The 288358-nt window shown below is 41.5% G+C and overlaps 13 protein-coding genes across 23 annotated transcripts in view; 8 read left to right on the forward strand and 5 right to left on the reverse strand.

Annotated features, from left to right (window-relative positions):
- Window positions 1-367: 367 nt before the first annotated feature.
- LOC140565896 (alpha-2-macroglobulin-like protein 1) lies at window positions 368-17116 on the reverse strand. 2 transcript variants are annotated; one of them, XM_072692095.1, is made up of 34 exons: window positions 17031-17116; window positions 16091-16271; window positions 15846-16002; window positions 14473-14525; window positions 14290-14310; window positions 14013-14178; window positions 13850-13934; window positions 13053-13170; window positions 12837-12957; window positions 12599-12708; window positions 12306-12476; window positions 11990-12223; window positions 11673-11885; window positions 11434-11583; window positions 10516-10641; window positions 10218-10329; window positions 9970-10108; window positions 7903-8128; window positions 7689-7815; window positions 7470-7591; window positions 5978-6029; window positions 5796-5879; window positions 4830-5006; window positions 4661-4736; window positions 4363-4519; window positions 4199-4273; window positions 3306-3468; window positions 3020-3210; window positions 2716-2931; window positions 2115-2236; window positions 1837-1918; window positions 932-1000; window positions 593-698; window positions 368-503 (listed from the first exon to the last, which is right to left on the reverse strand). In XM_072692095.1, exons 1-34 carry the CDS (start codon window positions 17114-17116, stop codon window positions 463-465), a joined length of 4329 nt encoding a protein of 1442 aa, XP_072548196.1. In that variant the 3' UTR covers window positions 368-462. The 2 variants fall into 2 exon arrangements, with proteins under 2 accessions (XP_072548196.1, XP_072548195.1); XM_072692094.1 differs by having other exon boundaries at window positions 9970-10111.
- Window positions 17117-26598: 9482 nt separating this feature from the next.
- On the reverse strand, window positions 26599-40752 carry LOC140565897 (alpha-2-macroglobulin-like). Its single transcript, XM_072692096.1, has 34 exons — window positions 40664-40752; window positions 39539-39719; window positions 39298-39454; window positions 37925-37977; window positions 37632-37652; window positions 37355-37520; window positions 37192-37276; window positions 36865-36982; window positions 36649-36769; window positions 36443-36552; window positions 36152-36322; window positions 35836-36069; window positions 35519-35731; window positions 35280-35429; window positions 34555-34680; window positions 34270-34381; window positions 34036-34165; window positions 32844-33069; window positions 32630-32756; window positions 32410-32531; window positions 32276-32327; window positions 32086-32169; window positions 31286-31462; window positions 31120-31195; window positions 30822-30978; window positions 30658-30732; window positions 29841-30003; window positions 29559-29749; window positions 29255-29470; window positions 28467-28588; window positions 28202-28283; window positions 27142-27210; window positions 26822-26927; window positions 26599-26732 (listed from the first exon to the last, which is right to left on the reverse strand). The coding sequence occupies exons 1-34, from the start codon at window positions 40747-40749 to the stop codon at window positions 26692-26694; spliced, it is 4320 nt and encodes a 1439-aa protein (XP_072548197.1). The 5' UTR covers window positions 40750-40752; the 3' UTR covers window positions 26599-26691.
- Window positions 40753-43224: 2472 nt separating this feature from the next.
- On the forward strand, window positions 43225-49238 carry usf1 (upstream transcription factor 1). 7 transcript variants are annotated; one of them, XM_072692101.1, is made up of 11 exons: window positions 43225-43424; window positions 44710-44773; window positions 44871-44920; window positions 45023-45168; window positions 45524-45637; window positions 45733-45883; window positions 46973-47060; window positions 47254-47312; window positions 47411-47505; window positions 47796-47924; window positions 48609-49238. In XM_072692101.1, the coding sequence occupies exons 2-11, from the start codon at window positions 44766-44768 to the stop codon at window positions 48696-48698; spliced, it is 930 nt and encodes a 309-aa protein (XP_072548202.1). In that variant the 5' UTR covers window positions 43225-43424; window positions 44710-44765; the 3' UTR covers window positions 48699-49238. The 7 variants fall into 7 exon arrangements, with proteins under 7 accessions (XP_072548202.1, XP_072548200.1, XP_072548199.1 ...); XM_072692099.1 differs by having other exon boundaries at window positions 43366-43426; window positions 44707-44773; XM_072692098.1 differs by lacking the exon at window positions 43225-43424 and adding an exon at window positions 44010-44220 and having other exon boundaries at window positions 44707-44773.
- Window positions 49239-56941: 7703 nt separating this feature from the next.
- On the forward strand, window positions 56942-71950 carry abcg4b (ATP-binding cassette, sub-family G (WHITE), member 4b). The gene is made up of 15 exons (XM_072691168.1): window positions 56942-57053; window positions 59367-59613; window positions 63287-63404; window positions 64015-64147; window positions 64363-64413; window positions 64507-64652; window positions 65470-65593; window positions 65685-65799; window positions 66481-66626; window positions 67374-67472; window positions 67632-67800; window positions 69381-69481; window positions 69727-69885; window positions 70933-71051; window positions 71141-71950. The coding sequence occupies exons 2-15, from the start codon at window positions 59376-59378 to the stop codon at window positions 71364-71366; spliced, it is 1944 nt and encodes a 647-aa protein (XP_072547269.1). The 5' UTR covers window positions 56942-57053; window positions 59367-59375; the 3' UTR covers window positions 71367-71950.
- A 2584-nt stretch (window positions 71951-74534) lies between these two features.
- nlrx1 (NLR family member X1) lies at window positions 74535-85589 on the forward strand. The gene is made up of 9 exons (XM_072691170.1): window positions 74535-74626; window positions 76530-76661; window positions 76782-76851; window positions 76940-77040; window positions 78036-78658; window positions 79912-81335; window positions 82462-82548; window positions 82811-83062; window positions 84634-85589. Exons 2-9 carry the CDS (start codon window positions 76553-76555, stop codon window positions 84986-84988), a joined length of 3021 nt encoding a protein of 1006 aa, XP_072547271.1. The 5' UTR covers window positions 74535-74626; window positions 76530-76552; the 3' UTR covers window positions 84989-85589.
- A 1036-nt stretch (window positions 85590-86625) lies between these two features.
- On the forward strand, window positions 86626-97884 carry nherf4a (NHERF family PDZ scaffold protein 4a). Its single transcript, XM_072692108.1, has 11 exons — window positions 86626-86656; window positions 89151-89178; window positions 89271-89335; window positions 89415-89620; window positions 90080-90284; window positions 90458-90594; window positions 90695-90899; window positions 92151-92347; window positions 93739-93933; window positions 94052-94276; window positions 97852-97884. Exons 1-11 carry the CDS (start codon window positions 86641-86643, stop codon window positions 97882-97884), a joined length of 1512 nt encoding a protein of 503 aa, XP_072548209.1. The 5' UTR covers window positions 86626-86640.
- Window positions 97750-104806, reverse strand: phykpl (5-phosphohydroxy-L-lysine phospho-lyase). Of its 2 annotated transcripts, none has more exons than XM_072692105.1 (12): window positions 104691-104806; window positions 104461-104579; window positions 102991-103150; window positions 102831-102905; window positions 102648-102735; window positions 102442-102558; window positions 102257-102339; window positions 101460-101685; window positions 101077-101231; window positions 99883-99972; window positions 99649-99779; window positions 97750-99528 (listed from the first exon to the last, which is right to left on the reverse strand). In XM_072692105.1, exons 1-12 carry the CDS (start codon window positions 104747-104749, stop codon window positions 99497-99499), a joined length of 1335 nt encoding a protein of 444 aa, XP_072548206.1. In that variant the 5' UTR covers window positions 104750-104806; the 3' UTR covers window positions 97750-99496. The 2 variants fall into 2 exon arrangements, with proteins under 2 accessions (XP_072548206.1, XP_072548207.1); XM_072692106.1 differs by having other exon boundaries at window positions 104461-104544; window positions 104691-104798.
- Window positions 104807-105398: 592 nt separating this feature from the next.
- On the forward strand, window positions 105399-127929 carry ube4a (ubiquitination factor E4A (UFD2 homolog, yeast)). The gene is made up of 20 exons (XM_072692109.1): window positions 105399-105489; window positions 106457-106626; window positions 107518-107694; window positions 111926-112038; window positions 112136-112288; window positions 114193-114352; window positions 114472-114674; window positions 115535-115726; window positions 116878-117211; window positions 117295-117421; window positions 118172-118479; window positions 118728-118860; window positions 120238-120428; window positions 120546-120646; window positions 121525-121638; window positions 124076-124250; window positions 124332-124512; window positions 124593-124740; window positions 125768-125925; window positions 126023-127929. Exons 2-20 carry the CDS (start codon window positions 106500-106502, stop codon window positions 126156-126158), a joined length of 3231 nt encoding a protein of 1076 aa, XP_072548210.1. The 5' UTR covers window positions 105399-105489; window positions 106457-106499; the 3' UTR covers window positions 126159-127929.
- An 849-nt stretch (window positions 127930-128778) lies between these two features.
- Window positions 128779-167181, forward strand: kmt2a (lysine (K)-specific methyltransferase 2A). The gene is made up of 35 exons (XM_072692110.1): window positions 128779-129024; window positions 139662-139731; window positions 140081-143454; window positions 143841-144018; window positions 144114-144339; window positions 145255-145319; window positions 145413-145901; window positions 145987-146060; window positions 146182-146421; window positions 146704-146850; window positions 149079-149171; window positions 149261-149381; window positions 149472-149585; window positions 149709-149893; window positions 150767-150940; window positions 151086-151196; window positions 151295-151368; window positions 153472-153671; window positions 153761-153861; window positions 153972-154109; window positions 154271-154429; window positions 154531-154648; window positions 154749-154827; window positions 154917-155074; window positions 155150-155296; window positions 155407-159877; window positions 159963-160031; window positions 160126-160208; window positions 160370-160537; window positions 161130-161204; window positions 161293-161467; window positions 161613-161720; window positions 161815-161898; window positions 162019-162148; window positions 162278-167181. The coding sequence occupies exons 1-35, from the start codon at window positions 128779-128781 to the stop codon at window positions 162551-162553; spliced, it is 12720 nt and encodes a 4239-aa protein (XP_072548211.1). The 3' UTR covers window positions 162554-167181.
- A 5064-nt stretch (window positions 167182-172245) lies between these two features.
- Window positions 172246-179084, forward strand: c1qtnf5 (C1q and TNF related 5). The gene is made up of 3 exons (XM_072692111.1): window positions 172246-172449; window positions 176410-176645; window positions 177064-179084. Exons 2-3 carry the CDS (start codon window positions 176420-176422, stop codon window positions 177582-177584), a joined length of 747 nt encoding a protein of 248 aa, XP_072548212.1. The 5' UTR covers window positions 172246-172449; window positions 176410-176419; the 3' UTR covers window positions 177585-179084.
- An 8743-nt stretch (window positions 179085-187827) lies between these two features.
- On the reverse strand, window positions 187828-192417 carry rnf26 (ring finger protein 26). The gene has a single exon (XM_072692112.1). The coding sequence runs from the start codon at window positions 191746-191748 to the stop codon at window positions 190432-190434; it is 1317 nt and encodes a 438-aa protein (XP_072548213.1). The 5' UTR covers window positions 191749-192417; the 3' UTR covers window positions 187828-190431.
- A 15398-nt stretch (window positions 192418-207815) lies between these two features.
- Window positions 207816-249359, forward strand: mcamb (melanoma cell adhesion molecule b). The gene is made up of 17 exons (XM_072692113.1): window positions 207816-208003; window positions 234442-234566; window positions 235793-236015; window positions 237829-237896; window positions 238411-238498; window positions 238602-238781; window positions 238943-239070; window positions 239188-239320; window positions 239402-239517; window positions 241149-241290; window positions 241381-241505; window positions 241999-242140; window positions 242378-242434; window positions 244744-244794; window positions 245468-245594; window positions 246079-246193; window positions 247499-249359. Exons 1-17 carry the CDS (start codon window positions 207946-207948, stop codon window positions 247499-247501), a joined length of 1881 nt encoding a protein of 626 aa, XP_072548214.1. The 5' UTR covers window positions 207816-207945; the 3' UTR covers window positions 247502-249359.
- A 5939-nt stretch (window positions 249360-255298) lies between these two features.
- The window catches only part of cbl (Cbl proto-oncogene, E3 ubiquitin protein ligase), a 42025-nt gene continuing 8965 nt past the window's right edge, over window positions 255299-288358 (reverse strand). The window contains exons 3-16 of one of the 3 annotated variants that reach the window (XM_072692117.1): window positions 268239-268385; window positions 267978-268134; window positions 262476-262597; window positions 261701-261838; window positions 260475-260562; window positions 260253-260384; window positions 259946-260167; window positions 259131-259262; window positions 258545-258898; window positions 258020-258114; window positions 257566-257730; window positions 256936-257045; window positions 256588-256776; window positions 255299-256111 (exon numbers count right to left, since the gene is read on the reverse strand). In XM_072692117.1, the coding sequence (XP_072548218.1) occupies window positions 255840-256111; window positions 256588-256776; window positions 256936-257045; window positions 257566-257730; window positions 258020-258114; window positions 258545-258898; window positions 259131-259262; window positions 259946-260167; window positions 260253-260384; window positions 260475-260562; window positions 261701-261838; window positions 262476-262597; window positions 267978-268134; window positions 268239-268385 (2323 nt within the window). In that variant the 3' untranslated portion in view covers window positions 255299-255839. Of the gene's footprint in view, window positions 256112-256587; window positions 256777-256935; window positions 257046-257565; window positions 257731-258019; window positions 258115-258544; window positions 258917-259130; window positions 259263-259945; window positions 260168-260252; window positions 260385-260474; window positions 260563-261700; window positions 261839-262475; window positions 262598-267977; window positions 268135-268238; window positions 268386-288358 lie in introns of all 3 variants that reach the window. The other 2 variants (XM_072692116.1, XM_072692114.1) reach the window with 2 other exon arrangements.

Consider the following 288358-nt stretch of genomic DNA (forward strand, 5'->3'; position numbering starts at 1 on the left):
TTAAGGGAATAAATAACATATTATATTGCTGTGGTGCCAATAGGTTAATGTTCATCTGCTCCAGAGAGTCTATTGCATTTGCAATACTTTTCTACAGGGACACAGGATTTGTGTCCATCTGTATCAGCAATTGGTGCAAGTTAAAGTAGCTGAAAACATTAGAAGGGGTGTCTACAATATTAGGACATATAGTGTATCAATGTGGTTTTAACATTGAGGATGCAGATTTTGCAGATTTAGGACAACAGTGTAAGTGAAGGACTTAGTATCAGAGCAGAGAAAGTGGCATTTGATCTAACCTGAGAGCCTAAAGGAACGAGGAACTGATCGGTCATTTCTTTTTAAGTCATTGAGCACAAAGAACACATATTGTTTGAAGTTCAGATTTATTTAAATGAAAAACAAACAAAAGTCTTTCAGTCTTTTCTGAGTCTTACATAATTAAACGGGAGCTGCAAAGCCTTACACACAGGGGGAGGAGTACTCAGTCTCAGACTGGTCACCTGAATAAAAGAGATGTTAAAAATCAGTAAATAAAATCAGTACAGTTACAGTTATACTGGCAGAATCACACAGGCTGGGAAAAGCTTACTTGGTTGGTAGTAATCATAAACTTTGATCACAGCTGGTTTGAGGTTTTTAACTGGAAGAACTTGTTTGATATGTAGCTGATAATTAACAGGACTATTCCTTCGGACCTGTTGAACACACACCAGACACAATATTGTAAAAGTTCAGTAAATCCTGTTCACATTCTGGTTGTTTTTTAATTGCATTGAAATTTCTCAATTGTTTCTCAGAATGACATTCCAATTTTCAGACATTATCATCACATTTTTTAGATCCTGAAAGTAAATGTACAGAATGAATGTACATGGCACCGATTAGTTGTATGTAAAAATGTGAGCAAGAACTAAACTGCTTTTCTCACCTCTTTTATATACATGATCACATGGTCATCTTTGGATTCAACTCGCTCCACAAGTGGGCTGTTTTTTAGCTGGGAAAACAAGAGGATTACTTCTCTGCAATTATGTAACAAAATGTTTGTATTTATATGTAGTATTTGAATGCAGTGTGAATTATATGATCAATTTAGAATTGATTAACCTAAAAAGTAGCAAAACACTATCCCTTACAGAACACTGGAGCTGTCTTGTTGCACAGCATGTTTACTGTCGACCTATTACTGTCGAGATTTTAAGTATGTTCTAGTTAGTGGGCAGTGAGAGTGGTTCCGAACTTCTTGAAGTAGACTAAGGCATGTTTTGGTCATTGCCCTTTGGGACATCAAATCACATCCTTTGCCCTCAGCTTCTACTGACTGGAAAACTGCTTCTGTAGTGGGCTTAATAATCTTTATTGAAAGAAACTCATAAAGCAAAGTGAATTTAGAATATACAGATACCTTCTTACTGCCAAATCACAGAGAAAGTGTTATGTATTGTAATTTTCTTAAAGGCTATGTGTTTCAGTACTTTGGCTTATCTAATAATTGGTTGATTTGCCCCTAAAAGTACCAGTCATTTTTTAACACATCAGATTATCAGAAAATTATAGCTGAATTTCTTTTGACCTCAAACCAAAACAAAAGAACTGGTGTTATCATTCTGATACCTTCGGAGTGGATGCTCTCCAATTTTTATATGTTTTGACCATTTTAATTTGACAGTTGATTATTACATTGTGTAAAAGTATACAAATGGAAATGGTCCAAGATTACTTGTAATAAAATCTTGTTGTGATGGACTTTCATTAAAGGTTTCCATTTTGGAGATTTTTTTGTGTGTGACAGTGTTATGTATAGAAAAGCATTTATGCATCATTAATCCTTACCTCACTGGGATCTCCTGTGAATCCTGATAGAAGTTTTATGTCCACTATGACCATATTAGTGCTGTTTAACTCCCCATTATATCTAAAATAAATAAATAAGTAAGAGTTAGCCATTTGTTAGCTAAATACTTTTTGACTCTTAGAAAAAGGGGAGTATGTAGAATGTCAAGACTACACAAGGGTTAATAAAATGTTCAGTGTTTCGAGCTGAAGGTCTTAATTTTACATTGTATTTTTCCCAGAATGAAACAGAAACAGAAACTGAAATGCAGTCTTACGTGACTGTGAAGTTGACAGAGAGAACGTGTCCAATTGACTTTGTGCAATTTCCATCAGCTTTAGACTTGATGCTCAGTGTACTGACTTCAGTAGGTGTGGGGATGTTATAGAAAAGCGACATCTGTAGAATTGAAGAAAAGAGAACAACCCACAGAGACAACAATTAACAGTCAGACAACATGGCTACAGTTTGCCTTGTTGAAACATCTGTCCTTTGGACCTGAAGTAGATCACCAGCTGCTGAATCCTTCCTCCAGTTCTGCTGATCCTAGAAACTCAATGAGAAACTTTTAAAATATGTTGACTATTTATACTTGAATAAGCTTTTAAAGCCACATTTATATCATTTTTTAACCATCCGTAACAAACACATCTTTTGGCATTAATTTTCATGAGAATGATGTACTGAAGGACGGCAGACACCAGAGAATGAGCCGAGGTCAGCTCATATCCAAGCTGATATATTATGACAGCAGCTGGTTTGATTAACATTCACATATAATGTTTGTTTACTTTGATTCTTCTGAAATTTTAACATGATCTACTTTACCATTCAATCTGGAAGACACCTCAGCTTCAGGCTAGGTAAGTTTCACTTACCTGCACAGAGGCGCAAGTAGAGCCCTCCACTGAAACACTGTATTTTCCAGGAACATGCTGTAGTGATTTCTCCTGGTACAGTAACTTGTTGTTCTGGTTCAGGTCAAAGCTGTGAGTCTCTTTATCTGCTGACTGCACAGTTACTGTGCTGGAGCCATCTGAGCTGTACACTTTGGTGGAGTATAGAGCCAGAGCCTGGAGCGCCACCACTGTGTCCTGATCCAAACACAATAATGAATTAATGAATTAAATACATGAACACAACAACACAGGCAAGTCAGAAGAAGGACTGAAGGTTGAGTACCTGTGTGGAGGAGAAGCCACCATAGGGATTCTGCTGCCTCACCAGCCATCTGACAATCCTGTTAGCATAGCCCAAATCAGCAGCAGTAAGTTCACTTGTAGTGAGAACAGCTAGTAACACGTAGGAGCTGATCTCCACTGCCAAGGAGTCAGAGTCATCGGATGCTGACTGTGACCAGTGAAGGCGGCCATCTATAATGAAAGGAAATAAAAGGATAGGATTAAATCAGTTAAGTCTGTTCAGAGATTAGAACAACATCAAACTAGTTATTCTCATCAATCCATACCTCCTAAAATGGCAACATCATCCAATTTCTTTAGCAGCTGTTCTCGAATCTCATTCTCTCCAGACAGACTGAAAGTGTAGGCCAGCAGAGCTGTCGCATAGGTGTTTGTCAGGTCAGCAATAGAGGAATTTAAACACGATAAGCCTTTACTCACAACAGGATCCTGGAATACAGAAATGAGCTTTAATTGGAGTTGTTAGGCAAGCAGTATTTAACAACAAACACTTTTGGAGCGATGCAGAAACTGAAGCATTTAAACATTCTTCATCTTCTAGATGATGCATGTTCATTTTGTAACTCGATTTGTAAAAAAAAAAAGGTCTCCTGGGGAGGCTTGTAGTCTATGATGGTCTGTATTCCCCACCACATGCTCTGTGCATCTTTGCTATTGCTGAATTAGTTAGTTATTCTCCTATAAAACTGCTTCTTAGCCTTCCTGATTCCCTGGGGACAGGTTGTTTCTAAATGACCTCAGGCCCTGCTGTGAAGACAGCGTTTCTGGCTTTCAGGAGACTATACACCCCTTCTGTCAGCCATGTCTTCTGACATTTCTTTAACTGGCTCACTTTTTTGTTGTTGTTAGAGCTCAGAGAGATATAAACAGCGATGATTATCACGGCTGTAAATTCCCTCTGTAGATAGAACGGTCAGCCCTTAAAAACTCCACTATTGGTGAGCAGTGTTTACAGGCCACAGCAGCATCACGACACCAGGCATCACAAATGTAAACACAGAGCCCCCTCTGTGGGTCCTACCTCCTTCAACAAGAGCTCTCTCCACTCTGTATCATTTTAGCACCTCGAGCTCAATGACATAGTCTGGAAATAAGTTCATATTCTAGTGCCTTTTGCCCACTTTTGGCTGTAGTTTTTACAGGATGATCATTGTCTTACCTCAGCTGTATGTCCCAGTTCGAGTAATGATGCAGTAATGTAGGCAGTCATGGTAACAGCATCATTTACACCACCCTATAAGACATTACACTATTACTCAAAATAGGGGTCAATTAATTTAGGTTATATCTAAAAAAAAAGGTATCTAGAATCTAATAATACACCTTCATTCTGTTGTGGAACAGTCTTCCCTGTCTGACAAAACAGCCGTCTGGTCTCTGTGTACTTATCAGCCATTTCTTTGCACTATTAATGTTCTCTGGATCAATAAAGATGTAACGCTGTGCTTTCCCAAAGGTCCTCATGACAAAAGCAGTTAACCTGGTGGTGAAGAAAGGTTTGCACTGATTTGAAATATGTTTCATTGTAAAAGAAAACAGCAACTAAAATGTTAGGTATTGAAAGCATTTATATCACATCTACTAGCTGCATTTGTGGTGACTTGGTATGAGAGGTTTTTACCATGTATTTCCCTCTCCTGTGCCAAATGTACTGTATGCACCATTGGAATGCTTGTAGTTTAGTTGCCTCTGATATCCTATTTAAAAAAACAAAAAACAAAACGAATTAGTCTATTCAGGATGGCCAGACTCACCATGAAAAGATTCTTTATAAGGCTATGTTCTCTCACCACTCTTAAGGAAGACCGTAGCTCTTTCTCGGATGGCTGGGGTGAGCTGTTGGGTGTTCTCGAGGTACTGAAGAATGTAGATATTTGGGGAGAGCAGAGCAATGTTTTGTTCTCCACAGCCATAAGGCATCTGCAGCAACCCATCAATATTCTTTAGTGCACGGCCCAGAATGTCTCCTACAAAAAACACAGGAAATGTATTTTTTCAGACAACTGATGTTCATTCATTAACAGCTCAGTTTAAAATACTAGAAGAACAGTACTTTAAACCGAGCTGGAAACCTACTCAGATAAGCACATTTTCAGCTCATGTTTTAAACTGTCTAATGCTTATCTTCTAATCAACTGGTTCCTGCAGCATAGTAGCGAACGGCTGCTTCCTTGTGCTTAGACATATCCTTATGCAGGACTAAAGGACAAGGCCCTAATGATCTGAGAGTGCAGCTTGATTCATATCACTGAAGCACAATTCATAAAAAAACACAAATCCTACACAATAATAAAATGAACAGACCATAAAGTTCATTCTGTAGCACACTGGTAACCAGGATCTTGTCCCTACTGAGAACTGCATTTTAACTCAACTGGATTTAATCTGGATCAATCTGTTTGGGAGTCCAGTTGGACAAACATTACAGCAATCTATTCTGCTAGAAATAGAGATGTGGATGAGTTTCTTCAGGCCTTGTTTAGTCAGAAAATCTCCAGTATAACTGATGTGCCTTGGATGATAAAATGCTGCTTAATAACTGCTTTAACAGGACTCTTTAACTAAGAGCTCTCTGAGATCCCATTCAGTTTAAGCTGTGATCAAGGACCTTAAGAGAGTGAATCAAGGGATCCTTAACTTGTTTGGAGTTTTTGTCCAGGAAAAAGCATAAATTAATACTACAACAACAATAATAATAAAATATTCTTTTTTGGTGATATTTGTAACATATTTATGAATAAAAAATATGAACTTACCCAGCACTGAAACAGAAGCCCGTGTTGATCCCACTATTACATCTTCAGGAAGAGTCAACTCTAGCTCCTCGGAAACACTGTTTCCTGTGAATCATCAGACAGCTTGTTACTGAGCAGCATGGCATTGTGTGAACCACTATGTGAATACTGTTGAAGTGAGGATATAAAAGGGCATAACCAACCCTGTGGGCACAGCAACCAACTCTGGCTTTTGGTCCTTTCAGTTCCTTCAGCCTATATGAGAAAACTCTATAATTAGGTCATAGTGATATTAAATATAAGATTGATAAATGTATAAGATATACATTATATATATATATACACTATATATATAAGATAGTGCTGACCCTTTTTTTTTTAATTTCTATATTGATCTGACCGACCAATAAAACCAGTGGATCAACGGGCCGATTGACACTGGGCAGGCCCAGTCACATTGTTAACCACCAACCTCTTTCGCGTTAGTCCTGCCTGTGTCAAGTCAAGTCAAGTCAAGTCAGATTTATTTGTATAGCGCTTTTTACAACTGTTGTCGTCACAAAGCAGCTTTACATAATTAGTACTTAATAAAGGACTGAGACAGAGAGACAGAGAAGAAAGAAGAAATAACATAAAGGATAATATATAATAATAATAATAATAAATTCAAGAAGTGCAAGAATTTGTTTCCTGAGTACCGGCCCTTAAAACACACTGGTCTGAGGCACATGGGTTAACGTTATCTGTTAGGATCTTCTGAGATGAAGAGAACACGCAAAGAAAGAAACTTGCTCTTCAAGCAAATGTTGCAAAAATTACAGGCGTTTGCCACACCAGGGCCTTTAGTTGACGTTGGTTCTGGCAGTGGCATTTACAGTGGACAGGAACATGCAGTAGAACCTGCATTAAGCTGGACTGCTTTCAGAACACTTAGGCTATGTAATGAGTAGGCTAAAGCAACCAAGCCACTTGGTAAATCTGATCAAATGATAAAACTTCAATAAAAAAAAACATTATTTTAAATTATTTTTATTATTATTGAGTCCATGGCCAAGTTAGTTGGTATTGTAAACATGTGAAATAAGCTTATAATGTCACTAGTGGTTATTTAAGACATTCAGTCTACACTGACTGGATGAGAAAATAAGACTAGGTTAGTACTTCTAATCCTGACAACGTCTTCCATCCTGAACTAAATAGTCTTAAATGTGAGAACGGAAAGACAGCAACAGCTTTCTAATTTCATTACTATACTAATATTGTGGGGTGAGTAGTAGGCTAGGCCATAGCTAAGCTACTTCTTGGCCCTGGAAAAATGTTAGGCAGTTTTTATGTAGATGGTTAGGACAATGTACAGAAATGAAGAAAATATTTTTTTTTCTTGTCTATTGCATATGTTATGCCAATGCAGCTGTGCGCTTATTTACAAGAGTGTCCAATAATTCTAGGTGTATTTGTAAAGCCACCACTCATCAACATGAAAAATGAGTCAGCGGTCAGCATTCTGATTTTGTTATTAAGCTATTAATTGTTTAACTAGCAGGCCTACTTTTTAGCCTTGGAACAATGTTTGGGGCAGTTTTTATGTAGCCTAGGTGACTAAAGACAAGGTCATTCTCATTGCATTTCTTAAGGTATGTGGTATACCTTGTATGTATGTGGGGGACAGAAAAGGTTATTTTTTAAAAGACCTACCTTCACCAGCAGGCTTCGTGTGACTGTGTCAATTCGGCCTCTTTCAGGAACACTCACAATCTCATTGTTACACACAGTCTGGGACTGTTCTGCCTCAGCACTGATTGTCACATTTAAGACCCCTAAAACACACCAGAAGACACAGAAAGAGTATTTTAGCATTGAGAAGAACAGAGGTGTGTGATAATGTCTAAACTTGAGAAGTTTTATAACTCTCACCAAGTACAGAGGGAAGAAGAGTCCATCTGAGGGTCTTTCTACCATTTGCACACAGACAGGATGAATACTGTTCATCAGAGGAGGCTTTTAGAGTGTAGTGTGAGGAAGGAGCCGGAGTCACTTTAACCTGTCAGTGAAACACAGGAGATCAGCTTGCTGTGGATGTTAACTGATTAGAGACTAGTGAAGACCGACAGGACTGATCTTACAGTACCATGATGCACTTGGAGAGATAGTTGAAGACAGTGGCCTTCAGCTCAAACTCTTCGCCCCGGATGATGGAGTAGGGCAGTGAGAGCTCCAGGAAGAAGGGCTGGAAGACACGAAGCTGAGCAGGAGGAGCCACTCCCAGACCTCCAGAGGACAGGCAGAAAGTGTCCATCTCCCAAGTGGTGATGGTGTCAGGAACAGTGACAGGAACCTGAGCTGATCCAGAATCCCTGTGGAGAAGTAGAACTGAACCTCAACAGAAATCTTAATCATGATCTTTCAGGTTATGATACAGGTAAAAAATAATGCACATTAACCTACAGCCATCAAGTAACCAAGTAGTTATACAATATTGTAGCGGTATACAATATTACCAGGGACAGGGAGTAGCTTAAATTGTGCAAGTAGAATAGATGTTTCTACATTTATATCTGTATAATCTCATCGTTATAACCCCTGCGTTATTTTAAAACCAAAAAACGTTCATAGAAAGTTTCAATGAATTAAAATAATTTTTTATAAATCATTTAATAAATGTTAAACTGTCTGGTTAGCATTAGCTTACAAATTCCGACAGAAAGACCACTTGACTAACAATGTCTAATGACCGAGCGACTGATATCAAGGACATGCACGTGACGTCACAGGTGGCGGGAGTCACTGAATGGCAATAAAATAGACTAAATTGCAGCGTTAATGTTCAGTGTAAATGCCGCGAACACAAAAGATATCCGATTGCTTCGTTCACGGTTTGCCCTTTTTCCTTAAAAAACGCAGAAAGTTTTGCCACCCAGTCCAACTAAAGGGTGCATATTCCAGCAGTCAATGCATCTCCTCTGTTGGAAAGCCAGTGTTTGAATAGCTATCTCAGCTACAGGTCCACCAAGCATCAGGCAGCCCAGTGCAGCTGCTGTTGACTAACTGCTGAGCTACCACCAGTGACACTAAAGATTCATGTCTGAGAGAGTGAAGTCGAGTGATTGGTGTTGAATTATCCAGGTTGGTTTGTGTTATGTGTAAAGATGTTTTGAAGATGTTTTGTCTTGTGTCATCTTTGCCTGTCTTTCTCCTCATAAGGTAGACTGCAGTGTCACTCCTAATTGACCCTCAATGACCTTTTGCCAACAGCCAATCAGGGAGCCCTGCTGGTCCAAATGGGGGCGGAATTATTAGTGTATAAGCTGTTCTAGAAAGTTAGCCTGTTAATTTACTGACTCATTTTGGGTAGTTAGTGGCTGTCTGCTTTAGGTCCGCTGTCTGTTAGTGTCTGCTACTTGACTTGTTTGTTAGTTGGTGAGGTGTTACTTGTTTTTAACATTTGCTGATAAGTTGTCACTTTCATCTATTAGTGCTATAACCTGCTTATTCTGTCTTCTCCCATTTCCTATGAAGAGGAAACAGGGTAGATATGCACACACCTACATTGTGCACACGTAGTTACATGATTGTCTAAACACACCAGGTTAGAGGACGGGTACCACCCCCTGTAGTTGTTAGTCTAGCCTAATGTAGCTGCGGGTTTATTTCTTTAGTCAGGTTAGTGTAATATGTCTGTCAGTGAATGTTTTATCTGGTCTGTTCATACTATGTGTTTGTGTTCTGTTGACTGTTCATGCTGGTCTTTCAACTGGTTGTTTATCACTTGCACCCCTCACAGTTGTTCCTGTTTCCACCCCTGATCCCAGCAGCGGGAATGTAACAGCTTGCTCTCCCTTTTATTAAAACTCAGCAAGTCACTACACTTGCAAGGAAGGTGGGCTTGATTTTTTTCCCACAAGTTTCCAGAGCATGACATAACCAATAGGTGAACTCCCACAGTGCTCCCACCCTGTGACTCTCTTAAATGCACATGGATGAATGAGCTTATTTGCACATGTACTAGATAGACACAGAACAGAAACAACAATTTATCCTAGTGACCACATAGCAATAGTCTAACACCTGCCTGGAATGAAAATGCTTCAGCAGCATTCTTTTCTAGTAGTTTTATGTCAGTTTATGTTTAAACATCAACTCTAATAAAAAACACTCAAAAATAAGACAACATAAAGTTGTAATAAAGATCACCAACCCCACTTCAGCAAGCTGCCATATCCACGTTTCTGGGAAGTATTTACGAACTGTCTTGACAGGTCCAGAGTCTTCCTTTAACAAAAGATTATTTTCTTTACGGAGTACAGTACGGAGTTTGTAACGTACTCGAGGGTTATCTGCTTAAAATCCAACATAAACCAAGGAACAAAACAAACAAAAAATTACCAATTAGTATACCTTATGCAAATGCTATGCATATAGTCCACTAGAACATCAATATACTACCTATGTCGCCATCTCCATAGTCATCATAGGCAGGCCAAAATGATCTACTTTTGAAGGCCCGACACCGAGGTTCTCTATCAAACAGATTCATTGCCATCTTAAGCCCCACACTCTGTCGGATGATGAAATGCCATTACTTAACATGTTTGACAAAGTAAGTTCTAAATTACATTAATTCACCTCTTTGACTGACAAATAGTTGATTTGTTCACTTGCTCACTAATTTTGATTATCAATATCTAACGGTAGCACACAAATATTCACACAAACATTTACACTACATTTGACAGTCAGTTACCTTTATTGTTTTGTAAACATGGTGAATCCGTGAATTCTGTTGAAATCTAAAACGCCGACACTTCCGCACATCTTCAACATCATGAGCATAATCTGATACTGATGTCACTGGACACAAATTGAAGACCTAAACAAACAACTATAATTTAACTTATTTATATGAAATATTATCTGTGAAAAGCACACAGACAAAAGTCTTTTGTCTGCTTGTTTTCTATAATAACATAAAATATAATAAAAATAAAAAGAACAATATGTTATAGCTTTTAGTTTTCACTATTCACTCTGTTGCCACAGATATATGTGCAATAAATAAGAAAGAACAGTAGAGAACACAGCATTATGTTAGAACTATTTAGCATGTGAAAATATGCTAAAATATGCTGATTCTGCGAGCTGTCATAAAAATTAGAGTTTGCAAAAATAGCAAACTAACAGGGTTGTAAAAAGCGTTTTTTAAGGACATCCAAGCATTTTCTTCCAATGCAATTTGACACAAAAATACTATTTAAATTATGGTAAATTACTATGATTAGCTCTTTTTTTTAAATATAGTAGTGAAAATAAATATGGGGAATTTTAGGGAGTTTTAGATGGAAACAAAAAAGAAAGTAGTGAGTGAGCTGAGTAAGACTATCCTTCCACTCTAATAAAGTACCTTGTGTTAAGCAGAAAGGAAACTGCTTCATTGACTATCCTTCTGCATCTTTTCTATTAGTTTAAATGCAGCTACTGTATTTAATTGCTGAACTGTGATTCTGTTTTCAGCTACTAATACATTGCCCTTACTAGTCACTAGTCATCTTTTGTACATTGGTCCTTATTTCACTTTCCCAACACCCTGCAACTTCACTGCCATTCAGGTTTAAAGCACATGGATTCTAAAAATGTCTATTTGCATATTCAGTCTGAACTTTACCGTGTCAGTGTTCAGACGTTTTCCTGGCTCCATGATGAACACGCTCTGATCCACAGCACTGAGAGCACACAGTGAACCAGGCAGAGCTGAGAGCTGGAGAGTGTTTTCCTCACCAGGAACAGCTTCAGAGGGAGAGAACTGCAGCGACACCTGAAGATCATAATGGAAACATGTTGATACTGATTTAGCTTTTTCACAGTAATCATAAGAAAAGAGCAATAATACATGTGCTGCTTTACCTTGTTTCTGAAACATTTTTCCACATTGAAATTCTTGCTAGCAGCCATGATGTTCTTACTGGGCAGTACACCGTACACCAGAACCTGCACTACAGGAGCCATCTCAATACCAACAAGCAGTTTAAATGAGACTTCTCCCTCTACGAGTCTTGTGGAGTTTTTTACTTCAACTTTCTCATAGCCATGATGGACTATGACTCCTCTGGATACGACCTGAACAAGAAGACAATATTGACAAACAACAGCCAATTGTAACTCATTTAGAGCAAATGCAAGTGTTCACTATTTCTCTTTACAGTATTACTGTATGAACTCACCGTGTAAATGAGATCAGTACTGTAGTTCTCAGTGGTCTCTCCAATAATATAGTATTTAATTTTTATGGAAACTTCAGAATCGCATGTAATCGGTTCCTTTAAACTTTCTATTATTATTTCGCTGTACACTGGTCTGTAAGGTGTAGCAGGTTGGAGAAGTGGTATACGCACTTCACTGACTGCAAAGAAAGGTGTTCTGTGTCTGCGGTATTGGTTGTCTGGACTGACACTTGCCTAGATGACAGTGAAACAAGAACTGGTTTTAGACAAAGACAGTGTACACAAATAATCAAAACCTACGGCCTTTATTCCATACCGTCAATGAAATCTGTGTTGCAGGCTCAGCAGGTGCATTAATAGTGAAGCTGGCCAATCCATTATCATCCGTAGTAAGATTAAGAAGTAGTTTTGCAGACCAGCCTTGACCTTCCAATAGATAAACTTCCTTCTTTGGAATTGTTTTTTTACTGTAGGTTGTAAGTCTGATCTGTTTATCAGTGGAAGAAGATTTGTCTTCAGATGATAAGTTCAAAGCGTGAAGTAAAAACTTCAGAAAAATAATAAAAGTAAGGACTAACAGAGAGGACTGAATGTTAAAAAAAAACCTACCTTTCCTTCTATAACTGTGTCTCGTTCAAAGTTTTTTGGTAAATCAAGAAACTCAGCTTTACCAATTTGATAAGTAATTTGTGTACTTTTAGATTTGACCATAGAAATACCTAGAAAATAGTGACAACAAGCATGATATTAAGTAATGTGCACATTAATGATAGCTAGTAATCAGCCTGAGGAGTGTATTTCTCTCTCTGTTATGGATACCGTAAAGATAGATCTGTAATTGACCCACCTGTTCCTTCCTCGGTCACTGTAACAGTAATGTCAAGAGAATCTTTAAAATTTTTTTCAAATTCAGGACTGATAAAATGAGACATGTTGAATATATGAGATGCACAGCCATTTTCTCTCATCTACAGGAAAAACCCAAAAGCAAACACCTTGTGAGAACAATTTCATTACAAAGATAGAACATCAACCTCTGTTATAGTATTATAGAAATACACACCTCTACATTTTCAACCACGCATGGTGTAATCATTTGGACACCCTGATAATGGCGATGTACAAATCCACGACACACTTGTACCAGTGCTTTGCCGGATACTGGCTGTCCAAATGTGTATCTTTAAAAACACACAGAAATACATGTGCTGTGAGCTGAGCAGACACTGTATGTATTGTTCTGGGTAAAATCTTTCTGATTTGTCTTGACTTTATTTCCACACAATCACATAATATGCCAAAACACTAACAGTCCTGAACAGGGTGGCCAATCGTGGTCCTGTGGACCTACCGCCTAGCAGAGTTTAGCTTTAATGCTAGTCTAATATGTCTAATCTAGTTAACCCATTAAAAAGCCTATGGACTGCCGGCAGGCCTAAAGTGTTAATACAAACCTCTATTACCAAAGAAAAGCCCCACCAGTTTCTCCAGGCATCCTTGTAGTTACTGAGCAATATGCATTAGTGTGTTATGTTAAGGGGTAAAAGAAGACCTCCAGGGAAAGATTCCTAAGACCAAGATTCAGGCACCTCTGGTCTAGATATTCAACTAACAGACGTAACTAGGGTACCCCCCTGCAAACATTTTCTGCTCAGACACACCCACTTCACTCAGGAAGGGCTTGTTAATTAATGGATTAGTTTGAGGCAGCTCTATTGAGGCATTTTTGCAGGCCTTTCCAGGCTACTGCTTTAAAAAAGATGTACCTGAAGTAAAGTAAATCGTTCATTTGAATCAAAGCATTTCAAATCGTTTAATTCTTGTGGTCTACTCTTAACTTGTGGTTTACTTATTACTCACTTTCCACAAACCTCTATCTTCAGTTCCTCCTCACCAACACTCTGCTCTTGTGGAGCTTTCACCGAAATCTCAAACCTGGGCAAAACTAAAAGAGGAATTTATGGCAGTAAATGACACTGGTTATTTAACAACTATCAATAATAAAAGTAATGCCATTACTTACCATACTTTTTCACCTTAAAGTTATGTGTGACTGGCCTATCCCCGATGTTAGCCTTCAGTTGGTAATCGCCCTCAGGAGCCTCAGGGTTCAGCTGGTGTGAAAGCTGCAGTATCAGTCTGGTTGAGGACACATTCGTCCACTGACCAATCCTGTTCTTATTATTGTCCTTGATGGTTTCACAAAAGATGTATATAATTAAGCACTGAACAGTGCTCACATGCTAATGTTACAAAAGCAATAGACCCCATGAACTGTATAATATAATGTGTGATTTTACCTCAAGTGTCAGTATGCTGTACTGCAGAGAAGAGCAAGAATAAAGTAAGTTTGTCACTTGGATTAAGAAACATTAACGTGTGTCTATTGTGTGTTTTCAATAAATTTTTAAAATAGTATAACCAGCTTTATGAATGTATCATTTTGAGCTGCAAACCTAAATTTTATATAATACTTCCCTTACCTCTTGTTTAAGTGGGACAAAATTAGCATCCATAGTGACAACTCTGAAATTCACTGTGAATAATAAACACAGAAATAAATTCAATTTTATTGTCATTATACTAATACAGTGTTGTACAGTACAATAAAACAATGTTAGGATAAATCTCCAGTGCAGAATTGGTGGGATATATTTATTAGGATAGGTAGAATTGACTGAAAGTTGAAGCTCCTCTTTTTCTCTCTTCCCTGTGTTTGGTAATATGCAGTCACTTTACCCAGCAATACTGCTGAAGTAGTTCAGTTAGGTTAGACAGTAAACAATGCATAGCTACTACTGACATGTTTCTTTAGACTTGCTGAAGAGGTTTATGAAAGCCAATAATAAAAAGAGCAGCTATACTCTCCGTCTTGACTCTAAGACTCTCTGTCTTGTTTGACTTGTTCACACAATCACTAAAGTAGCTTGTCAGCTAGTTACTGTTACTGATAGCCTATTCACTTTTTACCTAAAGCTAAAGTTAGCAACTTAGTAAGCTAATAAAAACTCAATAGCTAGCTATACTGACCACAATTTGGCATTTGCTTCAAGTTTAGAATGGTCTCATAGGGGAAAAATACTCAGTAGATAGTTATAATGCCAGTTATTCAATACCAGGATTAAGTATTTCATTTAATTTCAGTTGACTTTCAAGTCCAAGGTTTGTCGACCATCAAAAACCAGAAAACAATATAGATATAAGTAAAAAAAAAAAATAAAAAAAAAGGGTTTTTTTTTCGCGTCATCCATTGGCTAGACAGCATAATTGGCTCTTTAGGTCATCAGGATGGCCCTCTCCCCCAAATATTCTGCTGGATGCTAGTCTGTTTGGGTTTTGGGATAAAACAATAAAAAAGAACAAAAGGAACTAAACAAATTATTGTATAGAAATAAGTATTTACATGTATTATATATGAAGTGTTGGGGTAAGAGCCACTTTCTTGTGGCTCAAATGAAATATCCTCTACATCTAACTTCGGCCCATGAGATTGGCCCACACTTTGAGTAGCCCTGAAATAATCAAATACTAAAGTTCCCCTAAAAGTGCCATTTGTATACCCTACTTCTACTACTACTTTTGCTTGTAGTACTGTATAAGTGTAGTGATTGTTTTCACAGGCTCCTGCCTGACCACTATGGAATCTAAAAAAATTAAGCTTTAAGCTTTTTTCCTTATCCTACTGTGGATGTGTATACATACAGCAATACAGCAATGTCTGGTCTGTAGGGGTACTCATTATAGGAAAAAGTATCATTGTATGATACAGATTAGGTTGGGACAATATTCCTTTAAACAGTGTGCTAGAAGTGGTGAGACAGATTAGAATGGAAAGTAATAAGAAATGAGAACGTACCTGTTTGTCCTGGATTGTAGATTGGTTTATCAGTCTGGATGAAAGTCAGTGGGTTGTAGGATTTAAACATAACTTTCCTCTTCTCTGTCATCACAAAATGTTCACCTTTGACTTCTACTTGGATCATCTGCACTGACTGACCTTTAACCTGTGGAGCCTGCAGAGATCATATTATCTCATGTGTTATTTTATGTTTAAACACAAACATCAATTACACTTATTATCTTAATAATCTTCTTTGTGACCTTAAACTGAGAGCAGCGGTGAAATTCCTCCTCCACTGTCTCCTGTAAAAGTGTTCTTTTCTGATTGTTGTGAACCAGATAAACGGTCATCAACAGAGTCTTGATCGGCTTCAGAAGACTAACACACAGTCTAGCCTCAGAGCCAGACTCGATCACTGCAGGAAATGTCACCATGAAGTATCTAAAGACAAGAAACAATCAATAAACAGTTATATAGTAATCAATGAAAGCCAATCAGTATTATTAAAGCTATAGAGTAAGTGGCTCAAGATAAACAGAGGTATATCTATATGATCATGGCTGACTGGAGTCCAGCACAGTTTAGTGATTTCCCTAGTCTTCGGTTAAGACTTACTTAATCTGGAAATTAACAGGTGAGTTAAATCAGATGTGTTTGAGCAGAAAAAGCACAACACTGTGCAGAAATTTGGCCCTCTAGGACAGAAACTGCCCATTATTGCTCTAGAGTATGGGAGTCCAACATTTGTATAAATATTCACTAAATGCAAATAGGCCATTTTGTGTCAAGAGCTTACTCGGGACCCCAGGTCAGAACTACGTAAACCTGAGAACCATGGTAGTTTAAAAATATTGTGCACATGAAAAAAGTATTTTGCTATGGAGCATTTAGATCAGTGGAAGTTTAAATGCTTTTTCTGGAGCAATCTGTAATCCACAATGAAAAGGCATTTCTCATCCATTTTGATATTGTCTATATTTAAGTTAATCAAATGCCTCATTAAAAGAAGCATTCACAAGTGAAGTCAACTTCATCATCATCTCCTCTATTATAGTTCTGTTCCACCAAAACTGCATGCAGACTGATTCACAGGCCCTTACAACGCCTGTAGGCTCAGATGCTAGATTTCTGCTGCCACATAAAGCATAGTCACAACACTACAACATTTTTTACCAGTAGACATATTTTCAAATTACTCACGGCCTTGAGGTTTCTCCATAGACAGGGAGAAAGAGAAGACAGGCTAACAGTAGCCTTTCCCGTACATCAAACCCACCGACAATCATGATGAATTCTGGTCACAAACATAGAGTTAAGAGGTTGGACTGTCTTTTTAAAGGATGTCCAGCCTACAGAAGGATCTCTGTAAATATTTGGATTCATCAATGATTAACACTTTATGCAATATGGCTTGGCAACAGTGAATTTGTCTGTTCTTTGTGATGCTAAGCACACATTTGCAGTATAACCTTCTCTCCCTTTTAAATAAACAAAAAATGGCTCCCAATAGGTTACTGACAATAACATAACCAATAAAAACAAGATACGCTGGATAAGCATGTCAATGGTAATTTTTCAATAAAAATATTAGAACATGCACTTCTAGTTGTTTTACGAATTGAAACTAGCTAAGTCTCTTTTAGTTTGAAGGCCAAACTTTACACTATTACACTATAAAATACATGAACTGTTCAGAATGTTCTTTAAATAATGTTTCCACATATGCATGGGGTCTACAGTGCAGGGGTCAATGTCTGGTCAACTCAGGACCCCATTTTGGAGGGTCAACCACCCTGGGCCCAGAAAGATTGATCCCTTAGGAATACTGGAACCTCCAAGAGGATTTTAGTAAGGCAAAGGCCCAAGTTTTGCCTCCCAACAAGGAGTATGACTGTACCATTAGCCTCCTCCTGGACCACACACCACATTGAGGACTGTTGTTTGCACTTTTGCCCCCTGAGGGGTTAGAAAAAGGATTTATTCGCCCATCATCTTCACCTGTGGGGGTGAGCTGCTTTTTTGCGGGCAAGAAGGATCGATGCCTTTACCCCTCTGTGGATTACCAGGGTCTAAACTGCCACTCATATCTAGAGCATTTGAGGCACCGCAACAAGTCACCATATTTAATAAACTGGACTTGTGCAGTGCCTACAACTTGATACGCAGGGGGAAGAATGCAGGAGGATGAATGGAAGATGGCATTTAACACCCCCCTCCCTCAGTGATGTTAGAAGAAACAAAGGGAGAACAAGGGAGACCTCCTCTTTGCTGAACTATTTATAAATTATTATATCAAAGTCACTGAACCACTGAGACTGTTCTACTGCTCAGGTGTGCAACAAAATCATATCATCATAATAATCATTAGAATCATGGTGTACTATAATTTGTGTGATGGTAAGAGTACTGAGAGTAAGGATAATTGATGGTGGTAATTTTAGTAGTGACAGATAGAGAGTCCATGTAGATTTTAATAAGAGCATATTTCGGCATCTGACATCGTTTGGGCCAGTTTAATCACATCTATGATGTTATCTTTAGTTACTTCTGACTGCCGCAGATTAATATGTTTGGCCCCTAAATGAATAACTATCCTTGAATATCTCCTATTTGCTAGCCGTTTAAAGTTACCACTGATGTCCGGAGCTTTGGCTAGTAAACTGCTAACTGTTACTGTTAAAGCCCCTAAAGGACTGGCTATTTTCATGTGTGGAACAATAGTCTCCTATGACCAGAGTACTATTAACAGGCTCCTTAGCAGTTGCTTTACTGCTGCCGAGACATCGCCCATTCACCCCATTGTGAGGGCTCTAACGTTGGAGTGGAGGGGTGCTAGCTCTCTCAAAGGAATCCGGGGCCATCTCCTCCATCCATTGCCTATCCCTGAATGTGCATGGTCTTATGACTTCATCACCGGACTACCACCTTCCAAAGGCAATATGGTGGCATGCAAGTCTTCAAGGCATGCAAGTTTGTGGCACTGCCCAAGCTGCCAAGAGCACAGCAGAGGTCATGGTATGGTACATCGCTGCCAAGCGAATTGGTGTCTGACTGGAGACACCAGTTTGGTAGTCGCTTCTGGAAGGCCTTCTGTCAACTCATGGGAGCTTCAGAAAGCCTGTGCATCTCTTCTGCCCATGATCAAGGCCAGGAATCATGTAGCTGACCGCAGAAGATGTGGGGCGCAGACTTTTCACCCAGGTCAACAAGTCTGGCTGTCCACAAAGGACTTCCCACTCCTGGTGGAGTCCAAGAAGTTGGCGCCATGGTTCGTGGGACCGCTTAAGGTAGTCAGGCGCATCAACCCAGTTGCGCCTCCCTCCCTCCACCTAACCCAGGGGAACTCCAATTCCCAGAACCCCTGGGGGTAATCAGTGCCAACCAGACACCCCTGGTTGTTGCAGCATTTAAGGTTGTGACAAATGGCACTTCTCTGCCACACCATTCTAGAGGGGTGACTGGTACGGTGCACAGAGGTGAAAGAAAGAAAAGTCTGAAAGGAGAAAAGAAAAGAGTTGAAAAGCACCCTGATCTGCAGCACTGACTGGTGTTCAACATGTGTAGCCTGTGACAATGCCACATGTTTTTTCCATACTCAAGCTTACAAATATGAAAGTCTTGACCAAACATCAGGAAAGCAGCATGGCAACTTTATTTTTGCCACATGCTATATGTCCTATGTGATGCTGTAAAAATAAAATGCCATAAACATGTTAAGAACTCATATCCTATTATGAGAAACCATGCATAAGTCAGTTGTAATGTGTTGCAATGCATTCAAGTGCTGAATATTCACATAAAAAATAGCAGTCATTGTAGTTATTTGTATTGCTTTTCAATAGGGGGTTGTAACGACATGATGAAACTGATATGTGCCACAGATAATTTTGCAAATAATTGTATCCGACATGCTGGCTAGGCGAGACAAGGGAACACTCGCAGGGACAGAGCAATGCAGGGGAATAGTCTTTAATGACCACACAAAACAACCAAAACGAGGCAGCAAAGTACAAGGTCCAATAAACAGAAACAGAAAACAAACAGGTGACTTAACCTGGAAAACCACCTGAGGCTGGAAAGCAGTCCGGGAGCAAAGCAAGAGGGGACAAATCAAACGGGGGGGAGGAAGGCTAGAACGCAAAAGAACCAATGAAACTAACAAACCAAAACCTCACCCCAAAACCGCGCTCGTCAGGCGCTGATGAACTTACTCGACTAGGGAGCAAGAAGAACCAGATGCCAAATCTCCCTGGCGACCAACCGGTGAACCAACCCGGGCGCGGCGCCGCAGGGCTGACAGTACCCCCCCCCCCCGAGGCGGCCCAGATTCCTGAGAACCCAGAACGTCCGGGAGCGGGCCCACTCGGTCCGACGAGACGGGCTGCGGCACCCGCCGACTGGAGAGCCCTCCACTGGTGGGGGCCCGCGACTTCTTGGGGCGACCGCGAGGCCTGGGAGCCGGCTTGTCCGGACAGTGTTCATGGAACTCCTGGACCAATGCCAGGTCCAGGACGTTACTAGCCGGTTCCCAGGAGCGTTCCTCCGGACCATACCCTTCCCAGTCCAGCAGATACTGCAGTCGGCCCCCGCGCCGTCGGGAGTCCAGTACTCGCCGGACCGTGTAAGCGGGAGTCCCTTCCACCTCTACAGGCTCCGGCGGCGTGTCCGCCAGGGTGGCCTCGTCCAGGGGCCCAGACACCACAGGCTTGAGCTGCGACACATGAAACACAGGATGTATACGCGAGTGCGGGGGTAAACGAACTTTAACAGAAACCTCGTTAATGTGCTTGACAACCTCGAATGGACCCATGTACTTAGCTGCCAATTTCTGAGACGGAAGACCAGTCCGAATGTCCCGTGTGGAGACCCATACGCGATCTCCAGGCGTGTATGACGGGGTCTCCCCACGCTTCCGATCGGCCTGTGTCTTGTAGCGCCGCAGGAAGGTCTGGATGTGCTGATGGGTCTCGGCCCAGACGGCTTCGCTGCGGCGCATCCATGCATCGACTGCTGGTACCTGGGTCTCCGCAGCAGTCCAAGGGGCCAACGGGGGTTGGTAGCCTAACATACACTGATAGGGGAGGCCAGTGGTCGCGCACCTCAGCGAGTTCTGGGCCATCTCGGCCCAAACCAGATACCGCGACCAGTCGCTGGGGTAGTCGTGACAGTAGATCCGCAGAAACTGCTCGCAAAACGCACCCCATACCCGGGATGTGAACTGGGCCCCTCGGTCTGATACTATGTCCTCTGGATTCCGAAATTCCAGAGGACGTGGTCTACCAGGGCTTGGGCTGCCTGCATGGCTGTGGGCAACGTAGGGAACGGGATGAACCTAACCCCCCTCGAGAAACGATCCACCACCGTCATCACCACCGTGTAACCCCCGGATTCGGGCAGATCCGTGACAAAGTCCACCGCCAGGTGAGACCACAGGCGGTCGGGGATGGGCAGAGGCATGAGCTTCCCCAAAGGGAGCGTCTTGGGGGTTTTGCACAGGGCGCAGGTGCTACATGAAGCGATTATACGGTGAATGTCTGCCCGCAACCCTTTCCCACCAGTACTTGGCTGCCAGTAGGTGGAAAGTACGGGTCTCACCTGGGTGGCCGGCCGTTGGAGAGGCGTGGGCCCAACCAATGAGCCTCTCCCGGAACGTGCTCGGTACGTAGACTTTGTCGGTGGGGCACAACGCGGGAACGACGGTGCGGGAAAGCGCCTCGGCTATCTCCGTATCTAGGTCCCATTGAATTGCCGCGACTGAGACAGAAGGTGGTAATAAGGGTACCGGGTCGACCTCCCCCCCCCCGCCGTTTGGTGGATGCGGGAGAGGACGTCCGCCTTAGTGTTACGGGAGCCCGGCCTGTACGTAATGTGAAACAGGAACCTGGCGAAAAACAGGGACCACCTGGCTTGCCTGGGGTTCAGACACTTAGCTTGCCGGAGATACTCAAGGTTCTTTTGGTCAGTAAGTACTAGGAATGGATGGGCAGCTCCCTCCAACCAATGACGCCACTCGGACAGCGCCATCTTAACCGCCAGGAGCTCTCGATCCCCTACCCCGTAGTTCCTCTCTGCTCCTGTGAGCTTCTTAGAATAAAACGCAACGGGGTGTAAGCGGTCGCTTACCTCCTGTCTTTGTGACAGGACGGCCCCCACCCCTGTACTGGAGGCATCCACCGCCACCACGAACGGCCTACGGGGATCGGGGTGGCGCAACAATGGGGCAGACGTGAAAGCACGCTTGAGTGCTTAGAATCTCTGCGACGATGCCCCGCATCCCCGCAGTAGAAGCACAGCCCCTCTCTGGTCCTACGACTGCGTTCCTCCGGTGCCAAGCGGTCGATACCCACCTCCATGGGCTCACTCTCCGGTGTACTTGGTGAGGTGGAGGCCGCCATACCCGCTGAACTGGAGAGTCCTATACTCCCTGGCGCACCTTGGCTGGCCTGCCTCTTGGGGCAGGCGACCGATCCCCCAGCTCCGTGGGGTCTGAGGTGAGTAGGGCGACCTAGGAACTGGTCCAGCCGGATCTCGAGCGCGATGAAGTCGTCCAGCTCCAACGTCTCGCCCCGACAGGCCAGCTCCCGCTGCAGACAGGGGTTCAACCCGTTACGAAAAAGGGCCAAGAGGGCCGGCTGATTCCATCCGCTCCCTGCCGCCAGAGTACGGAACTCCAGGGAGTATTGAGCCGCCAACCAGGAGCCCTGCTCCATGCGCAGCAGCAGGTCGCCCTTGGTGAGTCCCTCTCGGGGGTGTAGAAACACCACCTTAAAATGTTTAAGGTATTCCGAGAGGGATCCTTTGCTAAGCTCCGTCCAGGTGGCAGTGGCCCAATCCAGAGCCTTCCCTGCGAGCCGGGATACTATAAAGGCGATCTTCGCCTGGTCAGTGCCGGTCGGAGAGTTCTTAAAGAAGACCTCGCACTGAAGCAAGAACCCCTCACAAAGTTCCGGATTGCCACTGTACATATCCGGTTTGCCAACAGAATATGCGCTATGGGGTGTGTAGACAGGACTGGGAGAGCTAGCAGGCTCCAACGAAGTCTTTACTAGATTCGTGAGCCCCTGAACATCACCCACTAGTTGGGTGACTTGGTGCTGCTGGCCCACCTGTTGCTGCACCAGGTGGCCAACAGTCTCTGACACGCTCAACAGAGTGTGTTGCTGCTGCCTCAAGAATTGACCTTGGGCGCGAACAGCGTGATCCAAGGCCTCCATCCCCGCTGTTCGGAGGGTGTCGGCCGAGAATTCTGTCATGCTGGCTAGGCGAGACAAGGGAACACTCGCAGGGACAGAGCAATGCAGGGGAATAGTCTTTAATGACCACACAAAACAACCAAAATGAGGCCGCAAAGCACAGGGTCCAATAAACAGAAACAGAAAACAAACAGGTGACTTAACCTGGAAAACCACCTGAGGCTGGAAAGCAGTCCGGGAGCAAAGCAAGAGGGGACAAATCAAACGGGGGGGAGGAAGGCTAGAACGCAAAAGAACCAATGAAACTAACAAACCAAAACCTCACCCCAAAACCGCGCTCGTCAGGCGCTGATGAACTTACTCGACTAGGGTGCAAGGGAACCGGACGACAAATCACCCTGGCGACCAACCGGTGAACCAGACAGCGAACTCCTGAACGTGAAACCGCCCTGATAGAGCATATACTACTTGAACTTGTAGACGTCCCTAGAAGTCTCCAGAACGTGAAGCCAACCTTACAGCTTGGCATCGCAAGAGTAATTCTCGGTGCCGAGGCATCTGCGTTTGCTCTCTTTGTACCCCAGCACTCAGGTGAAACAAATCAGACATAACCAGAAAACATGGCGTCTTACTGCGACCGCTGTCAACATAGTCCCTAGTGAGAAAACCAACGGGAGGAACAGAAAGTACGTGAACATTGAAATCAACCCAACATTGACTGAAAAGTCCCAAGGAGCCTGTGGACCGCGGCCCGAAGACGCCCCTGGGGGGGGGGGCGCGGCGCCGCAGGGCTGACAGTATCATTAATTGTACAGCCGCAATTAAACCAATATGTCAATAACCAGCCAATTCCAATAGTGTCAAATACTTCCATTGTATTATAGCACTGTGTAATACAAACCATACATATAATGAAACATAATGCGTAAAACATTATATGTAACAATCTTTGTTGTTTCTGACCTTAAACTGAGAGCAGTGGTGAATGTCTTTATATACTCTCCTGTAACTCCTGTAGAAGTGATCTCCCATGAGTCCCATGCAGCTTCAGAAGACTCACAAACAGTTAGCAAGATTCTACAGGAACTTCTCTGAAGCTGAACCTATGTAGCACCCATCTTTTGGACCATTTGCTTTGGTTAATTTATTATTACACTAATTTTGCCTCCACAATTGTTGTGAATTACACTATCCATTAACATACTCATTTCATACAAAAAGAAAAGGCAACAGACTGTGTCAGTTAAACAGACCTGATGAATGCTATGTTATCTACCATGTGAAGTGTTTAATGATGGAACCTACTTTAAGTTGGGTGAACAAGGTTCACTTCGGGGAGAAGTACTACTTAATTAACTTTGTATGGCTATGACTAGTTCAGAATCATTGCTAGAAAAGGCCAGGTCATGCTACTTTTCAACCTCCTCAAACATTGTGCTAACAATCAGCAGCCATGAGCTCCTCTAAACAGCTGCCTAGCACAAAATTGCTCACACAGCAAGAGTATAAGGGGATGGGGAATGGTGGGCAAGCTAAAGTCAGGAAGACTACTAATAGAAAACGTTTAGAAAGATCTACCTGTAGGATTACTAGAATGGTAAAAAAAAAAAAAAAAAAACTTTGTTTGAACCTTGGTGCACTGTTCTACTGTGCAGCAACACCTGCACAAACATGACCTTCATAGAGGAGTCATCAGATGAAACACGTGTTTTGCATACTGACAAATACATTTAGTGTCAGATGTTTTCTAAGGAACAACTAAACAAGCCTGACACAGTTTGGACAAAGGCTCACCAGACACATTAATGTTTGGATGTATGTTTGGAGAAAAATAGGTGCATAATTTTTTTTTAAAAGAACATCTAGGGATGTCACCATCCGTGTGACACTGGGCTTTGGCCTTTGTTTCCCAAATCAGATCTGGTGAGATGCCTGCCTGCATTGTTATTTGCAAGTAATCAGATCGGATTTACGAGCCCAGACATCACAAACCAATGGATGTGATGTTGTAGTAACTGTGTCTGCGTCAGTAACTACCTGTGACTTGGATCACGTTATGAGTGGTGCTAAACGACATGTCCCAATTTATCTGGAGCTGTGCTACAAACATGTAAACAAAACGCCAGTCTTAGCGTTAATCACTGAATAAAGGCAACTCAATATCGTGCTGTTTTTCAGAGAAAAAGTTGTTTTCCTGGAGGGACGTCATCGATGGTGTTACTCTTAGTTATTGGCTCGAGAAAGGGGTTTAGTTTGGACCCTGTTATTTATTTATTTATTTATTTTTATTATTTTATTATTTGAATGATAAGACAAGACAGGTTGCACATAAATAAGCAGTAACAAAAAAACTAATATTAAAAACTACAATAAAAGAGAAGTGTATGTACAAATTCTTCATACTGTTTCAGGAATTTGATATTTTTAGGATTATTTATGATCTTAAGAGAACTGAGAATACATTTAATTCCGACCTCAGTTTGGACCCCTGGCCTTATTATTTTATGAGTTTATTCGATTGATCCACTATGGTGATTTCTCTCTTTTAACATCATCAATAAAACTAATATAAAATAATAATAAAGGACAACATATCGTCTGTATGTGACATGATCATATTTTGCATTATCTTATGATACAGATGCACAGATTTATAAATGTAAAGACATCTCTTAATAAAAGTCTGAACAATAAGAATGGAATATAGGGATTTAATCTTGTCTTAGTTATATTAGCAAACAGTACAATCCACGTCCATACTGAACAGCAGATTGGGGAAATAACATGCTGGAATTACCTCCTGTTCTCTCTCATTCAGCCATTTTGCATCTGTAGTTATGCAGTTAAATGCTCCTGCAATCTGCTTTCCCCATTTCCACAACAATAAACTAGTACATAATCTGTGACCTTTATTAAAAGATTTCAGCTGAAACTGCTGTGCTGGTGGATAATAAATAAATAAAACTGTTAGTCGTTTTGTTTACACTGAGAGATACTGGCCATGCTTAATGTAAAAACCTGTTCTCGTATAAATAGCCCATGTGTCTTCTACGACGATGGTGTTGGTGATGTTTCAACAGTCACATAACTTTTGAATTTTGTCATGTCAGAAATATTGCTGTGACTATCTTGTAGTTAAAGTGAAAGAACTTAAAACCTCCCACTTAGTTGCTAGCCTACTTAGCCTTGTAAAAAATAGGATAATATATAAGACAGTTTAAGGGAATAAATAACACATTATATTGCTGTGGTGCCAATAGGTTAATGTTCATCTGCTCCAGAGAGTCTATTGCATTTGCAATACTTTTCTACAGGGACACAGGATTTGTGTCCATCTGTATCAGCAATTGGTGCAAGTTAAAGTAGCTGAAAACATTAGAAGGGGTGTCTACAATATTAGGACATATAGTGTATTAATGTGGTTTTAACATTGAGGTTCATCAGATTTAGGACAACAGTGTAAGTGAAGGACTTAGTATCAGAGCAGAGAAAGTGGCATTTGACCTAACCTGAGAGCCTAAAGGAACGAGGAACTGATCAGTCATTTAAGTCATTGAGCACAAAGAACACAGAAGTGTTCAGAAGTTCAGATTTATTTAAATGAAAAACAAACAAAAGTCTTTCAGTCTTTCCTGAGTCTTACATAATTAAACGGGAGCTGCAAAGCCTTACACACAGGGGGAGGAGTACTCAGTCTCCGACTGGTCACCTGAATAAAAGAGATGTTAAAAATCAGTAAATAAAATCAGTACAGTTACAGTTATACTGGCAGAATCACACAGGCTGGGAAATGCTTACCTGGTTGGTAGTAATCATAAACTTTGATCACAGCTGGTTTGAGGTTTTTAACTGGAAGAACTTGTTTGATATGTAGCTGATAATTAACAGGACTATTCCTTGGGACCTGTTGAACACACACCAGACACAATACTGTAAAAGTGCAGTAAAACCTGTTCACATTCTGGTTGTTTTTTATTGCATTGAAATTTCTCAATTGTTTCTCAGAATTAAATTCCAAGAGGTTTGCTATTCTCAGACATGAAATTTTATCACATTTTCAGATCCTGAAAGTAAATGTACTGAATGAATGTACATGGCACTGATTAGTTGTGCCTCACCTCTTTAATGTACATGATCACATGGTCATCTTTGGAATCAACTCGCTCCACAAGTGGGCTGTTTTTTAGCTGAGGAAACAAGATGATTATGTAAGAAAAAATGGCATGTATTATGTATGTGTATTATGTATTATGTATGCAGTGTGAATTACATGATAAATTTAGAATTGATTAGCATAAACAATTAGCAAAACACTATCCCTTACAGAACCCCTTTGAGCTGTCTTGCTGCACAGCATGTTTACTGTCGACCTACAGATTTAACTATGTTCTAATTAGTGGACTGTGAGAGTCGTTCCAAATTTCTTGAAGTAGTTCATGATGGACTTTGAGGCATGTTTTGTTCATTGTCCTTTTGGACATCAGTCACCTTTGGCCATGATGATTGTTTTGCACTGTGCTACTACTGACTGGTTAACAGTAAATAGCTCTTAATGTGTACTCTTGGTTGAAACCCTGGGTTTCATCCATACAAACTTATCTGTCAAGCATTTGTCAACCATGGTGGAGGTAGTGCCATGGCTTGCACAGCTGTCTTTATTGATTATGAAACTCATAAAGCAGAGTGACTTCAGAATATTCAGAGACCTTCTTAATGCCACGTCACAGAGAAATTGTTATTTATTGTTATTGAGTTTTAGTACTTTTGCTGATCTAATAATGAATATGCCCCTAAAAGTACCATTGTCATTGTGTAACATGTCTATTATATCTATCTACTTATCAGAAAATTATAGCTGAATTTCTTTTGACCTCAAAAAAATAAAACAAAAAAACTTGTGTTGTCATTTCAAGACTTTCGGAGCAAATACTCTCCAATTTTTATGTTTTAACATCATTTAAATGTGATAATTAATTTTTACATTGTGCAAAAAGAATAAAAAATAGACAAATAGAAACGGTCCAAGATTACTAGTAATAATTATTTATTACTACTAACAAAAACGTGTTAAATTGACTTTCATGAAAAGTTTCAATTTTGTAGATTTGTGTTATGTTTTTTTGTGTGACAGTGATGATATGTATATGGATCATGTATGTATGCATCATTAATCCTTACCTCACTGGGATCTCCTGTGAATCCTGATAGAAGTTTTATGTCCACTATGACCATATTAGTGCTGTTTAACTCCCCATTATATCTAAAATAAGTAAGAGTTAGCCATTTGTTAGCTAAATACTTATTTTAACTAATATTTTTAGAAAAAGGGGAGTATGTAGAATGTCAAGACTACACAAGGGTTAATAGAATGTTTCAAGCTGAGGGTCTTAATTTTACGTTGTATTTTTCTCAGAATGAAACAGAAACTGAAATGCATTCTTACGTGACTGTGAAGTTGACAGAGAGAATGTGCCCAAATGACTTTGTGCAATTTCCATCAGCTTTAGACTTGATGCTCAGTGTACTGACTTCAGTAGGTGTGGGGATGTTATAGAAAAGCGACATCTGTAGTTGAAGAAAAGAGAACAACCCACAGAGACAACAATTAACAGTCAGACAACATGGCTACAGTTTGCCTTGTTGAAACATCTGTCCTTTGGACCTGAATGAAATTACCAGCAGCTGAATCCTTCCTCCAGTTCTGCTCATCCTGTTTTTCGTTTGGTGCTAGATGTTTTGTGTAATCCAGCTTTTGAGCCACTTACAGATGGAAGTGGATTTCAATGAAGATCCTAATTCTGCTGATTATTTTATTTTGCTAAACCTTTGTGTTAGACATGTGTTGTGTTGGACAAGGATGTGTTGGACATGTGTCTCCTGTAAAAAGTATTTTTACATTGGAACTTCTGTGTGGCTATAAGCAGGCAGGAAAATGCTTAAGAAAACTGCATAACGCTGCACAACCTGAGTCATATTTGTCAAAAATACTGTAAAATTACTATGCCAGGACAGTCCACATGCTTCTCTCTCTCTTTCAGTGTTGGTTCTGTATTTTTCAAAAAATCTAAAAATGCATGCAAACTTGTCCTTTAGTGGTGGCCAAAAGTACAAATTCCACTTTCTGACTGTAGAGGAAGCTCAAGAGCAATTCACACATAATGCTGCTTTAACAGAGTAAGCTCAGCACTTCTAGGAGCAACCTCAGCTTCAGTCTAGTTTAGTTTCACTTACCTGCACAGAGGCGCAAGTAGAGCCCTCCACTGAAACACTGTATTTTCCAGGAACATGCTGTAGTGATTTCTCCTGGTACAGTAACTTGTTGTTCTGGTTCAGGTCAAAGCTGTGAGTCTCTTTATCTGCTGACTGCACAGTTACTGTGCTGGAGCCATCTGAGCTGTACACTTTGGTGGAGTATAGAGCCAGAGCCTGGAGCGCCACCACTGTGTCCTGATCCAAACACAATAATGAATTAATGAATTAAATACATGAACACAACAACACAGGCAAGTCAGAAGAAGGACTGAAGTTTGAGTACCTGTGTGGAGGAGAATCCACCATAGGGATTTTGCTGCCTCACCAGCCAGCTGACAATCCTGTTAGCATAGCCCAAATCAGCAGCAGTAAGTTCACTTGTAGTGAGAACAGCTAGTAACACGTAGGAGCTGATCTCCACTGCCAAGGAGTCAGAGTCATCGGATGCTGACTGTGACCAGTGAAGGCGGCCATCTATAATGAAAGGAAATAAAAGGATAGGATTAAATCAAGTCTGTTCAGAGATTAGAACAACATCAAACTAGTTATTCTTATCAATCCATACCTCCTAAAATGGCAACATCATCCAATTTCTTTAGCAGCTGTCCTCGAATCTTATTGTCTCCAGACAGACTAAAAGTGTAGGCCAGTAGAGCTGTCGCATAGGTGTTTGTAAGGTCAGCAATAGAGGACTTTAAACACGATAAGCCTTTACTCACAACAGGATCCTGGAATATAGAATATAGAAAAAAGCTTTTAAGGGTGTTTGTTAGGCCCCATCTATAATGGCTCTTTAATTCTACACTAAAAAATGGATTTAATCATGAATAGTCGTTCCACAGAAATGAACTGAAATGAACTGCACAAAACTGCACAGAACTACACAAAACTCTAATAAACTAATACTAAACCAATTTAATTACTTCAAAGTAACATAGTTAGTATGTGTGTAGTATGTGAATACACACACACATATACCTATATATATATATATATATATATATATATATATATATATATATATATATAAACTATAAAAATGTATCCAGCTGACCTTAACATGTGTCATACCAACATATTTCTTCATGAAATATGAAAAACCTTTAGCCACTCAAAGCCCCTTTATTTGAGTATACTCTTTCACTGCCAATTTCTCTTTCTTTGAGATAATTTTGGGTAAACATGCTCATTTTCTCTCTGAATGGATGGATAACAGTGAAAGATTCACATGAGTAGATATCTAAGGAGGACATGTGTCCTGTAAATGCTTCTCTTTAATTGTAACTGTCAAATAAAGAATAGCGCTTTTAACGCTGATGTTAGAAGCATACTTGCTCAGCACACTTTTGGCTGTAGTTTTCACAGGATGATCATTGTCTTACCTCAGCTGTATGTCCCAGTTCGAGTAATGATGCAGTGATGTAGGCAGTCATGGTCACATTATCATTTACACCACCCTATAAGACATTACACTATTACTCAAAATTGGGGTCAATTAATTTAGGTTATATCTAAAAAATAAAGTATCTAGAATCCAATAATACACCTTCATTCTGTTGTTGAACAGTCTTCCCTGTCTGACAAAACAGCCGTCTGGTCTCTGTGTACTTATCAGCCATTTCTTTGCACTATTAATGTTCTCTGGATCAATAAAGATGTAACGCTGTGCTTTCCCAAAGGTCCTCATGACAAAAGCAGTTAACCTGGTGGTGAAGAAAGGTTTGCACTGATTTGAAATATGTTTCATTGTAAAAGAAAACAGCAACTAAAATGTTAGGTATTGAAAGCATTTATATCACATCTACTAGCTGCATGTGTGGCGACTTGATATGAGAAGTTCTCACCATGTATTTCCCTCTCCTGTGCCAAATGTACTGTATGCACCATTGAAATGCTTGTAGTTCAGTTGCCTCTGATATCCTATGTAAAACAAACCCAAAAACGAATTAGTCTATTCAGGATGGCCAGACTCACCATGAAAAGATTCTTTAAAAGGCTATGTTCTCTCACCACTCTTAAGGAAGACAGTAGCTCTCTCTCTGATGGCTGGGGTGAGCTGTTGGGTGTTCTCGAGGTACTGAAGAATGTAGATATTTGGGGAGAGCAGAGCAATGTTTTGTTCTCCACAGCCATAAGGCATCTGCAGCAACCCATCAATATTCTGTAGGGCACGACCCAGAATGTCTCCTACAAAAAAAACAAGAAATGTATTTTTTCAGAAAGTTGATGTTCATTCATTAACAGTTCAGTTTATAATACTAGAAGAACAGTACTTTAAACTGAGCAGAAAACCTATTGAGAAAAGCAAATGTTTTCAAGTTACGTTTAAAACTCTCTAGAGCTGAGGCTCTTCTAATGCTCTTGGTCAAATGGTTCCATTTAAGAGCAGCACAGTAGCTAAAGTGTGCTTTCTTGTGCTTAGACATATCCTTATGCAGGACTAAATGACAAGGTCCTATTGATATCACTGAAACACATTTCATTAAAACACTAGTCCTACACAATTACAAAATTAACATTACAGAGTCTATGGGTTTCTCCAGGCTTGATTTAGTCAGAAAATCTCCAGTATTATTGATGTGCCTTGGGTGATAAAATGCTGATTTAGTAACTGTTTCAACTAAGAGCTCTCTAAGATCCCATCCAGTTCAAGAGTTCAAGGCCCTTAGAGAGTCATTGGAACCTTGAGCGTTTGATAGAATGCCAAATTAAGAGTATCGTCTGCATTGCTGTAATAAGATAACCTCAAGTCTCTATCCAGGAGGAAGCATACATTGTAATATATTTATGAATGAAAAATATGAACTCACCCAGCACTGAAACAGAAGCCCGTGCTGATCCCTCTATTACATCTTCAGGAAGAGTCAATTCTAGCTCCTCGGAAACACTGTTTCCTGTTAATCATCAGACAGCTCCCTCATTACTGAGCAGCATGGCATTGTGTGCACCTCTATGTGAATACTGTTGGTGTAAAGAGTGGATATAAAAGAGCATACTAACCCTGTGGGCACAGCAACCAACTCTGGCTCTTCGTCCTTTCAGTTCCTTCAGCCTATATGAGAAAACTCTATAATTAGGTCACAGTGATATTAAACATAAGAAATATGTTTAAGGTTATTTTTTAAAAGACCTACCTTCACCAGCAGGCTTCGCGTGACTGTGTCAATGCGGCCTCTTTCAGGAACACTCACAATCTCATTGTCACACACAGTCTGTGACTGTTCTGCCTCAGCACTGACTGTCACATTTAAGACCCCTAAAACACACCAGAGGATACAGAGAGGAGTTTATTAGCATGGAGAACAACATAGTTGTGAGATAATGTCTAAACTTGAGAAGTTTCAGAACTCTCACCAAGTACAGAGGGAAGAAGAGTCCATCTGAAGGTCTTTCTACCATTTGCACACAGACAGGATGAATACTGTTCATCAGAGGAGGCTTTTAGAGTGTAGTGTGAGGAAGGAGCCGGAGTCACTTTAACCTGTCAGTGAAACACAGGAGATCAGCTTGCTGTGGATGTTAACTGATTAGAGACTGGTGAAGACAGACAGGACTGATCTTACAGTACCATGATGCACTTGGAGAGGTAGTTAAAGACAGTGGCCTTCAGCTCAAACTCTTCTCCCCGGATGATGGAGTAGGGCAGTGAGAGCTCCAGGAAGAAGGGCTGGAAGACACGAAGCTGAGCAGGAGGAGCCACTCCCAGACCTCCAGAGGACAGGCAGAAAGTGTCCATCTCCCAAGTGGTGATGGTGTCAGGAACAGTGAAAGGAACTTGAGCTGATCCAGAATCCCTGTGGAAAAGTAGAACTGACCCTCAACAGAAACCCTAATCATGATCTTTCAGGTTATGATATTAACATTTTAAATCATGTACACTTCTGAAAGACAATTTATCAAACACAAAACATGTAACAGCTAATTTAACAAGAACACCATGGAAAATATTCCTACCAAACATAATAAACTGTAGAATTTAGATTTTGTCTATATATTATTCAGTCATTTCTATCAATCCTTCCTATGAATGTATGTACATTAACCTTCAGCCACCAAGTAATTAAGTAGTAGGGCAGTATCCACTTTGTTCATACTGTCTCAAAATATTGCAGCAGTATTTGATATTACCAGGGACAGGGAGTAGCTTAAATTGTGCTAGTAGAGCAGATATTTCTATTTATATGATCTATATAATCTCATCATTATAACCCCTGTGTTATTTTAAAATATTTAATATATATATATATATATATATATATATATATATATATATATATATATATATATATATATATATATATATATAATAATGATATTTTAAATAAACAATTTAATAAATGTATGTGGGCTCTCTTAAATGCATGGGAATGAGCTTATTTGGCTATGTACTGGATAGACACAGAACAGAAATTGGATACATTTCACATGATGTAATTTTAAAATAATGTCCTCAATTTGACATTTTTAAATACCGCGGTGTATGGTATTGCCGTTATACTGCCCAACCCTACAGCAACTTGAGAGCAACAATCTAGTAACTGCCATCTAGGCAATCCACAGCAGCCACTTAGCAAAAACAGTTCACCCTAGTGACCACATAGCAACAGCCTAGCAACTGCCTGGATGTATAACGTTGCAGCACCATTCTTTTCTAGTAATAACTTTTCTAGTTATTTTAAGTCAGTTTATGTTTAAACATCAACTATAATAAAACACACTCAAAAATAAGACAACATAAAGTTTTAAAAAAGATCACTAACCCCACTTCAGCAAGTTGCCATATCCATGTTTCTGGGAAGAATTTACGAACAGTCTCGACAGGTCCAGATTCTTCCTTCATCAATCGATTTATTGGTCGTGAGCTAAGGACAACTCTTCGTCTACTATATTCTTAAAATTCAACATAGACCAAAGAACAAAACAAAAAAAATTACTAATCTGTATACCTTATGCAAATGTTCTGCAAATTGTCAACTAGAATGTCAATATACTACCTATGTCTCCATCCATATAGTCCCCAAAGGCGCGACGAAAGGATACACCTTTGAAGATCAAACACTGAGGTTCTCTCACAGCCAGATTTGTTGCCATCTTGAGCCCCACACTCTGTCGGATAATGAAAAGTCATTATTTAACATTGCCACAAGTTTGACAAAGTAAGTTCCAAATGACATTAATTCAGACTAACAAATGGGTTTTTTGTGCACTTTTTAATAATAAAAAATGGTAGCATGCAGATATTCACACAAACATTTACACTACATTTGACAGTCAGTTACCTTTATGGTATTGTAAACATGGTCTCCCTGTGAATTCCGTTGAAGTCTGACACGCCAACACTTCTGCGCATCTTGAACATCATAAGCATAATCGGATACTGATGATACTGGCAACAAATTGAAGACCTAAACAACAAAACATAATTTAACTCATTAATATTAAATATAATCTTTCTCAAAGTGCCCCTCTGTGTGCTTCATTTGTATATTAACATGAAAGATATTAAAAAAATTAAAGAAAGAAAGAAAGAAAACCGTTGTAATGTACAATATTATTCTACTTAAATTTAAATTTAACACGTAAAATACTCAATAAATCCATTATGTTTATTGTGATTAGCTCTTTCTTAAAAAAAATACTGAAAATAAATATGGCGTATTATCCAATTGTTCTAGATTTGTATGACTTTTTAGAGAGAAACACAAAAGAAAGGTAGTGAGAAGTTAAATTATTTATTCGAGCTGAGTAAGACTATCCTTCCACTCTAATAAAGTACCTTGTATTAAGCAGAAAGGAAACTGCTTCATTGACTACACCTACTGTATTTAATTACTGAACTATGATTCTGTTCTCAGCTACTCATACACTGCTCTGACTAGTCATAATATGTCTTTTGTACACTGGTTCTTATTTCACTTTCCCAACACCCTGCAATTTCACTGCCATTCAGGTAAAGCACATGGATTCTAAAAACGTCTATTTGCATATTCAGTCTGAACTTCACCAAGTCAGTGTTAAGACGTTTTCCTGGCTCCATGATAAACACGCTCTGATCCACAGCACTGAGAGCACACAGTGAACCAGGCAGAGCTGAGAGCTGGAGAGTGTTTTCCTCACCAGGAACAGCTTCAGTGGGAGAGAACTGCAGCGACACCTGAAGATCAGGATGGAAACATGTTGATACTGATTTAGCTTTTTCACAGTAATCATAAGAAAAGAGCAATAATACATGTGCTGCTTTACCTTGTTTCTGAAACATTTTTCCACATTGAAATTCTTGCTAGCAGCGATGACGTTCTCACTGGGCAGTACACCGTACACCAGAACCTGCACTACAGGAGCCATCTCAATACCAACAAGCAGTTTAAATGAGACTTCTCCCTCTACGAGTCTTGTGGAGTCTTTCACTTCCACTTTCTCATAGCCATGATGGACTATGACTCCTCTGGATACGACCTGAACAAGAAGACAATATTGACAAACAACAGCCAATTGTAACTCATTTAGAGCAAATGCAAGTGTTCACTTTTTCTCTTTACAGTATTACTGTATGAACTCACCATGTAAATGAGATCAGTACTGTAGTTCTCAGTGGTCTCTCCAATGATATAGTACTTAATGTTTATGGAAACTTCAGAATCGCATGTAATCGGTTCCTTTAAACTTTCTATTATTATTTCGCTGTACACTGGATTGTAAGGTGTAGCAGGTTGGAGAAGTGGTATACGCACTTCACTGACTGCAAAGAAAGGTGTTCTGTGTCTGCGGTATTGGTTGTCTGGACTGACACTTGCCTAGATGACAGTGAAACAAGAACTGGTTTTAGACAAAGACAGTGTACACAAATGATCAAAACCTACGGTCTTCATTCCATACCGTCAATGAAATCTGTGTTGCAGGCTCAGCAGGTGCATTAATAGTGAAGCTGGCCAATCCATTATCATCCGTAGTAAGATTAAGAAGTAGTTTTGCAGACCAGCCTTGACCTTTTAATAGATAAACGTCCTTATTTGGAATTGGTTTTTCACTGTAGGTTGTAAGTCTGATCTGTTTATCAGTGGAAGAAGATTTGTCATCAGATTATAAGTTGTTCAAAGCAGTGAAAACTTCAGAAGAATAATAAAAGTAAGGACTAACAGAGAGGACTGAATGTTAAAAAAATCCTACCTTTCCTTCTATAACTGTGTCTCGTTCAAAGTTTTTTGGTAAATCAAGAAACTCAGCTTTACCAATTTGATAAGTAATTTGTGTACTTTCAGATTTGACCATAGAAATACCTAGAAAATAGTGACAACAAGCATGATATTAAGTGTGAGGAGTGTGTTTCTCCCTCTTGAATGAATACCGTAAAGATAGATCTGTAATTGACCCACCTGTTCCTTCCTCGGTCATTGTAACAGTAATGTCAAGAGAATCTTTAAAATTTCTTTCAAATTCAGAACTGATAAAATGAGACATGTTGAATATATGAGATGCACAGCCATTTTCTCTCATCTACAGGAAAAACCCAAAAGCAAACACCTTGTGAGAACAATTTCATTACAAAGATGAAAAACTGACCTCTGTTATAGTATTATGGAAATACACACCTCTACATTTTCAACCACGCATGCTGAAATCATTTGGACACCCTGATAATGGCGACGTACAAATCCACGACACACTTGTACCAGTGCTTTGCCGGGTACTGGCTGTCCAAATGTGTATCTTCGAAAATACACAGAAATACAAATGCTGTAAGTTGTGTGTTCTGGGTAAAAACTTTTTTTATATCACATAATATGCCAAAACATGAGTAGTTCAGATCAGGGGCCTACTGCTTTAAAAAAGATTCACTTGAAATAAAAGAAATTGTTCATTTCAAATGGTTTTATTCTTGTGGTCTACTCTTAACTTGTGGTTTACTTATTACTTACTTTCCACAAACCTCTATCTTCAGTTCCTCCTCACCAACACTCTGCTCTTGTGGAGCTTTCACCGAAATCTCAAACCTGGGCAAAACTAAAAGAGGAATTTATGGCAGTAAATGACACTGGTTATTTAACAACTATCAATAATAAAAGTAATGCCATTACTTACCATACTTTTTCACCTTAAAGTTATGTGTGATTGGCCTATCCCCGATGTTAGCCTTCAGTTGGTAATTGCCCTCAGGAGCCTCAGGGTTCAGCTGGTGTGAAAGCTGCAGTATCAGTCTGGTTGAGGACACATTCGTCCACTGACCGATCCTGTTCCTATTATTGTCCTTGATGGTTTCACAAAAGATGTATATAATTAAGCACTGAACAGTGCTCACATGCTAATGTTACAAAAGCAATAGACCCCATGAACTGTATAATATAATGTGTGATTTTACCTCAAGTGTCAGTATGCTGTACTGCAGAGAAGAGCAAGAATAAACAAGTTTGTCACTTGGATTAAGAAACAGTCATCCAGAGCATTAAAAACATGTGTGTCTGTTTTCAGTACAAGGGTTAATGCTACATTTACTAGATGTATTTAGTTGGAAAGGCCTGTATAAGCAGTTAAACAACAAAAGACATGAACACATTTTTAAAATCACATAACAGACATTTTGACTGTGCTGAGCTGCAAACCTAAATGCAATAATATATTTTTTTTAATTATTTTATTTAATACTTCCCTCACCTCTTGTTCAAGTGGGACAAAATTAGCATCCATAGTGACAACTCTGAAATTCACTGTGAATAAAAAACAAATCCAGTTTAACTTTATTGTCATTATACTAATACAGGGTTGTACAATATATAAGAACACCATCAGGCTAAATCCCCAATGTAGTATAGGTAGGATATATTTAGCAGAATAGGTTGAACTGCCATTTTACTTTTTTTGCTCTTTTCCCTGTCTCTTTTTTTGTTGTAGACAGGTAAATGTCACTATGTCACTATATGTACATAATGTGTAAATGACATATTGAGCAATTTGTTAAACCATATTTCAGTAACTGGCAAATTACTTTGCATTACAGGAACACTCCAGCAGGAACTTCAGTTATGGAGGGTTACAGACTAGTATATATCTGATCAGATCTCCTTCTTCTGCCCCAGGACTCTTTTCAGCTTCTTCTCTTCTTTTCCTTGCCTGTATTTAGTTACACTTAATTTCTTTTTAAACTTTTAATTAATATCTTATAATCATATCAACTCAGATGCACTTTAGATCTTATTATTTATGAAAGATAAATCCATTTTTATTTGACTGGCTTTTGGCGGACCTGCTGCCAAATTTCATTGATTTCATTTATTGAAGAACTGATTGAAGGTTGAAGCTCGTATTTTGCTCTCTTTCCTGTGTTTGGTAATATGCAGTAACATTACCCAAAGATTTATCAAAGCCAAGAATAAAAAGAGCAGCTTTATTTTTGTCTTATTTGACTTGTTCACACAATCACTAAAGTAGCTAAAGCTAAGGCTAAAACTAGCAACATTATATATATGGCTAGGTGCCTTTACTCCGTAACTATTTTCTAAGGCCTAATGTTTATCTTGTTAATTCTTCAGCTAGGATCTTGTTCAGCGATGGCCAGCGGTGGCTAGTAGGTGGGAACTATAACAAAAATAACAAAGAACAATAAGAACTGAATAATTAATGGTATAGAAATACGTTTTTATGTGTGTTATATATGAAGTGTTGGGGTTAGAGCCACTTTCTTGTTCAAATCTGTTTTCCCACACTTTAAGCTGCCCTGAAATAATTAAATACTTAAGACCCCCTAAAAGTGCCGTTTGTATGCCCCTGACTGCCACTATGTTGAGCATATCTACCACATCTACTTCTGCTTTACAAGGTCTCTGACTGTACAAGTGTAGTAGTGTGGGCTAGGTTTTTACAGGCTCCTGCCTGACCACCATGGAAACGGGGGAAAAAAAACATGGAAGAATGTAACCCCAGCTGCTTTTTTTTATTCTACTCCACTGTATATGTGGATAAATACAATCAGAAGTTGCATTATACTGCCTGCATATGAGAATGGAAAGTGATAAGAAATGAGGACATACCTGTTTGTCCTGGATTGTAGATTGGTTTATCAGTCTGGATGAAAGTCAGTGGGTTGTAGGATTTAAACATAACTTTCCTCTTCTCTGTCATCACAAAATGTTCACCTTTGACCTCTACTTGGATCATCTGCAGTGACTGACCTTCAACCTGTGGAGCCTGCAGAGATCACATTATCTCATGCATTATTTTATGTTTAAACACAAACATCAATTACACTAGAAAAATAATCTTCTTTGTGACCTTAAACTGAGAGCAGCGGTGAAATTCCTCCTCCACTGTCTCCTGTAGAAGTGTTCTGTTCTGGTTGTCGTGAACCAGATAAATGGTCATCAACAGAGTCTCATTCGGCTTCAGAAGACTAACACACAGTTTAGCCTCAGAGCCAGACTCGATCACTGCTGGAAATGTCACCATGAAGTACCTAAAGAAACAGTATTTTTAGATGTCATCCATGTCATTCTTTATTCTAACATTTTAAGTGAAATATCAATATACAGCTATATAGTAATCAACGGAAAGCAATCAATACTCTTAAACCTGTAAATTGAGTGAAGATAAATAATAAAAATTAGCAATTTTGTGTCAACTAACTCGGGACACCAGGTTAGAACTCAGTCAAACCTAACAAAAGGGCCAAGAGTTCCAAGAATATTAGGTCAATGGTTTATGTAGATAGAATTGGTTAAATGCAGTGATTTTTCTGGTGATAATATAACCTAATGTGCAGTATTTAAGTAAAGTGTCAGTAGTGTGCAGGAGTACAGATGTACAGTAAAATGTAAATATTGCAGATTAAATCTATGATTAAACATAAGAGACTCAGAATATGAAAACCTTTGCATCATTGGAAGTTTCAAAAGCTTTAAATGCTCTTGTTAAAAGAGAAAGCAAAATCCTGTATGAGACTAAGAGTTGGAGAGAGTTTTAAAGATCTGCTCAAAAATAATGAAAGTATGTTTTGTCTGGAGTAATCTGTAATCCACATGAATCTGATAACTTATTTAAGGGGTTTGAATACATCTGCAAGGCACTGTATTTCAGTAAACCAAGTGAAACCAGAACAGACCCGGAATGGTGGCCCAATGACATTTCATTTAGCTACATTTAACGAGAGGCATTTCTGATCTATTTTTTGGTTAATCAAATGCCTCATTAAAAGATACATTCACAAGTGAAGTCAACTTCATCATCTCCTCCATTATAGTTCTATTCCACCAAAAACTCCATGCAGACTGATTCACAGGCCCTTAGAAATACAATGCCTGTATGCCCAGATGCTAGATTTCTGTTGCCACGTAAAGCATATCTACATACTCACAACACTACAACATTTTTCATCAGTAGACATCTTTTGAAATTACTCACGGCCCTGAGGTTTCTCCATAGACAGGGAGAAAGAGAAGACAGGCTAACAGTAGCCCTTCCCGTACAGCAAACCCCCCGACAACCATGATGAATTCTGGTCACAAACATAGGGTTGAGAAGTTGAACTGTCTTTTTAAAGGATGTCCAGCCCACAGAGGGATCTCTGCAAACATTTAGACTCATCAATGATTAACACTTTGAGCAATATGCCTTGGCTACAATTTGTGTGCTCTCTGTGATGCAAAGCGGTCTTCTGCAATGAAAAAACAAAAATAATTGCTTCCCAAAAGTTACCGACCATTTCATAACCAATATAAACAAGATACATCCGATAAGCACATCAATAGTAACTGTTTCATTAAAATATTATGACATGCACTTCTAGTTCTTTCACAAATTGAGTGAGAAATTAGTTACGTTTCTTTACAGTGGAGGCCAAACTATGTTCTATTAAAATACCTAAAATGTTCAGGATGTTTTTAAACTAGTGTTTCCACAGCTTTTTATTCCATTGATAGGAAAGTCTGTTCCTAGAGTTTATGACATATACTGGGTTTAAATGTAAAATGTCACTGCCTAAGTATCTGCTAAATGACATATTTAGAAATACAGTGCTAAATATGTGCACCAAATGATGATGGTAACTGTGAATAGAATGTAAACAGTTCCCCGTGATGAAGATACAGTTTAAGTTGTCATTCATGTCATGCCCTTTAACTTGCCCATCATTTACAAGAACTCCCCTTACGTAGTCTGTTTACTTACAGGAAAAAACAGGTCGCTGACCTGTTTCAGTTGTGCAAACAAACATCTCACAACAATTTTGCACAGATTAGGCCTACAGCACTAATACCTTAAATATTACTTCACTAAAGGATCTGACTAATTATTGCAATTCTGCCCTGCTGAAACATCCAGCTTGTCTATTCTCATCTTTGATAGTCAAGGTGGTTGAAATGTTAGTTATCTCCTATACCCTTTACTGGTAAGAGCTACCTGCCCTGTATTCTCTACATGTCCCAAACTGGTAATCAAGCTGGTTTACCTGGTTGACCAGTTTAGCTCTTGACCAGCATAGGTTGTTTTCCTATAAGTTTGATGGACGAGCTGGTCTATCAGCATGACCAACTTTACCAAGCAGGTTGTCAATCTGGTCATAGTGGTTGACTAGTTTGGTAAAGTTGGGTAAACTGGTGGACCAGCTTGGTCATGGTGGTAGGCTAGCCATCAAACCATTAAACTCAAACATTTTTTTTTCAGCTTAAGCCTGTCAAGCTAAATTGACCAGCATTTAGTTTAATGGCTTAGCTGATCTACCAAGATGTCCAACCTTACCAATCTAGTCAACCAGTATGACCAAGCTTGATGACCACCATGACCTGCCTGACCAAACTTGTCAACCAGCTTTACCAAACTAGTCAAACAGAATAAGCAGTTTGACAACCAGCATGGTCAAGCTGGTCATGCTGATAGACCAGCTTGTTCTTCAGAACATATGCAATGCTAATAAAGAGATGAGCTTTGTTTTCGCCTGGATGACCATCTAAAGCGAGCTTTGACCATCTAAAGCAAGCTACCAGCAAAAGCTTCTCCTGTGGATCTAGTTTATCAGTACTGTGTCTTATGTAACACCCAATCATTTGGTGGGAGCTTGGCCTCATCCCAGACAGTGACAGTGCAGCAGTAGAGTAGCACTGCTAGCCTGTCAGCTAGACAGACTAGAGACTGCAAACTCAACTTGTTTTAATTCTTGTCATTTAACCACCATGGGACATAAGACAGTCACTGTTGTAAACAGAGCAACAATACTCATTAGTCCAAAGTCTGGGGTGAACTATGTCCTTACTCCCTGTGTTTAAACACTGCAACTGAGCCGCAGAACTGAACTCAGACACTGAAAGAGGTCGGATCGTAAAGCCCGCCTGCACAAAAAGCTGATTGGTCTCTTTGTGCTCCGTGAACCAATCAGAATGCTCTCTGTGTCTCTTTCTCGGTTCGCCGCTTACCTTACTCACTCTCCCAATATCGAACCGCTCTTCACTCACTACTCCCTTACTTCACTTCTACAACCTATCCACTCCGCCTCTGCGCATTCATGGTCGAGGGTTTGCCACATTAAGGGATGTTCCAAAGTAATTAGTGTGGCGGGGGAGTGGGCTCTAAACCCTCCAACAGCGAGTGAGCGCTACTGCACTCTCAGGCCCTGTCCCATTACTCGCACTTGCATCCTTGTAGCCTCGGTTTGCGCGTGCCCATTCGGTGTTAAAGGCTGTAGGGTGTCTCAGTTGTTTGCTTTTTACCAGTTAGGGTGCATCGTAAGGGCCCGAATCATAAGTCCGAGAAGGACTCTTAAAAAATAGATTTCCTATTAAAGATATTTACATATTTAAATTATCATATTTCCACATGTCTGTTCATTTACCTGGCAGAACAGCTATCAGAGGAGAAAATAAGCAGGTATATAGCCTGCCTGTGTGAGGCGTCTCTCGCACTGGTTTAGCTCAGGGGTTACTTCCATGTAATTTTCAATACAAAATCATGTTTCCTCCTCCGGAGGATCGAACCCCGGGCGCTGTCCAGTGTTTTCCTTCGTCTTTTCCCGACACAGCTCAGTTCACTGATAATCTGATGTCATTTAACGACGGCTGTTTGTGTAGCTCATCCAGGCGCTGAGTGCCACCGCTTCATAATCGCTGAATACCGCCAGCCACGGGCTTCTGCACTTCGTCCTATTTCTGATCATTTTGCCACCATGTTGAAGGTGTAAGCTGAGCTTCGTTGTATTGCTGTATAATCTGTTTTTATATCATTTTATTTACTGTTTACTATACTAACTGTGTGTATGTATTCTCACTCTTCACATATCAATAAGATTTCTTTATTGTCATCGCATAACGAACAATGAAATAGTAGCAACACTGGTGGTGATTCACACAATTAGTAATGAAAAAAAAAACATTTCAGATTAAGCCAATGATAAGATTGTATGAAATGTATTTAACATCTGAGATATTGCTGCAGTAAAGTAACATAGTGTTTTGAAAGAAAGTTAAATATTTTTTTCCTGAAGCTGAAAATGTTACGTTACTGCATCGCCTCCTACTGGCGGCATCACGCATTTTCATAAGTCCACAGACCACTGTACTGTACGAACCGATTCATAGGCTCAAGTGAATCATGAATCTCAACTTGACTCACTCCTGAACCGATACGCAGTCAGGGGCGCTGCCAGGGTTTTTGCTTCTTAGATTCTTACAGCAGCAGCGTTCACCGATTATGAAATCTTAGCATGATAATCTTGCTGCCATGAACAGCTCCCAGATCAGCAGTCATACTCTGAGAAGCTACACAATCTGTAAATCTTCGATTCGAGTGTTCAATTCGTTGAAATTGGCCGGAAATCGGTTCAGCGAATCGAATCCAAGCTCCCTTCGGAACCTACAGTGATGATTGAGTAGTTCTCGCGCAAGTAAACAAGACAATACGGAGACAGTGAGCAGTGAACAGTGCGACCACACCGCGCATGTTTCGCTGTGGAGATTGCTTACAAACTCCAGGTACGCTATAACGCTGTGTGATACGCGTATCTGGCTCTGCATTTGTTGGATTGCTTCACGTTAGTGGCGAGACTTGGCATCAACGTTAGCGACACAGCGATAGCTGTAGTTAGCTTGCTAGCTAGCTAACTAGCGCTAGCGGAGCTAATTACACTCTACGAATGAGACCCGTTGGGGAAATAAAAAAAGAAAGAGGCTAAATGAACTTTAAGGAACATTTATAGGTAATTTATTTTGTGTAGTATGGCTGTAGAGAGCTAAGGCAACCTAATAGTAAACATGTAGCTAGATAGTTAGCTAGCTAATATTGGCATAGCCAACGATGCTTGCTTTGGGTTAGTATTAGCTATCTAGCGATTAGCTTGAAAATAAAGTTGATTACGCCACATCAAGACTTGGTGTTAGATGCTGTTTTACGAAGCTATTGCTTTAAATCGTATAGTTTAAGGTTTCTGATCTGCCTTGTATTTGTCTGCTTTTGTTTAGAAGAAGAGTGGATCAACCTGACCGAGTGACTGACCTGCTGCCTTACACTGCCGGTGGATATGAAAGGGTCAGAGCCTAAAACCCTAATCTGCCTTTTGGCAGATTATTTGGCCAGTCATGTTATTTTTGTTATTGTTAACTCGTTTTGTTACTCATATTTTCAGGCAACAGAAAAGTTCAGACCCTGACTGCAATGTTCCTGTAATTGAAGAAGGTATTGTTAAGCTAATATGAATAGAAGTAATGGAAATTGTAGTAGTACAGTTATAGATTCTGTTACATGATTAGTTTTCCTGCATTGCTTTTATTCCTTCAGGAGCAGTTGCTACTGCGGAGGACCCATCAGCAATTGCAACTATTCAGTCAGCTGCAACTTTCTCCTCTGAACAGCCAATCAAATACCTCTTCAAGACAGAAGGAGCTGGGGGGCAGGTAGGGGAACTGTACCCTCCCACTGGGCAGGTAGGAGAGGAGTAGAAGGGATGGGCTTGTAACTTGAAAACTAAAGTATCTTTATACCTCAGGAGTTCAGGAGTGAATCTGTTTTGACACATTTTGCGGTTGGTGCAGCGTAGTGGGTAACTCCACCACCTTTCCCTTGGCAGATTAGGGATTGATTCTTTGGCTGGGCAAGCTCACCATGCCATACCAATAAGGGTCCTTGGGCAAGGCTCTTAATGCTACATTTGCCTGTTAGTGTAACATGATTCAAATGTAGGTCGCTCTGAATAAGAGCATCAGACAAATGCTGTAAATGTGAATGTAATGCAAATGCAAATAATAGCGTACTGACGTTATTGATGTTTTCTTTGTCCAGGTGACGTATCGGGTAATTCAAGTTTCTGATGGGCAGTTGGAGGCTCAAACAGACGGTACGACAGCTGTCAGTGTAGTGGCTGGATTTCCAGCTACAACGCAGCCTGTTACACAGGTAAATGTTCTGTGAAGTAAGTTACTTTTTTCTTAGTTGAGTTTTGTCCTGCCAGTGTTGCACAGACTAATTCATACTGCTGTCGTTCCAAACAGGCTGTATTCTCTCAGTCAGAGGTCTTGGAGGGAGATGGCACAGAAACCCATTACACTTATTACCCAGCCACTATTTCGGATGCTGGAACGGGGACTATGGTTACTGGTGTGCAAGCCCCTGATACAATCCTTAGTCAGGGCACACCTGCAGGTAATGAGTCAAGCATTGAATTTCAGCAGATATTAAGCTGTTTGGGTATTTTAGTAAGTGTCTGTAATTACCCCTTAGTTGCAGAATGTAATATGCCACGTTGTGTCTGCGTCATGCTCATACACTATACGAACAGTCGTTTTGGGACACCTGCTCATTTATTGTTTCTTCCAAAACCAAGGGTACCATTAAGGGTGTTTCTCCTGCTGTTGTTGGAGCAGTTGTCTCTTCTGTCCAGGAAAGGCTTCTACTAGATTGTGAAGCATTGCTGTGAGGATTTGATTGCATTTAGTTACAAGCGCTCCTCATTTCCACCTCATCCCAAAAATATTGGATGGATCACCATTGTACCAGAGAACACAGTTGCACTGCTCAACAGCTCAGTGCTGGGGGTCCTTATACCCCTCTAGCCCATGCCTGGCATTAGGCATGGTTCATGTTTATCTGCTCCAGAAAGTCCTATTTTATTGGCAGTACTTTTCTGCAAGGACCGAACAGGCTGTGTGTGTATCTGTCTCAGCAATAGATGCAGCTTAAAGTAGCTGAATGCATTTATTAGGAGTGTTCCACAACCATTTGGGCATTATTTATTTATTTATTTTTATATAGTTATTTGTTGTTTTTTTTTATAGATTCTCCATATTTGATCTGTTTTGTTATCTACATTGTTCTCAGAGATAACTAGTCAAAATACGTATTTCAGTGCATGAGTGTTAGCCTACTTGTAGCATGGATGTAACGAAATTCAGATGATTACTTTTAAATGAATTGTTAATCAAATTTAGTGGCATTTTAAAGAATGTCAGTTTAGTCCCAGAGTATGGGCATGACTCAAGAGTACAGAGTGACACAAACAAGGTGCTAACTGTAAGTGTAACAGTTCCCTACAATATGATGTTATACAGTAGGGTCTTTTTTTATACAGTACAAAGTTGTTTCATACTTTTGTCTAAAGCTCTATGCTGATATGTTAGCCCCACAGTAACACATTAGCCACAAGCTAATACAGTAATAGTTTGATTTTATCATATTACAACCTTGTTTAGCAAAACTGTCAACTAGATTTTTTTTTCTTCATCTGTGTTGTAGGTCAGTTATACGTGATGATGTCCCCCCAGGAAGTTCTGACAGGAGCAAACCAGAGGTCTATTGCACCTCGCACACAAACTTACAACACGTAATCTTACCTTCTCATTTAGAATCATTAACGTTGCAAGACATTCTTGTTTTATTAGATTTTGTTATGCTTTAACTAGATCCTGCTAATTTATTAGTGAAGTGCCAGCTTGTTTTTAGTCAAACAGTGAATTGTTAGATTAGTTTTATGTCCCAAAGCTCTTGCTTGAGAGGTTCTGTTCTGCATTTTACAGTAAGTCAGAGGCACCAAGAACTTCAAGAGATGAAAAACGGAGAGCGCAGCATAATGAAGGTGAGCGCTGACTTTTGAAGTTTTGAATCAGAACGATGTTACAGGTACAGATACAGATGATGAGCTGCAGAGCAACATTTATATTTCCTGTTTTGTAGTGGAACGACGGCGCAGAGATAAGATTAATAACTGGATTGTGCAGCTTTCTAAGACCATTCCAGACTGTACTTTGGACTCCACCAAGACAGGCCAGGTGGGTAACTGCTTGAGATTAGATCCATCAAAAGGATGGCCCTGATGTCGGCTGCACAATGTATTGATTCAGCCATCGCAGTGTGCTCAAAAGTCACATTACAGGATGTGCAATGTCATGTAAGGCAAATTAACATGGAATGCACTATTAATATCATGGCATGTTAGATCATTGACTTCTGTGTGAATGTGGTGAAAATTCCTGTGCTTTTATTGCAATGTCACTTTATTCCAATATTGTGCAGCCCTGATTTGAATTCCCTTTCTCAACTTCTTTATGATTTGCCACAGAGTAAAGGTGGGATTCTGTCAAAGGCCTGCGATTACATTCAGGAACTCCGGCAGAACAATAATCGATTGGGAGAGGAGCTTGGCACACTTGAAAGGTTGAGAATGGATAATCAGCTTTTACGGCAAGAAGTAAGCCTGTTTCTTTCTTCCTTGTTGCTAAAAATCTAAGGCTATACAGTATTCAGTATAACATGCGTTATTGCGTTGTTAGACTTTGAGGTAATGAAATTAAAAGGGGGTACTTGTGCACACATGCTTGCTAACACATAAAATTGTTAAGCATTCCGTGAGTGTTTTTATGAATAGAGCCATTCAGATTGTCCTACAATGACTCCTTTGGAGAGCACTGGGGTACTTTTCCCACCAGTGTCTGGGTTTTGTGTCATTCAGAAGTGCAGCCCCATAAACCATGTGTTAGACTCTAACCCTTACAGGTCACAGTACAATTCTGCAATGTTGTACCTGAACTCAGGCGCTAATATGCAAGGCCTTTATGAGCTGAATTCAGAACGTTAGAGGAGGGGAAATTCTAATCTCTGCAGAACTGTAGCCTGGAAGGAACTCGGTTTGACTGGCTTGCCACACTAGTGTCCCATTGGAGTGATTTACAATGGATATTAAACCAGCAGTATCAAATAAGCATTAGGCTAGGCCCGATCTGTAATGGTGATTGTGTTTTTTCCCTAATACAGTCTTAATGTGTACAGAGTGTTCTTAAGCAATTACTTGCGATTATTTTGAGATGTAAAGATACAGAAGTAGCATTTTGCAATTTAGAGGCTAATTTGAAAACATCTTTGTTGTCTGCCAAAGGTGGAGGACTGGAAATCCAAGAATCAGATTTTGAGGAACCAACTCCGACAACACGGGATTGTAGCTGCATCAAGTGTCGACCCTCAGTGAAAAATGACTGTGGAGGGGTGACTGATGAAGTGCTGTCAAAGGAAGGTCTACCGTGAAAGTTGGTATCAAGATACAAAATTCAGGAGGGAAAATAAGAAGTGTTACAAGGTGTAAGACCTCAGTCAGTATCTGCAACTGCGTGCCACATTGGCAATCATGGACAATGTTTATTGCAAGATTTAACAGTGTGCTATGCTAATGGGGCTCAGTATACTGGGCCTTGCATTACCATGTATATATTTAAGTTTTGTACACATTTTTGTACTTGTTCTAATTATGCATTTGCTTTTATGTATTGATAATGTTTCTGCAGATGACTCAGAGGCATGATGCATTCATTCTTTCCTACATTATTCTCTCAAAACCTGAGGACAGTCTTTATTAATGCATGAATAATCCTTTTTATTTAAGGTACTACAAGTTCTTATTAACAAAACAACTGCAAAATAACTGCTTTTCCCAGGTACTCACATGAATAATCTGTATTCTGCATTATACAGTTCACAGTACATCAAAAATAAATAGCAAAGTCATCTTTAACTTGCATATTTGTCTCTTGTACTGTTGAGGCTGTCTTCCTCTAGTGGACTGAAGCTGCTTTCAATTGTTTCAGGGGTTTTTCATCTGGATGAACAGTTCTGTAACAGGTAAATCTGTAATAGCTAGCTGACATATCATTGTAGTAAATTTCAGCCCCCTTCTAATAGCTGCTTCTAATAACTGTTCAACTATTCGTGCCTCAGTCAGATGTTTACTTACATTCATCATAAATAGCATGACAATATTGGGCGTTCAGTGATTTCTTTAAATCGTTTTTGCGGAATGTGTGACCTCTTTAGTAAAAAAAAAAAAATTTGATGCCTAAGTTGAATGTGAATGTTTGTGGTGTTTTCTTAAAAAGGTGAGAAGCATACATATAGGGTCAAAACACCCACTTGCGTTACTAATTCAGTGGTAAGTTCCAGAATGTATTTTAACAGCTGGTAGCGTTTCTGTGTTGACAGCACTTTGTCAAACATTCATTGGCTTGACCACCACACAGTACGAGGCCTCAGTGCTGTCTGAGAAGAATGGTCCTTGTTCAGCAACCATTCTTAGAAAGAAATGTCTTTGTAAAACCCACTTATGCAGTTTTCAAAAAGATTCTGTGTTTCTAATTTCTTTCCTATTTTTGTTCAATTTAGGAGGACGATGGAAACGTCATGAACATGATGTCATACTTTTGTTAGGGCATATATTAGTGAATGAGGCCCAGTGATCATCAGTTTAATCAATTGTACATAAGTACAAGTGCAAATCTACATGTATAGAAGAAGACCCAAACTGTCACCCTGAGCTGAGAAAGAACTGCTTTAGATTTAGGTCACAACCTATGAATGACCAAAGCACAGGCCTGCCATTAACTAAAAGGTGCTGGAACTGCCGGGACACCATCTACAGTCAAGTGAGTTTTAAATCACCATGGACTGAGATGCTGCCATCAGAGAAACAAGCCCGAGCTCCAAAATTGACACCATCAGCTAGACACCATGTGCAAATTAAAGTTGGCAGCTGATCACTCAGGCAAAAAACAACATAAAATTAAGCTAATATTCAGCTTTTGGAATGGCTTTTCAAAAGTCCTGACCTCAACCATATCAAAACATTTGGCAAGAAACCAAAAAAACCCTAAAAAACTACAAATAACCTGGTCTGAGCTGAACTATACGAGAGGTTCATGATGGCTAGTAAAAGTGTCTGGTCAGGATGTGACATGCTACGGAGATTTGAACAAAGACTTTTATATATACACCATCTTTCCACATGTTTGTGGACACCCCTTCTAATGAACGCTTTCAGCTACTTTAAGTGGCACCCCTTGCTGACACAGAAGCTTGTGTAGTCTCTGTGGAGTAGTTCTACCAATAGAATATGACTCTCTGGACCAGATAAACCATTTGGCTGTGGAGCAGTAAAACTGTGTTTTCTGCAGTGAGTTAGGTCTGAGGTGTGGTGGTGATCAATTTGACCTCAATCATGCTCTTACTCACTAAATTCAAACAAATCCTCACAGCAATGCTCCAAAATCGAGTAGAATGCCTTCCCTGGGCATTAGAGACAGTTACTCAAACACAGTAGGGTTAACCTTTTTTAATGCCCTTGATTTTGGAAGAAACCATTAATGAGCAGATGTCTCAATACTTTTGTCAATAGATTATATGTATAAATACAGAGTACACAATAATACACAGACTTGGCATACAGTTAAAACAAAAAAATAAGTGTCATACAGACAAGCTTCATTTTCCTAGCTTGTTTTATCGGCCTGATGAAGCAATGGAGCACAACACACCACCACCAATTCCAGATCTTTAGCAGCCATTCCACAGCTAGTGTAATATCAGCTTTACCAAATGTACGCATAGACTCCTTAGATATTGTGTCTAGTTTAAAGATGTTGTTCCTGGACTACCTAAGGTGACAAGATGCTTATGTGTTACAAACTGAATGCCAGGTTAGCCACAATATATGCAATGTAAGAGAACTGTAAGTGTTGTTTTTATGGAAAGGGAAAACAATATACCTTTTATCTCAATTCATTTATTAATTTTAATCATTTATTTAATCTCATTGATTCAGTCTAGATTCAATACAGAAACTGTACCTGAAATTCTACATGGCTTTGCTTACAATGAGTGTTTCGACATTGCCCTCTACTGGATGTGACCTACAATTACATCTTTCTATCCTCCACAGATTACAAATTGGCCTTCTCAGGTGTATTCTGTTACCAAGTGTAAATACTGCCCTTGATCTGCAGACTTCCATCATGTGACCTCACCGGTAAAGCAACAGGCCTTTGTGACAACAAGCACTGTCGTAAAGCAGCATTACAGGAATCCAGGTCCAAGTAGCAGCAAAAAAATACTCCCTCAGAGTGAGAGGAAGAAACCTAAGAAGGAAACCTGTACTCATCTGGTCAAACCCGGATAGGACAGCACTATGGAAATAGTGAATAGGGACATGACAGTTAAGTCTACAGTAATGAATAATTTATATGGAAATGAAGTGAACCTAATCGATGGGCAGAAATGCATCTATGATTTCTGTAAAGACGTTCATATAAACAGGTGAGGTACTCAGTATTATTTGAGACAGGTGAAGAACTTTAGTTAACACCAGCTCAAACATACAGCATAGAAGAGACAGTGATGATCGACCATCATGACATCTAGCCACAGCTTTCAGTCTTATCAAGAATGACAAGGAGCCAAAACACCAATTCGTTCTTCAACTCCCATGCCTCAAATGACAAGTTACAGATTATTTTCGTAGGTGCTGAAAAATTAGTAGTCAATGACCCTGATTACACCTGGTCTTTTCCTGTTTCCACTGCTATGACGTGGCTGAAATGCTGAAGTGGTTTGAGTGATCGGATTTGTATCTGTTTTAAATGAGTCTTGGGTGTGTTTACACTTGTATTTTTATGTGGCTTGCCCTTTGGGGGCAGTGGTGGCTCAGTGGTTAGAGCGCCGGGCTATTAATGACAGGGTTGTGGGTTTGATACCTGGGCTCAGCAAGCTGCCGCTGTTGAGCAGGGCCCTTCACCCTCTCTGCTCCCCAGGTGTCACTGTTCCGGGCACGTGTTCTTGGCGTGTATGTGTGTGTTCACTGCACGGGTAGGTTCATGGCAGAAGCCAAATTCCATCCCGATATTATACTGAGATGCAAGACGCATGAAATTAGATCTTAAAATTTCAATTAATTAAATTAAATTAAAAATAAAAATAAGCTCATGATTCAAGCAGAATTATTAAAGCATCCTAAATGGCTGGCCATGTTCTTCTCGGTATATAACCTCTTTAAAATGTTCTTTACACAAAAAAAAATAAAAATCTTTTAATAATTATTTGTTGTAATTTTGTTTAGAGCAGTGTTCCCTAAACCTAGTCCTGTTCTACACATGTTTGTACCATTCCAGCTCTCATCGCACATGACCCAACTAATCAAGTTGAAGGGAGTGTGTCAAAGCAGGGGAAACACAGAAGTGTGCAGGGCAATGGGCCTCCGGGACCAGGGTTGCGTACCACAGGGTTGGGAACCACAGGGTTGGGACGCTGTATGGATGCCATTGACTGTCAAATTAAGAAATCCACTAGTCGGCGCTGTGGGCTGCAGTTGAGTGTCTAAAGTACAGGGCGGGAGAAGACAAAGCCCAGAGCATTTAATGTAGCATCACCTAAAGCTTATAACAATCACACTGTTATTTCATAGCAGAGTTGTTATAAAAGTTGGAACCTATTTGAGCGCTACCAAATATTAGCAGTATCACAGCAGTGGTCTTAAATAAATAAACAGGAGCAAATCAAAAAGCTTCTGCGTTCCACTTTGTACTGCAAAGTCAAGTGTGGTCCATAACTGAATGACTGTATCTGGCTCTCAGAGTATACCGCATTAAAACGTTCATATGTATGGATATGAACTAACTGAGTGTGACTGAACTAAGCCACACCTACTAGTTCTGAGAGCATACTGTGGGAAGGTCTGCTAGGGGTGTTTCCCTGTGTATTGTATGTCACAACCTGCCTGAAAGAAAATCACAGGTATGCTATGTGAATCTACAGCTCTAGATGTAAATCTGCTCCATCTTAGCCAGTTTGTATTTTTCTTACACCACACTGCAGGTGCCACAGTTGGACCACAGAAGTACAAAAACGAGCTTCTAGACATGTTGTTAATAACGCAAGCTTTGACTCTCCTGGTCAACTAAGAATTTCAGCCATGAAAAGCAGTTTTTTCCCCTTTCCTGTATAAAGTCACACCTACAGTACAGTTTACAGTACAGAGTACTGTTTATTTACATTAGGCTTTAGTATGACCCCCACCCCCCAACTCCTAAACACCTGTTTCAGTTAAAAAAAATAGTGACAATATTGGGAGCTTGTGTACAACGTTTGTAAGGATATTTTGTAGCATCTCATGTCATATCTATGTGTCAGGTTGTGTAGTTTTCCATTCTGAATTTGGTCTAAGTGTCACATTCCTCACATTCAGCAGCAGAGGCCCTCACAGCAGCGCCTCAACATAACAATGAACACATCCTGTCATCTTCTCACGACTTCCAGCCCGGACTTGCCCAGGTGTGCTTCAGTGTCTGACCTACAGTAATGCAGTTGGCTTGGTCAACTCCTAGGGAATTCAGCTTCTCATTGAATGGGTCTACTAGAAAGTGGAGAAGTGGTTTGTTGCTCTCACACACTCATAAACTAATACATTACTGATTTATATGACAGTTAAAAAAACACAAGATGTGATCATTTCAAGAAAAATGTAATTAGACTTTTTATTTTGACCGTAAAAGTACAAATTACCTACCTGATTGCAATCAGGACCTTTTTCTGTGCCAATCCAGGGATTACGGTGAAATTCTGATCTTGTCTTGTATTCTTTTGATCTCAACCTCAGATATCTTCAGTTTATTGTAAAACAAAAGAATTGGCCCTCTCTTTCCAATACTTTCAAAAGAGACTATATAGATCAATTACAGTCCCACACCTCATGTGCACAATACTACTTTCTGAATACAGAATATCAATCAAACAATTGAAATTATGCCTACACATGTAAATGTTTTTTTTCTTCCCAATTAATATTTTTAGGCCAAAAAGAAAGGAGGACATGTGAATAATACAAGGAAAAAGTTGCCAAAACTTGCAGACACTGTGAGGGGCTGTCCGTAATACATGACAAAGGCATCATATAAAAACCTTGCTTTAAAAGGTGGTCTTGAAAAGAATTCTGCATGAGCGAGGCAAGCATTGGTACTGTAACTGCTGTTGAAGATCTTTTTTTTCCACCTATTCCTGTTCAGTCACATACAACACCTAATTATCATGGCCAGTCCACCAACTATGTGTTATTGGGGGGGTGAGAGAAAACCAGAGCAGCTGGGGGACATAGGAAGAACACACCACACTCCTTACAGATTGAACCCACAACCCCAGACCCTTGGAGTTGTGCAGCACACTCACTACCGGTGCTACTTCCCAAGATATATTATTTACCATTTCAGAAGATAGTTAACTTATTGTCTAAAGTCAGAATCTAATATTGCTATTATCAGTGCAAATGTGTATTGTTATCTACAATTGATCATCATTTTAGTAATTAATCATTTGTGTGTAATTACAAAAACCTGAATTCCTACTTCACACTGTGGGCCCTAATAAGCTGACTAACCTATTCCCAGGCATTTGTTAATAGACTTTGAGCAAAAGCCAAATCTCCATAAGCAACACAAAGCTATTATGTACAGGGGCACAATATAGGTCAGGTGAAAATAGTAGCAGCCAGTGCCAGAGCAGGAAATGTATAGAAATAATCTTCTGTAGGGTTTTCTGTTCACGGTGTAAACCTAAAATATGACACTGAAATATGTAGCTCTTATATGTAGCCAGATGTCAACTGTAATGGTGAAAAATGCCCATATGCAGCCATATATAAGCCTATTTACAACCCTGTTATAGAAAGAAACATGCTGGTTTTCCTTTTATAGTGGATTTGTGAAATAAATTATATTCTCTGTTTAAATTCTGAACTGATGTCTTTTTCTTACATCTCTCTCTCTCTCTCTCTTTCTCTCTCTCTCTCTCTCCAACCATTTACCCCAGATAAAATGGGAAGCATTTTTGCACAAAGCATTTGCACTAATAACATTACTACCTCACTGGACTCAATATTTATTACACACTGCATAACTTGCACACTACCCCTAATTATTTATTATTCTCTGTCTGTACTGTGTTGTGTTGTCTGTCTGCACTTGTATTGTGTTGCACTTGTGTTCTGTATGCACTGTGTCTATGTTGCACCATGGTCCTGGAGGAACGTTGTTTCGTTTCACTGTGTACTCTGTGTGTAGCAGAAATGACAATAAAACCCACTTGACTTGACTTGACTTGAAATTGCCCCCCACACACACACCATTCAGTCATCAGACACATGCCTGCAGAAGCGCTTCCTCCAGTCGGCCCCCTTTCAGAGTAGTGCTTTACTTGATTGGCTAGCGTCAGCTTTTAGCCTCAAAAGGCTTTCCGTATTGGGCTCGGTGACTGTTGGTGGTGTAAATAAAACACATCAAAATTGTTATGTAACGGTTTAGAGGTTTTGGAAAGTATAGTATTGCCTGTTTTACAGCTCAGAGTCATCAGAGTGGGACAGCTGTAGACAATAAGGCACTTCCTTTGCTGCCAGCTACCAATAAGGGAGTGAATGCTTAAAGGGAAGACATCTAATGTTACCTGTTAAGCATTTACTCTCCACTATTCTATCCTAGACTTACAGCTAATATGAATATTATTTTACTCCAGCTACCAATTACTGGTTTCCAGAAAAACGTTCCTCTAACATTTCTATAACATTTTAACAGATGCTTATTATTCTGCATATGCTATATGCCATCTGTATAGTGAGGCCGTGCACTCTAGAGAGATGGTGGCATGTATCAGACAGACCCTCTCTTGGCTGGACCTAGTACTAACACCGCTGAGACACACTCAAACCAGCAGCAGACACACTACCATGTCAGTGTCACAGCCGTATTGAAAATGATCTACTACTAAATCACACTTTATGGACAAAAGTATTGGGACACCTGCTGATTGCTCATTGTTTCTTCTAAGATCAAGGGTATTAACCAAGAGTTTCTCCTGCTTTTGTTGGAGTAAATGTTTCTACTGTCCAGGGAAGAAGGCTTTCTACTAGATTTTGGAACATTACTATGAGGATTTGATTGCATTCAGCGACAAGGTCAGGATGCTGGATGACCACCCCCACCCCACCCCCCCCCCCTTACATACACACATACACACACACACCTCATTCCAAACTCATCCTAAAAGTATTGAATGAAGCTCCATCATTGCAGTGTTGTATGTAAAGCAGTCCTGCCAGAATCCCACAAGCCTTGAAGTAAACCGGGACGCTATCTGAGATGCTACGTTACAAATACGGAGCGTAACGATGACTTAATAACGAGGTTACTGAAAATGAGTAGAGTTTTGTTTCCATCTGATATACAGAACACCCCATCCCACCCCACCCCAACCCCACCCCACCCCATCCCCCCTCTCTCCGCGACTTGCGTCACACCGCAGCCGGGTATCTCCGGTGGTCTCTATAGTCTCCAGCCTCCAGTGCAGGGTGGCTGTGTGAGAGTGAATGAGAGCTGGCGTTAAAGCAGCAGAAATGACCCCTGCTCTCTGATCTGCACACACTGCGCTCCCCCACCACTGGATTCACTTCAGACTCACTGGCACACATCAGTGTGAGGAAAACACTCTTCCCCTCGTCTGCTCGCCTACAGTGTGTGTCGAGGTAAGCGAGCTCTGCCCTTTTTTCCCCCAGACTTTATGGCTGTACTTCAAGACGTAGTTTAACTGCTTCTAAAACCTCTGCTTCTGCTCCTCAGCAGGACATATAGCAAGACAGTAGAAGTGGCAGCTTACTGTAATTACACATCTTTTTACTGTACACTTGCACACCTGCAGCATTAGTATGTACAGTATTTACAGTGCTTCTCTTTACTATGGTATTGTTATTTATTGTATTACTCGAGCTGGGGCAATAAAGCTTTATAACAGTATTTGTCAGAATGAACTGATCTTCTAGTTTCTCCCCTAAGCAAAAAAAGAATGGCTCATGCTTGCTGTGGGCTACTGTTTTTAAAAGGAAATTCTATCATTTCTCAAATTGTCTGCATAATTACAGGTGATTAATACAGAAATATAGACCTCCGTGTTATTTCTAATAGCTAGATAAAGCAATTAAGTGTGTACGGATGTGAAATTCTCAGTTCTGCAGAAACAGATTTGACAGTGGTGGCGATAGAAGTCGAACATCAGATGTGTTCAAAGCTGTAAAAATTCCCTCACAGAAACTTATTACATAATGGCCTCACAAAAAAAAAAAAAAAAAATGCCGTATGCCTGAAACAGAGTTCATTTTGGCCTGGGACATACTTCTTTAACTCTGTTCATGGTGGAGAAGTCCAGCAGGCTACATACAGGGCGTGTCAGATTTAGCACTGTTTTACCATCATCAGCATTATTACATGCAGAACTCAGAAGACACTTGTTGGTTCTCTGGTGGTTTTGGATGGAGCTTTGGGGCTACTTTGGGGTGTTGTAGACATTGTCACCACCTACTGTAAGGAAATCCAGGTCTGTACGTTTCAGTCAGTAGCTACATTTTACTCCAAAATGTAACATTACTCTGAAAGACTGTGTTAACATCTCGTTGGTGGAAGTCCAGGAAGATAGTTCAGACCTGGTTTTGTAATGTAGAAAGCTAAACAGTGTAGTTTACTGTCAGGATTAAACATAAAAAATATTCTTATTGACTGGTATTATGGTGTGAAGAAATGATAATAATAGATTAATGGATTAGCCTACATACACACAGTGACCACCAAAAAGCCAAACGCTGCACTTACGGGGGATTTTGTGCTATTTCTTGTTTGTAAGCAGTGATTGAGTAATATGTGCAATTGTACAGTAATTGGACAGTGATTGGACAGTGATTGGACAGTGGTAGACAACAAACCAGAGATGTACTCCATGTAGGCTTAATTATTTACACTGCTGCTATTCTGCATTGTGCAATAACACTGAATTAGCAAATCTAAACGTATACACCTCCATTTTACCATTAAGGCAGAGCAATTTCCTTTGAGAGGTCCCATCCTAGCTGGTGTACTCTGTGGAGCTGAATCAATGGGGGCTGGCTCTGGACAAGCTACTCACATTTCCTCGGTGACTCTGATACTGCTGCTTCTTTCACTCTGGCTCCGGGGATTTGCAGCAAGCGAGTCATTTTAATGCATCAGCACAATGCCGACTCTCTGTGGAAACCAGATCCGGGGCCTTTTCCAAAGCAGCAAAATCTAAATAAGATCAATCTGGTGGTGCCTCCCTATTGAGTGGACAGTGAATGCTACAGAACCAGTCTTCAAGTGGCTGCAATATTACAACAGATATGCCTGATCTGTAGAACACCTGCTGTATTCACAGATTGGTCATGTGATAGCCAGAAATGAATTTGAATGCGGAAATATTTAGAAGGTACAAATGATAATGCCTTGTACTGTAGCTGGAGAGAAGTGAGACTGAGACAAAACCTTTAGTATTCTTTCCTGAGAATAAGACCCTAATAAGAATAAGAGTCCTACAACACCATCTTCACCAATATTTTATCACTTTACGAGAATTAAGATCCAAGGCATTTTGTCACATAACTGGTTCTGATTGGTGTAAAACATTTTGTATAGTTATACTTTGGATGGTCAGCAGTGATTTTGCATATTGTAATGTAAGGTCATTTTCATATTGTTATGTAATTTTACATAAATATATATGTAATTATATATATATATATATATATATATATATATATATATATATATATATATATATATATGGTGGTGGCTGGCTTCGCCTGTATCAGAGGAGTCGTGTTAAGATCTTACCCTCCTTGCTAGTGCCAGGGGGAGCTGGGTTAACAGGGGGGTTAATTTGCAGCATCAAATTGGGTCACAAAGGAAACATTTGACAAATGAATTAAATTTCCAATCTGAAGTCATATCCAAAATGATCATTATTGTGTTAATGTACGTTGTTATCTGTTGCTCAGTTTGCCGTTATGGCGGAGAGGACGTGTGATATGGGATCTGTCAATATTGCCATGGAAGACAGCCTGTGCAATGGGGGCACACAAACACAGCCGCAGGAGGCACCATTACTAACCCATCTGAAGAAGGTGGAGAACCAGATCACTGAAGCGCAGCGATTCTCTCACCTCCCCAAACGCTCTGCGGTGGACCTGGAGTTCTCTGACCTGTCCTACACTATCAGCGAGGGACCATGCTGGAAGAAACAAGGTCAGAACATGTCTTCTTTAGCCAAAAGTACTATTGCCAGCTGTGGGCTGGCTATAGTACAGTGTGCGAAACAGACATCCTGAGAAACAGTGTGCTCTAGGACATCCTGTGGGGGTTCTGGAGTGGACAGCAGCTTAAAAAGTGGATTTCATCAATAATGAAGTGAGGGGAGGAGAGGAAAAGAGAGGCAGACAACTGGACAAACCAAGAAGACTACATCTTCATAGTCTACAGTGCTGTGAAAAAGTATTTGCCATGCTGTGGCAAGACCTTAAACGGGCAGTGTAGCTGAACTAAAACAATTGTGCAAAGAAGAGTGGGCCAAAATGACGTTGGTGGCATAACAGTGTATTAGATTTATGGGGGGCATTTACTTTTTTCACAGCACTGTACATGGTCGAGCCAATAAAGAGCAGCAGGCAAAATGAATTGCTCCATAGTTGGTTTGGTAATCACTGATAGAAACCAAAAAAACAAATGGAAAAACAGAGAACCAAAGGTCTGTATCAGTATTGTGTAGGTCCTTTTCTGGTCTTCATGACAGCCTTAGACCTCTTTGACAAAATGTCTTAGAACATCTAAATTCTCACAGGTTCTTCACGTCTGTCCACAACACGCCTCTTTCTTCACATCTTTCTCAACACAATCCCGCAACATCTCAATGCTGTTAAATTCTAGTGGTTGATTGGCATTTTGCATTGCCACTATTCTCCACCAAAAAATAAGGTATAGACACATGCAAACAGTTACAGTTACACATGTATGAAATCCATACATCTACGCAATACTATTTAACTGCCAGTAGATAAAAGAAAGCATTTCTCCAGGTTTCAAAAACAAACCGTGACATATTGTACAAGTTGTAAATCAGTTTCCGCAGTATTAATTACTGTCTGCTTTGTATAGGGCATTCCAGTTAATAAGAAAAGCCGTTTAAGGAGGTGCTGTTCATAGAGTGAGTCAAGGTTTAACAGAAAAGCTGCTTAAGGTGTGAGAATATTGCAGATAAAAAAGCACTCAGGCCGAATCAAATTAGAACATCCACTAGGTTGTAGATCAAAGGATAAGAGCATGTCTTGCTTGGCAGGTCACGTCAGACCTGCTGCTGTCTCCCCCTCATCTCTTCTGTTGTTTTACTCAGAGCTGAGTCATGCTCTATGTAGTTATGAGCACTGAGACCAGCATGCGTTGCTTTACGACCGAATATTGGTTGTAAGGTTGTGCAAGAGGTTGTGCACAACTGCAGGAATGCAAATACAGCTGAAACTGATATGTGGTGGTCTTGGCTTGCCAGCACTAATAAAAGTAAGCCTTTTAATAAATAAAAAAATGTTGACATGTCCACTGTGTTCCAGATGGGCTTCTCTGGATTTTTCTGATGAATCAATGGATACATGTGATCCAACATACATGCAAATAGAGCTAACAGTTAGGAGGACTACACCTTTGTTACACTGTGGATTCATAAAGCCTGTATGATGGAAAAAACTCTTTAACTCCAAGGAACTTATGACTTACTAATAGTAATACAATTATTATTAATCATAACTCAATTACTTTGAACTGTTTTTCATGCAGTAACTGGGTGATATGCTTAGGACATGAAGCACAAGAAGAATGTATCTATATACTCTAGCAACTACCTAGCAACACCATAGCAACCACTCAGCAACATACCACCTGGAATACCACGACACGGCCTAGCAACAACACAGCAACCATCTATGATACCATAGCAACCTCTGACATACCATATTTCAGTCTTAAAGGCATAACATAATTACATATATAAAAAGTTGTTTGAAAAATTATTAGTGCATAAACCCACACAAACATCATAAGCTCTCATACAATGCTAGAAAATGTGCATGTGCTTTTAAATACATCACAGGGCATGAAGACAGTCCCAATATGTACTTGATCAGTGTTATGTCCACATTGATCAGACAGTTGATCAGACTCTACTGCAAGGCATTATTAATTTGATGATGTCAGTTCTGTGGCCAGCATGACAAGGGAGAAATAATTTCCCCCGCTGGCCTGGTTGCTTACATCAGAACAGTTTACTTCACAACAGTGACTCTTTCAGAGGGGCAGTGGGCCCTTTTGCGGTTTGATTCCATTAGTCGGATGCCTCAGTTTCCTCCAAGATACAGTGTTAAATGCTCTTACAGCTATCATGTGTGAGTAATGAGCCAGGGAAAAAGGAACGACCTGAATGAACCCACATCTTTCAAATGAAATCTCCTGGCAGGTTCTTACTGTAACATAAAGGGATAAGGCCAACACTGATGGTCAACATGAGTCTTGGGTGTTCATCCAGAAGACCTGCTGACATGTGGGAATAAAAGTAAAGTGCAGAGTAAGGGAGTCACACACCATGAACCCACTCCTAAAGGCTTTACTGAAACTCCGCTGTGAGAACAAGAGCACTGGAAGCCTAACAGGCAGCTAATTAGAGGGGCCAGGGTTTTGAAACAGGTTAGACTCTGACAGCCCTGGAATAGGCTTTATGTTGAGACTGATTACATAATCGAGGGTATTATAATTCCTTTACATTCTTAAAGGGTGCATATTCCTGCATTTTTCTTTTTTCCACAATTTACTTTATATGCTTTCTTTATCCCTTTACATTTAACAGACATGTATTATATGTAATGTATATTATATGTAACATAATGTTTTGGCTCATGAGTCTTAACTTTCAATGTGAGAAAATTGTGTAACACTTTATTTGGATAGCACATTTTGGAAGCCTTAGAGATACTTAAATTACCGACATTCAAATATATATAGACTAGTTTCACCTTCATTTTCTCTATAAAATTCTTGATTTCGGCCTAGATTTCAGCCTTTTCAAAGGTATGCTGTGTAAAGCAGACTTATGTATACCATATATACTGTATATACATTTTGGGCATGTCAAAGACCATAGTGTGAAGGAAGTAGCTGAATTTGCAGGTTTATTGAAGACGGGTCTACCTGGGTCTAACTGAATCCCATTCTAATGAATGCATTCAGCTGCTATGTGCAGTTATGTTGCAGCCATTGCTAACACAGGTATGCAAATGCACACACAGCTTGTCTTGTCTCTCTAGGCAGATAAACATCAACCTATTGGCACCATGCCTAATGCCAGGCGTGGAAGCCCCCCAGCATTGAGCTGTGGCGCAGTGGAACTGTGTTCTCTTGAGGAATGGTGCTCCATTCGATTCATTTGGAATGAGTCGAGGAGTTGGGGATGTGGTGGGGTTGTGATCGTCCAACATCCTAGGCTCACTAATGCTTTTGTCACTGAATGCAATCAAAATCTTAGAGCAGTGCTCCAAAATCTAATATACACATGGTGTAGATACAGTATTTTTCGCATTGCACTAATGCTGATATATTGGTAAATCACCCAGCAATAGGCCAGAGCAATCTACTATGTTATATACATTGAGAAAGGGCAAAAGCATCTCATGTTTGGCACACTGTACGTTTCATCACATTGAGCTCTCTCTCTCTCACACACTCTGTTTCTCAGCTTTACAGAAAATATGTAGCACAGTCATGGGGTTCACGGATTAAACCATACCTCTTTTCTTTGTATTTGAAGGGATTAGCTAGAATTGCTCCATTTATGCCAAATGAGAACAGTGTGATATTGGGTGTGTTCTGTGTATGCTTACAGGTTACAAGGCCTTGCTCAAGTGTCTCTCTGGGAAGTTCTGTAGCCGGGAGCTTATTGGGATCATGGGACCCTCAGGGGCTGGCAAGTCCACACTAATGAACATCCTGGCGGGCTACAGGTGAACTGGTGACCATTGTGTCAAGGTGTATCTACACTATGGTGGTAGTTTATTAAGTACACCTGGCTTGTACATAGACTCATAATTATACAACACAATGTGGTTTTACAATAACTGACTACTGACTCCGCTCAATCCACCAGAGGATAGAGACCATCCAGACCCACTGCTGGTCAGATAATAGTAAAATCAATGTGTTAATGGCATGGCATGTAATTATATCAGATACAGCAGCATTGCTGGGGTGGGGTGTGTGTGTGGGGGGGGGTTCCTGTCAATAAGTAGGATATGCATATTAGGTAGCAACAGAACAAGTCAGTTCATGAAGGTGATGTGTTGGAAGCAGGAAAATGGGCAAGTGTAAGAATCTCAGACAATTAAGCTCACAGTGTGGTCAGAGCATCTCCGAAACGACAGGTCTTGGGGGGTGTTTCCAGCTTTAGTGGTCAGTACCTACCGATAGTGCTACTAAGAAATCTATACTGTATATCAATACACACAGACATCCATATACTATCAACAATACATCTGATGATCTTGATCTTGATATTTAACCATCAGTGAAATGGACAACTGACATTTCCATGGTTTTCTGCCACATCTGTCATAGGGAAACAGGAATGACGGGGCAGATCCTGGTCAATGGCAAGCCCAGAGATCTCCGCACTTTTCGCAAAATGTCATGTTACATCATGCAAGAAGACAAGCTGCTACCCCACCTTACAGCTCAGGAGGCCATGATGGTGAGTGACTGTTGTGACTGTCAAAGACATGCAGTGGTGTAAGGTGCCCTCTACTGCTGGCTTTGTGCTAGTGCACAGATTACACAATCACATGAGATCACAGGTTTGGTTTAGCCTCCAATATAATTAGGCACAGGAACTGAGCACTGAACTAATTACAAACTAAATGGGATTATAAATGTTGCTGTTTCTGCACTGACCTCCTGCTGTTTCAGGTTTCTGCCAACCTGAAGCTCAATGAAAGTATTGAGGTGAAAAAAGAACTGGTGAGTAGTGCACAATAAGCACCATTGCTTTAAATAGACGTTTTTACTTCTTGCTCAGTCAGACTCTCACTTGCTGCTCTGTGTGTGTAAAAGGTGAAGGAAATTCTTACAGCCCTGGGACTCCATGCATGCGCCCATACTCGCACTGTGTCTCTCTCTGGTGGGCAGTGCAAAAGACTGGCAATTGCCCTCGAGCTGGTGAACAACCCTCCAGTCATGTTCTTTGATGAGCCCACTAGGTAAACAAAAAAGGTTATAAGATAGATATGCCATGTAAATGTGTTTGTTTTTAGAATAAGCAGTAAAAAAAGTTGAAAAAAATGTAATTTGACATTGTACAAGGCTTGCATGTCTTGTGATGTGAATACTGCACATTGCAGTAACGATGCTGAGATGGTGTATTGTGCATCCCTAACATGTAGCAAAAATAATGGAATATTTATAGAATGTATCATGGTGAAGATTTAGACCCTAAAGCAATGAAAAAATGGGAAATCCAAGAAAAAAGTACAGCAACTGAAACTCCTCAGGAGATTCACTGTCATGTAAAAAATGCCCAACCTAAAAGTCTATTGAAAAAACTGAAGTACTGGTTTCCAAAAAAGCTGCAACCAATAAGCAGTAGAAAAAAACTAAAATATTGGTTAAAACAAATTTAGCTAAGCCTCGTTCAAAGCCAATGCGCTCTGCAGTCCCTCTTTACAAAGTCAGTGGCAGTTGTTTTTCATGGTTCTCAAACATTATAGAAAATATAAAAAATTCTTAGAATGACTCACCCAGAAGCTTAGACCATTACAACCACACCCCTGAGTTCAACTTAGAGAGAGCAATCAGAACAATGCGCTGAAGGTTCCTCATAGGATCTGAGTGTGATTTGTGTTTTGCATGTCCCCGTTAAAAAAGCCTTAGGGAGCTGGCACTGAATGTCCATGGATATACTGTCACTGCACTATCATTAGTCTTTCCTAAATACTGCCTAAAGCACTAACAATAGTCAATGCTGAGTGGCTGATGCTGAGTTTCTTGTTCTCTTCCCTTCCTTCTCTATGGTGGTAGTGGTCTGGACAGTGCCTCGAGTTTCCAGGTAGTCTCGTTAATGAAGTCTTTGGCACAGGGCGGACGCACCATCATCTGCACCATTCACCAGCCCAGTGCCAAACTGTTCGAGATGTTCGATAAGGTGTAGGCCTTGTTTGTTCACTTTTACACATAAGGACTGTGTGCGCTCCTGTCTGACTACCATCTTACTGCTGTTCTCTTGACCTCTCCAGTTGTATATCCTGAGTCAGGGGCAGTGTATATACAAAGGGACCGTACCATACCTCATCCCTTATCTGAGAAACCTGGGACTGCACTGCCCCACATACCACAACCCTGCAGATTTCAGTGAGTTTCCTTCATCATGTCTTTTCAGTACTTTTCTCTTTCCTGTCTTCACACATATTTCTTCACTGTATTGTGTCTCCAGGTTAATTGGCAGCACCAAATTTGTGAGAAAAAATGATCATCTGATTATTGTTATTTGACCCTTTGACCCTACATTACCCTACATTAATGATTATTGGTAATTAACCCTACATTACACCCTAAGGATTATCATTCCGTAAGTACAGTGACTACAAGGCAAATGAAATGACTGCCTGTAATAGACATTTGAACCCATTTGACGGACTGGAACCTTGTCCAGGGGGTATTCCTGCCTTATGTCAAATTCAAATCAGTTTTAAGAATGGGCCTCATTACTGCTTTTAGTGAGCTCTCAGAGACCATATGACGCAACACTGTTGTGCCAAGTGTGGAAGAGCTGCCACCTCCATTAAAGTAGCTGGAACCATTGGAAAATACAGTTAGTGGGTGTGAATAGAGTAAATGCACTGAAGGAAATAATGGGTGTTCACTTTCTCATGATTGTTGGAGAAGTCATATTAAACAACAACCTTTAGCTGTGGTAAAATGACGTCCAGGTTCTCGTAATGTAACGCTACATTTTTTAACCCTCATTTCGTGTTCCAGCTGTGAATCACTCCAGCGCTACGTTTTTTTGCTCACTCTTTTTCATATGTCCAGTAATTGAGGTGGCATCAGGAGAGTACGGGGATTTGAACCCAGTGTTGTTTGAAGCTGTCCGAGGTGGAATGTGTGTCCTGGAGGAGAAGACGAACTGCTGTGGAAAAAAGGACGCCTCAAATCCCTGCCCTGCAAAATGTGCTAAAGTGAGCGATGGCGCTTGACTCATGTAATGACTCATAGAGTGGAATGGTTTGTGGGAAATGTGGGAATGTTTAGTCAGCATTTACAGAGTGAGATACTACAGTAAAACTCCTGCACCTAATATGTGGGCTTACACATAGTGTCCTGCCCATTCCCTTCACCCATATTCTAATCACCCACTAAATTGCAAGCACTTCACAGGCCAACAACACCTCACGGCAAGGTTCACCAGTGAGATCTGGTGTCCCAGACCCATTCCCCTCCAAGCTTACTTCACAGAACTTTCACTTAAGCAACTTCATAACTGTAGAACCACTCTGGCCTCCCTGATGACTAAGGCGGTACCTAGCCCCACTAAAGATATAAGGTATCATTATATCATGTATCAATCTAATTATATTTAGAGATTTTCAGACCTCTGCACATTAAGGGGAAAAGTAGCACACACAGCATAGAATGTGAGATCCCAGAATGATGTGGTTATAATCCAATCATCAAGAAAAACACCCTGCTCGCTCAGAGATCCTCCCTGATCCTCCACATTTCACTGAGAAAGATGTCGCAATACAGAAGGAAAATGCAGCCAGTTCACATTATATTACAAAGCATATCATGTCTCTGTTTGTCTCACCTGACCTTTGCTTTATGATTTGATTGACATGCAAATATGATGAAATATGAAATGAAATATGAGTCAGCTATGACTCACTGTTACTTGTGTTTGTTTGTTTGTTTTTGTGACTTTACAGGACTCCGGACATGTTGAGAGTCATTCATTTGCAACAAGCAGTTTGACTCAGTTCTGCATCCTCTTCAAAAGAACATTTATAACAATATGCAGAGACCAAGTATGTTTTTACATCTGCTTGTAAATCTCACAGTCGTTTGATCTCAATGGTTCAGTAATAAATGGTTTAAAGTAGTAAAGTTTATTGTATTATCGTGCCATAAAACCCGCATAATCTTATGGGATTATGATCTTATGATGGACCTTCATTTTCTGTTAGGTGTTGACGCACCTGCGGCTAATGTCCCACATCTTCATCGGGGTGCTGATAGGCCTGCTTTACCTCAACATCGGCAATGATGCTAGTAAAGTGTTCAACAACACTGGATTCCTCTTCTTTTCCATGCTCTTCCTCATGTTTGGAGCCCTGATGCCTACAGTGCTTACGTGTAAGTGGGGGACAAGGGTTGTAGGTGCAAAGTAGTAGTGTTGTATTGTTCACCTAAACTGGATTGGGGATGTTCCAGTATGATGTTCCACAACCTGGAAGGTGTGTTCTAAGAAAGTAACCAAGCAGATGTCTGCATTGGGGAGCTGTCATACAGTGGAACATGCAAAACATATTTGTCTTCACTTTTCCTTCAGACTCAGTCATGTAAAAAGACAAGAAAAGAAAAGACACTCCAGCCAGGTTTTTAACTCTTTAATCACAAACTACCATGAAAGGACTCGGTTTTACTGGTGGCAGTACTCAAACCAGATTTCAAACCAGCATAGAATAGAATTAACAGGCTTCCTTTACAGAAAAATGATAGGTGCATATAGTGCATCCATAACAGTGTACAATAGTTATTATACCTAAATAGTGCACAAAAATAAATAAAGTTACAAAGATCAGTTCAGTGTATGGATCACTGTGCACATATCAATACTGAAGCATTTTAAAGTAATTAGTTCACAAATGGTTTTATATTTATATGATACATAAATAAATGCAGACTGTCGGATTTCACACAGTCTACCCTAAAATGGATTTTGACTTCCGTATTAAATGGCAGTATATTTTAGGTAATTTATGTAGCTGTGTTATTCATGAAAACACAGACTGAATCAGTATTGACTGATACCTATAGCAAAAGATTACTAGCATTAGTTACTATCAAAGTTAATAGCATTATATCCCTATGGCATTATGAGTAGAAATGAAAACTGAGTACTGGGAATACTGAGTTGCCTAAGAAACTGCAGAATTTCTTCTAAGTCCAGCATCTATCAGTATAAAAAGTTTGTTAGGTTCTATTTTTCTCTTTTTCAGATCTAAAATTCGAAAATTTTAAAAATCTAAAAGTTCAAAAATGAGAAGTCCTGTGACTAATAGAACATTGTGAAATACAAGCAGAGAATTGGGAACTAAAATGTACACTATATGGACACAACTATTGGGACACAATGAATTGTTTTTTCTGAAGACATGTATTTAAATAAGAGTTTATCTTTCTTTTTGTGGTGTATCTGTCTCTACTGTGCAGGAAAGGTTTTCTACTAGATTTTGGAGGGGCATTGCTAAAAGGATTTGATTGCATTCAGTGACAAGAACATTAGTGAGGTCAGGATGTTGAATGATCACCACCCCGCCTCATCCCCAACTCCCCAGCTCATCCCAAAAGTATTGGATAGAGCTCAATCCTGGGGGGCTTTAGACCCCTCTAGCCCACGCCTGGCATTATACATGGTGCCCATAGGTTCATGCTGATCTGCTCCAGAGAGTCCTATTGGAAATATTTCTCTACAGCGACTAGACAAGTGTGTATGAGTGTGTATTTGTGTGCATTTGCACGTGTGTGTCAGCAATGGGTGCAACTTAACTTAAAGTAGCTGAATGCATTCATTAGAAGGGGTGTCCACAAACATTGAAAAAACACAAATTAAAAACATAAATAAAAAATTAGTGTGTGTGTTAGACTTACTGTGTGTCTTTAGTGTGGTTGTGGAAGTACAGGAAGTCAAAGGCTGTTTTGCTTGCTTTCAGTTCCTCTGGAGATGGCTGTGTTTCTAAGGGAACATTTGAACTACTGGTACAGTCTGAAGGCCTACTATCTGGCCAAGACAATGGCTGACATTCCGTTCCAGGTGAGTGACTGTCTGAGCCTTTGTGAGTCCCCCATGTGCGGGACATGATCTGACACTGGGAACCTCTTTGAACAGAAAGGTGGCACTGGCATTTCAGCACAGCCTAATCGTGCTGGCGGCATGCTAAAATGGAAGACAAAAGGGGCACGAGGGTCTCGTGATCTTGAAAATGAAAAGTTCTCAACTTTGATAGCGTATGCCTGCTAAGGTTTTTTTTCTCATGGATTTTGTAATCTCTTTCCCAGGTCATCTGTCCTCTTATGTACTGTAGTATCGTGTACTGGATGACCGAGCAGCCGCCGGAGGCGAGTCGCTACCTACTCTTTATGGCTTTGTCCATCTGCACTGCCCTGGTAGCACAGTCTCTGGGACTTCTCGTTGGTGCTGCTTCCACCTCCCTTCAGGTATTTCCTTTCTTGTTTTTTGGCCTGTTAGAAGTATTCATCTCTGATCCCACAATGATTCAATTACATTATGATTATTTAGGAAACTATTCCATGCGTTGAGAAATCTCATATTTTTTACATTTTTTTAGTTGAGATCTGGCCCCTTGCATGTAGAAGAAAATCTCTTATAAACCTTTAAGAATTTTTTCTTTTACTATATACTATTAGTATATTAGTATAGATTTTACTGCATACTCTACAGTCCACTGTTACAAATCTGCATAGATATCCAATTTTTAGCCTGTTTACACTTTGCATTAATTATGCATTTTTGGTGATAGGTTCACATTCCATTTCACTCGTCCGCATGAAAAGCCAGATCTAAGCACACCCAAAAATGCATCATGATCTAATCACTCAAGCCACATTCAGAGGTGGTAAGAGACAAATTTGGTCCACATTTAAATAAAATACGCTTTCCATGATCAAAACCCGTCATGCAAACAGAAAATGTAAAAAATCAAACCATTAATATGAGTAATAATTACTTAATATCTTGGCTTCTTCCTCATTCTCTCTCTCTTGTGTGTGTGTGTGTGTGTGTGTGTTTGTGTCTGTGCATGCACATTTTTCAGAAGATGCAGAGTTTCTTCCCTTGCGGTTTAAATGTAGTCTCTACTGTACTGTTCTGAAGTGTTTCAGAGAAACCGTCACTGGTCACACTGGGGACGCATTTTAATGACAAGTGTAATCAGAATCCGGTCAGAGTAAATCCAGATACTGTCCGAATACAAAGCACACGTTAATGCCAGGTGTAAAGAGGCCTATACTGACAAGATATAGTAGTGGACCTAAGCAGCCAATGATGAATGAAAAATGAAACAGCAGAAACAGCAGAAAAAAATGGCAACTAATTATAGCACGGAACAGTCTGAATTGTGGACTACTACTACTACTACTACTACTACTAATAATAATAATAATAATATTGAAGACACTTTGAACAGTGTATTCAGTATTCAGCCATCATGTATATTTAGCCTATATTTGGAATCTGTCTCGCAGGTGGCCACATTTGTAGGTCCTGTAACAGCCATCCCTGTCCTCCTGTTCTCTGGCTTCTTTGTCAACTTTGACACCATTCCAAAGTATCTTCAGTGGAGTTCTTACGTCTCTTATGTTCGGTACGTCCTACTGTTTACATACATATCTTAAACAACCTGTATGTGACCAAAGAGTCTTTCTCATAGAAAGCTCATTGTTTCTGTGACAGGTATGGCTTCGAGGGGGTCATTCTCTCCATCTATGGAATGAACCGCACAGAGCTGGAATGCCCAGGAAAGGTCTGCAAGTTCCAGAAGCCAGAGGAAGTTCTGCAGCTGCTGGATGTAGAAGATGCCAAGCTCTACATGGACTTCATCATACTGGGCATCTTCTTCTTCGTCCTTCGGCTGACTACATACCTGGTGCTGCGCTACAAAGTCAAGATCGAGCGATAATATTAATTTCCGTTATTCCTCTCTTCTGTGCCAACACCCTTTATGGTTTCCTTGTCCTGTGGCGTATCTCCAAAGCGTACTGTAAGATTCAGAAAGTGCCTGCTCAGGAAATTTTACACTCATTACGGCATAGGTTATACAGCAGTGTGTTCCTTTTATTGAAACACCACAGTAGTTCTCTGGATGTACTGCACTGCAGTGTTGTTAGGACACTAACTCACAGTACAGTGACTGCATTACTCTCCATATACTCTTACGTCTTAGGACATAGGAGTATTCCCACATTGGAAGGACGTTTTCTTGATGTTTCTGAGGATCATGAACGAGGTCCAGTGAGGAGAGCGTCGCCCAAAGGCTGTTTACAGTGGCCTTCATATTACTGCTCCTGCAAAGATGGCTGTTAAACATAACTAAAGTAGGGTTAAAAATAGAAAACTGTGAGTGACCCGTACAGTGCCTGTGTTATCATGACATATCACATTCCTATAGCCACGTTTCCAGCCTTTTGTCCTTCTTAATCTTAGCTTCTTAAATGTATCACTTAGATTTAGGTCTTAATATGGAAATGCACACATTTTTATGGCGTTCTGCTTCTAAAATGTACTTTAAAACCAAAGTATGATTTACAAACTTTTTATCCAGTGTGTTTTTTATACAAGCATATTTAGTTCAGTGTCTACTGTATGACTTTTTTTGGTTCAAAAAGGTGTCAAAACGGGCGATTATAATCCCAATAAAAGGATGACATTCATCACCTGTCCAAGTTGTTAGTGTTATTTGAGTTTTTAGATTCAGTGTCAGCTACATGACTGAGTATTAAAATATCAAAAGAAAAGATTGCAAAAGAAAAAAAAAGTGAAGCATGTTTTAATGCATTGATGAAGGATCACCATTCTTAACCCTTTCTCCTTAACACCTTTTATGAGAAAAGAGGAGACTTCTGCTACACTAATAGATTGCAAAACTTTATTGAGATTTAAAACACATCTACACTACGAGTCAAATGTTTGATCCTAAAGATGTTTTAATCTAAAGGATTTCACCTCAGTGCTTGAAATGTACACTCGCTTTATTAGGAACAATATTCTAACACTGACTGGACCTCCCTTTTACTCTCAAAACAGCTTCAATTCTTTTATGGAATTGATTCACCAAGATGTTGGAAGCATCCAAGTAAGACTCCGGTCCATGTTCATATATTTACCTCACACAGCTCCTGGTGATTTTCTCCTGTGAATTTCCCGTTCCATCACATCTCAAAGGTGTTCTATTGGATTCAGATTCGGAGACTGGGAAACCACCGAAGATCACTGAATTCATTGTCAAGATCATGGAAGCAGTTTGAGATGACTTTTGCTTTGTGCCATGGTGCATGATCATACTGAAGGTAGTTAGAAGATGGGAAAATTGAGGTCATAAAGAGATCACATGGTTAACAACGTTATTCAAACAGGCTGTGGCATTCATACTATGATTGATTACTACTAACTGACCAAAAGTCTGCCAAGAAAACATTACACCACCTCCACCAGCATGGACTGTTGACTAAAGGCAGGTTGAGTTAATGAATTTAAGCTGTTGGTGCCAAATTTTGACCCAACCTACTGTGTGCTACACATTTACAGTCTTCAACATTGAGTATTGGAGAGCCTGTTTCAGGATGATTTGAACAAAATCTCACTGCTGTAAAAATGTAAAACTCACTCGCTTTTAAGCTCAGCTCCTCTGAAGGTGTAAGTGTATTATTTTAAAGCACTTTGAATAATTTTAAATGTGCTATGAAAATGAACTTGTCTTACCTGTTGGCTAAACAAGCTGACGTGGACTGGTTGAAAGCAAAGCATAGGAACATATATTTGAGACATAAATTAAGTGAGAACACCCTTACATTTATATACATAAATTGCAATAGAAACCTTGCTGTGTTATTCATATATTCAAGTATGAAAACACTCATAAACAGTTTTCACTAATAGAAAGTATTGAATGTTGTAAATGACTGAACATAAAATGTCCAAACAACTGACTTTTTGAGTTTACATCATATAAACATCATCTTAGATCATAGATACATAGATCTTACAGAGAAAATTCATACTCTCAGTTGATGCCACAGAATGCATTATTCAGTAATTGAACTTGTTTGATGTGTAAATAGTAAATAAGTGTTAGGTGGGGTTGAAAAATGCTCAGATGGTTTTAGTAGCCTATTTACAACCCTGTTATTTTGCCCTAGGATGAAACGCTAATTGTCCATTGATGGAGAATAGTCTAGCGTAGTTTAGCACTGTAGCTAACTACAGGAATTATTCACCAGCTAGCTTTACTGGCTTCACTGCAAAGTGCGTCGCCCCCCTAGCTTCCTCCGTTGTGCCTTTTCTGTTCATTCTAGCTTTAGCTAATAGCCTGTTCAACCTAATTTCTATTTTGTCCCAAAGTAGCCATTTGGACTATGCTGAAATTTATTTCGGAGGAGGAAACAACAGCATTAGGCGTACACAATGTCATGTGCCAAACTCATCATTCAAGACAGGACAAGACAATCATATTTACCATTACTGTTGGACACTGATGGTATTTAGCTTCTGCCTTTAACCCATCTGCGCAGTGACCACACACACACTAAAGAAACACACACACAGTGACAGTGAGCACACATGCCCAGAGCGGTGGGCAGCCATTGCTGCAATGCCTAGGGAGCAGAAAGGGTGAAAGGCCTTTCTCAAGGACCCACCAGCGGACCCACAACCTTGTCATCAGTAGCCCGGAGCTCTTACTGCTGAGCCACCACTGCCCCAAGATACATTTTCCATTCTAGGGCCCCCCATTTAATAGACATGATTAGATGTAATAGATCTGGCTATTTAAATTATTATAAATGAATACATTCACTATTCACCAAATTAAGCCTTGTAGTATGTAAGCATCTAGTTTAAAGCTTTATTTATTTATTAGTTACGTCAAGTTAAATCTGTTAAATCTAACGAAAAGACCCAAACTTTAGATCTATGTCTAACATTAAAACTAAATCCCCGTTAGTTTGTTCAGGGAGACGGATGGAGACAGATGAACAAGTGCAGACAGGCACTTGAGGTTTTCTGCTCTGCAAATACAGGAAGTACGTGTGTGTGTGTGTGTGTGTGTGTGTGTGTCCCAGTATAACCGCACTGGAGGCTGGCAGACATTTCTGTCTGTTCAGTTTCTGAGACAGACAGACAGCCTGACTGAAGCTGCGATGAAATAATAATGTTCACTGCTGGGTAAGAAATCCTCCTGACTGTCGCTTCTTCTGCTTAGCAATACAAGGTCGCTGCTGCAGGAGCGTAGCGGACAGTTAGAGGCTCAGACCATGTAGAACTAATAGGTTTCAAACAGGACGTCTCCTCCTGCATAGCGAGAGAGACGCAGACTGCAGTGTCTGGAGTCCTGAGTGAGTTAGCTGGCTGGTTAGTACTGCAGGGTTTTTAGCGTGCCGTGGCGTTAGCTCGCTAACCTAGCTACCGGCTTTAGATGTGAAGGGTAAGCGCGGCTAAGTGAAGCTAACTTAACGTTAGCCTCGGTGACTCGGCCACTGCCGTTAGCGTAAGTGTAACGTCATGTCGTACGGTAAATACCGGTGACCGGACAAACGTTAACATTGACTGTTAGGGACGATATTTAAGTTATTACTTCATACGTGTGAGGTTTTATTTTCTAAAACGACTGAAATGACCTGCATTCGTGTGAGGCGAGGAGGGAGCTGTCTGTAAATAGACGCTGGCAGCTGGTGTGAGAGAGAGAGAGAGAGAGAGAGAGAGAGAGCGAGAGAGAGAGAGAGAGAGAGAGAGAGCTGTTCAAGTTGCCCAAAATAAGTAGTTTTTAAACACAAAAGTTTACAGTAATTTGTTCTGTATATTCTCTGGTTATTATTCATTTCTTGCCTCATTGTAATTTTAATGTTTTAAAGAAACAGTAATGGCTTTTTCGGGCTGTAATCTTAAGTGTGAGTGTTATTAAAATATCATGACCAGTATTTCAGGGACTATCCCATAACCCTTATATCATGCTTGTATCTGGGAGATGGAAAATGTGGGCTTTTATTTACACCCCCTTCACTTTTATTGTGCACCCCCTTCAAATCAAGGCTTTTATAGACCTACTGCGTGCGTCTATTTTGTGAGAGTGAAGTATTTCTGTATTTTTTTTTTTTTTCGCTTCAGTGTCGAGGCTGGGCTGATCATGGTCAGCCAGCAGTGGCTTTGTTTTTACAACCTGACCACTGACAAAGTCCCAGAGAAGTAACACAGACAAACAAGATGACCTATATTACACCTAGCTAGTACATGTACTGCACACCTGCTTTGAAGGTGACTAAGCAGGTGGAACAACCAGATAAGTGTGTAGGGTAAATAGACCAGTCAATATTCACAGTGTGTTAAAACCCCGTCCGTACTGCTGTGTCTGATATACCCGACACGCGCTATGCCACTGCCATGTCGGTATCGGTGTTGTGTTGACAAACGTCTATCCATAATATCTTGTGGTGCAGTGGTCCTCTCCACTGATGGATGCAGGGTTCTGCTGTATGTTTTTGGCTCTGCAACACTGTGCTCCTGATGTGACACAGACAGAAACACATAGAATAATCAATGAGCATGATCTTGTTTATGTTCATGTGTTTTTATATCATACATTAAAAAAAAAAAAAAAAAAACGTTTTATTCTTGCTGTCAGCACTGGCAAATCTAGGACTGTATAAATGAGGAGGTTAATTAATGTGAACGAAAGTGATAAAACTGACTTTGGACGAATGAGTAACTCGGTAAAAGCCAATTTTTACGCACAGATACCATATAGAGACAGAGTAAGTAAAACACAGGAACCCATTCTTATGGCTTGTTAGTCAGTGTGGACAAATTGTCAGTTAGTGCTCTTCTCCAAGTGCATTCAGCTATCCAATGATGTTGCCTTTAGGGGAACAAAAAGGGTCTGGATCCTAGTCCTTGTCAACAATTGCATGTGTACAGCTGGCCATGTGTAAGCACTTGTAGTGATCAGTCAAGGAGGAATGGGATCATAAATGGAGAAAAATTTAATTTCTCTGCTGAATTTACGGCTAGATAGCGGTGCCCGACTCCAGTGCATTTTAACAAACAGTGTTGTGTTACATTTGTTTTTAATAAGGTGGTGTCTGGACAGACGACAAAATGTGGCGATTTGGAAGGACAGCCAGAACAGGAGTTCTGAAAAGGAGGAGATCCTGTGGAGCTCAAAAAGAGATGCCCCAAAAACCTCACCCAGCCATTACACAGAAAAGTACAGTTATCTTTTTACTGCCTTTATATGAAATTATATGGAGTTACAGCTGAGTTTCGTGCCTGTTCCATTTTTATTTGTTGAATTACTGATTTGCATTCTAATTGTTATGTTTTTCAGAGGTTAATTTCAGCCTTCCACCAGGGGACTTCTGTCATGTCAGAAAGACCGGACCCTCCTTATTTCCTGAGTAAGATGACATGATTTAAAACAGTTTCATGACAAATGATGAGCTATAGTGTTTAGGTCCTGTTTCACAAGTCCTCTGTCTTCTGCAGGTGGATCAGACTTTATGGAACTTCATGGAATAAACAAGAAAAGTTTATGAGTTCATCATCTTGTGCTGTGAGGATGTTTTGTTCTGGGACGTCCAACACAGGTGAGTTAGGCTTTTATGATACAGTGGTTTCAGCTTTAACTAGAAAACAATTTCTGCTGTATAGTGCTGAGGTTGGTCCATATAATTTGAATGCTTAAATATTCATTTATTTCTTTGGTATTTTTGTTTATTATTTGGAAATAATTAGAAGTTAGAACTGTTACTGTTAACGCAACATTCTGTAGCCTATTTACTGTAAAATTCAAAAATCTTCAAAATCATGTTGATGCTTCAGACTTGTAATAGGGAGAATAGCTTTGCTGTCGTAGCTACTCTGGGCTCGGCATGTCATTTTAGAGGAGCTGGCGGAGTAATGCTTACGAGACCTGCGTAACGCTGTGTAATCAGAATCACATTTGTGGTAATCTGGTAATAACACTCTACTGCCTCAAATTCACATTCTTTTTTTACTTTCAGTTACTGTGTATCTCTCAGCTCGCCCAGACAGATGTCACATTTAGTGGTGGCTTAAAGCACAAATACATTTTCCATAGTGTTGCTTCAATATACAGAAAATAAAAATAAAATAATAAAATAAATGGGTATAACTGGTTAAATAATACTGACCAGCTGCATGCTACATTACACAGAGTGTAATTAGTTCAGTTTAATAGGGTGGAGTGCAGCAGATTCTGAATAAAAACCACTGTAGTAGGTATGGAATAGTATTTGGATAGCAGTTTTTACAGTTTTGCTTCTACTGGTGCATTTTATTTGTATATATATTTAAATTATAGCAACATTTTGTGTATGAAAATGTGATCTAATCTTTTTAACATGCCCACCCCCCAAATGTTAGAGCATCATTTCTATTTATTTGCTGAATTTAACATATTGATGGTAGTTTTGATTGAGTGGTCAGGGACTCTGACATTACCCTAAAGCTGAATACAATTTTAGTATGCATCCCCAACCATTGGTTGTACAGTAGTAGTAAAAACATCATGTTTCAATTTAGTGACATGTTTCAGTGTTGTCCTTTTTCTGACCCACAGATCCCATAGAGATCCACAAACACAAGTTAATGCTGTGGTTCAGTCACCTGCCCCAGGAGGAAAAACAGTTTGGTGGTTACTTTTCTCTTGAGACCATGCATGTAGAACCACTCATTCTGAAGAAGAAACCAGAGGAGGGAAAGGGCCTTTCCATCAGTCCTTACAAGGACAGTGTGTCAACAAGTCATTCTCACACAGTGGAACAGCTCTTTGACCCAAGTCACAGCGAAGATCATGGACGAGGGCTCAACGTGCTGCTCTATGGGGCTGTTGGTACAGGGAAGAGTACAGTTGTTCGCAAGCTGGTGTTAGACTGGTGTGCTGGGTCAAAGCTGTCCCAGTTCAAGCTGGTGGTGCCCTTTTCTTGTGAGGATCTCTGTCAATTGTCCAAACCCACATCGCTCAGAGACCTTGTGGGCAGAAAGTACATGCACCTTCGCAAGACACCATTTCTCAGTGGAGACAGTGACCAAGCCAGGGAGGTCCTTTTCATCTTCAACGGCATGGAGAAGATGAAGTTGGACTTTAGGATTGGCTCCACCGAACTGTGCAGTGATCCTAACGAGGCTATTTCATCAGAAGCTGTTGTCGTTAACCTGCTGAGGAAGTACCTCCTACCTGAGGTATGTGTAAAGTTTGGATATTGCATTTTTTTCATATTTACTTGTACTTGGGTTATGTAAATGGGAACTGGGTTAAGTGTAAACAAAAGCTAGAATAGAGAGGCCTAAAACAGTATGTGGGTAATTACCAGAAAATACAACAATGTCCGGATTACAGCCAACAAACTGTAGCAATTAATTGACTCTTAAGTTTAATATTTAGCATCATAGGATAATATTTTGCACATGTTTCTAGAGAAAATCAGTGAACGTCTAGCAGGAAAGCAGAAGGCTTCATTAGAGAGAAAAAAACCTGCATGAGTCACATACAAATACAGGAACTGTTGGTCTTTTGTGCCCTTTTCATTGGGAATTTCATGGGCAAGTGTGAACATGTGCATCCCATCCAAATAGCATTTAGGAGATGCATGTACAGTGCTGTGAAAAAGTATCTCTTAATTTTCTTAAGAAAAATGCATTTCCTGCTCCTGGGTTCCCCCTGCAGTTAGGAAGTGTAATTCATGCTTAGAGCCACCACTAAAGGACATGTTTTTCTGGACGTTATCTAGAGAGCCGTCACTAAAAAGTGAACAAATGATGTGAACTGACGTAGTACAGTAATATCACAGGTTTTTATGCTAATACAGGTTACGCAGTTTTACATGGTTCTCGCGAGCATTATCCTGCATGCTTCTACGAAGGTACATACTGCAGTTGGCAGCGTTCTAAGACCGGAGTAGCAATGACAGCAGTGCTGTTCTCACCATTACAGGTCAATGGGGCATTGATTTTGTTGGGGCATTGAAGTTGTTATTTTAAGGTGAAAATGCTACAAAGTCTTGCTGTAAGTGTTTCAGATTGTTTTTGGTAAAAGGAAATATTATTAGTGAGGAATATATTAGCTGTAGTAGCAATGCAGGCAGTAACAGCATACAGGTATGCTATATGGACAAAAGTACTGGAATATCTCAATGCTGTTGAATGTTCTGCCCCTCATGCCCACATCTGGCATTAGGCATGGTACCAATAGTTTATCATGTTTATCTGCCAATCACTTATGTAAAACACAAGGCCTCACTTGCCTCAGTGGATGATCTGAAACATTTATACATTACAAATATGGAGAAATGGGAAATTGAAAAGGGACAAATACTTTTTCACAGCACTGTGAATGACACATTCGCTAATGTCCTGGACGTTGAGAGTGAAAGGGGTTGTAGACGCCCAAAACCAGTGCCAGCAAACAGCACTTTAACCTCTTAAATATTTTTCAGGCCAGCATTTTGGTCACCACCAGACTGTCTGCTGTAGATCGTATTCCTAAGAAGTACGTGGCCCGCTACGCTCAGATCTGTGGTTTCAACGACCCTGATCGACAGAGAGCCTACTTCACAAGCAGACTGTTACTACAGAGTGGAGAGAAGCCAGACAAGGAAGCAGAATCATTGATTGAGATGCTCTATCTGAACCTGCAGCGGGAGAGCCAATTAGCAGCAGCCTGCTTTTTACCCTCATACTGCTGGCTCACCTGTGCCACCCTTCACTTTCTGCACTTTACTAATGTCAGGGCACCTATCCGCACTCTTACTGGTATCTACACCAGCTTCCTTAGGCTCAACTTTGGAGGAGAGGTGATGGCCACAGGAGACATCTCTTCACAGGAGAACCAGACCTCGCTAATGCTTTACGTGGTTAGGACCGTGGGGAAACTGGCTTTTGATGGGGTCACCAGTAAGCGCACATCCTTTTCAGAGAGCGACCTTGAACAGTGGATAGGTGGCAAGACCAAAACTGACGAAGAGCTTCGACAGCTGGCTGTCTTCCGCACCGACGTGCTGGACTTCTTCCTGGTGCCTTGTGTTGAGCATAACAGAATTATTACTGAGTCAGATGAGAAACGCTATGTCTTTGCTGTTCCTGCCATGCAGGAGTACCTGGCTGCCCTCTATGTCGTTCTTGGTGAGAACAAGAGCGCTCTGGAGAAGGTGACTAAGCAGGTGTCGGATGTCGTCGGACAAGCCAGCGAGGACATCTCTAGCATAATGGGCATTCTGTCTAAGCTCATACCTCTCAGGATCTTTGCCATTTTCAACCTATTGAAATTGTTCCCGAAACTTTTTGACCGGGTGAGCAACCTCAGCAAGGGCCGCATTGCCAATACCATGGCTGCAGAAATGTTCCGCTCAGAAGACAGCTTCAACGAAGACGTTCTAGATCAGGTGGAGCAAAGCCTGCTGGGAGTGCAGGGCCCTCAGTTGCAGCAGGAAGCCGACACAAGGTCCTTCGAGCTATACCCTATCTTCATGGGCGGGCTCCTTCATTACGGCAACCGAAGGCTGCTGGACCAGCTTGGCTGTGACATTAAGAGCACCACTGTGGTCCAGATCACCCGGACGCTGAAGAAGCAGCTGATCAAGGAGAGTCGCAGGCAGCAGCCTGCTGCGGAGCTGATGGACATTCTGGTTCTGCTGTACGAGTTCCAGAACCCTCGGCTCACAGCCGAGGTGCTGCAGTCCGTCAAGGTCATCAACCTGTCCACTGTGCGCATGACCCCACTCAAATGCTTTGTGCTGAGCTCGGTGCTGGACTGCACATCCTCCAGCTTCCTGCTGGATGAGCTCAACCTGTCCTCCTGCCACATCACTCCGGAACTGCTACGCATGCTGTGGCCTGCCTTCCACAACTGCCGCTGGCTCAAGTGAGAGCAAGTTTTTTTTTGATTAAACAAAGGAAACTTTTGCAAGCTTAGAACATTTGAGGCTATTCAGAGAATAATACAGAGCCTTTTTAATGGACTAGACATAATTCAGATTCATTAAAACTGCCTCATTTGAATTGATTGGATAAGATTTAGAAAATATCTGGTAATATCATTTAGATCTCTGCTCATTTCCTGAATAGCCTAAATGTTTTTATATAATGTGTGTGTGCTTTGTGTCATGCATTAATCAATTCAAAATATGGATGTTCACTCTAATAATTGCTTGTTTTTGGACATGGTGAGTCCTTGAGCCCTGGAAGATTAGCAGTCACTCGATATACAAAGGTCTACATTGGTCTACTAATGAATACCTTGGTAATACAGATGACCGTACGTTTATGGCTATGCAGGTTTTTTTTTTTGCACATTGCTTGAGAGATTTGCTAATATATGCCCAAATGTTTGTAGACACCCCTTCTAATGAATGCATTCAGCTACACACAGCTTGTAGAGTCCCTGTAGAGTATTGCCAATAGAATGGGAGACTCTGGTGCAGATGAACATAAACCTATTGGTACCATGCCTAATGCCAGATGTTTGAAGGGCATAATATCCCCCAGCACTGAGCTATGGAGCAGTAGAACTGTAGAATGATGGTGCTCCATCCAATAGTTTTTGGATGATTTGGGCAGTTTGGAATGAGAGGGTGATAATCATCTAATTGACCAAGCTAACGCTCTTGACAGTGAATGCAATTAAATCCCCAAAGTAATGCTCCAAAATCTAGTAGAAAGCCTTCCCTGGACAGTAGAGACTTGCCTTTTAACTCTTGATTTCAGAAGAAATTCTGAATGAACAGGTGTCCCAGTACTTTTGTCCATATAATGTACCTGTATGCTTTTACTTCCTGCATTTTTACTACAGCTAATATATTCCTTTTACATTGGCTTTTACCAAATGGACTTGGCAAGGTGCCTTAGTAAAGAGTATAGAATATTGGTGTATTTGCGTAAACCTACTGACTTCATTGGTTTTTCATTGTCTCTGTGAGAAAGTGCAAAAACTATTGGCATGCGTGTGGGTTTTTGATTGCTGTGTATGTGTCTCTTTGTATTGTCTTCAGCCTGCAGTTTAACAGCCTGGATCCAGAATCCTGCATTCTGCTGCGCGATCTGCTTCTTGAGCCCAACTGTAAAATTAAAACATTACAGTAAGACTGATTTCATCTGCAGATTGTTTGTTTATTTAGCAATTTTCTGGCTCAAGTGTGTGTATTAAATTACTCAAAACAGTCCTTATTTATTAATGGAATTTCTGCACTGAAATTATTGGAAGGCAATGAAGTATAGGAATAAAAAAAAGCCAACTGCTTTTTACTGTTTTAGTAGAGATCATTTAGTTTAGAGATCATTTAATATTACAGGCTGTATAATGTTTGCATCTCATTTTGAATTCATTTTCTTGGACCACAGGTTGTGTGATAACCTCTTGTCAGACAGAGGTGTCACGCATCTGCTGAATGCTCTGCCTGGTAACCAGTCTTTGCAGAAACTGTCTTTGATGCATACTGGGCTTGGTGACAGTGCTGCGTTCGAATTGGCTGAAAGGCTCAGGCAACATCCTGCGTTACAGGAGCTGAATGTGGCCTACAACAACATTGGGGATAGTGCAGCACTCACACTGGTCGACGCCTGCAGAGAGCACCCAAATATTCACACAGTACAGTGAGTACAGTGACTCTGCCTTCATTCTGTAGTTGTACTGTTTAGCTGTCTGAAGATAAACACATTATGCATTTATTTATATTTTCCCCTCAAATGTTTGTGTGCTTTTGTCTGCCAGAAACATTTACTTGATTACTTTTAGAAATGCACAGATAAAAGAATAGTACATAAACATTTAGGAAAAAACTATAACTAAATCAACTTGGATTAGCATTATAGAGAAATTGTAATAAAATGCAGATATTTTAGTGCATTATCCCAGCAAGATCTAAACATTCTGCTCTTCTGGAGTTCTATACACACAGTGCCTAAATGTGTATTCACCCCCTTGGATTTTCCCCTTTTATTGCTTTATGGTCAATGTAATGTGGTCTTTTTGACCAGAAAAAAGTCATTGTGAAATCAGATTAGGGCTGGGCTATGTGGTAAAAATACTACATCACGATATTTTAACGATATACATTATTTATCACGATACATGTAGTTACAGACTAAATACATCAGTAGCAACAGATTCTTAAACACTACTATTCAGATACTCTACTGTACTGAGCATAGTGGTTTTTCTTCAACATCTGCTGCTCTTCATCTAATTAAACCAGTCTAATTACACAGTTTGTAATGAAACCTGCAGTTGATCAGTGTTTTTTAAGCATTACCAATTCTTAGAAAAGCATATTATGTATTACAATAACAACATTTATCACAATACGATAAAGTATTGCCATATTGCCCAGCTTTAAAAGAGATTTCTATGAAGTAATTAAATAAAAATATATAATGTAAGATTAGTGAGTTTTATTTATTTTAGTCAGTTTAAGTAAATGTACCTTTTGCTAAAATCAGAGGCTTCAGAGCAGGCTTGCACATCTGAGCACTACAATGTTACTCCATTTCTCTTTGCAAAACTGCTCTGTCAGGTTGTACTGGCATTGGGTGTGAACAGCCTTTTTTGGGTCTAGCCACAAATTCTTTATTGGATTGAGGTCTGGGCTTTGACTCGGCCATTTCAGAACATTGACCTTGTTGTCTTTAAACCATTTCTGTGTAACTTTCGCTTCTCCCAAGTCGTAGTTCTCTTGCAGAATGAATCAGAGTAGTACATGCTAACCATGCTAACATCTTTCCAGCACTGGTAGCATTGTGTGAGTCGGGGGAGTCCTAGTTACTGGGTGGGAATCAGATCCTCAGGGATATTGCTAAATATAAATTTCAGCCATTCCTTTTGAATGTCTAGATACTTTGGAGGGCTGCATTGATGCAATTGCTCAACAGCCAGGAATTGCTCAACAGCCAGGAACCGCACAGTATTTGATCATTCCATCCCATGTCTATGTTTCCATAAATATGCAAAACAGGCTGCCTGCAGTTACAGCTCTCTTTATCACTTCAACCTGAACTGGTGGATTGACCCGCTGTAGGTTGAATGGGCAGTCAGTGTTTTGTGATGTGAAGCCTCATCTAAATCTATATGGTTGGACTAGGGAGTGAATGGTGTATTTAGGAGACCGGGTTTACATAGTACATAAATCTGAATTCTATAGATAAATTTTTTTTTGTCATTTCTTTAGCCTGTATCTGAACCAGCTGACTGATGTGGGGAAGCAGTCGCTGCATGTTCGTGGGGTTCCTCGGGAGAAAAGTGGAAGACGGGTCAAGGCACTGGCTTCGGTCACCGAAGGCTCGGACATCTCAGAGGACTGGCACCCCATCCTGAGTGTGATCGGAAAGAATTCGCTTTCCTGGGAGAGGGAACGTGTACGGGAACAGCTTCTGGTCTTTCTGAAAGATCTGGAGTGGGGTCGCAAGCAGCACCAGAGCTTCTGGAAGAGGCTGCACTTCCGCAGAGTGGAGAGCAGGGTGAGGCGGACCCTGCGCATGCTGGAGAAAGGCAGCACCACAGGCACCAATCCTGTTGCTAAGTGATTGGGGAACTGCTTCACTGTACCCAGGTGCTTTTAGGGGAAAATTTAACATTCTGTATATAATAAATTCTGCAAGGGTATGATATGCAAATCAAGTCTTCCTTAATAATAGGTGATAGTCATGTGCTATAGTCCATACCCTTATGTTAATAAAACCATAATGTGTCAGACTGATACTTTCAACCAAGTCAAACAATATCCAGCATATCAAAGCTCTCCTGCAAAAACCTTCTGTGTACCTCAGTTTTTGCCATTTTTCACTTTTTGGCATAACTTGTATCTGGCAGTTGTCCTTTGCACTGTGTCCAAATTTCATATGGAATGGACCAATAAAAATTTTAAAGTTACCATCTTTGAGATACAAGGTTTTTGCAAAACATGCAAAAGGGATGATATGCTTCCTTGTAAGCCTTACTAGTATTCTGACCCAAGCATGTATTGGCTTTGTCTTCAGTGGATGTGGCGTAACTGTTACAGTTCTAAATGAACTTATCTACTTATCTAATAAGCCTCAGACTTTGTCACTGTGATACTACCCTGCAAGGTGTTTTTTTTAAGTTTGTAATCCTATTTCTGTGCCTTTAACCATGGTTGGGGGAGGGGGGGGAGAGCTCTATTTTAAAGATGGAAGTGCTAATAAATCTAGAATAATAAAACATAATGAGTTTGTGTATTTTATTTAAGTCTTTATTTCAAATGCAAACTAGGGTTTGTACTCCATTGTATTTCTATTCACCCAGGTAATCAAAAGAACATTCAGGCCTAAAACCACTCAGCCAACATTCTCATGTGGGGCTCACATGGGGTGAAACATGGGCATGGGTTCTAGGTTTATTTGCACATGTGTTGCTACTGATTGTTAATCTCACATGTATCCCATCAAGGCCCCACATGCAGTGTACAACCCTATCGGGGCCCAAGTTTCAACCCTTGTGGAACCAGAGGCCAAAACGTTCTGGTTCCCAGTTGGGCTACCCATACAGGGTAGGGTTGTATAGTATGCATTGTGTTATGCAGTAATCTGTAGTTCAGTGTTTATCCCTTAACATCATCAGTTTCACATCATTTATGATTTTATCTGAATTGTTTTCCTGGTTTTTCCGTACAGTAGCCAAAATCCCTGTGGTGTTAGCTAATCCTGACTGCTAGCCTAGTCACATGTGATTTTATCTAGATTGTATTTATTAGCTTGCCTAATAACTGCAGCCAAATATAACTTTTTATCTCGGCTGTTGCCGTCTTTATAAAGAAACAATTCTCCTGAAGAATGCCTGCAGAGGAACCTGTACAGGAACCTCTTGCTCTAGACTACTGCAGCATCACTATATGAGCAGAGGTGTTGTCTTTACAACCGATAACTAAGGTAGTAGTTATGGTAAGCTTTTTCATTTTGGCTGGAATGTCCCTTTAAGTAATTCTTCTACTTTGGTTCTTGAGATTTGACCCTCGGTTACATGAGATCATGTCATAAAAGCAGCTGGACCTGTTGTCTTGGATATTGCCTCATAAACCTCAGCTTACACATTAAACTCCAGTGTGGAGGAAAAAGGAGGAGTCCAGCTGACTGAGCAGTCCTTGCGCTTTTATGTGCACCTTGAACCTTCTCACTGTCTCCTGTCCATTAAGCCAGCCGGGGCACAGGCAAGCAGCACCATGAGATACACCACAGGTAACCTTAGCTACAGCCAGTCTGATCTGGTCTCTTTCTCCAATGATTTTGACAAAAAATACTTCAAATCGCTGCACTTTAAAAGACTTGAATATGACGTTACATTGCAATGTTAGATTGTTCTGCGTAAGTCAGGATGCTTCACTTTATGCTTAACGTTATCATTATTATAATAATCGCATGATTGTGTGTGCATTAAAAAAACTCTTAAAAATAAAGCTTCTTCGTGTGGTGCCATAGAGAAACACGTTTGTAACCTTTACATCAAGTTTAATTTGATTTAGACTTTTTAAAAGGTTATTTTTTTGTCCAAACATGGTTCTTCTGTGGCACTGCTCAAATAACCATATGAAGCACCTTTATTTAAGAGTGTGGTGAAGGGTTTTCCTGAATGTGAGTAAATGGATGATGGAAAAGTACAATGGTTAACCTTCAAATACTGTTAAAGGTTAAACCCGTCCAAAAAATAAATAAATAAATAATGTAGTGCTAAACAATTGTCTATTGGGTTTCAGGCGTTGGTAGACGTCTAGCTGTTAAGCCTATCAAGCAAGCAAATGTTCTTAGGACGGCCTCTGATAATAACTGTAGCTGTCAGCTTTTACCTTAGATTATGACTGATTCGCAGATATACTGAAGGCCTTGACCAGCTACAAGACCCAAACATTATGCAGAGGTTATAATATGTCAAAGGCTCTTTAAACAAGCATGTTCTAGACTTAATAGATAAATAGATGATCAATACTGAATACTGAACAGGGTTTCATCCTTGTGGTGGCCAGGTGTGTACTAATGAGTTACATTTACTTATTTAGATGAACGTAAATACAAATGGATGGAGTTGTAGTTTTCTAAGTATTTTTAAATACTCTTACTTCTAGTATATCAGTGAAGAATGGAACCAACTTCTTGCTCTGTTATATTTCAGACATTACCATCTTTTTACCAGCTTTTTACAACTGTTGCAAAGCAGCTTCACAGGAATCCAGTAATAACACAAAGATCAACAACACAAAAAATATTTTATAAAACTCAGTGAACAAGCCAAAGAAAACTGTGGCAAGGAAAAGCTCCCTCAGAGCTGGAGGAAGAAACCTTGGGATGAACCAAGGCTCACAAGGGGGACCCATCCTCCTACTAAACAACTAAATCACTGTACCACCAAATAAGCCTGTTCTTCTGCTCCCACATTCTGATATAATAATTAAATATTATATCATTCATATAATCATAGTGTGATGGTAAGGATAATAAAATAAATTATTATAGCTGATGGTGGTGATCGAAATAATAATAATAATAATAATAGTATATTAGTAATAGTCCATGTAAACTAAACAGCTGAGCCTGTGGTCTTCCATCGGTTTCTAATTTTTCAATTCAGTTTCATTTCTTTCTGCTACGTTGGTGACAGCATCTATACTGATTGGTTTGACATTTTGTCTTTTGATGTTTATCATTTTATTATTTTTTTTATTTAAAATCCACAGAGAGTAACTTCTAGCAAACCTCACTTTCTATGCTGATTAGATGCTGGGTGTACCAAGAAGTTCTCCGGCAGGGTCTAAGAGCCTGGCATTAACATGCGTTTTTGGTGATCAGATCAGGTTCGGATTTCACTTGTCCGCAGGAAAAGCCAGGTGTAAACACCCCCGAGACGCACTGTGATCAGATAATGATCGGTTTACTCAAACCGTATATGGAGGTGGTCAGAGATAGACCTTAGTCTACAGTTAATGCAAGTGTTAATGCATATCTAATCACATTAGAGGCAAATTTTAATGACGTGTAAACCGAGAGCACAAATGGATGTGCTGGTTCTGGGTGGGTAGATGGCACTTGTCCCCCCCTCATCAGTTCTAAAGGGATGGTGGCTGGCGCAGGCGTCTGTTAGCTGGTGCGGCGAAGCTGCTTTTCTCTGAACGTGACGGCTGCCTGGCGATGTTCGGAAAGAGGCGGTGGCTGTGTTTGCATATATCCTAGTGTGGAGAGCATTGCTAGAGCTAGGGGGAGCTATGTACGAGTTGGTTTATTGGCAGAACCAAATCAGGAGAAAGAAATAGTTATTTAGAGCATTTATTTACAAAAATGTCAACTGCTCAAAATTACAAAAAAGCTGCAGTATTTTCAGACCTCAAATAATGCAAAGAAATGTAAGCAACACAATACTAATGTTATAACTTTAAGAGTATTCAGAAATCACTTTTGGGGGGAAAAAATGTTGATTGTCAATCACAGCTTTCAGTTTTGGCATGCTCTCCATCAGTCTTTCAGATTGCTGTTGGGTAACTTTATGCAATGTTGAGTGGAATGACTGGAATGAAATGATGCTGATTAAAGGGAAAGTGGTCTCTTATGTATATTTAAATCAGCACTTTTTGAGTTGTTATTGATTGTTATTGAGTTGTTATTGAATATTACAAAATCACAAAAAATGATTCCTACAACAAGTGAGAGCAAGCTTTTGAATCAGAGTGTATTTTTACATTCACAGGGCCGGCAGATGCAACAGAAGTGCCACAGTAAGTGTCTTGATTAAGAATTAAGTTCATAGAAATGGAAAGTTTGTTTGTAATGACCGAATATAAACATTTGCCCATTTTCATCTTCCCAGTAAGTTCAATTTCAACCCTAAAGAGGGCATTGACAATCCAGCCTTGGTGATCTCAGATGACACAGGTACCCGCCGTGTTCTTGCTGTAAATATATACAATCCAGTAAGGCCCAACTGGACGGACACTGTCTGAACTGTCCTCAGAGCCGGCTGTGAGCCCGCGGTTATGCCTGCTGAAGCGAGAGGAAGGTGAAGGCTTTGGTTTCTACCTGCGGAATGAGAGAGGCTGCAGGGGTCATGTGGTGCAGCAGGTGGCCCTGTGGAGTGCAGCAGAGCGCAGCGGCCTGAGGGACGGAGATCACGTCCTAGAGGTCAATGAGGACTTTGTGGACAATCAGGAGTATGAAAAGGTACAGACCTACTTCTTAACAGAAATGTGAAGGACAATGAACACCACAAGTACCTCTAAGCTCTCCATGTTCTCAAGGTGGCCTACATTCCCTCACTGCGTCCTACACAGCAAAGTCATGAATGTTAAAGTCACTGCAGTCTCTGAGGTAAATGGTGGATGTTAAACGCAGCATGGATGGCTGCTCTGAGAAAGGGATACAGTGCTCTTGGCTTATGGCATGGAGTTTTAGATAAGATAAGATTAGATGCTGTGGCATCACTGTAGATCAGCACTTAGTTGGCTGCACCACCTGGGAGCCCACCTCTTTGCACAGATCGAGAGCAGAAGTGAAGTGAGCTATGCCCGCCAAAGGCTGCCCATTCTTTCAGCGTTTGCCAGTGTTCACAACCTGCCCCACAGGCCGAAAACCCTGCACCTTGAGCAGTGTCCATAAGCTCTGCTGTCATCTGATTGGCAGGTGGTGCTGAAGGTGCAGGCATCTGGCCTGCAGCTGTGTCTGCTGGTGCTAAGGGCTGAGGATTATGAGCTGGCTATGTCAGAGGGAATGGATCTCATGGCTCTGGCCAGGGCTCACAGAGGAGAAGAGTGTGCTCGCCCACGGTTGTGCCACATCAGCAGAGCACCAGGCTTGGGCCTGGGCCTCAGCATAGTCCCCATTGAAGGTAAATTCGTTTAGCTGTATTGCGGGAACATTTTAAAATAAAGCTTCTCAAATAGTTCTTGGTTTGGATGTACAGTCCTTGGAATAACCTTGATTTAGAGCTTTTACATTGTGTATATTAGGGCTCAATGATTTGCCATATTGAAAAAATCTGCTTTATGTGTGTGTGTGCAGGTGAGAGAGGGAAGTATTACGTGAATCCAGTGGGTGAAGGCCCAGCAGAGAAAGCTGGAGTTCAGCCGGGAGATCGGCTGCTCTGGATGAACGGGGCCATGGTCTCCACACTCACACATTCTGCGTTGGCCAAAATGGTTGTTTGGCATTTAAGTCTGTAACACTTCTCAAGATACTTCCATTTTTGTCAAACCTTCTCTTTAACCCTCACTGTGTGCTTGTGTTTATTGCTCCCAGGTGAAGAAGAGTGGTGAATATGTGACCATCATGGTGATAGACAGTAGGAGTGAAGCGAGCTATGCCCGCCGAAGGCTGCCCATTCTCCCTGCGTTTGCCAGTGTTCACAACCTGCCCCACAGGCCGAAAACCCTGCACCTTGTCCAGGGCCCACAGGGCTACGGCTTTCTGTTACGCCAGGAGAAGCTGTCTTCAGGGCGTATCGGTGAGACAGCTGCAGCCCACCCTTACACACTCGTAAAATGAAAGGTGCTAAACATGGTTCTTTGTAGAGATACCATAGAAGAACCACTTGAGTACCTTTAGAGTACCATATGAACCGTAAAGGAGATGCGCAAGGGTGAATAATGTTTAAACCTCTTTAAAAATAAAGTTACCAAAATATCTACACATAAAGAAAAGGTTCTGCGCCAACCAAGGCTTCATTATTAGCCGTACACCAAAGCCAAGAACCATCTAGGAACTGTTATTGTAAAGATTGTCTTCTTGCCATTCAGCAATGCTTCTTGCTTGATGAAGTGAATTATATTGTTTACCGTGCACACTGACAGCATCACAGTATTTTATTAAGAAACACAAAAACACTAATTTTATATACATGTTCGCATACAGTGTTCAAAATTTACATTCTCATAGCAATATGTCGGTAGTCATATATTTTGTAAAAAGCTTCCCTGATGGTAAAATGACACAGCAGTCTTCATTCACCACTGCTGCTGATTTTGTTTAGCAGTTTTAAAGGAGAATAATACTGATTTAATAAATTCTGGCTACCTGTAATAGTTTGCCCAGAATGAAGTCTTTTTCTGCAACTTCTACAGCATATAGGGTGGAACAGAACATTTCTGCATTTTAGGGATGCGCAGTATGTTGTGGGAAGGTTAGTACAGATCTAAGGAATCAAAGCTGGCTGTGACTGTACTTGTGAAAGGGTTTAGTAGGTAAGATGTAAACAAAGTCATTCAGACTTTGACATTCAGTCATTGAGGTTTGGAGTCAGGATTGCTCAGTTTTAAAAATAAAGGTACTACAAATGGTTCTTTGAGTGACGCCAAAAAGAGCCACTTTGGCCTAATAAAGAACCATGTTTGTAATAGAGATGTAAGAGTAACCTTTGGACCTTTAAAATGTTCTTCTTCATCTTTTTCTGGAACCAAGTGTTTTTCTATGCCATCACTTACAGAGCCATTTGTACCACTTTTTTTAAGAGCATGGTGGAGATGGGATCCAGACGTCTAAAGAGATTAATGCCTCTAAAAACTACATAACAGAAAGTCAGAAACACTCTCTGGTTTTTAGATGCCTGAGTCATTATTTTATTGTAGTTCTAAGAACCCATTTATTGCAGGGAGGGACATGCAGTATGTTTTAAGGCAACCTAGACTTCAAGAAACCTTTGGATAGTAAATACACTTGAAGTTGTTTCAAGTGTGATGAAGTGTGCTGTGTTTTGTAGCTCACCTCATGCGGGAGGTGGACCCTCACAGCCCAGCGGAGTTGGCAGGAATGGAGGATGGGGATCTGCTGCTGGCAGTCAATGGAGAGCAGGTGGAGAACACAGAGCATGAGGACATTGTCAACAGAATACGGCAAAGCGGCCAGCAGGTCACACTGACTACCATCTCCATTCAGGGTAGAGACTACTACACACAGGTGTGCGCTCACATACAGTCCCATATGTGTTATATAAACATAAACAAACATACTGAGCAGACCCAGCTCACCTTGATTTTACATCAAGATGGGAAAATGAAAAGATCGTGAAAGTGAAAGTGAAGAAAGTGACTTTGAGAGTGGCTTTGTTGTACAAGCACAGATGGCAGAAGCGTCAGTAACAAAGACTGCTTAACTGGCTGGTGTTTCAATAGGAACATCTGCAATTAGAGCTGTGGGAAATGGTGGTTGCAAGCACATATTCAATGAGTCATGGTGGTTCCTTAGTGCGATATGTGAGAAAAAACAAAAGAGCAGCTGTTCCTCAAATGACTGAGAATGTTAGAACATGATCAGCCTGTCAGAAGGAACAGTCCATCCACAGCTACACGAAATGGGATTGTATAGTAGTGCTGCAGAGCATAAAACCCTCATTACAAAGACAAATACACTGAGAGTTGAAAGTTCTGTGGTCTAAAACCACAGACACTGGTCTAAACAGATGCAGAGATGCTGTGATCTGGTCAGATGAGTTCTCCTTCACCATATTACTATACTACACAAAGTATAGACCAAAACAACAGTTTAGACCTAAAATGTGTAAACTCTGCAGTGCATTTTTAATCAGGGGTTGGGTCAATTATCAATTATCAAATCCTTAACCATCTATCTATGCAAATACATTTAATGTGTGCTTGGGCTATATTCAAAGCCAATGCTTTAACCCTTTTGAAGCCTAAAGGCCAGTATGTGGGTCCAAACTCCTTGCCCTCAAAGGCCCACATAAGGTACATATTAGTTTCATAGTAGATACTGAATAATTCATAGTGGCTACTAAAATAATTTACAATGGATAATAATAATAATGGGGAATGCTAAACAAATTGTAGTGGATACCTCATAATTCATAGTGGATGCTCCATAATTCATAGCAGTTACTAAATTATAATAATAATCATTTATAGTCATCGCTAAATAATTCATTGTGGATCCAGTATAAGCGTTATATATTATTTAGTTTTCACTATACATTTTTTAGTATCCACTATAAATAATTCAGGACCTAATTCATTGTGGTTACTGAATAAGTCATAGTATGATTGTGAATAATTCACAATGGTTAATGAAAGATATCTTAAAAATAAATCCTAAAAATAAATTCAGGGTTAATATAGTCAGCATTTGGTTCCCAAATGGATCTGGTAGCTGCTTGTGCAACACCTGTGCATGCAGTCCTGTAACCTATCCTAAGAAATACACTCAAACCTAATGTGTTTAAGCTGAAATGGGACAGCTACAGTATATCTATCTGTGTTTTTTCTAGACTACATCTGTCTGTCGTGTGATCTGCTTAGATTAACTTTGAATTGCTCTGGTTTTGTCCTCCACAGCTTGGTTTCTCTCCATTGCTGTTGTATGATCAAACCATCCCAAAGAAAGAGCGTTTTCCTGAGCTTACTCTGCCACGCAAAGACATGCATGCAAACTCGCCGTGTCCTCGACTGTGTGTCCTCCACAAAGAGGGCACAGGATTTGGCTTCAACCTGGCTTGCGTCCAGAACAAGGCTGGGACTTACATCAGCCAGGTTCTCCTCTATTTTCTTGTGGTTTCTAAGCAATGTTAAGCCGTTTGCTTCCTGCAGTGAACCCATGTGGATCCTCTCCTGTTGGAACAGAGTGAGATGTCCTTCTTTTGTCCGGTAGGTGGTGGCAGGGCGTGCTGGAGAGCGAGCAGGCCTGTGGGAGGGGGACGTGATTGTGGAGGTGAACGGGCAGAATGTGGAGGAGGAGCACTTTGAAGAGGTGCTGAGGATCATCAAGAAAGGAGACACTCCTCTCAGGCTGCTAGTTGTGGAGAAAGCGGGTTATGAAAAACTCAGAAAGAGTGGCGTACCAATCAACTCTGGCTTGATCTCACACAACATACTGGTAAGTTATCACGTCCTTATCTGAGACACAGGGAAAAAAAGACAGAATGCATGTCATCACCAAGCACTTTATTAGGAATGCCTGCAGACCTACTAATTAATTTACATTTACGGCATTTAGCAGACGTTCTTATCCAGAGCGACTTACAAAGTGCTTTGCTATTTATCCAAGAAAAACCTCAGCTAGTTAGAATAGACCAATAATTCAAAGGATACCTCTAAGCTTTAGACACTATTAAACACAAGACAATAAGGTGACCATAGTACTCTAAAGTACTCTCTGAAGAGGTGGGTCTTCAGTCTGCGTTTGAAGACAGCAAGCGACTCTGCTGTTCGGACACCCAGGGGAAGTCCGTTCCACCACTTTGGTGCAGGACAGAAAAAAGCCTGTACGCTTGTCTTCCGCAGATTTTGAGGGATGGCGGGTCGAGCCGAGCCGTACTTGAACCTCAAAGGGCTCTCGGTGCAGATCGGCTATTGACCATTGCCATCAAGTACGGAGGAGGTGGTCCGTTCTTGGCTTTGTAGGCCAGCGTCAGGGTTTTAAATCTGATGTGGGAAGCAGCTACAAGACGCCAGTGAAGAGAACGCAGCAGTGGAGAGACATGGCTGAATTTAGGGACATTGAAGACGACCCGTGCCGCTGCATTCTGGATGAGTTGCAGGGGCCGGATGGTGCGCAGAGGGAGACCAGCCAGAAGAGAGTTGCAGTAGTCAAGTCTTGAAGTAACGAGAGACTGAACAAGCACCTGGGCGGCCTCTCTAGAGAAGAAGGGTCGAATTCTCCGGATGTTGTACAGGAGAAATCTGCAGGACCGACTTGAGAAAGATAACTGATCATCCATGACTACACCAAGGCTTCGAGCTTCTGTAGAAGGAGTGACCAGTGAGTTCTCAAAGGTGATGGCAAGGTCGTTTTTTGGTCCAGCAGTTCCTGGGATGTACAGCAGCTCCGTATTGCTGGGGTTGAGTTTGAGGTGGTGAGCCGCCATCCAAGAAGAGACGTCGGCGAGGCATGCTGAGATGCGGGCAGAGACATGTGTTTCAGGCGGTGGGAAAGAGAGCATGAGTTGAGTGTCATCGGCGTAACAGTGGTAAGAGAATCCATGGGAGGATATCACTTTACCAAGAGAGCTAGTGTAGAGTGAGAAAAGAAGAGGACCAAGAACCGAGCCTTGTGGAACGCCAGTGGAGAGACTACAAGGAGTGGACGTGTCGCCCTGCCATGTTACCTGGTATGAGCGTCCCTGCAGGTATGATGCAAACCATTGCCATGCAGAGCCGGTAATTCCAAGGCTGGCAAGGATAGACAGGGGGATCTTGTGGTCCACTGTGTCAAAAGCTGCGGAGAGGTCAAGAAGGATCAGAACCGAGGACAGTCTGGCAGCTTTAGCTGCATGGAGCTTCTCTGTAACTGCAATAAGAGCAGTTTCAGTAGAGTGTGCAGCTTTGAAGCCAGACTGGTTAGGGTCCTGAAGATTGTTCAGAGTGAGAAAGAGAGACAATTGGTTGTAGACAGAACGTTCGAGAATCTTTGAGAGGAAAGAGAGAAGAGAGATGGGTCTGTAGTTGCCGATCCAAGTTGTCCAGAGTTGTTTTTTTTTAGGATAGGCACAACTCTGGCAGACTTAAATTAATGCAGTTACCTGATTAGCCAATCGTGTGACAGCAATGCATAGTTGTGCAGATAGGAGACATCAGCTTCAGGTAATGTTTACATCAACTGTCAGAATGGGAATGGGGGGAGGTGACCTCAGTTATTTTGAGCTTGGCATGATTGTTGGTGCTGGACAGGCTGGTTTGAGCATTTCTAGAACCGTTGATCCTCTGCAATTTTCAGCACAATGGACTCTAGAGTTTACTCAGAATGGTGGAATAATGAGCGGCAGTTTTGTGAATGAAAACACCTTGTTGATGAGAGGTTAACGAAGAATGACCAGACTGGTTCGAAAGGCAGGCAGAAAGTGTACAGTAAACAGATAACAACTCTGTATAATTGTGGTGAGCCTAAAAGCATCTCATGTCACATGGGCTACAGCAGGAGAAGTGGACAGTTGAAGACTGGAGAAATGTAGTCTGTTCTGAGGAATCTCAATTTCTTATTTTTTTTTCTTAACCAGCCTTGTGTCAACAAGTCCAGGCTGGTGGAGGTGGTGGAATAGTGTGAGGAATATTTTTCACACTGTTGCTGACCGTGTGCATCCCTTTATGACCACAACTGACCCATCTTCTAATGGCTATTTACAGCATGGCGATGACGGATCTGAATCCAATAGAACAGCTTAGGGATTGGGAAATTTACAGCATGACAGTGCTCCTGAAAAAACCTGCGGGAATTGTACAATCCATGCCACAAAGAACAGTGTCTCTTTTGAGAGCGTTGTTCATTTCAAAAGCCAGGAGACTTTTTCTTTTTTTTTATCTCTGGTTAGTCAAATTCTTGTGCATATTAAACATATGTAAATGTAACCACATTCAAATTAGCTGAAACTTACCCATGCTCATACTCCTCCTGTCCATCCACATACAATCAAAGGAAAACTTGGGGGATAAAAAAACGTGGCTGTGGCTTCTGGGAATTTGCTTTGAGGAGGTGGGTCACTCTGTGGAAGACTCCTTCATAAATGCCTGCACCAAACAGACCATTAGGTTGACTTGTTGCCCTGGACACCCCATGCCCTAAATGAGGAGCGCCAACCTCTACCCTGCTTCAGCGTATCAAACTGCAGAAAGAATATGTACATGTTGTTTCTCACTGGAACACTGCTGAACCAACAGAGAAGAGCACGAGCGCACACACCCCCCTATAAAATGGACTTTGACTATACTTTCATAATACTCACATGCACACGTGGACTGTGCAACTATCCTGCTGCTTCTCATGGTCTGCAGTTGTCATTGTTTCTTACATGTGTCGTATGTGTTGCATCTTATATATGATGTGTCTGTTGGAGCTTCTGTGAGGACAAATTTCTGGGTGTACGGAAAATAAAGTGTATCTGTCCATGTCTCTATTTATCTATCTAGCTTTATAGTAAAGGACTGACAGACTACCCATACATTCACTTAAGTATAACTTTTTCAGCTTTTTCAGTCCTGGTTAGTAAAGAGAGAGAAATGACAGTTCTTTTAACTGTTATTATTATTATTATTATTATTATTATAATAAACATCTACTATAGTAGTAGCAGGTTTGTTTATCCCTAGGAAAATGTATCCTCTACTCTAATGTATCTGTAAATCCTCTACAGAGAACAACTCTGCACATATAAGCAAACTAAAACAAAATGTGGCATATCCAAAAAAATATATATAATATATATAATATTTCTCCAATGTTAAATTGTGCACTAAAACACAGAAAATAGATGCAGAAAGATTGTTCCATGTATAAGATCTGATAATGTATGAGTATGTAATGAGTGTCCATTTATAATTACAATAATCATAACAATGACAAACCATGTCCTATGCAATTGTTATATTTTATTTGTATGGCACATATAGTAGAAAATACATGTGGGGCACAACAATGAAGGTTTGAAGGTATAAATATTAACCATTTTTTGTTTACAGGTTCCAGATTCCACACAAGACTGTTTTGTATGAAGGATTATGAACTGCACCAAGCGTGAAAAAACAACTGCAATTCCTGTGAAGAAACTAAGGAACCACAGAAGATCATATCTGCTGCAATGTCAATGAAGTAGATGCTATAAATCTAAAATGCAATAAAAAAAAGGCATGAGGTGCAGTATAAACTGTTTACTGCCCTGAGGACAGATATGCATATTGCAGTATTACATGGGAAGGATTTTGCTCATCAAAGGCATTAAAAACACAGGAAATGTGTAATGATATATATTAAAATGAAATCATTAGCATGATAATTTCATATAGCAGAGAAGTAAAAATGTATAAAATGTCTTTGTAAACTTGTACATATTACACTTGCTTCCAGCCTTTCTGCAAACATAACATTCCTAGTGTATATACTCTACATTTTCCATTTTTTAATTATTTTCATTTTTAATTGATTTGTATTCATCTTTAATTCACATTTGCCAAGTTCTCATTTCCTCATTTCTCTGGTTAATACAAAATTGCATATAAATTCCACATGTGTCACTTTACAAACTTGTGAATTAAAAAAATAATTATACTATTGAAATGGTTTGGTGAATTAAGGAAAACGTTCTTTCCCAATCCAATAAACAGACATGTTTAGTTGAACTAAACACTGAGGTGTGTGTGTGTGTGTGTGCAGAAGTTACACAATTCAGCCCTGTATTACTTTCTATATTATTATTATCCCTGGTTGGTGACGGCATGCCTCATCATGCAATAGGGCGAAGCAAACAATGCCTAGGGACTACCCAGGCTAAAGTACAGTCTCCACAAGGCAGGGTTAGGTTCAAGTGTTACAACGAAACCTCCCAAACTAGCCTAACCTAAACAGTGAAAGTCTGTAGGTCAATCTCATATTTATGTAAAATAGTTACATTTTCTAAAATAGATTCAAACATAGAAACATAACAACATGTTATTCAATTGTTCAATTTACTGTGGTCAAAAATGACTTGGCATGTTTGATAGTTTCCTGTAATACCTGGCACCAAGACATTAGCTTCAAGTCCTATAAGTGGTGAGGTGGGACCACCATGGATCGCATCAATGAGCCACAGGTGCCCATGACCCTGACGTCAGATTACCGGTTGTCTGGCTGGGAACACCCCACAAGTCCTGCCTGATGTTTTGGAGATGCTCTGACCCAGTTGCAAGCCTTCACAGCTTGGTTCTTGTCAAAGTATCTCAGATCCTTATGCTTGACCATTTTTCCTGATTTTAACTTTTTCACCTTCAAGAACTAACTGTTTACTTCCTGCCTAAAATATCCACCCCTTGACAGGTGACACTGTACATGAGTATAATCAATGTTTTTCACTTTACCTGTTTATGGCTGATCAGAGTATACAGGCTGATATGTGAATGTATTGTGTTAACATCATTTGCATTAAGTAGTGCATCAGTCTGTTACAACTAACCCAGCCTATAGATAAGTTGTAACGGTTGTACTTGCACCAATTTCTGGCTACATTATTCGCTAAAGGCAGCAGAGCTGTTACTTTGTCACTTATATGTTAAAAAAACCTTAATGATTCAATGAAATGCAGATAAAGGTGTGCCCAGCTTTCTTGTTTCCTAATTTTGCAAGTAATCATCATTGTTTCTGTTGGGAGGTATCCTCAAGTTCTGTAAAAGTCCCAAAGTCCAAAAGTTAGTCTCATAAACCTTTGTTATGACATTTTACATTTACAATTATATATAATGTGTGATTGTACGTCAGTTAAACAGTATTGGCAGGTTTCTGACCTCTGAGAAAGTGGTCGATTTGCTTAGTGACTCTTTCTGCGTCCTCCATACTGAAGCACATGGGGGGCTTGAATTTGACAACATTCTCCCATGGTCCATCGGTGCTCAAGCATATATGCTTCTCTTTCATCCTGAGGGGAACCGAGTGACAGCAAAGATGTTCAGATTGGTGTAAATTCTGAGTAAGCGTTAATAAACGCCCACCTCGACTCAGCATGTCATAGTGTTTCTCACCTCCTAATGAGCAGAGCTGCCTCCTCTGTTGCAGGTGTTAAAGCCACTCTGTCTTTAACCAGTTCAATCCCCACAAACAGCCCTGCACCACTGCAGAGGAGGAAGAGCACAACTGTCCTCATTAAAATAGAAAGTTCTGCCACACAATGTCACACAAGAACACTTATGGGTCATCTCATATTCACCAGGATAGTCCAGTATTTCATGTGTAAGTGTATTTTTTATTTAATTATATAGGCACCAATGTACAGATGTACTCAATTTTCCAATAATATCAGATGTAGTCAATCATACAAGCTACAGTTGGTGTCCACATTTTGCTTCAGTAGCTGTGTGTGCCTGCATGTAAAGGGGACTCAAATTAGGCTGTGTGCAAAAAACACTGTATGTTGTCGTAAATAGCTTCCCCTAGCATTCCACTTATAATTCACAGCAAGTCATACTGTGCTGTAAACCTGTTGGCTTAACCTTAATAAAAACCTTCATGCAGTTTGCAAAGGTTAGGAGGTCTGTGGGCATATATATCTATTAGTTCTTATTTTATCTACATTAACCAGGTTCTCATTTCCTGTTCTGTTCATTACTTCTACTTGATAAACTTACAGAAAAGTTTGGGTGATTTTTGACTTTGTGTGTTTCTTAGCAAATGTAGCTCCAGTTTAAAACTAAACAAATTTTCAAACAAACATGTCTTGGCTGACTGACTACATCTGGGGTCAGTGGAAAATGTAGAACCAGAGAAAGAAAACAAAGAAATCTGGAACCGAAACTTTGTATACTAGCTGGCTCAAAAGATTTTTAAAATCAAGACTTCATTCTTACATTTTACTCTATGTCCCTTAATTTGCAATGGCTGTTCATTTTGTTTGAAGAAAAAGCTTTTTTAGCATTTGTATTTAACCATTTAGAAAATAATGTATTAATGATATATATAATATATATAAGATATATATAATATAAGGAAAAGCACATACTGCCATGATAAGAAAGTTGCTTATGTGACTGTACTGCACAGTACTGAACTATAGTTAAAAAAATAAATAAATAAATAGATGGAGTTATACTGTATGTGTAAGACCCTCATCATCCCTCGACCCCTCTATAATATACAGGACCATGGAATGCCTAGTCACCAGATCACTAAAATGAGATTGCACAATTGGTCAGTCGTGGTCCTCCTCATCATACACTCACCGCACATCTCCAATGATGGAGTACTTGGCTTGAAGCTGTTTGAGGAGCTCCTTCAGGTGATTGCCAACACTAACTGCATTCCCTCTCAGGTCCTCCTTCTCAATCACATCCAACACCGCCAGGCCAATTGCACACGACACGGGGTTCCCACCAAACTGCATCAAAAGCAGATGCAAATTCATCCCTACACACTTTTTTTTCTAATTTATTTGCTCAAATTAGTCTTTCCAATCATTCTCTATTCCCACCCACTAGTTAGAACGTTTAGACTGCTGTGTCACTCAGGAGTTCCTACATTCCTCTTATTAATCACAGACATTAAAACATGAAGAAACGCATCATCTCTGTGCAAAGTTTTAAAACAAAACTATATAATATCTCACAGTGTTGAAGTACTCTACTCCATTGGCTGTAAAGGCACCAGCTATCTCCTCCGTGGTGACCACACATGCCAGCGGGTGCCCATTACCCATGGGTTTGCCCATAGTTACAATGTCAGGACAGAAATCTTCTCCTTGGAGCTGAAAGGCCCAAAAGTGGCTTCCTACACGACCAAAGCCAGTCTGAACTTCATCAGCTACAAACACTCCTCCTGCAGCTCGAACATACCTGCAGATAAAACACATTTTCAGTGAGCCCATCAAGTAATACAGCATTCCACATGTTGACTTGACCTCCCTTCAGAGCCTAGAGATGCAAGTTACAGCGGGGTAAATCCTGTACTACTGAAACACTTCAAATATTTTTGTGATGAAGGTTCAAAGATTCAAAGGCCTGGTTACTGAAAAATCTGTTCTTCTCAAGATGCCAGTCCCAAGACCACCTGGCTCTATTCTATGAATAGATAAGAAAAGTGGAACTCACAGCATTGAATTCACAACGCTATGTTTGGATGAAAAAACACTGCACAACCCCACCAAAACCTAAACTGTGAAGCATGGTGGAGGGAGAATAATGATTTCAGGGTGAATATGGCCACATTTAATTAGGAATCAATGCAGAAATCAGATAACTGTACATGTACAAGTCACTCTTGGTATAAGCATCTGCCAAAAGCCATTAATGCCAATGTGTACATGCCTTCTTTCCAATTAAGTAATATTGGAATCACCACACCCTCCTTAATTATGAGTTTTTAACATCTTACCAAGAAACAATTGTGCCACTAGACAGCACTTACTCTGCAACCTTTGGAAAGTAGCCAGGCGGAAAGATGATCTGCCCACCAACACTGGGTAGGGACTCCACAAAGAAAGAGGAAATCTGTAAACAAAGAGGTAAAGAACTGTAAATTGCAGAGGGATAAACCCAATGATAAATCTCCTTTCCCAAAATTGTCTCTTTAATAACTTTAATAAGGCAGACCTTACGTCCTTTGCCATGCACTTCATCAATAAGATTCTTCACAGTGTCTGCGTAGGCCTGGGCTGGATCAGGGTGGTCCTGCCGGTAAAGGCCTCTGTAGGTGTCAGGGATGGGTGCCTGAGTGTACACAAAGCAGTGCATATACGGTGGACAAGAGCGACGATGAGAGGCTGGAAAAACTTGTGTAGTTTGTGATTCTTACACACCACATGAACCCACTCTTTTTGGCCTTCCAACTTCCGGAACTTGTAAGGACTTATGTCGATAAGACTGGTAAGATGCCCGTGATACGCACTTGAGAGGAGAAGAAGGGCAATACTGACTCAAAGGCAATACATACAGAAGTGGCAAATATGAGAATATAACATTGTAAGAACTGGAATCCTTACTGGTCTAGAACTACAACGTCCTCGTTTCGAGTATACTGACGGGCCAATCGCAAGGCAAGATCATTCGCTTCAGAGCTTCAGGAGCAGAGAGACAGGCACATGAGACACACTGCTGCCTACTTCATAACAACACTGCAATATCTAACAGTGAGGTACTTACCCGGAGTTGACGAAGTAAAAGACGCAGAGCTTTTTGGGCAGAGTGGCTGCGAGCCGGTCTGCGTAGTGCACTATGTTGTCGTGGAGGAATCTGGTGTTTGCATTAAGAAGCTCCATCTGAGCAACAGCAGCCTGAGTGACAGCAGGATGGCAGTGGCCCACTGCAAGATACACAAGACAATAATAATCTTATTGTAAAAAGTAAGATTTTATATGGAACAACTACTTTAAATTAAAGGTGGTTCACAGAATATTAAAAAAGAACAAAATAAAATACAACAAACTAGTTTAGTATCCATATGATCGAGCATGGTTATAATATTTTAGGGGCCTGGTTGCCTGCAATTACCCTTTTACGTCTTCCCCAGTAGTGTTTTGGTGTAAAACTCTCAAATCCATGGATATGAACAGAAATTCTTTTACGATTGTTTTGAGATATTTAAATATTTTCTCATATTTACTACCGTTTTACAAATCATCTGTATTCTCTATAATAGGTTTACTGGTGGTTTTGGATAGTAAATAAAATGGTTGTATTTGTGTTGTGGACATCACAGCCCCTGGTTCCAGTTAGTAGGTTTCTTTACATGGGACCACGTCACACCAACAACTCTGAAGTGCTGTGTTCACAGTGTCACCATGTCATTAACATGTAATCTACCTCATATATGTAGACGTTCTAAAAATGAACTGAACTAAAATAAACTCAGGAAATTCGGGAAAAATACTCAAACCTGTCTGCCTGGCACTCAAATTCACTGAGATCACATTTTTACTCATTATGTTTTTTTACTCATTACTACTTTAGGTCTATTGCTAATAAAAAATATCCAGGTATGGCAACAAAATGTAGTAATCTATTCTTGAGACTGTAAAATAGAGTTTTGTTGTTTTTTTTTTCCATTTTGACATTTGTGGTATATTTGTAATATCTTGCTTTAATGGGAGCAAAATCTAATGAAAATGAAGGCTGCTATGATCAGCCCAACTTTCCTTTTCCTGATAGGACTGTTGTCACAGTTCTTCAGTAGAAATAGAAGTCCTGCACCCATGAAGTGTCCTCCTAGTTTCTAGATTTGCTAGTGTCTAGGGCTAGTTTCTTCTACTTTCACTGCACCGATATCAGACAACTTCTAGACATTAACCTGCTCCGAGTCTGACGAGACCCCCGACTGGGCGCATCAGGGACGTTTCACCCAGTAAACGCACGTGACTGTAAAAGATAGTGGGAGCTTTAGCTGACGCTGCTGGCCCTTATCTGCACTTATCTGATTCTGTATACTGCTCTGCTGAACATACACTGGCTGATTAGATAATCGCATGAATGAACAAGTGTACAGGTCTTCCTAATAAAGTGTTCGGTGAGTTTATGTGCGATAGATGTTTTCAACAGTAAAGCAGTTGTCCCATCTGTTGGTGAGTCTGCAGAGTAGTGCAGAAATGGGAGATACGTGTTATTACAGTCACTCACCGTGCTGCACATTGCTTATGCAGTCCAAGTACTGTGTCCCATTCTCGTCATACAGATACTGTCCCCGCGCTCTCACTATTTTCACTGGGTCATGAGAGAAAAACAGCCGGCATGAGTGCCTATAATGTAAGCAGAGACACAGAGCAGACCGAGACCAGAAGTCATCCTAGTGCAATTTCGAAGAACACCTAGATATAGATTAACAGCAAAAATCAGCCTTTTAAACATACCCGATCAGCTTTTTGCGCATTTTTAAGGTGCGCTCCTTCTCAAACATTTCTAGTGCCATCACGACGACTCTAAACTTCCCCCCAACCGCAGCTCCTAGTTATTTAACAATGTCTGAGTCGTAAACGAATCGGTTCTTTTGAACCTTATCTTCCAACAAATGAACCGAATGCAACTGAATCGAACTTAAAATCTGCACAAATTACAATTTTAAACACATTAAATATAGCTAAAGGTTCACCTTTGCCGCATAAAATGCCACAGTATCTTACATTATTCCTAATAAAAGAACGTAGATATCATATTTTTATATAGTGATCTATACCGATCTCGTTTATATATTTTCGTTTATATATAACCCTCTACTGCTGTCTTAATGGATAATTCTGTTTCTTCAGTCCAGCCGAGAAATGCCCAGAGCAAGAGTGATCAGGATACCTCTGGACTAAATCGTTAAAGAGACCATATCTTTTTTTTTACTTTTGTTTGTTTTATAAAACAGGTTTGATGTGATGTAAACATTATTAAAGTTATGAATGTAAACATGTTAAAAATAATATATTTATTCTATATATATAATAGGATAGGATATGTGCTCTTAAATTGTAAGTTCGACTCATTGAATCTTGAATCTGATCAATCGTAAAGGAATCGATTCGCTGTTTGCGTGCCTGAGCTGCGTCCACTAGTGATGACGCCTCGCGCATATGTGTTTATGCAGGAAATGCAGTAGAGCAGTGTAGATGAACCATATCATCTCTAATATAGCCCACAACCAATCACACTACAAGCGGAAAACGGGTATGGCATTGGCTCTGCTTCGTACTTTGACATTATTTATGTGGCTGTAGATGTGTTCGGGCGTTTGTTGACTGTTCGTATGCGCTTTAAGTGCCATGTCTGCCCTGTCTGTAGCTACTTAGCTAGCGGCGCTGCTGCTGCTGCTCTGTGCAGGTTGCTACGCTAGTTAGCCCGAATGCTAGCTAGTTAGCAAGCCGGCCAGCCAACAGCAGAGAGCTGCTCGGGTAGCATGGAGAGCTAGTTAGCTAGCTAGTTAGCTAGCTAGCTTAATATCAAGTGTCTAAAACATAAACATGGCAGTTACAGACTATCCGACCACTTTCTGTCATGACAGTGAGCTGTAATTGTACATTGACAAGAGTTCGTTATTCCTGTTTTCCAACTTACGGTGATATGAAGTCATAGGTGTGAACGCAGCGCATTATTTTGAAGTCACTTCAGTATTAACCGACTAGAGGTAGTTGTCAGCTGTAATAACCTGACTGAATAAACCCAGTAGGGACTGGTGGAGAGGGGTAAAAACACCAATTGGCCAAGCTGGAGGCCAGTTCTCTCTGTGACGCTGTAGATGGCTCTTATCTCACACAGGGAACATCTGGTACCCAGTGCAAATGTGCAGTGATCCACTGTTTAAGCAGGAAAGCCTGAAGCTCTTTCTTTGAAGTGACTAGATTTTGGATTATTCTGATGTTTATTTTTTCAGTCTGGTCCACTGAGGACATCTCTGTGGTTATATGTGCTAGGAAACCTCATTCTGACCTTTTTCTGACCTTACCTTAGCACTCTTCTTATACACTTCTTATAACAGGTATGAGTTATCCATGCTGTGAGTTGTTTGATATTGGCCAAGCTGTTGACAGCAGGAGTTCTTAGTTCAGCTCTCGTCGACAGGTCATGAGATTTGCAAAAGCTATGATTGAAGCTATGACCCAGATTGTTCAGACTGTTCTTCTTCTCCTCCTCACAGGCTGGTGTTGAGCACCTGTTGATGGAGTACATGCTCCAGTGAAATGACAGACCAGGGCAATAATAATCAGAACATCTCTGGAAACCCGTTTGCTGCCCTGTTCAGTTCTCTTGCTGATGCAAAGCAGTTTGCATCAGGCCAGAAGTTACAGCAGCAAGCCGACCCACCTTGTAAGTTCTCTGCGTTCTGCTCTCTGAGCAATATAGGTTCTATATGCAGCCATGTGAAAGAGTTAGGACATAAGTATGAAGACGTTTGATTTGTACGTTAGATGAGAGATGGAGGTGATATAGGTCATATACGTATACAACTGTCATACAAGAGAGCTCTTTGGATCTCGCCAGGGAGATATCTCTCACTTCAACAGTCAAGAGCAAACCAAACTGAATGTCTGAGGTTTAAATGAGAGGCTCATCCACAGTCCTTACTTCCCGTCTAATTTTAGTCATTTTAAGTGTTAATAAATGTGGAGGTGTCCTAAATTGTTACTCACAATAATTTTATTCACAACTATTAATTGCATTTTACACATACATTTCTTATGTTTTACCTCCATCTACCTCCATCACAAGATCAAAAATGTTAAAAAAAGAAAGACATAAGGTTTTCATAGGGTATCCTAATTCTTTCACATGACTGATAACGTTAGTGAAACCCCTTTAGTGCCTTTTTTACAAATAGGTTTTACACCATCGAGGAGAACTGTTTGGCCATGTATGCATGCATGTTCAATGTTCTACATAGAACCATTGGGTTCACTGAGGAACACTTAAAGCAGGGGTGGGTAATTCCAGTGCAGAAGGATGGATTCCTGCACAGTTTTGTGCTTTTCCTCCTCAAGCACATCTGATTCAACTCATCTGTTAATCTGCCAGGTTGTAGTTCTGTTAGAGCAGGGAAATCTGCAAGCTGTGCTGGACTCTGGCCCCCGTTACCCACCCATGCCTGAAAGAAAATATTAAGAGTGCAGTATATCAATCAAAAGCATATCTGTCAGTCTGTATGTATGCTGTGTTATGTGCATAATTATCATGTTTTTTTCTTTATGTGATGTTTTGCAGCGGAAGAGTCTGGGGAGAGCCAGTCCGAGTCTGACAATTCGGTGTCTGACAGCATAGAGGACAATGATGACTCGGTGGCAGAGATCAGCCGCTCGTTTCGCTCGCGACAGGAGCTCTGTGAGCAGCTCAATGTCAATCACATGATTCAGAGGATCTTTCTCATCACTTTGGACAACAGTGAGTGTTGATCATCAGTAATAACATGCTCAGCCCATGTTACAGTTAATGCTAACTGAACTGCACAGCACACCATGACCAGTCAATAAATATAATATATAATATTATATATATATATATATATATATATATATATATATATATATATATATATATATATATATATATATATATATAAAATATAAATAAAATATATCCCAGTGGGCCATACTTTGGCTATATCGCATAAAATGTGCAGCACAGTCCTATCCATAAACAGCACAAAATGCCCTTCTTATATATAATATGGTAAAGGACAGTATGTCTAGACCACTGAACACCTACATATTAAATTACCTAATGGGTATAATTAGTGCTGTTGAACTGGATGCAGTGCAGTGCAGCACAGGTTGTGAAACCACTTTTTTTTTTGGTTTAATCCAGCTTATTCCAAGAAATATAAAACACAAAGCATGTGTGTGTTAGCTTGACTATTTCCTAAACGATCCGCAATAGACTCAGTATTTACAGCATCCTGTACCTTGTTTATCAAATCAGCCATTTATTAAAGTAAATCATATGAGCTGCTGGTGCAACTGAACAAATCCATACAGTATCTAAAGTTCACAGACAAAGTCAGCAACAAAACCTGTGTTCTCTTGACCGTGTTCTTTTACCTAACACATCATAAACCAAAATCGACACCTCCAAATGTCACAGCCGAATGCATGGCTAAAGATGAGACCAAGATGTTCAGAATCAGAATCTCTATTTCACCAAGTTATGTTACACATACAAGGAATTTGTCTTGGTGAGAGCAACATGTATGACAAGTAACAAAAACTCAGAACACAGATTATTTACAGTGTTAAACTAAAGGAAAATTACACTAAACAATAAATAGGATAGGGGATACATTTTTAAAGTAAAAAAGTACTAAAGGTAACAAAGAGCTGAAGAAGCTGAGAGATGTGAAACAGATTTAGTTGAAAAATATTATATATAGAAAGTTACAGATGACCTGAATATTTACAGAAAGAGAACATCTGTACAGGTGTGCAAATAGTCATAGTGCAAATAGCTGTTCAGTCCGGTTTGGTACAGTTCAGTTGTATGTTTTGAGGTTTACAGTGGGAGGTGTCCACTGTGGTTGAGGAGCGCTACAGCTCTGGGGAAAAATCTGTTAGCATGACATGTTGTGCTAGGAGAAATGACGTGTTAAAAGGAGAAAGGGTGATTGCATTTACTAAGCATGCAATGGCAACTGTTAAGCATGGTGGTGTTAGCAACATGTTCTAGGGCTGTTTTAAACTTGGTTCATTGTTTTGAACTTGGCTCATTAACTTGGTTGCACATGGATGGAACATGGATGAAATAGTGTAGGAGAAGGACTACCTGCCATTAGACAAACAAAGAAATAATGTGGTTACGAAATGGAAATGGACAAAGCAGGCCTTCCGCATTCTGCCTGCAACCCTATTAAAGATTTGTGGACTATGTTTAAACGTTAGGTGGGAAACCAATAAGCCAACAGTCCAAATAAATCACTGAAAGACCAATATTGCCATGAAATGTCCATGATGAGTCTATGTACACATCCCGCCATGGCTGTAGTGATGCTACAAAAGCACACAAGTTTTGTGACTTTTGCACAGGACTGTGTGGCTGTTTACCTGTGTTAAATAGCATTTGCTGATGGCTTACTGTAAACGTAATGACATCATTTCTCTAAACTCCTTTGATGAGCTCACTCCAGATGATGACGATAATGGGGTGACGTTGCTTTCCAGAAGCAGAGCAAATGACTTCATCCTTTTTCCGTTCAGCATCTTAGTCATCTGCATTACTCTGTTACCAGTCTTTCATTTTCTTTATCTATCCTATCTTCTAATTGATCTTTCTTTTAGGGCTGTTTTCCACCCTTGATAACCAGTCTGGTCTAAGCACTGGGTTTCAGTCCTCACCACTGACTGCACAGCTAAGAAAAGGGATGGCAATATGGCAAAACCTATTTCAAGACAGTTCAATGACACATGATTACTTTCACTATTTATATATTTTTTATTTGATAAGTTGGAAAAGACACAATTATAGCAGTAAATGACACAATACCACATTTTATTTTCTCGGCTGAAATCAGGCCAATATTTTTTCTTTAAAAGCTGCTAAGATTTAAAATAAGCTATTTCATTAATTGTAGCGTTTCCCTTACGACAAGCATCTAAAAGTAGGCCATGTTGCTCAAACTACTCAAACACTCCTTATGGGAAGACATTGTTAGTGTTTTTTGCTGATACGCTATATGGGCAAAAGTATTGGGACACCCGCTCATTTGTGGTGTCTTCCAAAATAAATTAAAAAAATAAGTATCTACTGTTCTATTACATTTTGGAGCATAGCTGTGAGGATTTGATTGCATTCAGCGACAAGAGTGTTAGTGAGGTTGGAATGTTGGATGGTCACCACCCCTCTTCAAATCATCCCAAAAGTCAAGTCAAGTCAAGTCAAATTTATTTGTATAGCGCTTTTTACAACTGTTGTCGTTACAAAGCAGCTTTACATAATTAGTACTTAATAAAGAACAGAGACAGAGAAGAAAGAAGGAATAACATGAAGCGTCAAAGACCCCCGTGAGCAAGCCAACGGCGACAGTGGCAAGGAAAAACTCCCTCAGAGCTGGAGGAAGAAACCTTGGGAGGAACCAAGGCTCACAAGGGGGACCCATCCTCCTCTGGCCAGACTGTTTTAAACATTAATGATAAAAATTACCAAAGCAGATACAACAGAAAGTTAATAGTGGCAATATTAATAGTGTCAGACAGGCACGAGTCCATCTAGGTTTCAGCACGGCCACCAAACAGGCAGCAGAAGCTGGCGGGTGAGCCATGGGTGGTGGCGGGTTGGGGGGGGACCCGCTGGCCGGACTGGTAGGTGGCAGCTGGTTAGATGCAGGTAGAGGGGATCTCAGCGGGCAATCTTCCTGCAGATCGGGCTGGGTGGCCATTTACTCGGGGAAGGTAAAGAGAGAGAAGTTAGTTCTAAGAGGAATTTTATGGAGTGCAGAGAATGTTGAGAATCAGCATCTGGGTATGTCTGACGACTCCGGCAGGTCTGATTATCACAGCATAATTAAAAGGAGAGAGCCTTAAAAGGTAAACACTGACACGGGCGTACCCTGAGAACACCAGCATCTATCTGCTCCACCGTCAACAAACCTGAGTGATCGCGTGTAAGCAGCGAGACGACAGCTCCAGCATCTCAGTGTACTACAATTCCCTGGGTCCGCGAACCCCTGGACCTGCAGCCCTTATCTAAGAAACATTAATTACCAAAAGCTAAACTAAACATATAAGTTTTCAGCTTAGATTTAAAGATTAAGACTGTGTCTGAGTCCCGAACATTATCTGGAAGGTTATTCCAGAGCTGGGGGGCTTTATAAGAAAAGGCTCTTCCCCCTGCTGAGGTTTTCTGAATTTTGGGAACGCGTAAGAGGCCAGCACCCTGAGATCTAAGTAGTCTTGATGGTTCGTAATATACAATAAGATCCTGCAGGTACTCAGGAGCGAGGCCATGTAGGGCTTTATATGTTAATAAAAGAATTTTGTATTCAATACGGAATTTAACTGGGAGCCAATGAAGTGCTGATAGAACTGGACTGATATGGTCAAATTTTCTAGTTTTAGTAAGGACCCTGGCTGCAGCATTTTGCACCAGCTGAAGTTTATTGAGGTTCCTGCTGGAACAACCTGACAGTAGTGCTGACAGAAAGTATTGGAAGGAGCACCATTATTTCAGAGAACGCAGTTCTACTGCTCCACAGCTTAAAGCATCCAAAACTATGCAAACTGTTTCACAGTCTACACAGTGTCATATCCACATATTAAGCCTGGACCATTATGCATAGACCATGAACCATTGGGATTAGGTCTTTGGGTTTTGATTTTGTGACGTTAACAATGGAATAATGAGACTTGGTCTACTGTAGTAGAATATTTCGGCGAAGCGAGGCCTAGAACTCCTTTTGAAGAAACAGTACATCATACCATGCTCTGTCAGTGTACGAGTACTTATCACAAGGCAGTTAATCATGACCATGATATTACTCTAGCTTCAAAGCAATTTATGTTAATGGCTCTGACTTTAGTTGAAGACTGTTTACATTAAGATATTATAACACACACCTGCAATGAATAGCAATATAATAAATATGCGTCATATTAAAAAATACAGCTGTCCATGATTTGGCCTACAGGTGACCCCAGTCTTCGAAGCGGCAATGGCATACCCCCACGCTGTGTCTACCTTGAAGAGATGGCAGCTGACCTTGATGGCCAAGACTGGCTCGACATGGACACAATAGAACAGGTGATGAGCAGGACATGGTTTTTCCGTTTTCTCTAAAATGAACACGTCCAAAGATGTGCATTTTTAAATAGGCTAAGGAAAAATCTTCTTTTCTCAGGCTATATTTAGCAGGCTGCTTTTACTAGAACCTGGGAACCACCTTATCTACATGACATCCTGCAGTGTAGTGAACCTCTCAGCTGACCGTGATGCTGGGGAGAAACGGGCCATACCATACCTGTATGCCTGCTATCAAAGGGCAAAGGAGGAGGTAGGTGACACTGTTCTTCTGCTTATAGACTTCATTACCTTGTTTGTTTGAAGCCTTATCTCCTTTAACTTTGAGACCTGAGAATAAAGGTTTTTACATTCACATGAAGGTCCACTATTTTAGGTCATCTTCTATGGCAGCATGGGATGCTCAGTTTCCCCTTATTACCACTAATGGGGTCAGCTATTGTGGACCCTAGCTATAGGTAGAGATGAGTGAACATTTTCATCTGTAACTCTGTAAAGAGTGGATGTGTTGACAACAAATCTACTGTATGATGCTTACAACAGATCTATCGCTATCGAGCTATCGTTATCGTTATAGTTATCGCTATCGTTATCAAGCGGATCTAATGTTTTTGGGGTCTGTGCAAGAAAGCTTGGGAGGACACCAAAAAGGATTATTTGAAATGATGGATGGTTTTAGATCATTTGAATGGGAACCTCCACATAATGTAACACAAAAGATCTGTAGTATTTTATCATAGAGCCATATTGTCATTTTATTTGTGAACCTTTATTTTTGGATTGTAGATATGCGATAAGATGTGTAAGCACAGAACTATCACCCTGTTCAGTTCCACCTAATTCCTAGAGCTTCATAATTCTTAGCATCATTTTGAAACACTTTCAGATGACCTTGTCTGAAGATCTTCACAACAGTCAGTGCATTTTCTTTGGAAGTCAAATGTTGTACTGTGGTGGCTGATGCAATGGGCTCCCCCATCCTGACTCTTTTAAGGAGCTCCCATTGACTCAGTGACTTTCTTCCTCTCACCAGAGAATCTGCCATGCTGTTTTCAATGCTGCCAAGAAGGCCATACTACTTGCTTGGTGTGGGGCCCAGTTCTGACGTTATTGAACGCAAGGACTGTTTAACCCAGAGGTGTCAAACTGGGCACAGCTCTGCAGAGATTAGTGGTTTCCCTTTTTTAACACTCTTAATTCAACTCATGAAGGTTTTGGTAATTAGGCAATGAGTTGAATCGAGTGTGTTTAACGAGGAGGAACACTGACGTCTGCAGTGCTGGTGCCCACCCCTGGAATATTATTATTTTTCTTCATCCATGATTACCTGTTAGGCCAGTTATCTCAAACCAGTCCTCGGCACCCCCCCCAACTGCACATGTTTGCTTTGCCCCAGCTCCCTCCACACTTGAATGAAACCATTAAGAACAATATATGTTGCCAGTATAAAAAGAGCAGAGTTCAAGCAATAACTCTACTGGACTGACTGGAGGCCTAAGGTCTGGTCTGAGAACCACTGTCCCAACAGTTCATCCTTAATGAACAGGAATAATCTATAGGTTAGACTAACAATGTTAATGTTACTATATGTCCAAATGTTTGTGGACACCTCTTCTAATTGCACGCATTGCTGACACAGATGTGCACATGCACACACAGCATCGTCTAGTCCCTGTGGAGTAGTATTGCCATTAGAACATGTCTCTTTGGAACATATTGGCACCATGCCTACTGCTGGGCATGGGCTAAAAGGGTATAAAGCAGTGGGACTGTTTTCTCTGGAATGATGGCGTTCCATCCAATACTTTTGAGATGAGTGGGGGATGAGGTGGGGTGGCGATCATCCAATATCCTGACCTCACTAACACTCTTGTTGCTGAATGCAATCTAATCTTCACATCAGTGCTCCCAGATTTTGCACAATTCATGTCATTCCCTGTACAGTAGAGACAGTTACTGTTACAAGCAGGAAAAACTTAAATTAATGAAATGAGCAGGTATGAGCTATACTTTTGTACATTTAGTGTAGGTCATTTTCTGTGTTTGTTGTACTGATATAATCTGTAATTTGTGAGATCTGCTTCTTGACCCAGTTAAATATTTGGTGCATAATCAACTAACAGTCAAGCCAATAATAGTTTTCATAAAATTCCACAGGTCACTAAAGTGCCAGAGAAACTGCTGTCATATGCTGTACGCTGTAAGAACCTGACTGTGTCCAATGCCCGCACAGTGCTCCTAACCCCAGAGATCTACATCAGTCAGAATGTGTATGAACAGCTACTGGACCTGCTGCTGGAGGCGGTCAACGGAGCTCGTATGTCTCGTATCTTATTACTGAGTCACTTTTGAGTCTATATATTAATAAACAATGCAACTCTTTCCATTTTCCTGGAAAACCTTTTTTGTAAATGTTTGTTTTTCTGATGTCTACAGAAATGGAGGAGGTGGTGGAGTTTCTAGAGGAAGTTATTGTTGGTCTTTTGGCTGACCAAGAAGTGCGCTCTTTTGGAGAGGTTATGGTACCAGTGCTTGATATTTTCCAAGGGCGCATTAAAGACTTAGATCTGTGCCAGCTGCTGCTGTATTCCTATCTGGACATTTTGCTCTACTTCAGCCGACAAAAAGACATTGCCAAGGTTAGACGGTTCACTCAGTTAAAGTCAAGATTTGTCTTGAAAAGATTCGATTTGAAAAATCGAATGAAAGTGATTTTTCACTTTTTCCTAATGCAGTTCATCATGTCTGATGTGTGGTTTATAGTTAACAATGAGAGATGCTAGCCTAACATTGCTTAAAAAAACAACTTAGACCGTCACCATCTCATCTCCACAAATACATGCTCAAAATCATCTCACAACTCATGCTAAACAAATCCAAATCTCTGTTCCTATGGCTTCCTAACAACCATTATTACAACTTATACAACCTTTCATTAGCGTAAGCCAATATGTGGCATCTTTTCACATAAGATGTCCAAAGTCCATGTTTTGAAGCATTATACTGATATTATTTGAGATGCGCCGTGTAGCTAAGTGTCTTACAATGAAGCATTAGCTATGCTAACAAACAAACATGACACACATGTGATATTCTGATGTATAGCACAACCCTAGCAATTCAGTGGATAAGTACTACAAACTACAAAGAGGGATGATATGCGGATGATTAAGCAATTCCAATTTAATATTCAAGTTAATTTAAGATCTATCCATCTATCCATGCCATTTTACTAACTATTTTTTTTACTTGTTTGATAGGTTTTTAAGTTAATTAATTAAGAGTTTGGCATGTATTTTCCAGGATTAGATTGGTGACGGTCAGCATCCAGTGTTTGTTAGCAACCTTAGCAGTTAGTAAAACGTGCTAAGCGATTAGTCAGGTTCATTTGATTTTTCCACTGACCTATACCTTTAATGTAATTCATATATTTTTGAAATATAGTGATGATTGCACTTAAGTTAATGAGCTGTAATATATACCAATCATCTTCTCCCAGGTATTGGTGGAGCATATTCAACCCAAAGATCCTAACAATGGACTTCAGTATCAGAAGACCCTTCTAGGCGCTGTATTGAATATTTCTTGTCTGTTGAAAACTCCTGGGGTGGTGGAAAGCCATGGCTTTTTCCTCAATCCCTCACGCTCCAGCCCACAGGAAATGAAGATTCAAGAGTCTAATATCCACCAGGTGAGCTCCCATTGAGGCAGAGACAAGTGCATACAGCAATGCTGCAAACGGCTGCTTTTTCTCTGATCTTGTCAGTTTGTTTAGGTTTAAGTTCAATGTCTACAGGTCAGGGACCCTAATTATTTAATGGAGGTGGTCAGGACAGTGTTCTTATGATCATTGATGTTACAATATTGCACATTGCAGGCATTGTCAATATTTCTACACTGGCCATCTGCTTTATAAAAAGGTCAGTGTAGTTCAGTTGTAGAGAAAATAAAAAAAAACTAAACAAAATCCTAGTATCCTGCACTCTGCAGACATTATTCGTTCAAATTGTGTGCTTCATAAAGAACAAATATATTGTTCAGAGACAGAGGTAAGATTCACATTGTTACCAGCTTAAGGCTAAGCTAGCAGTCAGCATTGCTTGAACACTACAAGGATTCCTAATGAATCCAATACATATTGTGTAATGTGTGTTGGATATATTAATGAACAAATGTATGAAAATGTTAAAATATTGCTCATACACATAACACAATTACAAGCTAGTCTTAGGCCAGTTTTAAAGGCCCCTTTAAAAGTGCATGGTAACAAGATGCTGACTGGATGTTATGTATGACTTCCTCCTGTTATTTATTACCTATAATATATAAGTTCTTGTACTAAGAATAGTATAGTTTTTTACTAATGTATTACAGTCGTAGCCAATAATATTGGCACCCCTTTCAGAAAATACACATTTTCACCTAGATGTTTCTTGCACTTCCAAAAACATTGGTGTTTATTTCTGGTTGCATTGGAACAATATAAAAAACATGGTGGAGGTTCAGAGATGTTTTGGGGTTATTTTGCTGCCTCTGGCTCTGGGTGCCTTGATAATGTTCATGGCATTATGAAATCTAAAGACTACTAAAGAATTCTGGAACCAGAATCAGGAGTAGTTATCAAATGTGCTGCATTTTCTGAAAGATGTGAAGGGTTGCCAATATTTTTGACTGTGACTGAATGCCTGTTTCAGCTTAATAGCAAACCTAATGATTATGATACATATTCGTGTATGATATGTTTTCATCTGTTTCTTCATCTATCAGTATTGCGTTTTTTGTTGCCATCGCTCACCCCCGCCCTTTAATAACTGCCTGTGTTTTGTCCACTGCCTCCATCAGTTCATGGGCCAGTTTCACGATAAGCTGCACCAGATTTTGAAGAACCTGCTGCAGCAGTCCACCGAGACTCGTCACCTGCTGCTCTCCTGGTTGGGCAACTGCCTGCAAGCTAACATGGGACGGGCCAAAATCTGGGCCAACCAGATGCCTGAAATCTTCTTCCAGATGTACGCCTCGGACGCATTCTTTCTAAACCTAGGTGCTGCGCTACTCAAACTCTGCCAGCCCTTCTGTCGGCCTCGCTCCCCAAAACTCCTGACCTTTAACCCCACCTACTGTGCTCTTAGGGACCTTAGTGAGGAGGAGCGACGCAACAGGAACGTGCATGCCAGAGGTAAGCTGCCTGTCTTGCTAGCCCAGCACCAACTCATTCATGTTGTTAAAGGTCAGAACTAACCACACTGCACTCCTTTCCAGGGTTAGACAAGGAGACATGTCTGATTCCTGTTCCTCCTCAGCAAACAGTTGAATTTGCCCAGTCATACAGTCTTCTCACTGAGAACCTGATCCTCACTCAGCTCACCCTGCATCTGGGCTTCCACAGGTCATTTTAAGTTCTGCACTGTCACCTAAAACACAATTTAGTTTGGAGCATTTCCATTGGTTTATCATGAATTTTGACACAATGTAAAAAATCAACTGACTTTCAAATCAGAAAATCAGAATGCCAGATAGGAAAACCACACATAAATGGAGAAACAAGAGCAACAAATTCCTTTCTCTTCTATAAGGATATTTTGATATTAACATTTATTAGCAGTAGTTCAGCATAGCATCCAGTACAGTTATGTATATATACACACACACACAAACATATATATATGTGTGTGTGTGTATATGTGTGTGTGCCGCTTTGAAAGAATTAAGAGACCACTTAATTTTCTTTCTTATTAAATTTGCATCTCTGTGTGTTTAGCTGCCATTTTATTCCAGGCATTTCATCAAACAAAGCTAAGTTACCTGAATTTGCATACTATGAATGGCATAAAGTCACCCAACAGCAATGAGAAAGACTAGTGAAGAGCCTGCCAGCTGTGATTGGCAGTCAAAGTTATTTCACCATCGTGATTTCTGAATGCTCTCAAAGTTCAAAAATTAGTACAGTGTTGTTTAAATTGGAGTAGTAACTTCTTTGCACTTCTTTGAAATACAATGTAGATGTTAATTTCCCTTAAACACACTGCCTATAAATACTAAAAAAAATAGAGAAGCTGATAATGTAGGGTGGTCTCTTCATTGTTTTCCGGAGCTGTATATGCTTGAATGGCTTTTGTTCTGTTTGCTCTCTCTCTAGACTACATGATCAGATGGTGAAAATGAACCAGTCTCTGCACCGGCTGCAGGGAACATGGCGAGAGGCCCAGCTGAGTGGAGGTCCAGTTGCAGAGCAGCTGCGGGAGCAGTTTGAGCGCCTCATGACTGTTTACCTGTCCACCAAAGCTGCTGCCACCCAGCCTGCAATGCTCCAGAACTGCCTCAATCTGCAGGCTTCCTGCGCAGCCCTGCTGGTCCAACTCAGTCTGGGCAACCAGGGACCTGAGCACATTCCCCTCTCCTTTCCTCTGCCTCCACTACAGAACAGCCTGCTGTGCTTTGTGCCAGGTAGTGCAGTTCCTCATTAGCGAGTTATGCCTTCAGTTGCCAGTTAGTTTCTCTGAGTCGTTCTGTGAAAGTATGTTGATCCATTAACCTAAGAGCCAAATGTGAGCCCACACTTTAATTCACTCTCATAACTGAGTAACTTGCATAGTAGTTTCATAGTAGCTAACGATTGCTGAGACATACAATAAGTGTTGAGATTTATAATGAGCTGTGAGTTGAAGAGATAAAATAAACATCTGCATTTGCAGAGTTCTTCGCTGAGAACATGGGCGACTTCTTCATATTCCTTCGACGGTTTGCTGACGAGGTGCTGGAGACGTCGACTGAGAGCCTGGAGCAAGTTTTCAACTTCATCACTGTGTACATGGGAAATGTAGAGAGGTGAGGGTGACCATTCCCATTGCATATCCACACCGGGTGTTTGCAAAGAAAAATTGGACGTGCCTAATTTAGATCAATTAGAATAATCTTGAACACTGAGTGGCTCAGCTTCTAACGTGCTACCACCGTGCTGCTTTGCCATCAGTAGTCGAAGTCTGAGAGAGCACAATTGGCCGTGCTCTTTTCTGGTGGGTAGATGATGCTCTCTCTCTTCATCACTTTTAAAGCGATGTTGGCCGACACAGACCTCTGTTAGCTGGTACGGTGGAGCTGGGACATGGCACTTTACATGTATAGAAGGAGACATGTATTAGTCCTTACCCTCCTAGTGTTGGGAGTATACCAGTATAGACATGCTTTGGCAATACTTTTATTGATACATTTAATAGATAATGGGCATGGTATCATGATATAATGGCCATAAAGTATAAATAGTAGTGTTTGTTACCTGCAGTGCATTTAATCAAATCAAAACAAGCTATTTCAAGACCCTCTAGTAGCAGAAGCATAGTGTCACGCCCACGCCGTCGCGCCCGCCCCAGGGGCGGTCTTGGGCCGCGGCTCACAGGCGATCAAGAACTCCCCCTTCAAAGTCATGTCATGTTTAGTTATGCTCTGGACTTTTATGTTGAAAAGGACTCTTGTGTTGACACCCATCGTCGCCATCTTGGTTTTAGGTGGTGTTTGTCATGTGTCTGTTCATCGTTTGGTGAATGGGTTACACCTGTGGGCTGGTGTATTTAAGTAGGGCTAGTGTCAGCTGCCGGTTGCCGAGAATTACTCTTAGTGCAACCAATGCACTCAGGATACTCAGCTAACCTTGGGTACTCAGTGTTCACCGGTCTAGTCTGTGAGTCCGTCTGTATCTAGCACAGCCCTAGTGCCTTGCCAGCCCCAGGTGTGTTCTTTTGTTTTGCCCAGTATTGTTTGTCACGGTTTTGTTAAGTTCTTCCTTATCCCTTGTAATCATTGCTGCATTTCTGTTTTGTTTACGGTTTATTGTTCTCAATAAACTCTCTCGCCTTGGTCCATCCCCTGCGAGTGTTCTCCCGTCATTGTCAGACCGAGTGGATCATGACACATAGGAACATAGACTTTACAAAAACGCTGACCTCAAGGCTAACTTAGTATCATCTGATACAGTGATGAATCACAAAAATACAAACAGAAAATCATTTCATTGGACATTCTAATATACAATATTCAGCTACATCTAAAAAAAAAAAAAAAAAAATATATATATATATATATATATATATATATATATATATATATATATATAAAATTATGAAAATGGTGAGTTAATGCTATTGTATATCGTCCTGTGTCCTTGTTATAATGATTGCTGACAATCCTGATATAACTATTTACTGACAGAATGAAAAATCCTCATTTGCGGGCAAAGCTGGCGGAGGTTCTCGAGGCTGTGATGCCGCATATGGAGTCTGTGTCGCCTGGCGCTCCGCAGCCCATTATGTTCCAGCGACAGAGGGTGTTCTGCTCCTACTGTCACGCGCCTCATCTAGCTGAAGCACTCATCACTGTGTTTGTAGACATTGAGTTCACTGGTGGGTTTCGCATTGCATTCCACAGTTTTTTTGCAATTCATAATTTGTTATGGAAATTGAATTTAGTCAAATTTCATTAGAACGGCTTATAAGCCTGCCCTTTGTCTCTTCCCCCAGGTGATCCTCACCAGTTTGAACAAAAGTTTAATTACAGGAGGCCTATGTACCCCATTCTGAAGTACATGTGGGGAGAGGAGAGCTATAGAGAGAGCATTAAGGTGGGTATCTCAGAAAAATGTCTTTCATTTTCATGCTGTGAGGACATAAAATTACTGTGAGCTGTGAAATGACACTTAATAAAGACACAATTTAAAATAAATGCCCCCACCCCCTCCAACCTGTAGCTGGGAATAAACAGTAAACAATTTGAGGAAGAGGAACACAGACTAAACAAATGCAGCTAATTGATGAATGTTAGGCTCAAAACCTAAAAAAAAATATTGTTGACCAAACTGAAATGCAGAACTAAAAATGTGAGTTAGGGGAACTTTTGACTAAATTAAGTTTAGCACTCTGTAATCAGTAACTAGTTTTCATTTTAAGTTGGTGTGGCTTTAGATGTATAAAATAGTCGAAATGTGATGTTTTTAGTGACATTATTGAGGTGTTGGGTAGAAGAATACAGTCAGAAGGACACAAATCTGGTTCCTGACTTCTCTGTGAACTCCAGTCATTGTATGAATTTGTGCAGCTCTCTTTAGTTACTTTAATAAAGGCTTGATTATTTTAACTAGGTGTTATACCTATGGGAATGGAAACCACTAACAACACTGGATTTTCTCCAGGGCAGATGTGGAAGTGGCTAATCTAACACACACAACTTCACAGGGCATTGCTTGTTTGTCAATTTGCATTTCTTCTAATATTTTTTTTGAACATGTAAATTCTTACTGCCTAGCTTTACATATCATTTCATTAGATGGCCAAGATTATGCAAAATACTGTATGTACAAAAAGATTAGTTACATGTGTTTTTATTTTGTGGTTTTGTTTGTGTTTCAGGTATTAATGATGATATGAACTTATTTCCTTATCACTCTCTTATTGCTGAAAGACTGAAAGAATGAAAAAAAACATTTCGTGTTTGTTGTTTCAGCGTCTGGCAGATTATGCATCTGAAAATCTAGAAGCCATGAATCCTCCACTCTTCTTAAGGTTTCTGAACCTGCTTATGAATGATGCCATCTTCTTACTAGATGAGGCCATACAGGTATTGGGTTATAGCACAGGATTGTGTTAATTTGTTCATTTTTCGTCTTGTCAATATCATACTACATCCATATTATATTAAATCTGAACTGTATGTGGTTTGCATGTACTGTGAGGGATGCACAACATGTCAATGTTTGTGGACACCACTTTTAAGTTGCACCCATAGCACACACACGCAGCTTGTTTACTCACTGTAAATGCCCATATAATATGACACTCTGGAGCAGGTGAACATGACCCTATTGGCACCGTGTCTGATTCCAGGTGTGGACTAGAGGGGAATACAGCCGCAGCATTAAGCAGTGGAAGTGTGTCCTCTGGAATGATGGTGCTCCATCCAATACTTTTGGGATGAGGTGGGGTGGTGATGATCCAACATCCTGACCTCCCTACTGCTCTTGTCCTTAAATGCAATCAAGTCCTCACAGCAATGCTCCAAAATATAGTTGAAAGCCTTCCCTGGACAATAAAGACAGTTCCAACAAAAAGCAGAATGAACTCTTTCTATTACACTACAGTGCATCCGGAAAGTATTCACAGCGCTTCACTTTTTCCACATTTTGTTAGGTTACAGCCTTATTCCAAATTGTATTAAATTAATCTCTTTCCTCAAAATTCTACACAAAATACCCCATTATGACCATGTGAAAAAAGTTTTCTTGAGAGTTCTGAAAATTTATTAAAATTAAAAAACAAAGAAATCATATTTACATAAGTATTCACAGCCTTTGCTTAATACTTTGTAGAACCACCCTTGGCAGCAACTACAGCCTCAAGTCTTTTTGAATATGATGCCACAAGCTTGGCACACCTCTCTTTAGGCAGTTTTGCCCATTCTTCTTTGCAGTACCTCTGAAGCTCCATCAGGTTGGATGGGAGACGTCTGTGCACAGCCATTTTCAGATCTCTCCAGAGATGTTCAATCGGATTCAAGTCTGGGCTCTGGCTGGGCCACTCCAGGACATTCACAGAGTGGTCCTGAAGCCACTCCTTTGAGATCTTGGCTGTGTGCTTCGGATCGTTGTCCTGCTGAAAAATGAACCGTCGCCCCAGTCTGAGGTCAAGAGCGCTATGGAGTAGGTTTTCATCCAGGATGTCTCTGTACATTGCTGCATTCATCTTTCCCTCTATCCTGACTAGTCTGGCAGTTCCTGCTGCTGAAAAACATCCCCATAGCATGATGCTGCCACCACCATGCTTGACTGTAGGGATGGTATTGGCCTCGTGATGAGCAGTGCCTGGTTTCCTCCAAACATGACGCCTGGCATTCACACCAAAGAGTTCAATCTTTGTCTCATCAGACCAGAGAATTTTGTTTCTCATGGTCTGAGAGTCCTTCAGGTGCCTTTTGGCAAATTCCAGACGGGCTGCCTTGTGCCTTTTACTAAGGAGTGGCTTTCGCCTGGCCACTCTGCCATACAGGCCTGATTGGTGGATTGCTGCAGAGATGGTTGTCCTTCTGCAAGGTTCTCCTCTCTCCACGGAGGAACGCTGGAGCTCTGACAGAGTGACCATCGGGTTCTTGGTCACCTCCCTGACCAAGGCCCTTCTCCCCCGATCGCTCAATTTAGATGGCCGGCCAGCTCTAGGAAGAGTCCTGGTGGTTCCAAACTTCTTCCATTTACGGATGATGGAGGCCACTGTGCTCATTGGGACCTTCAAAGCAGCAGATATTTTTCTGTATCCTTCCCCAGATTTGTGCCTCGAGACTATTTTGTCTCGGAGGTCTACAGACAATTCCTTTGACTTCATGCTTGGTGTTTGCGCTCTGACATGCAGTCAACTGTGGGACCTTATATAGACAGGTGTGTGCCTTTCCAAATCATGTCCAATCAACTGGATTTACCACAGGGGGACTCCATTTAAGCTGTAGAAACATCTCAAGGATGATCAGTGGAAACAGGATGCACCTGAGCTCAATTTTGAGCTTCATGGCGAAGGCTGTGAATACTTACGTAATTGTGATTTCTTAGTTTTTTATTTTTAATAAATTTTCAGAACTCTTAAGAAAACTTTTTTCACATGGTCATAATGGGGTATTTTGTGTAGAATTTTGAGGAAAGAGATTAATTTAATACAATTTGGAATAAGGCTGTAACCTAACAAAATGTGGAAAAAGTGGAGCGCTGTGAATACTTTCCGGATGCACTGTACATTTGTCTATCTTGAATATTCTGCAGCTACATTATATAAAATCATTATAATTAAGTTGTAATGATTTGTTGCAAGATTCACACAAAACACAGGAAACTGTGCCTGAATTGGACAGAACGCTCATTTGTATATGCAGCCCTGTGCAATATCAGTATTAATCACAATGAGGATCAACAGTCAGTGTACCATGCAACCACAACACATGCACATGCAAAGGCTGGTCGGTGCTAAGTTGAGACTGATTTGTCTAATCCTGTCTGCCCTGGTACTGTTTTCTCTAGTACCTGAGTAAGATCAAGCTCCTGCAGCTAGAGAGAGACCGGGGTGAGTGGGAGGGCCTGGCCCCAGATGCCCGCAGAGAGAAGGAGTCCAGTCTGCAGATGTTTGGTCAGCTGGCTCGCTTTCACAACATCATGTCAAATGAGACCATTGGCACCTTGGCTTTTCTTACATCTGGTAAGATACGCGGGGTATTTAGTGCGTAATATACTGTGGTGATATTGTATACCTTACTTTTTCTCATCTTGTCTTGCGCAGGTATCAAAGGCATATTTGTTCACCCTTTCCTTGCCGAGAGAATCATCTCCATGCTCAATTACTTTTTGCAACACCTGGTGGGGCCCAAGATGGGTGCCCTGAAGGTGAAAGACTTTAGTGAGTTTGACTTCAAGCCTCAGCAGTTGGTGTCGGACATCTGTACCATTTACCTGAACCTGGGGTAAGCTCTGTGTATGTTAAACATTTGACGTGATTTCATAAAATACAGCAAGTCTTTCATTACATTTTTTTTCGGCACAGTGATGAAGAGAACTTCTGTGCCACTGTCCCAAAGGATGGCAGGTCGTATTCCCCGACACTTTTCTGCCAGACTGTTCGAGTCCTAAAGAAGATCAACAAACCTGGCGACATGATTGTGGCTTTCAGTCTCCTAGCAGATAAAATAAAGGTTTGTCATTTTGTTGATCAGGCACTAAAGCACTATTTAGTGCCTGATCAAGTTTTAGTTTTATCAGGGGACCTGTAGAGTCATTCCTAAGGGATTTAACTGGCCGATTGGTACAGAATAACATTCTCCTCAATTTTAGATAGCCAATTACCCAACCCACTTGATAGTACCCCTATCACATGTAATGCTCCCACTGGGAGGGTGAGGACTGACGCATGATTCCTATGACCGTCATAGGCTGGATGTTGCATTACACGACCAACTCAATATTCAATAACAAGACATTTCCGTATTTATTATTAAGTTATTAGGTATTACAAAATTAGTGTGTGGTCAGTTTGAACAGAGCTACAATAACTGATGGAGCTCTAGGTTACAGAAGGAAATTCAGCCTGTATTATTATTTATGTCAGTCTTGTAAAAGTGATGTAAATTTCTATTGGATTAAACTCACTAGATCTAATCAGTAACCACATAGGCAAGCACATTCAACTTGGGCAAGGTTCACAAATACTCAGCTATGAATACTCAGCTATGAATACTCAGCTATGAATACTCAGCTATGGATACTCAGCTATGCTCAATCCTTTTATGTGTAGAAAGTTAAGGATTTCTAAGTAAAATGTGCCGTCATCACTGCCGTAGTATTGGCGCTTGCTGGAGTAATCTCTTTATATTCCTGATATTTCTTTACTGAATAGCTTAAAACAGAAGGGTTTTTGGTCTGCCCTGTAACAGTCAGAAACACTGATTGGTCTAAAAGCTGTTCAGAAATCCTGAACTCAACCTGCACCTCAAGACATGCAGCTCTTTGCCACATTGATATAGTCCAGCAAAAAGTGATCCGTCCTCGTGTGACAGAACTTAGATTGAACTTGGTTTGAAGCTGTCTAAGCAGGAAATCCTGCTTTGTGAAAAAAGGCCCCAGGTAAAACTCGTTCAGCTTGAATGGAGCTTTAGAGTACTTTTGGGTTTCTCTCTCATCTGTTGTCCTTGAGGGCTTTATTAAATTCTCCATGTCACACAGTCTCTAGCAGACCGACATCAGCAAGAGGAAGAGACGTACTCGGATGCTCCTGATGAATTCCTGGATCCCATCATGTCAACCCTGATGCTTGATCCTGTGCTGCTTCCTTCCTCAAATGTCACAGTCGACCGATCAACAATAGCACGCCACTTGCTTAGGTATTCCGCCGACACTGTTTGCCACAACATGACCGTCTACTTACACCTGCAGTTGGTGTTGTGACCAGATCTCACTGTTGGTTTTGTGTTCCTGCAGTGATCAGACAGACCCTTTCAACCGCAGTCCGCTCACCATGGACCAGATAAGACCTAATGAGGAACTCAAGCAACAGATTTTGCAGTGGCTGGCTGAGCATAAGCAAAGGGCCATGCAGATGGGACCCAGTGGCTAGTCCACATACGTTACCACCACCCCAACCCTCAGGCATGATCCAGCAGAGCTTTACGTACTGTGTCCCACTTCTACGCCACAGAAGGAGAACTTTCAACTCGTAGCAGGACGACCACAGGTCTACTAACATGGTGTAGTGTTTTCAGTTAAAGTTAATAGTTTGGCAAATTAATCAGATGAGGATGATTGAGTGAAGATTGCTTCTTTAGTTTAGAACAGGTGATGCTAGGCTATCGTTGCCAACAAACACTGGACTTAGAAGGTCACCAATCTGAGTAACCAGGACCGCTTTGCAGTCCGGTGGAATTGGAAGCAGAATAGCTCTACAAAGCAGGACATTATGTGGAAGATAATGTAGATCCAGGTTTATCATTAATGTTTAGGTCTACCTGTGCTGTTTTTGGGCATGTATTAACAGAAATGAGTCTGGTGACAATCCGAGTCCAGTGTTTGTTAACGGCTTTAGCCTAGCGTTTCCAACTAAACAAAGCACACATCTGATATGAAACACATCTTGACTGCTGCATTTAGGGTAAGAGAACAACCCTGTCAATGAGATTTTTGTCAAACTACTACTTTAAGGTCAAGTGGCACCTGTCTGTAGCATTCAAGGTCTTCTTCTCTCTTTAGCTCTCCTAAACATCGCCTGCTCAAAACCCTGGTCATCATCAGTAACATAACAGGCGACCTGGGCGGCCAGCTTTTATACTGCTACACTTTGTATCGATTTTATTTTGCAGTTTGCCTTGTTACAAATTTTTGTTCTCTGCAGAAATTTATTTTGACTTGTGTGTAGAGACAGGATGCAGATCTTTGCGAATAAATGTATAATGTTGTGAAATAGGTTTGTCCTCTACCTCTAATCAAAACAATTTAAATAAATTCGTTTACTTTTATTCTGTGAAAAAACTGTCTTCAGTAACCTGATATTATATAAAGTTAAGGTATTGAGACAGTATTGCCATGCTCAAAATTAAAGTTACCCCACCTTCAGTGTAAGAAGGACAGGACTCATAAATCTGTGCCTATCCACAAGCCTTGATCTATTGATCTACTACAGCGATTAACTGTCTTGACATCTAATGTTCGAGAAATCTAAAAATGTGTCGTGTAGCACACCTATGTCACATTTTATTCTCAAATTAAGATTTTCATAGAAGGAAATAAGAGCTATGCTATATTAAAAGTTACATTCAGGAGCCATTGAGCACATTCTTTACCTTCTCTTTATAAGAAGTGAAGAAGTACAGGTCTCTGTGATTGGGGGGAGGATGAGAGGCGTGTTACATGATAATGACACACTAATGACTTTAAGGTTTTGGAGAACAAGCCCCTTGCCTTTTGCTCACTGTGTCCCTAGACATGTGTCCCACTGAGTTACGTCTTGGAAGGATGAGCACTGGATGAGTCAGAGTGAGCACTCCTGTTACTGTGGCTTATCATATGCTGGCTGACTGGGTGACTTCAGCGTCTCTTTGCCTGTGAGACTGAAACATTGCAGATGTCCTGTCCTTTAAAGTGAGAACATTTAAAAGGTGAACCCTTCATCCTCATCCTTCATCCTAATGCGTGGAGGTATTGTGGATGCAGCCAGCTGGTGTTTGGGGCATGATTGGATCTTTGGAGTTTGGAGTTTTCCCCACACAAGCATATTCTGCTTAAGCTTCAGTTCATTGTGTTTACCTGCCCCCCAAGGAATTTCACAGCTTATTTGATGACATCTTGTCCTTGGTGATAAAACTAAAAAATGAATAAATAATGAAATAATTATACTTGGCCTCTCGTGATCATTTATTTGCATTCACTTTTTTGAATGGTCCATTACCTTGATTGTAAGGATGTTTAAGATGATTTTATTCTAATAATCTCAGTTGCTGTTGTATGAATGTTTGTATAGACATGATCTAGTGATTTTAGTGTTATGTTAGTGTGTTACTGCATTAGAATATATTTTAATTGAAAATGCTGGTCATTACTGTTATACTGACAGTAAATGCTGAACTTTAATGAACTCTAATCTACATAAGAAACCCTCTCTGAGAGATTTACTCTAATACACTGGTGTGATCTTTAGTTTAACTGGGTGTAATGTGATGGGCTTACCCTGTTAGGCACCTAGTGCACCTGTGATAAGCACTCCTATACACATATTATAATCAGCTTGTATGGAAATCAGTAGAGGTGAGCCTTTTTGACTGAATTGTCTTACTTGAATCTCCAGCACTGGCAAAAGTTAAGAGTGAACCGACGTTACGGTGGAGGAAAGTCTTTTAAGTAACCTAGTTAAAAGATATTCCTCCATTTATGAAGACTCGCCTTATTTGCCTTTTCTGGCTGCGTTTGTCCGTTTCGCTAGCTACGTTTTTCTGGGTGTGTGTTTAGTCTGTTTTTTTGGAAAGTGTCGTTTTCTCTTGGGTATTAGCAGCGAACCTGCGTACACACATAATTATTCTGGTGCTGGGATGTTGTAAAATGCGAAGTAGGGGTCCATGTTACCGCCGCCCCGAAACATGGATATGCAGTTCTCGCCGCTTGTCGAGAGTGGCAGCTCTCTGAAATCGCTGGTTCGGGGCTACGCCCACCGAGCTCCCTGATCCTAGGGCAGGCAGGCAGAGTGTAAAATGGCGCACAGCTGTCGGTGGCGGTTCCCTGCTCGGCCCGGAGGGAGCAGCAGCTCGGGCGCGGGGAGGAAAGCGGGCCGGATCCGGGTCACCGCTTCTCTCCGAAACGGCTCGGGGACTCATCCGACGGCGAGCGGGCTCGGCCCCGGTTTCGACGCCGCGCTGCAAGTGTCCGCTGCGATCGGCAGCAACCTGCAGAAATTTCGGGATGTTTTGGGGGAGTCGAGCGGCTCAAGCAGCGGGGAGGTGAGATACGCGGGACCCGTCCTCCTTGTAGCTAACTTAGCCGTTTTAGGTGCGCACGCCTGGGCTGGAGGAGCGAGAGCTGGAGACCACTCGCTGCTACTGCAAGTTACCTGGGCTTGCTGCGCACTCACTCGAGCCCTTGAACAGTTATTTTGCTCCGCGCAGACACACACATGCCTCCATCCATGTGCTGTTTTCTGCCCCTCTCTCTCTCTCTCTCTCCCTCTCCCTCTCCCCCTCGCTCTCTCTCGCTCTGACTTAGCCAGCTAGCGATTAGCGAGCTAAGGCAACTTACTAAGAGCTGTGAAGGGTGACAGTCTGGGGAGATGGGAGGCGGATTAGTTCATTTGGGTCCGTTTTCCCAGCCTTTACTGACTGCCCGGGTGCTTTTAACGCTCGCTGGGTTTAAGTTAGCTAGCTAGGCAGCGGCTGAGAAGTGTGAAGGATGTGGCCCTGCGAGTACAGCCCCAATGTTTTGACAGAGTAGAGAGTTGGAGATCCTACTGATGGCTCGTTGCTAACGTAGCTGACCCGGGTCTACCGAACATCGTCACTTAGCCACGGGTTGCTAGCTAACTTAACACGATGCTACTAGTGCTAGCTACTTTAGTAGCTAGTAAACTGCATTGAGACGAGAAACACTGCTCTGACTGTAGCAAACAGTCCAACTTTAGGCTGTACGTGAATACGTAGAGATAGCTAGCTAGCGAACAGCAGGAGCAGGGGCAGGGGCGCAGAAAAACACCTAAGGTAACAGGAGCCTGGCCAGGAGCCCTTATGCTAGCAGTGTTTTAAAGCATCACATGTGGATAAACAAACTAGCCAGCTAATTCCAGCTCGGTCTTGAGTTAGTTTAGAGTTAGTTAGCTAGCTAGCTAACGTTTGGATAAAATGTATGGTTTGCTTAAGGTTCAGGTTCAAGTTCAGGTTAAAGTTAAACTTAGCTGCCCACTATGGATTTAGCCCTATAGACTCGGTGCACCGCAGCTCGGCTCACAACAAACAAGCTTACCAGTCCTAAACACAGACCTGCTACTAACTAGATAGCTAGACACCCTGGTGTGCATCTTAGAGGAGCGGAACAGCATTCATCTGCTTGTTAAAAAAGCACGTTATGAATGAGAGAGACTTGCAGATGCTTCTGACAGCCTCCAAAGCTGATCATCTCTGGGAGCTGACAGCGCTCAGACCCTCATAACTAACGTAGCTACTTCTGAAATCAACAACGTCCGTATAATCGTGCTTTCGGTGGGGACTTTCAGTGATGGCGAATTAAATGAGCTTGTGTAAGGCAGCTAGATACGTTAGTTAAAGTTATTTATCAAAGCTAGCTAGTTACTCTAGCTATCTAACGCATTCAGACGTGGAGTGCCTTCGTAGTTATTAGCTTGCTATCAGCGGCCCTTGGCGTATCTCGATAATGCTAGCTAGGTAGGTTAGCCACAACAGCACAGCTGCCATTATTTTTCTATGAGTTTCGCGATTAGCAGACAGACAGCGATTAGTATCGGGGTTTAATAGTTCAGCCTGGCTCTTGGGCACAATCTGTGCGGCTTTAATGTAGTCTAGACCTTCGTGTGGAAACGCTTTTGGGGTTTTTTTTAGTTCTCCTCAAGCCTCTTCAGCTGGCACGGTTTAATGTTGGCTAACGTTTGCTAGCGTGTTAGCAGTTGCTGATGATGATGCACAGGAAAATGGGAGGTGGACATGTTTTTTTTTTTTTCTCTTAGCACAGACTGCGTAGTACCGAGATGAATTCGGAGAAAACCTGCAAATACTGGAAACATGAATTCACAGAATTAAAAACAGGGGGCTGTGCTGTGCTATGAGCACCATATGGGCTATATTATCGCTGTAACGAGCGCACTTGCGGGGACAGCTAAAGGTGCTACAATAACAACGCGCCGTTTTGACGGAGCTTGTGTGTGTGTGTGTGTGTGTGTGTGTGTGTGTGTGTGTGTGTGTATGGGGGTGTGTACTGCTACGAACCAGCTACCATCTTCCTTTTTCGTGATGAGCACGCTTACGAGGCGAGGGGTGGGAGTTGCACGCCATGGTGCTGTGGACCAAACTCGCAGCAGAAACGTGAGGCTGTCTGAAAGCACAGCACGTTGTAGATTAAAAAGAAAAATAAATATATAAAATATAAAAATTGCATGGCTTTAGGCGGTCTTGAAAAATGGAAAAACCATCAGCTTTTATTACCATCATTTATTACCATTATAATGTCCATTTTACCATCAGCTTATTCTGTTTTTCTGCCTTCTTGCACTTTCATCACTGGGACAAGGGGTGTGGATGTGAGTCTGTGTGGGTGTGTGGGGAGGTGGGTGGGTGTGTGGGTGGGGGGTGGTCCAGTGTGCTTTGCCTCCCCATCTGTTCCAGTCAGACTTTGAAAGTGTGTATGAGTAAAATAAGAACACTATGTAAAATGCATAAGTGCTATACAAGGCGGACAGACGGCCAGAGTCCCAGTGGAACTTGCGGCTCATGGAAGTTGCGGACACAGCATTGTGATTTCATTCAGCGGGGATGTTGCGCCTGGCCAGGATTGTTCTGGCTCATCGCAGCCTGCTGAGCTCAGAGAGCAGCCTGAGGCCAGCATACACTCGGTAAACAGAAGGACGCCGAGCCCCTCCTTCGAACCGGACCCGAATCCCGCTGCTCAGATCTTCTGGGTCTCAATAGGAATTCGTTTGTTGTGGATGCCTTTTTAGGCTGCTGAGTCCACATGCGTGGGTCACTGATGCTGCATAGTTACTCAACTCCAGCTTGGTTTTGAGGAGCATGCATCTTAAAAACCAGGCTCCCAGGCAGCCATTAAGGATGCATCCCCACTTAAGTCTTTTTTTTTTTTTTTTTCTGTTTAGCTAGGGACGCCATTTGGCTTGCCTTTTGGTGTCCAGAATAAGTAATCCTGCTCACCAAAGTAGAATGAGGATCACTATCAAGGCCTCATACAAAAGTGTCGCTGAATAGATACAGCAAATGAATGCTTTGCTCCACTGGTTTCAAATGAATGGTGTAGCTTATACACAGAGGGAAAAGGTCCAGCAGGTGTTTGGCCTATTTATGTGGAGAGGGCCCTGTCTCCAAGCCCCCCACCCCCTCCAACTACCACCACCCCCCATCCCAGACAGCGTGTGGATCATAGCAGGAAGCTTTGTGTCTGCCTTTATTCCAGTCTTTAAGAAGCACAGGCGGCTGAAAGAGCACAGGCGCGGATATCAAAGGGTGAAGAGCGGGCCCTCCTCCCCCAGGGACAGCGCTGGGAGGAGAATTGGATGCAGGCCCTCCCATCCATGGCTTTATTCTACTTTTTCTTTTTGTAGGCGGGCAGTCGGAGGAGTTTCTCTCCTGCTTTTCAGGGGGGTTTGTTGTTAGGTGGGGTGGGGTGGGGTGAGGTGGGGTGGGGGGGGGGATCAGGAGGTGGCAGCGGCAGCCGTTGAGTACAGGGAGCCACGCTCTCTCCCGTTTTTATGTCCCTCATTACACCTCGCAGGAGGCGCGTCTTTTTGTTTTTATCACGCCTCCGTCTTAAAGCTGCAGCCACCCAGTCGTGTGGGTGTTAGGTGTTAGGTGTTGGAACATGGTGTCTGTACAGTCTCAGTTCAGGGCGCGCACGGTGTGTGTGTGGGTAAAACGAGAGGCACAGGGTTTTATTTGCATGTAAAGGGAAATTTCTCCAGGCGCCTTTGAAGTGTTTCTGCAAGGCTGAGAAGATGGAGAGTGAAGGCTGATAGGAATTCCCCTTCTGTCGTCGTGTTTTCACTGGGGGTAGCGAAACAAACCAGGTGTGTGTTTCACACACCCTGGTGCGGTCTTTCCCTTTTGGGCTATTAGGTTGTTTGCTAATATTTTGAAATGTATAATGTATGCTTAGCGGGGATGCACCTGTTGTGATTCCGGTTTCTTTACCCGCCCTGTGGCTGATGGTTGATTTAAATAGGCCGATTTTTAGTAGCCCGGTTTTAACCCAAAGCTCACACTGTGTGGGCCAAACAAACACATGAAGCACAATAGCACATTTCCGGTGTTTTTGCATCCTATATTCTTATACGAAGAATCTGTTTCCTGTTTGAATAACATCCGATCAAACAATCAGCTGCTACTGAAAAGTAAGGGGCAACTTTAATGCATATCACCAAAAAACAAAGAATAAAAGGTCAGTTGCCTGCTTGGAGCAAAAGTTAGCTGATTCCAATGTTGACATTTCTAATGTCATAGTAGGGGTGTCTACATATGTGCGTTCTGCTTATATGCTGATGCTAAAAGTCTAATTTTTTACATTTTTTCCAAAACTAACCAGACAACAGTTGCTTTTTACACAACCTCACTTTATCTGTTCGGGTTAACCAGGCTGTTGTTGATCTGTAAAAGCACTCCATGCAAAAACACTTCTTATATGGGCAGGGCTACACTGCTGTAGGTGGAATAGGCGGATTTATGTAAATGTGTAAAAGTGAATTTAGCTGTTTTTACAGCTTAGTTTCTCTACATGGACTGTATGAACTAAGGAGTGAGTGAAGTATGTAGAACCTCTAATAAATCCATTATGCACATATATTGATATATGCTTACTTTCTGACTTGATACAGTTTGCGATTGACATTTTTTAAAGATGTTAGAATGATGCTATAGCTCTGTGATTAGACACAGACTGCTTCAGTTGAAAGTTCTACAGTAGGACTTCGTCTGTGTTAGCTGTGTCACCCTGTAATAAAATCACCTCCTAAAAATCACAACAACCACAGTTTATATTTGATTTAAAAGAAGCTCAGTCATTTGACCGTGGGCATGACCCTCCCATCTCAGCCCGCTTTACTTTAATAGCTGCATGCAGATGTCTCACAGCCAGTGTGTTTTTTTTTTTTTTTTTTTTTTTTTTTTTTTTTAACATAACCAAAGGCGGTAAATGAGAGACCCTCAGAAGAGACTGAGGGGCGCATCAGTTGTGCAGTTTCATATTCCAGGAACACAGTTTCAAAGACACCCTGATTTTCATAGTCCTAGTACTTTGATATGTTTCTTTACATAGCAGTAGAATGAACATCAGGCAGACAACTTATTTATTTATTTCTTTTTAACCAGGTTTAATTTGGAGGATTGGAGCCATCAGCAGCTGTCAAAACTGCAGATCCTTTAGGGAAAATGGGTTCAGCAAATTAGTCGTAGACCTCATATCATATATCCTGGGACGTACAGTTAATGATCAGTTGCGTTGCTTGATGTGGATATGAGAGTCTGCAGTGATTATAGGGGTTTGTGTATGTTTAGTAAGGTTGGCCACACACAGTAGTGTAATTATGTTCCATCCCGGAGAGGGAGAGTTGCCAGGTTTCCCTGTGCTTGCCAGTTTATGCCTAGTTCTCGAGTTAACTGCCATGTTGAACTTTCCTGGGTTTGTGACCATCTGCTCAGGATGGGATGCGTCATGACTGCATGTAAACAAATCGCCTGCTTGTTAACCTTTTGTTAACTGAGGCTGACAGATGGCCCAAAAGTGTGTTTGTGTGATCGTTTTCGGGATGAAGTGTCTGAGTCCAGTCCATGCTGCCCTTTCTGGTCCGTGGCTGGTGGCCGGACTGTTCTTTTATAAGCCGCTCACTGTAGTCTAGGACGCTTTAGATGAACCCCAACTCAGGAGTGTTTGTAAGGAAGTATGGGAAAGCACAGTATTTGAAGCTTGTCTGAGCTTTGTACTCAGAGGCCTGTCATAGCACTTAAGCAGCATGCTTCGGCAATAGAAACCGTATCATGGAAAAATGAATACACCTCCCTTTTTAGAATGAAAGCGTTTGATGTACTAGTCTAAAAACATACTGGTCGCTCCCCAGTCCAGAAAGGCACATTCAGCGCTGCGCTTATAAGGAGTTCTTCAGCTCTGACTGCTTTTAAAATGAGGCGCAAGTACAGATATCCAATCAGAACGGAGTTTATTTACATAAATTATTCCTGACTACATCCGTAGCGAGAACCAGCAGTTCAATTCTGAACCATATTGAAAGGGAGGAAACTGGCCTTGTTCAAATGAATCAGTTCTTCAAATGAAACATTGCAGTTCATTGCAGCATTTTAGCAGTGTTTACATATGGCACTGTTGGTGCACATATTGTCTGTGTTTTAGAAGTTAGTGATGCATGTTGCAAAGTGTGGAAAGTGGTGAGAGATATTTCTGCCATATCGCCCCCACACCACGTTGTAATGGATACAAAGCACAGGTAAAGCAACAGTTCCTCATTTAAACGAGGCTGTGACTTTCTAAAAATAGACTGTTGAGGAAATCACTGTCAAAAAGAATTAAATAAAGTAAGATGATGGAATAATGGTCTGACATCCAATCAGAGAGCTGTAACTGTGCAAGTTCTGCAGTTACTTCACCGTTGTTGTATCCAGGTCTTTTTTTTAATTGGGTTTAATTCATGAAGTGCAGAATTTATCAAGGTAACATATTCCAGTAGTGCTCAGTGCGACTCACAAGAAGTCTTTTTCAGGTCAGTCCTAAGAATGAGGTAGGAAAGAATAACAAGTGTTTATAGTTCACGCTCACCCATTTGCCACAGTGTCCCTCCCCCTTCTTGCACTCGGAGCAGGTGTCTTGTGTGCTGGCCGTGCGGGGTGTCGCTTTCTCGAGCCCAGTATCTCTGAGCTCCCCGTCTGCCTCGGCCGTGGGCGTTGATTGAGCAGCCCTGCCTGCAGGCGGAGAGACAGGAACTTGTAATGCGTGGGCGGTGTTGTTTAGATTAGCTTTACGTGTGTGCTTGTCGGCCACTGAGCCTTTTTCATCTCCCTGAATCTGTGCTGCAGCTACTGCTGCTGCTGCTGGTGTGGTCAATGCAATGCTGTGCCCAACCCCTCTCTCTTCCTCTCTCACTCTCACACACACATCCTCTCCCTGCCTCGTTCTCCCTCTCCTGTCACTGGATGTTGTTTACATCTTGGTGTGTGTGTGTGTGTGTGTGTGTGTGTGTGTGTGTGTGTGTGTGTGTGTGTGTGTGTGTGTGTGTGTGTGTGTGTGAGAGCCAGAGGCAGAGTAGCACTGTCATTGAGAGCTCCTCGTGCTGTCATAGTGACTCTGAGCTGCAATCCTTCCTTAAGCACTCCACTACTACCAGCACACATGGAAGCACTGCAGTGCAATGTTTTCAGTCAGAGCTCTCATCATAGAGGATGAAGAGAAGACTCCTGGGACTTTGAGAGTGTTTTGAATGCCAGTCCTGATTGTCTTCTGCCACTTACAATGAATCATATATTTGATTTCAATTCGATTTTTGGCTTCTGTGATTAGATTGGCGCAAAAGGTTGCAGTTAATGCATTTCATTTGTGTTGCTGTTTCAACACCAACATCTGCTGGTTTGTTCACAGGGCCTGGTCCATCACAGGCATTTCAGCACCCTGCAGAGTTAACCCTGTAAACCACAGCCTTATTTCCGAGTTTTGATACTATCTTCTGTTCAGTGCCTACTAATTCAGTGCAAACGGTTTATCCAGTACCTGCTCATTTCCCACATACAGATTATTTAGTACCTACTAATTAAGTGCCTTCTAATTGTTTAGTATCTGCTCATTTCGTACATACAAATTATTTAGTACCTACTAATTAAGTGTGTACTAATTATACAGTATCTGCTTAATTCATGCATTTAAATGATTTAGTACCTACTAATTTAGTGCGTACGGATTATTCAGTACCTGCTCATTTCGCACATACAGATTATTTAGTACCTACTAATTAAGTGTGTACTAATTATTCAGTATCTGCTCATTTCATACATACAAATTATTTAGTACCTACTAATTTAGTGCATACTGATTATTCAGTACCTGCTCATTTAATACATACGGATGATTCGAAATTGTTCAGTATCTACTAATTATTCAGTTCCTACTCATTAATTAGTGTTTATACTCATTATTCAGTTTGTATTAATTGTTCAGTATGTACTAATTATTCAGAATCTCCTATGAATCTGCTAATATGCTATTTGTCAGTTGATATATGTGCCAACATACAGGTCTTTAGGGTTGAAAAGGTTGAAGGGCCTGTAATGTAGTATGTGAACAATGCTCAAGTTTCCTAAAGGTGCCCCACCATCCATGCAGACCAAACACTGCTATCATTTAAAAGCTGCACACTTTTAATCAGCCTACAGGTGCATAGCCCCACCTGATCACACTGAAGTTATAAGGAGTGTTTCAGGTCCGAGTGCTTTTTGAATGAGGGCAGGCAGAACAGAGTTCATTTACATATTAGTGTTTGTTGCATAGTAATAAAACACAGCTTGTTTAGTTGTAACAGATACTGAAAGGGAGGTGATGGTCAATTAACACTGAATTAGGACCAGTTTTTGTACATAAAACATCAAACACCTTGAGTGGACCTCAGGGGGAAATTATTAAAATGCAGAAGATGAGCCTATAGTGGATATTTATCCACTTAAATTCTTAAGTGTCCTTATGTGAGTATTTTAAGTAGGTACTAAATAATTTATAGTAATTAATGAATAATAAGTCTCACCTGATTTTTCACAAAATTACTATCTGTACTAGTTAAATAGAGGTAGCTTCATTGAAAAATGTGAGTATCCATTAACCACAAGATAAACCACTGTATAATAGGCCTATGCATGAGACATGAGCCATCTTCTCATTCAAATGAAATATTTATATGTGAAGAATTGTTTAATTTTATGACCTTGTTCTCTTGTCTGCTGAGGCAGCGTTTTTGCTGAATAAAGGTTGCTGTTGTCCAATCTTGATTGATTGGACAGTCATCACAAGGGACCATGAAAGCCTCTACAGGTCATCGTCCATCAGTTTTATAGCTGTGGAGAAGAACTCAGTCAACATTTTTGAAAGCCCCAGCCTGCCATCAGTAGCCGGAGCCTGAGAGAGCACAGCAGGCCCTGCTCCCTCTCCCCACATCACTTCAGTGTTATGCTGGCTGGGACACAGACGTCTGCTAGTTGATGCATCAGAGCTGGGTACCCCAGGTTATCAATTGATGCATCGGCAGAAGTTCGTAAAAGGGGTGATGACTGGTTTCGTTATGTGTCAGTTTTGGCATGTGTCAGTCCTCACCCTCTCAGTGTCAGGAGCATTACATGTGATGGAGAGTATTAATCAGCGGGTTGAGTAATTGGTTAAATTTGGGAAGGAAAATTGGGTAAAAATGACAAACATAAATAAAGAAATAAATGCATTGCTTAGCTCTAGCAGACGAGTCTAGATGGTAGCTGCTCTACAAACTCTTAACTGCAGCCCCACAGGCTGCTATAAATAAAGATGAAATGAAATGCCCCGCAAGACTTCCGAATCAACACAAAGGACTGTGTGGAGAAGATGCCGACGTTAATCATCCTGTTAGAGAGTTCAGTTCTGTGGATTACATGGAGGATCCAGCTGTAACACCTGCTTACTCAGGTCTGCTTAGGCCTTTAGCAAACAAGATACATTACTGTCTAAATCTGGCAGTGAAGATGCTAGCTGCTGTTCAGTAGTAGTATTGAAGCGCTTTCATGAATTCTACACTGTGAAACGAGCATAATGTGACCCTTGGACACGTTCTTGTAATCAGTCTAATAGAATGCCACGTTAACCCTTACATCTGTCTGGTGTAGTCATGAACTACAGTCATCCTCTGCAGTGTAAGCCCAGTGAGAAATTGGAGTGTGGACATCAGTGGAACAGTTACATTGCTTCTAAAATAGGTTTGGAATTATGACCTACCTAAACTGTTGTGACAGAATTAGATCAGAAGAACTATAAATGGCTTTCGTAATCAGTGCTCCTCCCACTATCCCTTGTCCTAGGCCCAGGGAAGGCTGCAAAATATTAAGTAATCCTGTAGTGCTGAGCTCCAGTCACTGTATTTGTACAGCTTACCAGTTATCAGGTGATGTCTTTTTCAGCAGACAGGTACTAGCAAGGTGTATTAATAACTGGAGATGCACCAGTATGTCTGTATCTACCTGGAACCTATATACCTATACCTATATCAATATAGGTCCGAGTGAGCGCTGTAGTTGGTGTGGCTAAGCTGGGGACATGGCGCTACCCATGTTTTCTGCACAGTGATTCTACATCGGCAGTAGTTAAAAAAAGAGGCTATGGCTGGCTTCACATGTATCAGAGGAGACATGTTACAACCCTTCTCATGTCTGGAGCGTTGCTAATTCTAGGGGGAGCTATGAATGGCAGTTCACAAAAACCAAAATGTTGAGTTTTGAGTATGATGGAATAGTTCTTGTTTGCATTTATTTACATTAAACATATTCACTCACAGTTTCAAGTCTTTGTCCGGCACTTTCACTCTGTTTTGGGAATGTTTCATTCAAGTTTAGAATTCAGAAATGTCAATTAAAAAAAACAGAAATGGCAGAAATGGTTTGTAGAGCTGTTAGGGAGAGACCTTGTTTGGTTTCATATTGAGAATTACTATCGTTATGTGTGTTCTGCAACCTCAGGCTCCATGTTTGTCATGAAAATAGGTCGTAACTGAATGAATCAGCAAATAAAAGCTAAACGGTTCATGCAAGGTGACTCGTGCACCAGCAGTGCATCGCTTAAAGCAATGAGCTGCAGAAATGCCAGTAATGACTGATTTCTCCTGATTGTATCATATTGATTTTTATAGGAAGACGCGTTTGGAGGCTTTCGTACGTTCAGTGAAAACGGAAGAATACAGAGTCCAGGGAGCTCACCAGGTTAGTGTTTTTAACATAACTATTCACTATGTTTAATTTACAGTACTCAAAAGTCAGTTACTCTGCTGTAAAATATTTCATTTTCCTCAGTTTCATAATCCCTTAGTATACATTCTTTTTCTTAAAAAAACATTCAGCGGTTGTTCACTTGATAAGTGGATATACACATCTGTTTAATCTGCCAGTATAAGAATCTTGTAATTGTGAGTTCATTGGTAGCCCACAGTGAAGTCATATAATGCTTTTGTATTTATATTTGATGTGTCAGAATATTTCCCTGACCTTTCACAACCTTTCTGTCATGAGGGGGTTTCCTTTCAGTTTCTGAATGAATTGCTTTTTTTTTTAGTTGCTCTGACGCAGGAGAAGAAGCCCAGAGGCCGTCCCCCAAGAGCAACGACTGTACCGAAGTCGGCTACTGGAGTTGAACCTAAGCCTTCGTCTGTCATCGCCGTTCCTCATACAGAGAAGGTGAAACGGCCACCAGGAAGGCCCCCTGGCTCTGGTGAAAAAAGAAGAGGCCGTCCTCCTGCGTCTGCCAACCAGAGAAGTTGGACACAAAGTGGCCATGTATTACCTAACGACAGTAGGGATGCTGAGCTGGAACACAGCTCAAGTGCTGCACTTCGCAAGGACATGGTGGAGGATGACCGGGAAAAAAAGACCACAAAGCGAACTCCTCTTGGGTCTGTGCAGCAGCAGGGACCTGAGGCCAAGCTGCCCAAAATGGGCCGCGATTCCAAGGTGACCAAACTGAAGCGACTGCGGGATGTCAAGCTGAGCCCCCTTAAATCTGGTCTTTTAAAGGGTGTGCCAGTCCCTGTTGTGCCAAGGCGGAGGCGTGGCAGACCTCCCTCTGCTGAGCGCCTCAAAGCTGAGGCTGCTGCTGCTGCTGCTGCCCAGGCTTCTGCTTCCCCAGTCCAGGAGTTGTCTGCGGCAGAGCCTGGCACTGCCAAACAAAAGGCCTTCAGGGTTCGCCCAGAACGAGATTTTGACCCCCACACTCCACAGCATCTTAAGCTCAGGGCCTCTCATCCTGCTGATGAACGCACTAGCTCAGATCCTCATGATTCCTTATCAACAGACCCAGCCACACCTTCAAAACACGGAAGGCCTTTGGGTTTACGGCAAAGCCCTCGCCATATCAAGCCTGTGCGCATTGTGCCATCTTCCAAACGCACTGATGCCACTATTGCAAAGCAGCTACTGCAGCGGGCTAAGAAAGGGGCGCAGAAAAAGAAACTGTTAGAGAAGGAGACAGTTGGTACCCAGGGAGCAACAGGTATGGAGGCTGGTATTATGAGGAGGAAAAGAACACAGCTGAAAAACATTCGCCAGTTCATCATGCCTGTAGTAAGTACGGTGTCCCTGCGGATTATTAAGACCCCAAAGCGTTTCATTGAAGATGAAGCCAGCTTTGGCACTCCACCCCCACACATGAAAATTGCACGATTGGACTCCACGCCAGCTCCACCACCCCAGACCACAACGTCATCCTCTCCCACTCTGGTTTCCACAGCTCCAGCAACAACTGGAAATGCAGCCATTCCTGGAGCTGGACCTGCTGTTGAGACCCTTCCTCCTCCCCCTCCCCCTGCCCCCACTGTGAGCTCCACTGTTGTTGCAGCTGCGAGTCTCCTTAACAACAGTACCTGCAACAACAGCAATGGCCGTTTCAGTAGCAGCGCAGCATCCTGTGGCTCCAGTGCAGTGTCCCAACATTCCTCCCAGCTGTCCTCTGGAGAGTCCTCACGCTCCAGCAGCCCCAGTCTGGATGACTCCTCCTGCGACTCCCAGGTTTCGGACGGTACCCAGGCTCTCTCGGAGGAGCCTGACCAATCCCCTTCCTCTCAGGGAGAGAGGGAGGCCAGTATGCACCATGCCTCACATCCCCTGTCCCCACCATCAGAGCCTGAGACAGAGCACATGGTATTACTGGAGCCAACCCGACGAGGACGCAGAGGTCAGGGGCTCCGGAGAGGCAACCTTGTGGCACGTGGTCGGGGAAATCTGATGAGCGATAGAAAAAAGACCATCATCAGCCCTGCCACAGGTGTACTCATGTCCTCTTCTCAAGCAGGGTCACAACAGGCTTCTTCTACAGCCTCCTCTTCTTCCTCTCCACCGCCACCCCCTCTTCTCACTCCACCTCAGCCTCCTCAGTCAGCCTCATCCAATGCACCTGCCATCAGCGAACATCATCCCCACTCTGCCTGGATCATGCCTCATCCCATTGCTCCCTTCCTACCCTCTCCTCCGATACTCTCTGGTTCCCATGACAAGCGTCGCGCTATACTCCGGGAGCCCACATTCCGCTGGACGTCGGTGTCACGCTCAGAGCAATACTTCTCCTCTGCAAAGTATGCAAAGGAGGGCCTTATTCGCAAGCCCATCTTCGATAACTTCCGCCCTCCACCACTCACAGCTGAAGATGTGGGGCTGATCCCTCCTGGCCCTGGTGGAGGTGGTGTGGCACAAGGAGGTTTCCCAACACAAGGTGGGGCAGCTGGGTCAGGCACCAGGCTGTTTTCCCCTCTGCATCATCACCACCAGCATCCCTCATCTCGTTTTGAGCCACCACTCCAGAAACGCAGTCCGTTGCTCCGTGCTCCTCGCTTCACTCCCAGCGCTGCCCACTCCCGCATTTTTGAATCTGTCACTCTCCCATCTTCCTCAGGGAGCAGCCCTGGCTCGCTCTCTCCTCTTCAGGCCACATCACCATCCAACCGGACGCTACGACGCAGGAAGAGGAGGTCATTTGGGCTTTCACGTGGACAACCCAGGTCACCCTCGCACTCCATGACCACAAGGAGTGGCCAGTCAGGATCCCAGGCTGGAAAAAGCTCCTCTGAACTCCCCACACTGACCAGTTCTGTACCCACAAGTGTAACTGGCAACTCTAGTCCTTTACCTGGGGTTGCGGTTAGTCCCATTGCTCCAAGTGCCTTAACTCAGACCCCTTTCAACACCTTTCCTCCAGGCTCCCTTGGCCCCATCAGTCATGGAGCCTCTGATGGCCGAAGAGCAGCTGGATGCCTCGGTGTTGGTGGGAGTTCAGCCTCTTCCTCTTCACAGCTCTTCCCTCGTTTCGCTTCCAGTCCCCAAGGTCCAAGTGGAGGCACTGCTAAAGCAGGGCGAGAGCGAAGTGCGTCCACTTCAAGAGACACCTTTCCCAAGGAGAAAGAAAGGGAGACCGACAAAAGTAGAGAGCGTGAAAAGGAAAATAAACGTGAAGGGAAGAAAGACTGGGAAAGAAGAGGGAAGAGCCTCACTTCTGAAGGTCCTACCAATTCCACCGCAAGCCTTTTTGCTGTGGATGGCAAGGATGTTGAAGAATCTTTCACCCAGAAAAAGACTCCTGGGCAGAAGAAATCTGTGTCTGTTGACTCGGGTGCAGAGGCATCATCTGTCGATGCAAGTGCGGTCCAGTCAGTAAGGACGTTGTTATCCAAGGGCCGCCTGTCCAAAAAAGGCAGATCATTGGAGAAAGGTGTGGACGTGGAGGGAGTAGAGAAGGACAAGGACAGATCAAGTGTGCCCATCCAGCCAGGGCAGTCTGGGAAACCCCCCAGCACAGCATCACTAGGTTCCATGCTGGCTCATGCAGAAAAACAGCCGGTCACAGATAGGCGTGTGGCAGGTCTGCTGAAAAAGGCTAAAGCCCAGCTTTACAAGATAGAGAAGAGCAAATCATTGAAAACAGTGGATCAGCCTAAAGTGCAGGTTTGTTTCTGGAAATTATGTTTTCAGTTGTGTTTGTACAGCACCAAATGAAAAGAGCTGAATTTTTCAATTAGACATTTGATCTGTGAAAAAAATCTTTTTTGTGTGTGTCTAAAAAGTACTTCTAGCCACCAGAGACCAGCTAATTGTTCTGAAAAGCCATGCAGCATCAGTTTGTCTATTTTGTCTATTGTTTTCTTTCCCTGAAACAGGGAAATAACAGACTCCTAAGGGAGCGCCACAGTAGATGTTTCAAAAAGATGAATTACAGCATGATTTTTTAGCAGTGAAATAACCATGGCCATAACCTGGTTGATGTGTTTATTGGCCTCCACATATTTTAATATTCAACACAAAGATGCATCTGTAAACATTTGTGTGTGCAGGGTCAGGAGAGTGATTCTTCTGAGACTTCAGTCCGTGGTCCACGAATCAAGCATGTGTGCCGTCGTGCTGCAGTAGCATTGGGTCGCAATCGTGCTGTGTTTCCAGATGACATGCCCACCCTTAGTGCCTTGCCATGGGAGGAGAGAGAAAAGATTCTGTCTTCCATGGGGAATGATGGTGAGTTCATTTCAGCGTCATCTTCTTTTAATGACCTTTTTATCACATTCTGCACACTTTTTACTAATTCTCATTCTCTCATTGTGATTTTGTAGACAAATCTTCAGTAGCAGGGTCAGAAGAAGCGGAGCCATCCACCCCTCCCATTAAGCCAGTAACGAGGCACAAGACTGTCCAGGAGGCCCCACCCAGGAAGGGCAGACGCTCACGCCGCTGTGGGCAATGTCCTGGCTGCCAGGTCCCAGAGGACTGTGGTGTTTGCACCAACTGTCTGGATAAGCCCAAGTTTGGGGGACGCAACATTAAAAAGCAATGCTGCAAGTGAGTATGAGCTTGTGTGTTAAAGGTATTAATAGTATATTTGTTTTAGGCCTCTGCAGTAGAATATATAGGACAAAATATTGCCTCGACTGTTTTGCCTGTTTTGTCCCGCTTAGTGGTAATTGCTCTAAAGTCTCCAGCACTCACATCTGGTCTTAATGTCACTAACATGCACCTTTTAAGAACATAGTTGCCACATTGTAAAATAACAAATGAAGAAAGCTATATAAAGACTAACCGTTGCATAAAACGGCTTGAATCTGGAAATGTTCTTAAAACAGTAGTTGAGGACCACGTTGCCAGCCAGCTATTCTACACTGTGCTGCACATACAGGCACTAATTACTACACATTTTTGCATCAGTGTTGTCTGTAACTGTGACCATCAGAAGTTGCCTCTCTAAGCTCTGTGAATGTCATATTTATTTTGGGCTCAACATCAGTAGGCATTTAATAACGTGCACTAAGCTTTGGGTGCACAGATATGGTGGCTTGTCGCATTTTAGGACAGTGTGCCAGTGGCAACGACCATAAATGGTATTTGACGAGATCTTTCTGCCCTTTCATTATTAAGTAACTCCATAAACCCTAGTGTAGTCTGTGGCTAGACATGTGGTTTATCACAAACATAACTTTACGTTTGCAGTTTAAAGGGTTAATTGCTCAAGTTTTGAATTTGGCTATTCTGTTTAGTAATATTCCCACAAAATGAGAGATTGCAGGTGTTCACACACACTACAAAGTGCACACTGTTTGTTGAAGTGCGCTAAACACGTTTAATTAGAGGCAGTAATTGCAGTTGCAGGATCCATGCTGAATAATCAGTTGTCGTTATTGTGGTAATCATTAAGCCTCGCATGGCTTGAGTTCTTTCCAGATGTGCTTAAAACAGATGTATGTCTGCACACTATCGCAGGGTAAGAAAGTGTCAGAACTTGCAGTGGATGCCATCAAAGATGTTTCTACAGAAGCAAGCAAAAGGTCAGTTCTCTACCAGCCTCCCAATAAATTATGGCATTTATTTATGTATTTATTTATTTAGCATGATATTCAATAATATACTTATTGCTTCAGGTAAAAAAGATAAGAAGAAAAACAAGTTGCCTGAAAAAAAGGATTCACATCCCCCCATCAAATCTCAATGTCCTGAGGTGAGCCCCAAACCGGCCCCTCCTCCCTCAAAAGATGACCCTCTTGCAAAGAAAACCGAAACTCCACCCCCGGCACAGGGAGAAGACAAACAAAAGCAACAGCGGCCTCAGTCACCTCCACCACCCAGCTCTTCCCCGGCTGACTCCCCTTCGTTCCCCTGCCCAGAGGATCAAAGGCCACCCTTAGCTTCCCTTAGCTCTGCCTCTAGGAAGGACCGCAAGCAGCCCCAGTCCAGCTCCTCATCCAGTTCGCCACATGCCACTCCATCCTCCCCACCAGCACTGTCCCAGCAACCTGTGCAGCAGCAAAGCCATGCGCCAGCAAAAAAGGACGGACCCGCAAAGTCCTCCTCTAGCGAGCCCAAAAAGAAGCCCCAGCAGCATAGCCAGTCTTCGTCTGTTGCACACTCAGGTAGGAGTCATTAATGACGTACATGCCTCGCCATCTTTTCTTGGGTGTGATTTCACAGCACATGTTCTCTTGCATCGTCTTCCAGTGCCAGAAGCGAAGCAAATAAAAAAGCAGACAGCTCGTTTTGCTCCAGCACAGAAGCCAAAATCAAGGGACAAGGTGAGCTCTTCTTAGTTTGTAGTCCGTTTGGTCATCTGTATAAACGTTTGGGTAAACGATGTATGTACTTTTATGTTCTTGGCCCCGGCTTTTCACCGCCCACCTGATCTGTTGTTTACAGGAGAAACAGATGGCCACCAAACCCGACCGCAATACTTTAAACTTCCTGAGCACTCCCTCGATTGGGGGCACCGCCCAGCAGAAAGCACCCTGCGACGGAGTGCATCGAATCAGAGTGGATTTTAAGGAGAACTATGACATTGAGAAGGTGTGGGAGATGGGTGGCCTCAGCATCCTCACCTCTGTGCCAATCACCCCGCGGGTGGTCTGCTTTCTTTGTGCCAGCAGTGGCAATGTGGAGGTAAACAAGTCTCCCTCGCCATATCGCACTCTGCGGTAGTCTCCTCTAATATGGTAAAATGGTAAAATGTAATATGGTAAAATGCCAGTTCTATTACAGGATGTTAGGATTCTTTGATTACACTTGAATAACTTGACCCATCAGTAGCTGTGAATGTGGCTCTTTTTGGTATGCAAGACTCTAGGTTTAGTTAGAGACGAGGTTTACTGCGTGTCTCCTCTCACCTATCTCTCATGTAGGTGCCGTAGTTGCTGTTCTGCTAACTCTTTGGTTTCTCCACAGTTTGTCTTCTGCCAGGTATGCTGTGAGCCCTTCCATCTCTTTTGCTTGGGAGAGACTGAACGTCCCCACAACGAGGAGTGGGAGAACTGGTGTTGCCGCCGGTGTCGCTTCTGCCATGTCTGTGGCCGCCAGCACCAGAAAACTAAAGTAAGCTGCTTCTTTTTTTTTCCTTCTTCTTCTTTTTTTGTATGATGCATGTATTACAATGATTAATGGTACAGCAAGATAATTACTTTCATTTAATGAAGCTTGGTTAATTGAATTAGATTATTTCTTATTGATTGTTCCTTGTTTCCTCAGTGTGGTCTTATTAGGGTAGAACCTGGTGATTCGGAATTTTGCAGACTTCCAACAACAGCAAGAACTGTTATTTTACTGGAACAGATTAGCAGAATTTTACAGGAATACATTTGACATGTCTAATATGTTTGAATTGGGAAGAAGTACCACTCTTGGCCTCCAAGTTGCCTTTAGTTGTAGACCACTTATTGTACGTGTTCCAGTATGCATATTTTAAACTTCTGTAATGATTTAAAAATAACTTCTGTTTGAATTGCCAGTTTGATGGCCAATTTTAGATTTAGACTTTCTGTACTTTAGATTCAATGCAAGAAGTGGTGACAGTTATTTTCAGGCTCTTTTTCAGTCAGCTGGAACCTCACGCACCAGCCCGAGTGATCAGTCCATACATGGCATTGGTCTGGAATTCCTATTGTCTTCGTAAATGCAGTTTCAAGAGAGATGGTTATGTCCATGAGTAATCACTCATAAAAGCTTGAGATTGGCCTTGAGCATCATAAACCTTTACCTACTTAATCCTAGATGTATCGTTCAGTTATTAACCTTAAGACTTCTAGTATTATTGGAAGTACTGGAACTTATACGCAAGTTGGGTAGAGTAAGGAACCGATGCGTTTGCTCGTATATGCACTTCTAAAGGTTAAAGGTGCCAAATAATGCATTTATTGAGTATTTTAGATCCTTGTTGTGTCCTTGCAGTGCGATGTGCAGTTATCAAGCTAAAGAGATTGTAGCTGGTTAGCATTTACCGCATCATCCACTCGCTTACACAGGTTTGGGCTTTCTCTGGTCTTGCCAGTAAAAAATAAGCCGGCACTTTCCCTTGTAATCTGTGTTTAGCTCCAGTTTGATAGTCAGCTGAGGAAGTACTGCTCTTCATGATCTACAGTGTGGAAAAAGTAGAATGATTCTGATTCTGTCCTGTAACAAATCTAGCCTGAAGTCGCACACCCCTTACACAGTTTGACATGTTGTTAGCTGTGTATTTATTTCTCTGGGAGATGGTGGGCAGTACAGCATAAATATATCACAATACAAGATTGATAAGTATTGATATTTGCTTTTTTTTCTGAGCAAACACTGAAACAGTTGGATCAGACAGTGTTCCAATGTGCCAGTAGTGCCACTTAAGAAAGGTTATAAAAAATGGTCTTGAATGGTCTATTATACATGTCTCATGATGATGATCACCCAACATTTCAACTGAATAATTATTAACTTAACTCTTAAGTTGAATATGAATTGTCTGTCTATTGAATGTAAACACTGACCCTAACCCTAATTTTAACCTTACCCTTCTCCACATCTAAATCCTTACCCTATCCTTAACCTAAACCTTACATTTAACCCTAAACCTAACCCTAAAAGGGTATGGTTATGGTTAGGTAAGGGTTAGGTGTCAGGTTACATTAATCAGACAATTTTTTGCATTTAACTTTGAGTTCAATTACCATTTAAGAGACATTCAGTTGAATGTTAATTGAATATCAGGTGAGCATCTATGAGGCATCTACAATGGACCATCCAAGTAAAGTGGTACCAAAACTACAAGTGCATGGATTTGTATTCAGTATTTGAAATACCACCGGTATCCATAGTATGCTCAGGAAAGCATATCCTAAGGGTAACTGCCAGGGATGTTTGGGCTGCATATACGGATATTACACGGTGGCGCACAGCTCCACAACTAACAATTCTGTCCAAATATTTAACTAATTCATTTTTAGGCCTTGCCAGTCTTAGTCTTTTTACCCCCACACACGCCGCCCCTGCATATCATGATCATCATATCATATTTTTTTTGTGATAATGATCATGTATCTCACATTGCCTGCCCCAGTAGAGGGTTTTGAGGTAGTCTGTGCATGAGAGTTTTCATGTTAATGTTCAGTTTAATTGAGGCAGTTCTATTATAAATACCTAATTTTAAGATTGTTGGTTTTTAAATATTCTCCAGATTCATTGTTATTTGTATCCGAAAAGGAGGCATTGCACCAGCTCTAATGTCGAATTCTATAAATCTGAGAACAAACTTTGATGAAGCTGAGCTTTTGGTTCTGTTTCTCATCATGCAGCAGTTGCTGGAGTGTGACAAGTGCCGAAACAGCTTTCACCCTGAGTGCCTGGGACCCAACCATCCTACTAGACCCACCAAGAAAAGAATCTGGGTATCTAAACACGTTCAGCAGTAACCTTTTATTTTCTTTGCTGCGTTACAACACAGATGTTTTTACTGATCATCTTTCTCCCTCTCCAGATTTGCACCAAGTGTGTTCGCTGTAAGAGTTGTGGGGCCACCAAACCAGGGAAAGCCTGGGATGCGCAGTGGTCACATGACTTCTCCTTATGTCATGACTGTGCCAAACTCTTTGCTAAAGGTTAGTGCTGATCACACCTGCAGATGTTTGCGTGTGTGCGTTTGTGGACAACACGTGGCATGTCCGCTCATACATAATGTATGTTTGTAGGCAACTTCTGCCCTCTGTGTGACAAGTGCTATGATGACGACGATTACGAGAGCAAGATGATGCAGTGTGGGAAGTGTGATCGCTGGGTCCATGCCAAATGTGAAAATCTAACCGGTGAGTGGAGTGTTGGTTTTCTCAGCTGGTCCTGTCGTTTTGAAGGGAGCCTGATGCACCTGATTGTTCTTATGAGCTTGCTTGTAGAGGTACTCAATTCACCCTTATTGTTCTTGTTTCTAGACGAGATGTATGAGCTGTTGTCCAACCTCCCTGAAAGCGTGGCCTACACCTGCATCAACTGCACTGAGTGTCACCCGCCCGAGTGGCGCACTGCCTTGGAGAAAGAGATTCAGAGTTCCGTACGCCAAGTTCTTACTGCACTCCTCAACTCCCGCACTTCCACTCACCTGCTCCGCTACAGACAAGTAAGTACGCTCATCCTGGCACTTTGTTTATCAGGTTGCTGTAGAGAGAGTTCCACATGTAGGCATTTACCCAGTTCAGCAACAACCATGTACGTTATCAGTAACTAACACAAATTCTAAGTGATCTACATTTCTCCCGCTACATTCTTTAACAGCTCGGCCAGATCTGCACCTGTATGGCTCTCATTCACTGCCCTTATTAGGAACACATGAGATGCTAGCTGCCGCTCATCAGTGATAAAATGCGTAGTCACAGTGACATTACATTCAATGGCAGTGCATGTCCACATTTCATGTTACAGATCTCCTACCCATTGACTTCAGCTTAGGTTGGCTGTGGGGATCGCTATTTTTTTCCCCTACTCCTGCCGTCAAGCAACAGTCTACTTACATTTAGGTGATTTTAAGCTTGTTATGCCAACGTGGTCTGCCAGTTCCAAATAGCGCATTTGGCACACTGCCTTTGTCTTGTCAAAGTTTAATACAAAGTGTTTTCACGCAGCAGAGCTCTTGGGCATGTTGCCTTCTTTTTAACGTAGCCAGCATGAACTGAAGAGTGCCGTTGACTGCTGTGAACGAGCGGGAATATCCAAATCCCAAAGTCAAAACCCTGATACCTAGACCAACAAATGAATATCCAAACAGTTTAATATTTGGGTCCAGTCCTACTTGTCACATTAAAATTAATACTTGAAACTACCATGACATAAACTAGCTAATTTCAGGGGATTTGAAGGGGCTTGTGTTCTTTACAGTAGAGCGAAGTGCAGTGTGTTCATTAAAAATAAATTAATTCACAGAATTTTGCAAAGTTGCTGGGCATTATATATAAAAATAATTCTGGCCAACATTAACAGTCCTGTTCTATTACAGGCGGTGATGAAGCCTCCAGAGCTGAACCCAGAGACAGAGGAGAGTCTCCCCTCACGGCGCTCTCCTGAAGGGCCTGACCCCCCTGTCCTTACAGAGGTTTCCCTGCCCGCTGACTCGCCCCTTGACTTGGAGTCTGTGGAGAAGAAGATGGATTCAGGGCACTATAAATCTGTGGTAAGAAATCAGAAATGTGTGTCATGCCACGTTTCTGGCCCTGTGGAAAAGACCAGCGATAGCTTGTTGATCCTCAGAGGAGGGTTCAGATGCAGGTTAAAGCAAGTGAAGAGTGACACTGTGATTTTTATTTCATGGCTTCCAGCTGGAGTTCAGCGATGACATTGTGAAAATCATCCAGACAGCCATCAATTCAGAGGGTGGGCAGCCCGAGAGCAGGAAGGCCAACAGCATGGTCCGGTCTTTCTTTATCCGGGTAAGTATTGATCGAGAGGAGGGCTCAGTGTTGAGGATTGTGCTTCAGGCCTGGAACGCTGCAGTTTGTGATACTAACACTTCTGCGTTTTCTTGCAGCAAATGGAAAGGGTTTTTCCATGGTTCAAGGTGAGGGAGTCCAAATTCTGGGAGACGCACAAAGTCTCTTCCAAGTAAGTTTTTCTTTTTAATGTATTTGTCAACTGTGCTTCTTCCTCATGCATGTTATTGCATTGCTTTTGTTTTTGGGTTTGGTGTATGAAGTGATTTAGTTCCATGTGAAACAGAAAAATGTCTTCTTTAGATTAGAGTGGAAGTGATTATACTGTACTTTGTCGTAACAGTAATGTAAGCATCGGCCACCAGTTTCATTTTCAGTGCCTTGCTGAGGAGGTATAACAGCTTGTCAGTGGGGCATCTGCCTATTCTTTGCTCTCTTTCAGAGCAGAAATATCAGCTTTCCATAGGGAACGCAGTCTTGTGTGGTCTAGTTCCATTGTTTGAGGCCAGCCTGGAGTGTCACATTTCACATGGGTGCTTTGACAAGTCTTGCGGTCACTCTGCGGTTGGTTTTGTTGGTAGACTTAATTTGTTAACATGCAGTATTCAGGAGTGCACAAAGCCTTGTTGCCTTTTTTGGATCTTACAACTTTAAAGCTTTCTTTAACAAAAACAATCAGTAGATTCAATGTTTCTCCTTGTTCAATTGCTGTTGTTAGCATGGAAGTGCACCACCAGCATAGAGAGAGACGTTTTCTGTCACATGCTCACACATTCACTGCTGTTTTTGTACCACGGATCACTTTATAAGGCTCACATTAGGCTTATAGGTTGTGAGAACTGTGAAAAATAGCTAGATTCATTTCATCACTGTCACACACAAACCTTATCTCCATTTTTGACATAATGAGAATCTGCCAGTTGGTACATTGTCTCAGAATTGCATGATGAGCAGACTAATATGAATGCTCAATTAAGACTGGGTGGTATCCACTTTTTTTTTTGGGGGGGGGGGGGGGGGGGTGAAACTTTACATGCCTTCCATATAATCTCATCCTGTGTTATTTTAAAACTGGAAAATGATCAAATACAGAGTTCAGTTTTGTTGACAGATTGATAAACTAAGTGAACAAGTGCAATTTAAAAGCAATCAATAATTTAAACAAGTGTTAAACCGTTAGTCTGACAAACTGTAAGTGTTAAACCGCTCTGAATCAAGAGAAGCTGATTAGCCTTACCTCAGTTTGCAGGACAACAGTCTGCTCACCACAGAACAAATACAAGTCCGGCTGACTTGCAAGTGTTCATGATTGAAAACCTGTGTCTGGGAGAGCAAAGTCAAGTGACTGGTGTTGAGAGTAACAGAAAGTCGAAGTGAGACAGATTCTAGATAGGGATGCATCGATCCATCTTTTTCTGGTCCGATACAGATACATGAACTTTGTGAATCGGCCGATACCTGATGCAGATCCTATACCATTGTTGCATTAATAAACCATGTCCCTGACCATCTGGGAGAGACTTAAGGCTAGTTGGGTTCTCCTTGGATTACTCGCTGATGGTTGAAAAGATAAGATGACCTAGATGACGAGATCAAGTCGAGGGCAGATGCTGGTTAGATATACTGTCTGGTTCCATGAATGGATCAGCCTCTGTCAGACTAATTATCTGATACCCGATCCAGCAAATTTTGTTAGGATCAGATATCGGTCCCAATACTAGTATTGGATCGGTGTATCCCTAATTCTAGCTAGCAGGCTATACCCCACAGAGCATGTTTCAGCTAACTGCGGCTTAAATCGCATAGGTTTACTCCGCACGTCTCTAATTAGCAGCTGTGGTGGGCTTTTTTTTTTTTTTTTTTTTTTTCCCCACCTGTTTTCAGAGCATTACATCATCAATCAATGAGCTCCCACAGCGCCCCCACCCTGTGGCTCTCTTAAATGCACATGAAGGAATGAGCTTATTTGGCCATGTACTAGATACTAGACACATTACAGAAATGTGACTTCAGACACGTTGCGGTTTTGAAGTTCCACCATCATTTTGACATACTGTCAAATTTTTTTAGACACTGCACTGTGCAGTTTTACCAGTATACCGCTTGGAATAAACCGCTATGCTTGGAATAAAATCTTTTTATATTGACTTCCATCGAAAGTTACAAAGGCTTTTTTTCCTGAGGTCATTTAGGAGCTATACGGTGTTTGGGTGACCGTAGTAATAAACATTTCGAATGAATGCGAAGTAACCTTCTTTTTCTTCTTCTCCTGCAGTAGTGGGCTACTTCCTAACGCTGTACTGCCCCCTTCTTTGGATCACAACTATGCTCAGTGGCAGGAGAGAGAAGAAATAGCACGTGCTGAGCAGCCTCTGCTTATGAAGATCATTCCTGCTCCTTGCCCTAAAGCCCCTGGAGAACCTGACTCCCCAGTTGCCCCCACACCGTCACCTCCAGCTCCACAGTTTATACAGGGTGAGGAGATAAGACCAGCCAAATCATGCTTATCGCCTGGAAAAATTAAATATGTCACTTCACTTTTCTTCTCAATTCCAATTTATTAGACCTCATTCAGGAGGACTGCCCTGACATCCCCCCTCCTCCTGGTGTTAGTGACAACAGACAGTGTGTGCTTTGTCTAAACTATGGAGACGAGAAGACCAATGTAAGTGAACACATTTCACAACGCAGTAGCTTAACAGATTGTAGCTTTTTTAATTTTATGCAGGTGAACTGTGAGTAAAACCATATCTTTTCCTTTTCCTTTTTTCACAGGAGTGTGGAAGATTGCTTTACATTGGCCAGAATGAGTGGGTCCATGTGAACTGTGCGTTGTGGTCGGCAGAGGTATTTGAGGATGATGATGGCTCGCTCAAAAATGTCCATATGGCAGTGAGCAAAGGCAGACAGCTGGTAAGGTCCTGTTAGTTATATGCTTGGTGCATTGTTTGTTCAGGCTGTGTACAAGTAGTTGAACTTCTCGTTGTGGCCTAATATCATTTATTCAGGAATGTAGAATGCTTTTCATTTGTTTGTTTGTTTTTTTTTTTTTTTTTTTTTTTTTTTACTTCTAGCGATGTGAGAATTGTCAAAGGCCTGGAGCCACTGTCGGCTGCTGCCTTACCTCCTGCTCAAGCAACTACCACTTCATGTGTGCACGTCAGCGCAACTGTGTCTTTTTGGAGGACAAGAAGGTGTACTGCCAGCGCCACAGAGACCTTATCAAGGGCGAGGTAGGGAACTGTTCTTCCTGGCTGTTTTAAAAGGCTTCATCTTTTTGTGGGTCACTTCTGCTGATAAGATGCCCATCAGTTACATTGCACTTGTTGTTTAGGTGGTGTCAGACACAGGCTTTGAAGTAACCCGGAGAATTTTGGTGGACTTTGAGGGGATCAGTTTGAGAAGGAAGTTTCTCAATGGTCTTGAGCCAGATAATGTCCACATGATGATAGGTCAGAATGGAATTATCTGTGTGAATTATTATATTATTAGTTTTGTGTGGAGTAACTCATAATGTGATAACAAACTTTATCTTCTTTATTTTTAATGCAGGTTCCATGACTATTGATTGTCTTGGTATGCTAACAGAGCTCTCAGATTGTGAGAGAAAGCTTTTTCCTGTTGGATACCAGTAAGTAGCACATTATGTGAAACTGTAGTGTTCATGTTTAGTGTTACTTGCTTTTAAATGCTTAATTTCATATTTTGCTCTATTTTAAGATGTTCAAGGGTCTACTGGAGTACCCTGGATGCCCGCAAACGCTGCGTCTATACATGTAGAATTCTGGCGTGCCGCCCTCTAGTGGCTGACTCCATCAGCAGCACAGTCCCACCAGAGGATAACCATACTATTGCCCACAGCCCACCGCCTGTTTTGGGTAAGATTTGAAAGATTTGTAAGTTATAAGTTATTGTAAGTTCCAGAAGTATTAACTGTCACCTTCTTTCTGCAGAAATGAACTCCTCACCCTTAGCAGACTATGTTTCCATTGACCCTAACGCCATGGCCATTACACCAAAGCGAAGGGTTTACTTTAGAAACCGACACCCCAGTTATCCACCCTGTCATCGTTCACCTTCCAGACCTCTTCCCTCTCCAGGTATGTCAAACATATGCTCTTATTCTGGCTGTGTATTATCAATTTCAGTAATTTCAGTGTGTAATATATATCCATATATTTTTTTAACACTGTTATTTCTTTCTTATTAGGGGGTGTCCCCAGTTCAGCCCACGAGATTGTAACTGTTGGTGACCCTCTGCTGAGCACCAGTTTGCCAAGTATTGGGTCTCGTCGCCATAGCACCTCCTCCCTCTCCCCTCAGCAGCCCAAACATAGAAACCCCTCCTCTCCGCAGGGAAGTAGTGTATTCAGCCAGACAGGCTCTCCTTCATCTGCTTCATCTCTGACTTTGGCCTCCCAGGACCATGGAGTCAGAGACACTTCGAAGGGAAAACTACAGAGCAGTGAAAGATCTCAGTGTCGGGAGACAAGTACTGTGAATATAGGAACTCAAGGTAGACCCAATTATGGTTTCACTGAGCGATTGGATGGTGGTAGAGATGTTGCTAGAAAACAACCTGAAGTAGACAGCTTAAAATCAGCTCCCCCTGTGATAATGACTGGAGTGAGCCAAGTGTCGCCTCCTCTTGGAACTGCAGTTTTGACGGGGCATCAGAGGGGCAGCAGCAGCTTGCGGACAGAAAAGGGCAAACAGGCTGCGAAAGACTCTGACCTACCAGCCGGAGTCACTCTCTTGCCCTGTCATCCACTTTCCAGTCTTTTAAAAGATAAAGCCATTCCAGTGAAAGATGGAAGCCTGACTATACAGGAATCTAAAGATATTGGAAAGACTAGCTCTTCCCTGCCACTGTACCAAAAAGGTGGAGGTAGGAAGTCTCATGACTGTGTCTCAGGACCATCCCCTGCTGCAGCTATCAAGCCTCAGTGGTCATCAGGAGCAAAGACGGGAGAAGAGGATATAAAACGAGGATCCCAGGCAAGCCCTTCTGTAACGGCTAGTCACGGAACCTCTAGCACCAAAGAGAAGCACTCCAAAGTTAAATTAACAGTAGGCAGGGATATTTCGAAAGACCGGAAAGAGATGCCACAAAACAGTAAGGCACAAATTCTCAACAGCAACTCAAAAGGCAGCAATAGCAAAACACATGGGCAAGCTCCATCTTCGCAAAACAATATAAATAAATCAGAGAGTCAGGGAGGTGAAAGGCTATTAAAGTCTGGGGAGAGATTTAGTACTGAGAAAAAGCACAGTTCTGCAGCGGAAGCAGTTCAGCCAAAGGCGGGTTCAGAGCGAAGTTTGAGAGCTCCACAAGTTCATCCTAAATTAAGCAAAGAAGCTGCACCTGTGGAGAAGAAGCGCACAGAGAGACTATCCTTGATATCTCAAAAAATGGATCCTAATGGGACCAAAGCTCCCAGCACGTGCTCTGATACAAACACATCCACTTCCATCTCGCCTGTCAGCCATGCTCCACAGAAGAGGGCTTCCCGTGCAGTGCTGTTTTCTCCATCTGCAAGCTCCGAAAGCTCAGAGTCTGACAGTCACACTCACCCAGAGGACTGTGAAGAGCACCTCATGGGTCACCACTCCGCTGAGGATGATGGCGACGGGGAGGATCATCATTTAGAAGACGAAAGCTCAGTAGATAAGCACCATGGGGAGGATAGTGATGGTTCAGCAGGCTCCGCAAAAAGGAGATACCCAAGGCGAAGTGCTCGTGCCCGCTCAAACATGTTCTTCGGACTCACTCCGTTCTATGGTGTCCGTTCCTACGGCGAGGAAGATCTTCAGTTCTGTGGTAGTGGGGAAATTTTGAGGAAGCGCTCAGGCAGCAGTAAGCGTTCAGCTGAGGGACAAGTAGATGGGGCTGACGATATGAGCACGTCTTCGTCCGCAGACAGTGGAGAGGATGAGGAAGCAGGATTTGGTTCAAATAAGGATTCGTACTATTACAATTTCACACGAACTGTCATAAACCCCAGCTCTAGTCTTCCTACTATTGAAGGTATTGACCAGTGCTTGGGAAGAGGGTCACAGATTCACAGATTCTTAAGGGATGGAGCGAAGGAAAATGATGCTGAAAGTGATGAAATAACAGCAACGAGCAAGAATTTTGAATGCCAACAAATTGGCCAACTAGATGGAGTGGACGATGGTTCAGAAAGTGACGCCAGTGTAAGCACTAGTAGCACAACTACTGCTACAACTTCCTCTACACTCAAAAGCTCAACCAAGAAGAGAGGGCGAGGTGACAGTAGGGCTGAGAAATCAAACATTGACTCAGGGAAAGAAAGTGAAAATACTACTGGTGGAGGAGGTAGCCACAGTCGCAAAAATCAGAAGGATAACTGCCTGCCATTAGGAAGTGTGAAATCGCAGGGACAGGATCCTCTTGAAACCCAGCTGTCTCTCAGCACTGACCTCCTAAAGTCTGACTCCGACAATAACAACAGTGATGACTGTGGTAATATTCTGCCCTCTGATATTATGGAGTTTGTGCTTAATACCCCTTCAATGCAGACCTTAGGACAACAGTCCGAGGCTCCCTCAACTGAACCATTTTCCCTAGATGAGGGTTATGGAGTTGATGTAAATCGAAGGAAAGATATACTCTTTGAAGACTTCTCTCAGCCACTGGCCAGCACAGAATCTGAGGGTGGAGTTAACACTTCAATGACAGTAGAGGAACCCTATGTCCTCCCCTTGGAGTTGCCGTCTGACCTCTCTGTGCTTACCACTCGTAGTCCATCTGTAAATAATCAGAATCATGGCTCACTCATCTCAGAGGGTTCGGAGCGCAGTATATTGACCCTAGCTGCAGAAGAATCGGGAGTTGATAAGGGTGGGGAGAAGCAGGGAGCAAGTGGTACTGTAACCAGTGAAAGCCCACGTGATGGTGGTGGAGATTCACAGGTAACAGAAGGTCACATGACTCCTGAACATTTTATTCCTACCCGCATCGATGGAGACCACATCTCAAGTCCTGGAATGGCCCAAGTGACCGAGGCAGGGAGTCAGGATCTGGCCAGGACATCTGGTACTCCAGGCCTACCGAGTTCGCCTACTTTGGCACTGCAGGGTCAGAAGTTTATTCCTGCCGCCACAGTCAGTACGGGTCCCTCTCAGATTGCAAGCTCTGCTGTTCAGTCCCCCCCTTCTCATCTGAAACCTGGCCCGGAGAAGCTAATAGTTCTTAATCAGCATCTGCAGCCCCTCTATGTGTTGCAAACTCTCCCCAATGGTGTAACTCAGAAGATCCAGATCGCTCCATCTGTCAGTGCAACGGGTGTCATGAACACCAGTGCTCCTGTATTAACAGGCCTCAATGCTGGGATTTCCACCTCTCAGTCTATTTTTCCTGGTGGAAAAGGTTTGGTTCCTGTGCCTCATCATCCACAACTTCATGCTTTCACGAACACCACTCCGGCAAGTTTCCAGCCTGTTATTCCTAGCACCACATCTGGCCTCTTGATTGGAGTTTCTTCTCATGATCCCCAGATTATTGCATCTGAAGCTGGGCATAGACATGATCTGGCCCCCAGTGTTGCTATGGTGTCCAGTGCATCATCCATTTCCCCAACCCCTGCTGTGCTCTCCACTGGCAATGGCAAAAAGCGCCCCATTTCTCGCCTCCAGCCTCGGAAAAGCAAGAAGTTAGCTCGGTCCCGGAGTCAGCCCACACTGGCTCCATCAGAGGTTGGGCCTAACATGACCCTCATTAACCTGTCTTCTCCACAGATCACTACTGGAATCCCTACTCAATCAGGGCTGGTTGAACTCGGCACCATAACCGCTGCAACGGCCACATCTCACCGCAAAATGCCCAACATTATAAAACGGTCAAAATCTGGGGTAATGTACTTTGAGCCTGCTCTTCTTCCACAACCAGTGCCCATCTCAACTAGTGCTCAGCCTGGTATCATTGGGCATGATTCCTCAACTCACATATTACCATGCACTGTGTCTGGACTGAACCCTAATCAGTCTGTTCTGAATGTGGTGTCAATGCCTCCTACAGCGACTGGTAACCTATTGGGAGCCAATTCAGTATCTTTAAGTACTCCGGGCCTCATCAGCTCTACTGAGATCACAGGGCCCATAAGCAACCTTCTCTTCAAAGCCAGCCCTCATAACCTGGGCCTTTCAGAGCAGCAAATGGTTCTACATTCAGGAACACCCGTGATGTCGCAAATTGCCAATCCTGCCCAGACTTCCATCGCAAGTAGCATCTGTGTTCTTCCACCAAATCAAACCATCAGCATGTCTGTGAGCCAGCAGGTCGACAAAGACGGCAACCTTCATCTTCAGAACCCGGTGAGCAGAGTTGTGGAAGAGAAAACTGTTGATCCCGGCACAAACACATCTGGCCAAGTGGCTCTTGCACCCAGCCCCATTACACAAGACACAAATAAGAGTCATGTGCTTGGTGTCCTCACCCAAAGCTCAAGGACTACACCTATCTCACGACCCTCGAACCAGCAACAAGCCATGAAGTCGCCCACAGTCACAGCTTCTACAGGCAATGCGAAGGGGAGGCAAAAAGCAAAAAGGAGTCTACCCAGTATAGACAAGAATGGTGGAAAGAAGCACAAGGGTCTGCAGTCTGAGACGGAATCAAAGGCTGTCCCTGGCTCTGCAAATCAGTCCTCTTTAGCAGGGTAAGCCCGAAGTATTTTGAAGACGTACAGTATTTTGCCTTACATGACTTGCCAGACTAAGTTGTTGTATTTTGCTCATCTAAAGGTCTAGAGAGCAGGTGATGCCTGAGCCAATGGATACAGGAAAGCCTAATGAAAAAAGTTCAAGGAAAAGGTACGACAGCTCATAGAGTTGTAGTTGATCCAATTGTTTAATCATGTATGGATTACTGATAATCTAGACTAACTATAATGTGTCTTGCCCACAGTGACTCTGCTGCCGCATCAGATGATTCCCCTGCTCTTAGACAGAAGGCTATTGAACCCTATGATGAAAAACCCAAGACTGCAGGTCGGTGTAGCTGTCAGTGTATTGAGAGCAGACCTATCTAAGCCAAAGTGCCTATTTTCTTTTAAAAGCTAAAAAAACAAAAAACATTTGTTAAAGTAGAGTCATTAAAGTATGTTTCTGATTTGATGTAGGACTGATTTACCTGCACATTATTCTTTCAGGCCTGTCTGACCAGAGTAGTGGGACAGGATCCAATGCTTTGCTGGTGACCACTCCAGATCAGAAGGATGGTGGGCAAAACACCTCATCCGACCACAAGCCCAAAAAAGGACTTCTATTTGAAATCTGCAGTGACGATGGATTTAAGATCTGCTGTGAAAGCATTGAGGGTAGGATTTTGGGGAGCATTAAGTAAAGTATAGGGAGTACATTATGAGATATGAAACATAGGTGCCATTATCATAATCACTATTATTCCATAATGAACCTTTTTGCAAAAGTTGTTGGTATGACACTAAAGCTATGTTTCTCAAATCAGATCTGTTGAATTGACTCTCCGTCTGTTATATGCAAGTGATCAGATCGGATTGGCGTGTCTGGACATTTAAAAAAAAAAACAAATTTGGATACAATCTAGATATGGCTAAATCGTTTTTGGACTGGCATATATGTCACCTAAATATGAAGAATATTAGATAAGCAAGTCCTGGTGACCCACTGTCCTGTAAAGATTTAGGCATCCAATTTGTGAAGAACTGATGAGCTGTGATAGTGTACTGTGCCAAAAGATAATTGAAACATTGCTGAGCAGTGCATCCCTAAGTAAGTGTCCCCAGATAAGACCAATGACTCTAGAGGTGATCTCTCAAAGCTATTGTTTGTAAAGTTTTGAGGATCAGTGCATAAAGATATGATTACTTGTCTAATGTGAATTGAGATTCTTATTATTAACTTCTGATTTATTCTTGCATTTGCTTTCAGAGGCCTGGAAATCTCTGACAGATAAGGTCCAAGAGGCACGCTCAAATGCTAAACTCAAAGAGCTGTCTTTTGATGGTAAGGACACCGCATGACCGTACCAAAGCCATCTGTCTATTTTACATATTTGCCATGCATAGGACAAAACATGTCCTTGTTCTTTCAGGAGTGAATGGGTTAAGGATGCTGGGTGTCGTCCATGATGCTGTGGTTTTTCTGCTGGAGCAACTATATGGTGCCAGGTACTGCCGAAACTACAGGTTCCGTTTCCACAAACCAGAGGAGGTGGATGAGCCTCCAATCAACCCTCATGGATCTGCTCGTGCTGAACTCCACCACAGGTATGTAGTGCTAGCTTCGCAGTCTGTCTTTTATGCATCACATCTGTAGACCTTTGTTCAGACTTTGCTCAGAAGATTTAATGCTTTAATGATTTATTGTTTGTGCAGTTTTTCATTTTTTATATGATTTCATGTCTTCCTGAAGGAGGTCAGTCTTGGACATGTTCAACTTCTTGGCGTCCAAACATCGGCAAGCTCCTGAATACAACCATCAGGAGGAGGATGAAGAAGAGATACAGCTCAAATCTGCACGGTGTGTCATTGTGCTCACTTTGCTTTGACTTTTTAGTTTAGTTTTGTTTTTAATGTTCTGCAGTGCCAGATGTGTCTTTTTTTTCCTTTTACAGACGGGCAACCAATATGGATTTGCCTCTGGCTGCGAGGTTGAAGAACTTGAGAAAATCATCCAGAGAGTCTGTAGGCGTCTTCAGGTACAATACTTCACTATTGCTTTTTATGTTCTGTCTGACTCTGTCAATCAAAGAGGAGTGTCCAAGGCAGTTGTTTGCTGTATGTTGATGCGAATTGTCCCGATATATTGTTGCTCACAGGTCAGCCATACATGGCCGAGGTCTGTTCTGTAAAAGGAACATTGATGCTGGCGAGATGGTGATTGAGTATTCCGGTAATGTCATTCGGTCTGTCCTCACTGACAAACGGGAGAAATACTATGATGGCAAGGTAAAGGAACAACTACTCAAACACTGCTACCCATTTAACATTTCCCATGCTGTATTTTATTAGTACTAAACATACTGTAAATGTTGAAAAAAATTAAATTTCTTAATGGTAACTCCTTTTACTTAACAGGGCATTGGCTGCTACATGTTTCGTATCGATGACTATGAGGTGGTTGACGCCACCATGCATGGCAACGCAGCGCGGTTTATAAACCACTCCTGCGAGCCTAACTGCTACTCCCGCGTGGTCAATATTGACGGTCAGAAGCGCATCGTCATCTTTGCTATGCGGAGAATCTACAGGGGCGAGGAACTCACATATGATTACAAGTTCCCCATTGAGGAACCAGGCAATAAGCTGCCTTGCAACTGTGGGGCCAAAAAGTGTCGCAAGTTCCTCAATTAACACCTCTCTGATTCTTATTTTTGCCTGAACCCTCTCCTCCCAAATGAATCTATCTTTGGTCTAATGTTGACAGTATGTTTATTTTGAATAATATGGTTATTTATTGAAACAGGCTCAGGTTTTCAGAGGGATAATGGCACTGTGCCTCTTAAGTTGATTCAGGAAAGGTGTCAAGAGCAAAGTCGCAAAGTCACAATAAAGAAAAGGTCTGCCTTTAGTGAATTAACCCCCCAACTCCCCGCCCCGCCCTTACCCCTCCTCTCCCAAAAGTCTCCCTAGTCAAAAAGAGATAAGTGCCCCTGCTTGCTTTCAGATTTTTACCTTGTTTCATCTTCCCTTTGATTAATATGAAGAATTGCTCATTTCTAATGTTGAGTTTTTGCCTGCCCATGCTTATGGAATGTGAGAAAAACTACCGTATGATGGAATTGCCACATTGTTTCATTTGACACCAAAGTGCAATTTTTCTAAGGGAACTTCTGATAGATGAATTGCAAGTGATCCATAATTCTCCTTTTCTTAGCCTGACCTGCACAGTCTCATCTCCCTTTCTGAATGTACATTGAAGCCTTGTCCCTCTAGTTATGTGAGGGATGTCTTTATGTATTTTAGACACTGTAAATATTTCTTGCGAGCCCCTTGACTGATGGAGAGGGAACACTAGAGGGAGCAGTGGTCCTAGCCTGGACTCTTTGAAAGAGATCTTTAGACTTTGGTTTGGTCAGTAATGAGAAGAACGATGAGTTTATCTAAACTGTGTTAAGAAGTAATAATAAGCCCTGGGGCAGTGATCATTGGGGGCTGGCTAGGTTGAGATCCTGGTGGACTGACAGCCAAGGGACTAGAGAAATTCACGGGGCGGGTGGGATTGCTTCATTTTTTTTTTTTATCCATTTTTATAGCAGCTTAGACTGACGGTAGTGAAATGTGTTGTATCAAGGAAACTTAGTATATGCATGCTCTAAGTCCTGTTGAGAGCTGGTAGGATTTACAAAACTCAAGGGCATCCAGATGCTTTTATGGAGTTATTCTGTCTCATTGTTAGGGATGAGTCATTTTACAGTTTTTTGCTCTTTTTCCTGTCTCCTTTTTGTTGTAGACAGGTAAATGTCATTATTTCTTTTGATATGTAAATAATATGTATATTTTTCTATACAAAAAAGAAATCTGAAAAGCACTCACTAGTGAATAGCACTTAATGATGGTATTTATATTTTTAATAAAACATTGTATTTATTTTACCAATTTTGTAGGAGATAGTGGTTTACAACACTAATGCTTGGTCTTCATTTTTATAGCGTTGCCTTTTCATTTGAATTTTTTCCCTCTATTTCTAGACCTCTTTTCTTCCTTTCTTCCTCATTCTCTTGCTTTTTTTTTCTATTCCAAAGACTGAAGCAGTAGCTGTTCCCATAGAGTGCAGTCCACCAGTAGCTCTCATTGCCATTCCAAGTCAGCCATGGACATTTCAGATGACCGTGTACGGACGGAGTAAGCGCTCATCTGTTAAAATGGCATGTCTCCCCCATTGCCAGCCTTAATATCACATATGATATTACACCCCCCACACCCCCCGAAAAAGCCCCTCTTCAGTATTTCTCAAGTAAAGTGCAACTGTCGCAAGGGGAGAGGGGAAAAATGAAGCTAAAATAAAAAAAGATGCCTGAAATAATTTTACATTTAAGCAACTGGAAAGTCCCAAAGTTTACTCCATCTATTTTATTATTGTAAAAATATTTTCATAGATATCAGTTTAAACCCAAGGAATTTGCCACGGAGGCTAGCCCTTGAAAACTTTCTTGTAAAAAAAAAAAGAAAAAAAAGAAAAAAGAAAAAGCACTATATCCGGAGGAATGGAGGAAGGCCCTCATTCTCCCTATCTTGTGCACTGAACATCAGTCTTCTTCCCAGCTTGACACATGTTGCCTTGGCACTGCATGGAGGTTCCAGCTAGCCATTCTCAAAGCACATGATGTGCTCATTTGTACCATTTCCTTTCAGCAGTTTTAGTCCTCCCGGTTCTCCCTGTTTGGGCAAAATTGAAACTCTGTTCCTAGTTGAAGATGTAGGGCAACGCTTCACAATAGATAGGTAGGCCTACATGTATGGCTATGAGTATATGGACTTCCCTTGGATGGCTGTCCTGTAGTTCTTTATAAACAGGTGTGGTGCCTTCTTTTTTAATTGCTTATTTATTTACGTTTGTTTCGGCCGTTTTTATTCACGGATCAACTCCGTTATTCGTCGTCACTGAAGCAGACGATAAGACACATGCTTTGGGAGCATAGCCAGTTCTGTGGCCTTTTTAAGGATGGAGTTATAGCTGCTCTGCAACAATATCGTAAGAGTTTTAATGCACGTTCTTACTTCGGAAAGGTCTTAACAGTGGTTAAACATTCGAGAGTGTCGCGTTTGATTTGGCTCAGTCTCTTAACGGAACAGTTTTGTCAATCGTACAAAAGGGATATTGTGAGCATATCGCTGTTGTGGAAAGGCTTGGGATGTATAAATATACCTCCAGACAAAGCTTACTCAATTTGCTGCTTTGTGCACCTCTGGCTCTTGTTTTTTTTTTTTTTTTTTTTTTGTCAGAACGAGCCACTAAAAGGCCAGTTTCTGTGTGTAGCATTGTCTTATTGCCTCATAATGTTAACTCTAATATTGTTTTTTTTTTAAAGGCAGTTGCAGACTCACCCAAGCCCTAACCCTTACCAGTCTCAGCATGCCACCTGTGACAAAGGCACTGACGATACAAAGAGAAATCTTTGTTTTCGCTTTACGTCGTTACCAACTGGCTACTTTTTTTTGTTTGTTTTTTTACTTTTCTGTTCGGATATCGTTTTGTACGTAAAATGGCTTTTGACGGAATTGCCGCAGCTTCTTGCTGGGGGCTCCTCGCCGTGCTCCTTGCAGTGTGGGTCTTGCCATCGATTCAGGGATAGAGTTCCTCTCAGTCCGGCTCTCTGGGTTGCGGCACAGGGTCGGGCTGAACTCTGCAGCTAGGCCTTCGTTGAATGTATTTTTTGATTTGTTTGGATCATATATTGTCGGGGTTTTTTTTTTCGGAACGTTCCAACGTGAAAAGGCTGGGACGTAACAGGACAGCTTTACGTTTAACTTCAGCGGGCGAGGATTGTACAGCAGTGGCAATCTTTGTGCATCTATCAGTCTGACAAAATACGATTTTTAGTAATCGAATTACTAAACCTAAGGGCTGCGGTCAAGACTTCTCCTCCACACGTTCACGTCGACGCAACTTCAGATGCTCCTCCAACTGGTGAATTGTAGTGTTCGGTCAGTGTTTCAGAAGCAGACGGGTTTCCGTTGTTTCCCGGACTTTACTCTTCCACACGCCACACCAGTGGTACCACACCTTCTCCTGTTTATACGCTCAGTATATATATAAATATAAATATATATGTACACTTCTTACATACATGATGAATATATACATACCTAAACATATGTATGAATAGTAACTTGTACTTCAATATCTACAATATCTACACAATATACGGAATGGACAGACAAAAAAACTTAGTTACAGTAGCAAACAGCAGTTTCATAATGGTTAATAGCAATGTTCAATGTAATCTATAATGGTTTTGTGTTACAGATACAGTTTAGAGTAATGTGCAACATTTTGAATATTGACATTATGTACCAGTTTTCCTGTGCCTGTGTATGCTCTTTTCTGTGGGGAGCATTGCAGTTATGATTTTATTGTTTTTGGGACTTTAATTTGTTTTTGTTTTGTTTTTTTTGTTGTTTTTTAAAGGGTGGGTTGGACAGACGGGAGGGGACGGATGATATTTATATAATGAAACAAGTCATTGTAAAATGTGGTTGTAAACTTTGAGGTTAGCCATTTGTTTGTTTCAATGCTGTAGTTTTTGGTTTGTTTTTTTATTATTTTACTCTTTGTACATTTTTAACAGATGTTTGTGGATGTCAGGAGAACGGAAATTGACCGTTACTTTTCCCCCAACTGTGTCCCCCCCCCCCCCCGATACCGCCTCTTTCTCCTATCTGAACTTATGTTGGATTTAAATGTGATGTTCTGTAATGAGTAACAATAATGGTAAACATTTTATTTATTTATTTTGTGAAACATCTATCTGTGTATGCAGGTAAAAGGGTCATGTAAGCTCCCCCCACCCCACAGAAAGGTGGAGGTGTGCCTCTGTCAATAACTGTACGGTAGGACCCTCTGTACCAGACTGTATTATCAGTAGTAGAGATGGGCTGTGCTCCATGCGGTCAGATCTTGAGCTGCAGGGCGAGAAGGTGAACTGTGCTCTTTTTCTGAAGCCGTACGTTTCCCCTTTTTGTCTTATGACCGCTTACTTCTTTAGCTCTCAAAGTGACCCACGTTTGTTAATGCTGACTAGATTTTTACTTTGCTATTCCGATTGCCCAATCAGTGTTCTTCTCCCATATCATAGAAATGAAGGAAAGACCATTCAGTGACTATAGTAAACCACAAACTACTTAAGGATGAATGTATAATGAGGAAAAAAAATTGTACATACCTGTAAAAAGGAAAATTTCTAATCATGTTTATTTTCTATGCACTTTTTTATTTAAGTGATAGTTTAAATAATAAACATGTCTCGTTTACTCAACAAGGCTTCCCGTCATCCTTTACTGTTTTACTTTACTTCATTCTGTTTGTTTGGTGACTTCATACATACTTGGCTGTCCAAGCCGTCCTCCAAAATCCTCTGCTGTGTGAGTAAATATTTAGTCGTGCTGAAAGCTTCAAGACTTTCTTCTGAACAAAAACCATCATGCCAATCAAAGGACCACAAAAACCATCATGCCCATCAAAGGACCACTTTTTCCAGCATCTGAATGGTGTCAAATTGTTTTTCCAGTGCTTTTAGGACCTTCAACCAAACAAGAAGCCCCTGTTGCCTTCGCTGGAGGCCTAAACTATGTTCTTTAAAAGGCGAAGGCCTCATAAAAAAAAAAAGAAAAGAAAATACAGCAGAAAGGCAGTAGCACAGTCCGGGTAAGTGGACCCATATGTGGACACGACTCTGAAGCCCTCTTCCATCTTCCTGTTAGCTGACCCCTGCAGATTACACTGCTTTTCTATAACTGGTGATTACATTAAATTAGGGGAGAGTTTACTATGCAGGATTACTGTAATTGCAACACTTTAAAGGGCTCATTGGAATTGTCTCCACTTAACCAAAACAAGAGACTTATGCCATTCAGTTGATTGTTTTGGGACCGAAACCTCTCAGGGTATTGAGCTGACTGATCATGAAACGCATTCTTAGCATATTAAAATGATATTTAACTGCCATGAAATGGATGTAAGTCTACTAATAAACTTCAAATTCAGATGTCCAACAATGCAGGCCACTAAGCGACCATACTGGACAAGTTTATCATATTTGAAAACAGTGTTGATTTTTTTTAATTTTTTTTTTGTTTTAGCACCATCACTCACAAATCTGCTACATTTTAGGTACAAAATCTGCTACAAGGTCTTTTTCAGTCAAACAGGGGTTTTGATTGGCCTATCTAGCAATCCTATGGGCAGTTCTTTTGGAAAGTTGTCTTGGTCTTCCAGACCTCAACTTGAACTCCATTGTTAAGAAACAGCCATTCCTTAATTCCATTACAAACGGAGTAAATGACTGCCTGGCCTTCTTTTGCTTTGTGAGCATTGATTATTTGAATGGTTAGTGCGCTAGGCAGCTGCTTAGAGGAGCCAATGGCTGCTGATTGTTTGGGCAAAGTTAGAGGAGACAAAGTATTTGTATTTAATATTATAGTATTATTAACTTATGTATTCATACTCAGGCAGGGGATATATTTAAAATATGGCATGGGATATTTTTGAAATGTGATTATAGTTATTAGCCGTAGTTCTGTTTGTTCTTGACATTAAACCTAATGGGAAATGTGCAGATTTGAATCTGTTTATACAAAAACACAAATGTGATTCATTGCATTACAATGCAATTAATTTTTTTTTTTTACATTATATCATTTCATTTAAAAGCACAATGACGGGAATAACTGTAGAATTGTACACATTCAGTCTGTTGTCATTAAAACTGTAGAGGTAGAGCTCAGTTCTGAATGACTCCACCAAGCAGAGTGACAGGATTTGAAGACCAGGAATGAAATGTGTAACCTTCTGGTGTTCATGTACCACATCATAGCCCTGGAAAACCAACACCGGAGCAGGGGTTTACTTTAGTGCAAGGCTATGAAGCTATTAAATGATATCTTCACCTACATGTCTGCTTCTGCCAGCATGAAATGCAAAACTGCATCACATTACTCAAGAATCTGTTATTATCCAGTCTGTGGCTTCAGTTACAGCATAACGTTGGTTTGGCGCTGTCTCTAAACATTTGAAGAGCCGAATGGGACTCAACTCAGAAATAGTTGGATGGAACATTTTCAATCAGACTTTGTGACTTAATGCTTCTCTAACCACTCGTTTTATAATAAAGACTAGACCAGTCATTTCCCCCTCTGCTGCAGTAACAACCACTACTCTTCTGGGAAGATGTTCCTTCTGGAGATCTACCCGCTTGCAGGTTTCAGCTCCAACCCAAATATAACCCTAACATACTCCATGCAGCCTATCAAGCACAGTAGGCTGTAAATCAGTAATTAGCTGGATTCAAAGTCTGTGGGAAGGGAGCTCTTTTTGGAGACCACTGCACCATATTTTGGAATGTTGAGGGGGGGATTTTACTGCATTTAGCCACAAGAGCCATGGTGTTGATGCAGAATGGTAAGTTGTACATCATAAATGCATCACCACTCCACATTATCCCAACAATGGAGGATGGATGGAGCTCTATCACTCTAGAGACACAGTTCCCCTGCTCTACAGCCTAATGCTGGGGGGCTTTATTCTTCTCTCGACTGAAGTTTTTCTAGGACTGTCCAACATAAAGCAAATCATACTGTTCCACTTTTTTAAATATAAATCTGGTACATGAACAAACATCATAAACAGAAATCCTGGTAAGAACTAGCAGAATTGTTTATTGTTTATAAATTGCCATTTTTATCATATTTGATTTCACATGGGATTTGATCACATGCTATTACAGCTTGTGTTCACCCAGATTTTATTCACCAAATACAGTGTAGCTGTCCCACATCATGGCATTGATGACAAGCTTTTGTATTCACAATTTACATTTAGACAATTACTAAATCTAGTGCTACATTATAATAATCTACTCCCAATTATTTGGCTCTTTGAAACTTTTACCACTGGCAGGTGAAGTGAAAAAGTAGTCAGTGGGGGTGGATATATTATGCAGCAAGTGACTCGTCAATGGTCAAGGTGAAAAATGGGAAAGAACAAGGCCCTGAGCCAAACTGTGATGGCAAGACGACTGGGTCAGAACATCTCCAAAACATCAGGCAGGTCTTGTGGGGGTTTCTGATAAGCAGGGATCAGTATCTACCAAAAGTGGTTAAAACAAGATGAATGGTGAACCAACTGCACGGTCATGGGCACCTAAAGCTTGTGGAGGCAATCCATGGAGGTCCCACTTCAACTTACAGAACTACATATAAGGTTTGCAACAAACCTTAATTTAGCCCATAATGGCCCTTAAGGTAAAATACCTTTCTGTAAACTATACTTGTGCAAGCCTGCCCCATCCTGCCTCATCCCATTACTGTGGACTTTTATCACCTGCGGACTTTCCAGGAGATATGACATCATGAACTCATTGTACTCAACCTTCATGCTTGAGCACAGTAGGCTCTAATGGAAAGTTTTCATTTTTAATGAGTCTCAGTGTAATTACTTAGTCTAACAGAGACTAGGCTTATTAATTAGCCTGACAGTTAAATATAGGCCTACCTGTCTGCATGGCTAGACACCACCTTGACTGTCGTCAGTGCATGTTTCTTAGGTACTCACTTGACATGGCTGTGTAGTGTATGAAGTTTATTCAGTGTACTCTGAGAAGATCTAGGCCCAGTGTGTTTATAGCCTAAGTTCTGAGTTTTAATTTTCCATGAATTTTACATTCAGTACAATAGCGCTCCTGAAGAGGGAAAGTTAAAAGTCAGAGACTCCCTTTGAACATGGCTGTTATTAGCCAGCAGACTGAGGCTTTCTTCTCTGCTTGAACAACAGCATGCTGAGTCTGACTTAAAAGAGGTTCAGAGTTTGCACACGTCGCACTTTGAGTTTGTTCCATGTCGTCCACCCCCTCACCCACCACCCCAGGCACGGTGGTCACGTTAGCCCCTTTTGTAAAACATGTTTAACCAATTATCAAAATCAACCCACTGCAAGCATACAACCGTGTCCTTTTTTTTTGCCAGCTTGGCACATCACTGTAGGTTTATATTTTAATACACAGTATTATTCAAAAGTTTATATAATACTAATAGTTAGTTTATTAATAATAGTGTCTACTATTTGATGTGTATGTAGCTTGGAGTTTTTGTCACACAAAAGAGTCATGTCAAGTCATGTTAGACAATTTCTGCTTGTCCATTAATCTTGAATTTTTAAATACAATTTAAAGCACAAATACTGTTATGTCAGAAAGTAAAAAAAAATGATAGTGTCAGTACTGTAATCTAAACTGTGTACTTTAATCTAAACTAAATCTAAACATTAAAAATCTAAAAAAACACAAGTGATTCAAAACCTTTAAACAATTTTCCAACTTATAGACATAACACCAGAAGCTCTGTGAGGAGATTAGGCCACCTAAGGATTGGATATCTTGGTAAAAGCAGGAAGCACTGAAGCACTGCAGACAGACTGGCCATTTTAAGTGGTTATAGCAAAGGTAGAAGAATCCAGAAGTTTTAAAAGCAGATGAAGAAATACATTGGTTCAAACAACAGTAGTGTTTTGCAACTAACTACCCTTTTTTTTTGTACAGGTCCTAACTGTACAGGTCCTAAAGATCCCAACTATAAAGGACCAAAATGTCTGTAACTGTAAAACCCCCAAATAACCCTGACTATAAAGGTCCCAAATGAATCCAACTGTAAAATCTCCAGATGACCTCAACTGTAAAAGGCATAAATGGCATCAACAGTAAAATTGTCCCATATCACCCCAACTTTACAATTCCCAAAGATCCAAAATGTAAAGGTCCCAAATGACTGACTGTAAAGGGCCAAAATGACCTAAACAGTAATGACCCCAAAAAACCCAACTGTAAAGGGCCCAAATGATCACAACTTTAATGGCCCCAAATGATCACTACTTTAATGGCCCCAAATGACCCCCACTATAAAAGACCTAAATGCTTCCAATGCAATGGCCCCAAATGAACTGTAAAGGTCCCAAATGCCCAAATTTCCCATCTGCCCACAGTGATCTGATTCCTGTGTGGTTTTGTTCTGGTAAAATCCCCTCCTCTATCAAATAGAGCCAGCAGCTCGCTATCGTTAACCTCAGACTAATTACTTACACATTTGGAGCTCCAGAGAATGTTCTGATCCACATCTACTGTATCATGCAATGTTTATAAAGTTCATTGTTCGGTTCTCCCTCAGTCTTTTGGACCTGCTTCAAACATTTTGTCTCCGGCCCTTGGACGCTCCCTCTAGCTCGTTTTCTCTCCCTCCCACCCCTCATTTTCTCTCTCACTCTCTCTCTCCCCCTCTTTCTTGCGAATCCTCTATCCCTGCCTGCCTGCCTCCCACCCTATCTCTCTCTCTCTCTCTCTCTCTCTCTCTCTCTCTCCCTCTTTCTCTCTCACACACTCTCTCTCTAATTGGCTTCTATTGCCATTTCCTCATGAGCCTCAGAGTGCTCACTTTTTCCCAGACTCCCTGCTCTAGGACGGAAAACAGGAGTCTTTCGCTGTTGTTTTCACTTTTCTCTGCTCTGACACTGTCACTCCTGTGAAGCTGTGAAGAACTTCATGGTAAGTTTTGCTAAATAATTTGTTGTATTTGATGCTTGATTGTAGGTAATTAGAGGAGAGAGAGGTCAGTTGTTAATGCACTTTCTCTTTACTTTGGAAAGATTCAGGATCAGATGAGTCAGCTTAAGTGTTATTCTAGCATACACTACTTTACAATGACTGGAAATACAGATTCCATCTCTGACTGAATTAAATTGCACCCTTTCTGAGAAATTCCTGAGAAATATTAAATATGCTAAAGCATGAGTAGACTGATAAATCACTGTGCTGATCAGTTATTTATCTCAGTGTTACTGAGCTCTACTAAAGCCTGAGTAGACTGATAAATCACTGTGCTGATCAGTTATTTATCTCAGTGTTACTGAGCTCTACTAAAGCATGAGTACACTGATAAATCACTGTGCTGATCAGTTATTTATCTCAGTGTTACTGAGCTCTACTAAAGCCTGAGTAGACTGATAAATCACTGTGCTGATCAGTTATTTATCTCAGTGTTACTGAGCTCTACTGAAGCATGAGTAGACTGATAAATCACTGTGCTGATCAGTTATTTATCTGTGTTACTGAGCTCTACTAAAGCATGAGTAGACTGATAAATCACTGTGCTGATCAGTTATTTATCTCAGTGTTACTGAGCTCTACTAAAGCCTGAGTAGACTGATAAATCAATGTGCTGATCAGTTATTTATCTCAGTGTTACTGAACTCTACTAAAGCATGAGTAGACTGATAAATCACTGTGCTGATCAGTTATTTATCTCACTGTTACTGAGCTCTACTAAAGCCTGAGTAGACTGATAAATCACTGTGCCGATCAGTTATTTATCTCACTGTTACTGAGCTCTACTAAAGCCTGAGTAGACTGATAAATCACTGTGCCGATCAGTTATTTATCTCACTGTTACTGAGCTCTACTAAAGCATGAGTAGACTGATAAATCACTGTGCCGATCAGTTATTTATCTGTGTTACTGAACTCTACTAAAACCTGAGTAGACTGATAAATCACTGTGCTGATCAGTTATTTATCTCACTGTTACTGAGCTCTACTAAAGCATGAGTAGACTGATAAATCACTGTGCCGATCAGTTATTTATCTGTGTTACTGAGCTCTACTAAAGCATGAGTAGACTGATAAATCACTGTGCCGATCAGTTATTTATCTCAGTGTTACTGAGCTCTACTAAAGCATGAGTAGACTGATAAATCACTGTGCCGATCAGTTATTTATCTCAGTGTTACTGAGCTCTACTAAAGCATGAGTAGACTGATAAATCACTGTGCTGATCAGTAATTTATCTCAGTGTTACTGAGCTCTACTAAAGCATGAGTAGACTGATAAATCACTGTGCTGATCAGTTTATTATCTCTGTGTTACTGAGCTCTACTAAAGCCTGAGTAGACTGATAAATCACTGCTGATCAGTTATTTATCTCAGTGTTACTGAACTCTACTGAAGCAGGAGTAGACTGATAAATCACTGTGCTGATCAGTTATTTATCTCAGTGTTACTGGACTCTACTAAAGCATGAGTAGACTGATAAATCACTGTGCTGATTAGTTATTTATCTCAGTGTTACTGAGCTCTACTAAAGCATGAGTAGACTGATAAATCACTGTGCTGATTAGTTATTTATCTCAGTGTTAACAATTCAACAACTATGGTCTCTAGTGACCTCAGAATAGTGTTTCATGGATGCTCAGAATATAAGAAGCATTAGCTCTGTTGCAGCTCTTCTGAAGCAGGTCTAGCATTACGGGCAGCCAAAGCATGTACAGCAATTCAACCTCATATGGTTATAGTGGAGTCAGTTGTTAAGAGATAAGACAGATGAAGATATATGGGATTGCTCACTCTGGAATGGTGGTGTTAGAGTAGCACCTCCTCCTGCTCTTCCTGTTCTGCTTTGCTATGGCTCAAGGAACAGGCAGCGCTCAGCCCAAGACACATAAACACCAGTCCTACAGTTAACACCAGCTTCTGCTGGAGCCAAAGGCCTAAAGACAGATGTGTTGCCTGTCTAACTCTCTTAAATTAAAGATATTTGTGCTTGTTCAGTCCTGGCTGTCTTCTGCAGCATTCTTCGGTGGTCTGTTTGTGCTTTGTCAATGTGAGTCATCAGCAGTTTCTTAACTTTTACTTAAACCAGCTGTTTGAAAAGCAGCAGACATGCTGAGAAACCCACTGATTTACGGTCAGGCAAAAAGTCTGGGAAACGTCTGGCCTGGGGCAGCATAGTGAAACTCTACCAATCACTGAGCACTTCTTGCTTTTGCTGACAGAGCATTGTCAGAGCCTGACTGTGGGTACTACTTCTACAGCTGTGTGCTCTTCGGAGTTAATATTGATCAACGTGAGCAGTGCAGTCGATGGAGAAACACTTGCCCATGGCTGAAATAAATGTGCTTCTTCATTCTTTCTCGCTTATGTGAGGCTTCCGCTCACCCATTTGAGGAATCAATCAGGAGCTAATGGGCCGTTAAAACACACTGAGCTCTTTATATTTCTTTTTTGATGTGCTGTCTGTAGTTACACTTTTACGACTAAGCTCATGCTTTAGCCATTACGGTGCATTATTGAATTTCCTCTGCCGTTTAATGAGCTAAAAATGAGATTTTATCACCTCTGAACAGGACTGGGATGTACACAGAATACTAAAGCATACACAAATGTGAAATACATTTTCAATATACAGAAACTGTATTTGTACTGCAATCAGGCAGTTTTAAAAAAACATTTATCATACATCCATCAAAACGTGTATGTCAACTATTTTAAAATCATAAAGAACATTCTGTGAAGATAACTTAGAACTCAATAAATACCTTCTTTACAAACTCTTTAGTTGTGGTAAAGCATAAATAGACTGGTAAATCACTGTGATTGTCAGTAACTTGTAGGGAGGACACATGTTTGCCTTGGTATCCACAGATTGTGTAACTGAGATATGGGAAATTGTAGCTCATTGTTGTTGCTCAGTTCATCAGGCAAAGGCCCATTCTGCTGGGGGCTGATGGGAGTCTTAGCATGGGCTCTATCGTCAGATGGTTGTGAGTTTGATCCTCCAAGTGGCGCAACTCCCTAAATGGTGGCCTTTTGGTCAGGAGGTCATAACTTTAAGCTCCTGTTTGAATTTTGTTTTGTTCAATTTTACCGTTTTTTCTCCCAATTTGGTATTGCCAATGAACCCACCCTTTTGTAGTTCCCCCAAGCACTAGCAAAGCTCCTGACACATGTCTCCTCTGATTTATGCAAAGCCAGCCACTGCTGCCAATGCAGCAACGCTGGGCAGCCAAGACACTTGGAGGAAAGTGCAGAGTCCCCAGTTCCTCTGTAACCAGCTCACAGACACCTATGCTAGTCAACATGAGTGATGGGGGAGAGAGCATAATCTACACGAGAGCATGGACAATTGTGCTCTCTCTGACTCTGATGGCAAAATATAATAAACTTGTGAGCCCTGGGCCATAGTGGAGCCCGTGATTCAAAGTGCCCTATTGTCAGGAACCAAGTGATGCAATTTCTTAAGTGTTGGCCTTATGGTCAGGAGGTTGTAAGTGTGAGTCTCTGATTCTTGGTGCTGGCCCTATTGTCAGGAAACCTGCTGACAATAAGTGCTGGAACTCACTAAGCATTGGCCCTATACTTAGTTGATTGTGAGTTAAATCTTTGGTGATGCCATATACATAAGAGCCTTGGCTTCTCATTTTGTAGTTGAGTAGGAGGGCCTCCCTCTCACCACAATCACTCAGCTTACACAATTTAATTGGCAGTTTGTGTTCTCCTGTAAGCTTGTTGAGCTGTCCAATCACATTGGGTCAACTTCATCAGAAAGAATGTTTTAGCCCCTACCCTTCAAGCGTGGTGGGGCGACCTACAGGGGGACATGAAGTGGATACAACAAAACTAACTACAGTGAAACAGTTTTGCTAACAGTTTGACAATGGTTCTCTCTCAACAGACTCAAAGCAATGACCCTTCTCCAGCCTTGGACTCTTGGCCTCCTCTTTGTTTTGCTGGCCCACTACTCAAATCCACTCGACGATAATAAGATTCCCAGTCTGTGTACGGGCAGCCCAGGTATCCCAGGTTCTCCGGGGTTGCACGGCAGCCCAGGCCAACCGGGTAGAGATGGAAGAGATGGACGAGACGCACAACCAGGAGAGAAAGGCGAAAGGGGAGATCGTGGAGAGCCAGGTATACACAGTTCATTCAGTCAATATGTAGAAATGAAGCTTCAGAAACAAAACCATAAATCATAATATCACAACCATAAAGGTCAAGTTCTTTTCCAACATCCCTAAGGATTACAGTTGGAATTTAACAGGTTGTTATGTGCAATTCAGCTGAAGCTGCTTCTTGTATAAGGCGTTATACATGGCAGCCAATCCTAACATATCTTATATAAAGCACAGTAACAAAAACATCCTGCTTAATCTCTCAGGAGAAATGGAGGTCAATTAAACCATAAAAGAAAAACATATGAACCAATTAGTGTGTTGGTTGTGCTGGTTATGTGCTGAAAGAGTGATGACCTAATTACTCAGAGTAATGCTAACCTATCTGAAAAGGCTACAGTTACTGCTCTCTTTCTGAATGTGTCAATCTGCTGCAGGCCAGCCGGGCATAAGAGGCCTGATCGGAGACAGAGGTGATCCAGGAGAGAAGGGTGAGAGGGGGGCCCCTGGAGAGTGTGCTGTGGCCCCAAAATCAGCGTTTAGCGCAAAGATGTCCGAGGCCCGCACCACACCCCTAGCAGTAGGGGACGCAGTGCGTTTCGACAAGATCATCCTGAATGAGCAGGGGGATTACAATGCAGAGACGGGACGCTTCACCTGCAGGGTGCCGGGCGTCTACTACTTTGCTGTCCATGCTACTGTGTACCGCTCCAGCCTGCTGTTCGACCTGATAAAGAACGGACACACCGTGGCCTCCTACTTCCAGTTCTTCGGAAACTGGTCCAAGCCAGCCTCGCTGTCTGGCGGCACCCTGGTGCACCTCATTCCTGGCGATCAGGTCTGGGTGCAGCTGGGTATGGGCGAGTACACCGGCTTCTTTTCCAGCTCCAAGACGGATAGCACCTTCACCGGTTTCCTGGTGTACTCAGACTGGAAAAACTCTGCTGTTTTTGCATAAATTCCAGCTACACGCTGCTTAACACACAACTAATGCACCTAACAAAAACTAACCGAAATTCAAACCTAAAACATTGTTATAACAGTTACAGACAAAGGCCCTTGCTGGTCAGGCCCACAGCTCATTTTAACAAGTACTCTGGCCTTGTTAGTTCATGCCTTTGCTCATATTAAGCATAATCCATTGTGTTCTATCATCCAAAAGACAAAATCCTTGTTTCTCTGTCATTTTTGATTGAAGTGTGTTGTCTACCTGCCTTTAAATGGCTTCTGACATTTGGTTACATTATTGTGCACCACCATGGGGGAAGATTTCTATTAACCAGTAATATCAAGGTGTGTATTCCCTCCTCATCCATCATCTCCATACATGGCTTTACATAAAAGTTCAAGTATACTGTATATATATTGCCCATAAAAAGTATTCACCCCCTTGGATGTTTCCCCTTTTATTGTTTTTATAATTAGAATCATGGTCAATATAATTTGGCCTTTTTAACAAGAATTTACAAAAACAAAATACACAAGAACTTGTGTATGAAAACAGTGAAAACAGATTTCTACATAGTAATGCTAATTAAATACAAATATATAATTGCATAAATATTCACGTCCAAGTCAGTCTTTAGTAGATGCACCTGTGTAGATAGGTCTCAATCCGGCTTGTACATCTGGACACTGCAATTTTACTCTATTTCTCTTTGCAAAACTGTTCAGGCGCTGTCAGGTTGCACTGGGATTGGGTGTGAGCAGCCCTTTTCAGGTCAGGACCATTTCTGCTTAGCTTTCACTTCTCCCAAGTCGTAGTTCTCTTGCAGACTAATTCAGATTATCCTCCAAGAATTTCCCTTTATTTAGCTGATTTCACTTTCCCCTCTCCCTTCACAAGCCTTGAAGGGAGGCTGCCGAGAAGTATCCCCACAGCATGGTACTGCCACCACCAGGCTTAATAGTGGGGATGGTGCGATTGTGGCTACATGCAGTGTATGGATCAGGGAGGAAGGGTGTTTGATCGAGTGTTGGAGATTGAGCTGAAACATGATGTTATAATTGGTTACTACATTTTCCATGCTAATGTAATCAAAACTAAAGATATTGCAGAGGTGGACAAACATCATGGTAAGATTATGGAAGTACAATACATTTGTACGGGTGGGCAATGTAAAGTTTTTTTTATTGCATTGTGATACATGTTTTGTTATTGTGATACACAACATACTTTTCTAAGCATATCAAGGACATTTGTCTGTCATATTTTTACCATGACACCCACCCCACCAAGTTAGGTTGACTTTATGCTTAGCAGTACTAAGACATTCTTGCATTATCAGTAAGACCAGCAAACAAACAACCATTTACTGTAACACAGAACATGGAAATCTAAAATCTCAGAGAAATCTCAAGATTTTTCTACTTTCTGTAACAACTTTTATGAATCAGCAGCAATATCAGCAATATCAGAGCACCTGAATGATATACGATGAATAAAGGGATCACCAAACTTCTGCTGAATGGTTTGTGTTACTGGCTATAACATAATGGCCTACAATGACAGGAAATGTAATATGTAATAAATATATACTGAATGGAATCTGCTGCCACTTTAAAGCTAGCAGCGTATTGCTCTTGTTTTGAGCCCAAGCCATGATTAGGGAATGGAGACTCGTTTATGCCAAGTCACAGACGTCCCCTGGCCTAACGACTTCACCATATTCAAAACACCATCACTGAAGTGCGTTTACAGACTCCGAGCCTTAACATCACTGCTTCCACTCTTCAGCCAGGACACCTGAAATACTGTTCTTTCTCTATGTCCCTCTCTCAAACGTCTCTCCCTCACTCACACTCCCCTTCTTCCTCTACGTCTCACTATTTCTCACTATGTCATCTCACTTTCTCTCTTCACCTTTCTTTCTCTCTGTGATCTTACCTTTTTTACTCCAGCTTTCTCTCTCTCTCCCACCCACCCTCATTCTTTCCCTTTGTCTCTCTCTCTCTCAGTCCTTTTTTCCTTCTTTCTGTCTCTCTCTCCCTTTGTCTGTTTCTTTCCAGCTATGTCTTTTTCTGTCCATCCTCCCCTCCAAGTCTTTCTCTACTTTTCTATCTGGCTACCTCCCTGTCTCTTTCTCCACCTCTATTTATGTATGTTTCTCTCTCTCTCTCTCTCTCTCTCTCTCTCTCTCTCTCTCTCTTTATGCTCCATCACTGACTCCATCACATTCTCTCTGTCTCTCTGACACACACATTGTCTTTTACTGTTCTCTCACTCACTCTTTTTCTCTCTCTCATGTCCCTCCTTCTCCTTTCAGAGTCTCTCTCTCTGTTTTTGTCAGTCTATTTCTCTAACTCACTCTCTCTCTGCCTCTCTCACAACAGTCTGTCTCAGTTTCTCTCTCTCTCTCTTTCTCTCTCCCTTCTGTTGAAACTCAGACGAGCTAATCCCCTCGTCCCTCTGTTGTTGGCACAGACACATACTGAATGTTTTTTTTCTTAACACTTTTTTTCTTGCTTAAAAATCGTGAGGAATGAGCGAGGCTCACCCGTCCCCCTTGAGCCGCTCGCTTGTTTCCATGAGGTCATGGCCGCTGAATGCTCCCACCCTGGGAGAATATGGCTCATCAGCTGCAGCAGACATAACAGGCTCTGGGGCGTCTGAGAGCACGCGCTGTAGCTCAAATACTCAATATCATCACTTTCTGATCTGTCCATCTGTCCATAGCTCTTCCTCTCAGTCACGCGGCAAAGATGGGGGGTGTTATGTTCCACATGTCAGAGGAATGATGAAATTAAAGTAAATACATTTCTCAAGTATTTTAATAGTAAAGATTATTGGTGTGTGTGTCTGATGTGCAGTTTTTGTAATGACATTTATGTTTCAATATTAAGACATATATACATGTCCAAATGTTTGTGGACACCCTTTCTAATGAATGCATTCAGCTACTTTAGGTTGCACTCAATGCTTAGTAGAGTTTTTGACTGTTTTCAGGCATATTAAGTAGGTTGGCTTCTTAAATTCACATGGGGAAAGGTGATTACATACCCATGTACTAAATGGACACAGAACAGATATTTGCGGTATATGGTAAATTACCATCATACAGCCCAAACCGACATCCTAAATCGTGCCCAAATTTCATGATGACTGGATAGTCAGAATAGAAATGCTCTCATATGACTTGCAATTAAATCTTTTTCAATGACTTCCATTGACAATTAAGAAGTTTTTTCCCTTTTTGGAGATACAAGGTTTTAGTGCAACAGTGATGACATGCAACTATCCACTTCTGGGTGCGAAATGTGAGTTCCTGCTCAATTTACCATAGTCACAATTTACTTCTAGTTACTAATTCTCTCTTCTGGGTACGGAGTGTAAGTTTTCCCTCAAATCATCTTAGTCACTTAAAGAAAGGTTTTAAATCCTTACAAAATAAAAAGTTGCAAAAGCAAGCCATTATGTACAACACATGTGTACAGGGTGGGGAACTGAGGGCCGGAGTCCAGCATAGCTTTCAGATTTCTCTGCTGTAACACCCCAAGTAAACCTGGTAGTCGACTGCTGAGTTGAATCAAGTGTATTGCAATAGGAAATTCGCCAATCTGTGCCGGACTACGGCCTTCCAGAACACCCCTCCCACTCCAGACGTACAACCGTAGGATAAAAAAGGCTGCCTGGGTAGTATTCAACTTCACGCTTTCTTAAACTGTCTGCCTAGTTTTATGTGAATAGTTGGGAGATTATGTTGCCTCTATCCTTGTGTAGTCACAGAGGGATGGGTCGTGTTTGTTGGGTGAGTGTGAATAGCTCATACTGGAGCCAGGACATCAACCAGAAGAGCTGAACAGCTCTTGCTTGCTGTGGACTGAAGGTTGGTCTTTCAGTTTTCATTCCACTAGGGGTTGTAGAGAGTCACATTCCTACCCGTCAAAACCATTCCCCAAACAGACCAAGTGAACTCTGCTTGTGATCCAGTCTTACATTATAGATGAAAAGGGTTTTTCTGATGTATAGCCTAATGCAAAAAATATAGGTTTATAGGTTTGGCTGAGTTGGTTTTATTATATTGTTTTTTTTTAAATATGTGGACATAAAAACAGTATGTGCTTAAATGTATAGTGTTGTAAAATGTGTCTACCAGCAGGAAACTACCAGCAGGGGGCATTGCTTCATCACCTAAACAGTGCCATAAACGAAGACCTTGCATAGTATAGAATTACTGAAGACTGGCCAAGACAATATGCTCTTATTCTCATTAATTTACTGGAAAAAAACAAAACAATAAAAAAGGTTCTCTAAGAAACATTTTTCAACATAATCTTTGCTTGCTGTATTACACTTCTCATGAAAGCCATTGGGCAGCCATTTAAAATGTACATAAGTGTTATTTGAATAAATGGATTATGAGGACATTGCTGTGTGTGGTAATGAACTGCACAATACAGATGCAGCTGATATAGATCCAATAGAAAAAAAGGTCTCAGCTGGTCCAAAAAAATGTGTCCTTTAGTGGTGGCCCAAAACCCAAATTACACTTCATGACTGTAGAGGGAGCCCAGGAGCAAGAAATGCCAATTCTTTGTCCATAGTGTTGTTTTAAACAGAGTATTTCTAATGTGTTTCTCTATTAGGATACTGACCGCTGACACAGCTCGGTCCTCTGGACATGTTGTTTTCTTCTGGCTGTTGGATCATTAGCTTTGTACCCGCTGTCCAACTCAGAAAAGGTTAAACAAGCAAGAGAGGCAGATCGGTCCTGGCAGAAACAATGGTTTACTGAAGCCTCATTTAGACTCCAGATGGTGTTTGCCACTCTGCAGAGACTGGTACCGTTTTTATACAGTGTTTCCAACTCCACACAGCTTATCAGGGACACCTCACCATGTCCCTCGAGGCTACTGGCTTCATGTGGAGCTGAATATGCTACTGCCTCAACATTCCGTTCCAGTCATTTATAAAATATGGCCCTCGTTATCTGAAGACAAAACAAGTCCAATAATGCACAGAACATTCCCAAAGACTGTAGATATTAAAAGTGAATAATAATAACAACCAATAATAGCCTCAAATCTTGGGCCTTAATCATTGGCACTGGATAAGGCTACACTATGCCCTTAAAAAGAGTTTAGAAGCTTCTTCAAGTGTTCTTTGGTAAAAGCATGTAGACCCTTGCAGAACCATGGCAACTTAACAAGCCATCTGGATGCTTAAGTGCTTCGTCATCTGGGTAAAGGATTGGAAGAATGATGCAAAACCTCTATTAGTTGAACCAAAAACAACTAGGCCTGTATGAACTATAAAGAACTAAGAAGGGTATCACTGTTACGAGTCAAAGAACCCTATATAGAAGTTAACTGGGAAATATCGAGGTTTAGTTTCACCCTAAACTCCAATTAATTTCACATTCAGGTGTTTCTTCAGTTCGTGATGTAATTAAGGCATTAACAGGAACAGTGGAGATCAAGAAAACCAAAAGAACACCAAAAGAACTTTCCAAGAAAACGGCTCATCTAATTGCTACAAAGGCAAAAATCCTGGAGTCTGGAGTGATGACGCACTGTTCTACTGTGCAGTGACACCTCCACAAATATAACCTAAATGGAAGAGAATAATAATTGGAAGTGTCAACACCACACAATTTAGTTTTTTAAAGAAAGATTTAATCAAGCCTTCTGCGTTTTTTATGTAAAACTGTACGGTAAAAAATAAAAAGGGGTCTTTCTTAAAATATTAAAGGTTAATTATTAAATGTGTCATTTTAAACTTTATGTCTTTTGGACATCATGTCCTCTTACTCGCTTAGCTCTTCATAGGAACAAGATATTTTGACCAAGGGTGTAATACAGTCAAACAGTTTAGATCAGATGAGCTGCTGATTAATACTGCAGTAAAATCCCTTTATTTTTAGTTTCAGTTTCTAGAATAAAACATTCAGCACTGATTGATTTAATTGACTGATTGATGAGACTTTTCTTAAAATGACTGTTTATAGTGTGTTTAATATTGTATAATCCAGCCTGACTCTCCTTTCTGACCAGTCAGCTCCCAGCTCCTTTAAAACACTGCAGTCAAGTCACTGTGTATGTGTTTGTAGTGGTACACACTCTGGACTGATATCTGTTGTTTCTAGTCCACACTGCAGACTCTCCTATTTACTCAGTTTCAGTTCCCTTCTGGGAACACTCCTTACTGCTGCCGGCTGGGAATAATGTTAGTCAATGGTGCCTTGAGAACACCAGATGGTGCTCTGAACGCTGTGGTTTAAACAAAGACTCGAAACTGGATTAGGATTAAAATATATCTTGATCGGCTCCAATCCTGATCCACTGGACCAGATCTGGACATCCCAACCTTGAATAAAGTACACATACAGTAGATTGAGGGTATTTAAAAACTGCTCTATCATTCAATCTTTAAGATGTCAACAAAGTCCTTTAAGGGGGTTTGTAGTGAGAAGATGTGTTTCGTGGTCTGGTGAATGAACTCGAGGTTGTGATGTCTACATCATGAAAAAAGCCATTTTATTTACTGTTTGAAGTAAGTGCAACATTATGATATTATATCTCAACTGCAGATGCACTGTTTAAATACTGTTAAATAACGTTTGCAAAAATCCTGCCCTATCCGACCCCCCACTCAGCACATCCATGTCATGCTCCTCATCAGTAGATTATGATATTACTGGATATTGTCACCATTTGCTTTTTCAAATTTACTTCATAATTTAAAATAATTACTGAACAAAGTAATTGAAATCTGATTGAACCTATCTGGGAAATCTGATTTTTTTAATTTGCAGATTATTTTGCCTTCAATGATGGGCATTGCCTTCAAAGCTTTCAATAAGGGGCAGTGGTGGCTCAGTGGTTAGAGCGCCACTGTTGGGCCCTTGAGCAAGGCCTTTTACCCTCTCTACTCCCCGGGCGCTGGAGTTGGCTGCCCACCGCTCTGGGTGTGTGTGTGTTCTCACTTCTCTTTTTTCCTATCACCACTAAAGTGAACAATAACTCAAGTTTTAAAATGGAGCACTTCACACCAAACCACCCTGAATGACTCTTTCCACCTTAACCATGCTATTATGCACTGTGTAGATATGGATTTCATGTGTTAGTGGTTAAACTTTAAACCATTTAATCAACATAATTGTAATGGGACCCAGGGGGTATTCCATGCTGAGCAGCAAGCAGCAGATAAGAAGGTGAATGGATGAACTGTTATGTGTATGTAGGGAGCATCTCATTACATATCCCTGACTGGAGGACCCTCTTCATCCCATTCTTACATTCCTCGTATGACAAACAGGAAGCCTTTCCTTTCCCAGTTTTAAGAGCCTGTTTTCTTCCGGAGTTCAGACACTTATTATTAACAACCTATTGTCCCTGGTGACTCAGTCTCACTGCAAGTGGAAAACCACAATTCAATTAATCCAACTTGCGTGCAGGCTTTTCATTTGTTGATCTTTGAGTCGTATTCATTCATGAAAACACTGATACTGCTTGTGTTAATACTAGAAGAGACATTCCTGTCTCTTTTTACAGTCTGACAAATTTACAGCTTAACCACTAAACACTTACATATCCAACTCATTTTGGAATAAGGAGCTGTCCAGAGTGCTGAACGCCCCTTTCATTCAAATTTCATACGTGTTAATTTGGTGGCACCCGGATCATTATTAACAACGCTTACTGCTTTAGTGGATGTACTGCTAATTTTAAGGCCTGCTCAGTCCTTGGCAGAGCTCTCTTCCTAACAACTACAAGTACAAAATAATTACGTCAGTCTAATGTTTCACCACAGGCAGTGCTTATAAAACAATGCGAGCAGAGCAACTCAGAACAAGACTCAGAACCCTGACTCAGCTGTATCATCAGATCCGCTTTTCTATAAAGAGATGCACATTTCTCTGAGGGCCACTCTGCTATTGAAGGAAGTGGCCTCCATTCCAGCCCCCTGATCATCTGCTCCCACACCCACACTCAGCTGCTTCTGAGAACAGGATATTACATGTAGGTCAAATGTTCTGCTCAGTCAGGCAGACTACTGCTGAACTGTATCTACAGTAGCATGCAAAAGGGCACCCATGGTCAAAAATGGTCAATACACTGATACTGGGAAAATAGCTAGGCGAGTAAAAGATGACCTGATTTCCAAAAAGCCTTAAGTTCAAGAATGAAAGATTTTAAGCAAGATCCCTTTTTTTATTTCCATCAGCCCCTTGGTATTGCGCCCTCCCTCTGGGCGATTCCAAGCCGCCGCCCACAGGCTCAAATAAGGACTTCCCTCTCGTTTGTGTTCATGTGTTTGGTTCAGGTGTTTCACCTGGGACTGGGGGTACTTAAGGAGCCTCAACTCCATGGTTCAACGCTGAGAATTGTATTGTTTGGAACCTTGAGATGGTTGGGAGATTCCCTGTATGACTAGAGGTGTGTTATGGTCAGCTTTGGTTCGGTATCCGCATTCAGGAGCACCGTATTCAGAAGCACGCCTGCTAACCACGTTATCAGCAAGGCTCGCTCGCTCGCTCACTGTCAGGATTCACTGGCTACCCACGTCCAGCAAGGTGACCCATGCTCGCAGCAGCACGCTGCAGTTTCAGGTCGGCCTTGCCATTTTGTCTAGCTGCTGGTTCCCCAGCTCTCCTTGTCTATGTATTGAGCGCTGCTCGAGTGCCCGCTCAGCTCCCAACTCCTCCCAGTCGCAGGTCTGTTATGTTCGCCCTTTGTGTCGTCACGTTTTGGTTTTGTTCACGTTATTCCCCTCTTATTGCTGCTCATGTTTTTCGTACTCTTGGTGTTTTGTGTTTGTTTTTTTTTGTTTTTTTATAAACCCTCTTGCATTGGATTTAATCTCTGCGAGTGTTCATCCCTTCACGTCTGGCCTAGCACGCCATGACAATTTCCAGCTTTTACGTTTCAAAATATGGAAAAGGAAGAAAAAGAGCCCCAAAGCAAAAGTTTGGGCACCCTGCACAGACAGTTAAATTAAAGCTAGTAAACACTTGTTTGGAGAATTGTAGCCTATTCTCCCTGGCTTCTAGCTCTTCGTATCTTGTGCATCATTCATCACTGTGAATTCTGAGAATTCTGAGAACTGAGGTGTGTTGAGCCTCCAGAATTAGCTGGAATTTTATTGAATCCATTCTATTACTCACCATCCCACTAGTAATGGCTCTGACAGTATTTTATTTTTAATTTTTTTATTTTTTGGGGTCTTCCAGGCTTCAACTTGGACCTCTATCATTCCTGTTAACTAGAACTTCTTAGTTATATTTTGGCCTGTGGAATCGACTCCTTTATTCTCAGCAGTTGGGTCCATGGCTGCTGATTGTTAGGATGAGGTTTGAGGATGCATGCATGCCCTCGCCTTTATTGATTATGAACAAGTCATAAGTCAAGTTAATTAAGATACGGGTGCTCAAATCCCAAATATTTGCATGGTGCTCCTTTCCTGAACAAATATAAAAATAAATTCTTAAAATGTTAATGTTAACAATGTTTAACAATGTTAATGTTAATTACATGGGTTCTTAGTTTTAACATTGTGGTCTTGTGGACCACTAGGTTCCCCAACTTCCCATAACCCACTTTTTTCCAATTTGTTTATTTCCTCACTCCTTTTTTAATCATTACCTCTTTTTTAATCATTAACTTTTTTTTAATAACATCCTTCAAGTGAGAGATGGTGCCATATTTTGGTTCTTTCCATTTAGAAACTCTCTCTCGCTATCTATCTATCTAAAAACACTCCATATCTAGCTTCACTGCTAGATACAAGTTTTATCAACAGTCAAACATTTCCATAAGATCCCTGCTGAAAAACAGCTTCTACTGGTAGCTGCTTTCAGATAGTCTGATGGTCCATGATGGTCAAGGGGGTTGAACATCTGGGCCAAAACATATTCTATCCTATCTGGCATCGTGTGTATTATTTTTTATCTTGATCTTGGTCTCTAGCTTGGTCAGGTTGATCATGCTTGTAGACCAGCTAAACCATCAAACATCAATCATAAACATACTGTACACCGGTACAGAGCTAAGCTGGCCAACTAGCCTGACCAGCTTGAGCTGGCAATGCTGTTTTTTTTCCAGCAGGTTTCTATGAACACTTGCTAAAGTAATGAATAATTTTTCATTTAATGAAAAAAAAGACATTGGATGGAAACAGTATAGTGGGAAAGCTGTAGCTGAGTACTACAGAAATCTCATAAAACAAATGTATAAAATCAAAGTTACAGCACTCAGGCAGCCACATTTGTCCTTTTATTGGGTTTCTTACTGAACACTAGTTGAACCTGTTTTCAGTGCTGGCCTGTAACTATACACACACAATCACAAAAAAAGATCACCTTTAGACAACCTGCACACACATAACCCATAACCAGAACCAAAATCCGGGGGAAAATCAGCTTGTATTTTAACAACTCAAAGCATATCAGCTAATGACGGACCACGTTACTGGCAGTCAACAGCATTTGGCAAATGTTCTAACCATCTAAACCTAAACCACTACAACGGAATGCAGTGAATAAGATTCAAGTTTTGCCTCAAAGTTGTGATTTTAGTTCCCTGAAAATGTGCTGCATTTTGTCTGTCTAGAAAAATCATCAGCTGAAGCAAATGTAAACTGCACTGCTCAAATACAAACCGGGACCATGTGCTTCGTTGGTGTCATTCATCATTCATTTGGCACTGGTTTGCAAAAGCATTCATTTGGACTGTTTGATAATTGCGAATGCTAATGAAGGTGAATGATTTCTAAGGAAGGGGGTAGTTAATCAATTTTAAGTCAACACTGTAATGACGATTAAATTAGATCTATTCATCCTGCCTTAATAGAGGTTTTGAATTTTTTTATAGTGTTATCTGACAAAAAAAATAAAATAAAAAAAATAAACTGCCATAGCAGAGAAGAAGAACTTTCAAACATCCTGAGTGCCTGGTAAAAGGTTTTTCTATGGTGCCAGCTGGGCTTTAGAATCCCCTTTTCCACTGCTCTATTGAATCAGGAGACATCAAATGATAAAACGTACAGAGCCCAGACCTAATGTTTGGATTTCAAGGAGCGTCGATCAATACCATTTATGTGTGGACACAAACACTGGGGAGAGGCCATTACAAAAACATCGCTGTTCGGCCTAAAGCAGATTAACAATATGAGCTATTCAACATGAGACCCTTATAATGCTTTTCTAGAAATAGGACCACATGTGCACATCAGATGGAAAGAATTAAGGCCAGCAAAGCAAAACACAGCCGACGCTAAGTACAAATCCATAAAACAATACAACATAAATGTTCCCATTAAACCTTTACGGAATTCATTGGGCTATATTTAGAGCTCACATTGTAAGGCTAGAGTATTGCATCACACACAAAAAATACAGTAGGTGCCCGATACCAGCTCACTGCTAGGCCACCGTATAGTGCATTCTACATTTTGGATTGCAATGAAAGAAAATACACCACCGTTCAAGAGGTCAGAATCAACTGTTCTCAGTAACGTACACCGATCAGCCACACCATTAAAACCACAGACAAGTGAAGTGAATAACGTTGATCATCTTGTTACAATGGCATCTGTCAAGGGGCGGGATATACATATTAGGCAGCGAGTGAACAGTCAGTACTTAAAGGTGACATATTGGAAGCAGGAAAACGGTCAAAAACAAGCCACTTATCCAAGAAAATTGGGAGGGCTAGCTAACCGGGTCAGAACATCTGCAAAACAGCAGGCAGGTCTTGTGGGGTCCAAAGAAGGGTACTGGGTAAGGGGCACCTACAGCTCACTGATGCACATAGGGACAGAAAGCTGGCCCATTTGGTCCAACCCCACAGAGAAGCTACTGTAGCACAGACTACTAGAAAGATTACTGCTGGGTAGGTCTTGTGAAGTCCATGTCTTGATGGTTATTGAGCTGGCGGCATGCTTTGGCAGCATGAGGGGGCCCCACAAAATACTAGGCCAGTTGATTAATGGTAAGGCTGATCGGTGTAAATCCCATAAACTTTGGCATGCATATAAACTGTGAAGTGGTCATAAGATGTTAGTCCTGTGCTCTTTTACAGCGATCCAGTCATTTGTTAGTTATAAACTGAGAATCTGAAATCAAACAAGAATAAAGAAATGTTAGTGGAGTCCAAAATGATGAACAGAGCTGTAGATGATTCTGAAATGTTTGAGAAAGCTGGAGAACATTAAGAATGATGTTCCACAGCCTTCTAGCTCTAATCTCATTAGTAGAGCATGTCTGCAACAACTGGAAAGTCTAGATGTTCTTCATTATTGAGTCATATTGAATATTGAGTCAGTATCATGAATCCTATTGACTCGATTTCTAGGCTCAGTGTATCGTCACACCACTACCCTAAATTTTACTGTTCATCCTTTTAGCCTTTTTTTATCCTTCTTTAATTCTGTGTGTGTATTTATAATGGAATATAAATTAAGAAAAAAAAGATACAAAGTGATTCTGAACTTTTAAAAGGTGGCATATCTTTGCAGTTCTTACTCCATGTAAAGCTTACATTCACGTCAACATCGCGGTATAAAAGATTTAGTGTACGTCAATACAAAAGCTTAATTATGATACAAAAGAACACATATGAAATATATTGTATCATAGTAGCAAGCCTTGATTTAAGCTGTGAACAGCTCTAAGGTGTATAAAAGGGCATTGCCATGTGTATTTACAAGTGACAGTAGCAAAAGATTCAGCACAGTGGAATGGACAAAAAGATTTACAGGGAATCCGCGACCCACAGAGCACGGCTTGTGATTAGCAAACAGTCTTCATTAAACCTGAGATTCACAGAATTAGTCAATCAGTCCCTGCAGATGTTTACTGAGTCTCTCAGAGATACACGTCCATGGTCTGCAGGATCATATGGCGGCAGAGCGGGCAGTTGTGCTGGTAAATGGGTTGGCGCAGCAAGATGTCGGTGCAGTCTCGACACAAGCACAGGTGTCGGCAGGGCAGCAGCACCACAGTCTTGGTGCTGTCCTGGCAGATGACGCATTTCTTCCTCTCCTCCTGCTCCTGGAGGAGGGTCAGGAGATTATCAGCAGGGTTGCCTTTTGGACCTTCCTCTGATGGCATCTTCTGCAGGGGTCTGTGAGTGCTGGAGCTAGGAAGTGGGGGGTCGGCCACTGGTGGTAAGGCCTGGCGCAAGGGATCGTCAGCATTGTCTGCTTCTCCCTGACCACCCATGTCATCCTGGGGAGCTCCTGGCTCGCCATCAACTTCCTGATCAGTCCCGTCTCCTCGGCCCAAAGGTTCCCTCCTTTCAGCTAACGTCCAGCGGCCGAGACGGCTGCGGGGCCAGGCCAACCTCTGCCACAGATTCCTCTCCAACACGCAAAGGCGCCGCAGGGTTCTTTGGAGTCGCTGCAGAGTAGGCACCGTGTTGATGTAGTTGACTACTCGCTGGACCCCTTGATGAAACAGCTCCGGACTCATATAGATGGCGGCACCGGCAATTATGACCAGCATGAGCAAGAGCCCGTAGAAGTTAAGCAAGAAGACGCTGACGAAGATGTGTCCAAGGGAGCCCAGGAACTGCAGGGCCAGTCGGCACGGAGTCCAGACAAGGATGGAGGCCCCCACAATTGTGCTATAGAAGAAGGTAAGGACGGTCAGCGTCAGCTCGAGAGCTTTCTGCAAAGGGCTGGACACAGCCTCTACCATGCTTGCCATCAACCCGTACAGGTTCTGAGTGCCTATGAGCAGGAGGTTGACGATGGTGTTGATAAAGTACAACAACAAGCTGAACACGATGCTGCAGCCGTCACAGGCCTGCCGCAGCAAACTGTGTCCGGACAGAAGGCCACGGTGCAGGAGCTCCTTGGTGCGCAGCAGCAAATGTGAGGACAGATACCCCATCATCTTGAAGCTCTCAAGCGCACCGCCAAGCAGCTGCATCCAGCTTCCGATCATATTGTGGGTCAGCACGGTCACCCCGTCTATCATCGTGATGAGGCAGACAAGGGTGAGATTCATGCACTCTACCACTGAGTTTGTGAGGAGCATGGGCAGGCCGCCTATGAAGGTGATTACAGCCAACAGCAGCCTAACTACGGAGTTGACAATGAAAAAATTTAAGTCCAGGAGGAGGCAAATGATGTCAATGCACTTTCCAATGGAGCTGAAGATAAAGTGCAGCAAACCCATATTAAAGCTTTCCACAGTCAATCAGTGCAACAGACAGCTGGCAATCATTTGGGGCCCAGGCTTTATCGTCATGTACCACTAAAAGAACACAATTATATGGGCAATGGCAGCCAACATCTAGCCAAATGCTAACATGACCAGGTAACGTAGCGTGAAGCAAGCGAGCTAGCTAGCTAGCTAGCAGTTGGCTAGTTGTAAATACTGTAGCTATTGTGGCTGTCTCCCAAGAAGTTCTCGCAACGTAGCTAGCTGTACGTTTACATCGCCAGTCCTTCATTCCCCACTTCATCTGCTCCTGGAGGTGAGCTGTATCTCCTTTAACTGTTCATGCTGCTCACAGATCAGTGAATGTGAACAGAAAGTGACCCGCTGAGCGAGGAGCTCGTTATCAGGCGGACGGACGGCCGGACACACTCGGCGGATGTTTATGTTTGAACTGTGCAGTCAGCGAGCTCCAGCCGCCAACACACGCTGGTCTGGAAGGCACTATACAGGTAGCAGGAAACCTCCATGATAATCCACTGGCCGAAGGGAGCTGGGGGAGGACAGCAGGCTGGTCTATCCGCGCTCATCTTCACTTATTTTTAACGCCGTAATTTGTTCGACACCACACAGCGCCATGTCTGTTCGAAACGCTAGAGCGGATCAACGCCGCACTGAATCTGCGCAGACTGGGTGGTAAACAAAGCGCGGGATTGTGGGTAAGGTATTTGTTATTCAACCGGAGCTGGGTAACGTCACTACAACGAGTAGGGTCAACTTTAAGAGGATAATTCATAATTTTGTGCTTTTTATTTTGTGCTATTAAAAAAATCAATGTTAATCAATATAAAAATGAGGGGATATACAATTTTATTTGTAATTTAATCAATTATGTGCATTGCCAGAATTAATATATATTAGCCCTACATATTTAAATTATGACTGTATTCAGTTTAGTTTAATTTAATTAATTTAATTTAGTTTAGTCTAGTTATTTTTTTATATCTCAGCTACTGTGTTTGCATGCATTGTAATTGTGCCCTCTATAAACACCATTTATCCACCAGTAAAACAGGGAGTCAGGAATGAACCCCTAAAAGTTTTTAAATACTCATCTGAGCTTAAAAATTGGAAGAATAAATGTTTTATATTTTTTATATAATGTATAAATAGTGCTACTGATAGTATACTATAAGTATGCTATCAGTGTACATAAGTATAAACATGTATGATGATGATGATGCTCTATTGATGGGAGGGGGGGGTAAATATTCAGGTTGCTCTTTTAAACAATAAAAGTCTCTATTATGAATAACTGTAACATGTTATAATAGCATAACTATGAATAAAAAAAGACTGATGACCTAATAGGATGTGCTTTTTGTACACACAAGTTTCTTTTTTCCATAGATGTGACCTAGGTTATTAAGAAACATGTTTTAAAAAGTTTATTTTTTTTAGTTTATTTACAGCTTCCAAAAAACGAAATGCTGGAACATACAAATTAATGTTAATTTATACCTTATGAAGTAAAAAGGTATGTCTTTTAATTTAATGATTATTGTCTAATTATGCTACAAACAAACTAGCATGCTACAAACCTTTCTTGGTACAGCAGTAATGTTTCTCCTGAATAGACGGCAAACTCTTATGTCTGAGGGACGTGATGGTTTTGGCATTTTACACGGACATGTGGTGCCGTTCACTACGACATTTAGTTCCTTGATAGTTAAATAAAAATGATTAGCTGCTGGGAGAACACTTGAGTGTATCAACTGTCCTGTAGGTTTTTGTAATGCTGTTGTAATGCCACAATTGCCATTGTGTTTATCAGTCACTGCCTGTGTTAGAAGGTTAAGTGATAAAGATTCACTTATATTTCAGAACTATGTCCACTAAAACTGTCAGACACAAGAACAGTTTTTACCCTCAGGCCATCACCCTTATCAACAGCTGATCACCATCATCAGCTATAGGCCATAGATATTACTGATAAACTATAATCACTCTTACAGTTACTGCATTGCTGCACCATTACTCATTTCATGTGCACACTGCTGTGGTTACACAATATTTAATCTGTATAGTGTTGCTTACTGCTATTCTGTGAATAACACTGTAAAGCACACTGAATAGAAATGTCTTTGTACAGTCTATGTATACTGTGTATACTATTGTTCTATTGTTCTCTGTATATTGTGTCTGTAAATTATACATAGAGTATCTGTATATTGTTAATACTAGAGAGACACTAACAGCTGGAAACAAATTTCTTGTGTTTATGAAGATACTTGGCCAATAAATCTGATTCTGATTCATTATGTAAAGTCTGTCACTCAAACAGGTCAGAGCATTTACAGATGACATACCTGTCCCTGAGGAACGTCTCTAATTCCGCATCCATTTCTTCGTCTCCTAAATTTCAATAATAAGTGCAAATCTTCCAGTCATTAGCTGATGCTCTTCTTAAGAGCAACATACATTGGAATCGTGTTACGCAGGTAGCAGTAAGAGGCTTGTCCAAGGACTCAAGGACTTATTGGGGTAGTGATGTGCTTACCTGGCCAGGGAATCAAACCCTAGTATGCCACAAGGACTAAAGTGCTAGAATTATTCTGCAGCAGTGATATTTTCTCTCTCTCTCTCTCTCTCTCTCTCTCTCTCTCTCTCTCCGTCATTCACACACCCACACCCACCAAACACATCAGACAGAACAGGACACAATTGTTTCCATGTTGGGCATTTTTTCAGTGCTTTCAGGGCACGCAATCTTTAACCTTGGTTTAAAGCCAAGCACAGACTCTCAGCTCGGAGGCTCCCGGGACAATAAATAAACAACACTGATCTGATAACTGGTTTTCACTGTTGAAGAAAGCCTGCGAGAGCTCGGGGTCAATCTAACAAAGCCAGCGAGGCATGTTTGTCTGTGTGTGTGTTTGTAAATGTGCGTCAAGGGGTCTGTTTGTGTATAATTGCACCCTGTGAGCCCTTCTGATACGGGTTACATAAAAACATACAACCATTGTAAATGTTTTTTTAAAGGAATTTTTCAACAACAATCTGAATGTAAAGGCTGTACAGACATTTACTTTAACACTTTTTATTAGGGTTTATTTCTTTATTTAAACTAGTGGTGTCAATCTATTTAAAAGTTGTATGGCATTAATTACAACAATATTCTGTGATTAATGATGATTAAACAAAAGTTAAAATTTAATTTTAACAATTATTTGGCGGGAAAACAAATAAATATGTCTAATAAACTGTCTAGAGGAACTCAGGAGATCTCAGTGTAGTTTTGAGAACTTTTTAAGAGATAAATGGATGGTCAGTCTCTGGGCTGGATTAAGCTAAGAGCTCAGAGAAGAGAAGCTTTGTGTGAGAGAGAGATTGTGAGAGTTAATTATGAGATTTAATCAATATTTCAGAATCAATGAAGTGTAATCTACCCTCTGAGCTCAACAGTAGTGACGCTGTGTTTACATCGCTCATTGAAACTGCTAATACGTCACTAGGCTCTGTAAAGAGAGAGACCTACGGGGGGTGGGGGTAAGTTGGGGCCAAACTTGGTAAGATGATTAATTTGAGTTAACTTGTTGAAGTTTGCAGATTAATCGTGTGTGTTAACGTGTTAACATTGACAGTACTCATTTTTACCCATTTTTCATTGCTTTATTTCAGATTTCAGATCGCCAATTACCCAACCCTTAAATATTCTCCATTCACGCCTCCTCCCGGTCTCATCACTGACTCTGGTGGGAACCCATGGACAAAACTTTCTGCTTCCATACAGGCCTCGCATGGGCATGTTAGCTGGGTCTATTTCCATGAAATGGTTTAGCCCGCCCCTTAAAACAGGCGCCAACTGTACTTGCGAGCAGTGCACTGAGAGTTAGGAGAGAAGTGTTGTATTTAAATGAAAAGTCTGGATATAAGAAAGGCAACGAAAGAAAACAAAGACAGGACAGGGAAAGAAAAATGCAACAGTATGGCACCCAGTTTTTCAGGAACAAAGGTGAGTGATGGAAGTTAGCTCAGTCCACAGTGAAACAGGTTCACCTTAGATATAGAATATCTTCACAAAACTGCAGTGTTTACATTTCGCTCCTCATTTAACATTTAACCAACGTTGGGTAAAGTTTTTAGCAGCTGTCTACACTAACTGAGTTGTCCCTGCCTCTGCCCTGTGCCAGGCTCAGCAGCCCCGCCTCCCCATCCCCATATGTCAGCTCTATACCCGGCTGGAGAAGGAGCACTGTGTTGAATGACTCGTCAGTTGGTATAATTGCAGGGCTCAGTGAGATCCTTTGGATTCTTTGTCTTATAGAGGCTCTTGCATCAAATAGTGAATTCCACTGTATGCACAATGTTACATTTTTAGGACTGGCGTGGCCTGGGGCATGTGTGTGTGCTTGGCTGCGATATAATCTTAATGTGCTGCATTGATTTTCCTTTCCAGCTGGTCATTTCCAAACCACCAGGCATGAGTCCACAGGTTAAAGGAAATGTGTGTGCTCCTGTTTGCAAGGAAACGCTAAAGGCGTGGCGACACTTGGTATGTGGGATATGATCACGACAATGGGTATTTTTACAGATACAGATGATTACAATCACCAGCAGAATGCAGAAGTCTAATGCCCTCTCCCAAGTTTCCTCTGGTGTTGGATGATGTAATTAACATTCGTTTCTCACAATGACTGACTGTGAGACACTACAGTACCCAGAAGGAACAGGATACAGGTCTTCTCAGCATTTTTACAATTCCATCCCATTTCTGGAGTCCATTCCACCTCTCGAGCCCTCGAGATCTTTTAGCCAGTGGATTCTGGCTATTCCACTTGCAGCAAAGGGACACTGGAACAGCCTCTGCTTTCATTTAAAACTTTTGGCAGACACTTCTCTTGCAGCAAAGGGACACTGGAACAGCCTCTGCTTTCATTTAAAACTTTTGGCAGACACTTTTAAACATGCTACATAAACCTGTAATGCGCAGTTTAGACCATGTGATTGTAGTATGAAGATTGTAGAGAATGTATGACTGTAGGAGGGGAGAGAACTCTGGGTGGCTTCTCCCTTTCGTTAGATGAATGTAGGTAGATGGATGGAGGACTGAGTTATAGGGGAGGTGATGGGAGGCTGAAACTTCATCATATTATGGATGGTAGAGACCGGAAGGAGGAGGGGCTTCAGGCTTAGCCTTTTCACAAACTTCAGTTACTTTTGTTAAAAGTCCATTAAAACATTTCAACAAGTATTTTTTTTGTTTTGATTTGCTTTGTTGTTATCTTTATTAATGTACATAAGAGGACTTGTTTAGTTTTGTTCTATTACTTGAAGGTTTTGTGTGTCTTTATGTGTGAATGTAGTTTGTTTTTTTCTAGTATACTTTATAATTGATTTTTTAATAACAAATGTGTCTTTTTTTTTTTAGCTTCCAAGAGCTGGACCTTTTATTTCTCATCCCCAGGCCTCACTATCTCTGAGTGGGTTGGGGCAGTGGTGGTTCCGAAGGACACTGGGGGTTCAGTGGTTAGAGCTCCGGGCTACTGATGACAGGGTTGTGGGTTCGATACCCAGACTCGGCAAGCTGCCACTATTGGGACTTTAAGCAAGGCCTTTCACCTTCTCTCCCACTGTATGTGTTTCACTGGTGTGTATGTGTGTGTTCACTACACAGATGGGTTAAAAGCAGGAGCCAAATTCCATCTGTGTCTGTCACAAATGGTAAAGCTTGTCTCTTATCTTGTCTTGGCCCTTTCTCTTCCACTAATACCTTTTCACCATTTCAGCACCAAGAAAAAAACAAAGCCTACTTTTTCTGGACCACCACTAGTTACTATGTTTCATGTACCATTTCACATGACCCAGCCTGGTAAAATAACTCAAGCCTTGCCCTTCGATCCTTGAAGTGAACCACATATTAACTAGGTTTTAGATGTAAAGGGCCCTGGACCTCATGAACATGGCTTATAACGCCACACTAGCAATGCTAATGCTGCCATAGCAATGCTAACGTTGCGATAGTTGTGACAGCAATGCTATTGCCATAGTAGCAATTCTGGGTGGAGCTTGTGGTCACACTGCGATAGCAATACTAATGGTAGTGATGCTAAGGCAGTGATAGCAATGTTGGGTGAGAGTGGCGATCGTTGTGGTAGCAAAGCTAAGGCCATGGTAGTGATTGTGACCAGAGACGTAATTCTCCACGGTAGCAATGCTAACACCATGGTAGTGATGCTGGGCGAGGCTGGCAAATCGACATTGTTGTGGACCTTGACACACGTTAATATGCCACAGAACGTCTGGTGGTGTGCTAATGTTCTTGACATATGGGGGCAGTGGTGGCTCAGCGGTTAGAGCGCCGGGATATCGATAACAGGGTTGTGGGTTCGATTCCTGGGCTCGGCAAGCTGCCACTGTTGGGTCCTTGAGCAAGGCCCTTTACCCTCTCTGCTGTACCCTCTCTGCTCCCCGGGCGCTGGAGTTGGCTGCCCACCGCTCTGTGTGTGTGTGTGTACTCACTGCCCCTAACACATGTGTGTGAGTGTGTGTTCACTACCAGATGGGTTAAATGCGGAGGACACGTTTTGCTGTACAGTGACAAATACGTGCACCTTTACATTAATGTGTGTCTAAGAACAGGCAAAAAAACTGTGCATTACTGTTAGCTTAGTGCAAACTATCTCTCTTAGTGGGGATGTGGAGATGTGGCCTCATAGAACAGAATTAGTGTTCTTCAATGGTTCTGTCCATTTTGTAAAGGCAACAAATCTGGCATGTCTTTAAAGAGCACGGACTTGAGTTTGTAGAGCTACACCAAACTACTTGAGCAAAGTGTGACTGATGTGTGTAGTTTATCTCAAGTTCAGTACATCAAGTTCAACAATTCTGCTGCAAATAGCGTTTTCTCTTCCTTTCTGTTTGGTGAGTATTCCTAATCTTTGCTGCTTTCTTGTCTGTATTGTGTATTTAAGATGATGTACTTTAGTAGCTCGTCCATTTGTTTAGTCATTAATCTGCAGTAGATTGCGAGATCTCACGCCCGCTCACTTTAACTCTCCAGTAAAGCTGTGTTGGCTTTGTCAGAGGGCCAATAGCAATGTGAGGACAACTATTAATACGGACCGAAAAAGAGAGACAAATGCAACTGTTGGGGGTAACTGGGTTGTCCAGAAGCTTCGATGGGAAAACACAAACTCTCAGCATAAGAAGCCGCTGGTGTGTAGTCTGGTCTCAGACCTCACATACCACAGCAGCCCACGGGTTCAGGGCAAGTCCAACATGTGTGGAGTTGAAAAGCCTGACATGAAGCGAGCCAGAAAGAGTAAAGAAAATATTGATATGTTGAAACTGATAGTCCCCAGGGTTGGTATTCCTCTTCTGTGAAAATGTGCCTTCCCAGGAATATTCCTTCTATCAGAGTGCCCACAGCTCGCAGAAAGGAAAAGCTGATTAGTTGTGGCGTACGTGCAAATCTTAAACCAGCTGAAATCAAATCTACGTTGTTAAAAACATGGTTCTTAAAGGATTCTTTGGTAAGACTATGTATAGATTCACAACAACCCAAAGAACCACTTTCTTTGGGTTGCCAGGTTATTGCTTCACAAATAAGACCCCATGTGACCTTCATAGTGCAATACCAAGGTCAGTAGCTCTTTCACAAATTAAAAAAATGGTCCATTTAGAGTCATGGTTAGGCTGTTTAGTTCGCGATGTCAGGTGGTATTGCCCCTGAAAAAAGTCCAGAAACAAGGACGTTTTTATGAATATATGTTTACATAACCAGACATTTTGCAGGTAGTGAAAATGTATCTTTTTTTTTTTTAACTGGACATTAAAAATGATTTCAACACCCGCTGTGTGACGTCAGGCATTCATAATTTTGAATGTCTTCACCAAATCACCATAGAAACGGCCTCAAGTAGAGTCAAGTGTTGATGCAAAGTGTCCCCCCGCCGGTCCATCTTCTTGTGAGGACGCTTTGTGTAAATGGGAGCCTAAATATCTTCGCCTTAATGTCTTTGAGCCCCCTAACTGTCCCACACTCCCACACTCACAGTCACCACCCTTGTACGTATCACACAATAGGCTCTTCTCATTCAGGCAGATAACTCCAAACAACATGCCTAGGGTCCAGAATGGAAAGAATGACTTTGTTCCCATTTCCTTCCTTAGAACATAAGGAAGGGTCTTTCCACCAAAAAAAAAGAAAGGCAAGATTACAGACACGCACAGTTGCCATTCATCAGTCACTCAAGAGGGTTAATCTTTGAGGAAGAACGGGAGCCAGTGGGGGCTGTTTTTTTTCTGCGTGTCATGGCAAAGTAATACTGATTTCACACCAAGATAATCTGGAGACTTCTAAAGGGTTTACTACAATTATGTGAGCAAAAAACTGAACCAGAAACAAGCCTTGCTCCTCGTAGCTTTTGTTAAGTAATACTAAACAAAAGGAAAACATGGTAAATGTTCTACAGATACTGTAGTAATATGTTTATCGTTCAGTACTTAAACAAACTGGTCCAACAGCGCTAATTATGTAATTATGCAAGCATAACAGGCCAGATGTTTAGCGCCATCATTTACCACTTACCATCAGTCTAGAGAAAGTTAATTGCTGTGGCACATTGTGCCAGAAAAGAAAGCAGGGCCAATTTTATCCACAAATGATGCTGAGAGCAGTTATAAAGGAAAAGTATATTTGGAAAAATGTCCCCAAGCTTGATCTCCAGTGTAGCAAGAGCTCATTTCAGACGCTGTATTCACAGATTGAAGCAGTACACTCCTATATTGATCAGGGAAGCCTTTCACACTGGCTGCATCTTGGGGCTGTTTTTGATGCAGGCCGGGTTCTGCATTTTGACAGTTTGTAGGCAGATGCAGTAGAAATGGAAGAACATACAGAATTCTTGCTAAATATACTATCTAGACCAACAAACATATCAACAAAGAGCTATATCTCAATCTGATGGAAATCTGTTAACATGCCATGATATTTGCCCTGATACTGTAAAAAAAAAACCCAAAAAAACAAACAAAAAAAAACTTTCTAGCTAGCTAACATATTAAAATATTGAGGCAGCAAAATTTAGCTATGCTAAAATTTAGTCTACATAGTTTTGTTGCTTTTGTAGCATTTTGTGTGAAATAGCAAGTGTTATGGAAGGGATCCTAGTGTACCACAGGTGACTCATTGCTTCGGGTGGGAAGTTGTATGTTGCTAAAAACTGTAGGATAAACCATCTTGAATTGGGCCCGTACCTTTGTCCTTTTGTAGCGATAACAGTATTTCACACAGTATTGGGACAGCAATATTAACAATACTAGGCAATCTGAGGTGTATGTGAGTGTGTATTTGCATTAGATGCTAATTGGTGAGGCATATGTTTTTATTACTTTTGGTATGGTCACCATCATAAATGTTCAGTAAGGTTAGCTAAAGCAAGACCTATAAACACCAGTCTCATATATTTTCGCCGTCATGAAAATTATTCAGTTAGCTTACGAAGACGTCATTCTCAAGAAAATGTGTAAAAACTAAACTCTAAGGCTGAAGCTGCATTTTTCCATCAGTAACTCATTTACATAACTCACATAAGTGCAAGAAATGCTACTGGGTGGGTGTGTCTGGTGATTGTTAGGAGCAGAGGTAAAGGATGTAGTAAGGACGAGGGGCCTCTTGGGTTTTGTATAGAACCTAGGGAGGGCAGGACCGGCACTGCAGAATGTGTTTGGAAAAAACAACAATAGAATTAAACAGTGACCACGGAGCACTGCTCGGTAATTACTGCAGGAAGGACCTGGCGACCCCATATGGAACTCTATGAAGCATGTCAAAACAAGTGGAAAGAGTCAATCACCCTCACATCCCACTGTAGCCAGATCACTATCTATAACTCCACTCAGTGAGGGTATTTTCCACTGCTGTAGGGTCACAATATCAGTGGCATCTTAAGAACAGCAATACATTTCAGTTCAAAAAAGGCATCTTGCTCAGTACTCTGCATTAAAGGCCCAATGTTATGGGAAACCAAATTTTCCCTAGGCTGTTGTTGATGCTAAAGCTTCGGAACATACAATCCACCTATATGGTCCATATGGTCCTTGTATAATGCTAAAATAATGCTGAATAGCACATTTACAGCTCATTTAACACAGGAGCACCACTGGGACTGTGGTGTTAAAATCTGCCCAAAATGGTCCTTTATTTGACTGTCAGTGACAAGTTAATGCAGGAGGCTATAGCTAAAAGCATATTAACAAAATAAGTGTAACAAAAGAAGTTGACAACCCTATACAGGGCACAATACAGAGCATGCAGTGATAACAACAATGTTCAGAGACTAAAAAGTGCTGCCTAAAGCCCTGCCTTTCATTTCCGTATTTGAAGTCTTCTCACTATGTTCTTGTGAGTTTACGTAAGGCCCTCCATAATAGAAAGGAAACACAGCAACATCAGAATCGCTGTGTGAAGAGTTGTGTGACAATGTTTAGTGTTTCTGAGTTTTATGAACAGTTTAGTGTGGGCAAAATACACCAGCAAATGAATTTGTCATGTTTAATAAACAAGGAGACGTATGTCATTAATGCAAAGCACTGGAAGCTACTTAAGTACTAACAGCGCCCCCCTTGTGAAGAAATGTCTACCTGCTAAATGAGAGTAAGTGAGTTACAAGCCAGGTTAGATGAGGCCTTCCCATCTTAAAATGCATTAATAAAATATAAAAATGACATAATGGGCTGAGTAATCAACTTTTACTGTGTAGTTTATGCAGATGTTAGGCTGATAGACAGATTCTTGCGCTTTACAGACTCTATAATTGGTCCAAATTGGCCTTCTTCAGATGTATGTCATTGACGAACAGACGAAATTCATTAATAGGGATGCACAACATGAAAAGTATAGGCTAATAGGCTGAAAATTGCACACACACACATGCTGACAGTAGTACAGCATCCCGTAAACAATCTGCTCTTCTGGAGTGCAATTTTGAAAGCAAATATCTGCAGATACAGAGAGGTATGAATAAAGAGCAGTAGAAGATCTCGTCACAGAGGACGTATTTGGGTTGTATACAAATCGATCTTAACCCTGCTTTGCTCATTAGTTACGTCTTTGCAGAATCCCATGAAAAATATGATCTAATTACAGCCTGAACTGACAGCCCAGAGTCCATTCTGCTCTTCGTCCACCAGATGATGACAGGCCTTATCGTTTAGCATTTGTAATGATTGTAATTAGAAATGGGATTTGGTTAACAAAAGGCTAACATCATTATTGGATGACATCATATCAAATACATACAACAGAATAGAGCTGGATCCACATAACAGTAATAGGTGTTTTAGTCTTATTTGTTATTTCAGTGTGGAGGGACAGATCATGGCCTCATGAGGCCTCTGGGCTCAAATGTGTCCTTTGGAGTTCTTCCATTGCTAGGGCAATAAAGTAAGAAATAACAGAATTACACAAAAAAAATTATTTTGATCAGAGCTAAAAAATGTAATGCAGACAATCCAGTTTATTATTATTAATTTAAGAATCTTATAACCTATGCAGTGCCAGCCGGGGTGGGGGGTGTCAATGTATAGGGTTGCACGTTGCAACAAAGCAACTACAGTATATTGCCATACAGTTTATATTTTTTTGCTTCGTCTTTTTCTGCTGGATTAATGCCAGCTAACACGTCCCGCAGTTCTCAAGATTTACACCACTCCAGCCTTTTCCGGATGTACTATCAAATGTCGCATATGGATTTTTTTTACTGAATGTTTTCCCATGAAAATAAACGTAGTGGAAAAATTCCTATGTGCTGTGGCACTTCCCTGGGGAAAGGGTGTGGCCACAGTGACCTAGTAGTTAGCTTAGCACAGAGACAAGCTCTTGAGTAACCACAAGTGGCCTTTATTCACACACCCGACACCAAACACTACAAACCGGATTCCAAAAAAGTTGGGACACTAAACAAATTGTGAATAAAAACTGAATGCAATGATGTGGAGATGACAAATGTCAATATTTTATTCGTAATATAACATAGATGACAGATCAAAAGTTTAATCTGAGTAAATGTAACATTTTAAATGTTACATTTAAAATGTTACATTTACCCCCCTTCATACCCCCTACATTTACCCCCCTTCTTCTTACAACACTCAACAGACGTCTGGGTACAGAGGAGACCAGTTTCTCAAGTTTAGAAATAGGAATGCTCTCCCATTCAGGTCTAATACAGGCCTCTAACTGTTCAGTCGTCTTGGGCCTTCTTTGTCGCACCTTCCTTATGATGCGCCAAATGTTCTCTATAGGTGAAAGATCTGGACTGCAGGCTGGCCATTTCAGTACCCGGATCCTTCTCCTACGTAGCCATGATGTTGTGATTGCTGCAGAATGTGGTCTGGCATTATCTCGTTGAAAAATGCAGGGTCTTCCCTGAAAGAGATGACGTCTAGATGGGAGCATATGTTGTTCTAGAACCTGAACATAGTTCTCTGCATTAATGGTGCCTTTCCAGACATGCAAGCTGCCCATGCCACAAGCACTCATGCAACCCCATACCATCAGTGATGCAGGCTTCTGAACGGAGCGTTGATAACAACTTGGGTTGTCCTTGTCCTCTCTGGTCCGGATGACACGGTGTCCCAGTGTTCCATAAAGAACTTCAAATCGCGACTCATCTGACCACAGAACAGTCTTCCATTTTGCCACACTCCATTTTAAAAGACCCCTGGCCCAGTGCAAACGTCTGAGCTTGTGGAGCTTGCTTAGAAATGGCTTCCTCTTTGCACTGTAGAGTTTCAGCTAGCAACGGCGGATGGCACGGTGGATTGTGTTCACTGACAATGATTTCTGAAAGTATTCCTGAGCCCATTCTGTTATTTCCTTGACAGTGGCATTCCTGTTTGAGGTGCAGTGACGTTTAAGGGCCCGGAGATCACAAGCATCCAGTAGAGTTTTACGGCCTGTTCCAGATTCTCTGAATCTTTTGATGATGTTAAGCACGGTTGATGATGATAACTTAAAAGTCTTTGCTATTTTACGCTGGGTAACACCATTCTGGTATTGCTGCACTATCTTTCTGCACAACAATGGTGGAATTGGTGATCCTCTTACCATCTTGGCTTCAGAGAGACACTGACACTCTGAGAAGCTCTTTTTATACCCAATTATGTTGTAAATTGACCTAATTAGTGTTAATTGGTCTTCCAGCTGTTCGTTATATGTTCAGTTTCCTTTTTTCCAGCCACTTATTGCTAATTGTCCCAACTTTTTGGGGATTTGTTGACACCAGGGAATTTTGAATCAACATATTTCTCTTTTAAAATGTTACATTTACTCAGATTAAACTTTTGATCTGTCATATATGTTCTATTACGGATCAAATATTGACATTTGCCATCTCCACATCATTGCATTCAGTTTTTATTCACAATTTGTTTAGTGTCCCACCTTTTTTGGAATCCGGTTTGTAAATCAACTTAAATAAACATGACCATAGCCTGAATGGGGCGCTATAGGAAACTAACAGGGTGAATGTCCCTTAGGCTTTTAGGCCCTGTGTGCTTACCTCTGTGTCTCTCTCAGTCTATGGCCTTCCCTGTGTGGGCTAACTAAGCCCTTTTAAGCACCACCAGGAGTACATTGCTTTAACCTGCCCCTAGGTGTGTGGCATTCGGGTGGGGCTCAGACTACTATGGGGGCTGGACCACGGTTCTCATGCCTACTACATTACCCACACAACACAGTGCTGATCATACAAATACACTAGTAACATCCAATCAACCACCAGAGATGGTTACATTAGAGAGTGCTAACATCTACTCAAGTAAAAGTAAAAAAGTAGCTTGTCAAAAATTGTATGAGTAAAAGTTACCTTTTTCAACAGTGGGAGAGGGTCGGTGGGGTGAAAGCGTGCTGAGTGCTGTTGACTACTGGTAATACACTGACTAGGCATAAGAACATCATACAAGCCCTGATCTGTCACTTTAACCCCTTAAAAAGCCCATGGCCCGCCTGTGAGACGAAAGTGTTATTACTTCTATTACCAGAGAACAGTGCCACCTGATTGTACAGAAGTCCCTGTAGTACACCTTGTGTGTAATAAGCCTTGGAGTGTTAAGGGGTTAATTTTCACTCAATTGCTCATTTTGATGTCACTGTATATGAACTTATATCCCTATGTACATTCAAACAGGTGGTATTTTTAATGGGTTATCATTTTCCAACATAATTTCCATAGACCAGTTATAGACTCATACCAAGCACCTGCCATGAAGTAAATTTGCAATAATCAATCCAAATAAACATTATTTCTGTTAACCTTCAATAAATTACTGTTTAGCATTATTTTGTAGCCTGGAGGAGGTTGTTAAATAGACCAGGCCCAGTTCATTTGGACGTAATTAGATGTTGGATTAGGTATTTAATGCTATCTCTGTTTTTGATCACGTCAGGTAACAGAGTGTTAGATTCATTAATGACTAGTTACCAGCAGGCAGGTACTGTACATTTATATACAATCAATAAAATACAATAAGAATAATGAAGTTAGACTGAACAGCGGTAACCTGTTCTCCAAACTGCTCAGTCTCCTTAAGGCACCTATCCTTACCACTAACCTGTACACACACCTACACATGGATATAACTACATATAAAGTCATAGACTGGTGTAGGATCATCATGCCCACTTTAACATCTTTCTGCAAGACTCTGCTTCGACTGCAGTAACCATCAGCTGTCTTTTATAAATCAAGTGCTGTGATATTACAAGCCTTATTAATTGCGTTACAGTGGTGTAATGGGGCGTTGAGGAGATATAGATAGGGTAATGAATGAGGCAGTGGTGGCTCAGCGGTTAGAGCACCGGGCTATCGATAACAGTGTTGTGGGTTCGATTCCCGGGCTCGGCAAGCTGCCACTGTTGGGCCCTTGAGGCCCTTTACCCTCTCTGCTCCCCGGGCGCTGGAGTTGGCCGCTCTGGGTGTGTGTACTCACTGTTCACTAGTGTGTGTTCACTACCACAGATGAGTTAAATGCGGAGGACACATTTCGCTTGTACAAGATAGGGTAGGATTCTTGGGTGTTGAGGAGATAGGGTAGGATTCTTGGGCGTTGAGGAGATGACAGTGGAGAAATAGGGCGTGAAGGAGATAGGGTAGAGTTATTGGGCATTGAGGAGATGTTTGTCGAATAATGAAGCGTTGAGGAGATGGTGGTGGAGTAATAGGGTAGGGTTTTTGGGCATTCAGGAGATGGCGGTGGAGTAATGGGGTGTTGACGAAATAGAATAGGGTTTTTGGACATTCAGGAGATGGCGGTGGAGTTGGGCATTGAGGAGGTAGGGTGGGGTTATTGTGTGTTGAGAAGATGACAGTGGTGTAATGGGACGTTGAGGAGATTGGGTAGGGTTATTGGGCGTTGAGGAGATTGCGGTAGAGTAATGGGGCGTTGACAAGATAGGGTAGGATTCTTGGGTGTTGAGGAGATGTCGGTGGTGTAATTAGGCATTGAGGAGCTGGGGTTAAGTAATTGGGCATTGAGGAGATGGGGTGAAGTAATGGGGTGTCACCTGTACTGATGCCACGGCAGAAATAATTGTCTTTAGTTCGTTTGAATCAGTAAGAAAAGGGGGAGAAGTTGACTAATGTACCTTTAAGCTGTGTCTTGTATGTTTTGGCGTTGGGCGTGAAATGCAGTGTGGACTATTATTAGTTAAGAGGAGTGTGCACTGTAGACTAACTGTGGTCTTGGTCTGAGGTAACAGACTAAGACCAAATAAAGATTATAATCTTAAATACAGATGTTATAAAGACAGCGTTACAGTACAGTGCAGTGGAAGTAGATTACTCTGAGCAGTGAACGTAGGCTTTAGTGTAGTTCAGAAAGTTATATTTATCTGCTATATCTGTGAGTCTGGCAAACGAAGCATTACTAATAAGGCTCGATTTGCTGGAGCGCCTGGAGTTAAAAAAAAAGGTCGAACCATTAAAGCGAGTCGACTCAGTAAAAAGAGTCATTCTCAGAGCGGGTTCAGCCCACTCCCCCCACCACACACACACACACACACACACCCACCGTGCCTTTTTCGCTCACACTATGCAAATGTTGCCCCCCTCTTGTGGTGTGTTCTGCAGCGTGTAGCTCCTCTGTTCTCTCACACCCAGCGACCAGTCGGCTCTACGGACTGCGGACAGGAGCGGCGGGACAGGCAACATGGCTCAGCGGGGGCTCACTCTCACTCTCACCGCACTTCACCTCCTCGTTTGGAGAGGTAAGAGGCAGAAAGCTGGGTGGAGTGCTGGGGTTGGCAGCAGAATCGTCGTTTTGGAAACAGACTTAGAAAGTTTGGTCTGAGACTGATGCTTCTGGAGAAGGAAAGTGATGCTCTCGTGCGCAGTAGTGGAGATACAGTAGATCTGGAGGGGTGGTGTTGGTTTCAGGTGGTTCTAAGCTGAATAACGCATGCAGAACGCTTTGCAACTGCAGTGACATAACTGTCATCCTCCACTGTCTGGACATGACTTCTCTTAAAAGCTCCGTTATCTTGCATTTAGCCTGTTTAATGTTCGGATGGCTGCAGGAGATGTTTTGCTGCTTGTTGATAAGATGTTAAAATTGCAGTTCGCTTTTTACTCTTAAAATAAAGGTGCTAGAAAGGATAGCATTGAAAAAAAACTTTTGGTAAAGAGATATATGAGTGTGAAGAACCCTTTGAAGGCTTCATGAAGGTTCTTCATTCATTTAAAGGTTGTCCATGGAACCGATAGTGGTTCCTCCATGGCATTTCCCAAGGAAAGTGCAAGGTGGATGGTTATAAAATAATGCCAAGACTTTAGAAAGTGATAAAGACAGAAACATATAGAAGACTGAATGTGAAATTCTGCAAAGTCTGGGTTTCTCTAAAATGCCAGATGCATAAAACACTTGACACATGAGCGAATAGAGAATATAAAAAAGAAATGGGCTGTTCCTCAGTATACAACATCACTCAAGCCCAGCGTTGGGCCACTCGTATAGAGGATATAATAGTACATGTGGAGGTGATTCAAACGATCACGTCAATCTCCAACAAGTCCAGTTTATCTTCTGCAATGCTTCTGTGAACAGCTTGCAACTCTAGTGAAAGAATCATCATCTTTCATTGCCTTGATATGGATTTGTTCTGTATGGTTTGACGTAAGAAATGAGAAAACTCATTCACGTTCACGATTCACGGGGAAACCTGGAACTTTTGGATAAAACACACACACACAAAAACCCAAACAAGTAGAAAACTGGGCCATATTTGTGGCCAGGGGTATCACTGTTTGGGTGATTATTTGAATACATGGTTATCGGACCTCCAAACTTATTTAGGAATTTGAATGAGGCGTCAAACAGGTAAATGTTAATGTCTTTTCGGAAGTGAATCGCTTCATGGGCCAAAGTGAAGGCTTAGATTGTGGAAATGAGTACATGGAAAAAGAGTGGTGCTTCATATCAGTGACACTGCGTGGCCTTCTTTATTTATTAGTTTATTTATTAATTTATCAATTATTGCTGGAATTTGTTCAAATGTGATGAACGATACTTGGGTGGCTGGTAATATACTTTGGGGGCATGCGCCCAGGTGTAGCCCATGTGTATGAAACGCTGCAGTAATAGTACATTTGGAGTTGTTGTGTAAGTCGCAGGTAATTCTAATGGAACAATCTCAAAACATCTTCAGTATCTTTATTAAAGCTGAACTCCACAGTTTGTCTTTTAGATTTCATTTTATCATTTGCTTGATGTGAAAGTGGCTGAATTTAAAAGCAAACTGATGTGTTAATGCAGATGAATCAGATGTCAGAGTCAGATGAATACGCTTCAGAAAGCAGTGCATGATGGAAATATGGATGAATGAATATGCCTCAATATTGCAAGCAGCTGATAAAATCTTGAAGATGGCACTTAAAAAATACATCAAATGATCTTCTGAAGCAACCGTGTTCCTCAAACATAATCCTGCATTGAACCACATGCAATGTCAACAGCAGATGGCAAGCGTATTGGGTGTGTGTGTGTGTGTGTGTGTGTGTGTGTGTGTTTGTTGTCTGGACATGTTTGAGTTTGAGGCAGGATGTGTGCTAGGAGAGAAGTGAAAACAGTAACGGATTTGTGCGCCACACACTTCACAGACCACGAGACCATGCTTCTCCCTACCCTTGCTTGTGAGAGCACTGGGCTAGCTTTCATCCAGCTGTGATAAACCCATGATGATAAACCAGCGAATGCTTTTAAACCCGTGCTTAAGAACACATCACCTGCAAGCTGTTGATATACGTTCACCAATGTATCCAGGTTTAATTGTATCTGCTGCGTGTTAAACAATCCCTGACATCTCCCATTTGTCTTGTCAACACATGTGCTTTGTTTGTTAGGTGCTTTCTGCAGGGAAGGATGTTGAGTGGCACTTGCATCCTCACCCACATTGTTCCAATTCCAAGGTGTTTGAGGCAATGACGTCATTTCCCTGCACCCCTTCTTCTCTTCCACTAACTTCCTTACCCTTAAGCTCCCGAACATCCGGGGCCGTTCAACCTTCTTTGTGTTAACCCCCCTGCTAAGTGTTTCTCCTGATTGTGCTGACCTCCTGTTTGTGCTCACGTTCCCATTTTGTCTGTGATCTCATGGGTTTAGGTTGGACTCCACAACCTCAAGCCTTTTTTTTAAAGGGTGTAACTATATTGGCTTCAATATAGAGTGGAGAAATTGAAAAAATGGAAACAGCGCATCAGCATTTGCCCATTGGCCTCTTACAAGGGTCTCTAATTTGCTGTTCTTCATGTAAAATGCTGTCAACCAATCTGCATTGTATATCATTTGAGTTCCATTTTCAACAAATAAATGATTGAAAATATAATTAGAATCTTTAAATACTTTACCCAGTTTTCTCCCAATTTAGCTGAGCCAATTAACCCACCCACTCACTAGGGCTCCCCCTATCACTAGCAATGCTCCCAACACTAGCAGGGTGAGGACAAGAATGTGCGTTCTCCGATACATGTGAAAACAGCCATCTGAAGGCATTGAAGGCAATGCCAACACGCTTGGAGTCATCCCCAGCTCCGATACTGTAGCAAGCAGATTCCTGTGCCGGCCAGACTCACAATAGGAGTGGTGAAGAGGGAGAGTGCCACCCAGAGAGAGCATGGCCAATTGTGCTCTCTCAGGGTCTGGCCGCTGATGGCTAAGCAGCATGACCCGGCATTCAAATTTGTGTGTCACTTTGTGAGCCACTCGGAGTCCCCTAAATTCTTGACATCTTAACACTGGAGATGTAGAGGGGAGGGGGGGGGGGCTGTATTTTAATTTAGATGGTACAGCAGTATCAGAGGGTATCAATACAAGACTGATACCAGCAGATCATACTGGATCTGAATCCTAAATAATACTGATCTGATCTAGTAAGAAACCTAGTGTGAAAAAAGGCACTGTGTGATGTAATTTGTTGGAAGCTGGAAGTTTCCTTATATGGGGTTGTGGAGTGTTTGAATAGTTTGTGTATGATAGCTGTATATTTTATAGATGATCTTATCATCAGTAACAGAAGAGACTCAAGATCTTCAGAATCAGTATTGGAAAAGAAAACGTGTATTGTCCCATCTCATTTCTACTGGTCCATTCACCCTGTAGTGTTCACACAGTGTAAAGGGCAGCTGGTGGTTTTACATGGTGTGAAAACAACATGAGCTGTGAAGTTTTTATGACCATGACAATATGTGGGATCTGTGACTACACTCTTTTCCAAGGTCACATTCCAACTTTCTTGTGCTCCACTACTTCTGAAACCAGAACTGCGCCTTTGGATGGAGATTAATATGTCTAGTCTTAATGAGAACGGTGGTAATAATATTGCTGTGATCCACAGATTGCCTAGGTTGTTCAGGGCACCATTATTTTACAACAGTGATTGACAATAAGACACAGGCCACAGTCTCTCTACAGTTGGAACTCCTTCAAATATCCAATCTAATATATGTGACAGAGGTTAGGTCATAACTTTCTGCTTGTGCCCATCAAGGCTACCTAAAATAGGAAGCACATTTCAGAGCTACCGTACCTATGAGACCGTGTCGGTCAAGCCTGTTTGATTGAACGTAACTTTGACACAAAAATAGAACTCGAGTTCTCATTCAAGTTTTGACTTATGAGAACAACATTAATACTTCTAACTCAACAAAATGCAGTCTGCCACATATAGCCTGCAGCTGCTGGCATATATGTCAGAACGGTGTGACATGGTGTGGTATGTACGTATTAACATTAAAACCACTGACAGGTGAGGTAAATTACATTGATTATCTCATTACAGAGGCACCTGCCCAGTGGTGGGATATACATGTTAGGCAGGAAGTGAATAAGTGACTGAGTGATGTGTTAAAAGCAGGATTTTTTGCAGTATGCAGTGATCAGTACCTACCAAAAGCGCTCCAAGGAAAGACAGCCAATAAATTTACAAACTGGTTATGGACGCCTGTGGCTCACTAATGTGCCTGGAACGTGAAGGCTAGCCTGTCTGGTCACACAGAAGAGGTACTATAAAGGATGAACAACCGGTGACCTGGCAATAGGGTCAGAGGCGCCCTCATGAGAGACCTTACAACCTTGTGTTCACTGCCAAAGCAATTTTCGAGATCAGGAGCTCTGTGAATGGACTTGCTATTGTGTGTGTCACTCCCAAAGGATTCCACAACTTCCTGACTTATCAAAGGAATAATGTATTGGAATTCCAGCCATTTTTTTGCGACAATGTCTCTTCCACTATGTAATTTTGGGTGAAGGGCAGTCCCGTACTTTGGGACTCCCATTACAGAGTACTGTGGAGCAACAATGGACTGCTTTGTTCTTAGTCTTATAGCTGGAAGATAAGGCAGTGTAGATCTGGACAGGGAATCTAAGCAGAACTAAAAGCAGATCTAAGAAAGGAGTTCTTCAAGGGATCTGGAGTAGGGGCAATGATTATATTATAGATTTTATATATACATATAAATAGATTCTATATTTGGATTCTATAGTAGATTCTGCAATGGTTCTATATTTGGATGCTTCTGGTTCTTTGCCTGGTTAAAGGCTTCTATGTTACAAGTCAAAGAACTCTTTTCATTAATATAGTGAACCCTTTTCTATAGAAAGTAATGGATACAGAAATTGTTAAACAGTATCACTGTCTGGAAGTGTCTGGGACACTCTACCCCAATGTGTTTCAGAAAAAAATTAATTGGTTGACTACAATTTGGCTAAATTGGCAGCATTTTCTCTAGAGCAAATCCAGTTCTCCAACTGGTCCAACCCATAATTCTCCCAACCCAACCTACAAAACATATGGATAAAGCAAAACTGTGGAGTACATGGGGTTTCTCAGTTTGAGAACCAGTTCTCTGAAGAGTAAGTCTGTATCCGGGTACTGTTATCGGGTTGATATCAGCAGAAAATGCAGAATCAGATATCAGAAGGAACAAAAAATTAATCTGATCCAATCCTGAAGCAAATCTAGCCCACACACACTGTGTGTAATGTGATCTTAGTCATGTGTTGCCTCCTGTGGGATAGCAGGGTGTTAAGTTTGAACAGCTTGCTTTTAGATGCTCATCTTAATTGTAGTGCTTCAGTTAAAATTGTCTCATTGCAGACCACTAGTTCGATCCCTAATGATGCCACAGCTATCCGTGGCCAGGAGTCCAGAACACTATAGTGGCGGCAGGTAGTTGGAGGAAGCACATGCTAGCCTTCACCCTTTAAATGCTGGTGGCGCTGTGCGAAATGTCAGTGAAAGTGTATTTGCAGTGGCAAAGCTGGGTAGTAAATTGGGGGAAATATGGCTCATTTAAAAGCTTGCAGTGTTTAATCTTAAGTTATTTTTATGTCTCAGCTGGTACTTACTGTTTTAAGACCAGTTCAAACCAGTTCTTTGGAGCAGTGCCTTAGAACAGTGGTGGGCAACTCCGGTCCTGCCTTTCCTGCTCAAGCACACCTGATTCAACTCACCTGTTAATTGCCAGGGTTAGTAGGTTTGACATAGCGTTGGAATCAGCAAAACATGCTGGACTCTGGCCCTCGGTTGTCCACCCCAGCCTTCTTTTTGTAAATGTGATAACCGAGTATTAAGAAGCATTTAAAACATGGCGATTCAAACTGATAGAAGCTCTAGTACAAGAGCCAATGACGTAATTTCTTCCATTGTGCAGCGTCAGCTTTTTTGCTAAGTTAATCCTATGCAAGTCATTTGTCTGTGTCAGTTCACTTGGTCACTTGATCCACAAGGAATGGATTTTTTGGACTAATTAGACCAGAAACCTTTCTCAAAACCTAGTAAAACTAATCAGGTTTGCTTCAAGGTACAAAAGGTCTGTATAGCACCTGAAAGGGTTTGTTGACAACCAAAAGCAATAGTGGAACCCTTTTTGATATTATGTATATTTATGCATTTTTTTAGAAGGTTCTAGTGTTACCAGAAAAAGAACCACTCTGGTAAAGGCTCAAAGAACCCTCAAGGAACCCTGTTTAAGAGTGTACCAAATACAGAAAACCAAATTAGACTGAAAATACTGTTATTGTTATTTTCATGCCCAGTCATGTCAGTGCTCAGCATATTAGAGCTAGGAATCTGAATGACAGTAAGATGAACGTTATTAAACAGTGTGTTCTTTCTAATAGATCCTCAGTGGCTGAGCTCTGAATTAGCCAAGGTGATGGATAGCAGCTGACCTCCCATTACAGTGCACTTATCATGCACAGCTCAGGCAGCTCTCTTGCTCCCTTGCTCTCTCTCTCTGCCCCTGCTACGTGGCCTCTTGCCTTTCAGTTTTTAGGAAAAAGAAAGGAGAGCATTATTTTCCCCTCTGTATCAACATCCAAGCTCATAACATGTCCGTATGACAGAAGAAAGGGACGTGCAGCCGCTTTTGAAATTGTCCGTCTATTGGTATTGTATAAATATGTGTCTGGATTATTCATTGTTGTTAGCATTACCATGACAGTGTCCAGATCTCAGTGTGAGCAGGAAAGCCCGGAAATGTATTCTGTGATTATAGAACTGCTGTGTGAAGTAAAGCTTTAATGTTACTGGATGTCTTGGGATCTTATGGCAAATTTGTTTCCCAGCGTTTTCACATTTAGCGTTCCCATTCAGCTTTTTTTTTTTCAAAGAGCCCCAAAAGGACACTAGAAAGCAGCATTTAGCATTAGATGTATTAGATTATAGGGGAATTCCACCAGTTTTCAGCCTACATTTCTGCATAATTAAATGGTTGAGAGAAGTAAACAAATTCATTCAGAGTGGCTTGATGTGAAACGGTGCTTTGTAGAGAAACTTGACTGTCTGACTTGATCTCTTTACTGTGGTGGTGATAGGAACCATGGGTTGCATTTTATTTACTAGCAGAAATGACCAATAGTTTTTATATGGAATGTTGATAATGGTAAAATAGTGATTAAAAATAAACAAATAAAAAAAAATGTAGATGATAAAATATTTATATAGTTTTCATACTTTTGGAATGGAATCAGGAATGGATCTTTTGAAAAAGGACATTTTAGGCCAAAATCTGACCTCAGAACTATTTAACAAATAGCAAATTTATGACCAATTCATTGATTACTTTCAGTACTTTAAGCTAAACTTGTTGGTTCCACTCACCACAACTTGGTAGGTTTATCTAGAATGTAGCATTTCGGACCAAACCACACACTTACATTTTTTACATCCTAATGATTCATTTATAAAGATACTTGGACTGATGGAATTCCCCTTTAACAGCTCCAGTTCAGCCGTTTATAGTCCTGGATCTAGCTACAAAGATTTATGAGACGTGACTTCCTCAGTCTTTGTCTTTTCATCGCTCTTTTAACTGCAGCAAGCGTAGTGATTCGTAAGTGACATATTAGGAACCCTGTGTGGATCTGTAAACAGGAGACACAGATGCAGAATAGCTGTTAGTGGAAGACTGCCAGACCTCTTAGGGAACAGAGTCTAAAAGGTACACACAAAAAGCTCCAAATTGCCTGATGTTTCCTCAGGAGATCTGCTGATTCCGGTCCCTGTAAAGGAACTGCTTTTACCATGCACCACATTCTCCTCTTTAGTGAACATCAAGAGATGAGGTTTGCGTGACCTGGAAACTCTACACTCTTTCTTTTTCCCCATCACTCATTTTGATCTTTCACAGAGGCCAGCGAGCAGCTGCCCACACCTGGCACCTCGCTCTCCCACGGAGGCCGCTGGAGCTCAGCTTTCAAACAGCGAGTGCACCCGTTCCCTCCTCTCACTTTTGCCACTAATTATGAGTTGAATTTCTCAGAGGTAGTCCTGTTGTCCATGCTACACCACTCTTCATGCCCCTGTACTGCTTCAGTCTTTTTCTACCATGCTAGGTCATTATTTATTGTCCATTTTAGGAAGACCCGTAAGTGACCTGGAGGCAGAAATGGCGATGGCTGTCCAATGCCACATTTCTCATTTTGCCATAGAACGCATTTGATCAGTATGTTAACAACCCCGTTATTTTGCCTTTCTTTTTGGTGGGCTTGTATAAGCTCTGCTTATATTGGTGAGTTTATGTCGCTGGGGATCACTGTAACCACTCCATAAAGTAAACCACGCAATAGCAATAGTCTAGCCTAGCTAGCTTAGCACTGTAATGAGAACAAATGAACATCAGTCATTTCAGTCTTACCAGATAGTGTTGCTGTTCTCTCAGTGTCCTCTCAGCGTGTTAGCTATCTAAACAGATTGTAGCTGGGTTAGCTTTTAGACTAACACCTGCTCACTTCATTGGTTTCCCAGCTTCTATACACAGACATCCACAGTCAAGCTTCCTCCGAGCACTTCTTTCTATCTTTTAGCCTTTTTAGGCTCGATTCCATATCATCCCAAAGTAGCCGTTGCATTTGGCTTCCAAAGACAAAAACATTTTGGGGGTTTTATTTTGAAGGTGGACAAGTGTTTGAGCTTCACAGTATATCAGTTCAGTTGGTATGTACCATACTCTCAGTATTCAACTATGACAAAGAGAATATAGCTTTGCATCAGTACAGTGCAGAAACATCGGTAAAACTGAGAGAATTATGGTATTTGGGGCAGCTTAGCTTAGGTATTAATTGCTTTGTCTAGTTGTGAGCAGAATGCGAGGCTGAGACTATGACTGTGTCTTAGCATGCTTAATATAGTAGTATATGCTTTCGGGCACATCCCATGGCTTCATGGTACACAGCACACTTACATGTCAAAAAATAGGACAAAATTTCAAGCCCTGGCCAGATACTGCTGGTATTTCTTAACTTTGTGTTTCACGTTAAGGTGTTCATAGGCCACAAAAACAACAGAAATATGGCCAGTCATGAACAAACATTCATGTTTTGTATAAATAAATATGTCTACATTTCAGTTTGGAGAGGTAAGACAAGCATTGACCCACTTAAAACATGTACTTACAGAAGAGGCTCTGTGTTATGGCTGGTTGAGAAGCCATGCAGCGTTCACTTGATCTGAAGGAGAAATTCCTTGCTGTTTGTTTTGCCCAGTGTTGCAGAACCCACTTGATTCTGGAGCCTTGGTAAAAGTTCACAATCATCAACAACAAGGTTTTCTGCATTGAGCGTGAGATAAGAGATATATGTGTGTAGCTTAGCTGTGGATGCAATTGGCCACATTCTCACCACACTGTTGTCAAGTTGACTTGACTTGGAGTGTTTGAACCAAAACTAATGCTTAATGGGAAAATTACAGTAATCACACACTGTTTCTTCATGCAGCCTGGCATTCTGCTGCAATTAGCCAGTTGGCCAGAACCAGTTGCACTAAAGGCCAAGATGCAATTAGCCTGGACTGCTTCCACTAAATGCAGAGCCATCAAATGTCTGAAAACAGCACTCTCCGACCAGGCCAAAATAGGACAGAGAGCATGGGTTTGTATCATTTGGCATGAATTTGAGCATGAACCTTATTAGGGCTTGATGACAAACATCTGAACAATTCCACCTATCTTTGGCAGGCTAGACATCTACTTTCCTTTTCTGTGCAAATGATTTGCTATGAAGACAAAACAAAACCTTAATAAAACTCTAAGGCTAGTTTATCTTTCCTTTTAATGCTTAGCATAATTTGGATCTTGATAACAATTAGAAAAAGTAAGCAGGCTTCAGGCCTTCACTTATGAGAATACACATAGGGTTACCTTAAGGATTGGCTTTGAGATTCAATTAACTGTCCGGGCCCCTTAAACTGATAAACATACAATATTAGACATTTTTTTTGTTTAAATTAAATGAACAGCAACATGTGTAGCGACAGTAATACTCCCCCCTCCCTCTTCCCATTGCTGTCAGGTAGAGTTAGCCATCCTAAACAAGAAGCAAAAGAAAGTCTGGAGCTTCTCTCGTCAGGGGCATTGGTGCTTTGTAAAAGATAATGGGAGAAGTGTGAAGTAAATAAGCGCTCAGCAGGGCAGTAAACCCGAAAATCACCTCTCTCCTCACACTGAGCTCTGTCCTAAGAGCTGGGCTAAAATTTACTGTCCACATCCACTTTAAAAACTGATCCCTGGCTTAACTCCTCATCTGCATACTCCAGCTGAAATACGTTAAAGCAGAGGCATGCAGTGGTGACAGGGTAGAGTATTTTGGTCTGAGCAGAGCAGAGCACACCTACTTTATAAAAGCAGAATGGACCTACAGGTCTGTCTTTCAAAGTACTGCAGTTAGGAAAAAGGTTCTCTCTGCCTGAGCCCGATAGAGCTGATGTGGTATCCTTCCTCTGGGCCTTATGGAAACATCTTATCACATTTTCACAGTATATGATAAGTAGGGCTGAGATGGAATGAGATTTTCACGGTATGATAACCGTTTAGAAAATATATCACAGTGTACGGTATTTCACCATTTTTCCACTTCTTCTTCCTGTTTCTCTCCTTATTAATATGATAATCTGCCTCCTAAAGGAATGAAAACAGTTTTTTTTTGGTTGAACAAATGCTTTACTATATTAAAAATAAATGTATCTATTGATTATTTTCTTTATTAATGGATTTATTGTTTGGTTTAAACTCTGAAAATAGTAAGAATTCGTGAGATTCTCTGTCCATATTCTTAGGTCTGCCTAACATTAGGTCTTAGCCCTTTAACCTAGCTTCCTTATTCTCCCGAAGTAGCTGTTGCATTAATCCATGAAAGTTTTTAGTTCACAGAAATTTGATTATTGACGTTTTCATTTGCTACAAGAAGTGTGAGGTCACCCGTACTGTGTATGTAGTGTTTGTTGTTCACAGGCTATCTTTCTGTCTTTCAGTTGTGCAGTGCGACATCCTTCCTAGTGACATAGATATGATAAAGTCTGAGCACAGTTTCCTTACAGATCACGACCATCTTTAAATGACACAATTCATGGATGTTGTGTAATATGGTTTCCATTGTTCTGGTCAGGTGTAGATGTCCTCAAACGAACAGCTGCGATTAGTATCCAGACATCAAACCCCATTCTCCAGTCTACTTCCTACAGCTCTGAAACCCACTGCTGCTACTGTGTTTGATGTGTCTGACCCACTGGTGCTACCGTGTTTGATGTATCTGTAATGATGGTCCAAGATAAGTTGGAAGGAATGCTTACTCAGCAAGACATTTTCTCTCAGAGAGCCTCTTGCCTCTAGAGCATGTCTCTTGGGGACTCTATGCTCTCTTGCTCTCTCTCGCGCTCTCTCTCTCTCTCTCTCTCTCTCTCTCTCTCGCTCTCTGTGTAGTGTTTGGATAATGTTCTCCACATTGGGGCTTGTATTTGCAAAGGCTTTTGTAAAACGCTAATTACATTCGTAACTTGATTTTTCAAGCCCACAGGAATCCCACTTGTTTAGCTCGTAAAGCTAAATGACAAATTATATGATGATAATGTAATGCTTATTGTGATTACTCACAGTTTGGTAGTGTGCTCATTAAGTACTTATTCTCAAAGCTATCTTAATTGGGTAGGCAGCAATAATATAGTAATAGTGTATATTCAGTGATGGTGCAAATGAACTGAAACTCGCTGTGTATTCAGCTTGATGCTAACAGTCATATTATAATGTGTAAAGCATGTAGTCTACCATACGCTTTTCATAAAGGGCTACTATACTTAGCAAAGGGCTACTGTTGTCAGCAAACTCGACATGCCTCCATGCTGTACTAACCTCTCATCTCATTTCAGAGCATTTTTCTCATCATCCAATATTTAAAAATTCTTGTGTCTTTACTCTTTTAGATTAAAGAGTAGCGAAACATGAATAATTCATTATCCTCATGGATCACCCCCCCCCCTTATGTTTTAGGACATGAATTGCAGATTAGTTGCCAAAGTTTAACCTGCTGTTACTGTTTACAGTAATAATTCCCTCAATCTGGACAGAGAGCTGCAGTGAAAACAAAAGTCTCTAACAGAAACAAACTGTGTCAAAATAAAAGCCATTTATATAAACAAACAAATAGACGGTGTCAAAATAAGCCACTAATACAAACGGAAATTCAGACTCTGTCAACATAAAAGACTCTGATATAAACAAACAAATAGGCTGTGTCAAAATAAAAGTCATTAATACAAACAAACAAACATAAATTTGTTCCAATGAATTTGTAGCTTTTGTAGCTTAGTTTCCAAATATTTTACATTATTAGTTTACTTTATTTACACTCAATTTTGAGTGTACACTCAATTTTCTAAATTTGTGCTCTGTATACAAATAGGGTTCAAAGTAAAGGTTCTTTGAATTGTAACAATAGTGGAACCTTTTATTAACATATCAAAACATATTTTTTAAAAGGTTTTTTCAGGAGGTTTTTCTTGCATCTGAAAAATCATTTAAGAATAATTTCTATTTAAGAAATATTAACACATTCAAATGGTTATCAAGGTTCTCTGCAGATTTTGGCTTTTCTAAAGAACCCTTGTTTAAGGGTGTACCACTGTGGGATCATTATTAGGAACCAGTCTACAAATTCACAATACTTACTGTATTTGAGACTTGATGGATTAGTGAGAGAATGAATGCAGGAACCACAGTCCGTCACAACGCTCTATTTATACCTCACTGTTGTAAACTCATTGAATATTAATCACAGTATGTTGAAGCTGTGGTAAAATAACATTGTCAGCAGAAACATCCACTCTGAGTTATTGAGCCACACAGTTACAGTAGCATAGAAGCCGCTGTCTCTCAAAACTGTGCCTGTTTGGATTATGAACTTGGAAACTACACTGTTTAGCTAATGAGAGTGAGCAGTGCTCTCTATGATTTGCTATATCGCACTCCTGCAGGCTCCTTGGAGGCAGCGTGGAAGATTCAGTGGTCTGTCTTGTGCTTCATGGTTTACTGGTTCAGTTAGCAACACAATTAATATGTTTCTAAAATGGTGCTTGACCCACTAGAGAGCTGGAGCCGAAGGTGAAAGCCTGAAATGAAAGTATAGTTGGAAATGTTCGGACAGAGGGGCCTCGCCAGCTGGCCAGACAACATTACATTAATGGCTGCACCCACCGATCAGTTAGATGAAGGATTTTTATGGTTTGAGTGGGAATTTACAGAGATCAGACAGGTGACAGTCTCAGAAGGTCCAGTGTTTATTAGCATCATGAGCCTAGCACCTCTAGTTATACTCATAATCATGTTATTTAATGTTGCTTTTATTTCTATAAAAAAACTAAACTCAAAAATACAGTCCTTTCCTGTTTTTTTGTGTTGTTATTACTGTAACAAATTAGATCTGGATACATTTGTACATATGTGATATTCTTATTAAGCTCATCATAGTTTTGGGTTTTGATTTTGAATTTGCCTGTTCAACCTGTGCTTTTAAAAATTACTATTAGTAAAGATCAATGCATTACCTGATTCTGATAGCATATCGACTAGGCTCTGTTATATTCAGTGTTCTGCATTATTCACATAAAACATTCTTCATTGCTTCAAGAGTAAAGGCCTAGAATTAGAGCACCACGTAGGACTCTACATGAGGAGAGACAGAGTGCACATCACATGATGCGAACTCATGACCAGATCTGCAGAAATAGCCCATAATAAACTACTATGATGTAAAAATGCCCTGTTTCTGCCTTCTCAGTAGCCCATGTTTGGAGATCAGAGAACGCTCTTAATGCCCTGGCATTTTTGTGGACAAGTTATAGAAATTACAGGGTTATTTTATTAGATCCAAGATTGTGTTTTGGGTCTAATAATCTAGTCTCTTTTTGTTTTCACCATTTCTGTACAAATGTAGGACACAATTTAGCTTCATTTTTGTAATCCAAAGGTTCTCAATTGTGTTCTTAAATAAACACCCATAACATTAAAACCACACACCTAATATTGTGTAGGTCCCTCTCGTGCCATTAAAACAGCTCTGTCGACCTGTTGAGGCATGAACTCCACATAACATAGCCAGCTTTAAGTTCTTCATCAATTTGTGTTCCCATGACTCCCATGACCGGTTCCTTGGACCACTTTTGGTAACCACTGACCACTGCATACTGGAAACACCCCAGAAGATCTGCCTGATGTTTTGGAGATGCTCTGAAGTCTCCAGTCATCCAGGTACAGTTTGGCTTTTGTCAAAGCGGCTCAGATTCTTGCGCTTGTCCATTTGTCCTGCTCTCTACACATCATCTTGTATCCCACCCCATGACAGGTGCCACTGTAACGAGATAATCAGTGTATTGTAGCACTTTATTATTTTTAAAGGAGATGTTAGTTAGACTGCTGTTTAATTAAACAGCTATACTTGTCTGAAACTTGCTAAACTTGCTGCTCACCCGGTCAGATATCTTCACTGCAATGTCCAAGAGCTTTATCAAACAGTGGCCTCACTTTGTAGGCCACATTCAAATGTAATAATAACAACACAATTTCTATTCTATTCTGGACTGCGGTGTAAATGGTTCCTCCGGTCATATTTTGTACATTCTGTGTTTATTTTAAAAGGAATTCGGAGTGGACAAATCAAATCACTGTGATATTGGAGATTTTTATGACACGCCGATTCTTGAGTAAATTGAGTTGAGTCTTTGTGAGGTCTGTGATTTACCCCTGGTCGCATGTCAAGATCCACTTATAGAGAAAGACGTACAGAGAGCAATTGAGTTGTTGAGTGTGGATGAGTGATTTATGTTGCTCTCAACCTCTTAGCCTTTGCTGCAAGGACAGAGTGACACAGAGCACAGGGCTTGTCCCTCCCTGAGAAGATGGATGAACTGAGAGAATCTTCAGTGCAGACAGTGTGCCTAATCTGTGCAGGACAGATGCTTCCTGTCTTTATCTGACGTAAATCAGACGAACACTTGAGGGGCTGGTGGCTGAAGTTGGCCCCTGAGTTATAGAGCCTCTCCGCAGCTTGTCAGAATGGAGGGGCATCCGTAATAGTCCATCTTATCCATCTTATTCAGGCTGAGATGCCAGGCATTCTTGTCTTGAAACTTTTCTCTTCCCCCCTCCTAGATTCACTCCTGATTGTTCTGCACTGGGCCTCTGTTCTTCCTCTCTGGGCTTGAGCCATGACTTTCATTCTGCCCAGGCACTGAATGCCTCTGCAAATCCCACTGAATGGTTCTTTAAACAGACACTTCTGGCTTCCATTCACTAATGTTTCCTCACTCACTTGTTGTAACTCCATAATCCTGATTGTTCTAGCTGACGTCCACAGCTGTGTCCTCAGTCCCGTGCCGTTTACCTATTCAGCCTCTTTCTTTGAAGATCATCGATTCAGTATAAAGGTCAGTTTGCTTTTTTTTTTTTACCTCAAAATCATTTACACCTAAAGCCTCGGACTTGGTATCTGCTCTTTATCTGCTCCTGTCAAGAAAAGAAAAACCTCAGCCTGATCCAAACATTATTTGTGTGAAGTAAACTTCCCAGCTGTTGGAAGGAAGCAAAAAGGTTGCGTTGCATTCCCGGGCATTCCTTTTAAACTTCAGCATAATCCATTTGCGTCGCAGAGGAGAAAGCTAATAGGACAGTAAGAAGACTTAGGCACAAGTTGCTGTCTTTTAGCAACTGACAGAGTGGTCTTTGGGGAGTGGATGTTGATTGTAGAAGAGCAGGGCAGATTACTTAGCTTTCCTTCAGAAGTGGAGGCTTCTTCTCTCCAATCATTATGTGCTGCTTAATAATTGATGTTTCCTGAAACTCCAATGTCTGCTGATTCCAGACATACAAGGAGCCTTTTAAGCTAACATGGCCCTCAGAATGTCTTGTACTGAGCGCTTCCATATTGCTCCAGAGAATGCACACATACCAATACCCAACATGGTGAGATGGAACAGTGAGATGTTTGGGAGCCACAGAGCATTAAAAGCACTGATTTGGTTTGAGGTGCTCAAGAAGATCCTACCTACCTACGGTCTGACTCACGCAAACTGCTTGTGGACTGGCTTCCTCTCGAATTTGACGACACTATTCTGTTGATAGAAACTTGGCAGAACTATAGTAGTTCTAGAGGATGCATCACAAATGGTAACTAATAATATGCTGGATGACCTTTGTTTATACAAGGACAAGGGTCCAATACTAAATAACGTCACATATCCGTCCTAACCAACTGGGAATTATAATGCGAACACAGCTAGAATGATTGTAATGCCAAGAAATTAATGACTTTTGACAAGTTTAGACTTGTCAATTATATGTCAGGGTACATTGGACAGTAGTATTGGGACACCTGCTCATTCATTGCTTCTTTCGAAATCAAGAGTATTTAAAAATTCTTTATCCTACTTTTCGTTGGAGTAACTGTCTCTGCTGTCTAGGGAAGAAGGCCTTCTGCTAGAGGATACTGGATGACCAATCACCACCCCAGCTCATCACCAACCCTGCAACTCATCCCAAAAAAATCATCATTCCAGAGAACACAGTTCCACTGCTCCACAGCTCAATGCTGGGGCGGGCTTTATACCCCTCTAGCCCACATCTGGCAGTAGGCATGGTGCCCATAGGTTCATGCTTATCTGTTTCAGAGAGCCCTATTCTTCCAGACAATCTCTGTGTGTGCATTTGCACATGTGTGTCAGCAATGGGTGCAACTTAAATTAGTGGAATGCATTAATTAGATGGGATGTCCACAACTGTTTAGACATATAGTGCATGCAGTTGTAGAGCAAACACAGAGAGAGAGAGCAGGATAACAGTATGCTCACCACAGAACAAATTCACGTCTGGCTGACAGAAAGCCCCCCTTATAATGTTTGGACGAGGGTTCCTCATTTGGTCATTCACGCCTCTAGATTCAGTGTGATTGCATTTAATCTTTCATCAAAGCATTTCTTTACCGGGAGTACAAAGATGCTTCACTTCCAGAGGTTGCCAGGCTTTGTTTTTTCATGCATGGATTCCAATGCCTTTAAAAGCTCTAGCACACGTCACTGTGCCACTGTATGAGCGCGGCTCCTTTGGCACACTCTGCGGTCTGAGACGCACAGCACAGAATTGTGCCAGTGTCTGCTACACCAAAAAAGGAGTGAGCTGCTCTCTTGTGCTTCATCATGTTGGCCGCAGCAGCAATTGCTTCCAGAGCTGCCGGCTATCTTTAGAGCCAAGACCCCTGGTCTGCCAGTGAGAGATCTCCATCATACCCTCTCATACTTCTTAGGGCAAGTCATGGGACTCTTCTTTGACATCATAATCGGCATAGTACAAACATTGGCCCACTGGTTTGTTCCCATACTCTGTACTCAAGCAGTTATTTTTGCTTTTCCTGAGCAGACGGGGGTCCACTGTGTGAAGACTTTTTTTTTTTTTTAAACGTGGGAAAACGGGATGAAGGGAAATGGAGGAGCATGGGACAAGCCATGGGGGGAAAGCCCACAGAGACCACTGTTAAGTGCACACAAGAGATGCAGTCCATCAGTTATGGTCACTATAGCCTTCTTTCAGTGCTTTTTGTTTGCAGGCTGTGCATGAGAAGCTGACCGCATCCCACATGGAGTCAAGAGTCATTTACAAACAAGCATATTTTATTCAAACACGCAAAGTATGGGACAACTTGCATGCGTCATGTAAATCTCTCGGCCTGATTCCCTGCACGGGTGGGCAATAGGATGATTTTGGATGGATGTTGTGATAATCGCTAGTACTTATGTTCAGATCTTCCAGTATCGATATGTAAGCATAAGGAGTGTGATTTATCGTTACTGTTGCACTTCCCTCTGGGAAAGAGACCCAGCTGACCCAGCATTCAGCAATACACAGACTCACAGACCTTTATTCACAAGAACCCATCACCAAAACCCAACACAGTCTAAACGAACATGCCTAAGCCCATTTGCGCTTTAAGGGTAGTACTGAGCAAGCGTAACTAATTCAGTCCCATGGAGGCTCTCAACTAGTGCGCTCACCTCAGTGTCCGTTCCCCATTGTGAGCCACATCCTGCCCTTTATTTGTGGTCAGTAGGTTGGCCTGGCAGTGCATGGCAGGGGACAAACCCCTGTGACATTACTCTTTTTGGTTTATTATACTGACTAATGTACACCTACAAAGAGTGTGCTTTTTTTACCTGCTCTCAATTGTTTTGAGGTAAAGGTGGTGCAGTTGTGTTCAGAGGAAGCCCTCATTGTGAGCTAATTAAATTTTAATTATTCAGTCATTATTAATATACTATATCAGGCAGTACAGTGGGTACTTTCTCACTGTGGCCTAGTCTGTTGAGTGTACTGTGTACTGTACCTGTTAATACAATTATTATATTATTATTATATTTAATGAATATATGTAAAATAAGGACTAATGACCTTTTAGTATAAAAAAAAATATGAAAATAATAAAAATTGTGTATTTTAGGCAGTTGACCAGCTTCAGCCTAAAGGTGGGCAATTTTTTATACTGGTATGAAGTATGCTTTAAGAAAATATTGTGGTATATATAGTGGCGGCCAACTGCTTGTTTCATTACTGATGTGTATAATATAATAATATAATTCTGATATAAATCCTTGCACTAAGTATGAGAGGTTTTTGGATAGCAGAAGGTTTTTAGAATCTGCCACAACTGGTGCCTTTTGTTAGCATGTTGAAGTATTATGATAAATATTGAATATTGTGAAAATATTAAAAAATATTGCTCAGCCCTAATATCACCTAAACATTCTGTTCTTCTGTAGTTCAGTAAATACATCAAGTTCATAATGCGTATAGGCTATAGGCTACACTACACAATGACTTGCCTAAAGCTTTCAGAAGTGCTGCGTCTTTTGGTTGGTCTTCTGGATTTGATTAGATTGGATTTGCCATACACAACAAAACTAAATGCATTCTCAAGCACCTCTATACTTGAGAAACGCTGAGAAAAACTAATTTTCCACAGATTTACCCACATGCCGATTCGCACAGGATTAATATATTCTAAGGTTATTTTTATTATTAAGGTTATAAGCTTGTTTTACAGAAGGTAAAAGGTGCCACAGTCTTTACGCAGGAGCGCACAGGCTGTAAAAATGACAGGACCAAAATCACTGAAAACTCTGCTAATAATTACTTCACAGCCCCATGTAAAACTAATCCCATCCGAATAGAGTTATATCACAGAAACGCACAAACAAATCTGTTCAGTTATTTCATGATGGTTTCTATCAAATCTGAGCTGATCGCCTTGGATGCCTTTAGTGATTTTCCATGGACTGACCCATTAGCAATTATGTGTTTTACCCAAATTCACCCCCCAGTGATTCATAAACCTACTGGCCCACATGTGTCGGGAAGTGTGTCAGCATTTTTCCACTAATTATAACATCTAATCCCAGGTTTAATCATTCTGCCACTTCCAAACTTTCAAACTCCAACCTCAGCAGCAGCCTCAAGGTCGCAACAACAATGAAGACTTAATAGCATTTGTCTTCCTCTAACACTGATTAGACAAACATATACTGAATGTATATTTAGTCTAATGACTTAAGTGGTTCAGCCTTTGCTGTGCCTTGCCCTACAATCAAAAGTGCTTTGTAATGACTTTGGCCTTGGTGCAGTGAATTGGCTTCTCCAGCTGGACTTATTATGCCTTTCTTCAGCAGTTGGCATAATTCAGTTCGCTGGCTGGACTGGAGGACCGTCTACACTCTAAGCCCATTAAAGAAGCCCATCAAATGAGATAGGCCAAATCAGAAAAGTTCATTAGTTTAGAAGTCCAATTACGCCAGGCTTCAAAAAGTGTGCTTTTATATTGAGCCCTGCTGCTCGAAGTAAAAAGTTGCTGTCTCTCTCTTTTGCTCTCGAGGCCTGTCGGAGAAAGTGACCCGCAGGCTAGAACATATTGTCATGTGCTTGGTATTGCAGTCCGAATTTGTGAAAGTAACATGCCTTTGATGTGAATGATGGTCAGAGGAGAGTCCATTTACGGTAATTACAGTAAGACTTTCTGAGAATATGGTTGTTTTCTGGAGTAGATCCTCTGTGTTATTTCATTAAAAAAAGTTTTAAGCAAAGAAAATGTTCCGCTAAGCCTTAGCAAGAATGTGTCAGGGTTCACAGCAACCTGATGGGATGCAGGATTATAGTCGATCAGGAATCCTTTTTAATATGCTGTATTAATCTTCTCATTGTTCTAAAAAAAGACTTCTATTCATAGTGCTTAAGCAGATGTATTTCCATTGCCCTTCTGCACGCAGCCTTTTCATGCTAATGTCAACCACACCTGATACAGTGTTATTCTTAGACTTAGATGTCAGACATGCGAGGCAGGGCAGTCCTGTATTGGTATCACATCCAAATGAAAATGAACTGGTTTTATTGTCATAAGAATTATATTAGGGGGTCATTAGGCCTGATGAATCCATCTGGCAGAGTGGGTATATTTAGTACACATCTGCTGAGAAAGTTCTACCTAGCTACCTACAGTCTTTGTCAAAGTATCTGGTCTATTCCTACAAAGTTGAATATGCCAACATCTGCAATTACAATCAGAGTGGAAAAAGTACTTGGAAAACAATATTTTAGTAAAAGATTGGGTGCTTTATCAAAGTTTTACCTTCATTTAAAATTAATGTGGGACTATACGTGGAGTTCCTATAGTTTACTATATCAGCGGGAACAGAGTGGATGCTGGTACCTGAGGCCATCTTAAAGAACCTTGAAGACATAAAGCACAGTAACTCTTGTGGATGTTGTCCCAAAACACAAGACATCCCCTTTGGCAGCAGATTTTAAGCCAGCTCATTGATATACTGCTGATCTGTGGAGAAAGATAAACAACTAGAAACATGTTGCTTGGGATTATCAGTGGGAGTCTGCTGTTTTTCATGTTGTTATATACAAAATTTATCACAGGAAATGGTAGCTTATCAGCGAGGCCTGAGGCATTCTTGTAGCATCTGTTAGCTGTAGACTACACACTCAGTCCAGTGTCTTACACGTACACCTACATTCTTTAATATTACAGCAAGTATTACCCTAACATGTAAGCGTAGAGAAGGCCTAGGGTGTGAAATCGTTTCTGCAGTGAGTGAAACAATGCGGGTCATTTGGAGGCGTGTAATCAGCACAATAGAGGATTCACAAGTTCAGGTCAAGCTATAGAGCCTGAGGCGCACTGTGGATGTCAAGGGTTAAGGGTTGCATTTCTGGGGTAAGAGCGGGTGCGCCATCATTTTTTTGCTTGGGCTGGCTCCAGTGGCCAGATGCGTGTGGCCTATGAAGTGATTTATGCCTGTTCACCGTGCAGCTTGAAATATTTGTCCAGAATGAACAGTACCCAACTGTTAAGGTTTGGGTAGATTGACATCATCTATTAAATGGCCGTCTGGCTTGGGTCGGTTTTGGGTTTCACCTTTGACAGATTTTTGCCTGCATTCAGTCCTGCTTAGGTTTTCCCCTCCTTTATTACTTTATCCCAAATGTATTACTTTCACTTTTTTAATCTGGAACACTGGGGTTGCTGGCATTGCTGTTTGTGAAGTCCATGCCACAATGCAATGTAACAGGCACTCATGCTTTAGTAGAGCTCAGTAACAGTGAGATAAATAACTGATCAGCACAGTGATTTATCAGTCTACTCAGGCTTTAGTAGAGCTCAGTAACACTGAGATAAATAACTGATCAGCACAGTGATTTATCAGTCTACTCAGGCTTTAGTAGAGCTCAGTAACACTGAGATAAATAACTGATCAGCACAGTGATTTATCAGTGTACTCATGCTTTAGTAGAGCTCAGTAACACCGAGATAAATAACTGATCAGCACAGTGATTTATCAGTGTACTCATGCTTTAATTGATAAACCCCAGTAAAGGATCCCAGTGGAGTTTATGATGGAGTTCAGTGAGTATGTGATCATGCTGAAGTTCATAGACATTCAGAGGGTTTAGCCCTGAACAAGAGGCCACACTGAGCGCTGGCGTCTGTTGGGCCTATGTCTCGGCGGTGCCACTGACACTTATGAAGTAGCCATGAACATTTATGAGTAACAGGCTTTGTAATAATAAGATCTAAGAGTGTCTATGGGTGTATGGAGGATTTGCACCTGTGTCCTCTCTTCAAAAGTTGTTGCCAGCTGTTATCATGGTGTGTGGTCAAACCTTTGGGAGGCAGGTTGGCCACAGGGTGCCGGATGCTTTCCATAGTCTGGGCCAAAACACATTTCACACTTTAAAACCCATCTGCTGCCTACCTGTCTGAGAGTGATCTTTTTCTGGCCTACCATGTTACTGGAACTGGGTACAAAACAAAAAACTGGGGTACAGTATTAGGTATAATTACACTAAACAGGCTTAAAATATGCTTTTTTTCAAGAGTGGTGGTGATAGCAACCAGGCGTCCACAGAGACTCTTAAAAATGACATAAAAAATATGTTTATGAGCATGCTGCCAGATTCTAAGTGACAATGTTGTGGTTTTCCCCTGAAACATATATTGTACAATTATGGAATTACAGAGTGGAAAATAGAAAAAGCAGTGCCATGCAAATGCTTGGGCACCTTAGGAGATTTGAGCTTTTGAGATTATGCACATTTCAGCTTTATGAATGCTAACCATACGCTAGAAGACTCTGAAAATAAAAGTGACAGTGTTACAAGATTCCAATTAAATTCCTTTTGAGATTATTTCCCATCATGCAATGGCAACATGGAACAGAAAAAGAAGCAGCTTTTGGCACAGCTGCCCTTGTGTGTGTGTGCAGTAGTTTGTTTGGGGAACAAAAGTGGTAATTAAAAATGTAAATAAAGGAGATTCCACAGAATGTATTTGCTGCTTCCAGTTTGCCGCTGGAAAGAGCTCACCTAGTGGTTATTCACAATGTCCACATCGCAATCTGCATGAGCTAAGACTAAAAACGTGGTATCATTAAACACGGTTGATTATCTTGGAACGTCAAGGCGAAAAAAAGACCATGTTACACCAAACGATCAAGATGACAGGAGCGCGCCGCAACTCTAGCAAGACCTACATGATTTTATCCAGACTGTGAAATCGCTTGAAAGTCATTTGATGTAAGGCTGACTCCTCAATCTTTGCCTCAACAATCAGCAGCCATGGGCTCATTTGAGAAGCTGCTTATAACTCAAATAATAGATGCCCTCAAAGCATTAGAGGGCTACAGGAGGACAGCCATGTGTTTTCAGGTAGCAGTTTTCTCAGTTTATCTATAATTAACAAACAGCCTTTAGCAGAAATGGTGTAGTTGAGGTTATAAGTGCTTATGTGATTGCTAGAAAGACAGAGACCTTGTTTGACTGCAAAAGACAACTCATTTTGTTAAGCTAGTAGGTTTTAAAGATATAAATATATATCAATATTGGATTGGTTTTAAGATTTCAGTGTCAGTTTTGTCTTTGCATTTCTACACTGAATTGTGCAGAAATTAGCAGCAGTTTTGGAATTCCCCCTTAACTGTGGGACGTATTTTATGTTCAGTCTGAGCTCGCAGCTCAGATGTTGGCAAAATATCACTAATTATTCAAGTACCCTGTACATTTTCCCACCCAATATCTTTTTTTTCCTTTCAAATAAGCCAGTTATTTATTGCATTCACTAAGTGCATATCAAAAAACCCACTGAGGCTGGTGTAATATCAATGGACCTATAAATTGTTGAGCCAAAAATGAAGTATTCAGAGTTGTACAGAGTTGAAATGACAAGCACTTAACTAGCAAGCTGTAAAAAATAAAAAAGGGCTTTCTATCACTGTGTCATTTCTGTTCTGCCCCTGTCAAGCCACGTGGGGTTCTGTGAATGACTGCACTTTCTAACTCTGTAGGCCAGCACCACATTACCAGCTGTTGCCAATTAAGCTCCTTTGCCCTCTCAGCCTCAGCCAGCCACTACAGAAGGAATAAGAGGGCTGCTCTCTTGCTGTTCGCATAAAACACTGTATGGCTGTTCTCGCAACAGAGGGAGAATCTGGGGTAAAAAGGTCTGGCACTTGCGTCACTCTTGTGTTATGGCAGCAATGGGTGGTTGAGGCATGAAAAGAGGCTTTATTCACCTCTCACTGTGTTTTATATGCGAGGCCTTGGACACGGTTGAAAATACCACTTTTGGACGTTTGAAAGGTGAAAGATTTTTCCCCCCGCTTTTACCCCCTAAGTTAGCCATTGCTAGTTTCAGAGTGGCTACATGCGCACTGTCAGGGCATGGATTTGGCATGGACAAGGCCTGTGTAATGCATGGAGCTCAGCTTAAGCTCAGGTGCTCTCTGCAGGAATTCTGAATGTTGCCTCGTCAATATGTGACTCCCCGCTGGAAGTAGAGCAGGTCTGACGCAGTCCTGAGCTAATGACGCTAATGCACAGGAAATGCTTTTGTTGGGAAAAACTAATCGAATTTCTGTAATGGGAGAGCATCCTTCATGCTCAATTTCCCTCGTGCAGAACCAGCCAGAGCACAGGGAGGGGCAAAGAACCACGGTTCTGTTCATTTCAGACTTTGTTGACATCAACAACAGTATGACTGGAATAATGACTCATTCAGGGATAACCACTATTATTGTGGAGCATTGCTGTGAGGATTTGATAGTATTCAGTTTTCTGGATGTTGTATGATCACAACCCCCCCGCATCTCCAACTCCCCACCTCATCCCAAAGGTATTGGATGGAGCACCAACACTCCAGAGAACACAGTTCCACTGCTCCACAGCTCAACCCTGGAGGCTTTATACCCCTCTAGCTCTTGTCTGGCATTAGGCATGGTGCAGAAAGTTTAATGTTTATATGTTATTGGCAATGCTGGTCTATTTCAGCAATGAGTGCAACTTAAAGTAGTTGAATGCAATCATTAGTAAGGGTGTCCACAAACATTTGGGCATTTAGCATATGTAGTAATTTATTAATTGTGCATTTGTGTCTCACTAAAGACCCAAAAGTCCATTTTGCTCTTGTGGGCAAACTATGTACCCGTGCAAAAGGTGCCCCATGGGTAACAGGTGACCATTAAATGACCAACGTAGTTAGACTTGCTTCTCAATGTAATCTGGGTGGTCCTAATCCTGGGTACCCCTCACCTCGCGAGCTAAAGCTAATTAAATTCAATTAATTTGTTTCCTTTGGTTGTCCATCTGTCTGGGTGTGTTTTCCCTGGATTCAGGGAATCTTACCTTCTATGAGATGTCACCGCATAAAACATGGAGAATGCTGTAGTGAGAGATAGGCACAGTGGGGTCTACAGCACCACCTGCACGTGTAGCCTGTTTCATTCATTTCTCCCTGCTTCGTTCGCTCACACCGGTGTGTTTATTTCAGTATGAGCACTGGGAGTAGCAATCTCAAGCTGTGGTCACACTAGGCGTCTGTTGTGCAGTTTTTGTGCAAAACTTTGTATTGAGGTCAACCTTGGTAAAATTTGACACACACATATATATTCATGACCAACTGCAGAAATGCTAATGCTAGCAGTGTTTAAGCACAACCATTTCTTCCTCACTGGCTCTACATAAACGAGTAATGAGTCAGGAGACTGTATGATGATTTTTCTGTGATGTCACTGTGTACGAGTTATCCACCGTGCTTATCCTAAGCTGAGATTATCTGGCACATACACAAAATATTTTTTGGTGAGCATGTCTTTACAGGGATACCAATGAAGTACTTAAATAAATAAATTATAATGTAATTAAATATAAATTAAATAAATGCTTTAATCTTTTCCTCTCCAGGCCATCAAAATCTTTATTAGTTTAATGTTTGACTGAAAACGGACTTTGCACTCCTGCATTTAACAACGAATAGACCCAGAGTTCATGACCACTGCATTAGAATGAATGTTACGATGAAGTGAATGAAATGCATTAGAGGAGGAGGAGGGGGGGGGGGGGTATAGGGTACTTTTAGGGGGAAAAGTAGCACATTTCCAGCTGCCGGGGGCGAACACTGGGTCACTATTCTACATGTAAATTGAGCCTTTATTCTTCCAGAGGAGTGACACACTGGTATGCTGCACATTGATACAGACATGGGTGGGCTCACTAGATTCCACTCATAGCACCAACCCCCCCCCCCCCCCCCCCCCCCCGCCACTTATCACTTTTACAGTGTTCCCACCATATCAGGCATTTGTTATGGATGTGTTGTCTGGTCTACTGCTGAAACAATGTGTATGTACGCTAGCAGAGCGATTTGCTTAGGGCCATTAGTCATTTCTGCTTTGATTAGCAGTCAACAACTGGATCTCTTTTTAGTTTACTGTAAGCGCTGTGTTACGTAGTCTGAAAAATGCAGTGCATGACTGACCATGCTTGTGCGTTTGTGTGTGTTTTTGCACAGCATGGGCTATTATGGAGGTCAGTATGGAGGACAGGAAGGAGGTCCTTATGGGTGAAGGAGCAGACATCATCTGCATGTTCGGCCCATTTGAATCAGAAAGTACACTGGTGATCGAGTGGTTTGTGGTGAGTCAGAAGGTGCTGCCAGAGGCGAGGGGAGATTCCACCAATTGACATTGACACTGTCCACACATATGAGGATATTTTAGGGCTAATCCCAAATTCCACACCCCCGAAATGACAGATTCTAAATCTAAATACTGCATTATTTATTTGTAATAGAACAGCAATAAATTAACCAATTGTAAATGATTATGAGGAGCCAGATGTAAAAGCAGTCAGATCTGCTCAATGTAAGGCCCCATCTAAATGTATACAGAGGCTATAAAATAAGAATTTTGTCTGTGTTTGACCTCACATCCACACATATCTGGATATTCAATTCAGGGGATTTTGTCTGCATTTTAGCCCCAAATGCCATTTTTGGTCCCTGAAAACAGATCTATTAGAAAATGCTCTCCAAGGTGAAGATTTTGTGGAAAAACAAAGCTTGCATGTTTCTGACTGAATCTTAAATACCTCTTTACTTCCTATATAGTAAACCACACACGTCATATGACTACAATATCTACATGCAGATAGCTCAAGATTTCAGATTTCTACATGTGTCAAAATATCTGCATGTAGATATTGTAGTTTTAAGACATGTGTGGTTGGTGTGGCGCAACAGATAAAACCACTAGCTGCCAGTAAGCTATTACACCATGTGGGAGACCAGGGTTTGATTCCCAGTCTGGGTGACCGTATGCTGCACTACACCAGTAAGAGTCCCTGGGCAAGACTCCTAACTCTACATTGGCCCACCTGTGTAATACGAGTCACCTTGTAAGTCGCTCTGGATAAGAGCATCAGCTAAATGCCGTAAATGTAAATTTGGTTCATGATATGTGTGGATGTGAGGCCAAACACAGACAAATCCTCATTTTATGATCTCTGGATACGTTTGAATAGGACCTTACATTGAGCAGATCTGACTGCTTGTACATCTGGCTGCTCATAATCATTTACAATTGGTTAATTTATTGCTTGAGTAAATAAGGGGCACTTACATTTTTACATGGGAAAAATCCATGCTCATTTTGAACTGTAAATAAACATAATTTAAAAATAATATCAAAATGTGTTTTGTGTTTAACCCCTTAAAAAGCCTATTGACCGCTGATGGGCTGAAAGTGTTTAGTCTGGTGACATACTGTGTTGTAATACTTTTTTAAACCATGTTTACTGTTAAGACTTGATTTGTTGTAAATGCAAGTGATTCTGATTCGGATCTTTCTTTTGACCTCCTTTAGAGGTCCCCAGGGGGCAACAGGGAGCGCATCCACTACAAAGACGGCAGTACAGAGGCTGTGGATGAGGCCACAAGCTTCCGTAACCGACTCAGTGTCTCCTACAGTCTGGAGAACAGCATTCTGAAAATCAGTACGGTGCAGCTTGACGATGAGCAAGAGTACATTTGCAGAGTGAGCGTGGATGCAGACGTCGATGAGAAACATACTCGACTCCTTGTGTTCAGTAAGATGAAGCTGACCTGTTCTACATGATCTAGAGGAACTGTACTATCTAGACCAGAGGTCATTAGTTCTTCTCCTGGAGAGCCGTATTTTAGAACTGTTGGGTTATTTTTCTTTGCTCTAACACCAGCTATGTTGGGTGGCTAACCGCTGAGGTCAATCATCTGGTTTTGAAAACAGAATCTCCAGAGTCAGAACTGAGTACCCGGATCTAGATTGACCGTACTTACACAGGAGTTTCTACAGATATTTGGATGATGATAAATGTTTTTTTCCCTGTGTGCTCAAGCTCTTTGGATTATAGGTGTGGAAATGAATATCAGGAGAACAAGCATAACATAACGTTTGTAATGGTGCCTAGACTACCTCCGTACTACATACTATTATTGTTTCTACAATTAATTCTGCCTCAAGTACAGCTTTAAAAAAACTACCATATGCCGGAACATGTTTTTTTATTTCTTTTTTGCTGCAGGGCTCCCCCTACAGGTGTGGAGAAATCACTTTTACTCCACTGCTGTAAATACAAATTGTGACTGTACATGCATTTGTTGAGAAGCTGAGAGCCAGCATCAGAAATGAAAGACGCATGTGGACTGACAGTGCAGTAATATTACAGGTTTATACACAAATATGACTCGTTATGCAGCGGTATGCAGCTCAAGTAGTCACATAATGCAGGACGCCATTCTCCCTATTAGGTCAAATCAATGAAGTCAAATTTATTTGTATAGCTTTACCAAACCATCTATACTGTTGAACTGCTCTGATCATAATCATAATATAATTATCATGGTGTAGTAGAACTTAATATAGTCATGGCAGTGATGGTCAGAATAATGATAGTTAATAGTGGCAATATCAACAGTGGCAGACAGCCAAGAGTCCACCCAGGTTTTAACATGGTCATTAGACAGGTAGCAGTGGTAGGAGGGTGTGCCGCTGGTCTGGCATGGGTGGTGGTGGTGGGGGCCTGCTGGTCGGACTGGTAGGTGGCAGCTGGTCTGACGCAGGTAGAGGGGACCTCAGTGGGCAATCTTCCAGCAGGTCGGGCTGGGTGACCATTTACTCGGAGAAGGTAAAGAGACAGAGTTAGTTCTGAATGAAATGATTAGAAATCAGTGGAGCATCAACATGATTTTAAAGCTGTTATATTTAGCAAAAATTTCTACATAATGTTGCTTTAATATCACTAATATCACTGACTACGAGCCATCACAGCATTAACCTAAACAAATTAGCTGATGTTTGCCTTTCTAAAAACATTCACAAAGGTGATGGGCGTTTTGATGAAACTCGCTCACCTTGAATTCTGTGTACAGATCGGACAGCTGACCTGTTGCTTCTCCTGCCATTACTGATGTACATGTAAAAGCGTTCTTCTGCATCTGATGCTGACATCTCAGTCAGTAGTTTTAGTTTCTTTGGTACCATGAAAAACAAGTACTATCGACTTGGCATTGAAGTATCGGATCTTATGATATTGATCTTAGTAGAAGTAGAATGCCCTTCTCTCAAATACAGGCAAATGTTTATGATTTGGAAAGTAGTACATGTGAATACAAAACCATCAGTATATGGCTATATACCTTCATATGGCAAATGGGGGGGGGGTCTGCTCATGTTCTTATAAGCACTCTGAAGTGTGTATTGTGTTCTTGTTAACCCAGTGTTATTGGAATATGGCTATGCAGGAGATTGTGACACAGGCACAATAATCCACAGAGCTTGAGTACATGGAAGCAAATGCTAATGGAACAGTAATGGAATTTATGCGCCTCCAAGTTTAACAGTCTTCTCCTTTTACCTTTTAGATGCCCCCTCACGTCCATCCATTGAAGTAGAAACATACGTCTCCACAGACACAGACAAGCTGCAGAAGGTTGTGAACTGGAACAGTTTTTGCTCTGTTTAAATGAATCACATGAATATCATGAATAAATTAATGAATAAATGAATATCATGACCTATATCGTGGCAGGCTAATATATACATATACATATACAGACTCTCATTCAAGGCTATTTGCAGACATTCTGGATTCACCATGTTGAAATTACAATTACACTTTTTTGACACAGTCCCCCTCGTTCCAGGACACCATAATGTTTGGGACATTTGGCTTCACAGGTGTTTATGATTACTCAGGTGTGTCAGGTCTCCATTGCTTCATTAGTGCAAGCGTAAGCTACCTAGGCTTGCTTCTAAGGTTCCAAACACTTTTGGAGTCTTTCGCAGACGTCAAACAGTTATTGCCTGTAAGAGCAATAAGCAACAGTACTAAACATGAGGTCTTCATTGTACCTATTATTGCTGTGTCCCAAACATTATGGTGCCCTGAAATGCATGGGAAATCTGAAAAATGTGTTTTTACACCGCAAATATCTGCATTTCAGATTGCATCCTGCAAGGTTGAGAATGCATACCCCACTCCAAACATCACATGGCACAAAAACGACATCCCGTTGCAGCACTCAGGCGACCGTAAGTGTACGGGAGCACACACCAGTTCAGTGTAAATCTTTAATGAGCTACCATTATAGCTACCATCACAAGCTGATAATGATAATGAACTTTTCTGTCTCAGATGTGCTTGTGAGACCCAGCATGACGGTGAATCCCAACAGACTGCAGACAGTGCAGAGTGAGCTGCAGCTCAGAGTAGAAAAAAACGATAAGGACGCAACGTTCTACTGCGAGGTCTCCTACTTTGTCCCCGGAGCCGAAAAGATGATGGAGTCCGACAGATTTAATATCAATGTCAACTGTGAGTTCTTCATCTCTGAGCTTTGTTTCTGCTAGACGTGTACATTTCGTAACACAAACGAGGGCCAGATGTATGTGAGAGGGCACAACACAAACTAAGATACATGCAAAATGCTAAATTGCGGCTGCAGGATCCCATTCGAGTCTTCTTGTTCTCCTTAGATCCAACAACAGAAATTACAATGAGCATGGTTTCCCCCAAAGGACTTGTCAAAGAAGGCGACACAGTGGAGATCAGTTGCCTGGGAGATGGAAACCCTCAGCCAGTTGTCATTTTTTCACTTGATGATGTAAGGATGTGATGTTGGTAATTTATGTTAACGTAATGTGAGCTGTAACTATCAGAGTGGAAATAGTGCAACTAGTAATTCATGCAATTCATGTTTTTCTCCCTCCATTTGCTCCAGGATGAACTGGAAGCGGATAATGGTCTGTTGGTTCTGGTTAACGTTACTCGAAAAAACAGTGGACAATACATTTGCACCTCACTGGAGGACGTGCTCGCTGAGTATCCAGGAGACCTGAGCCTCTCTGTTCACTGTGAGTAATAATACTGGCCCTGACCACTGCAGTGATGAATGTTGCTGCTGTTTATTCACGGTCCTCTTGTTTTTCTTGCAGTTTTGGATCCCATTGTAATTACTCCAGAGGAGCCAATTGAACTGAAAGAAGGGCAGGATCAGAGTCTTACCTGCAATGCTCTCTCCTCTCTGCCCACTCATTCAGTGTGGTACAAGGTAAAAAATAAATAAATAAATAGAAAAGGTTCACCAACAAGTCTTATATCTTTTTTATCTCTAAAATACACTGTATAAAGAAACGGATCAGTAAATGATGACGTTTTACTTGTTTTTGCTCGTAAGGCACACATTCTATCCATAAGCTATCCATAAACGTTTTCTGAATAATTCAGTAGTGGAGAGTTAGGTGTACTAAATCTGCAGGGCGTGAGCTGAACAACGTTCTGTGGTGGCTGTAGCAACGTCTTTACTCGTGTAGAAGAAAAGGAAACTTTCACAGGTCTCAGTGAACGAAAACGGTTGTTTATTCCAGGCTGTAAAATAAATTGAAACAAAACCTTCAAACCATGGTTAGGTTGTTCCAAATATGAGATGCAACACAACAGTAAGAAAACTGTGTACTGCCGCTCCCTCTCCACAGCCTTGAACGTGTCCAACACCCATAACTGTAGCTGATTAGCTCTTAAAGTCACACTGCACCTATTTTCTGAACATAAACAAATGATGCCTGAAAACTTATGTATCTGCATAAGTAATACAGATTTGAATTCTGTGTTAAGCAGCAGTACATATATATATATATATATATATATATATATATATATATATATATATATATATATTGCTGTTTGTCAATTTGAACTACTCATCATCTTTGCTAATAATGGGCTTAAATAGTGATAGAAATTAAGAAATTAACTTATAAAACTTATAGAATGCATTTATTGAGTATTTTAGTTGTTATTTGACATATAAATAGTAAGTATGTATCTTTGGTTGGGGGCGAAAATGCCCAGATGCGGTTTTACGAGCATATTTACAACCCTGTTATTATGGCTCAAAAATGGAACACACTGATTTTCCTTTTACAGAGGGCTCCAAACTAAACAAAAAAGTTAAATAAGCTTTGTTCTGCTTTTTTTTAGGTAGTTCCCTTCACAGAGGCAGCCCACAGCCACCTAGCCTGGCCCAGTCTAGCCTAGCATAGAATAGCTTAGAACTGTAGCAAGAACAAACATATATATGTATAGTTATTGTCCTTTCTAAGTCCTCTCAGTGTCCAGTCAGTTCCGTGAGAGGTTAGCTAGCTGAATGGATTGTTGCCTGTTGGCTGGGTTAGCTTTATGCTTGTTCAGCTGCTCCGGTGGCTTTCACGTGTCATCTCGCAGTCCTCCGGTGTGGATTGCCACAGCAATGCTTGCTCTGGTCAGCCATTCTTGCTCTCCATGTGACTTAGGGTTAGTGTTCAGCCTTTTCAGCCTTATTTCCATATTGTCCTGAAGTAGCCATGGTGTTTAGCCATGAAAGGCCTTCGCAAGTGAGCTGGGTGTATGTACATTTTGGGAGTCTGTCACATAACAGTTTGAAGGGTTTGTAAATGGGCCTGCTTGTATTATGTTATATTTAATAAGATTTACTTGAAATAAGCAAAAACAGCCCAACCCATCTTAGCATTAGTGCTAAGGGATAGGTACAGTTATTGAGCTTACATGGAGAAATAATGAACTGCTTACCAGAGAAAGAGCCTGGGCTCTCCTGCAGCCTCTGTGGGAATTTGTGGTCTGTGCTGTACATGAATGTAAACCGTATGTCTGAGAGTCATTCCTCTTCTGTGTGTCTGTGTGCAGGACAATACATGGCTGAAAGAGGGGCATGTGCTGACATTAAGCAGTGCCTCCTATGACACGGCTGGGACGTACACTTGCAGGATAGAAGCCTCTGACCTACCTGAGCTGTGGGAAGAAAAATCTGTGAAAGTCATTGTGAGAGGTAACTGGCTGGGGACTAGCATGCAGGGCAGGGATGGGGAAATTTAGGGCTGCTGTAAATGCTTTAAAATATCTTCCCTCTCGTCTCCAGGTAAGCCTATGATTACAGAAGGCGTACAAGCGATTCCGTTGGACAGGGAAAATTTGGTCAATCTGAGCTGCATTGCGAAAGGACACCCGACTCCGAAAATCGCCTGGACACTCTCTGATGAGCAAGTACTGTACACTCGTAACAATCAGCCTAGTCACTAAATGCACCAACAGAAGCACTCGGTAGTTCTCTCTAGACACACTCCATCCTCTAAACCTCAAATACTCCCAGGCAGGAAAGAGAGCAAGAGCTTCTGAAACACATTCCTTATTATTTATTCTTAGTATGAGACAAATCAGTTATTTATTATTAGCATAAGACAAATCTGATGGGTAGACGGATGGACAGAAAGATAAAGAGATAGATGGGTTGGCAGAATGTATAGATTAATAGAAAAATAGATAGGTAGATAAATAGATGGTTAAATGATAACTAGATGGACAAATAGGTGGATGGATAGACAGCTGGACAGACAGATGGATAGATGGATAAACGAATAGATGGATGGATTGATGGCTAGAGATTGATTGACTGATTGATTGATGAACCCTGAAAAGCTCTGTGAGGCTGGAACTGCTGTGGAACTTGCTGTTTCTCCTCCCTCTGTGTGCTATGTAGGCTCGTCTGGGTGAGTGGAACCCTGAGACAGAGGACTATGTTTTAAGTGTTATAACCGTCAGTACTACGTCTAACTTCAGTGTGTCCTGTGAGGTCACCAACGAGCTGGGCACAGTCACAGCGTCCCACAACGTTGAACCTAGTGAGTTTCTGTTTCCCAGTATCTCTTCCTTCATCCACTTCCCTTTCTGTTCTGAGAATCAGGCCACATTATAAGTGAATCCAGTCTATTTTCAGTCTGACTGTACCTTAGCAGGGCAAATGTTGCTCCTGGGTAACCTCGAATCTCGATATGTATACCAGCGGCCAGTTTATCTTTACCTTCTATTTCCCTCTGTCAGAGATGCTGAGTTGCTCAAGAGTTTGTTTTGTTCTCCAGGTAAATCAGAAAAACCGAACACAATAACAACAAGCACTACCTCCACCAGTACCAAGGGTAAGCGCCTCATAATTTACACTGGTAAACCTTTGCACTGTTAGTTAGCAGCAGTTATTATTTTTTTCCACTCTAGTTCTGACTCACTTATGAGGATTAACCCCTTCAAATTCTAGGCTATGAATTATTCAGGTGCCTCTTTGGATGTTAAAATATCTGGCAGCCAGAGTTGCCATCAGACATTTTATTCATATATGAATTGCCGTACAATTAAATATGTAACAGTTATGTAACAGTTAGAATATAAGTGAATTTGGTACTCAATTGTAGCAGTAAAAATGTGGTAATCAGTATTGTATAACATAATTTGTCGTTAAATGTACATATAAAAATAGGAAAATGTCTGTGTGGTACCCTGCGATGGACTGGCGCCCTGTCCATTCTTGCTTTTCACTCAATGATACCGGGTAGGCTCCAGAACTCACCTTGACCCTGACCAGGATGAAGTGAATAAGATGAATGAACGGATTAACGTATAAATTATCATAACATAATTAAGATGAGAATTAATACAGCTAGTAATAATCAGTGATTTTGGTGCCAAAATGCCATAAATATTGTTGGTATCGATTTACTTGGATGGTCCAGATTATCTTAAATCTTAAACATGTGTAAAGCTGCAGCCGACTTCTCTGTGAGCTCCAGCCACTGTATGGATTTACTTGCTTCCACCAGCTACTCACGTGACGTGCTTGTTTATTTGGTGCTTTTCGAGGCAGCACTTTTGCAGTGTGTGTGTTTGCCCACAGATGGGTTTTAGTGTAACAGTAGAACAGCAGCTGATTGCTCCGAAAGCTCTCTTCCCGTCTCCTGACTCCTATTAGCTCTCAGTGCAGCTTCATGTCAGGCTAGCAGAGCTCTCACTCTCTGCCCTGCGGGGGAACAAAGAACTGCAGCTGTGCATGAGGGAAAATAAAATTAACCAGCCTCTGCCTCTGCAAGGCTGTCCACCCCTCACAGCTTCTCAGCCTCGTTCTGTTTAGATTCAGTTAAATGTTGATTCTTCATTAAGGTAAATGAGCAGCTGGTGGAACTGAACAAATCCACACAGCGAATGGAGTTCACAGAGAAGTCAACAGTCAAACCTGGGGGCTGACAAACACCTTCTGAACATGATGTACTGTGTTCATGATGATTCATCATACATTGTAATATATGATAGTGTATGGAGGACAAAAAGATACAGACAGATATAGATGGATAAATACAGACATACATAGATCAATAGAAGGATAGAAATAAACAGACAGACGGACGGACGGATGGACGGATGGACAGACAGATAGATAGGTAGACAAACAGACAGACACAGCCATAGATAGATGAAAAAATAGATAGACAGATGGATAGGTAGACAGATAGATAGATAGATAGACAGACAGACATAGACATAGGTAGATAAATAAATGGATAGTCAGATGGGTAGATGGATAGACAGATGGATAGGTAAACAGATAGACAGACAGATGTAGATAGACAGATAGATAGACACAGATGAATAAATAGATGGATAGACATGAACAGATGGACGGATAGATAGAAGGATAGATAGTCCGACAGATAGGTAGACGGACATGCATGGATAGACAGACAGACAGACAGACAGACAGACAAAATAGATAAATTGATGGAGAGAAATGGATGAACAGATGGATAGACAGACAGACAGACAGATATAGAAAAATAGAAGGAAAGCAACAGACGGACAGATAGATGAATAGAAGGATAGATAGTCAGACAGACTGACGAGAGATAGACAAGATGGATAGGTAGATGGATAGATGGACGGACAGGCGTAGATAGACAGACAGACAGGCAAATGGACGGATGGACGGATAGATAGATGGATAGAAGGATAGATAGTCAGACAGATGGGTAGATGGATAGACAGATGGATAGGTAGGCAGACAGACAAATACATAAATAGACGGATAGAACGGACAGATAGATTAATAGATAGACAGACAGACAGACAGGCAGACATAGATAAACAGAGGGAAATAGACGGATAGACGGATAGATGGAAGTATAGTATAGCTAGTTAGGCAGATTGACAGATGGATAGGTAAACAGATAGACGTAGATAGATAATCTGACACAGATAGATAGTTAGATGGATAGACAGATGGATAGTCAGACAGATAGACAGACATAGATAGATGGATAGATCGATGTTAGTGGGCTGGATGGACGAATGGACAGATGGTTAGATGGATAAGGAGAAAGACTGTATTTACTTTAATAAAGAGTGTAATAGCTGGTTATGGGATGTGCAGACCTGAGCCTAAACTGAACTCTTGTCATCTCAGCACCAACGGAAACACTCAACCCTCCGAAAAAGAACGAAAGAGTCCGAAAAGGTTTGTCCCCGGTGTTCCTGTGGCTTGAGTACAGGCCATTAGCATGCCTGACCATTCCTCACTCCTGTACACCTGCACAGCCTACATCCACACCACTGCCATTCCACCCTGCAGACTCTGACAGTTTCAGAGAGGCAGAAGCTCCTCTGCTAAATCCATCACTTTATTGCAACCCTCAGCCCAACTCAAGTCGTATTGATCACCTTTCTCTGCTGATTACATTCTTGCTTATGCCTCTGGAACTGTTTCTGAATGACTGCTTACAGAATAAAAAGCACAGTCACTCTCGCTCAGCTGGCTGAATGATGGACAGGATTCTGACCTCTTCAGCCTCACTGCTCTCCTCTGTTTTCCCAACTCTCTAGTCTGTGACAGAGCTGTTAGACAGTGCATGTTCTGCTTATCAAAGCACTGTTAGCCATGCCACAGATTACAGACTGCTTTCATCCACCGAGCTCTAAGACGTAACTCCATGTTGTTTTTGTTGTTTTGACGCAGTGACGGCTGTTTGTTTATTTTCTAGTCATTTAAATTCAGGAAAGGTCCTGTCAAATCCAGCGCCTCCAGTGTTCCTGTGAGGCTGTTTGGGTTTGGAGAGGACTTTTCCTTTCATCATGTGAAGGCTGTGTGAAGACTGTAAAACCTGCCTGCGCTTTCTTGTATGTATCACCAGAGGGCAGTGGAGTCATCATTGCTGTCATCATCATCCTCATCTTACTGCTAGCCATCCTGGGCAGTGTGCTCTACTTCCTCTACAAGAAGGGCAAGATCCCATGTGGGCGCTCGGGGAAGCAGGATCTGTATGTGCTTTTTCAGATGTTTGTTTGAACAATCAGTCAATAAGTCTACCTGTCTGTCTATCTATCTGTCTATCTATCTATCTACATGTCTGTCTGTCTGTCTGTCTGTCTGTCTGTCTGTCTATCTATCTGTCTATCTATCTATCTAGATGTCTGTCTGTCTATCTGTCTGTCTATCTAGCTGTCTATGTGTCTGTCTGTCTATCTGTCTGTCTGTCTATCTATCTATCTGTCTATCTGTCTGTCTGTCTGTCTATGTATGTATGTATGTGTGTATGTATGTGTCTGTCTGTCTATGTATGTATGTTTGTCTGTCTGTCTGCTTGTCTATCTATCTATCTATCTATCTGTCTATCTATGTATGTATATATGTATGTATGTATGTATGTGTCTGTCTATGTATGTATGTTTGTCTGTCTGTCTGTCTGTCTGTCTATCTATCCATCTTGTAATTGTGTTTGAATGTGCTTGTACTTGTGCTCAGGACGAAGGAGAGCGCCAGTAAGGATGACATTGTAGTGGAGATGAAGAGTGGCAAGTCTGAAGAGGCTGTGCTTCTGCAGGGAGTCAATGGTGATAAAAAGATTCCCAATGACCAGGTTTGATATTTCATCCCTTTTAGTGAAAGTTGAGTTAGAGCCATTCCACATCAACTCCTACTGGGCCTGGCAGAACAGCCTTAACACACTAAGGTGCATTACTCAACAGGGACTTCTGTACAGACTGGTGGGACGATTCTCTGGTAATAGATGTTTGTAATAATACTTCACAACAAACAGGCTGTTTAAAGGGTTAAATTGAGTCATTGCAACTGTTCAAAATATCAAAACCTTTGTTTTAGGTAGTATTTTGTCCCAATAGGTTCTGAGTTTGTATCTTTTAGTATATTGAATAAATGCTCACAGAATAACTGAACCGATCTTTATCAGTTTACACACACATGTAACAGGTCATATCTCACTCAAAATGTGTAGTTCATATTTAAAAATAAAATAGATTCATCAGTCCAGTCCAGTCCTTGTCTCTGTGAATGGCCCTGTGGTCAGCAGGTTACTACTGGAACATTATGTTGTGTAAAGATGTTCCTAGTAAGGAGGTGAGGAGGAGCAAAACTATTTAATCACTTAAAATTGACCCACTGATCTATCACACTTCTGCAGTCATCTCTTGGTAGCCAGTCAGAGGAATAAACAATTTTTGCATACTGTTTTGTGTGCAGTTGTATGCAAAGGTTTGGGCCTCCAAAACTAAATTAATATCCTATACAGAGACACACATCAGCACATAATTGCTGTGTATTAGCTTCTTCTAACATAATGCAATAAAAATAATGTAATAGCACATGTTTATCTTTCAATTAATATGCTTTGATACAGCGGCAGTGACCACCTAGTGGCTTGCCACCCTTGTGGAGGGTGTCGATGGTCGTCTTCTGGACAACTGGCTGTGGTTGCATGTGCTGAACTAGACAGAGAGATACTCTGAATTATTGGTAATTTACTCAAACTCCACATGAAATATTCTATATAATTTACTGTAAACATCTTGCTAAGATCCCCCAAAAGGCCAGAACCGACCCTGTAAGAACTACATGGGACAAACTTCTAAAAATAAGTATGGGTATTTGGAGAGGAGCTTGAAAAACATTGCATTTCTTAGGTAAAACGATCCGTCAGGCTCTAGGTGAGTTTATGTGGAATGGCCCAGTAGCACCATGTGACATGCTGCCCATTGCAGAAAATGATCCCTTATATAATAAGGTGGCCTGTTTGCATGATCCAGTGACAGTCAGCCATCTCTTATAGGAAAGCCATGCTTTACAGCGGCATCATCAGTCTAGCGTAAAGTGCTGTAATATGACTAACGGTGCTTGCTCTCGTTTTCCCCCTTTGTCTCTTATAAAGTGAGAAGAAAAGGCTGAGTGAAGTGAGAGAATGGGCCGCTAATAGTCTTCATGCTACACACTCTCTCAGGATGCAACCCTCACAGCGAGAGGTCTCAAGCCTTCTTCTTGAGGCCTGCCCCAGGACTGCCCCTTTCAACCCCTCCACAACAACACCCACCTCTACCCCTGTGGGCTGGGACAGAGCGCACTGCAGAGACTCTGCCCTACTGGCCCAGTCTTCTCAATCTTAATTAATAATTGAGTTTGTTTCAGTATGTTAACCCCAATGCCTTGACAGGACGCGCTGTCCACGATGAACAGCCTCGCTGTTTGTATACTGTATATATGATCTAGTGTACATATTTAGATATTTAAAATGCTTTCCATGAAGAAATCCTGAAGGAAAGTTCTTCACAGCTGAGTGAAGAGTCTATCTGTTGATCTGGAGGAGAGACCTTTGTTGACCTCTGTTTGAAGGCTGTCCTGCTTGCTGATCTTCTGCCTGTTCAGATTGCTCTGCATCATGTAGTCCGTGCACTGAAATACTAAGCGGCGTCTCACACTGCTGATCTGACACAACACCGTACACACATACCTTCCCAAACATGCTAAAGACCACCAATCACCTTTAATACTTGCGCTTTTTTGAAGCATACACACACACAGCACCATTCAGAAGATTGGAACCAATGTTTGCTTTCAGTTGATTTTATATATATATATATATATATATATATATATATATATATATAGTTGGACATGATTCTGATGATGACTAAAAAAGATCAGTAATTCATCAGTAATTTAAGTGTTATAGTTATTTTGCAATTTATCATAGTACATTAAATATTGGACAAACTGTAGTTGAACTCATTACTGTATATCTGTAAGGTATTATTAAACAACACAAATGATCAGCATAAGTGGTTCCAAATGTTTGAACTGTAGTGTGTGTTGATGGATAGATAAATATATAGATAAAGTTGCTGTCATGCAAACAGTTATCTCTGTTTTTGTACATTATGTAAATCTGGCTGTTATTTTTAATATTGTGTCAAAATTCCATAATAAACTGACCAATAAAAATAGTATATAAACATTTATAAACGTAATTAATTCATTATACACAGACTTCTTCTGAGAGGTAAGGTTTTTGCGTGAGAGCAACAGGATATAGATATCTATCTATCTATCTATCTATATCTATATCTATATCTATATATATCTATATCTATATATATATATATATATATATATATATAAAGATATAAATAAAAGGAGTGAGGAGGACTAGGCCCGAGCTACAAACTGTATATTCTGCTGATCATGTGATTATGACCTGCTGTCTTCCTCTTGCACTATATGTAAATAATGAATTGTTAATCTGATCTGCGTTTCAGGTTTTCTGTGCAGAGTAGTAGTAGTTTGGTCAGTAAAGTAGATGCATGGTCAGTTCACTTATTTTTTATTTATACCCATTTTTTTAAACATTAGTTCTTATTTCCTTTTTCTAACTGTGTTTATGTGCTTATTTTTGTTAATGAGGCCATTCCTTTGTCACATACATCTTTCCACATTTTGTTTCCTCAAACTGTAGGAGAGAGAACACTTCAAGGCTTTTAGGGATAAACCGTGAGCACAGATATTCAGCATTATTCTGCACATTATCTACACATTAAATACCAAAGCAAACCCACGCTGCAGACATGTACACTAGACTACGTTCTATTTAAAATGAGTAAGCATGCTGCAGTTCTGCTCTGTGTCCAGTTGTACCTCTTTGTTTATGTGGTCATGTAACTGGGGTTAATTCAGGCTGCAAGACTGAAAATCTTTAATATTTGTTTTCCAAGCTGATTAAAAAAAAATACCTTTCAAAATATCTGCATGTTTTTTTTTCTTGGCTGAAAATGATCTCACAGTTTTGCACATTCTGAAATATTGAGTATTATCATATTTATTTTTTTAGCTAGACCTCAGGTAATCTACCATAGTTACTGATTATATACATATACATAGAGCTCTAGCAATATATCCAAAATTCCTAATATTTCATATATATGTAGACCTCAAGCAACCTACCCATAATTCCAGATTTATATGTAATTTCCATCCATCCATCATTTATTTGATGTATCCATTTCTCTGGGTTAAAACATCATTTTTATTTAACAATGTTTATCTGTCCCATAAAACACTTATCTCTAAAAATATCTGCATGTTTTCTCTGGACTGAACATTAGCCTGTGGTCAATATGTCACCCAGACTTGTGTATAAATATTATAAAAATAAGTAATAAATTCCTGAGTATTATTTATATAAGCAGCTAGATCTGTAGCTTCCTGCCTTTACATAGATAAGATTTCCATCCATTCATTATTATGTTACTTCGTGTACTCCTGTCTCTGGATAGCCACCCAGCCCACCCATCAGTAAGCTGTGCAGGGGAGAGTAGCCTCACTAGCAGTGCAAAGTATTTCAGCTGGAGAAAGAGTGTTCCATAAAACAGAGGATCTACTACTGCACATTTATTCAAAATCGCTTTAATAACATGTAGAAATTCAAAAATGAAAATGACTTTATGAAGGAGGGAGATCTCTGGGTTGGAGTACATTGACATTAATAAATAACATTAGTCTTTATTTCTTGACAAAAGAAAAATGACAAACATGAACACCCTCCTCTCCATGTGTAGCCTACTTCAGAGAGAGGGGGTGTTCCCATTGCTTCGCACTCTAAACTCTCAATTTCCAGTTTCTACAAACTGCTGGGCTGGTACAGCAAGGCTCTGACTCGTACAGACCTGCACCATCATCATCACTACGTTCCAAAGAGCAGACCCCCCCCCTCCCCAATTACCTCCTCCCCCCCACCCCCACCCCAACAGTTGAGTTTAAATCAGCTATTACAGAACAGGACTTCCTCTATGCGTGTAAACTGGTCGGCCCAACTACAGCTAGGCACGCACGCCTCGTTTTCCTACAGTATCTCCAACCTATTTGGCTTTTAAGTTGCCCTTCGAAACATGAACACGGTCAAGCCTTAACGAAGCAGATCCTCTTAAGGTAGGGATGCCTGACAGGGTGCTGCGGAATTCAGCTCTGACCCTAATCTAATCCAACGCACCCGATCTAGGCAACGACATCCTTCAGGAGAATCTGTACGCCACGGTCACGTGCGCTGGATCTACAGGGTGGACCAAGATTGGGCACCTCTGGTCTAACACGATAGATCTCCAGCCAGCCTTCAGGGCCTTTAGACAATGCGCCTGGTGGGACCTGAGGACTGGGGGGAGAGGTTGAAAGGGGGGAGGGGGCTGCGTTTAGATCTAAGCCATGGAGTAGTCGGTTCAAGACAGAGACACGCTCACTCACAGACAGGCGGACAGACGTCAACACTATAAAACAAAAATATCATTGGAATTAAAAAAAATAATCATGGCACTGAGGGAGATTGGCAGTTTGGATCATGAGCATGAGCATCAGTAAGGCAAAGTAAATCTCAGAGCCGTACTGGCGGGGCAAGGTGTGCGCTCTCTCACTCACTCTCTCTTTCTCTCACTCACAAACACACACACACACACACACACACACACACACTCTGTATCTGTATGGTCTACTTAAAGGCCGGAACCCCTGTTTCCAACCCGTAGCGAGCCACGTCCCATGAGTTAAGGCTACTACTGATGGCGGCAAGAAACATTCATGAGTATCTTACATTGTTAAATAACATTTACATGCATACATGGAGTAATAGTACATATACACCTTCCTAACACTGACTGGACATGTCCTCATTTACATGCTAGATCACCTGAAACCTGGTTTTGTTTGTTTGTTTGTTTGTTTGGGTTTAGCTGCAGAGATGTTTTCTGGAGACAAGAGTTCAGTTTCAACAGCACCGGATTTGCTGACTGTACCATAAAGGATGCAGTACCTAGAAGTAGAGGCTGAGGACATCCTGTCTTTGTTTTTGTTTTTTTTTCTTCTTTTTTTCCCTCTCCGCTTAAAAACTCATTCAGTGAAACAGTATAGCGCTGAACAGACGTCCGAAGTGATATGAGAGTCAGCACGCCAGAAAAGAAACCTCTGACCTACTCAAGGGAGGTATGGCAACGTGAGGAAAGAGCTCCCTCTTGTGGTCTGAACAGAGACGTTCAACCAGTCAACCAACAGCTACTCAACAGGACGTCATTGGGGTACTAAAAAAAACAACAACAAAACAAACAAAAACAAACAAACAAAAAAAAATACAGCTTGAGAAGCGTTCAGCAACAACGGGCTGCCTCAAAACAGAACGGGCGACAACTTTACTTGCTTACATACGCCAGGACACCCACTCTCTACATGAACGAGGCCGTATTCTGGGCAGCAGAACAGAATGGCCGACGACATTTCTAAAACATATGGCACTGCTCACAGTATTATTCACATCAGTAAACCAACAGGAACAAGAGAGAGAGAGAAACGAGAAAATCAAAAAAAAAAAAAAAAATCTGACATACAGGAATGTAAAATGAAAATACACATTGCCATTTCCACAAACTCTATATAGAAGTAACTTTATACGCTTGATTTTAAAGTGACAGTATCGGAGCACAAACTGGTATACTGTGCGACATATCGTAACACAAACAGGCATACACACACCCATACGTACGCTCTCACTCACACTCACACACACACACACACAAGATATACAATATTGACAAGAAATACAGTAATCAGGATGAAATAATGAAAAACAAAAATATATATATATAATATAAAATATAAAGGAAATCAACAGTTCTGGTCAGAAAACAAAAGCATCCCTACTTCACATGGTGCAATCCAAAATACTGAACTACATACTAAACCTGTCGACAGTCAGTTTCAAGGCAAAGTGGAGTAAAAGTCTTATCCGAACGGCTGACGAGCTCGTGTGTCATCCAGGAATTCCGAGAAGGAGATGTATTTCCATTCCCATTCAGTTCAACAGGGCTAAAATGTACCTACAAGCTTCATATTGTGGAAGTACCTGCAATGCCAGTGCAATATTTTAGATACGGGGAGATACACACACACACACACACACACACACACACACACACACACACACACACACACACACTTGCATACAACACAGAGGAGCATGTAATGGTGAACGACTATGTTCTTTACAATAACATCAGTCAGCGCTTCCTAAGCTGAGGTCACCTCAAGCCTAGGCTCACTTCCATCCATGGGGACAATAACCCAACCAACCCCCTCGCCCCCCAACCGGGATATCCGGGCACATCCGGAGGCTGCTCAGAGAAATGCCGACATCATTTCCCAGCTAGTCAAATTTTACTTCGCTGTTAAAGAAAGTGACTTTGAAAAAGCCGTCGCTCAGCGCTCCTGGACAAGAGCGGCTCTGCACTTGTTCAACGTTTCATGCCCGGTCAATACTGATAGTCTTCTGTTTACATGTACTGTATTCCTGAGAACAGAGGGAGGAGAGGAGAGTGGAGAGGACCTGACAGAAAGCACCGCCACACAGTCATTCCTTTACCCTGGAGAGCTCAAGCAGGTAGGCAGGCAGGCAGGCCGTGGGAGGGGGGGGGGGTTTAACATCTAACCCCAGTAACCAAAAAAACTATTACCTATATGTAAGGCTTTCCGCAATGAGTGCTATGATGCGCTTCTACATATGATCACATCCACATACAGATTCAGGCGCGCACACACAGCTCCCGCCATAACACCTGGACTTTCCAACCTCAAAAAAACAAAACAAAACAACAAAAAAAAGAAATCCTCAAAGGGAGGAGTACATCGAACATCGTGGAAGCCAGCCAGGAGCCACACCTGCACAAGCTGCTTGGGAATTTCAAGTATGCTACATCATCAAATTCCACCCAACAGATACTGTCACTTTAAAACAGGTTAAACACAGTATTCACAAATATACACTTAAGGCTGTAATTGTTTAGCACTAACAATAGTAGCAGCAGTAAAGCACTTCTGAATTAATAACAAACAAAAACATTAATACCATAATAATAATAATATATTAAAGTGATCAATGATCAATAACGATTTCACTTTGATGAACAGCTTCAGACACAAGCCAATGCCGCCCTCCCCCTCATCTCTCGCCAAAACCCAGTCTGAGGGATTTCAGTCCTGATTCAACACAGAAACTTTGGCTGGGTTGCTGGCTGGGCTGCTGGCTGGGCTGCTGGCTGTCTGCGCTAGCCAATACTTCCTTCTCACAAAGCAAATATCACCTTGTGTTCCTACGCCCCACCCCGTAACGTGTTAGAGAACACTGCCTGTAGAAAAAGCACACTTACATAAGCCCATCTTTCTCCACCATACTAACATCACACATACACACACACACATTTATAGGATTAAAGTTAGAAAACCAGGCGCAAGGCCTGATTCAGCCTAGTTCACGACTCAATTAAAGCCCAGCGTGTCTAAATGTTGGGCTAACGTGGCTAAGGAAGAACGCAAGCCGAGAGCCTTCACTTAGCATGATGTCACTTCCATAATAGGGGTGGAGCAATTAATTGAAGCACTGCGATGAACACCAAAGTTTGCAAACTTCCAGCACCAACCAACCCCCCCTCCCCCACTCAGTAGTCGGCATTTTCCTTCATTGAAATTGCGTTAAAAAACAAAACAAAACAAAACAAAAAAAATTTTGAGAATGTTAACTGTCTAGTATTGTTAAACGCCTATCCCATAATGCTAACTGGTGGCTATTCACTTTCCTTCACTGTTAGCAACACTAGTGCTTTTGTCTAAGCTACTTCCAAAGGGAAAGGATTTTACTGATTTTAGGGGCTGAGATGTAAACGAACACATTCAGAGTGGCTCAGCGTGAAATTCTTCACGGCAGAGAAACGTCTAGACTCAAATTTCTTTACAGTGGTGGTGCTGGGATGCAGGGGTTGTGATGTCAACACTGCAAATTGAGTTTTAGATATAAACGCTGATGGTAAGGTATTAATATAATGTATATGTATGTACATTCAAATTTCAGATTTAGCTTAATCTTACCATCAGCCACACACAAGGCCAAAATCGTACCTCAAAACTATGCTAAAACAATGTGTATTCAAGCAAGGCATCAGGTAGCGTATTTCTAATCATTTCATGCAATAACTTTTTGGTCGAGAGCCTTTAGAGGCCTTAAACGCGCACAACGTCTTGGTTCCATTTGCCACCACTGTGAAGAACTGGGACTCGGAATACAATTTCACACCAAGCCACTCTGAATGACTCTGTTCAAAGCTTGACAGTTTAATTATGCAAAACATTCACGTATTTCTAATGCAGTGTTTTCTTTTTGTTTGTTTTTTTGTTTTTTGACAATTTGTCCCAAAGTCATATCTTTACCGGAGTCGAAAGAGGTTGCGTGTCCAACCCTGTGTTTTCTCGGAACGTCCTTGAAGCTAAATGTATTTGGGTTACAGTAATGCTACACGACAGCAGAGGTGGTGAGGATGACTGATGTTGGTTAAAGCCAGTTTCAACTGTCACCATCCAGTGATGCTCACACAGCCCCGAGATCCTACAGACGCACAGGGAAGAAAACGGAACAGAAGTGACTGAAAAGCATCACTGGTACACAACTTCAGATCGGTGGCCAATGACAACAGCTCGAAAACGATAGGAATCTGTAATAGCCGTGGTCTAGGGGACCGTCCCTCATGCCATGCTACTTTAGAAAACAAAAAAAACAAAAAAAAAAACAAACAAAAAAAAAGGACAACTATCCGCCCCCCCACCCCCCAAAACCCCCCCCCCCAAAAAAAAAAAAAAAAAAAAACAACACCCTGCACACATCTCGAGAAAGTACCAAAGCAACACAATGAAAGGCCATTTTTTACAACAGCAAATGTTAAGCTGCAGTTTTCCCCACTTCCGACCGGTGTCTAAGAGAACAGCAGGCCAGGCTGTAGAGTTCTCTCCTTTTCCCAGCCTCACACATGACTCCCCACCACACACTCTGCAGCTGCCCCCTCTCCAGCCTACACGTGTATATATTAACTATATCGACATACGGACTTATATATTAACTTATCATAGAAAACACACAATAGTTTTATTTCCTTGTCCTTGCTTGAGCTTGTCCGAAAGCCTCAGGGGACATGCAGCGCCACGAGACGAACTTTCATGGTAGCGGTCCCGCTGTTGGACGCGCTGGAGCTGGAGCCAGAGCTGGCCTGTGCTGTGCACACGAAGGACAGACAATCAGGATGCGTGCCGGAAGGAGGAAGGCTCCTTGGCACTAGAGCTAAAAGCGAGCGAGAGTTAAGAACGCGCTCTCCGGTCTGGTGTCTGTGGCGGCTGAGCTGGGGGTTGGGGGTGGGGTGGGGTCGCTATGTGAAGATGTGCGCCGTGGAGGGCACGGACACGAACTCCCGCAGGATGTTCTTGGCCATCTCGATATTGTTCTGTGCAATCATCAGGGCTTTCTGGATGTCCTGGTAGGAGTAGCCCTGGCTCATGAGAAGCTCGATCTCGCTGCTGATCTGCGGGTTGCTGGGACCTGCGGCGGCTCCAGGTGGGACCGGGCTGGGTCTGCGCTCAGAGTTGAAACGGCGGGGTAGAGGCTTGGGGGGTCGCTCTGGAGCTTCTCCTGAGTCGAACGCTGAAAGAACAGCAGCATGAATATGTTTGCTTGTGTGTAAATGGGCGCGTACATGTTTTACATGCAATTAGGTACAAGTATGATGCTACAAACAGTACAAACAGCAGTTATGCTAATTAAGGAAAAGCATAGAGTATTTTGAAGATAGGTCGACCTAACTGTGGATAACATCTGCCGAGCCAGTGTTTACTGAAAGCAGCATGCCACTAAAACTAAGCAGCAAAACAGTCTTAAACTGTCAAACTAGTAGACAGAAGCAAATGTATACACGGTATGTGCATCTAGACATTTAGTTATTTTAAGGTGCTCCCTAATGCTCTCACGGCTGAATGCAATCAAATACTTTTACTGGAGTAATAAACAGAAGTATAAACATGCAAATAACAGCCCTGCTTTTTAAAGAAACACAGGGTAATGAGCAAATGTTCATAAACTTCTAGACACAATGTACTTCTAGCATAAAACAGTGTACTTACAGATTGAGGCTCCGGGCTCACTTTCCACAGAGATGCGGCTGAAGGCTGACGATAAGTTGCTGACCTCTGAGAGTGTGCGTCGGGCCACAGGTAGAGGGGGCTTGGGAATGTCATATCCGTTCTCCTCTTCCTCAAACTCTGAGTCCCGTGGCCCGTTAGAGCTTGCCAGCGGAGGCAACTCTGAGTAATCTGCACATGGAGGAGAATGAAGCATTAAAAACCCACCTCACTGCACACGTGGTGGAAATTATGGATGACTGAAGCACTGAAATATCTGGAGAGACGAGAGCGCATCTACTGATGCGGATAACTCAGTAGAATGGACAGGCTGAAGGAGTACTGGGGTACCTGAGTCTCTGGCTTGGTGAGTCAAAGAGGCGGTAAGGGCCTGGGCTTGTATGTTGTACATAGCTTCATACATCTGAGGGCCCTCAGAGTCCATGTCACTGAGCAAACCCCTAGAAAGCCGGTAGAGAGTAAGAGTTATTTTAAAGAAGCAAACCTTTCAGATGAAAGCCAGCCAAAAGGAGTACTTTCAAAAAGTAGCAGATTAAAAAAACACCATGAAATGGTCACTAACCAACATAGTGCAAAAATATCTTATATATAAATCTTAAGATTTACATAAGACAAGACTACTTGCCTAATTTACCTTAATAGGGTTTTATTTACTATATCTAATATACATGAAGTATAAATAGTGATGCTGTACCATCATGGAATTCATCATGTATGGTTTTCAATGACTCAGATAGCAGGATATCAGTAATTTAAAAAAAAGTCATTCTAATGAAATGAGACATATTAGGAGCTGCTAGATACTACTAATATAAGAGAGAGAGAGAGAGAGAGAGCTCATAAATGTACAGACATTCTCCATCTCTACTGACTGAGACAATAAATGACAGGTTAGAGACCTCAGTCTTTCACAGAACTTCAGTTATATAACATGGCTCTAAAGCCTGAGTTCCAGTTTACCTGGAGTTGAGAGAGTTGGGTTGAGGAGGTCTGGGCACAGCCTCTCCCAGGGCAGGACTCATGGTGGGCAGTATGGGACGAGAACTAGGAGTCATGTAGTCAGAGTCTTCATCGCTCTCACAGCCGTCTTCTCCAGTCAGCTGCTTCACTGCAGGAAGAGGCCTGCTAATAGAACACAAAGACCAATAATAAAGAAACTGAAGACACACTAGAATCATTCAGTTTTCCGGCCAAGCATATTTGCAACTGCAAGGTATGTACTTTGTTGGAACTGAGGCGTAAAGTAATAAACAGAGGAGGAACAGTAAACATATAAATCACACAAAAGTGTCATAAAAAGCTTATCTTCAGTGTGTAAAACTAAGGCAAACACGACCAACACACACACACAGATTACTTAAGAGTTTAAACCAAGACCATACGAGGAAGTGGGAATTCTGCCACACACACATACCTGGTCGCCAGAGAATAGATAGCATTAGCTGAGGCTGATGGTTTCACTTTTGGGTTATCATACTCCGATCCACCAGAGGCTGAAGCACCAAAACTCTACAGCAATGACAGAAATGCAAATCCACATTAGGAACAGAAACAATTCAAGGACAAAATAAAATCTATATAAAAGTTTTTGCTAGGTGGCTGCTTCAGTGTCTTGGTGGATGCTAGGGTGTTGCCAAATGACTGCTGTGGCGCCTTGGGTGGATGCTAGGTTGTCGCTAGTTGGTTACTGTGGTGTCTAAGGTGGAAGCTAGGGTGCTGCTAGGTATCACAGTGCATCATGAAGACATGCGTTGCATAGTAATGCCTAATCAGTAAGAAAGTCTGTCTTAAAAAGTCAAAATTCCATTCATTTAGTATAAAAAGGTACAAAATAATCCCAGAACTGAGAATCAAGTCTTTCGTAAGCTGGATCAAGTGTGCTGGGAGTGTGCGTTTGCAATGCAAACGGTCTCCAGGCGCAGCGTTAGGAAACACTAACCTGGAAACTTACCAGCTGGTGGTCCAGACTGATGGAGCTGTTGGTTCTTTGAGAGTCCATGGCTGATGGCAGTGCAAGTGGAAGTGAATGACGGTTGGAGAGCTCTCGCGACCCACGGGACTCTCCTCCAACAGCAGGTGGTTGGGAGGGTGCTTTGGGAACCGGCCGTGGGTTCCAGTCCACCATGTTACGGTTTGGAGGGGCTGGGGGCAGTTTGTCCCTGGGTGGGTCGCTGGGCGTGCAAGGCAGGGGGCGTCTTGGGAGTCGGTTGTCAGAGCCTGCAGAGTGGGGGCGGTCAGGAGGAGGAGGCGGCGGGAGGTCTCGCAGAGCTGGAGGCAGCGGTAACGGCTTATCCTTGTGATGGGAGGGAACCTGAGGTTAGGAAGGGTACATATAACTTATTGAAGTCAGAAATGACTTACTAGGAAGCACCATGCCACCATCAGTCACATACTACTATGTATGAGACACAGAATGGCACTTTCTGCCTCTTCTCAAAGTGAACGTTCCATTTTGCTCATCCACTGAACTGAACCTTGTCTGCTAAACTCGACAGAAAGGCTGAAGACAGTGTTGGAGGTTTTACCTTGGATGTAGCCCCAGGACTGGAGGCCCCTGGAGGATTAGGTGGTCTGTGCTGCAGCAGATCTAGACGTGGGGGCACTGGGGGCAAAGAGGCTGGAGGAGCCATTGACAGTGGGGATGAAGGTCTTTCCACCTGTGAATCATCAAAAAAAAGGTTTTTAACTTGTGCCACTTTATGGCTTTTATTAAAAAAAAAAAAAAGTTGCATAATAGAAAGACATTTGCATGGTTAATTAAAAAGTCCCGTGAGCAACTGGCAGACAAAAATCCAAATCAAATTAACCACTTCCAGATCTTCACATTTCTTTAATAAGCTTTAAATTATGAAAGTTTGACAGGGAATAGATGAAACTCATGTAAGCGCCTCAAGACAGAGAGAAATCCGGATAACCAGGATATTAGGTTTCGAAGAACACTGAAATTTAATAGATATTTCCTTTTTGAGTCAGCCTATAGTGCAGGTAATCAAAAATTGGTCATGGAGACCAGAGTTCTGCACAGCTTGGCAATTTCCCTGCTTAAACACACCTGGTTCAACTCATCTGTAAATGGTCAAGTTTAGTCGATGGTGTTTGAGAAGGGAAACAGTCCAACTGTTCACGGTCCTGGGCACGAGTCATCTAGAACTAGAAACCTCTCTGGTCTATTAGCTACTGTTACTGTAGCCCATTATCATCATTAGGCTATTATAGGTCTCTTATTTGACTTGTTACAATCACTGGATCACCCTTGAGCTATCTAATATAAAAACACTGACAAAAAGGAAAGAGCTCCTCCGTCCTGAGAGGGCCAGAGTAAAGACTGTGCCACACTCACTTTACTACAAGCCAACTTGCTCATCATGAGGTGCGGGTCTTCGAGTCGGTCGTCGTCGTCATCGTCGTAACTGGGGGAAGGTGCCCCTTCTGCTCCAAACATGCCCCTGCAGCCCCCGTAGGAACCCCCGCTGTTGTCTTTAGGGTCAAAGGGGTCCACCACGATGGGTTCGGTACCCTTAATCTCACAGCGGCAGAACGGGCAGCCCTGGCCCTCAGATTCCTGTGAAACAGAGGTGAGAGACTGAGCAAGTGGGAAAGGATGAAGACAGCACATGCGCCGCTATCCATACAGCACCGCGACTGACCTGCCACGCAGTGAGACAGGACGTGCACATGAGGTGGCCGCACGGCTCTATCTTCACATCTTTGTCATTCTCTGCGCAGATCTTGCACAGCTGAAAGGTGGAGCCCATTTCGCAGTAGAGCTCATATTGTTCCTGGAGAACAGAATGAAGAGTGTGCGTGAGATACACGGCCGTGGACAGACTGTAATATCGGAGCAAAAGTAATAACCGAGAGCCGCTGACCTGTGTGACTTTGATATGGTCTTGCGGTGAGGGTTCACAGAGCCCTGTGAGGTCTGGGTTCTGTGTGCGGCCATCTGGGAACAAATAGCTGTACGACAGAGACGCTGTTCTCAGTCACTGAGGGATTTTTAGCACCAGTTGGGCAGGCAATATCACTCAACTTCAACAAAGATTCTGCTACAAAATGCTACAATACAACTGCCATGACAAAGCCCTTTTCTTCAACTATTAAAAGAGCAGAGACCAACATCTAGCAACAATAGAATATATAAGATTACAGTTTGCTGAGACTCTGCTTGAACTGTAGAGAAGGTCCAAGCTCTGATTGGAGTACATTAAAGCAGTGGTCCTCAAACCAGCGCCTAAAAAAAGCAACTTTCCTGCAGAATTTGGATGCAACCCAAATCCAACCCACCTGATCCATCTAATCACTGAACTACCGCCTTCAGAAGGGCTTTATTGACTGAATGGGGTGGGTTAGATTTGGGTTGGAGTTAGTTAGTTTAGGGTTGGCTACTGGGCTCCCCCTATAGATGTGGAGCAGAATAAGCTTTTACACCACTGTCAAGAATACAAATCTTGCTTTCAGATTCTGGACAGCTGTACACATGCATTTAAAAGAAGAAGAAGCATGTGGACTGCTTCCTGATCAATATTACAGGAATTTGTACACTGTAGCGCTGCGAGTAATATTTGTGAAGAGAGGTGTCATGCAATGAAAGTTACATAGCCATGAAAGTTACATAGCACAGCAGTCTAACGGAGCCCTCTTAATAGTGTTTCTTGTACAGGTTTCGTTAACTTATTCACACTTATTCAAAAATTAATACTTTATTAATTAGCAGACTTAAGCCTTTAAACATGTCTTGGCTGATCACCCATATCTCTAATAACTTCTAATGGAACAGAAAACAGGAACAGAATCCCCTTCAACTTCTAGAGTGAAGACCTTCACCTGAAAACATAGCTAACCCCACCAATAACTATTAAGTCATATCTTTGTCAAAGGAAACCCAGTCGCTTACTGTTCAATTACAACAGGCCTAATAGTCACAATAAACCAGCCCGTTATAGGAAATGCTACTCCTGTGGGCTTTCCTTTTGCATTCCCTGCTCCTATCCCTGTATGCAAGAACTGCAAGCAGCATGTGCCACTCTTTCCTGATTGCTGGAGCTTATATGTAGTATTACTGTTCTGGTTATGGCCGTATATAAACAAAACTTACAATCCTTCCCGGAAGCCGTCGATGAGAGCCTGGAAGAGTGGTTTGTTGTGCGGAATGGTCTGTAGGATGTTTCCGTCTGCGGTAACGTAGCCAATGGCCCACTGGCCCAGCCGAGTACAGCTCAGTCTGAAAATGTAGCTACAGTGCAGAACAAAGCAGTCTTACATTACAGTCTGGAACAAGACTCCAGTGTTTGTGTGTCCACAAATAAAGAGTGGTGTGGAGAATATCTGTATCTGCAGTTTTCCTTTTTTGGGACAGATGTTTGTCAGGGTACACTTCTTAGAAAGGCTGCCTACCCGGACGGATACAGCACCATGCTCTAATGAATATGTAAGTGGCCTGGCTGGATTACAGGTCGTCTTATGATGGCTTCTCTTTTGCGAGAACTGTTGTGACATCATGGAGGTTTTACAATACGACTATTGATGGTAGGTACCAAGCTGTTCTGCGATCCACTGGGAGCGTGAGGCCTTTCTGATGGACCGTGAATTGCCCCCTGTATGCCTCTGTTGCTGTTTGTGCAAAAATGGCTACTAACAATTATCCAAGTCTGCTTGTGTCATGAATGGCCACTTGGATTGGCCTCGCCGCTGCGTGCGAATATATAGTAGGCATCTTATCCAACAGGGACAATGCGTGTGGGCCCTATTGTTATGCACAGCCTTTGTGTAGGAGAGAGGCCAGAGAGGCTTGATAGTCATGATTATAAAGTAGCGGTCCATAATTCTCTGTTTGCGTGTAGGTGAGTGGGCGTGTGTAGTGGGCATTTTACCTGCCAGGCTTGTGGATGAACTTCTGTAGGCGAGCCTTGACCTCATCGTAGGTGAGAAAGGCCATGTATCCTGGGTGAGTCACTGCCAGGCTGTTCCAGTTCCGCAGTAGGGATGACCACGGCTGCACAGAACACACACACCACCACAGAGTAAGGAGATGAGTTTAAGTCTGACTGCAGAGTTGAAAATTCTCCTGTGAACTGGGTTGTAATATTCATATCAATGCCTGTAAGTGGAGCCTGGAGTGTGAATGAATCATGCTGTATAGCAGCTCTGCTGTAAGTTGCCTGATGAAAGCTTCAGGCCCAAGTTTAAAAAGTAAAATAATATAGCTGCTCCAAACATGGTGTGGCACAACAGAAAAGACCACAGCCTGCCAGTGAGCAACACACCATGTGGGAGACTGGAGTTTGAGTCCTTGGGCAAAACTCCTAACACTACATTGGCTGATCTCTGTAATATAAGTTCTGGATAAGAGTCTCAGCTAAAGGCCATAAATGTAAACGAACATGCAACTGGAAGGTGAGGGCAGTTACTAAGACGATACCAAAAACAAGCAGCATAGTTTCCAAATGAACTTACAACAGTGGAGTCAAAATTGCTATTTTTAATACTGGCTCTTAAACACAATATTGGGATCATTAAAGAACACGGATACCATGAAAATACAAAAAAACAAAAAAACAACACATTTTTGAAAGTTTTGATGGAAGTTTTATTGTAAATAGTGTCTGTGCTTTAAGAACACTGACCAAATGCAAGTTCTGTTTAATTAAATGAAGTGAAACATCTTGCTCTTCATTAGAGTATTTAGTCCTGTTTAACCTGAAGTGGTGCAGCAATCTGAAGATTAGTACATTTTATACATGTAACAATGGTATTCCAGCTGTATGTAGCACTTTTTTTGCTTAATAACAGTGGCAAACCAACTTAAACTTAAATGCTCTGAAATCATTTACAAGTTACTTAACCAGATAATGCAGCTGTTTTATGCTTATTTTATTTGTGATTTACTTTATTGTGAAACACAGCCTTTAGCAGAATATATAAAAGCAAACAGAGGTGCTATAAAGAGGTGGTATAAATGTCAGGTGGTGTGGACTGTATCAGTACTTGGTATGGGTAGATCCTTGAGGATCAGGTATTGGAATTGGAAAATAGTTTTTCTGTTCTTGGGCTAAAACTACAGAGTAAGGATTAGCATTTTGACAGTTTTTGCAGTTCTGAGTGGCCGTATGAGTTTAGAAGGACAGCCGGTCAATCGCACAGAAACTGTACAATTACATAGCTGATGAAAGCAATCAGGTTTGATTGTTGCACAACAGTGATGATGAGGCTCCTGCCTAGGCAATTGCTTGCTCTGCCTATAACTGGCATCAAGTCTTGATGAGATGTTAACTGATACAGTTCGCTTAAGATGAGCATCTAAAAGCAGGCCATCAAATTCAAACAGCTAATATCACCACATCACACAGACTACATTTCTAAGCTCAGATCCATTAGTGGCTCCCCCCACACCACTTGTTTTCGCTGGTACTGACTCCGTACCAATGACCATTATTGCCGGTATGGCAACTAGATCATTCCTTCACACAGACTGAAGCTGACTTAAGTAAAACTCTGATGCAGCAGAGAGAGTAAAGAAGAGTGGAGATCTAAGCAGCCTATAAATATAATGAGGAATCAGAAGTCACATCAGTTAGTGCATCCACGCTTGTATTATACAGCAGCGGCTTTGAATATGTTCCCCCTTCAGGGGCTTCAAAGAAATTTCAAAGGAAAACTGCTTAAGCTGTTAAACAAAAAGCACCACAGAACACACACCTACGCTCTACATACTGAAATCCCTAAGACGATGACTGAGAGAAAAAAGGCACATTCAACCCAGAAAGTAAATCTTCCTTGAAGCACTTCAACTACTTTCTGATTTTACACCCTTTTCTCAGAAGAATAGCCTGAAGGAAAACTATGGGCATGATTTTAAACTTTTTAAGAGTTTAATAATCAGTGTTAATATTCATGGTTGCACCCATTAGGCTAAATGAGAGGCAAAACAAAGTAAGCGAACTTCTGAATGTAAGCAATCACCTCCTCTGCTTAAGGTTGAGGTCCTGCATCATTTACCTTCTCTTCAAACTGAGGCAATGGACTATTTATGCCTTTGAATTCACTGTCCAACCGTGAGCTAATGTACACCTGAGTCTTTAGCAACGCCTTTGTAGCCTTCTCCTGCTTCGCGCATCTCTACAACATCTTCTGAAAGTTCAGTAATAAATATTGGAAAATCTGAGATCTCCAAAAGATTCACTTACTTTTCTTGCAAAAAGTATCATAACTGGATATCAACATTGTCATTGCAGAACAGATATAAATCATGAACCTGAAACAATCTGACTGAAGAGCGGAAAGCTCATTTGTTCAAGAAGTCACACTTCAATATCAGCCCCAGCAACACCTCATACAGTTAATCTTACAAGACCACTACAACAGGATGTCCTGTTCTCACTTACCCCTCATCCTATCAAACATCAGATCTTCCTAAAAGCACACAACTGCAATTATAAAGATGATAACAACATGTTATGAGGGTCATTTTGGGTAAAAATGATCCACAGACTTAATCATCCTACAGGACTGCACTTACAAAGTGCCTACCGGAGTAAAGCTAGTGGGGCAAAAGGAGGCAGACTCAAAGAAAACTCCATTAGAATTAAAACGAAGTGGAGGCAGATCACTGGCACAGAGAGGCATGCTCGCTGTCCCAACAGGCAGGTTTATTCAGATGCAGATGAGAAGCATGACCTTGCTGTGCGGAGCTCCATCAAAGAGCACACAGGCTCTCTGTAAACAGCCTGCCTATTTCTGGCCGATGGCAAGGCCAAATAAAGAGGCGGCGTGGTGCTCCTAGGCACGATTTGGGGCCAGCCACACACCGTCTACTACACCACACTATAACTGATCTAACGGTCAGACTGAGGATGCCTAGGAATGTTGGCCAGGATCTGGATGGGTAACTAGCAGTATTTAAAAATTTTGGAGTAACTGGACTGGACCATTTCATGCATCTTAAGGACGAAATTCTTCTTAGATGTGCTATTTTAGTAAAGTAAAATTGATATTCTTTAAAACTCTCAGAATTTTCTGATGTTTCTTCTCAACTTTTTACTTTGGTATTCTCTAAAAAGTGTTCTTAAATATTTTCTTAACCTCAATAGGTAGGCCTCTAAAATGAGGAGTCTAAACAGTAGAATTAAAGAATACTAGAATTAATGCCTGATTTAACCGGATTAAAAGTGTTTGCTCTTAAAGCACTGTCTGTGTCAGCGTGTTGGAAAATGAAATGTTATTTTGCACTGTTTATGATAAGCTGTGAAATACAGCATAAACGACTGTTAAAATTGGCCAAACTATGAAAACAGTGACCATTGTCTTATGAAGAATCTTAACATAAACACTAAGAAGTTCATCATGTTCTTCACTCAGGTATTCTTCATGGTTTTCTTACGATCTTCTGAAGTGAATCCGGCCGCTGAATCCCAAAACGCCAATCACTTCAAAAAAGTTCTGAAATCTGACTGGTTGGGGAGGCAAACAGGGATTGCAAGATATAAAAAATTATTAAAAAGCCAATGCTAGCTGCCACTAGCTTTTACCGCCTGGAGAAAGCCAAACCCAGGGAAATGAGAGAGAGGCAAGGCTAAAAGTTAACTGGCTACAATCAATTAATCAACCTTCAGTTGGCTAACTAAACATTGCACTGAGAGGGCACAACCACAACAGCAACACTGCGCTATAATCAGCAAAATAACAGGGTTGTAAATAGGCTTTTTAAAATCTGAGCATCCCCCCCAACTAGGTATACCTTCTTACTATTTATGTCAAAGAATAAAAATACGTAAATACTAATAATTCTGTGGCACCTTTAATTCTTTTCCCAGTGCCATCAGCAGTAAACCCATGAGATACGCTGCCTAATACACACACCCTTTTATCCAGCCCCTGCCCCACATAGAGTTTCTTCTTAGTGAAATCCAAAGATCTGTTAAAGGCTTCATTTTTAGTAGACATTTTAGAGATTATTTGATTACAAACATAACCAAACGTTACATATAGACACAAGACACTGTACACATTCTGAAACACCAATCTGAGTCACAGCATCTTCAAAAATATCCCCCTTCTTCCCAAATTAGCCTTGGAGCACTGGGACGTGAAGAAAGTTGCTTAATTAAAGGGCAGACATGATATGTAATGTTAGCCTGCCTCTGTGATGTCTGCTTTAGAGCACTCAGAGTAATGAGCCAATTACTTACACAGGAACATGTGCCTTCAAACGCTCCTCTCTGAGCAGTTATGTTGCTGCGTCAGAAACAGAGATAGAGAGAGAGAGAGAGATATGCTCCTGGGCACAGAGACAGAACAATGGAGATGATCCCTTGACTGCTGCGACTGCAGCAATATTAATAGATCTTAGTGTCTGACAGCAACCATGTTACAAAGGAGGTACATCAAACCAGAACTTCAGCTTCTGCACTTAGGAGCTTATTTTTGGTCTCATTATATCTTATAAAGGCTGCAAAGGAAGATGGTACTTTATTGAGGGTCTTTCTGTGCATAACAAGCCTTTTGCTTTATAAATGTTAACTGAAATATTTAGCCTTAATGTTATCATTGAAATCAAGACCGTAAGTCCTTGTAAATTCTTAATATTTAATAGTTGAACTGGTAGATGTGATTTACTAACACAACCAAACCAACACCCAAGTCCTGCCTAAATATTTTATAGTATTATTCCTGTTCTACCAATCAGATGTGTTTAACACCCCAATCTCAACCTCATCAGAGCAGCTTCCCTAAAAGATTCCCCCAACTAAAGCCTTGATTTCAGAGACGATGACTTTCTCTACTCAATATGCAAATAAACCACCATCACACTGAATCTGCACTACAGCAACAATATTTACCAGTGAAAGCTCTGGATCAGTGACTCTGAAACTAGTCTTCAAGGACCCCCAGATGATCAGAAATGTCTTACAGCAGCTCAACTTGCAACACACAAGAATAGAGCAAAACGTATACTGTCTAGGGGCCTCTGAGGGCCAGTGAGAGACCTTTCCACTACTCTCGAATCAGGATCTACGACAGTTTAGTTTAGACCTTAATGGTCATTTACTAGTCTTAAAGGTTACTGCCACCAATCAGATTCACTCCTTCACCTTTCCCTGAACATTCATTAAAGGCTCTGTAGAACTCAAAGAAAACGCTTAAAAGGATCAAGGACTACAATGTGACCGCAGCACCACGCCCCAGTTCAGACTGGCCTGAGGTCATGAGAAATGGTGCAGCAGTGCTGCCACACACCTGCAGCTCTGTGCTAACACTCAACAATGGTCATTGTTGAACTTGCGCTACCACAGATAACAGAGACAATGGAGGTAGTCTGTGCTCTGAAAGAGAGACAGAGAGAGACAGAGAGAAGTGGCGGTGTTTGGGAACTGCACCTGAAAGAGCCTGGTGAAGATATCAAACTCAAAGACAGAGATGTAGTCGTTGCAGGTGAGGTCAATGGTGGACTTCAAGGCCATGGCCTCTAGGCCTGAGCTGATAGGGTGGAATTCGTGCAGCGCCTGTCGGAAGAGCTTCCACTGCACAATGGTCCTGCACACATTCACAAAAAGCAGCAAAGGGACAGTTGTGCACATTATGACACACACTCAATAACAGGGTGCATTATTAATTATTTTGCATGATGAAAAACTCACTTGTCGCCAAATGATCTTCTCCAGAACTCTGCTGCATCTGCCTTGGTGATTCTGAAGTTGTCCCCTTGGAACAGACCATTGGGGAAGATGGCTTTAAGTTCTGCCAGCATGTGGCTGAATATGAGAGACAGCTTGGTCAGGTTCCGTCTGAAAGAAAGGTACACAGGAGAAAAGAATTAACACTCAGGTCAGGCACAACAAGACCACACTCTTAAGCATAAGCCTGTGGATTGTAGCGATTAAGGAAGTGATACTACCCCCCCCTACCTTCCATCACATGCTTTACAGAAAAGTTTAGATCATCAATTATTTCCTTAAATGTTGGCAGGAGTTGTGACGGTCTTATCTATAAACCTTAAAACACTTTTCTTTTTTGGACACAATTTTAAAAAAAAAATATATATCACCCACTACTTAAACATTTAAAGCAACTCTATGGAGCATTTTTACCTTAAAAATAACAGCTTCAAAGCTGCAGCTTCGCTGTCCTTGCTACTCTGGGCTGCTAACTACACCACAGGAAGGGGGTAGAAGTGTACATTAGTGGTGGCATAAAGTGCAAATTACACTTTCTAACTGGAGAGGGAGCCCTACAGTAAAATACAAAGTCCATAGTGTTGCTTTAATTGTGAACTGAACAGAAATTAGGGGTGAATTACATGGTTAATGTAACAGCACGATACTTTAGAAGACTTTTCAAGATGGCCTACAATACTGACTTATTCTGAGGTTTAGGTCATAAAGGAACAGAAAGAGCAGGCAGGGCCACACTTTAAAAAAAGCACTGATTGTTCTCTGTGGAAACAAACACAGGCTGTGATGGAAACTATTAAGTACAACTGTCTGAATCTCAAATTGAAAGTGGGATTCAAGTGGGACTTTGAGGACACTAACCTCCCACAATGCACTCTGAAGTTATGCATAGCGAGTCTCGTTACCAAGCAACAGACCATGGAACAAAATGGGGCCACTGATAAGCAAGTGACTGTTACAGGTCACTGGATGCCACGGATGTCAGTTATTTTCCCATGTAGTTCATTAACAGTAGGTTTAGGCTGCTAAGCAACTTAACGGTCACAGACGCTTTTAGCAGCTCTAGTGTATGGAGATTTTCACAATGGCTTTAAAGAGGACCCATCCACTTTCGCGTTTATGCGAGTGGTGCAGATGAACTTTGATGTGGGAGGTCTGAAGTTATTCGTTTTTACTTTTTAAACTTAATTAAAATTAAGCGCCACACTAATGACAGTAGAGATGTATTGTGTTGGTCAGTGTTTAAGCATCAAATTCAGAAACATTTGTGGATTGTGGAATCCACAATACCAACAAATAAATGTATTATGTACATGCAATTCATATTTCTCACCTATATTATTTCAATAACCTATATTACAATTACACTAAACTATTATCCCTCTTTCTCACAGGTTTTTGCAATGCCAATGACCGTCCGCTCTGCTCCTGCACTTAAGCTGAACATGGGGGAAAAGACTGAAGAAACTGGCAAACAGTCTCCGAGACAGGTGTGGAAGGAAAAAAAAAAAAAAAAAAAAAAAAAAAAAAAAAAAAAAAAAAAAACACCAGCCCCCCTGTGGATGTAAAGGTAGCCATGAAAGGCGTGAAAACAGAAGTCAGGAGGGTGCATGCCAGGTCTGTACGAGCAGGGAGGGCGGTGGAGGCTAGCTGCATGCCTGCCGCATTTTTCTGATTCCACTGGCCCTGGGCACATGAGCCCAGGCAAGGCAGGGAGCCCGGCAGGCGGAGGAAGGGGAAAGAAAGCCATGATTTACAGGGCAGCACAGTGGGGGATTGTGCAAGGTCTCCAGCCTGGAAAATTGACATGCACAAGAGAGTGCGCGAGAGTGTGGCAGGACCGCAGCTGCCTCCAAAGCAAACTCCTCGTTGGAACTCGCGCTCGCGGCCTTGCTCTTACTGGCCCTCTCCCTCTAACCCTCTCTGCAAGAGGGACCGGGAACACGTGAGGGGGGGAAATCAGAACGCAGCGTGAGTACAGAACGTTATCTCCCATGCGGTCATACCAAATGAGGACAGGAATGGCTCTCTTTGTGAATGGCTCTATATAGAGAAGTCCTAACAAGTATGATGTGTCATCATTTGCTCCTGTCCTCTTGAAAGTCCTCCATCTTTCACCTCCCTCATCCTCAGGCAATTCTGAGCCTCTCTTAGGGCCTGCTAATCCCCTTCCCACTCTGCCTGATGAATGTGAAATGAAAGTGCAAAAGAGCATCCCCTTTATCACAGTCGCAGAAATTGCAAAAAAGCCACACAGCTCTCAAAGCCTATGCTTACAAACCCATTCATCTAGAATCGCGAAATGCTGGGAAGGAGGGAGCCGGCGTCCATCAGCAGCACACATTTGTTGTTTGTGAAGTCTTGTGGTGCAGAAAGGTGGCAAAGTGCCCTCGGTAGAGGCCAGCTGTGCAGCCCCTTCCAAACTCTAAGCCAAGATGCATGCAAAAGGCATCAGTGTGTGGCAAAGGCACTGCAGGCAGTTGGCTCTAGAAGAACAATAGGGTAGGCCTTTGCAGACTTTACAAACTAGTCTTTAACATTCAGCGTGGAAGGCGGAGGAGGCAAGAGAAAAAAGGTCCGGCATGTGGCCACTTGTATTAATGTGAACAGCTCAGACTAGAACCTGATGTGCATGTGAAAAGGTGGATGGGACGTTTAGGAAGGCCTGGATGATTCGGCGCTGTACAAGTAAAGATGCTTGGAAAGCTGGAATGTACAGCAAATACAGGGCCATGCTCATAAACACCCCCCCACTTTTCCCTTTCCCAATCATACAATGCTATGAGTGCTGTGAGGGCTAAGGCTAACAGATGCTTCCATCTTCTGCTAGTCCTGCTAATGCAATATCATTGGACAGCTGAACAAGCTTGGAGGCAAATACTAACAGACATTTCTGCTACATCAGCTAACAAACGCCTGCATTCACTTCCATCATGCTGAGTGATCGGGGGAGAGGGAGGGCCATCCCACCAGAGGCCGAGGCCAATTACGTTTTAAGGTACTCCCAGCCCCTTATAGGTTCTGTGAATATTTAAATGCCCTATCGTAGAGGGCTTCGATATTTGAGAGAGAGGAATCAAGGAAAGCAGGTTCCAAATTTCACATGTAGACAGAACCTTGCAGTAAGAAGGCTCTACAGCTTAAATCAGTGGCTCTTAATCCTGGTCATAAAGTACCAGTGCCCTGCATTTCCCTGCTGTTAGCTCATTGTATCAGATGTCATGGGAGCAGAGCAAAGTCAAAAACTTGTAGTACTGTGGTAATCTAAGACTAGGCTTAGCCATTCCTGCTCAAGAAGCGTCAATCATCAGTTCCGGAGGGTCACAGCACAGCTCGTTTTCAATGCAGTTGGCTTTACTTACATTAGCTCAGTACTTCTATAGACAGATCTAATTATAGACACGATTGTCATAGTCTGGTTTCCTGGATCTATAAACATTCGTCCTCTGAAAAAGCTCTCAAATTCTCAGGAATGGATCTCTTCCCATGGGACTCTGGCAGAAGTCCTCATCTTAGCTGCTAGGCTAGCACAGCTGATACTGTACGGAGTTCCTTCCATCCTCTGGGATTCCTGCCAGCACTTTTCAGAGTGTAGCTCCTTTTTCTACACTTCTTTTTGCTGCATATGTGGCCTATATAGCATCTAGGCTACATGTGTCAGACTAGTTCTCATAGGGCACAGCACTGCTGAATTCAGCGATCATCATCATCATCATCATCATCATTATTATTATTATTATTAAACACCCTGGATTCAACTCCTCCTCCAAAGCCTCTGTAAATTCAATTCATTGGCCATGTCCCAACATCTAGGCTGCAGCTTAAGTAGGCCAGATTTTGCTAGCATTAGAATACAGAGGTTCCTCCTGAGGACTCATGCATGCATATTTGAAGCTGTCCGATTTATGCCTACAAAGGATTGTGGGTCTTGAAGGATGCATCAGTCATTTCATTTCATTTTTAGAAATGAGGAAAGCATTTTGCAGCTGCATTCAAGTGATCCTACTAGGGCTGCAACTATGAAATATTTTTGGAATAGAGTATCCTGTCAATTTTTTTCATCAATTAATCTGAATATTTAAGTAGATATATTTAAACAGGTGGACTTTGACAACATTAATAAAACGAAGCCTCGAGGGAAAACATTTTTTGTAACCGACTTTTTCAAGTTACTCGAATAATCATTTCACAAACTTTTTCACGAATAATCATTTCCTACGAACGAGAACAGTCCTCAGTGACGCAATAACCAAGAAATGAAGTCCGCGCTTTGGGATGTAGCGATGGTGGTAGTGGAGTGAAAAGGCTCATCTCTGCAAAGTTGTAGCCAAGAAGGCCCCAATTTGACAACCCTAGTCCAGGCTGTATATAGCGCCCTCTAGTTTATTATAAAGATTAATCGGACAACAACAAGCTTGCCAATATGTTGAAGTAGCTCCCAACAACTGGTTTTATTTGAACACTCAAATCAGCAGGTAACAAGAGCACGAGGGAGAATACTATAGAAAGTAACTGGAAAGATGTACCAAGATGTGTACCAAGATAGCGTAATTTATCACGATATGATAAAATAGTCATATTGCCCAGCTCTAATTTTACTGCATCTGTAATTCTACAGAAACAAGTGTTATTCTAAAATGCTAACCCAGGCAGATAAATTAGGCATTAAGCACAGCTCACTTTTACTGCAAAGGAGAACACGTATATGTCTAATAACCGAGTGTAAAAGCACTATTAGATTCATATCCTTCAACAATTCAGGCATCCAATTAAATCCCTGCCAGCTGAGTCTTCATCCTTAACCATCGAAGGAAGTCCTGTCGACCTAGGTACGGCTATGCGAGACAAGAACGTCTTGGGTGTGCTTGTGGCCCCCATGCTATTGTTTTTATGACCAAGTTTTAACACACATTGCCCCTCCTCCCTTTCTCAATGCAGTCCCCTGGCTAAGCAAGCCTTTCCTCATCATTACCCTGCGTATGGGCCAAGCCTTCCCCAGATACTGCGCTTTTGTAAGCTTCCCTCCTCTTTTGGCCTGACCTTTGACCTGCAGCTGGCTGCTCCCTTCCTGTTTCCTGTTTTCCATGATAAAACGACCAGGCCAACGAGACCGGGCAAGGGAGAACGCAAAAGAGAGGGGGAGTGAGGTTTGCTAATGCCCATGACGGACAATCAAAGAGCCCTTTGGCCTAGGAACTCCCCGCCTATTTCTATGGCACCTACACAGGAAGCATAAAAAGAAAGAGCCACTCGTTAGCAACGCATTTCAACAGTTGTGCAACAACGAACACTCGGCCAAAAACCCCAAAAAGTTTCCTTTTGGACGTTCAGCATTTCCCAATATTGAACAATCCATCTTTGGCATGCTCTACAAGGTGACTCAGTGGACAGATTCTACAGGGGGTGGAAACAGCCAGTAGAGGAAAGCAAAGCATTCTGGGCCTGCATGATCAGGTTGGCACAATATACTACAGTATTTTGTGTATACTGTACCAGCCTATAATGTAGAACATCCAATAAACTGTTGTCATTAACATATTTAAAGGTGTATGGACATTTGAGCTTCATTTGAACAGTACTGAGAGATGGAGGGAATGTAACTAAATACATAGAAATGTGGAGAAATTACGATACTATGTAAAATGTCATGAACAGAAATGCAATGTGTGATGTAAAGGTTAGGACACCCCCAATTTTATTACCACTATGAATGGATTCTGGAGGAGCCGGTCTTATTTAAACCTTTAGACATTTGTTTAGTTTGCTCTTGATTGTCCAGGTGAGGGGTATCGCCATGGCCTGATCCAAAGAGCTCTTATGTGCCTTTAGAAAGAGGGTTGTAGATGCAGAGGAGTCTGGGAAGGGATTCAAAAAGATCTCAGAACAATATATATATTAAAAAAAACACACACACAAAAAAAAAAAGTTGTCCCACCATCAACAAAATAAATCCAGGTCAGGCCGTGATAGCAAGTTCAGCCCAAGAGCAGACCGCAAGATTCATAAAGAAGTCTCAGACAAGCCTTGCCACATCTAAAGTGAAAGTACAGCATCTACAATCAGAAGAAGAAGGCCATGATTTTTTTTTTTTTAATGAGAGCTGTGTAAAGAGAAGAGGGAACCCCTAGCCGTCCAAAAACCCACCCGGATCTGCTAAGCTGCCACTGATGGGCCCTTGAGAAAAGCCCCGAACCATCACTGGCCTTAGGTTCGGACCCTGGCTTTCTAAGCTGGGACGTGTAGGGAGAAGCTTCCGTCGTACTGTACAAGTATAATGGCCGATACTCTATTTAATGAACGACTCGATTCACTAGAACACCCACAGAAATCATTAAATCATCACAGCTGATTAAATGATATACTGTGCAGCCCTAACAAAAATGATCCAGTGCTTAATAGATCCATCAGTGACGCTAATGAAGCCCTATTTTCATTGTGTCCATGCGGCTTTTGCAGCTATACTTCAAATACGCTTTTCCGGGCCTTTCTGCGAATTTATCAAATTGCCCATTTGTTGTTTTATGACCATGCAATCTGCCAATGCTAGATTAATTACAGGCTTACACAAACAGCTAATTGCAGAGTCTTGCAGGATATTAAATGAAAGTGCATATAATTAAAGGCAGGAAACTGGAGGCCACTCCAGGACATTCCGCCCAGCAAACACTACTGTTCTAATGGTAAGACTTAATGTTGCCAATACAATAAGTCGCATTTGGTTGCAGATAAATGAATTAAAAGCTCATGGTCATGCAAAAAAAAAAAAAAAAATCAATAAATAATAAAAAATAATTCTAATATGCAAGTCATGTTATAACATCATAAACATCTAGGGTTACTTGTGTTCAAGCTCCTGGCAGAGAACTCAGCACAAACGTATTAGGTGTAATATTAGATGTAATATTACAGTTTTAATACCAAAATGATATTATTTAATTTAATTATTTAACATATTAAACAACAAAGATGATCCTGAGTAGAACATAAAAAAAAATACCTTCTGATGTGGTAATATTGCATTCGACACCATAAACTATCACTGTTGAAAAAGTAACAATTAAAAAGGGTTTAATCTGACAATGGATTTGAACAGTAGAATATGTGCAGCAGTTTTTGGGCTCTGTTACGCACAGGAGCAGCACATACACTGAACAATACTGATGCAGAAAAGCTCTTCCTTCTATTTAAGCGCAGCAGCTAGGCTAATTCATCAGCTAGGTTTCCTGGGTTTCCTTTTTTCAACACAGTCATCACTACACATACAAACACTACAATACAAATTTAACTCTCCGGAACTGGCTTCACACCAGATCTCTGTCAGGAAACAGCCGTGACAGCAGCCGCACACCCCACTGCACACGCATTCACACAATAATTAAACTATCCGAGCTCTCTATCGGCCAGCGCTTTGCTTCTACGCACAGTTCCCCAGCTTCTTCACAGCTCTTGTTGGGTAAATTGCAACATTTGCACTCTTAAGGGTTCCTTAAGTCTGCAAAAGTCCACTTGCAATCTTCTTAAAATGAAATGAGAACTTCGGATTTTGATCAATTCCCATTTTTGCACAGTTCTCAAAACTCCGACCATGAAAAGCCTTGGTTCAGAGAAAAACACACAAAGGGAAACGTGAACTCATCATTTTTCCCCTTTTTTGCTGGGTCTTCTGAGCAAACAGGGAAGTGTGCAAGTGTGCCGTAATTGTGTCTGCAAGTGCACTAAAGGAGGGGTCCATAAATAATCACGATGCTGGGCTGGAAGTGTGCAGTTTCCCCTGTTGGGTCGGGCCAGGCTCAATGCAGGGCAACCTGAAACGGAGCCCTCGGAAGTGTTAACCATAATACTGCACCCAAAACATCTACAGCTGCCGTCCGGTAGCAGCGAGGGTCACAAAGGGTCCAAATGTTTGTGGACACCCCTTCTAATGAATGCATTCAGCTACTTTTAAGTTGCACACTTTGCTGACACAGATGTGCAAATGCACACACAGTTGGTCTAGTCCCTGCAGAGAAGTATTGCCAATAGAATAGGGCTATCTGGAGCAAATAAACATGACCCTATTGGAAGCATGCCTAGGCACAGGCTAGAGGGGTATACAGCAGTGGAACTGTGTTCTCTGGAATGATAGAAATGCTCCATTCAATACTTCTGGGATGAGGTGGGGATCATCCAACACGCTGAGCTCACCAAGTTCTCTTGACTTTGGAAGAAACAATGAATGAGTAGGTGTTCCAATACTGTAGTGCACCTCTTTAACGTGCAGTGAGGAAGTTCATGAGCTTCTTTTAGCTTGTTGCATTATTCCTTATGTGATTGTATGGCTGCATGTGGTTTACTAAGCAAATAAAGCATCCAGCTTGAGGACAGTGCGCTTCCAAAAGTCCTACTGACTCTTAAAAGGCAGCTCAAACCTGTTGGCTAGGAAAATCCATAGAGCCATTTAAGAAAGGCGTAACAGACTGCCAATCAGCAGGAGTGCCTGTGTGGGAATTTGTACTGGGTCTTTCTGACCGTATTGTCCTTTTCCTCCAGTTAGTTGGTCTGCTTATAATTAACTAAGGGCCAATAACTAATCCTTGAAGCCATTTATCCAGATTCTAATTTAATAAAAAAAAATATATATATATAAAAAAAAAAAGTCCTCTTCCCAAAGCTTTGTAGACAGTAGCAGTGTGGTACGCCACTCACTCACTCTTTGCTAGCGTAGCATGCCTAAGAACCATCTATTTTCACAGGAAGAGGGCATTTGACTAAAACGCAAAACACCCAATCACACTGTTTTGCCATTGCGTGCAGAGCGCGTGTGAAGAGTCCAATGGAGAGATCTCACTCGCTAAAAAAAGGCTTGTTTCTCATCACAACGGCCAGCACAGGCAGCTATGTGCGAATGCTGAGTAGGCCTGAGCGACAGGGCGACGTAACCGACTGCAAAAAGTAACATGACTGCAAAGCTTCAAAAGCAGAAACTGCAGTGAAGCAATATTAAACACTAGTAAACAATACATGTGCACCTGCAATATTCATTTTTACTGTGCGAGTGGATTATAACGGGTCATTAAGAGAGGGAGTAGAGCTAATGAACCCCAATCTGAAAATAACAAAAGAAATAAGAAAAATCCTAACACCGCTCAGAATAGATTATTTACTGAAATGAACATTGAGGTTTTCTAAGGTTTTTTCCCTTAGAAAATCCCCATATTCCCATATTTAATTTGACTAGGGGTTCAACTGTTTTAAATACAGTTTGAGATTCTTGGCACCTTAGGAGCACCAGTAGTTCAAAAGAGTTGTATAATCATCATATTTGAATAATGTATAATTTAAGTATCTACAGCTGTATGTATTGCTGTTTGGGGGCGTGGGAGTTGGGACGATTCTAAGAGCCTGTGACTGACTGGGGCCCTAAAAAATGACTTATGAGTATTGGCAGAATAGTTATGGGAGAGTTGTGAGACCCAGTGTAATTTATTCATTTTTGATGGGGCTCAAAATCCATCCCTTGCAGCTCCCCCTAGCTGTAGGTATATTAAATTATCCAGATATTTAAACAGGGCAATGTAAGCCTTACACTTTTGGAATATCACCCAGACATATTACTCTCTAAACTCTCTACTCTCTAAAAAAGGCTGCTAGGAAGTGCTTACACCTTCAATGGAGGTCAATGTAAAAAGATTTCTATTAGTCCATTCATCATGGAATTCTGCCACAATCCAAAACTACTGCCACTTCCACATTATGTTTTAATTAAAAATGGGCAAAAATGAGGATAAAGGTGTTCACATGCCTGTGGTGAAGTACAGGCATGCGCAGACACTCCATTTACTCGTGGGTTGAAGCATCTGAGGTTGACAGCACGGACAAATCGCTGAGCGCCCGAAAGCAACATACCCACCATGTTCCCCAGCAATGAAAACACAGAAACGTGACTGAGCCATCTGCAGGCTTCTTCTTCTGTTTGTGTTTGTTGTATTCTTTCGCATTTTCTGTGGTAACACCACATGATAAGAGGAGAAGCTCAGCCTGCAACGTGAGCGTTTTTATCTGGAATAGTCAGCGTGAGTTCGAAGTCTCATCACCTCTTTAGTCTCTGATGAGGTCTACTAACGTGTAGTCACAGAATGTGCCATGTAACAGGATGTTCAGAGCACACGAGCAGCACGAGTGAGGAACCTTCGCCACAACAAACACTCGTTTGCGACAACCATGTTTGAGTCTAAACTGAAGGAAACCGCGGTATCATGTTTGCCATACAAAGGAGCATCAACAAAAAAAAGTCAGTTACCCCACAGGACTGACGCGTGCATCTACATCCTAAAGCACGTCTCGTTATCTGCTGCTGCATTTCCATATCGTTGAAACTGACCCATTCATACAGAGAGCTTTGACGTACAAGATAAGATGAGCCGATAGTCAAACTTAAACAGACAGGCCGGATTGCTGGGGACAGATTTGTGCAACCCCCGCCTGCATTCATAGGAAATGACGAGGTGCACATGGGCAAGACCATTGTGGTCTAAATTTAGCACCTGGCACAATGGCCCTCACCAAATGCACAAAACCAGGACGCAGGCATAGCACTAAATGCAGCGCGCCTCAACGGAATTCAGCCCACTTGCACGGCACAGCCCAAAACGCAAACCGACGTCTGCAACTTCAAGAGGCCAGCTGTCGGCGGCAAAAAGGGAAAGGACCTGGAAGAACAGTGCTAAGGCCATATTGTGGGCTGCAAGGGAACAAGCGAACCACTGCGCTGCCCTCAAAGGCCCGCAGTACTTACGTGGGGTTATGTGCATTACCGTAAAGGGAAATCTGCCAGGGGTCATTGGTCCTGAGTCAGTGGGAGTTACCTCGGAGAAGAATGGATGATTTGTTAGGAAGGAAAGGTAAAAAACAAGAGTTTACAGCTTAACTATCAAAACGCACTTTGGATTTTCTCTCACTGAATATTTACCAACACTGAGAACAACTGAGAGATGGTCTGTCTTGTACTGTCAGAGTTGGACTGCATGGTGATCTACTGCAGAACATAGAGAGCAAATGCACTGTAGTGTTGCATCATTATTTGAGCATGTGTCCTGGCCAGTGTAAGGCCTAGTAATCCTTCAGAGCAGAACCTTGGGAAAAGCAAGCTGCATCAACGAACACCAAGACTGGGAGTTCAGTATGGCTGCATTTACATGACACCCACATTTTGGGAGTTTTGGAAACACTGCTGGTCACATTTTTCTATGAAAACTCTGGGGAAGCAGTTTTGTGTGGAAAGGTAGAAACTTACTTGTACATTAACATTTAAGGCATTTAGCAGATGCTCTTTTCCAGAGCGACTTACAAAAGTGCTTTGCTATTTACCCAAGAAAAACCTCAGCTAGTTAGAATAGACTAATAGTTCAAAGATACCTCTAGGTTTAGACACTACTAAACACAAGACAATAAATAATCACATTTGCAAACCCCCTGAGATTTCTCTAATTAGCTGAGAGCAGATTGGATCATATTCTGATTCGGAGTTAGGAAGCTCTGTGCAAGCTTTTCGGTCACAGGATGCCGCAGTCCTTGTTCAACCACCAAATGGAACTACGCACTTGTGCACAGCTGCAGACACGGCATCTGACTCAAACTCTTCTTTGTAGAAGGTGTTAAACTTAACGTGGCTCGCGGAGGAAGCAGAGTAAAGACTTCTAACACCTTTTCATCAGATACCAAATTTGGAGAGAGCATCACTCTGCCCAGTACAGTGAGAATCAGAACACAGCAGAGCTAACAAACCGTTAACCGACCCACTAACCACACTGAACGGCAAACAGTGCAGTACACATAGCAAATGTACAGTGTATCGGCTCCCCAACACACTGACCTGTCCATCTCTTATGTGTACAGCTGTCCATGAGGGGGAGCTCAAACCACGATCTGCATTTACGACGGTGGAGTAAAAGTAATACCAAATCCTGCTCAATGCTCCAACATTAAATCGCATAAAAGTGGACACAGCCTTTAACCGTGATCTCCAGTATGGCGAGGGAGTACAGATGCACAGTATATAGCCTTGGCAGCACGGCTACAGTGCTTCAGCTAGTCAGGCCTAGTTAGCTTTTGCCTTTAGGTTTTTTTTTTTCTTCCTTTAGTCTCACTTTAATTTAGTCCTTGTTCCTCCTATTGTTTAAGCTTATGTTTCTAATTAGGGTGTACTGTCCAGGTACTGTCAGGAAATCCTGCACTTGTGTCTGATAACCTTTTGGCAGGCTCATTTCTTACAACTGACCGTTTCTGGAAACAGTACAGCAAGGCAAAATATGTCTACAGTTGAGACGTAAAATAGCTAAAGCTAGGCTTTCTACTAGATTCTGGATCACTTCCCCACCTCACCCCAAACTCCCCCAACTTATCCCAAAAGTCTCAAATGGAGCACCATCATTGCACTACTCCACAGCTCAGGGGGAGGTGGGGGCTTAATACCCATCTAGCCCACACCTGGCATTAGGCATGTTCCCATACGGTCATGTTTAACTGCTTCAGAGAGTTATTCTAATGTCAATACTTCTCTACAGGGACTAGACCAGCTGTGTGTGTGTGTGTGTGTGTGTGTGTGTGTGTGTGTGTGTGTGTGTGTACATGCACACATTTGCACATCTGTGTCAGCAATGCCTGCGACATAAAGTAGGTAAATGCATTCATGAGAAGGTGTGTCCAAACGCATTTGCACATGTAGTGTATGTCCATCACATGCAGCCTTAGTGTTAAGAGGTAAAAGAAGCAAACTGCAGTTAAAAATAGGGGCTAAAAGCAGGAAGTGTTTATATGCTTTACTAACTACTAACTGCAACGATGCTTTCTGCACAACCTAATTATATATATAAAAAACATTTTAAAAAGCACAACAGAACTGCCCCTTCAAAACACACACACACACACACACACACACACACACACACACACACACACACACACACACAGACAGTGCAGACACAGCTAATCTGCTGAAGACCAGTTTTAGATGGTCTGTGAGAAAAAGGAACTCGAAGTGAAGTTGTTAACAGGAAGTGCAGTGTCCATGTGAGACACAGTGTGACTAGTATATTAAATGTTAGTCATAGATCCCTCACACATACACCACTAGCCAAGCATCTCGCCCCCTCAACCACAGCTCCCTAAGCCTAGGAGTTTATAGGGCTGTGATGGTTTTAGGTCAGATGTCTTGTTGAGAAGCAGAGAAAAATAATGTTTACTGATGCAAGAATTATATTAAAATAGTTCAATCAATCAATAAATAAATAGAAAACAGCAATGGCTCTCTTCTTTCGGACCAAAGACCAAAGACTGTTTGTACTGAAATTAATGTCCAATCATGTCAACAGCGACAGTAGTTACAGGATGCAGCGTATTGTAATTTCTGATGGGTTTCTGGCTTCCCCTCACAAAAACAAACAAACAATGCAGATGATCTACACCCCCCCCCCCCAATCCCACCCCTCCAGAGGAGCTGTGTACAGACATGGCCGTCAACTAGAGCCAAGTCATGTGTTGCTATGGAAACACAGCAGTTGAGTGTACTTTGAGGAACCGAAAAACCCAGACCCTGATCAACTGAACCTGAACGTTTTCTAGTAAATCTGTTCGCAAGAACACCCCCATTCCATAGAGGTTCACTGATTTACCACTTTTCACTTCTCTTGGACAAATAGAGTACTATGGTCACCTTATTGTCTTGTGTTTAGGAATGTCTAAGCTTAGAGGTATCTTTTAATTATTAGTCTATTATAATTAGCTAAGGTTTTCTTGGGTAAATAGCAAAGCACTTTGTAAGTCGCTCTGGATAAGAGTGTCTGCTAAATGCCATAAATGTAAATGTAAATGTAAATATGTTCAGGCTGCAATAGTTTATACCTTAATTCACAGGTTTTTAACCCTGACCCCAGAGTACCTCAGCTCCCGTACAGTTCAGGGCTTTCTCTGCACTAATTCACCAACTGCACCTTGGAGGAAAGGCTTGTAAACGGGCTGATTAGTCGAATCGGACGTGTTGGTATCAAAGAAAGTACCAAAACCAATGTCGGGAACCACAGTGTTGGGCAATGCCTGAAGACTGATATCACTATATGAAATTACCAAAATCTCCACTTCAGAATGTAGTAATGGGTTGTTAAGAGTGTGAGTCATAAGTAATCAAATACTGTTGCTGTTTTGGCACTGCACTCCAGCACGCTGGATCTGAAATGAAACGATGACCAACACTACAGGGCAGAAGGTCAGCGAGCATTGGCGTCTATATTTTGATTTCTCAAAACCTTGGAAGACGCAGAAGACGATAAGTCATTGGACAAACTTGATCAAAAAGGATTATTTAATCACCTGAACCATCCAGCATTTCTTTGTATGCATTGTCTGTAGGGGTCTAGGCTCCTTGCTCCATGTCCTTACCCATTCTGCACCAGAAATTGGCCCATCAGTGTTTCTTTGTAATGTACAACCCTGTATTAGAATAATATCAGAATAATAAAGTTTTGTAATTTCACAGTGCTGCAGTACTTCCTGCACAGGCTCAAGATTTGTCGAGTTAGTCCGGCCAGTGCCACTTTAAATAGAGCGCTTTGTTGCTATCTCCAGCCTGTTCACTTTCATACACCATCAACCACACCTTTTTTGACTGACAAATTGGTTGTACTGACTGAACGGTTGAACTGAGTAAGCTAATGCACGACCGAACTGCAGGGCTACTTGTTCCCATGAAATGGGTTTATGCTTGAGCAGCCTTCAAGACACAAAGTCAGCTTCTGATGTTCCAACAATTCCAAAAGTATGTCTGTTACAGATGATTAATGACCGTTTTGGGGGTGGCTTGAGGTCGGCACACAACTGCATGTAAATAAAATGCTACTAAAACTTTCAGGGCTCCATTTTTACACAACAGAAAACAGTAAATGCTAAAAAGGTCTGTTGTCTATACTTTCTATACAGCCCAGCAGTTAAGAAGACGAGGTGTGCACTGCATGTAAATATGGTTCACTAATGCATGGTCACACAAAGATGAGAAGAGAAAGAAGGAAGTACCACAGGATATTTCACAGGGTGGAAAGTGCCATCAAAGGCCCTTATATAAATATAGATACACAGACACACACAGACACACACAGACACACACTATATGGCCTGTTGTACTGATTCAAGCCAGGCCCATCACCAGTAAGTTTAGAGTTTTTCGCACCCCAGTGTGGCCAATAACCATGTGGTGCATTTTACTGGAAAGGGCTTTTTGAGCAACATGGAAAAGAACCAATTATATACAGTGGTGTCAAAAGGCAGGAAGTTCTACAGAAAGAGACACTCACAGTAAACTATTGACATAAGGGCTGGGTGTTATGAGAACTATACTATAATCACAATATTTAAAGATTTTTAAGAAATTTTATTCAACATCTGCTGCTCTTCATCCAATTAAACCAATTAAAGTCTAATTATTAAAACCTGCAGCAGATCAGGGCTTATTAAGCACTAACAGTATCCTCGACATACCTAGAAAAGCATAATCACATTCACAGTCATATTGCCGAGCTCTATCTGGTATGCACATCGACAATGTTCTCCAACTTATTATCTTGTACATCAAAGAAAACTCTCAAATGACTAAGATAATAATATGTTACCCCCCCCCCCAATACCCATTTATGACATTTGGCTGATGCTCTTATCCAGATAGACTTACAATTCTTACCCAGGGACTATCAATGGTGTAATGTGGTGTGCTCGCACAGCCAGGGAATCAAACCCAGGTCTGCCCCAGGGTAGACGCCGTTACCAACTATGCCACGCCACAGAAATGAAAAGGGGAAACAGATCATTATCACACCAGTCCTGACGTAATCAACGGCAGAGGCTACTGGCCGTCTCTAAAAACACACTTAGCAGGAGTTTCCACTCAATCAAGTTGATGAAAAATGTTCAGCTCTAGCTGAAAAGCTCATCAACTGTCATTATTAACGAGGTAACCAATGAAGCGAGAGTTACACTGAGCCGGAGACAGATTTACTCGTGTTTCTAATTAAAACCACTAAAAACTGGAAGATCAACAAGAACTCCCTCAGCATTCATTCAAACTGTTCTCAGCAAGGTCTGCCTAGAAACTCTGAGACACACCCCTCAGCACCGTTTCTCAGTGAGTAGCTTAGTGTACAAATACAAGGCTGTATCTCTTTGCTAGTTGTGGTGTTCAGGGTGTTCGCTAATGTTTGCATGGACAGAGCGGAAGGAGTTAAACCTGCCGGCTTTTTTCTTCTCCAGAATGAAGCTCAGCAAGCGCTGGTCTTTAGTCGGTCCATTCAGAGATGTGATGTGGAGTTACCGTAAAGAAACACTCGTGACGTGTGACTTTTTTTGTGGGATGTGCTTCGGCCAAGACAAACTAGCCTTTCGTCCATGTCCGTGACGGACATGCAGACATGCTGACTGCCCTCCTGTTGGCTGTGCTGAAGCCCAATGAAAATTTTTAAGGGAGGTTGAAAACCGGCGAGCGTTAAATCTGTTAAACTGTGCAGGCGGACGTACGGCAACGCTACAATTCAGAGCCTGACGTGACGACGAAGTGACCGTGATAAAGGTCTCTAATGACACAGCAGTGATCCAGGGGACACTGTACAGTTAATTAATAATTAGCTGAGGAGTTAAATGAGTGTGGAGCAGACAATGCGTCACACAAAAGGACAAAGATACCCTCATCTGAAAACTGATGAAGTTTGTAGCCCCTGTTTATGAGGGGGAATAACTAATCCCTCCATCCTTCAGCACTTCCTCCACTGATAAAGGAAACGTTGGAAGTCTATTTGAAGTGATGTCTTCATCGTCAGCCCACATACAGGCTTTCCAACACAATGCTAAAGAGCAGCTGCTTCTTTCGCAGACATTTCTCAGACTTCTCCTCCTGCCTTCTTCTCAACCTGAATGGAAGGTTGAAGAGAAAAAAGGTGAAAAAAAAGCCCTGAAGTTACTTACTTCTGAGAAAGTCTTTCATGTGCATGCAGAAGAGCAAACACGAGCACGCTGACATGTTAGAAGGGGGAGATTCAGCAGCGATACGGCACTAGAAACCTAACCAGCGTCACCACTACTACAGCCTTTGCAGTCTCCTTATTTGACTTATTGCCAGGCTCTGAATGCAGTGAAGAAGAACAAAGTTAAGGCAAGAAAGAGGAACATCTACACAGCAGAGATAATAAAGAATGGCGCACGGTTTTGAAAATAGATGACTGGTAGCTATATGCACTTTGTCAGGCCTACATTTCTGCACGTGTTCCACATAAATACATTTATAGGCCTGGTAGACTGAGAACGTATACAATATCCACTAGCAAGCTTGCCACAGTTCTGTCTGGCTGACAAACTGAGTGGTGTAGCAGCTGTAAAAAGGTACACTGTAGTAGGTTTTATTTTTTATTTCAAGATATTTCAAATTTGTCAATTTTTTTTGTGTCAAACAGCAAAATAAACCCCTTCCACGCACTGAGTAGATGAGTTCCAACTCCATCTCTGTTGGTTCCCTATGAAGGAAGCCAGTCTATGAAATAGGCAGCAAAATTAAGCACCAGCTAATGGCTGAACCCAAGCGGCCAACCTTACAGACCTCTTTTCCACTGTAGAGCCAATTCACTTCAAGTTCCTTCACCCCCTCAGCCATACGATGACAGTTCGGTATGAATACAAGTACTTGGACCCATACAAGCTAGTGTTAAAGTTAAAAGCAGCCCCCTCAGCACCAGTCTCTCGACTTGGCTCCCTCAGATTTGCTCCCCAAGCTAACATTTTTCAGTTTTAATATGACGTAGACACCAAAGCAAGCAGTTTTTGAGAATCGCTAACGAAAACGATGACCATTTGTCTTCTCTCAAACACTAAATAAAAGTATTGTAGCTTTACACAGATGTGTTTTATTTATTAGCCTATAAATAAGATACTATAGAAAGTTTACGTAGCTTACAGTTAACAGGACTAGAAGCTGAATCGGAACTTGCGTCTTTGGCCAGTCAGTACAACCGTGCCATAAATACAAAGCACTTCTGGGTACATTGTCACTTCTGACAGATTACAGTTCTCAGTCGTTTCGAGCTGGATATGGTTTCTTTGATTTATTTCTTTATATTCAATACAGATCCACAGCGGAACTTACATGTGTTCTGTGGATCTAACACCAGTCATCAGTTAGCTGTAATATGAGGTGTAGCAATTTTGGCCTGTTACCTAAGCTAGCATCAGTCTTGTTTGCTGACTACAGCTCCAACATTTCGCTTTTAGAGTCAATAACAAAAACAGGGACCCTTTGTCCTCTTAAATACTCCATTTTTGTAGCTTTACACGGTTTTCTTTCATTTATTTAATGTAAAAACCGTAATCAGTATAGTGTAACTTCTGATCGAATAAGAATGAAGTATTTGACCTGTATTATTTTTTTTTATCTAAAATTGCATATCGTAGCTGTCTTGCAAAAAACACTGCATCTCTGTCTTTGACATAATCTGAATCTGGCAGCTACTCTTCACACGGTGTCAGAATTTAATAGCCCACTGGACTAATATAAACGAACCAAAATCTTTTTATATTGACTTCCATTAAAAGTTAGCTGTGAAGCTGTAAAATTTGATATACAATGTTTCCAGTGTACGCTTGACTGAAGTGAATTTCTTGATTCATATTAATAACTGAACAACATCTGCGACTGGTCTGGATGCTCAGAGCACGCAACACAACTTTGTGACTCATTTGCATAATGCACATTTGGGTAATATCAATATTTTGAAGGCCAACGTCATGAGAACGACACCAGAAACTAAATATTGTGCTCTAAGAGCTGGCAAAAACACCACAGCTCAATGATGCGTGGGTGCAGGGTGATCACACTGTTAACCTGGAGTAGGAAAATGAACACAGGGCAGCAGTACAGCAGCAACGATGGTTCGTAAGCTTGATGAGAGAGCCAACTCCATCTTTCGCAAACTTTGCAAACCGCAGGAGAGCGCTTTTATTAGCACTGCTTGTGTGACGTACAGAGTTCATCAGTTTGGTTTTAAGATAGCATCAGAGTAAGAAAGCATAGTGCAGCCTTTCCAAGCCACATCTCCCACTGCTTTGTTCGTGCTGCTAAAAACACAAAGGATCCGCGAGTGCTGTGGACAGTTCATTACGTCTGCATGACGTTAATTCAAATCTGAAAAGAGAAATGGTGACTGACCGCTTCTCTTTTATATGGTAACGACTCGGCCGTGCTGAAAGCTAAATCGAGTCATGCATCATCTACAGATAATCAGAACCCTCTTCTACAAATAAATAAGCGAGAGGAGTGGGGATGAATAGTGAAAGCCAACCTATTTTGAGTCGCCTTTAAGCAGGCCTGCTATCTATCAGGGATTGTCCCTGGCGGAGCACTTCCTCTTTCTCCCCATTTGCATTGAACATGCCTCTTTGTCCACTAAGACAAGGCCAGCGTTGCGAAGGGAAGGTGTGGGGAAGATACAATCTCACAGCAATATAAAATCCGTCAGAGCTAAGCAGCTGATGCAGGACATTTGCCTTTTAACACAGGCACTTTGCTGGGTTTGAATGCGAAACAACAGACATGCTAAACAGTCAACCATACAAGAAGCCTTTCACATGATTCGAGGCTTGACAAACATTGTTTCACAACTGCCGACAGCTTCTGCTTTTAGCTTGACCTTCCGCACACTGGACTTCACCAACTTGGCGAGCCGTTTCTCTCAGGCCAGAAGTCCCACTTCTGAAAACAGTGACCGACAGAGAGAGCAGCCACAGCAGAGAGGCGTAGCTTTAGCCCAATTATTCGCGTCTGATTGTGCATTTCCTCTTCTACACTTGATGTTCTGCGTAAACGATCTGCTGCAGGCTGTGTGTAACGGTCTACATTAGTTCAGAGTGGGAAACGAATGAAGCAGATATTCATCCGGTTCTTCTCATTTCTTCTACTCACTGTTTGGGCAGCCTAGAGCAGGGGCTTGCAAACTTCATCAATGCATCATGCAAGTAAAAGACATGCGTTAGTATGATCCACCTTTTTACCTGCTATATAAAACCTTTACATCAAGTGAAGGTTCTTA

This window comes from Salminus brasiliensis, chromosome 11, assembly GCF_030463535.1.
Source record: "Salminus brasiliensis chromosome 11, fSalBra1.hap2, whole genome shotgun sequence".
Lineage (NCBI taxonomy): Eukaryota > Metazoa > Chordata > Actinopteri > Characiformes > Bryconidae > Salminus > Salminus brasiliensis.

What these genes read in the sequence shown, in the direction of transcription:
- LOC140565896 (XM_072692094.1), bottom strand. Translation starts at nt 17,116, where the DNA reads ATGATTGTCGGTGGGTTTGATGTACGGGAAAGGCTACTGTTAGCCTGT. An exon ending in TGGCAGCTTGCTGAAGTGGG is followed by an intron (nt 8,129 to 9,969) that starts GTTGGTGATCTT and finishes ACTTCTCCACAG; the next exon opens with GGATTCTGGATCAGCTCAGG. An exon ending in TCTGTCAACTTCACAGTCAC is followed by an intron (nt 1,919 to 2,114) that starts GTAAGACTGCAT and finishes TATTTATTTTAG; the next exon opens with ATATAATGGGGAGTTAAACA.
- LOC140565897 (XM_072692096.1), bottom strand. Translation starts at nt 40,749, where the DNA reads ATGGTTGTCGGGGGGTTTGCTGTACGGGAAGGGCTACTGTTAGCCTGT. An exon ending in GCGTGGTTGAAAATGTAGAG is followed by an intron (nt 36,770 to 36,864) that starts GTGTGTATTTCC and finishes TTTTTCCTGTAG; the next exon opens with ATGAGAGAAAATGGCTGTGC. An exon ending in ATGTTTACAATACCATAAAG is followed by an intron (nt 34,382 to 34,554) that starts GTAACTGACTGT and finishes ATTATCCGACAG; the next exon opens with AGTGTGGGGCTCAAGATGGC.
- abcg4b (XM_072691168.1), top strand. Translation starts at nt 59,376, where the DNA reads ATGGCGGAGAGGACGTGTGATATGGGATCTGTCAATATTGCCATGGAA. An exon ending in CAGCTCAGGAGGCCATGATG is followed by an intron (nt 64,148 to 64,362) that starts GTGAGTGACTGT and finishes CTGCTGTTTCAG; the next exon opens with GTTTCTGCCAACCTGAAGCT. An exon ending in TGTTCGAGATGTTCGATAAG is followed by an intron (nt 65,594 to 65,684) that starts GTGTAGGCCTTG and finishes TGACCTCTCCAG; the next exon opens with TTGTATATCCTGAGTCAGGG.
- usf1 (XM_072692101.1), top strand. An exon ending in CGCACACAAACTTACAACAC is followed by an intron (nt 47,061 to 47,253) that starts GTAATCTTACCT and finishes TGCATTTTACAG; the next exon opens with TAAGTCAGAGGCACCAAGAA. An exon ending in GAGAGCGCAGCATAATGAAG is followed by an intron (nt 47,313 to 47,410) that starts GTGAGCGCTGAC and finishes CCTGTTTTGTAG; the next exon opens with TGGAACGACGGCGCAGAGAT.
- phykpl (XM_072692105.1), bottom strand. Translation starts at nt 104,749, where the DNA reads ATGGCACTAGAAATGTTTGAGAAGGAGCGCACCTTAAAAATGCGCAAA. An exon ending in GACGTTGTAGTTCTAGACCA is followed by an intron (nt 102,736 to 102,830) that starts GTAAGGATTCCA and finishes TCTCCTCTCAAG; the next exon opens with TGCGTATCACGGGCATCTTA. An exon ending in GCAGCTCTGCTCATTAGGAG is followed by an intron (nt 99,780 to 99,882) that starts GTGAGAAACACT and finishes GGTTCCCCTCAG; the next exon opens with GATGAAAGAGAAGCATATAT.
- rnf26 (XM_072692112.1), bottom strand. Translation starts at nt 191,748, where the DNA reads ATGGGTTTGCTGCACTTTATCTTCAGCTCCATTGGAAAGTGCATTGAC.
- ube4a (XM_072692109.1), top strand. Translation starts at nt 106,500, where the DNA reads ATGACAGACCAGGGCAATAATAATCAGAACATCTCTGGAAACCCGTTT. An exon ending in CCTGCTGTGCTTTGTGCCAG is followed by an intron (nt 118,480 to 118,727) that starts GTAGTGCAGTTC and finishes CTGCATTTGCAG; the next exon opens with AGTTCTTCGCTGAGAACATG. An exon ending in TACTAGATGAGGCCATACAG is followed by an intron (nt 121,639 to 124,075) that starts GTATTGGGTTAT and finishes TGTTTTCTCTAG; the next exon opens with TACCTGAGTAAGATCAAGCT.
- nlrx1 (XM_072691170.1), top strand. Translation starts at nt 76,553, where the DNA reads ATGTGGCGATTTGGAAGGACAGCCAGAACAGGAGTTCTGAAAAGGAGG. An exon ending in CCCAGCCATTACACAGAAAA is followed by an intron (nt 76,662 to 76,781) that starts GTACAGTTATCT and finishes TATGTTTTTCAG; the next exon opens with AGGTTAATTTCAGCCTTCCA. An exon ending in TTCTGGGACGTCCAACACAG is followed by an intron (nt 77,041 to 78,035) that starts GTGAGTTAGGCT and finishes TCTGACCCACAG; the next exon opens with ATCCCATAGAGATCCACAAA.
- kmt2a (XM_072692110.1), top strand. Translation starts at nt 128,779, where the DNA reads ATGGCGCACAGCTGTCGGTGGCGGTTCCCTGCTCGGCCCGGAGGGAGC. An exon ending in GTCTTCCATGGGGAATGATG is followed by an intron (nt 144,019 to 144,113) that starts GTGAGTTCATTT and finishes GTGATTTTGTAG; the next exon opens with ACAAATCTTCAGTAGCAGGG. An exon ending in CTTTTTCCTGTTGGATACCA is followed by an intron (nt 154,828 to 154,916) that starts GTAAGTAGCACA and finishes CTCTATTTTAAG; the next exon opens with ATGTTCAAGGGTCTACTGGA.
- nherf4a (XM_072692108.1), top strand. An exon ending in CAGCATAGTCCCCATTGAAG is followed by an intron (nt 90,285 to 90,457) that starts GTAAATTCGTTT and finishes GTGTGTGTGCAG; the next exon opens with GTGAGAGAGGGAAGTATTAC. An exon ending in ATTCTGCGTTGGCCAAAATG is followed by an intron (nt 90,595 to 90,694) that starts GTTGTTTGGCAT and finishes TATTGCTCCCAG; the next exon opens with GTGAAGAAGAGTGGTGAATA.
- c1qtnf5 (XM_072692111.1), top strand. Translation starts at nt 176,420, where the DNA reads ATGACCCTTCTCCAGCCTTGGACTCTTGGCCTCCTCTTTGTTTTGCTG. An exon ending in GGGAGATCGTGGAGAGCCAG is followed by an intron (nt 176,646 to 177,063) that starts GTATACACAGTT and finishes AATCTGCTGCAG; the next exon opens with GCCAGCCGGGCATAAGAGGC.
- mcamb (XM_072692113.1), top strand. Translation starts at nt 207,946, where the DNA reads ATGGCTCAGCGGGGGCTCACTCTCACTCTCACCGCACTTCACCTCCTC. An exon ending in CTCATTCAGTGTGGTACAAG is followed by an intron (nt 239,518 to 241,148) that starts GTAAAAAATAAA and finishes GTCTGTGTGCAG; the next exon opens with GACAATACATGGCTGAAAGA. An exon ending in TGTGAAAGTCATTGTGAGAG is followed by an intron (nt 241,291 to 241,380) that starts GTAACTGGCTGG and finishes TCTCGTCTCCAG; the next exon opens with GTAAGCCTATGATTACAGAA.